Raw genomic sequence first — 243,607 nt, forward strand, 5'->3', positions numbered from 1 at the left:
TGGCACTTCCCCTTGGGAAGCTGACGAAAGGGTTGCAAGTTCATGTCTAGCTTGGGCAACTTAGTGAGACCCTGTCTCAAAAAATAAAAAAATAGCTGGGGATGTACCTCAGTGGCAGAGCACCCCTGGGTACTGGAAAAAAAATTTTAAATTCTGCTTTGTGTTAAACTAATCCAGTTAACCTCAGGGACAAAGATTGGGTGCCCCAACATCTAGTACAGTGTTGGAACTTGAATGCTAGTTAGCATCTTTCCCCTGTCAGTTCCAATTACCTGATTTGGGAACAAGTATCCTCTTGTCCCACATCAGTAGCCTGTTTTCCCCTTAGAGATTCAGTAAAATAAAAATATACTTCAACAGTACATCCATGAATTCCACCAACTGCAAATTGAAAGTATTTGGGGAAAGAATACATCTGTACTGAACATGTGCAGGCTTTTTTCTTGACATTAGTCCCTAAACAATATAGTATAACAACTATTTACATAGCATTTACATTATATTAGGTACTATAAGTAATCTATAGATTATTTAAATAAAGTACATGGGAAGACAGGTATTGTGGCTTATAATCCCAGTTAGCTGGGAAGTTGAGGCAGGAGGATCACAAGTTTGAGGCCAGCCTTGGCAACCTAGCAAGATTGTCTAAAAATAAAAAAATAAAAAAACTGAAGATGTAGCTCAGACGTAGAAAGCTCTTGTGTTCAATTCCCACAGACAGAAAAGTAAGTAAATATATAATAAAGTACATGGGAGTCTGTGCTGTGCATAGGTAATATGCAAATACTATGTCATTTTATAAAAGTGTCCAGAGCATTCATGGGTTTTTGTAGCCAGAGGAGGTCCTAGAAGCAATCTCCTACAGAAACCAAAGGACAGCTGTACTCCACAGTTTGCAAATGCCTTTTCATTGATCTTATGGGGAATGTTTAATCCTCAAAGCAACCTGTGAGAGGGCCACTGCAGAGTCTACTTCAATGAAGAGGAGGCTGAGCCCTAAGCCAATAGGGGTATCTGGCCCAAGGCTCCCAGGTGGGCATGGTGAAGACCTGATGCTCTGGCTTTTCTGACCCTAAATCTTGCTCAGGCCAAATCTCTAATGAGAAGAGACCCAGCTGGGCCCCAGCTGGCCTAGGATAAAGCGGAACAGTGAGTGGGGAAGGGATCTGCTGGGTTCTATGTCATTCCATGCAGGAGGGGGCAGGCAGCTATTCTGGAAGCCAAAGGCTACCAAGTAAGAGATAGACAGTGCTCTTAAGGAAGGCCAATGAAAGAAGGGACAGGAAACACAAGTAAGAGCCTGAGTGGGTGACAAGGGGCTTCTGTGGATCAGGCAGCTGCGGGGTGAAGCAGCAAGGGGAGAGATCTATGTACCCCACCCCCACCCTGCACGGTCCCTCCCAGACCCCTGCTGGGAACAAGTGAAGGGGACTTGCCTATCTGTGGACCGGAACAAGGACAGATAAGGAGCTGTTCCTGCATCTGGGTGGCCCTGGGAGGTTCCCATGGCAACAGCCAGCCAGTCCACTGTCTGTCCTGGGTCCAGCCGAGGAGTCTAGAAGCAGCGCTTGAAAAGAGCACAAGCCCTGACCCTCCAGGAGATAATGAGGGTGGTCAGGCCTGAAGGGGAACCACTACCACTCCACCTGCCACCCCAGGACAAGTGGGAGTGGAAGGCTATGGGGAAAGGCTGGAGCCTGGAAGACCTGGGAGGCAGGGAGACACAGGAAATCCCAGAGGAGGTGACAGAGCAGAAGGGGCATGGGCTCTCAGAAGGCTGAGCTGAGAGCACTGAGGGAAAAGGACAGGTGGAGGAGCCTAGGAAAGAAGTAGGGGCACTAGGAGAAAGAGGTGAGGGCTGGAGAATGAGAGGCAGGGATGGAAAGATGGATGGCAGATTGGGGAGACCACTGGAAAAGGAGGGGGGTTTTGTTTGATTTGTTTGATACCAGGGGTTGAACCCAGAGGCACTAAACTACTGAGCCTCATCCTTGGCCGTTTTTATTTTTATTAATTTATTTATTAGGTACTAGGGAGTGAATCCAGACGTGTTTAACCACTGAGCCATGTTCCCAGCCCTCTTTTATATTTTATTTAGAGACAGGGTCTCACTAAGTTGCTTAGCACCTTGCTAATTTGCTGAGGCTGGTTTTGAACTCACAATCCTCCTGTCTCAGCCTCCCAAGCCACTGAGATTACAGGTGTACATTTCTGCGCCTGGTTGAAAAAGTAGTTTGGGGGACTAACCAAAAATAAATAAATAAATAAATAAATAAATAGAATTTTTCTACTTGAAAGCAGAAGACCCAGACAGGCTACCTTCGCCTCCAGTGATTCTTCCAAGGCACCCCAGAACTATGTTCTTAGGGCAGAAGGTCTTTTCTTGAATGAGCTAAGGAAACTCTCCCTGGAAAGGGTAGGAAGTGAAATGCTCAAATAACAAGGGCTTAAGCTGGAAGGGCCCAGCCCAAAGGCTGGGGCCAAACAGCACTGTGCCCCTAGTAGCTCTACCCACAGGATCATCCCAACCCTGCCTAGCCAGAAGTTGTTCCCAAGCCATGTGAGAAGGAGGCCGTGCACTTGGGTTTTTTGTTTGTTTGTGGTACTGGGAATTGAACCCACAGCTTGGAACACAAACCCAAGGCTTGGCACACGATAGTTAAGTACTCTTGCCACTGGGTGACATCCCCATCCCTTCCAGCTGCATCTCCACACACTGGCCCCATGATCAGAAGAGCATCATGGCTGGGTCCTTCCTCTTCACCAACATGATGGATGGATGTGATGGAGGGAGGGGCCTCACAGCTGGGGTGGGCACAGGATCACCTCCCAAGAGCACCCCGAAAGACAGTAATTGGAGCTGCCAATATCCCTGGCATTCTGGCCCTCCTCAAAATACCTCTGAGGTTAATAGCTCTCTTTTTCTCCCTGATTCAGCAGTTTCAGAAACCTCCAGCTCAGCATATCTGCACTCTGAGTAGGTGAGGAAGAGAAGGGGGTTGGGGAGGCCCTCCCAGCCCCCCAGAGAGATCTCTATGAAAACAAAGGAAGTGGGCCCTAGAAATGAAAGTAAGAGGTCAGAGTGAGAATCAGTACCCTCTGGGAGCCCAGGGAGACCTATGCGTATCTGCACCCATAGGTCTAGCACCCAGCAAGGATACCAAATTCTGCCCACCTTCAGCCTCAATCTCTCTTGCTGCTAGCATTTTGAGCATCTGCTAGCATTTTGAGCATCTGCAGGTGAAAAATGTGAACAGGGAAAAACTAGGCTTCCTCCAAAGAACAGTGGTCCATGGAGCCTGGTGCTGAATCCGAACCCTGGCCCTAGGGTACTTGCTCTTCCCAACTCCCACTCCAGAACTAGAAGACTCCTTCCTAAAAGTCCCCAGCTCATATCACTGACCACCTGCTGAAGAGGCAATTCTTCCTCAGGTCTAACTGCAGTTCCTCCAACTGCAGAAAGCAGGTTCCACTGGACTATAAGCTTCACTTATTTATTTATTTGGTACCAGGGAACTGAACCCAGGGGTGCTTTACCACTGAGCCCAGTCCCTTATATTTTTTTGAGATGGGGGTCTCACTAAGTTGCAGAATCTTGCTAAATTGCTGAAGCTATTCTCCAACTTGGCGATCCTCTTGCCTCAGCCTCCTGAGTTGCTGGGATTACAGATTTGTGCCACCATACCCAACTGATAAGCTTCTGAGACACCTCTGCATTCCCAGGGATCCACTGTTTCTGGTACACAACAGACTTTACAAATATTTTCAGAATGAGTGGTCTTGTTCCATCCCCAGCCAACCCTGCCTCACACCTGAATTAAATGAGTTAATATACTTAAAGCCCTTAAACAGTGTCACATAAACACTTGCTAAATAATACAGAAATCAATTATGGCCCATTCACCTATGACCCTCCCTTTCTTAACTACAACACTCTTCTGACCTGGCCTGAGCAGTTACGGTGCTCACAGGATTCTACCCCTGCACTGACTGGGAGATTTCCAGAGTAGGCAAGAAGCCCAGTGAGCTGCCAGTCATTGAGGTTAAATGTCAGGAATGATCCTCCCAAGAGCCAAGGGGATTCTGGGTCTTCTTGAGACAGCTAGCCAGTGGAGCAGGACCCCTGGGTCACTGGGGTGGGCCCTGAGACAGAGGTGGTAAGAGGCAGGGGGGAGGCAAGAACTGGAGCAAAGTGGAGCCAGGGTGCCACCTAGTGGCTCCCTCCCCTCTCTGGCTCCAGAGGCCTGGCTGGGGTGAAGGAAGCTGCTGCCTTCTACCCACTGCTCCAAAGAAGGCCACAATTTTTTTATGGGGGGCTGTGGGGGGTAATGCTAGAGATTGAACCCAGAAGAATTTTACCACTGAGCCACATCTCCAACTCTTTTTATGTTCTGAGATGGTGTCCAAGTTACCCAGGCTGTCCTCAAACTTGAGATCCTCCTGCCTCAGCCTCCCCAGTTGCTGGGATTCCAGGCATGTGCCATCACACCTGCAGGTCATAAATTTTGAGTGCCAGAAATAGGACAGGCATTTTGTTGACATTGTTTTATTTAATCTCTTTCTCAGCCCTTCAGTCCCCTTTTTTGAGGATAAGAAACCCAAAGTTCCCAGAGATTAACTTGCCCAAGATCACTGGCCTGGATTTGAATCCAAGGCTCAAAAACCCACCTCTCCCAGGAGTACAGCCCAGGCAAGTTTGAGCAAAATAGTGAAGTTCCAGCCCAGAGGGCCTGGGTTTTGTTGGGAGGGCAAGGCAAGGCAGAAAGGACACACATGAGAAGGCCGAGTACCAGTGCCTAGGATGACTCCCATTCACTCAGGTGGCGGGTGCAAGGTGGCCCCTGAGATTTGAAACCACCCTGAGTGACAAAAGTCCCCACACAATTCTATAGTTTACAAGCCTATAGTTCACACGGGGAGGTGACAGGAGGTAAGGGGAGGTGAGGCCAATGAGAAACGGGGGGGGGGGGGGGGGGGGGGGGTTTACCCCCTAGGGACAGCTGCTTCCATTTCTAACAAAACTCCAGGGCAAGCCCTCATGCTGGGCAGCCAGCCAGGAAAGTCCCAGGGGGCGCTGGGTCAGCATGTGGAGCTGGAGGCACGCACACAGGGAGGGGACCAAAGCTCTTTGGCTTCAGAAACAGAATGCCCTTCCCCCACTGAAAACAGGCTCCTCTCCCTGCTCCACACTGGCACAGCCCAATCCAGCTGCCCACAGTCAGTCCCAGGGTCCTGAGCATTTGCATACATTTGCATAGCCAGTAAGGCAGGTCCAGCTAAAACCTTTTTCTAGCAAAAGTGGCATCAGTGCAGGGCTGGGTGCTTTTGTGCTCCTCTGTGAAGGATGTCCAAGGAGTCCACACCCAGAGAGGCCAGTGGAATGGTTGGAGCCTGGCCTCCAAGGGTCAGATAACACTAGGGATCTTGGCTGGGCCCAGGTTAGGGCCATTCCCCCAGGCAGGACTCAGCCCCGGTGGTGGGGGCGGGGGTGGGGGTGGGGGCGGTGGCTGTGCTCCTCCCTAGGCCCCACATCTCTGGGGTTCCGCAAGTACTTGTCCTTCTTCCCTGACCTGTAGGAAGACATGGTGGGATATGAGAAGGAGAGGCCTTTGGGGGATAATAACCATGTGCTGAGAAGGGACCCCCCCACCTCTTAATGAAACTAACTTTGGGCAGCCACCCACACAGCTGTGCTAGCTTTTCCCCTAGCACAGGGGGAAAGACCTGGCCTCCTGGGATGAAGGCTCTAGCTGAGGAGGCAGGAAGGTCAGGTCCCCCTTACACCCTAGGCCATGCAAGTACAGACAGGGCAGGACAATTCAGGAAAGTCTCAGTCTCCACAAGGAGACCGAGAACCACTGGGATCCCTTGAGGGAAGACAGGAAATGTATCCGATGCCTTCTCAAAGAGAAGCTAGCTGGAGACAGAAAGTGAAGAGAAGTTCTTAAATTGAAGCCCCCCACTCAGGACCCTGGCTCTTTCCATTCTTCCCAGTTGCGTCCCCCCTTTCTGACCAGACCCAAGTACCCCATAGCTACCCACCTCCTCTTCAGTGCTCTTTCTCCAAAGAAGTGACTGAAGATGAAGTCCTCAAAGTCATCTACCTCATCGTCATCACCTGTCTGTCTCACCGCCACCTCCTCCAGGCTGTCCTCCAAGGCATTCACAAAATCCCGGAAGCGGAGGCGATCATGACGGAAGATGCCACCCTCACCAAAGTAAGCAGGTGAGAGGGGCAGCTCCCTGATCAGCTGCCCAGCCCAGGGCAGCCGTGCCAGGTACGTTCTCAGTAGAGAGGCCAGTTCCTGTTGCTGTACCGGGGCCAGCTCCATGCCAAAGAAGGCCAGGCCTTCCTGCCGGGCACATTCGGTCACACCTGAGCAGCCCTGAGGGGCCCGGAACTTGTGCCTCAACAGCTCCTCCCAGGCGGGCAGGGAATCATGACTGTCTTTAGTCCCTTCCCTCCATCGTGGATGCTTCTGCCTTTCTCCAGAGTGGGGGCTCCCACTTTTCTTTGGGGCTTCCTTGGGGTCCTGTCTCTTGCCATCCTTCCTGCCCCCTGACTCCTCCATCCTTGGTTTGCCCTCCTTCCATCTCCCTGCCAGCTCCCTGTCTTCCTCACCCCCCCAGCTCTTCTTCCTTTCCCAGCCAGATTCCTCTTTCCTATGCTTCCAGTGCTCAACCTTCCCGTCCCTCTGCCCATCACGCCACTTTTCCTTTACACTCCACTCCCTGGAATTCTGGAAATGGGGTTTCTGATGCCAGGCCTCTGAGACATTGACAGAGACCCCAGGGCCCTGATCCCAGTTCTCCAGGCCCTGCAGTGTCTGGGCCAATCTGTGACCTAGCTCAATCAAGCCAGCATGAGCTGGGGCCCCACGGCCAGCATCCCGTAGGCTCCTCTGCAGATCCTGCTGCACAGACCCCAACAGCTGCCGCTGCCTCTGTAACTCTTGCCTTAGTGCCTGGGCCTCAGCCTCTAGTCGCTCCTTCTGCTCCAGGAAGCCAGGGTCTGGCTCCTGCCCCCTGTGGCCTTGCTCCTTGATGGCCGTGCCACCCTGTGGTTCTCTACCCCAGTGGAGGCACACCCCATCTGTGCCCCGGATGCAGTTGGCCTCCAGCCCTTGGAGCCGGGCCCTCAGCTGCTGCAACTCTGATTCCAAGGCCCGCTGGGAGGCCTCACCCTGCTGCAGGGCTCCCCGGAGTCGGGCATTCTCCTCCTCCAACCCTTTGGGCTGCTGCATCAGGCTCTGAAGCTCTTCTTTCTGGGCCTGGGATGTAGTTAGGGATGGAAGAAACCAGAGTCCTTATCAGATTGAACCTAATGACTTCTACCTGGATTCTATTCTATTCTAGTGGGCAGGTGGCCGGAGCCCCTTTTATGAACTGGGACACCCATAGAATTTGGTTCTCATCCTCCTCCCCATCCTTACCCTTAACCAGGCCCTAGGATCCTGAAATTCCATCCTGGGCCCCAGCATCTATAAGCTCATAAAGTGTATACTTCTTAGATTCACCTAACAAGAGCCAATGTGTGGCTCTTGTGGCCCCATTTCCAACTCCCACACCTGGAACAGACATTGTTAATTGATCACAACTGACATGAGCCTTGGCACATCCTCCTCCACACAATGTTCCAGGAAGACCACAGCAATCAATCAAAGATGACATGTCATGTGAAATAGGTACACAAGCTGGCACAGGCCTTAGCATAAGGCACATGAAGAGAGAACTAGGAAGATGCCCTGCATATGGTGGCCCAGGGAGATGTTCAAGGTGTGTGGAGAACTGGGAAAAACTCCTTTTTTCAAAAAGGACACTAGCCAGATATCTGGTAGACTAGAGAGCCAGCATTCTCCTGCCCATGCCCACCTGCAGCTGGGCCTGCAGCAGGCGGATGTCCTGGTTCTCCTTGGCTAGCTTGTCCAGGAGAAGTCCCATGTTCTGCAGACTGGGGATATTGTCAGAGGGCACTGAGGCCTGCAGCTGTTCCCTTAGCCTATCCTGAGAGCAGAAGAACCAGTTATCTCATGCTACCCCAGGTTCTCCCCAGGGTTCTCCCACCACGCCCCACACACCTATGGAGATATTCACACATACCTGCCCATCTCCCACAGCATCCACCAACTCAGTCTCTGACCCAGTATCTGGGAAGACCTGAAGTTCTGCTTCCTCCATGGGCCCTACAGGAAAGAGGTCTTGAACCTGCCCCAAGGCCACTTCTCCACACTCTCTCACCCACTCAGTCATCCCTTCTGTCCTGGACACACCCTATAGCACAGAGGTCCAGTGAGGTAAAGGGCAAGGGTCGCCCTGAACAGCTGACAAGGTCAAAACCAAGAAATAATGCACAACACCCTTACTCTCAACACCCCACACACACACACACAACAGACAAGCAAGCACCACTCAGGGCGCCTCCCCACTCACCAGTCTCTGACTCTGAGAGGCCACCTGAGGATGGAGATGGGAGGCTAGTGAGGCCCTCAGGGGAGGGATGGGGTAAAGTAAGGTGATAGTGGGGCAGAAGGGCATGGTCAGAGTGCAGGCACAAGGCCCAGGTAGGGAAAGGACCACTCACCGGAGAAGAGGAGGATCCCCAGGCCCAGCAGAACCAGGGCCCCAAGGAGGCACATGTTGAGGGAGATGCCCAGCTCCCCACCGGCACTCTCGCCTCTGGCCTGGTCCTCCACATCCAACAGTGTCCCAGGCCGAGATGGGCTGGGCTTCCGGCCCCGTCGTCTCCGCAGACCCTCCACATCCACGTCCGTGTCATCCTCACTGCTGGAACAGCGGCCCTCCTCCCTGATCCAAACTGGGGGAAGGGACAGGAACAGGGCAGTGAGGGAACTGGAGAGATAGAACACAGGGACAGAGAGGAAGTGGAAGGTGGCACAGGGAGGCCCCTAGCCCTGACCACAGAGACATCTGAAAACCCTGCCCACTTCTGCCCAGGCATCCATGACACTCCCTTTTCAGTCTGAGGCAGGAGACCTGTTCTTTCAACCTACAAATGAAAGAGCCACTTTCATCTTAAAAGCTTTCTCCTTCCTCCAATGTGTGGCTCAAATCAAGCTTCTGCAGCGGCTACCACCCTCCTGAGTCCCCTTGGTACTCTCTGGCCCCTACTCTCTGCACACTGCTCTTCTCCATCGTGTAGGTGGTGGTCTCCCTGGTACCTTCTCCGGTTCCTTGCTCCCCTCACTATCAGCAGGGCCCCAACTCCCTCACTCATCCCACTGACTTCCCCTTAAGGGAATGAGTCCCTAACCTATAGGCCCTCTGTAGCCTCCCTAGAGCTCCAGGCCTGTATGTCTCACTGTCTTTGGCCGCTCCCCACTGGCTGTCCTTCAGGAACCAAACATTGAACACACTGCCCACCAAACTTGTTCCTTCTGGTATCCCCCAGTTCAGGGGATGGCACTGTTGCTGCCATCTAGCTGAGCTAAGCCATCCCTCCTCACCTCACACCCAGACAGTTGATAGCTCTAATGCCCCGACAGTCCAACCTCTTCACGACCCCACAGTACCTTAGTTCAGATCATTGTCATTGTGCCTGACCACTATAAGCTGCCCCCTTATCATAGCCAGGCCCAGCTTCTCCCTCTTCCATTACTCTTTTTTTTTCCAGCATTGGGGTCTGAACCCAAGCATGCACTACCACTTGGTTACATCCTCAGAACTTTTTTTTTTTTGGAGACAGGATCCTGTTAAGTGGCTGAGACTGACCTTGAACTTACTGCCTCCATCCTGCCTCCATCTCCTGAGTAGGTGGGATTGAAGGCATGTGCCGCTGCACTCTTCTCTTCAACAGGGACTCCTGCATACCTCTGCCACAGTTTTGGACAGAGCCTCCTTAGCACAGACAGGTAGTCTCAACCCTTTGTAAATTCTTCAGCCTTGGCCTGGAATGTTCTTTTCCTCCTGCCCTCAGTTATGTACTGTGTTCAAACCCCACCCAAATGGCATCTGCAACTATCCTTGACTCTCCCTTGCCCTCAACGCATCCCCTGACTCAATTACCTAGCCCTTTTTGGGAGTCCCTCAATTACATCTCTTTCTGTATCCCTCATAGGTCTGACTCGTAGCTTGGCTCAGTCTGGTCTGCTTCTTATATAGTCCATGAGCCACCCACCTTCCCTCCTCCTGGGCTGAGAGCCAGTACAAGGAAGGGACTCTGGAAATGAGGGTTGAGATCTAGAAGGAAGAAAAGAGGAGGTTCCATGGCAGAGGAAAGAGTCAACCAGATGTGGGCCCTGAGGTGTGACCACAGTCAAGTCACTTAACCTCTCAGCCTCAGTATCTTTAGGGGTGGTAGTGAGCTGCTAAGTCCCAGGGCCTGGACCTGAGCACATGCTCAGTAGCAAGGACTGCTCCCTCTCCCATAACCTTCTAGAAGAAGAGTGAAAGGAGAGGGGGCTCTCACCTGCTTTGGGGGTTGCAGACAGGCTCTGCAGAGGGCTTTGGTCCTCCAAGTTCTGTGTGTCTGGTCCTAGGCTTGTTGTCACGGGAGTCTCCTGCAAGTCTTCCTGAACCACCATGTCTCCTGGGCCAGGAGGCTCCACATCACAACCATCATTTCCCAGAGTGCCCTGATGTGGACACAGCGGTGAGCAGAGCCCACCCCTGCCCACTTCCCTCCCTGACCCCAGTGAAGATCCTCACCTTGACCTCTGTCTCCTCTGGCAGAATGTGATCACACTGAGGGCTTTCAGTCTGAAAGAAGGTTCCTGTGGTGGGAGAAAAGATTCAGGAAAAACCACTTCCCCAGCTGAGCTTCCTAATCATGTATCTGGCTCCCACAAACCCACCAGGAGTTGAAGGGGCAGGAAAAAGCCAGGATGGAAAGAGGCAAGGAGTTTATAAACTGAGGTTAGTGGAGAATTAAGACTAAAGAGCTTCCCTTTCTCTGGGAAACAAAAACCCCAGAATAGGGAGGATAGCTACACCCCTACCGTCCTCAGGACAACATTACCTTCTCCATCCTCAGTTCCAGATAATTCTTCACCATCTGCCTTAGAGGGGCTTTGAGAGGCCTGGAGGGTTCTCTCAGACTCTGGGTCCACCCTGGGTTCTGGGCCCAGAGTCTCCACAGGCAGGCTCTAGGGAGGAGAGGGGTGAGCACAGGGCTGCTACAGAGGAAAGACAGCAGGACAAAATTGGGAGCAAGGATGTTCTTCTGAAGTCCGTAGGCTAGCTACATACTCTGGGACCCCAAACCACATCTCAAAAGCTCAGTCAAGAGTTGATCCAAGGTGTCTCTGCTCAATCATTCTCTACCCTCACTCCCATCTCCAGAGACCATGTTTTTGTTTAAATAATAAGCACTGCTGGATGAGGCAGTGGACTGCTGCAAAAATCCAGGAGCCCCTGAGGGAGGCCTGGCAGAGCCTGGGGTGGCCTCCCCCCAAGATCAGCAGTACTATCTTTCCCATAAGTGAATAATGCAACTCAGTTATTAGTTGGGGTAGGGGTGGCAAGAGAATAAAGTGCTGAAAAGTTCAGTTATATTCTCAGGGTATCCTCACACCTGCCCAACCACTTTTACCTTCCGAACTTTTCTGGCCTTTCCCATTAGCCCAACACTCCCACACAGACCCAATCTCCCAGCAGTGGCTGGCAGAAACCCAACTGGTCACAGACAACCTGACTCCCTTGTACTCACAGACCAGCCCTCCAGCCTTGGCTACACAGCCTTGCTTCTCCTCTCTCTACATACCCCCTCTGCTGGCCCACAACTTGCCCACCCCATCCATGGCTCCTGCTACTACTCCAAGAATAATTCTTTTTTTTTTTTTTTTTTCTCTTACATTTTATTTATTTTTGGTACCGGGAACTGAACCCAGCCAGGGTGCTTAACCACTGAGCCACATCTCCAGTCCTTTTTTATATTTTATTTCGAGACAGGGTCTCGCTTAGAGTCTTGCGTAGGGCCTCATTAAGTTGTTGCAGCTGGCTTTGAACTTGAGATCCTCCTGCCTTAGCCTCCTAAGCTGCTGGGATTACAGGCATGCACCACCACACCTGGCCAAGAATAATTCTTGACCTTGATCTGTTTCTTTCCTATTTTCAGATCATGTTTTACTCATGGCCACCTCATAAGGCAAGGCTAAAAGGCAAGAATCACAATCCTCATTTTATAGGGGAGGACAGAGAGGTGACATGGCTTTCCCAGGATTCAGCAGTCAGCAATGATACCCCCATTGAGACCACAGCGCCTGTCCTTTCCCAAACTGCTTCCCCTCTGCCAGTGAGCCCTGATCCAAGTATCCTGCTCAGTGTCATTGCTGAAGTCAACTCCTCACTCCCAACAGGGCTCCTCTCCAGCACCTCAAACTCAACAAGTCTAAGTCAAACTCCTCTCCCCCTGCTCCCCTCTTAGTGGTTCTAACAGACAAGGTCGCCAAGGCTGGGAATTCTCCAGATGGTTTTGTTTGTTTGTTTTGTCTTTGTTTTGTAGTACTTGGGATTGAACACAGGGGTGCTCTACCCCTGAGCTACATCTCCAGCCCTTTTTATTTTGAGACAGGGCCTCACTAAGTTGCCCAGGCTGGCCTCAAACTTTTGATCCTCCTGCCTCAGCCTCCCAAGTTGATAGGATTACAGGCATGAGCCAAACATGCCTAGTTCCAGATCCTTTTGGCAAACTGTTTCCATCCCCTCTCCAGTCATTAACCCCCATCCTGTCAGGCCCATTCTCCCTTCTTAATGGCTTTAGTGGCTCAGGGGTCCCAGGGGATCCTATACCACCTACTGTTATCTGGATGGTTGCAGAAGCCTTCAAAACACTGTCCCTGGCTGGATTCAGTGACACATATCTACAATGCCAGCTACTTAGCAGGCTGAGGCAGAAGGATTGCAAAGTTTGAGGTTATCCTGGGCAATTTAGTGATTCTGTCTAAAAATAAAAATTAAAAAGGGTCAGAGATGTAGCTCAATGGTACAGCGTCCCTGGGTTAAATCCTCAGTACAAAAAAAAAAAAAAAAAAAAAAAAAAAAAAAAAAATCACACTATTGTCCCACTGTCCCTGTTCTCACCCAGCCCACGTAGTGGCTTCACCCTCTGCCCAAAGCAATTACTGCTGTACACCCACCCCCACTCCCCACCAGCACAATCAAAGCCCTCACTGACTACCCATCAGGTTGAGGCTGGACTGCCTCACCAGGCCTCCTGGACCTCTTACAGGGGTTCCCAGCCTCTATTCCAGCTTCATTCCAACACTGGCTCTGACCTGTCTCTACTTCATCCAAGGGCACCCTCCGTTTACCCACACATTGCTCTCAGCCCTTTGCTCTTGCTGTTTTCTCAACCAAAATTCCCTTCCTGCTCCTTTCAGTTTACCCAGCTGGGAACCTCCTTCCAGGTATAGTCCAAGTCAACACCTAACCTCTGGAGCCAGATCTCCCTCTCCCTACTGAGTTCCTCTAACAGCCAGCAGGAAGTGAAGCAGGTGACCATCAGGATCAAGGAAGGGGACACCACAAGAAAGTAGTTCACCCCTTCAGGATCCCCTCCCACTTGGTTCCCAAGTCTGTTCTTCCTACCTCTGAGCCAGCAAGCACCCAGCTATTATCCACATCTGGGCAGGTGGCCATAGTTGGTGAGGTCCCTGGGGCTGCTGTGGCTGCCACCTGCAGAGAAAATCTCTTTTAAGGACCAGAGTTTCCTTCAGGCGAGGCAAGATACAGAAAACAGCCTTGACTGGGTCCCAAGGATCAAGGAATGGTCAGCAGCCTGCACAGCCCAGGCTGGTTCCAGTCCTTCTGACACCTAACCTCTTTTGAGCAGAATTTGCCTTGCAAATCAACACCTACTCAAGCCAGAGAAAAGCTGCCTCCTCTAAGAATCCACAGGGCCTTGGAAACCTGAATTGACCTTGAAAGGTCAAAGAAGCCTGGGGCTGGAAAGGCCTTGGGGAACAGAGTCCAACTCCCTGATGTTAACACTCAGGGAAGAGGAAGTTTGGAAAGGTCGAATGATTTGACTTGTCCAAAATCAACAGCTAACAAGAAGAGCAAGGACAACGATCAACACCAGACACCTCCACAATCACTACCTCCTCCAGCAGGACCTAACAGATTAGATGTCCTCCTTGGGTTTTTAATCTTCCACCACCCACCATCAGCCTCTGCATGGTCTGGTTCAAGGGTTCAACACCACCCACGCACTAGCTCACCCAGGATTCTGATTCAGAGTGGGGGGTGGAGCAGGCACCAGTTTTTGTTTTGTTTTGGTTTTTGGTTTTTTTTTTTTTTTTTTTTTTTTTTAACAGATGATTCTCATGTGCAGCCAGGGTTAAGAAGCACTGGCAGAACCAGATCCCCCTGAATGCACTTTTAGTCAAGCTCCTTGGCATGCTCACTCTCCATCCTGAGTTCTGTTTCCCTTTTTAGTTAACTGCAGAGTCTGGTCTTAGGGAACTCGAAGGTGACTGAGAAAAAGGGGCTGTGTACAAATCACTTTACAGTTTGCAAAACGTAGGCAAAAATCAGGACTCTGGTCCTGTCCTCTGCTAATCTGCTGACTTGGCAGGGTGGGGGCTAGGGCATCACTCCAGCCTCCAAAGCCTAGCATAAAACAAGGTCACAAGAGAGGGACCCTTAGCCTGGTGCAGTAGTGCACATCTGTAATCCCAGAAACTCAGAAGGCTGAGGTAGAAGAATCACAAGTATACGGCCAGCCTCTGTAACTTAGTAAGACTCTTGTCTCAAAATAAAAATAAAAAAGGCTGAGAGGTGGCTCAGTAATGGAGCACTTCTGGGTAAAGTCTATAGTACAGTCGAAGAAGAAAGGAGAAAGAAGAAGAAGAAAAGAAAGAAAGAAGGAAGAAGGAAGAAAAAGAAAAGGAGGAGCAGAAGAGGGACCCTCCTTCATCCTTCATCCAAGTCCAACACTGTACCCCGGGGTTGGGGGCTGCAATTGGGACCAGGCATTAGGGTGAAGTGAAAGAAGGGCTGACCCCTCAGAATCTTGGGCTGTGATCCTTCAGAGGATCACAGAGGCTGTGATCCTTCACTACTTCCCCAGGGATGGGAAGGGCAGTAGGCTCCGTAAGGAAAACTGGGGGGAAAAGTGAAGCCAGGGGTGCCTGGTAGTTCTGTCCTCAAACACAGCTGCACTGCCCCCATCAGTTTGAGCTGGTTTTAAGTCCTGGCCAGTGTCCTAATAACTTTGCCAGTCATGCTCCAACCTCAGGATGGGTGAAGGACACCTAACAGTGTGTCTCCCAATGCTCATGCTTCTCAGACACACACACCATCCCACACAGAGACAGGAGAATGGCTGCAGTGACTTCCCCATACCCAGTCCAACAGGACCCCGGGGGCATGGTTTTATGGGCATCTGAAGAGCCATAGCTGTTCAGCCTTCTGCTCTCAGTGCCTCCCCCACTGTTCTGTCATCTCCCCATCTCCAGTTGCTGCGTGTGACTGTTAACAGGTGGTGGCAGGAAGGAAGTGGCAGCAGCTTGGGCTGAAGTCCCTGTTTATCCCTGGCTGTGTACAGCCTGCTCAGGTCCTCCAGAACCAGGCACCATGGCAACCAGGGTGATGTCAGACCCACTGTCTCCATGGAAACTAGCAATGGTATTTGGGTCAACAAGACAAACACTTCTGAAACCTGAACAGGAGGAAGTCTGGAGCCCTTGCGCTCAGGGTCCCAAACTCTAATATACCTCTCTCTCGGTTGTGTTCACCCAAGATACCCCCGTTCTTCCAAGCCAACATCTCATTCCCTTATTAGGAAGTTCCTTCAGCTCTCTGATCTCCACCCTTTCTTGCTGTTTTCAGAGTTTTTTTCTTCTCTCCGTCCTCTCTGAAGAAAATTCATTCCCTCTCCACTATCCCCTTTCAGGCAGGATTCAACAAAAATATCCTGTAAAGATTGTCAGACTTCTGCTTTTCTAAAAAAAAACAGCTAAATGGGGAGCTCTCCCACTCTGTACAAAGCTAGGAAGTCTTGCCTCGTTCTAATTTTCAACCCAAGAGTTGTCCCCCCAAACCTCTAAATTAGAGGACCTAGGGCCACAAGAACTTACACCAAGTTCCTGTTTTGAAAATATCCTTCCCCTTCCTTCCCCCAGCTCTAGGTCTTTGAAAAGCAGCTCTGTGTGTCCTCGGTGCAACCCAATCCTTCTAGAGGTCTGCCCTCCTTTCCTTTACTCCCATCTCACATGGGTGCCCCTTCCCAGGTAGGGCATTACCTGACCCAGCTCTCCCTTCGGTCTTCAGCTTAACTTGTTTCCCCAGCTTTCCAGACCAAGAAAAGAGAGGCACGTGACCGGGGGGCTGACCAATGAATAGTCGATTTCCACAAGGGGGCGGAAACTTTTGGCCAATAAGAATCGAAATGGGAGGCTGGGGAGGCCCGAGGAGATCTGCGACACTCAAAACTGGGTTTTACCTCCAGATGCGTGAGTGAGGGTTCAGCAAATTAAATTGAGTGGCCCTCTTCTTTCCCAGTGCCTAAAATTTCTGGAGGAAAGAGCCAAAACTGAAAAGTGAACGGTGTTGTCTCCCCAGATGAAAAGGACGAGAGACCAGGTTGGCCCAGGATAGACAGAGACAGCTGTAGGACGGGGGAGGGGAGAGGGTAGGGTGGCAAATAGGGTTAGAAATAGCCCTCCTGCCACTCTTCCCACCCGCTCCAGTAGATTGAGGATACCACTGCAACTTTAAAAAAAGGGGGAGATAGGAGAGGGGCCCTGAAAAGCATCCAAAATGAAATCTGCTAGGATATTGGAGTGGAGCGAGGCAGGGACTCCTCCCCTTACTCTTGACCCCCAACACAAACGACTGATAGGTGGAGAGGGTGGGCCCTAAACCTAGAAGAGTTCAAGCACTTGTCTCCCAGAGACCTTGGAGCTAACCCTCCTGCCAGTCTCCAGGCCTGGCTCAGGACTGTGCTCAGAAAGGAAACTCATCTTCTCAAGAGCAGGGACACAGGGAGGGGTGGGTAAACACAGGGCTCCCTTGGCTCAGCACCTTAAAGCAGGCAACTCAGGGGGTTGAATCATACTGCCATTCCCACTTCCAGGGACCCGGAGAAGTAAATATATCCTCCCCAAGAGTGACAATGGTTCCATCCAGCCTTTTTTGTAGATAAACACCAAGAAGTCCTTGCCTGGATTTTGAAGTCATTTTATTAACTCAACCGTACAAAAGACCCCACGACCACATCTCTGCCACTCCACTTTTCTTCCAAAAAGTAGTGGCAAGGAGCTGTGACAGACACTCCCCAGGAGTGGTTTACAACTGTGGAAAGGGAGACAATACAAAAGTAGCAACCGGGAAGAGGAGCAAACAGAACCACAAACACAACACAAAGTTGGAGGTGGGGGTGCCACCTCCACTGTTTTGGTGTGGGGAACACCAGGTTAGAGAAGCCCAGAGGCCCACCCTCCTCTTCCTCATAGCTGCAAAGGCTGTGGGCTCCATCGGGCAGTGTCTTCTCTCCAACTGCTGGGAACAGAGAGAAGTGGGCGTAGGGGACTGCAGAGAGTAGACTTTGCCGCCACACTCTGTAGGCGGTGGGCCAGAGACACCACAGACTTTCTCAGGAGGGCCACACCCCAGGCCTCCCTTCCCCACCCCTTTGAGGAATGCACACAGGAGCTGTAAGGAACAAAGAACAGCTGAGAGGGGCTCCTGATTGGGGGGGGGGGGGGGCCAGGCCAGGCTCATGGCTGGCAGGCAGTGCTTTAAAAAAATAAAAACAGCCCAGTTCAGGACTTTGGCTGAGAGGAATGAGAACTGCTGATCACCCGGCCCAAGATGATACCAAATAGCCAAGAAAGAGAGAAGCGAAAAGCTCCAGGCTCTTCTTCCTTTTCGTACCATGGCATTGAGAATCCTGCTGACTCCTCTACACACAAGGTCATGATAGGGCCTCGCGTGGATCCTTTTATTGGGGAGGAAATGAGGTATAAGGCCTTTGTGCCTTTCCAAGCTTTCCTTCAATCAAGCCAGGGAGGCAGCGGTATAAGGGTGCCAAAAGCTGAAGAACAGCACTGAGTTTAATGTGCGACAGATGCAAGGCCGGGGATACCAACAGAGTCCAGACCTCCAGGAGAGCCCAAACTTCAAATATTCTGGTCCGTCAGACCACGTCCCAATTTTTGGCAAAAATATGATTAACAGAAAAGCATGAGAAGCTGAGACCAGTGACTTTGGTATGAGGAAGCTATGTCCTGACAGCATCTCTTACCTACTGTCTTGAAGCCTCAAGTCACCAAGAAAACTGCCATAGCTGTGAACTCGATTCTTCAAGCTATTTGGTGCTCTGAGGGAGGAGGAGTTGGACAGGTCTGGGGGAGGCAAAGGGCAGGATAGAAAAAAGGAAGGATCCCCATTTATGCCCTAATGCTGTCTCCCAGAGTCCATGAAATGGCTGTTGCAGAGATGGGAAGAGACCCAGCTCCTCTAGCCAGAAACTTTCAACAATTCACTTCAAAACCCAAGGCTAGAGCTGTGGGGCTAGACAGGGGAGTTAGGCACAGGTGTTAGGGATAGCCATCATAGGCAGACAGGACACTCTTTCCCTCCTGAACTTCCTCTGTCCCCTTTTCTCTTGCAGTCTTACACCTAGGCCTCCTGACAGTCACAAAAAAGTTGGCTCTGCTCAGCAGGGCTTTGGTTTCCTGGATCTTTGTAGATCTTGATGCGTTGTTTCCAGAAAAGTGGGCATCCCAGGCTCTTCTGCCTTGCCCACCTCTGTTCCTGTTCTGCCCCCTAGGAACCATCATATTTCTGTTCCGTGGGGATGGGGAACCAGTGGAAATGAGGACCAGGAGCCAGACAATCACCCTGGAGGAGCAGGAAGGGATATGTGCACTTCCCCAGGACCACCTCACCAGTGTCACCCATCGTTAGCAGCCACCAGCTGTCCCATGCCCTCGCGGATGTAGACAGACTGGATCTCCTTGGTCTTGAGGCAGAGATCACAGGCCCAGACAGCAGAGGCCTCAGTGGTCAGCAGCCCATAGGCGCTCTCAGTCATGCCTGTGCACTCACGGTGGAACCACTTCTGGCAGGAGGCCTCACACAAGATAGCATCCTGGTCGTCATTCACCTCACTCCGACAGGCACCACATGGATACACCAGGCCTGGGGGAGGCTGGGGCCCTGAACCCCCACCTGCCTTGCCAGGGGGTGCTAGGTTGTTGGCATCTGGAGTGCCCCCACCCCGTCCACTGCTGTTTGGGGGGAAACTGGGCTGATTCCCATTAACAGCAGCAGCTGGGGAGCCTGAGTGGGGCTCCTGGGGAAAAGCAGTGGGAGCAGGTGGATTCAAAGGCTTCCCCCCATCCTCACCACCAGGGCCAGGAAAGCCAGGGTCTGGACCAGGGAAGGGACTCGTGTTGGGGGGCAGGCTGGGGAGCCCCTGACCAGGTCTCTGTAAAGGAGAAGGGCCAAAAGGCACACCTGGCTGGGCAAAGCGCTGGGGGAGAGAAGGAGGGCCCAGCTCCCCTCTGGGAGGCTGTCCCATGGTGGGTGAGATCATGGGGCCAAATCCCCCCACTGGGCCTGGCATCATCTGCCCACCTGGAGGGCTAAAGTTTTGACCCAGAGGCTGGTTGAAGGGTTGACTAGGAAAGTTCATGTTGCCTGGAGGTGGGTAGCCAGGGCCCTGGGGGGGCATGTTGAAAGCAGGTCCCATAGGATTAGGAGGGAAAGGCGGGGGCTGTCGGCGAAGTGTCTGGGGACCCCCTCCACCCCCAGTGCCGTAGCCTGGGGGTACTTGGCCTGCCATAGCCCCTTGTACACGGAAACCTCCAAAGGGCACAGGACTGCCAAGGAATGGAGGGGCAGCACCCCCCACCTTAGGGGCTCCAAAATCATCCTCAAAAGGGTTGGATGCAACCAGATGATCCACCATGGGAGTTGGAGGTGGTGCAAACTCCGTCAGATGTGAGTAAGCAGGACCCTAGTGGAGAACACAAGAGGAAGAGGGTCGTGAAGGGGCACAGAGATAAACCAGGAGAGTACTACCACAAACAAAACACACTTTGGAAACTAATACTGACAAGTTCAGGTCTAAAATAAAGATGGGTCTTAGGATGCAATTGAGAAACACAGGGTCCTGAGCAGAGCCCTCACAGCATGGTAACAGTTTTGAAAAAGAGCAGAAATCCCAGCTCTGACACTGAAGTAGGTATTTAACTGTTTTAAGCCCCAGATTTCTTATCTCTAAAATAGGGACAATGCCTACCTTCCCAAACAGTTGAAGCACTTCAGCACAATCCTAGCTTTTAGAAAAGACTGATAAGTGATGGGATTTATGTTACTATCATCCAGGACAAGAAAAACGAGGGACAGGAAGGTTGTGACCCTGTCTAAAAAGATCTTTAGTCATATCATTCTTGGGGGAGAATACTTCCCCTGGAGTTTGTTATAAGGCTGAGAGAAAGGACCAAAAACAGAACAAGTGAGACAGTTTCCTCTTCTCCCTGCACCTAACAGAAGACACAAACAGGGCAGCAGAATAGACAGAGCACCCAGGGGTTGCTGGAATTACCCACCAACAATGGTCATTCACCTGAGTATTTGACTTTCTTCGTTTTTTTTCTGGGCTCTTCATTTGCAGACCTGGAAGAGCAGCAAAAGAGGCAAGCAAGTTTTCCTAAAAGATTTTCCAAACTTCTTTCTCCCAAGAACTACTCTAATATCAATTCAATATATACTTGCTTATTTTATTTAAATATTAGCAAGGGGTCATATGAAAAATGAATTATATGACCATACTCTCAGCTAAACATTTAGATATATGTCATCTCTTGACATCATCATACTCCAAAAAGACTCCTGATACCCACGTGGCTCCAAACCCCAAAGTCCATCTGACACCTGCCTCCAATCCCTGGAGGGCTAAACCCGCTGATCCTCTTTACCAGAGCCTCCCAGCAGGTCTCTCGGCCCACGGACCCCGACAGAAGCACTAACTCTCCCCTCGAAGGTTCGAATCCTAGGCCTCTCCGACCCCCCCCGCCCCCTCAGCGCTCTCACCGGCCTTGCCCTGCTTCCTCCCGGTGCTGGGCGGCGCAGGGGGCGGTGCGGGGCCGCCACCTCCCTCCAGCTTGTCCGGTGGGGGCGGCGCCGAGGCGGCCATGGAGTGGGGGACTGGGGTCAGCGGCGGAGGGGGGCGGAGGCGCCCTCAGGCTGCACCATCGCCGGGAAGGGGGCTCAGGGGCAGCACAGGCCCCCGAGCTGCAGCAAGCCAAACACGCGCCCAGAGAAAAGCGCCGTGCCGGATCGCAAACTGCGCGCTCGCTCCAGATTCACCGCTCGCCGCCGGCCGCAGCAACCGGAACCGGAACTTGACTCGGCCGCCACCACCGTGCGCGGCGGAGAGGGGAAGCATTGACGGGCCACCACCTTATGCCTGGGAGCCCCGAGAGGGAGGAGGCCGTACCACACCACGACCGTAGTAGAGGGTGCTTTACTCCGGAGGAGCAGCCCGTGCCAGCTCACCAAGGGCCTGCAACGTGCCTCGCTTGCCCCTGTGCCGGGCCATACCATGCGGGCGGGGACTGTGAAGGAGCGTGCGGGCCTGGGTGCGCGCCCAGGCCGGGTTGGCGTCAGAGGGCACGGAGGTGCCCCGGTTGCCGCTAGCGTATCCCGCCCTGCTGGCAACCAGCATCCTCCGTAGACATCCCCACCGCCCAGGTGGCCATATCCTCCCCGCGTATAAACTACGCAGACCCCCAGCTTCCTGCGAGCGGGCGCCGGGATCGAGCCCGGCCTGGCAAAGCCAGGTAGGGGTGACCCGACTTCCCGCCGTCAAGGGACCGCGGTAAACAATAGGTCTGCGAGAGAGTCTAAGACACCGAGGTAGAAGAAATACGGACTTTAATGAAGACTTTCCCTTTGGTATAACTGAGACCCGTAGAAAATCCAAACAAAAAGGCGGCCAGAATTTAATAGTCGATCCTCCCATATCCCCATGGCCTAAAGAGCCAGCTAAAGGTCCGGTTTCTCTGTCGTGGTCTCACTGGTGTCCGGGACCTAGAAGGTGCTCAATACCTGGAGGTTTTCGTGACACTGTACCACCACTCGGCCAAACTTCCCAGCCTCACGGTAAGAGGCCCAAAACTCCCTAGTTTTAAGGCGAAATCAGTTTCTGCTGCAGGTCTGCCTTGTATTTAAGAAAAAAAGAAGAAGAAAAAAAAAAAAAAATGCTGCCAGTCCTAGTTACCTCTGAGAAAAATGCCAATTGTAAAGGGGCTTGGAAAAGTCAAAGAGGTGATATATAAATGTAATTGATTATCATCATTTTGTGCTCAAAAGCTATGGAAAACAAGATTAGGAAAATAAATCTACAGCCCTAAAGTGTATGCATATAAAATAAAAACAATGCAGTTCCAAATCTACAGATAATATTTGGGGATTGTCCAATGCTTTAGAGTCTTAATACCCCTGTTACCGCCTCCACAAAACCTACCTGGGCGAGTTAAGTGTACAGGAGGCCCAAATTCAGCCACCCCCACTGTCCCAGAAGGGGGAAGAAGGGTGGAGATACAGGAGGAAGGGCTACTTTGGTTGTAGGGTAAAACAGGCATGCAACAGAGAAAGGGCAGAGCTTATGAAATGTATATACAGACCCCTTGTGGGTAGGGGACCCCCGGCCAGGAGGCACTGAGCAAGGGAGGGGTCCAACTCCCCCTGGCCGGGAGGGGGGCTCTGGAGCAATCTCTTAAGGGTTTTGTATCCCCAGGGAGATGGGACACAGCTGCCAGCCCTGCCTCTGTTCTCCCAACCCAAACTAGAGGGGTGCTGAGCAAGAAGAGGGCAGGGTCCCAGAAGCCAAGAAGGTGTCAGCACCCGTCCTTGAATTCAGGGGCCTGAATCTTTGCATAAAATATCTTCAGACCTAGGAGATGGTCCAAGGCACAAAGTTTAAACACTAGGGGAGGGGGGAACTGAGGGGGTCTGGGATACCCTGAAGCCCAGGGGTGGACCACAGGTGTGATTAATTTCCCCTTCCCCAGAAGGGTGACTGCTTCACTGGGCTTATCACCACAGGACGTTTTCCATTACAAGCACCGGCCTTCTTGGGGAAGGGAGCATCAGATTGGCACAGGAAAGGCCCAGGCAAGGAGGCTACTCTGTACATTAATACTTTGGTGAGGTTTGGGGAGAAACAGGATTCTACCCCAGGCTCCTGACAAATCCTCTCCCTCAGCTAGATTCTAAACCCAGAGTCCACACTACACCCAGCTCCTACCCAAGGCCAAGCCACAGAACTCCCGAATGAGATCCTGAGAGTTAGGGAACAGGGTGGAAGGGGTTGGAGAGCATTTTCTGGGAGAGAGGCTGGGAGGGATCACAGTTTCCGCTCCACAGGTTGCTGTAGACACAGTTCGCTGCCCGCAGAGATGATGGGCAAATGATTGTCCATGTGATAGCTGATGAGATGACTGACACTCTCAAAGCGGTGATCTTTCGTCCGAACCTGAGAAGGAAGAGGGTCAATTCAATGAAGAGTCCAATAAGACTTCTACCCACAAAGTCGTAGAAGATGGAACAGTCAACAGGACTGAAGAAGATGAATCAGAGGGAAGCAGAGATGTCACCCCTAATCATTAAGGCTTCTCTACAAATAAATGCTATTCACAGTTGTGGATAGGAATGCTCAGGTGAGTTAACTGGGAAAAGGTGAAGGGAACATCAGCCCAGAAATCATGGAGCTAAGGGAGAGGGATACTTCCCTGACTTTGAAGAAGTTGGCATGTCTCAGAGGAGGACATACCACACAAAAAAGACATGTAAAGAATTTGGCTGAGATTGCTACAGAAAAGAAACCAAAGCTCTGAGGAGTAAGGGGAGAATGGCCTGAGCACTAAGTCCACAGGGAACTGAGAAGGCCCCTTGCTCCTCTTACAAGAGGAAACTTGGCATCTAGCCTCTAATCATCTAACATTGGGAATCACAACCCCTCCAGGGTGGTTTCCACACTTGTCAAAAGAGGGGTACAGATAAGATAAGCATCTTCCAGCTCTGACAGGCTTAATTAAGGTCTGGGGATTTAAGAACTGGCCAAGATGAAGAACCCAGCTCAGACTCGGGGATATAAGAAAGGATGGAACCCTAAGCCATTGGAGGGGGATGCCAGGCACCTAGAAGAGCAGGGGAGGTCCACAGAGAGCTGCCAGCAGGGACAGGACTAGAAATCAATGAGGAAAGAAAGGGAACGGAAAGGTACGGAAGGACACCGTACCTGCCTTTCTGCCACCGCTTCCCACAATTCTGCCATACTCACCACACCCTCAGGATCCACCAGAAGCAGGTGCTTGGGCTGCCCACTCTGCAGGCCAGTGAGCACATACTGGCCAGGTGTGGTCGTGCTCTCCCGGACCAGGAAGTCCCCATTGAGCTGAAGCAGTGCCTCTGCCTCCCGCCGGTTCAGCTTCCCATGGAACCAGGGCTCCCCTCGGAGCTGCTCAGCCATGGACATGGACGTGGACTGGGTTTGGGGAGGCACCCGAAGGGCATCTTCAAAGGGTTCTGGGGATGTAGAGAGAGGGTAGGATAGGCAGCTGGCCCAGCATTCACCTGCCTGGGACCTAGACCATCTAGAAAGGAGGCCAGAAAGGAGAGAGTAGATCGGTAGAAAAGGAGGAGTCAAGCAAGAAGGTAGGAATACAAAAACAGAGGCACACTCACTCATGTCAAAGAGGTCCCGGGGTGTGCTGCCATTGACAGTAGGATTGGGGGGCCCAGCCCCACTCCCTGCTTGCCGGGTCTTGTCTAGGTTCTGGACATTGACATAGGAGGGATCATCGAAGAGCTCTCTACCTGCTGAGAAAAGGGAGGCTCTACGGTGACCCTGCCCTGCCTCTTACACCTTGGCCCTGCCTCTTACACCTTGGCTCTGCCCTTCCCAACCCCTTTTTGTACCTGGGCAAGGTGGTGGAAGTGGCATCTGTTTACGGACTTCTGGGTCTCCCCCAGCAGACTGCCCAACAGGCTGCAGGGATAAAAATGAGGTGAGATCAGAGACCCTCACTCCCAACTTAAGCCCAGGCACCTCCATCCAAGTAACTTACCAGTGTAGCTCCCAGGTGGCTGGGGCTCTGGGCACTGGGTGGAGTAGGACGAGCAACCCCTGAAGTGACTCCTTCCCGAAGCCTCATGTCTACCACCCCTCCAAGAGGGGGTTCCTTCCCCGGAAAGTCATTATAGTACTGATGGTCAGGTGGCTCTTCCTCCTCCTCATCCCAAGCTGAGCCATCAAAACCAGCCATCCTGAGAAAAACAGGACAGAGTGAGGAGCTGGACGTAAATGTATGGGGGGCCACAAGAGAGTATCTGAAGAGCAGTGATGTATTGGGCATTTACTACAGGTTGCCCCTAAGGTTGGGTGTTGTAAACCCTACCATTTCATCCCCCTGGCAACCCTGTAAAGCTGGTATCATCTCCTTCCCTAACTCTGCACAATGAGGAAAATGAGAGTCAGAGGTGAAAAGATTTCCCTGAGGTCTCACAACTAAAAGGGAGTACAGCAGAGATTTAAATTCAGATTTTTTTTTGGGGGGGGGGGGGGGGGCATAAATTTGTTTAAATTCAGTTTTGACTATAAAGCAGGTTTGACTGTAAAGCTCATGCCTTGATTATGAGAGAAGGGAAGCATTATGTAGCAGGGTGGGCTGCTCCAGAATGGTTTAACCTCTCGCAAAACAGTCCCTACTGGCTCCCCTGCTTATCCCATGAAGCCTGATGTAGGAAAGGTAGGGATCTCAAAAAAGAAGAGAGATCCTCCCAATCCAAATTCTTGGTGGCTTTTAGAGGCAGAAAAACTAAGGATGGAGAGGCAGGCAATGAAGAGGGATGGACCAGAAACTAAACTGGAAAGAGAAGTCCATCCAGCCAGAGAAAGAGGTGCCATTTGGGAAGTGCTGAAACATAGCACCACCATGGACAAAGAGGAAGAGGTTCCTGATGGGCCACAGGAAACATAAGAATGGCAGGAAGTGGAAGCAGGGACCACTCTAAACCTCTCAGAGCTCAAGTATGGGAAGAGCAGACCTATTTTTCTAATCGCATTCTGGGGCCCAATAGCTGCCCCCCCCCCCCCCATCAGCTCACCTGTCATGAGGGGTGACCAGTTTGGGTGGGTTCCTGAGGTATTGTTTGAAGCGCAACTCGAAGGCCTGGCCAATAGTGCTGATGACGTCCTGGGCAAGCCCTTCAGGACACTCCAGGATGTGGCAGGCTAGGGGCACAGCAGAGGCTGTGAGTGAGCTTCAAGGTGGGGTTGCTGGATGGAGGCATGGTCAGGGGCCCCCATCCTCCTCAGCAGAACCCCTATCAGTTCTGCTCAGTCAGAGCAAAAAAAGACAACCCCAGTTTCTGCTCACCTTCCTTACTGACAGCCGGCCCCACCCAGTGCTCCCCACCACGCCTCACCTCTCTGATTCACAGGGTCTTTGGCAACATAGGCGACATATTCAGCTGTGTCCTGGGGTGGACAGAGTCAGAAGAAGCCAGTTAGCTAAACTTTACAGCTTCATCTTACTCCTGGCCCCTAAGATCCCGTCCTTTATAAATATTCCCACAATTCTAGCACCCCCACTTCTCTAATCAATGTCTTCCCAATCCCTAGCCCCTTACTTTTCTCCCCCCCCCCCTTTACTCTGTTCCCCAACTCACCGGATCCCCGCCGGACGCAAATGAGATAGATTGCATGTGATGGTTGGCAATGATCTGAGGATTAGGGGAGGGGGTGAAGAAGGAAGGGAATGACATGTGTCAGGCACCTCAGGACTCAAATGGGTGCCCCTACCCATGGCCCCGAACCCTCGAGTCCCAGTCTCATTCTCTTGGCTTCTTACCCCATGTAAGAATTTCTTCCTTCCCTATAAGCCTGCTGCCTCCAAGTCCTCTCTCCTAGTTTTTGGTCTCATACCTAGTTCTCCCCTTAGCCCTTCCATCAGTGTTTCTGGTGCCCCTGCTCAACATCACCAACCTGTTTGCAGTCTGCTGCCATGAGGTTGAGGCTGCTGGTGGAGACGGTGAGAGTGATTGGCATTCCAGCAAATTTCAGGTTACTCCTTCCAAGGATAGAGCTGAGTGGGCGGCTACAGGGCTAGGGAAGGGCCCAGAGTCTCAGAGGGTACCCAACACCAGGAAAAAATACTCCTGCCTCAGCCTTCTCCCCATATGCTCCGCCCCTCCACACCTCCCAGCTCCATAGACCCCACATACCTTTCTCCTCCTTGTTGCCCCCTTAGCACCCGGCACAGCCTCACACACCAGACTGATGGCCTCCCTGAGGAAAGAGGGATACTCAGACCCACAGCCTGCCTCCCATTCAGCTGGGGCTACCACAGAGCTGGGGGAGGGGAAAGCCAGGCCAGACTCCCAGGGCACTCCAGGCTCTTTGTCGTGGTGGATTGAATTAAGGGCCTTTAATATTTGATGACACTGAAGGCCGCTTCCTGGCTGATTGGGTTAGGGCCTCAATGGGTATCACCCCACCTCTTCCCAGCTACCAAATGTCCCATTCCTTACCCAAAGGCAGCAACAACTTTCCATCAATTTCCACTTTCTACTTCAACTCCATCCACCAACTGTTTCTGCCACCTTCCCCACAACCCCCAAGACTGGGTACACAAGGAGGTACCAAGCCAGAGATGCCTCTTTTCATTCAGACTTAGACTTACTCCCCTAACTTTCCCTCCATCCTCTTCTCCGCCCAAAGCCACCACCAGCACCACGACCAAGTGTCCCCCTTCCCATGGCCTCACTCACTAATCCTAGGACTTCCACAATCCACCCCCTCCCCACTAACCTGGTGACCTGAGTCCGGGTATTGAAGTCAAGGGCACGCATCGACTGCAGGACCTCCACACAGCCCATGTACTGAGGGAAGGAGGGGAGGACCACAGGTCAGCAGCCTCCCCACCCCCTTCACACAGGGCCCTAAGACTTTTTCCTACATGGTCCCTAAGGGAAGTAAAGATGAAGTAGTCTTCCCACTGCCTATGGTTACAACCCACAAAGTACAACAGAGAACAAGGAGAAAAAGAAAGGGCCAAGCTGGGAGGGCCTCATGCACTGGGGAGAGAATTTGGAGGGCAGTGACAGGCATTGGGTGGGATGGTGTGACATCTCTGGAAAAGGAGAGGAGTCTGGAGAGGAGAATCAAGAAGTCACTCATTCTGACACTTACTAAGAGCCTCTGATGTGCCAGGCATTGTGCTAAACAGGGTGGGGGGGGGGGCGGGGTTCCAAAGAAGGAAGGGGGTCCTGGCAGAAATTTCCCCAGGTGGGAAGGGAAGTGGGAATAGAATCAGATAAGGCAAAGAAAGGTTTCAGAAATAGAGGGGGCTGGTGGGGAAGAACAGGAAAAGAGAGCCCAGCAAAGCTGCTGTGAGCACAGGAACTGCAGGAGGTCTGGGAGGGAGTGGAAGGGAGGATGTTCACTCACCCGAACCAAGTAGGAAACCCCGGGTCCCATGACTTTGTCGTTGGGATGCAGCCAGCCCCTCGTGGGCTTATTGACAAAGCTCCCGTGGCGGGTCCACTCCTCGCCCCCCAGCTGGCCCCCTTCCACCCGAGTCCTGCGCCCGCCGCCTCCACTCAGCTTGTTCATGTCCTGGAGGAGGGGCAGGGGGCCTGAGTCCGGCATGGCTGCCCCTGTGATCCCCTCCCCATCCTCGGCTGCCCTTCCAGGCTCCCCCTTAGGCCCCAAGCGTCCCCCAGCCGGGTTGGCCAGCTTCAGGTTGCTCATCCGGGGAAAGAAGGAACACAGGGTAGTGGGACTGTCATCCCCAGGCAGAGGAGGCAGGATGGGCCCCAGAGACGAAGCTGATGGGGAAGGTAGCTCCTCCGGGGGGGTGGACCCTGAAGCCCCCTCCTCCAGCGATGACAGAGACTCATTCCGAAGTGGGTTGTACTTGGGCTTGGGGGGTAGGAGATCCATGGCTGGAGTTAGAGGGGAGCTGCTGCCCAGCCCGGCCCCCCTGCCAGTTCAGGCAAGGGGGCCAGGCAGGGGGCATCCCCAGGCCCTTAGCTTGTCTGGACCTCTATGGCCCAGGAGTCACAGGGGTCCTGGGGCAGAAGAAGGAAAGGTGGTTTCCACTCCTCCAGGTCAGACCCAGACAGTTTCAGGCCCCATCCCCACCCAGCGTGGAGCCTCTTCTCTGGCTGAGAAGAGAGCAGGCTGGACCCAGACCTGCCTGGCTCCTCCCCAGAGGCGGGGACTAAGGAGAGAGACCAATCCCAAGGACAGTGCTGACTCACAGGCTCAGAGGGGCTGAGCTCCCCCAACCACCGCCCCAACCTAGAACTCCTGCTAGTAGTGCTAGCAAAACCCCTTTCCCCTGCCCTATACCAACAACTAGTCATCTGAGGAGGAGAAAAGAGGAGGTGGAAGGGAAAGATGAAAAAGTAGGGAGGAAAGGAAGGAGATAAGAGGAAGTCTGGATCAATCCAAACCGGACATGGGCAGGCAAAAGAGATAAGGAAGCCAGGGGAGGCTAGCAGGGGAATGAGAGAGGAAACAGAGACAGCTGGGGGTGGAAACGGGAGGGGATCCCGGGACTCAGCATTTCCTTTTCTGTCCAGGTTGAACGCGCACATTCCCCCATCCTCCAGCCCAGGCCACTTCCCACTACTACCATATACAATGGGGTGGTGGCCCCAGGGAGCCTGGGCCATTAACGTCCTCTGCTACAACAGCTGTGGATTGGAAAGAGGGAAATGGGGACAGGAAAGAAGTGGTCCCAGTGGATACAGCATGGGGCCTAGAGGGAGGGCAAAGCCAGTGAAGTAAGTGAAATAAAGTCCAACCTGGGTGGTGCCTCAGGGAACTACAAGGCAAGAGTTGAAGCAAGAGGACATGTTGGTCCAGCCTCTTTCTCCATGCATGGCACCTACCAACCAAGGAACAATGGCCCATGGTCAAGAACTTTTCTGCCCTCTTCCCATGGCACCAGTTAGCAAACTAAAATAATAAAGGTAAGAAAGAAGGATTAGGGCACTAAGACTAAGGTCAACACCTTGGACCTGCCAGGTATACCCACACCCCTCCTCTTGCAGGACTTTAAACCTCACCAAACATCAGGTGTCCCTCACACTAGGGGAGGAGAGTCTGGCTAGGGGGGTGGGAGAATGAAAGGTCCCCAAGAGAAATGCAGGCTACAGACCACTGGTCACAAGACAAATCTGTGCCAATAAGGACAGGAGAAAGGATTGCCAGAAGATGAGCTGAAGCTGGACCCCAGGAACAGTCCCAAACCTATTCCTGCTACCCACAGCTTCCTGTCGAGTTCTGCTTGAGGCCATAAAGGAAGTTGGAAAGTGACCAAAATACAAGTAGTAAAAGATACATCTTCCCCCAGGCTCACCTTGGCATTACCCTTAGGTTTACTTCAGAGGATTCAAACAATCTATATGAGTATAATGATTAACAATATTAGCACTTAAAATATGTTAAATACCTTGCTTAACTCTCACCTTCCCTCAGTTCTCATCCCAGGAGAGCTTTGTCCCTGCATTCCCCAACTCCTGAGAAGAAATTCTATTATCCATTTGCTCTCAGAGAGAATGAGGAAGGATTTTGCCATGGCTTCATGCTTCCAAAACACATACACACACCAGTATGTCCTCCTCTTTAGAGATGAAGTTCTGTGGGAGACTGCAGGATCCACAGGTAAGGGAATAACCAACAAGTATTGCCACTTGGAAGAAAAAAGTTTGACTCTTGAAATGTGCATAAGGAGAAAGGAGATTAACTCCTGGAGGACCAGGCGATTGGGTATGTGGGGCGAAAACTATGCGTTGCTTCTCAGGCCAGCAGTAAGAAGAAAAGAGGGGCAGGAAGTAGCAGGAAATGGCGAAAGCCTCTGGAATGTTTCCAGCTAGGAAAGCTGGGCAGGACCAGGACCCAATGCTCAGACAACAGCTTTGCCTAGGGGGAGGGGAAAAGCCACTGAAGGGGAAGGGGGGGGGGGGGCGTCCTTTAAAAACAACAAAAAAGACACTAATCGCTACTATGGGCTCCAAACCACCCTTTCCTGGTGGTGGAAACCCTTCTCTCCTGTTAGACCCACAAGGCACACACCAACAAATCCACGGGCCTATCCAGTCATGGACAGCTGTTTTCTGGTCCCAGGAAGGACCAAAAGGAAGATCCTAGGAAGGAAAATTCTGAGCAAGTATCTCTCCCACTCTCCTGCCAAACCCCAAGTCCAGCTCCCTTCAAGTAGATCACACTTGGAGTATACACTTGAAGGTAAGGGCGGAGAAAAATGCTGCCTCTAATCTCTCATCACAGCCAGAGATGGGAACTTTGACTTTCCACCTAGTGGAGCGCGAGAGCTCAGGAAAACTGATCCCGAGGCCCAAAGAGAGAAAGAACAGGGGAATGTAAGCAGGTGGGTTGAAGAGAAGGCTCCTGAGGTGACAACCTGGGTCTTACAGGGATTAATCTCTTAAGGGGGCGTGGGCCCCTGGGCGTGCATTAGACTTCTAAGACGCCAAGCTTCTGGACAATCCGACGTGGAATACGGAAGGGGCGGAGCCCCCCGGAGGGGGCGGAACCCCAAAGAGTCATAGCTTCAATAAGGTAATCCTTTGAGGAGCAAGACTTTGCCCTTTTGGAACCTAGGCTTTTGACAGGAATTAGCAGAGAATCGTGAAGAAGCGGAGATTTTAGAGAACCGGAAAGACTAAAGAAGGATTTCTTGTAGTAGGGCTTGGAAGCATGTCTGGGGGTGGGACTTCCAAGAAAGCGGGGCGACAGGGTGGAGTCACGACAATAAAAGACAAGTCGGGGTTCGGGGGAGACCCCTGAAGTTGGGAGGTGGGACTTCCGGGGAGGGGGTCTCAGGAGGCGGAGCTTCCAAGTGAGGACCGGAAGTGGGGTCCCGGGAGAGGGGTTCCGGGGTGGAGGAGTGGGTCTCCCAACGAGAAAAGAAGTCGAGACTCACCAGGACCTCATGGAGTCTCCGCACCGCACCGCGGGCCAATCTGGTTGCGGATCACGCCACTGCCTGCTGAAATCGACGCTCCAACTTTCCCCCCGGCCCGGCCTCCCCGGAGAAACTTTATTACACTCACTTCCGGCCTCACTAACCCTTGACCCTCTACCTCACGGTCCCTCCTTCGCCCAGCCCACTTTCCCGAACCAGCCAATGGCAGCGCGAGAATGCGCACGGATTAGTGATAGCCAATACGATGCCTATTTTTGACCCAAGGTTGTTCTTCAGAAATGTAAGAATTGCACTCCAATAAGAACTCGAGGAGAAGCAAATCTAAGCCAATAGGAGGCTTCAAGATAGAGTTGTCCCGCCTCAAACCAAAGGGACCAATAGGAAGTGCGGGCGGTGTGTTTGAAAGCGAGGCCAAAGAGGGTGGGAGCGCGTGCTGCTGGGAGTTGTTTAGAGGTTGGCGGTGCGGTGGTGGAGGCCCGCAGACCGAGCGATCATGTCGCACAAACAAATTTACTATTCGGACAAATACGACGATGAGGAGTTCGAGTACCGGTTAGTGCGGGCACGGGGGCTAATAGCGAGAACGTGAGCCTTGACAAATGAGGGCAATAGGAGTTAGAAACTTAAGACTGAGGCGACAGAATCGGCGCATGCGCCTGAGATTAACGGGAATGGGTGTGCGATTGAAAACATAAGGCGCATGCGCGAAGGGTGGGGGAGCGATCCTAAAACAATGAAGTGGAATTAGAAATCAGTCCTCCGTTGATTGCTAGCGGGTTTAGAGCTCTGACCACCTTCACCCTTGGGGGCTTCTGGTCATTCTCAGCGATTTTACTGGGCAAGTTAAACGTGGTTTTTGGAGACCGCTCCTAATTGTACGTATCGCAGTCATTCTTAAGTGCCTAATGGGAAAAGCTGACAAAAGTGGAACTGGAATTTTCCTTGCGTCCTCAATGCTTGGAGAGTTATGAGAGAGTTTGAGTGTTGTTTATTTATGGAAAAGTAAAGGAGCGTGGTTCCTGGTCTTGTGTTAGGAAGGGGGCTTAGAAGAACTGAGGGGAACAAAAGGAGCGAAGAACACAGAAAATACTTAGTGTGGGCCTAGTAGATGCCCTTCACTTGAACAATTATGTAGCGCTTATAGGTTTCAGGTGTTGTGCAAGGGTAAGACATGGCCTCTGCTCACAAACTTAAAAATCTGGAGGCTACTGACAGACCCCCATGCTGTGCGGGAGCTGTGTACAGGGTGTGATTGTAGTATGCAGAATTTTCCAAGAGGGAAGGCAGGAAACTGCCTTGAATGAGACTAAGCGCATAGAATAGGGAAAAGAAAGTACCTCTTGACTGAAATGGTTTAGAACATACTAGATATCCATCTGCCAAGGATGGTGAAGAAAATAGCCTTATATAGGATGCAGCACTTGGATTGGAAAATGAAGAAAGACAAAGGAGTCTACAAATGTTGGCATTACACTAATCTGTATTCATTGTAATATTTAACTTCCTTCGCTGGTGGTGCACACCTGTAATCCCAACTTCTTGGGAGTAGTTTGTAGCTTGTCTTCTCAATTTAAGAACAGAAAATGAAAAATTACTTTTCACTGTCTTTTCACCCACCTAATTTAGGCGTTTGGGCACCTGGACAACTTGGTATTACAAATACATAACCATTTTCATGGGAAAAAAAAAAAACCTCACCCATCTGGAACCCACTTGACTGTGTTATTCTCAGCTGTTTTCTACATCTGAACAACTAAATAAAACTATGTGCCAGGCATGGTGGTACACACCCAAAATCCCAGTGACTCAGGAAACTGAGGCAGGAGGACTGCAAGTTCCAGCCCAGCCTCGGCAACTTAGCAACTCTGTCTCAAAATGAAAATAAAAAGAGCTGGGGATGTAGCTCAGTGGTAAAGTACCCCTGGGTTCAGTCCCCAGTACTATGCAAAAAATTAGTTATAGCAAAATATTTGCACAGCTGGGAAGAAATCACTAGTTTCTTCCCCCAAAAGATGTACCTTAACAGCTTAGCTGTGGCATTTTGGTTTAAGAAGTTTTTTTGTCTATGTGTTAAAGCCAAATTTTGTGCCCAGGACTTGTCAAAATGTAAACTATTTTCAGACATTTAGACTAGAATTATCTTTTTTTGGTAGTTTTGCAGTACGGGAGATTGAACGCAAACACTGTACCACCTGAGCTACACCCCCAGCCCTATCTTTTTGGGGGAAAACTCTTATTAAAGCACAGAGGGAGCACTTAGCACATTTTCATTGAGCATGATGAAGTTTATCTGGGTTAGTCTGATTCAAGCCAGAATAGTAATTTTTGTATAAAGAGAGAAACCTTTGGTCTGGAAAGCATGGTGTTTCCCAAGTCTGATAGCATATCCCTTCAGAGTTAGGAAAATGAGAGTAAGGATAGACATTTACACTTTATCCTTTATGATGACTCTTCCACACAACACTTCATAACAGCCCTTTCTTCTCCACAAAGTAACTTCTGTCCCTTCCTTGCCATTTCTGCTTCAAACCCACCTGTAGCTGATACCACTGTGTACTCTAGAGGGACTACCATTATATTGTGGGTAATCAACAGAAACCAACAAGAGCCATGAAGGCAGAGGAAATACCTCTCAACGGTGCCTGGAACTTAGGTTGCTCACACTAGAATTATTCATTAATTGTGTTGATATACATTTGTGAGAGTTTGCATAACTTGACTTGTATTTCTAGCTACGTCTATACAAGGTAAGATTATACCTACTTGCTAACATCAGAAATCAATTTTTCTTTCCTTCCTTGTCTTTGTATACATGCACTTCTCTGACAAACTCTATCCAGTACTAACAGTAGTTCCCCATCTCCCCACTGTTTGTTACAGGCATGTCATGTTGCCCAAGGACATAGCCAAATTGGTCCCTAAAACTCATTTGATGTCTGAGTCTGAATGGAGGAACCTTGGCGTTCAGCAGAGTCAGGGATGGGTTCATTATATGATCCATGAACCAGGTCAGTGCAATGACTAAAAGCAACTACAAAGAACTTCTACACTTAGAGAATGAAGGAATAAGATTGCATATCCCAAAGCAAATAGAGTAGAAGGGAAGGATTTACTGGGTTCTCCCCCCACCGCCCCAACTAAACAAACTAGAATGACCAAAAATAAGAGGTAGGGCAAAATATCTGGAAAGTTCAGAGATAACAACCTGTTACTGAAAAATCTTTAATTCAGTTAGTGGGTACTTTTTTTTCTAGGCCACATATACTCTAGTTATGATCCTTGCTTGGTTCACCATCAGAAAGCAAATTCTTGGATGCGTTCCAAATAAGCAAAGAAAATTATATTTCTTGATATGACACCAGACACCCAGCTGCCAGGCAAAACTAATAAAGGACACCCCAGGGCTATATAAACATAGCAAAAACTGATATTAACAATTCTGGTTTTGGCAGACAGGCCAGACTTCTGGGTCTGTTTATAAAACCATATGCTTACATCTTAATTTAGTTATAAAGACCTGAGTGGGTGATAGCTGGCCAGTGGTGGTGGAATATACTATAGGTTGTACATAAAATGGTGAGCTTGTCTCTTAGATTTCACTTACTCTTTCAGAACCTCACATCTTGCTGTTCCGGCGGCCACTACCCAAGAAGCCAAAGAAATGAAGCTGGCAAGCCACTTTTCAACCTCAAGCTTTACACAGCTGTCCTTACTTTCTGACATCTTTCTGATAACATGATTATGTTGCCTTCTTGTTTTCCACTTTGATATTTAAAGGATGTTCAATACAATGTTTGAATGTGCTTGTAACTGCTTTACTTGTGGAACAGAGCCACCACCACCCTGCCAAATGAGTGCTCTGTGGACCACAGCCTCAGCTGGGTGTGACTCCAGAAGCCACAGTGTGCTCTGTATCCAGCAGAACACACTTGGCAGATGGAGGGAGCATCTGAGAATCAGACCATAGCTGTTACAGGGATTGTGTGAACTTGCTATTTTGTTTTTTTCCTGCTGAGTGTTGTATGTATGGAGACTTATGGATTTATGTTTCAAAGTATTGGAAATTTTCCATTTTATTTGAGAAATCTGTTCCATGTTAAAGCCTTGATTAAAGAGGAAGTTTTTATAATCCAATTCTGTGATTGTAAGGCTTTTTTCCCCTACTCTTATGGTGACTATTATAGTTAGTATTGTGGTTATAATTTTATGTCCAGTTTGATAATGAAACTCAGCTCTGCAATAATGAGGTTTATTTGAGCATTTAGGTAATCTAAGCAGACTTGCTGTCAAACATATTTCACTCTAACAACAGGCCTGAGACAGGTAGAGGTTATATAGGGACAGCCTCATCTCATCAAAACAAATGAGCTGCTTCTTACAGTCAGGGATGCTACTTTTAACAAAGTCTCAATATTTGAAGGGCACACAAAGGTTAAGAGGCGGTCAACCAGGGACTGCTTTTGTGCTTTCATTGCTGCCAAAGACTGGCACACCTCTGACCTGTCACTATGCTCATTGGTTGGGGGTGCTTTTTTACTATTTCTCAAATTTGGTTTAGCATAGAAATCATCTGGGTAACTGGCACCCACCTAAATTATCCCTAGAGACTGAATCGGTTGGTCTAGAGTGTGTGTTAGCTGATGAATTTCAAACATTAAGCACTAAACTTTGAGAAAATAGGGCCATTTAGAAAACATTCACCAAAATAACTCACAGTATTACGTTCTAAAAGTAATACTGGGGGCTGGGCATATAGCTCAGTTCGTAGAGTGCCTGCCTCGCAAGCACAAGGCCCTGGGTTCAATCCCCAGCACCGCAAAAAAAAAAAAAAAAAAAAAAAAAAAAAAAGTAATACTGGCACTAAGGGAGATTAATCTCCCTCTTTTCCTGTTTTCTATCCATTTAATCCTAGAATCGTTCTTCAAAGTGCAGCTTTGGATAAGAGACATCAACATCGTCTGGAAACTTGTGAGAAATGCAAATAATTGGGCTCCACCCTTTACCTATTGAATCCTAAATTGAGGGTTGGGCCCAGCAATGTGTTAACAAGCTCTCCACGAGATTCTAGTATTGTGCTTAAACTTGGGAACTTACTAGGAAAGAATTAGAACATTTGATTGCTTTGTTTTTGTTTTGTCTGTTAATACCAAGGATTGAGCTTTAGAACAGGGTCTAAGGTCTCACTGAGTTACTGAGGTTGACTTTGAACTCACGATTCTCCAGAGCTGCTGGGATTATAGGTGTGCACCATTGATGTTTTGAGACAGGGTCAAATGTCAAACCTTTATTACAGCAAAAATATTGAACCATGTGACATGTTATTAGGCAAGTGGAGATGTTCCTCCCCCCCCCCCCCCCCCCCATTTGTTTTGTTGGTTTTTTGTAGTGCCAAGAATTGGATCCTGGGTCTTATGTACACTAGGCAAACACCCTATCACTGAGCTACATTCCCAAACTTTAACTGAAAAAAAAAAAAAAAAAAAAGACAAACCACAAGGGCTTATTACTTAAGAATTGACATATGTTGGGTGGCATCCCTTTAACTTTTTAAGCACAGGAACTGGGCATGATATTTATCTTACACAATTTTGTGGAGTAAAATGAGGCCAGGTGTGGCTCAGCATTCCTCCAAACAATAACTGTTAATTTTTCCTAAAAACATCCAGAAACCAGCAACCACCATGGGAGCTAGAGAAATGCAAATTTCAGGTCCACCCAAACCTGAATGATCTGCAAATTAAAACAATCCCCAGATGATTAAAGTTATGAAGCACTCTTCTTTGCAACTGAAATGAACAAGCCAGGCTGACATAATTAAGACTCCAAAATGGACACCCAAAGCACTTCCTTCCTGTTTGCCATCTTTCCCTCCAGAATTAAAATCTGAGGGATTTGAACTAGGGTGGTGCAAGAAGAGACTTTTTACTTTTTCTTGTCAAAGAGGATTTAAGTAATTTTATCATTATGTTAGAGAAAATGAAGGTTCCACACACTAAAAGCTCCCCTACTCCAAGACCCTTGTCCAAGCAATGACAAACATTTTATCTCCCTCAGCTTTCTTCTGCTACAAAATAAAATCCCAGCTGGACTCCATAGCATACCCCTGTAGTTCCAGCCTCTTGGGAGGCCAAGGCAGAAGATTCAGAGCCAGGCCCAACAACTTGGCGAAGACCTTAAGCAACTCGGTGATACCCTGTCTAAATAAAATACAAAAAAGGGCTAGGGATGTGGTTCAGTGTTTAAGCGCCCCTGGGTTCAATCCCCGGTACCAAATAAATAAAAAAGAATTCCTTCTGACTCCTTCGCCTAGAATGAGTCATGGTTAATAAAAACAGCCTATGCATACAAGAATTTGGGAGATTAGAATCAAGCCTCCGTTTACTTAAGCATCAAAAAGCAACACTCCAAAGTCTTCAGAGCACTTCCAACTACAACTTTCGCGCCCCAAAGTCCTAGTCCAGCCCCACGTGAGCCAAAGCCGGGCTCCCACGTTTCCGGCGAACGTGGTTGTTGCCAATAACAACGTAACACCGCTCGTGCCTGCTGGGTAAAGCCTGAAAGCGACAGTCGACTCTACCAATAGGATCACTGGGGAGAGTCTAAGCTACAGCCAAAATAACCAGTCCATACGAGGTAATGAGAGGCGGGACTTTGAGTACGGAAGCTGTCCCGGGACGTGAGGGAAGGAAAGAGGGAAAGACCCGGTGAAGGGACAAAATAGGCAGGTAATAAACTGTAAGAGCTGAGTAGTCAGAAGCTTGGTAAGAAGAGAGGATCCCGGACTAGAAAGGGTGCAGGAGGCTGCAGGGGAAGGCGACAGGGTTCTGGTCGAGGGGGGCGGGGGGAACGCATTTAAAGGGGCCAAGGCCCAGGGTAAGGTAGAAATTTAAAGGGACAGATGTCCCGAAGAGAAGAGACATTTAAACATTCAGATGCCCAAGATGGGAAAAAACTCTTGAGATGACCAATTCGGCACACCGAAGATATTTAAAGTGGTAGGTTCTCAGGAGAGAAGGGCATTTTTAGGAGACTAGAACCAAGCTTCGAAGACATTTATATGAGCATGGGTTGCGGTTTTGGAACACGTTTGTTGAAGAAGCAGTAATAAGAGTCGGTTATGAAGGGTCTGGTTAGAGTAAAAGTCTTACTCGAAGGAGGAAGGTGCACTCCTGCTCTCCTCCATTGTACTTTCTGGCTCCTCCAGGTTCCCTCCATCCCGGACCTTGTTCCCAGGCTATGGCCCCCAGTGCCCTATAGACCTGGCAGTCGCACGGTGTTTGCAGGCCCTATTTGGGGGTCTGGGTGGCTACCGGAGGGCCTTCCAGAGGGGCAGAGAAGGCAGGACCATGGCATCTAGGGCCTCTGAACTTCCCCAGGGGCGCAGCGTGACGGCGGGCATCATCATTGTTGGAGATGAGATCCTCAAGGTGTGTCTGGGAGAGAAGGGGAAGGCGCGGCTTTTTCCTGACCCTAAGAGCTTGCAACCTGCTGAGGGAGGTGAACCAGGGTGGGAATCCCCTTGCCTGCTGCAGTAGGTTTCTGGAGTGAGTCCAACGTGTTGTTGGGAGGAAAAGTGACCCTTATTCTTTCAAATTACTGTGTTGAAAAACTTGTAGCAATGTCCCTACATTTTTCCAAGCAGTATTGTAGGGGACATAGGGATGACACAGCAATGACAGGAAGCCTAGCAAGTAAAGGAGGTAAAGGTGCACATGTTATATATTTAAGAGTTAGATCCCTGCTGGTGGCCTGGGCCTGTAATCCCAGCAGCTTGGGAGGCTGAGGCAGGAAGCTCTCAAGTTCAAAGCCAGCCTCAACAACTTAGCAAGGCCCTAAGCAGCTTAGTGAGACCCTGTCACAAAATAAATAAAAAGGTTTGGGGATGTGGCTCAGTGGTTAAGTACCTCTGGGTTTAATCCCTGGCGCGCGCAGGTGCGCACGCACACACACAAGTTATATCTAGCCTATTTGGAAATAATTCAAGGCCCTCAGCAAAGAGGATAAATGAGCTAGAAGGAAGAGGAATTCCTTCTGAATGATCAAGGGTGTTACTCGAGGACATGGCTGAGCATCAGGTTTATAAGAGTAAACCCTATTTTTTAAGAGTCTAGCAGTATGCTTATTACATCACACATGTGATTTTACTAAGCCTCACAACAATTCCATGAAGTTGGTGCTTTTATTGTGAATCTCAGTTAATAAGTAAATTACACAACTGAGGCTTAGAGAAGTTGAGAAACTTGCCTGAGATTACACACCTAGAAAGTGGTAGAAATGGGATTCTAGCATGATACTCCCTTACTCTCGAACACACACTTTTTAAAAAAATATTTTAGGTGTAGGTGTGCACAACACCTTTATTTTATTTTTTTATTTTTATGTAGTGCTGAGGATCAAATCCAGTGCCTCACCATGCTAGGCAAGCACTCTACCACTGAGCCACAACTCCAGCCCCGAACACAAACTCTTAACCATTAAACCTCTAAAGAGAGGTAGAAGGAGATGGGGCTGGAAAAGAAAATAGTGTACACACCACAGACAGACTCAAATACTTGCAAAAGAATTTGAACTTTATTCTGCATACAGTTGGAAACAACAAATGGCTCTTGAGCCCAAAAGTTGATGCAATCACAGTGACGCATTAGGAAGGTTACTCAGAAGACACAGAGCAAAGCACTGTGGCTGGAGGCTGGGAGCTCAGCCAGGAAGCTGTTACCATTGTCATTGACCAGGTGAAAGGTGCCACGGACCTGCTTCGTGACAGTGGGGACAAAGGAGAGCAGATGGGGAGACATTTCAGTAGAGTTGACTGAATGAAGAGCCTGGCTGGCTGTGGACAATGTCTGGGATGGCACTGACCAAAGTGACAACAGCCAGGGATACAGTGAGGCTGCCTAATAAGCACCTGGAGTCAGGGTTAGTAAGGAGGTGGACAAACTGTCCACACAGAATTGATAATTGAATTCATAAGTATAGGTAAGATCAGGATCAAAGAGCAGAGGAGGCCCAAGGTGAATCACTGACTCCATTCCAGTGGATTTTCCCACCCAGTCCAGGCTCAGCAGCCTGAAGGGGGTATTCCTCAAAGAGCAGAGCACCCCATCATCAGACAGATGTAGCTATACCCCCTCTGCCTTTCATCCCATGGTTTTGACAGTCTTACCCTCCCCAACCCCCAGGGACACACCCAAGACACCAATACCTACTTTCTATGCCGGACCCTGCGTTCTCTGGGAGTCCAGGTCTGCCGAGTCTCTGTTGTACCTGATGAGGTGGCCACCATTGCAGCTGAGGTCACCTCTTTCTCTAGCCGCTTTACCCACGTTCTCACTGCAGGGGGCATCGGCCCCACTCATGATGATGTGACCTTTGAGGCAGTGGCCCAGGCTTTCGGGGAAGAGCTGAAGCCACATCCTGAGCTGGAAGAGGCCATCAAAGCCCTCGGAGGACAGGGCTGGGAGAAGCTGTCACTGGTGCCTTCCTCTGCCCGCCTGCACTACGGCATAGATCCTCGTACTGGTCGTCCCTTCCGATTCCCGCTGGTCTCCGTCCGAAACGTCTACCTCTTCCCAGGCATTCCAGAGCTGCTGCGGCGGGTGCTAGAGGGACTAAAAGGACTGTTCCAAAACACAGCTGTTCATTTCCACTCAAAGGAACTGTATGTGGCTGCTGCAGAAACCTCTATTGCCCCCATCCTTGCTGAGGCCCAGGCCCACTTTGGGCGTAAGCTTGGCCTGGGTTCCTACCCTGACTGGGGCAGCAACTACTACCAGGTGAAATTGACTTTAGACTCTGAGGAAGAAGGACCACTGGAGGAATGCCTGGCCTACCTGACTGCCCGTCTGCCCCAGGGGTCGCTGGTCCCCTACATGCCCAATGCTGTGGAGCAAGCCAGTGAGGCTGTTTACAAACTTGCTGAATCAGGTAGGGTCCTTCCTTGGGGAGGGGCAGCATGTATTAGGTCAGTGGTGCCATCCAAGATTTAGAAATGCAGGGCCTGTTGGAGGGGCTTCCCACAAATCTGAGAGAAGGTAGAAAGTACCTACTGCTGATTCATTCATTCTAATAAATATTGATTGAGTACCTACTCTCACCAGCACTGTGCTAGATGCTGGGGATATAACTCAACAGGACAAATGTATGCCCTGCTTTTATGGACCAGTGGTTTAACCAGAAAGGTAGATGGGAAACAGGACCATACATGAGGTGTGACTGAAGAGGACTCCACAGCTGGGAGATCAGCCTTGGTCTAGGGTCTGAGACAGCTTTTCTGACCAACTGACAAAATAGCTAAGTGATAAGGAGGATTTCATTGGACCAGGGGGTGGGCAAGAGCACAGAGAATGGAAGTAGGCCTGGAAGGAAACAGCTTGGGGTTTAGGGGAACGGCTAGAAACCAGAGCATCCCACACTTCCACCCCCCAGCCCCCACTAGGACCAAAGTAAGGTCAGGTGGCTGAATGGCAGGTAGGGGACAGGGTCCACAGGCCTAGAGGGCAACATGAAGGAGTTTGGACTTAATCCTAAGAACACCAGTAAGAGGTTAAGGATTTTAAGCAAGGGCAACATGTCCCGTGCAACAGCCATATGTCTCTGATGCCCACTTCCCTGCCTGCATGGCAGGGTCTTCTCTGGGGAAAAAGGTAGCAGGTGCCCTACAGACCATTGAGACTGCCTTGGCTCGGTACCACCTCACCCAGCTGTGCGTGGGCTTCAACGGGGGCAAAGACTGCACCGCCCTCCTACACCTCTTCCATGCAGCTGTGCAGAGGTGAGCCTACCTCAAGACATCTAATGTCTAGTTCCCCTACTCCAGAAAGCAGGAAGAAAGCCATAGTGACCTATCTGTTCCATTCTCCCACCCTGTGTATTAAGCATCTGACACATGCCTGGCCCTGGGTATAGATGTGCAGGCCACCATCCCTGACCACAAATAGGTCACAGTCCTATTGGGGAGGTGAGATTTACCAGAAATCTCATTCCAGAGACAGGGATGCTCAGGTTCAAGAAGTGAGTGATCAGAGTGGGGTTCCCAGAGGAAGTTTGTCTGCTGGATTAAAAAAATGAGGACAGGGGAGAAAGGGAGGGTGTCCATCCCATGCAACAAAGGGAAGAGTGTGCTCTCCAAAGAGTCAAATTCCCTATCTATGCTGGCAACCTTATGAATTCTTACCCTTCCCCAGGAAATTTCCTGATGTTCCAAAACCCCTCCAGATCCTGTATATCCGCAGCATCTCCCCTTTTCCTGAACTGGAACAGTTTCTCCAGGACACCATCAAGAGGTACTAGAGGCCTGGAGGTTTGGGGTCCAAGAGGAACTTGGCCGGCCCACTCTGACCTCCACCTCTGTTCATTCCTAAGGTATAATCTGCAGGTGTTGGAGGCTGAGGGTGACATGAAGCAGGCCTTGGGTGAGCTGCAGACACAGCACCCCCAGTTGGAGGCTGTTCTGATGGGCACTCGCCGGACTGACCCCTATTCCCGTAGCCTCTGCCCTTTCAGTCCCACTGACCCCGGCTGGCCTTCTTTCATGCGCATCAACCCACTGCTGGTAATGGGGATAAGTATTTATTGCCTTCCATCTTCTGTGCCCTGTCAGTCATTGCACCCTAGCTCCCCTGGGGAAGGAGGCCAGGGCCTGAGTCATGGATGAAGGGGCCCCATCATCCAAGGGAGGTTGTTCATTCATTAACCAGTATTTATTGAGCACTAATTCAGTAATAGGCATTGTTGCAACAAAGAGAAGAGTGTGCTCTCCAAAGAGCCAAATTCCCTGTCTATGCTGGCAACCTTTCTACTGTGGACCAGTGACTTGGACCTGTGCTGTCTAATATGACAGCCATTAGCTATTTATTCATACTTAGGTTGCAATTAAAATTAAATACAAGTTACTAAAAACACTTATATACTTTCAAAGGATGAAGTTAATGACATGTGAATTACAGCTCAAAAAAATTTTTCTGGCACTGGGGATTGAACCCAGGGGCACCCTATCCACTAAGCTACACCCCCAGACCTTTTCATTTTTGGTTAGATTGATTCCCAAGTTTTGTTTGTTTGGTTTTTTTTTTTTGGTTTTTTTTTTTTTGAGGCTATTGTGAATGGAGTTGTTTTCCTCATTTCCCTTTCAGATATTTCATCGCTTATGAATAAAAATGCTTTAGATTTGTACATTTCATTTTTTATTTTGAAACAAATTCTCAGTAAGTTGCCCAGTGGCCTCGAACCTGAACCTCCCAAGTAGCTGGGATTATAGGCATGCACTACCATGGCTGGCTTATATCTCAAGTTTTAAAACAAGAACAATTTAAAATTCATTTCTTCAATTGTAGTAGCCACATTTCAAATTACCATCATATTAGACACACAGATATAAAACATTTCATGGCACAAAGTTGTAACCTGGCAGCACTGACTTAGACACATAGTCCTTCCATGTTCTGGATGTAACACCCCAATGAAGAGTGGCTGAGGAATAGAGAGGGGTAGAGGATAAAGGCCTTCTCTGCCTCACTGCTTAGTCTACACAGAGCAAGGTATACCAAGAACCTGATAGCAAGCCTCCCTCCAGGCCAAGGGAGCAGAAGAGCCATGGATGGGCCCCTTGCTAGATCGCAGGGGGAGAGGGAATGTTTGTGACTGTTCTATGACTCTGACCTCCCAGGACTGGACCTACAGAAACATCTGGGACTTTCTACGTCAGCTGTTTGTCCCATACTGTATCCTGTATGACCGAGGGTAAGTTTAGGGGAGCAGAACGGGTATGGGAGGATGTGAAGGTGCTGGCATAGAGAGAGCCACCCAGAGAGCCTGCCACACACTTAAACTTTCATTTCCTCACTCCAGGTACACTTCACTGGGGAGTCAGGAGAACACAGTACAGAACCCAGCCCTGAAGTGCCTAGGCCCAGAAGGACAACCCACCTACCGTCCAGCCTACCTACTGGAGAATGAGGATGAGGAACGGAACTCCCGCATGTGACCTCCCATGTGGGAGAAAGGGGAGGGGACTGTCATGTCAATAAACCATGCCTCTTACTGTGCCTGTTGCTCCGATTGCGTCTTTCTGCTCCAAGAGACTGGGGAGGCAAAAGTGGGCCAGACCCTGCCGGCTCTAAGCTGGTCATGTTTACTCTGAGGGACCCAGGGTTGGGATGGAACAGGCTGGAAGGTAGCATCATGGATGATTCTCAATGTCAACCTCATCCAGAGCCCACCAAAGGGTGGGAAGAGTTGTGCCAACCACTGAGAAAGGGGCAACAAGACAGGGCACCACCCGCGCTGGAGGAACGGACGCTGAGCTGGCCTGGCTATGGAGATGGAGTGCCCAGGCCCTCCCTCCTAACCCCACCCCCATCCCTGTCCATAGGGGCTGACTCAGCCTTTTCCCAGGCCGAGAACTTTCCTTTGCTAGACCCTGGGGCCTTTGTGTCTAGTCATGAGGCCTGATGGGGGTGGGGACAGTTGATAAAAGGCGCTAAAGGCAGCTCCCACACACTTCCTCAGAACTGCTGCCCACATGCAGCCCAGGACACAGCCCTTAACCCAGGCCTTACCTTTCTCCCTTGGAGGGGTCCTGCGAGATGCTGGGCTCCGTGTGCCTGTCATTAAGATGGGCACAGGGTGGGAGGGCCTACAGCGAACCCTGAAGGAAGTAGCCTACATACTGCTCTGCTGCTGGTGTATCAAGGAACTGCTGGATTAATGACACCAGGGATCTGCCTCTACCCACTGGCACCATGGCTGGCATCGCTCAGGTGGGCAGGGTAGGTCAGATAGATGTGGCTGCAGCTTCTGGAGCAGAGCCTGCCTCACAGCTCCCCCATTTTCTTCTATAGCCCCATCGAGACTCCTGGGGCCAGCTGTGCTTGACCAAGGACAGATGGGCCACAAACAACAATTGAAGAGTGAAGTGTGAATCCTACTTTGAGTTGTGCCATCTGCCAGACTTGCCTCATCTCTGGGCCTCAGTTCCCAGCCTCTGCCTCTGGTGGACCTCTGGTGGGCAGGAGTTTGGCCTGCTGGCCAGCACTCCAATAAGACTACTGCAGGACCTGGCACACCTCTAAGCTTGGCACAGTGAGCTCGCAAGCCCAGATGGTTGATCTTACCATGCCTCTTAGTACCAGGAATGGGCTGCGCCCTAAGATCTCTGTTTGAGAATCGCTGAACTATACATATAATAAAAAGGCTTTGAGGCCAAAAGTTCTAAATCTCTAAAGGGGAATGAGACAAAAGTCAGCACCCTAAGGGTCTTAATGCCAGAGTGCAGACCAAGGAGGGAGGGAAGTTGTCCTGGATAGAAGTGAGATTGAAATCCAGGTTTCCTGACTCACTGGTGCCTGGGTGGGAAGAGTAGAGGGCAGAAAGGACAAGATCCTCCCGCCTGTGTATAGGAAGGGGTCCAGGTTGGGGTGTTTTACGAGGCCAGGGTATTAGAATGACAACCCAAAGGACTCAGTCCTTCCCCAAATAGGACCTGGTATAGGGAGCTCCCTGCTTCTGAGGAGTTTAGGGAAAATACTGTGCTATTTCCAGTTTGTGGAGGAAGTGGGCCCCATGAGCTACAAGACCTCCCAGCTCACACACAAAACTACAAGAGAAATTTATCTGGGTAGCCACACAGGTCCTCAGGCTTATCAGGGCATGGCCCTATCAGGACACAACAGTTTGAGTAAGTAGAATTGACTCCTTGCTTCCCCTTGGAAGTCAGTAATACATGCTTTCCCCAGTGGTAGGTACACATGCACATCATCTTGATTATGCTTACTCACATACCCACCCACAGCCTTCCACAACTTCAAGGCAAGCAATAGGGCTTGTTCAAGTTTTCCTGGGCTCAGCATTCAGAGTTCCCTGACCTTCTTGGGGCCCAGCTATTGTTCATCCCCCTTTCTCACCTGGGATACTGGCCTAGATATATACATGGGGCCCTCTTCCTCCCTCCCTGGAATCAGCTCTTCCTCAACCTTTTTAGTTAACTACTTTTTCTCTGGGTCGGTTTTATCTTTTTTGTAAAGGTAATCATGCCTAAAGTAAAAAATTCTTTCTCTCTCCTTTTCTTTTCTTTTTTTCCCTTTTTTGCAGTTCTGGGATTGAAACCAGGGGCGTTCTACCACTGAGCTACAACCCCAGCCCAGCACCCAGTCATTTTTATCTTTCATTTTGAGATAGGGTCTTGCAAATTTACTGAGGCCATCCTTGAACTTGACTTAGCTTCCCTAGTCATGGGGATTACAGGTTTGTACCACCACACTCCACTTAAAGAACTCTAATAATAAAAATCAAGTTTCCTACACCTATCCCCCACACCCTCTGCTTTCCTTCCTTGAAGATAACCATGGTAACCAACTTCTTGAAGAACATTCCAGAGATAGTCTATGCAGGTCTGAATCTTCATTCATTCAACAAACATAATTGACTATCTACTATATGTAAGTCTGGATGTTTTGAAAACAGCAATAAACAACATAGATCCCTGTACTTGTGAAGTTTACATGCCAGTGGGTGACAACAGAAGATAAACTACAGACTTTTTTTTTTTTTAAAGTATATTGATATTATTAGGAGATAGATACTATGGGAAAAAAAAGCAAAAGCTGGACTGGAGATGAGTGTGGGTGGGTCAAGAAGAGCCTAAATAAGAACTTAAGTGATTTTATTTACTTTATTTTTATATTTGGTACCTGAGATTGAACCCAGGCACTTAACTGAGCCACATCCCCAGCCCTTTTTATTTTTTGAGATAGGTTCTCACTAAGTTGCTTAGGTCCTTGTTAAGTTGCGGAGACTGAACTTGACCTTGTGATTCTCCTGACTCAGCCTCCCAAACTGCTGGGATTATAGGCAAGTGCCATTGCACTGGGCAAGATATGCTTTTTAAACTGGATAGTGGTAGTGCATGCCTGTAATCCCAGCTAATTGAGAGGCTGAGGCAAAAGAATCACAAGTTTGGGAATAGCCTGGGCAATTTCATGAGACCCTGTCTCAAAATAGAAAAAAAAAACAAAAACACTTTTTTTGGTACTAGGGGTTGAACCCAGAGACTTCACCACTGAACTACATTCCCAGCCCTTTTTTTTTTTTTTTTTTTTGTGATAGGATCTCACTAAATTGCTTAGGGCCTCACTAAATTGCTGAGGCTGGCTTTCAACTTGCAATCCACCTCCCTCAGTCTCCCCAGTGGTTGGGATCACAGGTGTGTGTCATAGCACCCAACTCAAAATTTAAAAAAAAAAAAAAAAAAATTAAAGGGCTGGGGGATGTAGTTCAATGTAGAGCATCCCTGGGTTCAAACCCCAATATTGGAAAAAGAAAAAAACTTGAGCTCTTATGCTGAATGAATGAGAAACTATTGTCTGATATCAAACATGACCTAAGTTTTTATTTAAAAGGCTCATACTGGCTGTTGTGTTGAGAATAGACTTTAGAGAATAAAGGCAGAAAATGAGAGACCTATTAGGAGGCAAGGAGCACAATTTAGGCAGACACCTGGGCAAATCAGGTCAGACTAGAACAAAATAGCAGTGGTGAGAAGTGGCTAGATTCCAGATATGGTTTTTTGTTTTTGTTTTTTGTGTTTTTTTTTTTGTACCAGGGATTAAACACAGGGACCCTTAACCACTGAGCCACATCCCCAGTCCTTTTTTATATTTTATTTAGAGACAGGGTCTCACTGAGTTGCTGAGGCTGGCTTTGAATTCACAATCCTTCTGCCTCAACCTCCCAAGCCACTGGGATTAGAGAGGCATGCACCTGCACCTGGTGGCAAGATATGTTTATTCTGCACATTGCTTTCTGTATCTTGCTCTTTTTATTTATATCTTATGTTTTCCAGTACTGGGGGTTTAACCCAGGGCCTCATGCATACTAGGCAAGCATTCCACCACTGAGCAACATCCCCAGCTCTGCACCTTGCTTTTTCTTCCTTCACGTACTTTGTATAGGATCCATATACCACTGCAGCATGTATTAGAGTTTGCTCATATTTGTTTATGGCAGCCTACTACTCTATAGTACTTGAACTCAAGATTGTTTCTCATCCCTTGCAGCCCAGTACTCCTATTTATTTGGCACTAGGAATTGAACCCAGGGGAGCTTAAGCATGGAGGTATAACCCTAGCTCTTTTTTTTTTTTTTTTAGTTGTTGATGAACCTTTATTTTATTTATTTATTTTTATGGTGATGCTGAGAATCAAACCCAGTGCCTCACACATGCTAGGCAAGTGCTCTGCCACTGAGCCACAACCCAGCCCCCACCCCAGCTCTTTTTATTGGTCATTTTGAGATAGAATCTCACTAAATTGCTTAGGGCCTCACTAAGTTACTGAGGCTGGCTTTGAATTTGTGATCCTCCTGCCTCAGCCTCCACCCAGTTGGGAGGTTGAGGTAGGAGGATCACAAAATTTGAGGTCAGTTTCAGCAACTTAGTGAGACTCTATCTCAAAAAAATAAAAAGCATTGTGGGGATGTGGCTCAGTGGTTAACTGTCCTGAGGTTCAATCCCCGGTACCAGAAAAAAAAAAAAAAGGCGAAGAAAGAAAAGAAAAAGGGAGCTGGCAATGTGGCTTAGTGGTAAAACATCCCAGAGTTGAACCCCCAAACCACAATTTAAAAAAAATATATATATGGCATGACAAGGGTAATTATCCCATTTATCCCATTTTAATGTGAAATGGGCCCAGAAGTGGAGGTCAGGCAGCATTCTGCAGTAGAATGATTATTTACTGAACCCAGGTTTTCAGATCTTGAATGCAGGGCTAGTCAGGTGGTGGTACAAACCTGGAGTCCCAGTTACTTGCCAGGCTAAAGTGGAGAGGATTGCTTGAGCCCAGTAATTAGAGACCAGCCCACGCAACATAGTGAGATTCCTTCTCAAAACAAAAACTCAAATTTAGGGCTTCTTCTGATCAGCCTGTCCACCACTTCTGAGCTGGTGTTTGTGTGGTTGGTGGCCCAAGTTTCCTGGGAGGATAACTCAGGCAAGAAAGTGTGGACAGAACACCCACCCCAACCCACCCCCACCCTGGCCCAGTTCGCATGAACTTCCCATCTCAACCTAAACTCCTCTTGCTCTTGGTTGGCTTCGGGGCTCAGCTGGGGATCCCAACTACCTCCTTTTCACCTAATCCACCCAGGCCAGGAGATCTTTCCATTCCTCTAGAAGGAAAAGAAGCTCCAGCTTCTCCACAGTGTTCTCTTCCCCAAATTAAGCAACTCAGGTTCTGAGCCTGCAAACTACTATGGAGGCTGGAGGAATAGAGTGTGTAGTGGAGGGGGATGCCATGGGGAGGGGTGGATAAGATAGCATCTACCTCTTGGCTCCTTGTGGCCACAAGGGGTAGGGGAACAGGTGGGTAGGGTAGGAAGGGAGCAGGCAAGAGGGATGGACTGGCAAGTGACCCCCAAGTACCACAGCAAGAGGAGAAGTGGGTTATCCAAGATTCCCTGTAGATTACATCGGATATATAGTCCTCAATGGCGGAATAAGAGGCAGGCAGAGGAGAGAGGTCACCACCAAGAGGTCTGAGTAGGGGAGCTCAATACTGGGTATCATAGTAATGATCTCAGGGTAGAGGGAGTGGGTCCCACCTTTTTCGCAACTACACAAGGAGGCATGCTGAAAAGGAGAGGTGTGGGGCCAGGCACAGACGAGGCATGCATGTAATCCCAGTGATTTGGGAGGCTGAGGCAGGAGGACTGCAAGCTCGAGTCCAGCTTCAGCAATTTAGCAAGGCGCTAAGCAACTCAATGAGACCCTGTCTCTAAATAAAATACAAAATAGGACTGGGGATGTGGCTCAGTGATTAAGTGACCCTGAGTTCAATCCCCAGTATCCAAAACAAACAAACAACAACAAAAACAGCCTCAGCAATTTAGCAAGACCCTGTCTCAATAAATAAACAAATAGGATTAAGGACATGGCTTAGTTCAATCATCAGTACTAAAAAGAAAAATAAAGAAGGGTGTAGCAAACATTGCTGGCTCCTTACAGCGCAAACCCCAAGGGCCTTGGCTCTTATTTGCACTTCGTTTACATGTGTTATTTCCCTCAATACACATAAGTCCCCACTCCATTTTTCAGTGGTTCTCAGATTCCAGATTTGGCGGCCTCGGAGCATATCCATATCTCCTACCAATGACTGATCCGTTACCCAGTACCTTTCCATCACGCGTCTCTGCCTTTTTTTTTTTTTTTTTTTTTTTTTTTTTGCCAGCACCAAAGCAGCGACCCTAACTCCTAGCAGGTTGGGTTCTAGGTCCAGGGGACCTGCGCCCCCTAGTGGCTGGCCGGATGGAGGCTGAGCGCCGAGGGGTTCTGTTTCGCCTTCTCTGGGACGTGGAGTTTTGGAAAATGTTCCCCGGAGCTTCCTGAAGCTAAATTTACCTCCCCTGGCCCTGGGGGGCGCAGAGATCCCGGCGGCGATTAGCACAGCGCAGCAGCCGGCTCCAGCCCAGAGGCCCGGAATAGGCGCGGAGTTATAAATAGTGCTGCCCGCAGGTGTGGGGGGAGTCGGCAGGAGGGGGTACCCCTGGCAGCCACGGCCCCTTCAGGTGGGTTGGGCGGTCGCGGTGGGTGATATGGGGGGCGGTGGGTGGGGGGACTGCGGTCTGAGCGCCCCCAGCGGTTTCCTGGGCGGCGGGTTTCTCGAGGGAAGCGGAGGCAGCCAGGGGAAGGGGGGTGGGGTAGTGGGGAAGAGGTGGGCGCCTGGCGCAGACTGACGCTCCATTCCAGCTCAGCCCCTGCCTTTCCGAAACAGGCCCCCAGACCCACTGACTTTAGACCCCGCCTTGGCAAAGCCTTGCCTCTCTAGCGGCCAGAAGTCTTCTTTCCCCCAGGCTTTACAAGTATCTAACTTCTGCTTCTACCCTTCTGCGCACGTGGCCCAGCCAGTTCAGGCATCTGGCCACCACTCTTGAGTCGCTGTCCCCAGCCCCAGGTATATGGTCCTCCCAGCTGGGGCTTCCATCCTTCTCACGGCAAGCACCTTACTCTCTGAGTATTGACCCACCTCCTGCTACTTTTCCTGAAATATTAAGGTCTAACTTGTCGCCTGAAGATTGAAATCTGAACGTGCGGATCTGAGGCGTTCCCGTCTTCAGGAGGCCCCTGCAGGTTCCTCACTTGCCCTCCAGCTCCCAGTTCTAGTCACTGGCTGGAGGTTGTGGGGAGGTACCGCCGGGATTCCGCGGGAGGGGGCGGGGCCCCCAGTCAGCGTTTCTCTACTGCGGCTGTTTCAGGTTCGCTGTCTCGGGTTCGGCGCGGTAAGGGTCCAGAGTTGGGGGAATAGGTGGGAATTGAATTCAAGTTGGGGTTCCCGCCTCTGAGCGAGAGAGCTATTCGTACCATAAGAAAAAGAGTGAGCTGGGGATGCAGCCCAGTGGTAGAGTGTTTGCCTCGCGTGCGCAGAGCCCTGGGTTCAATCACCAGCACTGAAAAGAAAAAAAAAAAAAAAAAAAGAGAGAAAGAGAGAGAGAGAGAGCGCTAGAGAGAAATACGGGATGGGGTCATTGCAGAACTAACAGTAACCAACAGTAGGTTCCAAGACTGCTGAGACCGAAGTGGGGAGTGGTAATCCTGCCGCAGAAAGATTCGGGTGGTGTCCTGCCAGACGCGACCCACAGAAGTGGGGGGGCGGGGGGCGAGGCTTTCGCGTCTTTGCTCCCTAGGGCTGGTGCCAAGGCGCCCGCCTTTCTATTGCCTCTGGAGGCCCGGAGCCACTTTTTTCCTCCCAACCGCACCCCCTACGCGCACCATCCTTTTCCTCGGCCATGCACTCTCCTCCCAGGAGCAGCCCCCTCTCGGTTTCACTTGTGCATCTGGCACTAACGTCTTGCCCCTGGCACGGCCCTTCCCCTGGTCAGCACGACCCCGACGACAGAAGAGAAACACCAAGCCTGGACCACACCCGCTCCAGGCCCTACGGACCAGAATCTGTCCGGCGAGGCCGAGATGAAAACCCGGAGCACTAACCGGCCTTGGGACCCAGGGGGGACAGAGACCATAGGAAAACCTGGAGCGGATTATTTGAGCCGGAGCGCCCCACGCCTGCTGTCACCCCCTCCTTCCTATAGCCCCCCTAATTCTCCAGTGAGATAATGTCTGGGGTGGGGGGCTGTTTGGTTTGGCCTGGGCCCTCAGGGGCGCCTCACACTTTCCGCCCCTGGCTAGGGCGCAGGGCAGCGGCCCCGAGGCTGAGTCACGGCCGGGGAGAGCAGGAGCAGAGGGAGGGAGGGACCTGGACTCCGCCCCTCCCCCTGCGCGGGGATCCCGGGTCAGCCCGGGTGAGGGCCAGGGCCCCCCTGGCGCCGCCCATTGTGGTCCAACAGGTTGAGCTGGTGTCCCGCGGAGCCACCTGCTGGAAAGGGAGGGAGGCCCCCTGCGGAGGGGGTTGGGGAAGCGAAAGCGAGTCCGACCCGGTTCGGCCTGGCCTGCTGCTGCGAAGCCGAACCTAGCCCGAGGGAGCCGGATTTGACTCCGTTTGACACTAGTGGGAGGGGCCCTTTGGGGTACTAACACCGCAGGCCCAGTTGGAAAAGTCCCATACAGGCTACCTTTCTCAGGGGGACACTGAAAAATACATGCTGGTCCCCCTCAAACCCACACACATAAACATCCTAAGACCCACGTCCCCGCCTCGCCACCTTGGTCTTTAAGCAAATCCATGTTAAGACGTCCCTCCGCCGTGAAGACTCAGTTTCTCCACTTAGGGAACCCGCGGGATGGAGGCGGAGAACAGGAGCGTGAGCGCACCTCCCCCGTCCTCCTTGCGGACACGGCCCCTCCCCTCTGACAACGCCAAGGCCGCAGCGGGCACCGGCAGGAGCGCAGAGGCTTCTTACCCCCAGGCGCCGTTCCCTCCCCGCGGGGTGCCATCACGCGTGGGGAGGGACATAGGGTGCCCGCAGCCTCAACTCCCCCACTCCTGAAGGGGCGTGGGGCGTAGGGACCAAAGCTGAAGGCCGAGTGGTCCCCCTCCCCCGCCCTCCTGGGGCCCTGACCTGATTATAGCCCCTCTCGGACCCCCTCCCTCCAAACCCTAGGTCTTCACCCCCACCCAGCCTATCCTTAACCTCTCATACCCTTCCCTCTCGAGGTGCTGACCCTAAGGAAGCCCCTCTTGGAAGAGAGGGAGCCCCTAAGGGGGGTGCTCCATTCCCAGGCCGCTGCGGACACTGCCCCCTCCCCCCTCCCCTTCAGGTTTCAGACCGGCCCCTCGGCCCCGCCCCCTCCCTGGTTTCACGCAAGGCGGGACCCACTTGGGATGGGCGGGTGTTCAAGCCAATGGGCGGGCCAGGCGATGGAGTGCAGGGGGCGGGGCGAAGTAGCGGCAGAGGGCTGGACGGGGGTCCAAGGCGGAGCTCCAGTTAAGGTGGACTGGGAGAGATAGGGGTAGGAAAGGAGAGAGAGAGAGAACTGGGGGGGGGGGGGGGAGAGGTACCGCGGCAGGTGAAGGGAGATAGAAAGAAGGAAAGAAAGAGGGAAAGGAGGAGGGTGGGAAAGGCTCCAAGAGCAAAGTAAGAGCTTGGGGGAAGGTGGTAAAAAGGAGAGAGGGACCCTTCTGCGCCTTGCTGGGACTGGCTGGACGGAGGGGTTGAAGTTTATGTCCTTATTGGGCGGAGGGAGGGGGACCTGGGGGGGCGGGTGAAAAACCAGGAAGTGACAGAGGGTGTTGCTAAGGGTTGGGGGGGGAGTTTGGGGGGTGGCCGGGGGCGGGGGGAGGGAGGGGAGGGATGGGGGGAAAGCAAGCTGGAGGACAGGTGAGACAGCAGGACAGGTGAGGCGGGCCCTGAGGGGGGGGCGGGTGGGAGCCAGGTGAATGTACGGCTCTCCGCGGCCGAGGGGGGGCGGGCGGCAGGAGGAGGCAGAGGGCGGCGGAGGAGGAGCCCCCCAGCAGCGAGCGGCGAGCAACTGACCGCGGCCTTCTGACCAGGACCGGAGCAGGGCCCCAAGCCCCCGGGCCTGGCGGGGGACGCGCTTCTCCCCACACCCTGTGCCTCAGCAGCTCCAGCCAGCGGACCCGACGGCCAAGAGGTGAGTGTTCTCCACTTTTGTCTCCAGACTCGGGGTCCACTAGACTTGAGACTACTGCAGTGTCCTTCGTCCGTCCTGTAAGTGGGACCCCCTCTTACACACACACACACACACACACACACACACACACACAGACCAGATTCCCACCAGTCCGCTTCTCTTTGCTTTCCCGGATCTTTGGAATTGGTTTGAACTGGGTGGAAAGGTAGAGAAGAAACTACGGCCGCTCCCCAACCCTAGGCAGAGGGTCCCCAGAAACTTTCTCTGCACTTCTAAGATCAGACAGACTATCGGCTCCGGGATGGAGAGGGGTAAGGCGGCGCTGAGCGTTCCTCCAGTTTCCTTCGTGACTTTACTGAGAGACCCCAGACCCCACCGAGTTGAGGGAATGGAAACGCTGACGGACTCTAACTAGGACAACGCGTCCCCCCCCCTGCGCCCCCTGGCGCGGTGGGTTGGACCCAGGCCAGTTGCATGGGGGTGGGGGGGACCCGAGGATCCGCGGCTTGGGGGAAAGTTACCGGCTGGACTATTCGATTTCTTGCGCTTTCAGAGCCGAGCTCTTACTCCAGCAGTAGTGCGGCTCAGCAACAACCTCCGAACGACCCCTCTCTCCCGCGCCCCTCGATCCCACTCCTTTCCTTCAGGTTCTAGTCCCGCCGCCACCTTTTCAAAGCCAGCTCATGCCCTCAGAACCCTAGAGGAGGGTGGGTGACTAGGAAGAATTCGCCTACCTACCACTGGTTCCCACCGGCGCCGGCGCACCTGCCCCTACCCAGAATGGGGGTCGCTACTATGTTGTTGTAGAACCTAGGGTGCGCTGCTGGCAGAACGTTGCCATTCAAAGGGGTGGGGGGCTTCGCTTTCAATTTCTAGCTATCTCTCCCCTCCTCCCAGCCCATCCCAAGTAAGAGAGCGACGTGTCCCGGCCAGAGCGGAGGGGGGTGGCGAGAGTGGGGGGGGCAGCGTGGGCAGCGGGTTGTGCCCGGACACGTGCCTGCCCAGGCGCCCCGGCCCTGCTAGTGTTTGGAGAGAGGGCGGGTCCCCTGCCCCCCGCCCCGTACAACCCCCATGTATCAAAGGGCGGCTGAGACGTGGTGAGACCTCGGGGCGCCCTGGGGGGCGGGGGGGGCGGGGAGCCTGGGTCCGGAGCAGGGGAGGGGCAGAGGCGCTGGTGCTAGCTGACCCACAGGAAACGAGCGCTGCTGACCTAGTTTGGGACACCGGAAGTGGGTGCTGGGGAGAGGGGGAGACCGGCAGGCTATCCTGGCTTCCGGGCCAGGTGGAGGGCGTTCTTGAATTGACCCCCGCCCGAATGCCTTGGAGACCCCTAGCTGCAGCTGAGAATGGAAATGAGTCAGCGCAGCTATTCCCCCTTCCCCCAACTTATTCCTGGAGGAGGGAGACCATTTATCAGGGGTGAGGGGAGCCGGATTGGGCAGAGAGGGGTTAAACCTGGATGGGAACTCTCTGTTCCCTGAGGGAGTGAGTGTGTGTGTGTGTGTGCGCGCACATTGGGGGTGAGGAACTGAGGCCTGGAGGATTATGGGGTTGCCTCCTGCCCTACACACACCAACTGGTTTGGTCACCCCTGTACCCTCCTGGCACTGCTGGAGCTGGCATGAAGTGGGCATCAGGTTGGGAGGAGATACAGGGCATAAGGAGTGATGTGCTGGGTTGGAGAAAGCCATATTTGTGACTAGGTTTGGATGGCAGTGTTCTTCCTTAGTGGTAACTGGGGAGAAAGGCAGGGGGCTCCCCCTGGAGCAGCTGATGAAACAAGGAGAAATCTCTGTCAGTGCCTCCTGTCCCTGGCCCCCGGGACCCCAGCTCCCCCAGCGTGCATCTGTTACATGGTTGCTGTGGGCACAACGCTGCTTGCTGGCACCCCCAGACACTGTCCCTTCCCTTGGGTACCACACCCCCAGCCTTGGCACAGGGGTTAGGAAGGGGTTAATGCCACCAGAAAGGGGCTCTAGGGAAGAAAGAAGGCAGTGCCCACTAGGCTCAGGTGTCAAGGAGACAGGCCTGCTCCAGTGGCCCTCTGATCACTGCTCAGTCCTGGACTACATGACCCCAGTGTCTGGGAGACAGGTGCTTTCCTCTTCCCCTTTCCCCATGGTGCCCCCTGGCACCCAGGGCCCCCAGCTCCTCCTTGGCCTAGTGCCCGCCCTGGGAGGGCGCGGCGGGCAGCGGGGGCTGGGCTAACAATGCACCATCGGGCCCTTTGTGTGCTTGCACTTGGCACCCTGGGGAAGGTTGGGGGAGGGGGACCCAGCAGGCATTGGGGGGGCGGAGCTCCTCTGGGGTGGGGACAGTGAAGGCTGGGGGGGAGAAGCTGAGAATGAAAGCAGGTGGGGAGGAAAGGGAAGTAGGTCAGATAGGGTGCTGGCCCCCCATTCCAAGCCAAGGCTGAGAGAACCAGCCTCAGATCCTATGGCTGCCTGGATGGCATCATGCTGGGGCCTGAGGTACAGCCTAGAACTGGGCATTTGGGGTCAGAAGTCACTGCCCAGGGGACTGTTCAGATGGAGGAGGCCTGGCTTGGTACTGCCCCCTTCTTGATGGTTGAGACCGAGTTCTCCTGGCCAAAGGCCAAGGCCCCAAGATGGGGAGTGAATGGGCTCCAGGCAGGGCACTGCCCTCTGATAGAAGCCTCTGGGCCTGCTTCAGGGCTTCCTGCCTCCCACCACTTGGTTCCCTGACCTTCCTGCGAGTTAAGACTGCCCTGCCACCAGGCCTTAGGGCCTATGCCTATTTTGGCCTAGGGCTGAAGAGGAGGGTGGGGGAGGAAGGTGGGGACAGGCAGACGGATAGGACCCTGGCATGGGGTGTGCCCGCTCTGGCCTCTTCCCCCTCCTTCTGCTGAGTAAACTCGTGAGTGAACTTGACGTTTTGCCCGGACAGTTTGAAGTTGCCTCGCCCCCCCCCAGTCCTGCCAACACACAAGCGGCCAGGCGCCAAGGCGGGCCTGGGGGACTGGGGGGAAGGGGATAGAGCTACTGTCATCCACCATTAAGGGCTTGATGAGGGGCAAGAAAGACCCCCCACACCCAGCAGGGCTCAGATCGTGGAAAGAATCTTGTCTGTAGCCTATCAGCATCACCATAGACTTGGGGAGACCAGAAAAGTATTCTCAATGAAGATCCTCTTCTCACTTCTGACCTCTATCCCCACTAGGAAAAGACATCCAGTTGCCATCTGGCCCCCTGATATGCCATCTTTAATGTTCTGGCCTAGGAGGATGTTCTGGCCTAGAAGGAAAGCTCCCTTTAGTAAATACTCAGGGAGCCCAGAGAAGGTTGCCCTCTTCATTCTGCCCCACAGCCTAGGAAGGGCGGGAGGCAGGTGGCCTTGGCATCTGAGCTTTCTCTTCTCTGAGGCTTCCCAGCTGCTATGATTTCTGCCCTGCCCATCTCTTGTCCTCATACCTGGACTGGACCTCACACATACCTCCACTATACTTAACTATCTTGCCTGGCTCTGGCCTCCCCCAAACCCTTGCTCTGCCTTCTAGCTTTCCCAGAACCAGGTCAGCCTTCAGAGCCCAGCCAGCAAATACCTGTATCAGATCCAGGGATGGAAGGTGCCTCTGGTAAAAAAAAAAAAAGGGCTGATGACAAGCAAATGGGGTTATTGACCCCGGCAAATAATCAGTTTGCTACCACTTGACATCGCTAATTGCTCTTACGCCTCCCCAGGGCACCAGAATAGCAGGGGAAATGCCTTCCCGGTCCCTACCAGGCCTCATAGTGGGGCTCCCCCAAACCCTTGCTTTCGACCTCATGTCTCTGGCTTCAGTTTCCTTCCTGTTTCCACCCCCCCCCCCCAAACTCCTCCCCACCCATATGCCCCTTTCAACAGACATCCTCTCCTCCTTCCTTCCTCCTTTCCTCCCACTTTGCCTGGGAGCAGGGGTCCTTTTCCCACTCCATGGACCTCCTAGCTCTTGGGTCTTCTTAAACACAGCCCTTTGTGACCAAGCCCTCTACCCTCAACACCCACCAAGCCCTCTACCCTCAACACCCAATCAGTTGGGCTTCTGGAATGAGGAGAACCCAGGGCTTCTGAAGGGAACTACAACTCCCAATGTACACACAAAGTAATTATGGTGCATACTGGGAGTTGTAGTCCTTGAGCTCTCAATTTGACTGAGTCTGGAAGTGTTTCTGGATGAGGGTAAAAGCCAAGGCTGGATATGTAGCAACATGGGTACCCTCTGTGTACCTCCACTTTGTTTTTGCCATTCCATTCCCACATAACACCACGTATCCATGACTGACATCCATCTTCCTTGCTGAGGCATGCAACCCATCCTCACTTTAGGGCCCCACCCAAGAGATGCCCACACCCTGCCCTGCTGCCCCTGGCAAGGGTGGAATGAGGGGCCCCATGAACTCTCTCCCTGCCCCCTGCCCTCCAGGCTGGTTCCCTCCCTTTATGGGGATCAAAGGGCAGGGAGCAGCCCCACCCCACTCCCTCACAAGCTGCAGGCACTAGACTAGGGCTCTCAGGCACCACAGGGACTTTGGTGCCCAAGCAAATGCTTGGGCAAGGGGAATGCCGGGATGTTGGTGCCTGGTGGCAGGGAAAGCCCTGGGGAATAGAGCCTTCAGTGACTGCTCTTGGGGCTGTCTACAGCCTCCCAGGTGTTCTCATGTAGGTCCCTGACCAGTGTGCCGCCTCTTGAGGAGATGGTTTGAGAACAGGGTCTTGGGCCTTATCTGTAGGGCCTAGGGGCCTGGACCCGCCTGGCTGGCACCAAGGTACAGGGGTGACCCTCCCCCACCTCAGGCCCACAGTTGGCATGGGGCGCTGGGAGCAGGGGGGTAGGAGGGAGAGGAGGGCAGGACTGCCAGCATCCTGGTGGGTAGGTGCCAACCGGGCCGGGAGCTGGTGAGGGGCAGCAGGCCAGCGGCATTGAGCCAGCAGCTGTTGGGGGGAAAGAGGAGGAGGTGCTTTAGGGGACATTTCTGTAGTCCCCCCCAAGACTAGCAGGATTTGGGATGGCCTAATGTCTGAGGATACTTGGGCACCCTTCATTCCATGAATAAGGGACCCCAGGAGTTGTTTAAGAGAAATTTTGTGACCCACCCATCTCTGGGCTCAGAGCCTTCCCCAGTTGCCCCTCAGGCCCAGGCGGGTCCCACCCAACCGGCCAGGGTGGCAGCAGCTTGCGCAAGGGGTGGGGCTAGGCGCTTCCCAGCAGATGCCCCCTCCCAGCTCCTTCCTCTTTCCGTGCCCACAGCTCCCCCATCTGACTCTCCCCCTCAGGGCATCTCTGTCCCCCTGATCCCCCTGGCCACTGGGGGCTGGCATGAGTGCTGCCCCCTGGCCTGGTTGGCAGGGGCTGGCACCCAGGCAAGGAACTGTGGTATGTGAGTGGGTTTGGGGTGAGGCTATGGGGAGGGCGGGGTGCTGCCTTGTCCAGCCCCTGAAGGCCCCAGCCCAGTACAGGGTGGGGAGAAACCAGCCAGTTCCCAGTGGGTCTGAGGGGCCTACTGGAATCTGGAGGACCTCCCTGTGGTCCCTTAATCCCATATGCCCTGAGGGGCTAGGACCTGGTCACCTGTCTCCCCTGGCACTGACTCTTGGGGCTCCCCTCCTCCTTCTTTGGCCACTGCCACCTCCTGTCCCCTCCCCTCCCTTCTTCCTTCTCCTGGTCCCACCTCCAGCAGCCTCTCCCATTGCTCCTCCTCACCTCTGTCCTCCTGGACTGTCCCAGCTCCTACCTTTCCTACTCCTCACCTTTTTCCCCTTTTAGGACTGAGTAAGGACAGGCGGGGGTGGGGACAGCTGTGACTTAGGGCACTGCAGGCAAAGACTCTGGGCCCTCTCCCACGCTGCCAGCCCTCTGTAACCCCTCCCTCCAGGTTGGGGGGGAGGGGGACAGCACCCAGAGGGTTAAGGCTGTAGGGGGGAGGGGCTGGGCCAGGTCGTGGGCGGCCCCTTTGAAGGAGGGAGCTGGAGCAGGGGAACAGCCACCCTACCTCCCCCCCACGGCCTGGCCCTCCTCTCGCCCCTCCCAACCTGCTGCCCCCAGGGGCCAGGAGGAGTTGCCGGCAAGGCCCCTCAGCGTTCAGGTGAGTAGGCCCTGCTCTGGCTTGGGAGGTCAGGCCCCAGGGGAGGCTCGCAGGCCTAGAATTGGCCAAGGGTCAGAGGACTGAAAAACAGGCTTGGAAGAGGGTTCCCAGACTTCACTGGGGACTTAGGGAACTGAGGGTGTGAAGAGTTGGTGTGTGGGGAGACCAGACTCTGAGGGGCCCAAGAGGACCAGGAGAGACAGAAGAAGGGGCCTACTGGAGCTGAGTGATTGCTGGGCCAGGCCAGGAGGTTGGACAGGCTGGCAGGGAGCCGGGCTCTGGGGATTGGGCTGGGGTGTCCTCTGGGGCTGGGGGGCTCAGGTTTCTGCCGGCGGCTTGGCGGGTGTGGGGTTACCAGTCAGCTCGGTTACCCAGCCTGAGACATAGGCTGGGGGGAGGGAGGGACAGGGCAGACCCTGGTACCTTGAGCTTTCTCCTTAGGCCCTAAGGGGAGCTGGCACTGCTTAAGCAGACCCTGCTGGGAACCCTGATGACCAGGGTCTGTCTGAGTGGACAGTTGCCCAGCCCAGGGTGGCCACCCTCTGGGGAAAGTCCAGCAGCTCCAGTCCTGGAAACTCTGACAAGCAGAGAGGCACCCATTGTACCCCTCACCCCACATCCGCTCTCGCTATACACACACCCCCCCGCCATTTATTCTCCCCAACTGGCCCCCAAATTTTGGTCCCCTGCTTTATTCAGAAGGTGAGTGTGGGTACCCTAAAGCAATCATCTCTTGGCAAGACCAGGCCAAGCCCTGGAGGGCAGGCCCTGGTCCTTAATTCCTCTGTTCCCTCTTCACCACACATGCCTGGGGAGAAGAGAAGAGATGCTTGGAGCAGGGGGCCAATGGGAAATGTGGGAGAGGCTTGAGTGAGAGAAGTATAGAGAAAGGGGAAAGAAAGGAGAGGTAAGGATGGTTTTTAGCAGGAGGTCTGAGGACAGACATAGTAGAGACCCGAGGAGCCCGGCAAGAGCTGAAGGAGGGAAATCAAAGGATGAATCTTGTGGAGGGAAGACAAGGGTCAGAAAGGTAGGAAAAGGGCAAAAAGTGGAGTCCAAGAAAAGGTCCAAGAGTGAGGGGTGACTGATGGGTGGAGAGTATCCAGAAGTGAAGAGTTGAAGGTTGGGAAGTTGCCCCCATTCCATCCTCCGCCATCTTTTATCTCCCTCCTATTTCCCTTGATGGGGCTATAGGCTAGAGCTGGTGTCATGGAAAGAAAATATGGAGGAACACTGCTCCCTCATTCAGGAGCCCCTGTACCAGGATTGGGGGAGTTGGAGGGGAGAAAGACTTAACCCCCACAGCACCGGGAAGCAGCCAACTCCCCTTGCCTCCTTCCCCCTTCGTGGCTTGCGGTCTCTCTTCCCCGCCTCGGCCCCCAGGAAGTGTGAGTGCTGGGGGTGGTGAGGTTAGGAGGGGGGAAGCTTCACATGGGGGATGGGGAAGGCATGCACAAGATTCGAGGGGCTGGGTGGGGGGCGTAACTCCATAAATGTGTGGGACATCCCTGGTCAGAGGACCTATCCTTTGAAGCCCTTCCAATCCTCCAGTGACATGTGGCTTCAGCCCCTTCACCCTGTCTTCCCAACTGGACCATCCAGATGGTTGTGGCCCCTGGGCCCCAGAGGTCCTGGAAAGGGGTGGGGAAGCTAGGAAATGAGGATTCCTGGGTCCCTGAGGACTTTGGACTGGCTGTCTAGTTTCCCCACCCCCTGGTCCAAGCCACAGGCCAAAGCCCTGGCTTCGTGCAAGAACTTAGCTCCAAAAAACAGGAAGAGAACCTGAGGCTGGAGTTGGGGTGGGGAGTGGGGGGAGAAAGGAGAGAGAAGTAAGGGGGAGGGGTGACTAGCCAAGGTGCTGGGAACATTGGGAAGAGAATTTCATCTCTCCATCACCCACAGCAAGAAAATGCCCCAGCCTGGGTCTTATCCTTTCTCACCCCAAGCTGCTGCTCCAGAAGAGCCAGGCCCCTTCCAGGCTTTCTGGCAGCGCCTAGGATAGGGACTTGGCGTGGTGGGGGTGTGGGGGGGCTCCATGTGCCTGTGTCTCAGGCCCATATCTATTTTCTCCGCCACTAATCCTGGTTCCGCCTGCTGCCCCCCACACTAAGCCTCACTCCCCTAATCCCCAGGGTGGGGGGAAGGGGGGCCAGCTTTACTCAGCTGCCCTATTCAGGGCCTCCTATCCTGCCCTTCAGCTTGCTCAAGCCAGCAATGTTGGCGCTGGTGCCCCCAGCCCTATGCTAGACACTGCCTGAGGTCAGCACCTGGGAAGGGTTCCGGTCTCTCCTAAGACGGGATCAATGCCATCTACCTTTTTGTTTCTTGGTGGTGGACACACCCTGGCAGGTGTCTTGGGCACTGAGGGATAGGTGATAGGGGCTCTCACCTTTGTCCCCCTCCTACCTTTCTCACCCTCAAGTCTTCCCCCAACCAAAGATGGGGCAGGCTTGACTCAGGGCCCAGTTTCAAGAGAGCTGCCCACCGGCTTGGCCGGTCTAGCAGGCCTGACAGTGAGGGGAGCCTGGGGGGGTGGCGGGAAAGAGGGGAGCAATGGGGCGGGGCCCTTGGTTCTTCCCCTTACCAGGCAAACAGATCTTGCCTGGTTCCCTGGCACAGCCGCCCCCCCCCAACCACCACACACACCCATGCCCACAAGGTCTTAGCAAGAGGGGGCATGCCAGGCTGGGTGGGGATAGGCCGCCTTCATGGGTTGTCAGGGGATTAGGCCCTCTGGGATGCAGAGGTGGGAAGGGTGCCCAAGGTGGGGTGGGCACCAGTACCTCACATTGGCAGAAAGAAGGAGGAGGCCTCTACCCTACCAACCCCTCCCAGATGATGGGCCTAGGAGTGCCCCCTTGGCCTGGTTGGCACCAGCATAGTTCCAGGTGGCACTTCTCTTGGCATGGGTGCCAGAGCCCTGGATAAGGACTGGGGGAGTTTCCCAGAAGCTGGAGAGTGGTATGAACACTCTCTCCTCGCCACATGTGTCCTCTGATTCTCCCTCTCCTTCCTTGCTACCTCTTGGCCATGGGCATTAGATTTGGGCCTAAGGGGTTAAACACCCACCCCTACCCAAGCTCTGTTTGAGTTGGTAAACCAGCCTGAGCCTGTGACCTGACAGCTGGGTCAGCCAGTGAGCACCCCCGCCACACCAAGTTGCCAGGGAGACCAGCCCTGGGGTGGGAGAAAGGAGGCGGGCTTAGCAGTGGGAATAGGTGGGGTGGGTAGGGAAGGAGGGAGAGCGATAGGATAAGCCATGTGCCTGCTGGTGCCCAGCTCTCAGCCAATGGACAGCCAGGACAGCCCCACCCATTCCCTTTTGGAGGGACAGGATCCACTTGGGTCCCGGAGGGTGCCCACTGCTGCATAAGTGGCCTCCACTGTCACTGCTGCTGCCACTATTGCTACCCACTCAGTTTTTGTTCCTAAGTCCTAGGGCCATTTGCCACTTGTACCATTTGTAAAGTATAGGTGGGAGAACCAAAGGAAGCAGGGAGAACTCCCAGACTGAGTGGTCCTGAGAGAGAGGAGATTTGATGATATGTGGCCTATCTAAGGGTACCTAGGTGCAGCTTCCAAGCAAAGACAGATACGTGGGTGCTGCTCACTCAAGGCTTCCATGCTGAAGCCCTGGCATTGCAATGAAGGTGGCAAGCATGGAGGCAAACAGAAACAATGCAGTTCTTGTGTCCTAAAGAGGAAATTTGTGGCCCTTGATACCCTGCCCCCCCCAAAAAAAAAAAAAAAACTTTCCCCATCAATGTCTAGAGTGAACAGTCGCTGGAGTATCAGAGAGGCCATTGACAAAATGACAAAATGTCAGTGTCTTCAGGCTCATCAGAGTTATACAGATGAGGAATAGGACCCCTTAGGAAAGGAAGTGACTTGTCCAAGGTCTGGTGGCTCCTTAGTAACCTGGCTCCCTCCGACTCACTTGAGGGAGGGCAGACCCATCCCCAGGTAGTTTTCTTAGCAGAGCCCATCTGTGTAAATCAGGGCACACCAAGTGAGCCCACCAGGTATCAAGCATTGTGCCACACTTGGTCTCATTTACCTCTCTCCACAACCCCAGGGGTGAGCTGGAATTCTCCCATATTATAGATGAGGAAAGAGGCTCAGAGATTAAATCATTTGCTTAAGGTCACAAAGCTAACTGCCAGCAGAGTAAGGATTCAAACCCAAGCCTGGCTGATTCTAGAGCCCAGCTCTTTCCAGGCCCCAACACTGGAACCACAGGGTTTGCTCTAGACCCACAAAATGTCAGGGCTGCAGGACTGAGCCCTTGGGGCTTCTACTCCCACCCCTTCCTTGTACAGCTCAGGAAAGTGAACACCAAGAGAAATAACTTGCCCAAGGTCATTCAGGAATTCAAGCCAGTCTCCCCACTTCCAGGTCAGACTTATGCCTCAGCTCCTGTCCCCCAGCCCTGCCAGCCTGAGCCTGGAGACTGATTTCTGTGCTTTCTATGATTAGACCCTGAGGGAGGATGAGGGTGAAACCTCAACCCTCTGGAGAAGGGGGCTCTCCTGGAATGAGGAGGGGGAGGTGGTGAGGTAGTTGAGGAGGAGGAGGAGAGAGGTGCGACTGGAACTTTGCCTCATGGCAGTGGGGGAAGGGCAGGGGTGATGCTTATCTGTGCGGGGCAGGAAGCACCCGCGCCAGTGACACCCCAGCAAAGGGTGGCTGTTCCTTGGCCCCATGGGGGAGGGGAGGATGTTGGGGGAGGGATGCTGGGAGCTGTTTCCCCATTTGGCCCCTAGAAGGGGGGAATCTTAAGAAGAGGAGATGAACTTTTGGTTGCTGGGGGAGGGGCACAAGGAAGAAGATGATGGTGCTTGGAAGCCCTCCTCTTGTCTGCATAGTGTTTTCTAAGGTACCACATGCTTTAGAGAGAACCTGGCCATGCCTGGCCATGCCTGTGAATTTGAACTCCCTCACTGGTTCTCCCAGGGCTACAAAGAAGTTCCATCACAAAGGCTATTACCCACTTTTCAAATGACTGAGGCCAGAGCCATCAGAATCTTCCAGACAATTCTTCCTGAAGCCAAAACCAGCATCCTATCTCTCATTCCAGTACCTCTGAAGGGATGCCAATGGGGCAGGGGAAAGAGATGGATATCTAGGAAAGAGCCAGAAAGGCAGGGTCCCTGCTCTCACAGAACAGAACAGGGTACCAGTGATTAGGAATACGGACTCTGGGCCCAACCCTGTACTGCATTTGGAAAATTACTTCACCTGTCTGAATCCTAGTTTCCTTATCTGTGAAATGGATGATAATCATACTTCAGAGTATAAAAGATTAAATGGGCGTGAAATACTTAGAAGAGTGTTTGGCATGTAGCCATCCCTCAATAAGTGACAGCCTATGTTGGTGCCCCTTCCCTGGACCCCTTACAGGCTAAGCACTCTTAACCTCCCCCCTCTGCTTGACCCTACAGGAGAAGATGGGGAGCCCCGAGGATGACCTGATTGGAATTCCATTTCCGGACCACAGCAGTGAGCTCCTGAGCTGCCTTAACGAGCAGCGCCAGCTGGGCCACCTATGTGACCTCACCATCCGGACACAGGGCCTTGAGTACCGCACCCATAGGGCTGTGCTGGCTGCCTGCAGCCACTACTTCAAGAAGCTCTTCACTGAAGGTGGTGGCGGGGCAGTCATGGGGGCAGGGGGCGGTGGGACAGTGGCTGGGGGAGCAGGGGCCGGTGTGTGTGAGCTGGACTTTGTAGGACCAGAGGCACTAGGTGCCCTGCTCGAATTTGCCTATACAGCCACACTGACCACCAGCAGCGCCAACATGCCGGCGGTGCTCCAGGCAGCCCGGCTGCTGGAGATCCCATGTGTCATTGCTGCCTGCATGGAGATTCTACAAGGCAGTGGACTAGAAGCTCCCAGCCCAGATGAGGATGACTGTGAGCGAGCCCGACAGTACCTGGAGGCTTTTGCCACCACCACAACCTCAGGCGTTCCCAATGGTGAAGACAGCCCTCCACAGGTGCCTCTCCTGCCACCTCCACCACTACCACCTCGGCCCGTTGCCCGCCGCAGCCGCAAGCCCCGAAAAGCTTTCTTGCAAACCAAGGGGGCCCGGGCAAACCATCTAGTACCTGAGGCGCCCACAGTGCCCACCCATCCCTTGACCTACGAAGAGGAAGAAACAGTGGGTAGAGTGGGCAGCAGTGGAGGCAGTGGACTGGGGGACAGCTACAGCCCTCCCACAGGAATTGCCTCACCTCCTGAGGGTCCCCTGAGCTATGACACCTATGAAGGTGAAGAAGAAGAAGAGGAGCTGGTGTATCCCCCAGCCTATGGGCCAGCGCAGGGCGGTGGGCCCCCACTATCCCCAGAGGAGCTGGGCTCAGATGAAGATGCCATCGATCCTGACTTGATGGTCTACCTAAGTTCCCTGCACCAGGACGCCCTGGCCCCAGGCCTGGATGGCCAAGATAAGCTGGTGCGGAAACGCCGCTCCCAGATGCCCCAGGAGTGCCCAGTCTGCCACAAGATAATTCATGGGGCAGGCAAACTACCACGCCACATGAGGACCCATACTGGCGAGAAGCCCTTTGCCTGTGAGGTCTGCGGTGTTCGATTCACCAGGTGAGCATCAAGGGGGGGAAGCTGGGGTGGAGGGGACACCATCTGAGTGGAGGGAGGCAGTCCTAGAGAGGTGAGAGCATGTGTAGGTTCCTGGAATTACAGGAAAGACCAGAAGAAAGCCAAGGAGGTGGGCATGCAGAAGGCAGAGTGGATGATGGCAGGGGTAGTCAAGAGTATCCTGGGACAGTAATGGAAAAGAGAGTGGTAAGGGAAGCGAGTGAGAAAGGACTGGGGTGATGACAAGGATGAGCCAAGGGACCCACCCTGAATATTTCCCTTGCCCCCTTCACCTCTGCCTCTACCAGGAATGACAAGCTGAAGATCCACATGCGGAAGCACACAGGAGAGCGCCCCTACTCGTGCCCACACTGCCCAGCCCGCTTCCTGCACAGCTACGACCTCAAGAACCACATGCACCTGCACACGGGGGACAGACCCTATGAGTGCCACCTGTGCCACAAGGCTTTCGCCAAGGAGGACCACCTGCAGCGCCACCTCAAGGGCCAGAACTGCCTGGAGGTGCGAACCCGGAGGCGCCGCAAGGACGATGCACCACCGCACTACCCTCCACCCTCCACAGCCACCCCATCCCCTGCTGGCCTCGACCTCTCCAATGGCCACCTGGACACCTTCCGCCTCTCTCTGGCTCGATTCTGGGAGCAGTCAGCCCCCACAGGGCCCTCAGTCTCCACCCCAGGGCCCCCTGATGACGACGAGGAGGAAGGGGCACCCACCACACCCCAGGCTGAAGGTGCCATGGAGTCCTCTTAAAGAGGAAGGAGTGGCCAGGCTGAGCAGCACAAGGGCAGGGACACCCATGCCAAGCAGTGGGAGCATGCAGGACAGATAGCTGGGGTCGGGGCACTGAGCCTTGCTGGGGTCAGAATCAGCCCCTTCACCCCCAGATCCCTCATTCCAACTCCAAGCTGAGAAGGTTTGGGAGCAGAGGCTCCCCAGATTGGGATGATCCCCCAAGAAGTGATACATATGATATTATGTATATATTTACAGCTCTATTGTAAAGGTGGGGTCCCTGTCGCCAGCTGCTCCTGGGGAGTAGAAGCAATAATGTATTTCTGATCTGTGGGGTCCCACTTCGGCTATGCGGGTTTCTAGGGGGCGGGGGCTTGGGACCAAAGCCTTGCCCCGCTCCCATGCCCCTTTCGGGGGTTTTGGCTGTGTAAGGGGGTGAAGGACTGCCCCTCCCTTCTGAGACCCCTCCTTCCTGGTTTCTGTTCCCTTTTCCTGGTAGTGAATTATGCAAAGGGAGGGGTGGCAAAGGAAGGGTAGGTGGGGGAAAGCAAGGTGGAAGCTTGAAAGAGTGGGGGGACTGGGCCTGTAAGGAAGGAGCCATCCCAGTCCCCCTCCGCCCTGCTCCAGCGCTGAGTCATGGGGTCCTGGAGAAGAAGGGGGCGGGGTGGCCTGATTGGCTCGCCCGCCCCTGGGGGCAGCGGGAGGAGCCCCGCCCAGCTAGGGGAGCCGCTCAGCTCCACTCCTCTCCCCTTCCCTCCCCTCCCGCGTCCCGGGGCAGGGAATGTCTTGTTCCCGCCGCTCCCTCCCTGGGGCCAGAGGGCAGGGCGGGCCGGGCGGCGTCTTACCCTCTTCTCCTCCCCACCTCCTCCCCGCCCAGGTGCGAGCCGGAGCCGCCGACACCGCTGCCGCCCCTGACTCACGCCGCCCCCGGGCTGGCGGGACGCAGGGTGTGGGACAGGGTGAGGGGTTGGGGGGGAAGCCTTGCGGGCGAGCTAGCGCCACCTGGCGGCCATGCCCTGCGCGGGCGAGCGCCCCCGGCGGCAGCTTCCAGCGAGCTGTCTTCACGCACCCTAGCCACCCTAGCTGGTGAGCGTGCGCCCCCTTGCCAAGGCGCTGCGCTTGCAACTTCTTGGCCGTTGGAAAAGTGGGCTGCGATCCTGTGGAAAAGGGATCCCTTTCCCAGATATTTACCAGCCGGGCTTCCCAACGGGCAGAGAATAATCCCCTCCCTCTTCTCTTAGGATCGAATCCACGCCTCCCCGCCCCTGTACATAGCCTCGTCTGTTGGTCTTGTTGAAATCTAGTGTCAGATTTTTAACTACCCAATTTCGCTGGGTTGGAGGTACCTACCCACCCCAACCCCTTCCTCGCTGGGTGCTGGACCCCCTTGCGGCCTGGGCTCTGCCTTGCACTATTTCCCCTCCTTGGCCTGGCGGCCCCTCCCCCTCCTTAAGAGGGGCAGGTTCAGGGGCCCGGTGCTCGCCCTCCCTCCCGTGCACCCCCATGCCCATTTGCACAGCTGCCCAGGTACCCCCAACAGTGGGGAGGGGTTACAGGGAGGGGGTAGCGGGACCAGTCCCTGTATCTATTTAAAAAGTGATGATGTAATATATTGGGGTGGGAGGGGAGGTCGGGTGCCCTGGGCCTCATCTTAGCATTTCAGGTGATGGGGGGAGCCCAGGGCTGGGGAGACCTGGGGCCTAGCCCCAGAGAGTGGGGACAATATGGCCTCCCTTCTCCCTACTTGCGGCTTTCCTTTCCCAGTCAGTGCCTTAGGGGGGGAGGCATTCCCCCCCTCTCCTGTTCCCTTTCCCCTACCCCTGCCCCCCCCCCACCTTGGGTGTAAGCGACAGGAAGAAATAATAATAATTTAAGATTCACACTTGTGTCTACTTTTGGTTCCTTTATTTTGGGGGCAGGTGGGAGAGATCAGGAGGAGAGGGAGGTGAGAGAGGACCTCTGGTTCTGAGACGGGCTGCTTTGGGAACAAAGAATTTCTCAGGTGGTCTGTGGGGCTCAGAGGGCATGGGAGTTCCAACAGAACGATGGGCTTCAGGCAGGAGCTGCTGAGTGTGCTTCATCTGCTGAGCGCCCCTTCTCTTCATCCAGGTCACTAAGGAGGATGAGCAAGCAGGGCAGCCCTATCACCAGTGTTGTTTTCACAGGTGATAGATCGCCTGCTCCCTGCCCCATCTGTTCAGATCCTGTTCCTGTTGTTCACCTGCCATTCTTGCACCCGTGAGGCATACCAGCCCATGGCTTAGAATCTAACTTTAGGCTGATGCTGAGGGACAGGTGGGCAGTGATTTGGCTGAGGCCAACTGACTAGTAAGGGCGAAACCACTAAGGATCACCCCTGCTCAAGGGTCTGTTGCCCCCCTGCTGATCCAGTTTTTAACTTTCCTGGGCCCTCTGGCACCTCTAAAAGAAAGCTCTGCCTCCTCTTCAACTGCTCGGCTCATCACGACCTTCACTGCGCCATTCGCACTGGAATGTGCCCACGAGACAGTTTTCTTTGCATTCCACCCAAGTGGAGGCAGCTTAGCCTTCTCAAACCCAGCGGGCCCACAGTGTTTTTTGTAAAGCCCCTGGCTGTCACAGCAGCTCTATCACTAGCTCTGTGACAGCCAGGCCTCCCAGACACCTCCAGCATGCATCCAGGATGCCAGCATTGGACTTCAGCTGTTTGTGGTCCATCAGACTCATAGGAGGGACCATCTCACTCTCTGGACTTTCAGTCTTTAACCTTGGCCTTAACAACCTTCACCTCTGCTCCCTCTCAGACATCCTCCCCAGCCTGGGCCACTAACTAGGTAGGTCCCAGAATTCTGCCTGGCTCTTGCCAACTCTCTGAGGGCTTCCTATTGGGCCAGCTCTCCTTCCTCGACACTGCCCCTGCTCTAGCATCTCACCAAGACTCAGCTCTTCACCTCTCCCAGGTCAGTCATCTCAGACACTTACTGAATACGTCCCTGTTCTCAACTTGTCCTTCTCTTAACCTGCCCAGAAAAAGCCCGCAACCCTTGAATCCTATTCATGGCTACCACATTTGTCAGAGAAACCACATGACTAAGAACACAGGAGCAGTCATTTCAGGTTATGGTTTTCAAAATCACCTGGACCTTTAACACTGGAAATCCCTTGATCTCCCAGTGGCCTTCTTTGCATACTCCCCATAGCAAATATTTCAGTCTTCACCACCCACTCCTTGAAACCTTTATTCCACTCTCAGCCACCCCTTTGCTCCCAGCAGGTGCCCTTGCCTCCTACTCCCCAGCGAAAAGCAAGGCCACCCAGCTGGAGCAGGCTCAACTCTGCACAGAGGGACCTCCGCTCTCCACTCCAGTGTGGGCCAAACCCACTCCTGTCTGAGGCCACAGTCACCCACCTGTCCTAAATCCCATCCCTTTCTCTTCGATACTCTCTCTTTTCCACTTCCTAAATGTTCAATCTCCTTGTCCTTAGATATAGAAAATTTCTTCCTTTCTTTCCCCAGTACTGGGAATTGAATCTGGGATTGCAGTAGACATCCCCAGCCCTTTTTGGTTTTTTATTTTTTTGTTTTGAGACAATGTCTTGCTAAATCGCCAAGGCTGGCCTTGAACTTGTGATCTTCCTGCTTCAGCCTCCCAAGTAACTGGGATTACAGGGGGGTGCCACCTTGCCCAGCAAGCGTCCTGTTTTTAACTACAACATTTATATTAAAGGAGTCATTAAACTGGCAAATGTGAAGCAGAAGCACATACCCTGTGTGTGTGAGTCCTTTCTCAGTCACCCCTCAAACCATCATGATCTAATTTGGCTTCCCAACACTGTGAAAAATGTTCTCATTAGGTCAGGAGATGTGAGTCAGTGGTGGAGGGCTTGCCTGGCATGTATGAGACCCTGGGTTTAATCCCCAATCCAGGGTGGAGAGGATGGGAAATGTTCCCACTCGCCACATCAGTGATTTCTCAACTGTAATTCAATGGCCAGTCTTTAGTCCTCACCCTCCTGGATCACTTCATGGCCTTCCATGTGCTTGGCTCTCCTACTTTCTTGAGAACCTTCCCTATTAGGTTTGTGATTGAGTACTTTAGGATTCTATCCCTGTCCCCTTCTCTCCAGCCATGCCTGCTGGATAACAACTCACTCTCTCTCTTACAGTCTCTAAATCAACAGCCCCAAAGGAGACACCTCCAGCCGAGAGCCCTGCCCTTTTCAGCTGTCCCCTGGGCACCTCCAGCTGCATGCCCTCACAGATCTCAAACTGGGCCAGTCCTCTTTCTCCAGATCCTATTTCTCCTCCTGCCCGAACACCTGCCCTGTCCCAAGCTTAGATCCTGGTCATTCTCAGCATGTTTGGTCCTTAGGCCATTGCCATCTTCTCCTGGACTGAGACAGTCTCCTCCCCAGACTCTGCTCTGCCTAGCTTGTGGTCTTAAAAGGCAAATAAGAACACTTCATTTTTCCTTTTTTTTTTTTTTTGGTGCAGGGGATTGAACTCAGTGTTGCTTAATCACTGAGCCACGTCCCCAGCCCTTTTTCGTATTTTATTTGGAGAAAGGGTCTCACTGAGTTGCTTAGGGCCTCACTAAGTTGCTGAGGCTGGCTTTGAACTCAAGATCCTCCTGCCTCAGCCTCCCGAGCCACTGGGATTACAGGCTTACACCACCACATCTGGCCCAATTTAAGATCTTCAAATGGCAAGTGAAGCCCTTGTTCATGCCTCCACATGTAGTGGACTTCCATCCTCATTCTCTGATGTCTGCTGCCAGACACACACACATACACAATCCCCCCATGAAGCCTTTATTACTATATCCCCATTCCAATAGAGTGTCACTCCTTTATCAAGGAGCTGTCCATGCTGTTCTCCCACACCACATGGTACTGACCTAGCAGGAGTGCTGACCCAGAGCAGGCACCCAGTGAGCCTGAATTCCTTTCTCTCCCCTCATCTCTGTCTCCAGCCTAACAGGTCCAGGCCCCCAAGAGGCCCTTTGTAAATGTGACAAGACATGCTTAAGCTTCCAGTTGTCAGGTGCCAGTTCCTTCCACTTCTGGCTCACCTAGACTCAGAACTGGACTCCATTAACAGGTTCCTGTTCAGCTCTTCTTGGATCTGTTCCTGCACTATAGGCTTCTGCTCCAGGGCCCTTCTTTGGGCTGCAGCCAGCCACAGCCGGGGGCTCTCGTCGTCACTGGAGTCCCTGGAAAAGCCTCCCATCTCAGTGTCCCATAGATATTCTGGGGAAGGATGGCTACTCCCACTACTCCCACAGACTCCAGCCTCCCCGGTCACAGGAAGGCTCACAGCTCCAAGTCCAGGTCCCCCTGGTAGGAGAACGGGGATGCACACACCCAGCAGGTGTTGTTCAGAAGACGGAAGCACGTGTGGCAGTAGAGACCTGGAGGAGACCAGGAGGGAAGCTGACCATGAACTTGGCCCCAACCTGCCTTGCTCCCTGATTCCAGAACCTGCCTCTCCTGTCCCACTCCTGAGGAACTGTCCTTGTCATGTGTACACACTGCAGAACTGTCGCAGTGCCCGCTGCGTATGAATCCTGTTCATACCCCCAAAATCAGGGCGAGCATGGGGAAAATGAGCTACCTGAGGCTCTATGTAAATGAGATCATGCAGAGTATTGAAGGGAGAGGTACAAAAGGTGAGGTAGGAGAGAAGTCCATAAAAGAAGGACTATAGTTGATGTGTCATATACAAGGGAAGTCCCAGCTGGGAGTGGCACACTATCCAGGGGTCTCACCTCTACAGCCTGGGGTACTGCAGTACACAAAGTTCTCCGTGTTCCCTTCATCTTGGGGTTGCCCACAGCCCAGGCAGCGGGCCTGATGCAGCTGAAATTGACTGACAAAAAAACTCAGGCACGGGCACCTGAGAAAAGGGGTCATGGACACTAGAACAGCCAGCCTAATTGCCCCCCCCACACACACCAGTACCAATCCCCAAGTGATGGGGAGGATTTCCTGCAGTCTAACCTTCATCCCTCCAACTGTAGCCACAACTTCTCTATTGCCCTGTTCTTCCTCCCTTCACTCCCCACTCCTAGAAATCCTCATCCTTAATTCTCCTTCAACCAAACCTCTTGCCACTTGGGGAGGACAGTGATCCATTCTGACCTCTGGGTCTTTTTCTGTTCACTCTCAGCACATCCCTATAGGGAAGCAGAGTGGGCTCACCGGATGGCCAGCACTTGGAGGACACTCATGTGACCCTGATCAGCTGCCCGCCGCCTCACTGCCCGTTGCAGGGCAATCAACAGGTTAGTTCGACGATGTAGAAGTATGTTGTAGAGGTAGGTGATTCTTTCCTGATGAGGGAGATCATGGATGGGATCCCATTTGATCCTGCTCTTCTGCTTGACAAGCCCGCTGAACCCATTCCCACTCCCTATCTTTCCCTTTTGTCCAACTCCTATTAATCCCTCTGGGCTTGGATCAAATGCCTCTTCCTCTGAGAAGACTTCCTCTAGATTTCTATACCTCTCGATTCATTTCTTAATAAAAGTTCTTTTTAAATTATAATGTCTTGTTAGAAGCCTGTATGGCCTGCCTTGACACTGAGCTCCCAACTGGTTCATCTTGACATCTTTGTAGACCAACACAGTGACTGGCATATAGTAGATGCTCAGTAAATAATTAGTAAATGAGTAGTAAATAGTAGTAAATAATTAGTAAATAATTAGTAAATGAGTAGACAAATGGCATGGCTGTGGACTCCTCACCTGTTCAAACCTCAACATGCCAACACTCCCCCTATCTCCTGTCAATTTTGTTTATTTGTTTCTGTTTTGTTTTCAGTACTAGTTATTGAATCCAGGGACTCTCTACCACTAGGGCACATCCTCAGTCCTTTGATTTTTAAATCTTATTTTGAGACAAGGTCTCACTAAATTGCTGAGGCTGGCCTTAAATTTTCAATCCTCCTACCTCAGCCTCCTGAGTAGCTTGGGATTACAGGTGTGTGCTGCTGTCCTGGCTATTGTTTTGTTTCTGCAGTACTGGGTTTTGAACCCAGGGGTACTCTACCACTGAGCTGCACCTATGCCCTTTTTACCTTTTATTGTGTGCAGGGTTTTGCTAAATCATCCAGGCTGACCTCTAACTTGTGATCCTCCTGCCTCAGCCCCCCGAGTCACTGGGATTACAGGCGTGCACCACCACAGCCAGCTTCCCCGTGGTTTTAACATAACTTTGGAGGCAAGCTCTGTCTCAGGAAACCCTCAGCCCCATCTGGGGTCCAGAGACCTCCAGTGCAGGTCATTGGCTTTGGGGTTCAACCAGAGGAAAGAGGACCTGAACTGTTGGAGGACTCTGAGCTCCCCAACACCAAGACATACAGCCACTAGCTTAGCACCTGGAGGAGGAAACAGGCACTGGCCATGGCTGTGGACTCCTCACCTGCTCCCGGGATGGATAGTAGGAGGCACAGATGACCCGCCGCAGCCGGCTGACATAGCTACCAAATAGGGTGACGAAGAAGCACAGGCCGTATGTGGCACCTGGGAATATAGCAGGCATGGATACACTGCTGCAGCACTAGGTGCCAGCCACACTCCACTCTCCTGACCCCCAGCAGTTTGTACTGTCCGCCCCCTAGGGTCCTCGGGTGGGGTACCAATGACTACATAACCAGTGGTGTCCGGTTCTGAGGGACGCAGGAGGCAGCGCCGGGACAGGATACTGATGTTGCCTTGTTGTAGGACATCAAATGCTGACACCAGGTCACGGAAAATACTCCCAGTATAGCCAGTCCCTTCCACGGTTATAGACACTAACACAGGGCCTGGCACAAAGGTATTGTGTAAGGGACACTCACGGTAGTTGGGGCCATTTTTTTTTTTCCTACTACGGGGAACTGATGCTGCCAGGGCTGCTTCACCAATGAACTACATCCCCAGACCTTTCTATCTCTTATTTTGAGTCAGTGTCTCACTGAGTTGCTAAGGTTGGCCTCCAACTTGCTATCCTCCTGACTCAGCCTCCTGAGTAACTGGGATTACAGGTATGTGCCACAACCACAGCTGGCACAGTCTCAATCCATGGTCTAGCAGGCAGTCAACACACACTGTCTCACAAACTACTTCAGTGACCCAGAGAGCCACTGTCATCCCATTAATCAGCTGAAGTTTTGAAAGCTTAAGAAATTTGTGTGAAGTCACTGCCTGAACAAGGACAGGGCTAGGATTTGAACCCAGTTCATTCTGAGCTAGAGCTTGTGTCTTTAGCTACTCTGTAATGTTATGACCTCAACCTGGATACAGGGGCTATGGGGCAGAGTTAGAACTGGAAGAGCGTGAGTGTTGGGACATGGCGACATCCAGGTTATCCCCAGGACAGAAAGCGGGGAAGGGGAGAAGGTGCAGGAGGCTGAGGAGGACACAAGAATAGGAACACTGTGGTAGGTGGCAGCAGGAAGAGGTGCAGGCACTCACTGCGGGCCACGATCTCCCCCTGTAGCTGGTACCGAGCCAGGTCAAGCACCCAGAAGACAGAATAGTCCAGGAAGACCAGGAGCAGCACAAGGAGGAGGTGGCGAATGAGGTTGAAGGTCTCCAGGATGTAAAAAATCCGCTCCCATCGGGACAGAAAGATGGAGCCTGGGGAGGTGGGAAGCAGTCAAAAGATGCTCCCCAGTTCTCCCATTCGCCAGACCCCAGATCCTGGGGAGGGTTCCTGCCTTATTGAGCCTGAGTCTGTTTGCTCAGGCGAAGGAAGGAAAGCAAAGAGGCTGTGAGGACCACAGGCAAGAGAGACTCTTCAGGGGCAGGGGCTCTGTGGCTAGCACTCCACAGGGACCCAGTGGCCCATCCAGTCTTCAGGATCCTCCCCTCCCCTTGCTCCCACCTCACAGGAAGTCTTTCTCTCTGTAGGAACCTTCTCACTTCCTGCTCTCACCACAGGAAGTCTCCCCAGCTTTCCTTCCCTCTCTCCACAACCACTCCCCACTGGACCATCCCGCCATCCTGACCTCCATGTGCTCCCAGAAGCATCCTCTTTCTTCTCTCTCGGTTTGCATTCTCCATAGTGATTACCTTCCCCTTTCAGACTGAGGGCTCCCCAAGGACAAGGTTCTGTCCCTCTCAGCCTGACATTAAACTCTGAGTTGTCTCTTCTTCCTTTGGTCCTGTCCTTCATCCTGCTCAAGCCCTGATTGTGCTTGGGACTTAGGGTCAGGGCCGTGGGGTTGGGGAAAGTCCTGGCCTCCCTCAGAGCCCCTTTTCTCCTGTCCTTCACCTGGCTGGATGTAGCAGCTGGCCTCATGAGCACTGAGCGGTAGCACTGTGGGCAGTCCGGCCATGGAGCGAACAGCCTCCATGCGCAGAAAATGGCTGGTGATGTACACGTTGTCAAAATTGTCCCAGTTCAGGTAACAGTACCGGTAAAACAGGGCTCTAGGGGTGAGGCACACATGAGATCCCCCAGTACCCCTGGCCAGATCCACCAGGGACCCCATCACACCTGCCCCTTCAGCCTCCCAGAATGCCATGGTCCAGCTGGTCCCACAGCCCAACAGCCCCTCACTGGAGGTAGAGAAGCAGCAGCAGCAGAGGCAGGGTGTAGCCCATCAGAGCTAGGACCTCCCGGGCACGATACAACTTCATGCTGACAGCCTCCTGGAGGTCAAGAGCCACCTGGGACAGACTCCGAGAGGCATTGAGATCCACAGAGAAGTGGTGGGTGGCTGTCATATTGAACTCGAACTCCCGTCGCACACGGTTGATCATCTTCCTTACAGCTGGGGCCAGCAGGACCAGGGGAGATGTTAGCAGGGACATTTGGGGGTGGGAGGTAGAGCTTCATGGGGCAGATGGTGTGCTGTCACATCCAGCGCTCAAAGACCAGCCAGAACCAAGCCAGGGCTTGGACCTTGAGGGGGATGGAGCCTCTGCTCCTGTGTACGGCTGCTGTGTGCTCAGCCTCCTATGTTACACTTGGCACATGACAATCAACTCCATGACCAATAATCTCCATGACCTGAGCTTGGGGGCAGGTGGCCCTGATCCTGTGCCCAGCCCCTGCTCTAACATCCTCCCCTTTCCTGGGCCTCAGTTTCCCTATCTGGACAGCATAGACAGTGTGGCCTGGGTAACCTCTTGAGGGCCTTTCCTGCTCTTGGATTTCCGCTTACGGACCGGGAGACGGGACTGGAAGTGGTTTCGCCTGGTTGAGGAGGGCGCCACGCACGCTAGGAGGGAGTCACTCACGGGTGCCGATGGTCTTGCGCAAGAAGGGCTGGATGTAGTTGGGGATGACGCAGAACACCTGGACCACTGAGAGCCAGAGATTGCTGAGCATCAAGAGGAGAGGGGCAGAGACACAGCCTGCTCCTCCCGCCTTTAAGGACCCTCTTCTCACAGGGTCTTGCTTTACTTATTAGCCTCCACATTTGTTCAAAACCTTTTAGCCTCACCCTGTTGTCCCCTCCCCTAATGTTGGTCCCATATCAAGCCCAGCATCCTTATTGGTTCCATATTTTTGCTCCCTATTGGTCACCCTGGGCCACCCTCCTGCAGGACCCTCACGTTCTCACTCTTCCCTCCTTGTTCGCCCCTCCCCTCTGGTGAGCGCCTGGTTTTCTCACAGCTGGCAAGTCCACAGAGCACCAGTTTGAAGGGCATGAGCACGTAACACAGGTGGTAAGCTTGTGGTATGACCTTCATGCAGCTGTCCTTGGCGTCATCAAAAACCCGTGCGCACTTCTGGTAAGGGTTGCCCAGCTCCGAGTTGCACACGTCACCGATGTGTAGAAGCCAATACCACACATTCCGCAGGGCCCTGGCTGGAGACAGTTGTGGGGCTGGTACCAGAGCGGGAGTCCTACAGTTTCTTCTAAGGGATTTGGGGGACAAGTAACCAACCAGCATCCAAAACTAGAGAGGCCTATGTTCAGGGGCCTGGCTGCACCATATTCAGTAAGTACTAACCAGCACCCAGGAAGACCCAAACAGGTCTGGACAGGACTGAGGGGAGGAGTCTGGGTGCACTTTGACCTCCAAAAACAGATATGCTAATGTGCTCACCTACGTGTTTCACACCATCCATGATTGACCGAAAAAACTTGCGGACCCGGTCAGCCACCAGTTTGGCCCTCCGGGCCATAGCTTTAATCTTGCTCAGGGCACCTGAGGGACAAAGGACAAGAGCACTGTGGGGTCACCTCCTCCACTGGGGGCTGGTTCTTGCCACTGCCCTGGGGTAGGGAGTAGAGAGGGGGCTGTGAGCCTGAGGGACCTGCTTGTTGGGTTCTGGGAGAGTTCACCCGGCAGTGCAGGAGGCCGATGGCAAGGAAAGAGGGTCTGGCTGGGCCCAGAAGTCCCTTTCCAGGCCCAGGACTTTTGAGGTTAGACTGTCATATCAACAGAGAGGAATGAGACCAAAGGACTCAAGATGAGGCAGACGTGGGGGCCAGTGGAAGAGGGGGCAGGGCTTACTGACAAGGGGCTGCTTGGCCCGCTCCAGCACTTCAGCAGTCTGGTTCAGGGCCAGCTCTGCACCACAGGCCACAGCCTCACTGGCCCTTGTGAAGTTGCGCAGGGTGTTGGCACAAGGGCCCTGGAGCACCAACCCAAAGGCAGCCAACAGCAGCAACGTCTGTCCCTGTTCTGGGGAGAAAGCGCCATCACAGCCAGTACCCCAACCAGACACGGAAGCAAGTCCCTCAGTAGGTTTCAGACTTCCTCAGCCCCTGGGCCCCGGGGCCTGCCCCTCCCTCTGGGTGACAGGCTCACTGGAGAAGGCCTGGGGAAGCATCAGGAAAACAGTGGTTCGGACCTGCCGGGAGAATCCCATGCCCAGGCTAAGGAAGGCAGCCAAAGTGACAGTCCCCACCAGGCAGCCCCAGGGGCTATGCCCCTCCACTAGGAGCTCCAGAAGCCCATAGGCTGTGGCCAAGGACAAGCCCAGGGTAAAGCCCCCTATGCTGCGGACCACAGCCCGCGCCATGCTAGGTTCCTCTTCCCCCAAGGGCAACACGACATCCTCCATGACTTTGGGCATGGCTGCTTGTCTCCAGGAGATGCATTCTGGGTTCTGTAGTCCTGAGATTCCACACCTATTCTAAGGCTCCGGAAGGCTTGTGTCTCGGAATCCTTTACCCAGTTCCAAGGACTGGGGAGGGGATGAGAGGTCTCTAATCTCCTTGCCCACATCTTGAGTGAGGGAATTAAAAGACACAGATCTCAGACATAGGCTGTGACAGAGGCACAGGAGGCAGGGGGCCTCTCCATTCCCTCGCGAGAAGTCCGAGGAAATCCCTGAAGAGACATTCGAGGCAAGAAGGGGGTTCACCAGAACAGACTTATGAGTGTCAAACACCATCAATATGGAGCAAAAGAGCAAAGGAAACCACCCCACACCAGTGAGACGGTGACCAGACCCCACCCTTTCCCAGCCTCCCTCATTCCATCTCTCCACCCCTCTAGGTTCCCTAGCCTCCACCTCTCTCATCCAGTGCCCCCCTCCAGTCCAGGCCTCTCCTTCTCTCCTTTACTCCTGCCCCACTTCTCCAGGGTTCCTTATCCACCTCCAGTGGCCTCTAAGTTCCCACCGCCATCCTCCAGGTCTGCCAACCTCTCTCTCCCTCCAAGTCTCTCTCCCTAGTGAGCCCCACCCAGGTCAGAAGAGGGAACTGCGAGCTGAACCATCCCACTTCTCAGCTGTGCAGAGGCTCCTGAGCTGGGGGCTGCCAGTCTCCTGTAACCAGTTCTTATGGCGCCAACCAGGCGAGTTTCCGGTCACTGCTTTCCTGTTGGGAGCAGGCACTGGTGGGATCCTGGCCATAGGTGAGTGTAGAAGCAGAAGGTCAGGGGTGGACATGAGCCAGACCAGGATCCACCAGTTGACCTTTCACTTGACCCTGTGGCTAGGTCTCTTTCAGCTCCTGGTGAATCCCATGAACATATACGAAGAGCAGAAGATGGTGGCGGTGTACGGCTTGGTGGGTTAGTGCTGACCAAGGGCAAGAGGACTTGTAGCCACCCAGTCTTGGATGCCAGGAAGGAGTCAGAGCTCGGCTCCTCTATGGCTTTAGCCTTCTCTCCGGCTTTGGGGGGCGGTCCAGAGGGAAGAGACCCAACCTAAGAAGGCACTGTCCTGGGTCTTAGCAAGTCCCCCTAACTGGAGGGACTCCCAACTGCCCACATGCTATCCTCCAAACCCCACTATCCCTCATGCCCTCATCTCTCCTGACCTTCCTAACCATTCCTTCTCCTTCTGAGAAGACGAGTTCATTCATTCATCCAGCACTCAACAAGTATCTGCAGAGGGTGTTTCTGCCGACAAGTTTGACAAGCACTAACTCTTTTGGAGCTTACGTTCAAGTGGAGAGAGTTAGACAATAAGGAGCAATAAATAAAGAGGAGCACTTCTGAGGGTTGGGGGTGGAGTTTAATGGTAGAGTGCTTGCCTAGCATGTGTGAAGCCCTGGGTTCAGTCCCCAGGATTGCAAAAAGAAAAAAGAGAGAGAGAGAGAGAGAGAGAGAGAGAGAGAGAGAGAGAGAGAGAGAGAGAACTTCTGAGAGAGAGAGAACTTCTGATGGCAACAAATGGTATGAAAAATGGAAAATGGGGAATGTGACAGAAAGGGGCTGAGGAGCAGTTAGGGAAGACTTGTCAGAGAAGGTGATCCCTCCCAGCCACACACACCCATGGTGCTAGGGATGTAGAGCATCAGGTGCGCTAGGCAAGCGCTCTACCACTGAGCTAACCCCCAGCCCCTAAATATGACAGTTGAATGTTAGGCTGCAAGAAAAGAACACCCATAAAAATAGTTTAGCCATAAAGAAAGCTTATTATTTCACATAACAAAAAGTTTTAAGGTAGGGTGGTTTTAGAGTTTGGATAATTAAACAGCTCAGTTACCCCATCACAGAGTCAGGTTCTTGGGCTAGGGATGTAGCTCAGCGGTAGAATGCTGGCCTAGCATGCATCAAGGTCCTGGGTTCAATCCCTAGTACCACAAACAACAACAAACACAAAAAACACAAAAAACAGACCCAGGTTCCTTCTCTCTTTTCTCTGCCATCATTAGTTCATCAATCGCTTCTCTTCAGGTCACAAAATGGCTGCAGCAACTCCAGGCATCACATTGTCATACAAAATGTCAAAGACCAGAAAAGAGAGGAAGGAGCTTCCCTTTCTCATATCACTTTTTAGGAAGAAGGAAAATTTCCCTTTAATCTCCCCAGAAGGCTTTCTCTCACATCTTTTTGGTCAGTACAAAGGCACATCCTTTCCTGAACCTATTCTAGGCAAGAGGAATGGAGTCAGCAGTGCCACCAATTTATTAGAAGAATAAGTTAGAGTCTTTGGCCAGAAGGCCAAGACCACAGAACAAACTATCTTTTGTGTTTGTGTGTGTGTGTGTTACCAGGCACTGAACCCAGGGTTGCTTAACCACTGAGCCACATCTCAAGCCCTTTTTATTTTTTATTTTGAGACAGTGTCTCACTAAGCTGTTTATAGCCTCACTAAGTTGCCTCCAATTTGCCATCTTCCCCCTCAGCTTTCTAAGTCACTAGGATTACAGGCATGTGCCACTGTGCTGGGCAAAAACTCTGACCACTGTGTTCATCCGTGTTCTATTAGTAACCTTTCCCACAGACCCTTAGCTCTCTAGTTACTTTCCTGGGGAAGACCCACTCCTGCTTCAATACTTATGCTCTATTTTTAGGGGTTGAGCAGTCCAATCTTCTCTCCATCAGGATTTCAATGTCACATCCATTCTCAAGCATCTTCCCTCCTCCCTGGTCCTCCCATTCCCACTCAGCCTGATCCCCGGTGGGGGGTGGGGCCTGTTCTTTCACTTTTTTCTCCACTTCCTTCCCTTTCTGGTTCTTCTGATGTCAGAAAGGGGATTAGAAGAATTAGAGGAAAAGGGACAAAAGTCTTAAGTCACCAATGCTGATACAATTCCACCACCAGTGCCCTCTGTGTGGCAGACAGCCCCCGGCTTCTCAGGGGGCCCATTTATGGTCTCTCTGGAGGCTCTGAGTGGAGCTCAGCAGGCCCAGCTTCCTGCCAAGGCAGTTCTGTTTGGATAACCTTCAAGGAAGCCCCCTTGGCCACTCCTCCTTTGGGATCCCTTCCCCAGCAGGCCGCCTTCTGCTTGCAGCACCACACAGGTGGCCAGGCCTGCCCTCTTCCAGAGTGTCCCCTTGTCTTGGAGGAAATGCACATCATCTTGCCTACCAAACTGAGACAGCAGGGCACTTTGTGGCTGCCCTCTTGCCTGCCCTCAGGAGAAGAAAGTTCTGGGCTCCACGTTCATGCCCACAGCCTTGGGCAGACCTGCAGAGTTCTGTAGCTCTGCAGGAGGCCAGCCCAGGAGGCTTGAGGCAGGTTCCCCTTCCTACAGCACAGTTTCTGGACCTGGAGGGTCTTGGACTGCTGGCATCCCTCACTCGACATGGGACACCCACTCTCTCCACAGACAATTCCTGCCAGTGCCAACCACTTTCCTCCACTTCCAGAAAATTCACATTTCTGGTCTTTTTGTATAAACTTGTTGGTAGAGGAATGAAAGATTAGTCTTGCTCTTTTTTTTTTTTTTTTTCTTTTGGTACTAGGGATTGAACTCAGGGGTGCTCAACTACTGAGCCACATCCCCAGGTCTTCTTTATACTTAATTTAGAGATAGGGTCTCACTGAGTTTCTTAGGGCCTCGCTAAATTGCTGAGACTGGCTCTGAACTTGCAATCCTCCTGTCTCAGCCTCCCGAGCCTCTGGGATTACTGGCATGCACCACTGCACCCTGCCTTGGTTTTGCTCTTTTGATAAACCTAAAGAAGATACCAAGAAGCTCCATGGGGCTTTTTTAAAAACCTAGGGTAACTATTTGTCAACTATTGTCCTCAGCTGGCGTCTCTGGCCAGAAGGCCAAGAGCACAGAACAAGTCCCTTTCAATGTCCTGTAATACCATGAGTGGTTTAGACAGGTCCAGACTTACCCCCTAGGGGCGAGGGCAGGACCAGGCTGCTGCCCTTGAACAAAACCCAAGTTGTGTTAGCAAGAGAGAAAGCAGAAAAAAGTGCTGGGTGGCACCCAACAGGGTTTGCCATGAACCTGTATGACTAGGTGGGGCCAGCCACGTGAGGAATGGGGAGGAGTGCTGCTGGCAGGGAGCAGCGGGGGCAAAGACCCGAGAGGAGGAATGGCAGCCAGGTGGGCGGACGTGGCAGGGTAAGGCTGAGTACCATGAGATCACTTCCGAAGGTGGGCAGGGGCCAGAGTACCAGGACCTATAGGCCTTTCTTGTCAAAGGAATTTGGATTTTACCCACCAAGCATGGTAGAAAATCATTGAATGGTTCAAGGCTGAGAAGGGATATGATCCCATTTATGCTTTTTTACAGGATCAGTCTAGAAGAGCTTTGTGAAAATTGAAGTGTAAAGTAACAAGAGAGGAAAGAGGAAGACTAGTTAGAAGGTTCCAGATCAGGGACTGGGCATGGGAGCCGGGGGCAGCTCAGTAGTTGAGCACCTAGTCTGGGAAGTACCAGGACCTGGGTTTGATCCCCAGCACTGTAACACCAAGGAAGTTTCTAGTCCCCATGAGACATGATGGGGACCCTAAGAGTATAGCAGTGATGGAACCAAATCTGAGTTTGGGATTTGCTTTGACCATCATTGAGCAAACACTCCCAATGACACAGGAACCTTCTAGTTTTCTTGACCAACATATGCTGTGCCTTTGGCCTGGAATGTCATCTGGGCCTCCTAACAACACTTACTCATCTCCCAGGCCCAGCTGACACATCGTCTCCATTGTCCAGCCTTCCCAGCCCCACCCCTCCCTGCAGAAATGCCCACGCCCTCCTTGGCTCCACAGCTCTCCTGGTGCACTAAGCACATAGTGTGGTAGTCATTTGTTTACTTGCCGGTCTCCCTCCCTGGGTTACGAGCTTCAGGGAGCTCACTGTCTCCTTGAGGAGACCACATCGAGACGCATGTGAAACTGCTGCAAGCTACCCAGGAAGGGTAGGGTACAGGAAGAAGGGCTACAAGAGGGCGGAGACAGAGTGCTATAGATGTCAAGGTGGGCTCGGCTCTCTCTTCTGACCACTGTAAGCACCAGTGCCTGTATCCAGAATTTTCCTCTTGCCCTGTCTGCTCCTTCATCACTTAGAGTATACTATGTGAATCCAGACCAGAAATGAGAAGTGTCATTTCACTTCCCTGACACAAACAGGCACACTCATATACACACACAAGTCAGTCAGCCATCGAGAGTTTTCTGTCTCTAGCCATCTTTCTATGCCTTTCCAGAGACAGGCACACAGTTGAACTCTGTAAATGGCTGTTGAATGAATGAGTGGCCCAGAAGTTCCATCAAAGTCCATGTAAAGGGGGGCCAGGATGGGATGGTGGCAGACTCAGAAGGGACAGGTAGGGGCTCTGGTAAACATGACAGGTGAGGTAGTTTCCTCACTTTGCTTCAACATCCCCTGGGCTCTCCTGACAGGCTTGGGAGCCATAGGCTGGGGGACCTCCCCTCACATCCGCTGTGCCAGCCTCCTGCTAGTACCCAAGATGCTGGGCAAAGAAGGCAGGCTGTTTGTCCTAGGATATGCCTTGGCAGCTATCTATGCAGGTGAGCGGGTGTTGCGGAGTGCCGGTTGGTGACACTGGGTGGAACATCCAATTGGTGGTGGGGGGGGGGTGGGGGGACAAGGCCTGGTGAAAAAGGAAAGATGGGGGAGGGTGGTTCTAATCTGAGCTATTCCAACTCACTGTACATCCCTAAAAGATCTCCTCCCTACCTCTGGGCCTCCTTAGTTTACACAGGAGAAAAAGTCAAGGGTTGAACAAGAAGATTTGTCACAGGCTTCTTGACCCCATCACTGCACAGTTCTAGAAGGTGATCGCTACATGCAGAGAAGTAGCTAGGGATGGGTTTGAGAGAGTACTGGCCCTACAGGGAAATGACCAACTGGGCCTCTTCCTCTAGGGCCAGTGGCCAATCTACAGCACAACCTCAATGAAGTGATAGCATCTCTGGGCTGCACTGTGGAGCATCAGATCAACAACACCCGAGCGGCCTGGCGCATATCCACAGCTCCGTTGCGGGCAGTATTCAAGGATTTACTGGTCAGGACTCTGCACAGGCAGGGCCTGGGGGTCCCTTTCCCCTGGCCAAGTTGGCTTGAACTGGGAGCTGTGACCCCTGGTTTGCAGTTTCCTAGTGGTGATACAGCTGGTTTCTGGTTTGGGGGTTTCTTTGTTTTTTCAGAACTGTCCCCAAACATTGCAGAATATGCCCAGTCCTATTGGGTATAGTGGTGCATACCTGTAATCCCAGAGACTCAGGAGGCTGAGGCAGGAGGATCACAAGTTTGAGGTCAACCTGGGCAACTTAGTGAGACCCTGTCTCAAAAAAATAAATAAATAAATAAAAGGAATGGGATGTAGTTCAGTGGTTAAGCACCCCTGGGTTCAGTCCCCAGTATCATATACACATAAAAAGAATGTGCCCAGTCCTGGGGCACCAAATGCCAGGAAAGCCCCTGCCACTTGTTAGGACATGCCTCACATATATTTCCAAATACCCGAGTGGATGGTGCTCTGAGCAGCTGAACTAGAATGTTGGGAAATCGAGGGCCTTGGCCTTTGGACACCAGGCACCGGGAATGGGAGGGCTGGAGATGGGGGTCTTACTGTACTGAAGAGATGGGAAGCTGGGGAGATGGGTTCCGAGGGACTTGGGAGTTGGGGCTATTCACATGGCATAATGATCCGAGAGATCAGTGCTGAGGACCAGTAAGGATCTGGAATGGGAAGCCTGAGGAGGAGCTGGAGGACAGGAGGTCAGTGGGCAGCTGGGGAGAGGGGAGGCCTCCCCAGCACTGTGAGTGGTGGGAGAGTTGAGGGGAGAGACTGTGTGGTAGGCTAGCTCCCTGTAGGCTGAGTTTGATTTGGGTGAGGATAGGCTGGGGAGCAGAAGCTCCAAACTCCATGCCTCCAGCTTTCCTCCCTCCAACCCCAGAGCAGCAAAGCATCGTTGAAAGCGGAAACTAAGAACATCTCCGCCTCCTTTGAGGACCTGGATGCCCAGGTGAATAGTGAGACTGGCTTTGTTCCTGAGAATGCCAAGGACTCCGAAGAAACAGCCCAAGGTTCCTGGACCCGTGGAGCTCCAAACCCCAGACTCCACCTTTCAACCCAGAAGATGTATGAGCTCAAGACCAAGCTGCGCTGCTCCTGTGAGGGAGTCCCTGGGAGCGCAGGGAGGGGCAGGCCACAGTGCTGAGGTCCAGGTCCGGGCACAGGGACCTCAGACACTGCCACCCCTTCCCACAGATGTGGTGAACCAGGCCATACTCAGTTGCCGTCGCTGGTTTGACCAAAAGCATGAACAGTGCATGCAGCGAATCTCAGTCCCACTCTTCAACCACCTGCTCTGCCTGCCAATGAAGTTCAAGTTCTTCTGTGACATTGCCAAGGGTCAGCACAGTGGCAGCAGGGTGGGGAACTGAGTCCTAGGGGACCAGGATAGGTGTGAGGCAGGAAAGCAATCATGTGGAGAGGGTATAGACTTTGTGGACACAGCAGCCTCCAAGCAGAATCATCTACTGACTGCTCTGTGACCCCAGTGAGTTACGGCCAAACTCTACTTTGTCCCTTCATCTGAAATATGAACATAATAGTACTCATTTTTTAGGGGTCTTTGTTTTGTTTTGTTTTGTTTTGGTACCAGGGATTGAACCCAGGGACACTTAACCACTGATGTACATCCTTAGCCCTTTTTTATATTTTATTTAGCGACAGGGTCTCACCATTGCAGAGGCTGGCTTTGAACTCGAGATCCTCTTGCCTCAGCCTCCCAAGCTGCTGGGATCACAGGCGTGTGCTACCACACCCAGCTTTTTTAGGGGTTTTGAGGATGTAAGGATATAATGCACCTGAAGCAGGTAACAGAGCTGGCACAGAGGGGAATGTCCTATAAATGCTGGCTAGCATTATTAGTATTTGGCATGGCTAGGAACAGGTGAAAAAATGGGAGTGGAGATCAAACCTTGTTCCTGGAAGGAAGAATTCAAGGACAGGGAAAAAGGGAAGAGTCAGTGTGGTAGAAAGTCATGGGCAGAGAGATGAGAAAAAAGAAATCAAGCTGAAGAGGTTCACAGGAGGGCAGGTAGGCCAGCCAGGCCCAGGCCTGCAGGCCTCAAGAAAAGACACTGACTTGGTCCCACCATCCATCAGTGATGGAGGTTTGGTGTCGCAATCGCATCCCAGTGGAAGGCAACTTTGGGCAGACCTATGACTCCCTCAACCAGTCTATTCATGGCCTGGATGAGGAATTTTCAGCCAAAATTGACATCAAGGTAGGAGACAGGGATGTAGGTGAGTGTGTGGAGGGCAAATAGGGAGAGGGAGGACAGCATTAGAGAGGAAGGACAAGTGAGAGACCCAAAGAGGTGACTAGGGTGAGAGGGGGACAGGAGGGGAACGGTGATGGTATTCAGGGGGCGATCACATGGAGACTGTGGTGTTCCTGGACCTGGCTTGGAGATGAAATGGTCAGCCAGGTATGAGATGGTGTTAGCTAATACAGGTGCAGAGGAGCAAGACTGTCCTAGAGCATGGTGAGCAGATAAAGTGACAATTCCTGAAGGTTCCAGGAGGCTCTTGGGACATGCGTGGAAGAGGCTAGATATGGGCATGGCCAGGCTACAGTAAGCTCATTCTGCACGTGTACCTCTGCAGGAGGAGAAGCAGGCTGGGGTGCTGGGCATCAACGTGAGCTGGCAGCATGTGAGCACCGAGGTGCGGGACTATGTGCAACGGCAGGAAGCCCGGCTGGAGTGGGCCCTGGGGCTGCTGCATGTGCTGATGTCCTGTGCCTTCCTGCTGGTCCTCTACTCGTGAGCTGCCCCTTCATCAGCTCTGGGTTGGAGCCCCATTCTGAGGGAGGCTGTAAAGATGGAAGGACAGAGCCCATGCCCAACTCTGAATCTCAATGTTATTTGCCTGTGTTTTGCCTTTTTATGAACTTGGGTTTGTTGTTTACAGAAAGTTAAAGGACATGTGGCATTTTGGTAAGCAGAAACATCACCCATGTTCCCACCATCTTAAAAGGGCAACGGGTCTTCATTTATCTACCTCCTTCCAGCCTTTATCCCAACACTAACTTTTTTTCTTTAACATTTAGCTTTGACTTTTGATTTTTTTTCTTGCCCTTCATATTCCCCTTGGCTCTGACTTTGTGCCATTTTTATCGTCCAATTTTGCTTTCATTCTCTCCTGCCTGCTGCGTTGGCAGCCACTTTCCCTCCATTTAGAACAAAGTCCTCAACCCCACCCAGCCTGGCGTCCAGCTGGGCTGCCCTGGGCCTCTCTATGCTCTGGTTTCCCTGCCGACTTCTGGACCCTCTGTTTCCTGTCTCCACCCCCAAAATGCCTGAGATGGGCAGAGGCTAGGCAAGGGTAGCCGTGGGGGCCCTTGCTCTCTGGCCCTATTCATGAGGCTACAGTGAAAGCAAGTGAGTGCTTATGTGTGTACTCAGGGTCTGTGGGAGGACAAAGGTGAATGAGCCACATTCCTGCCTTCAAGACACTCCTGGTCTAGTTCTGGTAGTGAAGAGACACCCACAAGACAGAGATGGTTTTTGAGGACCAAACTGGGAACTGGCTATTGGGACAGGTGTGAGATCTGAGGAGGTGCCTTGGAAGGGCCATATTTGGGTTCCAAAAGGCAGCTTGTGAGAAGCCATGGTCAAGGATAGGAAGGGTCATATCCTGAATAAGGATCCTGGTTACCTGCAGTGTATAACCGGGGTGGAGGATTGGGACAAAGTAGGCATGACCAGAAGAGTCTGGAAAGCCCTGCAGGAAAGCCCTGAACTGGGGTACTTACAAGATGGCAGGCTGGAAGCAAGGAAGCCAGCCTAGGTCAGAGGTGGGGGAACCTGGCTGGGGGTGGAGCTGGCAGGGCAGGAAGTTGGCCTAAGATGAAGGAAGGAAAAATGCTCAGCATGTCTCAGAGCTAGTATGGGGAGGGAAGGAAGAAGGCACAGAGTCAAAAGTCATTTTCAGGCTTTCTACCTGGGTGAAGTCATGCACTAAGGGACAGAGGTGGTAGGAGGGCAGGCCTTGGCTCAGGAAGCCCCAGCACCACAGCAGTAGGTCTCTCCACAAGGGGGCGCTCGTACTCTGCTTTTGCATTTATAGTTATTTCTAACAGGCAAAGATGGGGGATTTTTACAGGGTCCCAGAACCAATAGCATTGGAATTATGTTTCACACTTTACAGAGTTTATTCAATGTACTTTTACAGTTTTCAACACATTTCCAACAATTAACATTTTTCCCTTAGGAAACTGAAGCATTATGTGAGATTTGGGGAAATACAGAGAGAGGATAGCTACATAAGCCCACAAGCAAACTTACCGCTACAGAACTCAGGGGGAGCCAGGGAAGGCCAGGGGCGAGCCATGGAAAAGGGAAATGGTATCTTTGGATGAATTTTGCTTGAGGTAGTCTCAGGGAGACATACTATGGGCAAAGCCAAGAGGCAGGGACTTGGGAGGTGAATGTGGGAGTCACAGGGTGCTGTGATTCCTGCAACACAGAGGGGTTTCTTGTCTCTGTGCCCCTGCATGACACTCATCCTACAAGATGCACACCAGTCCCCACCTCGTGCACACACCAACTTCCGGCCCAGACAGGCTGCCCATGCCCTCTCAGAGCCCCACCTCCTCCCCTCACATCCACTACGGCTCACAGTCATGTGGGTGGACATCTTTGTAATATACAGCTGGAAGGCAAGGCCAGAGCCTTCTTCCCTTGTCATGACCACCACTTAGCACAGAGCCTGGGACCTACAGGTGCTCAATGAACCCTGGTTGGTCAGTTGTCCAGGGTCTGTGCCTCCAGGAAACCCATGGTTGGGAGTGGGAGAGGAACCCTGGACCAGAAGATGGCACATCCCCATCCATCCATCTACAGGTCCTTCTCCTACATGGATAGCTACAATGGGGATATTCGCTTTGACAACATCTACATCAGCACCTACTTCTGTCAGATCGATGAGCGCAGGAGGAAGCTGGTGAGCAGGCAGAGCTGTGCCTTGATGTGTGTCCTGTGTGGGCTTCAAGCTCCAGGAGGGCAGAGAGGGAAAGGACAGAGAGCCCCCAGGGTTCCTACATGCACACTGTTTTCCAGGGTAAACAGACTCTGCTGCCTCTCCGCAAGGCTGAGGAGAAAACTGTCATCTTCCCTTGCAAGCCCACCATCCAAGCCCAAGAAATGAAAAACTTGGTGAGGACAGTGTAGGCGCAGGCTTGGGGATGCAATCACAGGCATGCTGCTGAGGGTGGAAGGTGAAGGACACCGGAGGGTGCTCCTTGCCAGGGCAGGTGGTGGCCCAGCTCTACCCTGGGCTCCTTGCACAGGTGAGGGAGCTCCTAGGGACACTGCCCATTCTGCTGCTGCTGCTGCTGCTGTGTGCACTGGACTGGGCGCTCTACTCCGTCTTCGACACCATCCGCCAGCACTCCTTCCAGCAGTACTCCTTCCGCAGTGAGCCTGCCCCACCCCACCCAGGCTCTGCAGAGTCTCCCTGGAGAACTCCCTCCCCATGCAGCCACCCCATCCAAGTCACCTCCTCCTGCTTCTTCTGCTCTGCTTCCTATAATTCCATGCCTCCTCCTTCCAAGATCAGATCTCAGGCCTGTAACCTGACAACTGTCAACAGGGGCCCCAGTCAACGCGTACATTTATACTAGGAAGGGGTTAAGATTCCTTGAAGCCCTAAACCAGGCAAGGTACGCATGCCTGTGATCCCAGAGACTCAAAAGGCTAATGCAGGAGGATCCCAAGTTCGAGGCCAGCCTGGGCAACTTAGTGAGACTGTCTCAAATTAAAGTAACAAGGGCTAAGGATGTAGTTCATTGGTAGAGCACTCCTGGGATCAACAAAACTAAACAAAAATTCTACATCTTGACTCTTCCCCCAACTCTAGTCCCCAGTCTGTCTACCTCTCTGCCCCCTTAACTCCCCCTCTTTCCTGACTCTCTCACCTCCCACCTGGCCACAGGCAGTCATAAACTGGAGGTGAAGGTAGGGGGAGACTCCATGCTTGCCCGGCTTCTTCGGAAAACCATTGGGGCCCTGAACACCTCCTCCGACACAGCGGTGGAATCAAACAACATGCGTGAGTGATGCTGGAAGTCTTGATCAGAGGAATTGAGGGCTGGAGGTGTTTCTGAAAGCTCTGCAGAGAGAGAGCAGGAAAATCAAGTCCTGCCCTGCACCTTCCATAGGGGTAGGGAGTTCAACCCAGGATGGCCCTGTTCCTCTGCTGGCCCTGACCAGACTGCTGACAGACTTTCCCCTTTTCCAGCCTGCCTGCCCCAGCCTGTGTGCCTGGATGCCAGGGCCTACTGGAGGGCTTCGCTACCCATTGGCCTGCTGGTGTGTCTCTGCCTGGCCCAGGCTATCGGCTACCGGCTCCGGAGGGTCATCGCAGCCTTCTACTTCCCCAAGGTGCGACCCTCCCCAAACCTCTCCACCCCTACACACACACACACAAACACACACACAGAGCTCCCTAACAACTCCATTTTCCTCCTCCACACTGTTATCATCATTGAACTCCTCTCTCTCTGCCCTAGCGAGAGAAGAAGCGAGTCCTGTTCCTCTACAACGATCTATTGAGGAAGAGAGCAGCCTTCACCAAACTGAGGAGGGCTGTCATCATAAAACGAGCACAACAGCAGAGGGGTCCAGTAAGTCTGTCATGCACACCCTGTGGCTGGTGGCTGGCACTGAGAACTGTGGGAAAGGAGGCCTCTCCCTTCAGTCCATTAAGTACCTACCAGTGGCCCTAGGCCTACAGAAACTGAGTGACATGATGCATGTTAAGGGCCCCTGTCATCTAGTTCCAGGAGGTCAGAGCAGTGTCCGTCTACAAACCCCAGGACTTAGCCCAGTTTGAGATAATCACTGGGCCATCTGGTAGCAGGCAGAAAAGAAAATCAGAAGAGCTAGGTGCACTGGCACACACCTATGATCCCAGTTACTAGGAGGCCGAGGCAGGAGGATTGTAAGCTTGAGGCCAGCCTGGGCAACTTAGCAAGACCTTGTCTCAAAATTAAAAAACCAAAAAATGGCTGGGGATGTAGCTCAGTGGTAAAGCACCCTTGGGCTTAATCGCCAGCATTGAAAAGAAAAAGAAAAAGAAAAGAAAAAGATCTGATATAGTCTGACAGAAGGAAAGCAAGAGAGATTCATCAGAAAGCGGGGATCCAAGGCAAAGCCACAGGTTCTACTGAGGGGGCTACAAATAGTTCAATGCAATTCAGAGGAGAGAAAGGAGGTAGGTGAGTTGGGATCAGGAAGGCCTTGTGCAAGCACATGTGATGTATGGACACAGCATGGAGTCTAAGAAACCAGGTTTTAGTCAACATGCCCTTGTTAAGGAGTGTGACCCAAGCTGGGCATGGTGGTGGCATACCCGTAATCCCAGCAACTCAGCAGGCTGAGGAAGGAGGATCACAAATTTGAGGCCCATCTTGGAAAACTTAGCAAGACCTTCAGCAACTTAGTGAGACCCTGTCAAAGAATAAAAATGGCCAGGGACTTGGCTCAGTGGTAAAATATCCCTGGGTTCAATCCCTAGTATCAAGAAAAAAAAAAGGTGTATGACTTTGGCCAAGGTCCTCACTGGGCCTCATTTTTTTGCTCTGAAGAATGGGGAAGCCCTCTAACTAGAGATCAGAGTGGTTGTCAGATACCAAAAGGTCTGGGTTTGAATCCGAGTTCTTTCCAGTACTAGTAATGACAACTGTGTAATCTTGAAGCACCTTGTTTAACTGCTGTGCTTGGTTTTTCCCTTCATTGAAATGTAGGTTAACTACTCCATCTGGTTGGTTTGTTTTTCTGTTTTGTTTTTTGGTACCAGGGATTGAACCCAGGTGCTTAACCACTGAGCCACATCCCCAGCCCTCTTCATATGCCAAGTGCCATGGGCAGGGTTTCACTAAGTTGCTGAGGTTGGCTTTGAACCTGTGATCCTTCTGCCTCAGCCTCCTAAACCACTAGGATTATAGGCATGCCCACCACACCCAGCCTCCATTTGGCTGTTGACATGGTTTTGGTATGAGAGTAAGGTTCTATGTGTTTGTTGTCATTGTCCACCTCTGGGCAAGTGAACAACTCTCCAAGCATCAATTTTCTCACCTGAAACAGAAATGATGATGATAAAAAATGTCTGCCACATATGATTTGTGTGTGAGTATGTACCATGCTGGGAATAGAACCCAGGGCCTCACACAAAACATGTTCTATTTCTGAGCTACACCCTTGGCCTGTATGGTTGCCTTTTAAATTGAGTTAATTTACCTACAGTCTTTCAGTGCAGGGCTCAACATTATAAACAGAACAATGAGGGGCAGCCATTCTTATACAGCCAGCACTAATAAAGTTCATAACAAAGAAAGTTCATAAACTTTTTCCTCCAGTACCTCTCTATCCTTCATGACCCACAATTGAGACCAAACGAATGTTTGATGAAAATACTGGGATTCCATGACCTGGTCCTGAGGTAAACTGGACTTGAGTGGGCAGATGGAAGTGTAAGGGGGCTGGGAAAGTAATTCAATGGTGAAGCACTTGCCTAGCTTGCACAAGCCCTGGGTTCCATTCCCAGCACCACCGAAAAAAAAAAAAAAAAAAAAAAAAAAAAGGTGGGGGGAAGGAATATGTATTCTAAGCTAAGTGCAAAGACCAGGAGTTCGAGGGAATGCCAAGTGCCATGGGCAGGGCTAAGCAGTACAGAAGAGGCAGTATTCAGGGAGGTGGAGCAGAGGTTACAAAGGGACAGATTATGGAAACCTCTGAAGTCCAAGCCCAGGAGTTCTCCTTTAGTCTGGCAGGAAGTGAGGCCTCTGATGCTTCTTGAGCAAGAGTGACCTGCTAAAATGGCCTGTAGAGGCTCCCTTGTAACTGTGAGGAAAAAGGGTGTGTGGGGGTGGGAAACCTAAAGATAACAAGACTTGTCATTTGGAATCAGAGGACCTGGATCAGGCCAGGTTTGATTTACTGTCCTTATGCCTTTAGAAGAGTCACTTCATCTTCCTAGAAATTCACCTTTGTCATCTGTCAAGTGGAGATGACAATAGTCTATCTACCCTACCCACCTCTCAGCCTCACCTTGAGAACAAAGTAAGATGATTCACAAGTGCAAATGATAGTTGTTGCTGACATATCCCAACGGAGAGCCTGGAGACTACAGCCTGCCAGCGCTCTATCATGAAGGGGGGACCTACTTCTATAGCACCCTTGCCTTCTAGGAGCCTTCTTTGCCCAACCCAGTTTCCTCCGACACAGGGGCACTGTTAGTCCTTGGGACTTCAGACAGGGCTGTCCAGAGTCCATGACCATCCCTTTTTTTCTTCCTCTCATTTCCCAACTGGCACTAACCACCACCACCTCCTAACAGCGCCACCACCTGGTGGACACCCTCCACCGCCGCTGCCCGCTCCTACGCCGCTGGCTGCGCCGGCGATGCGTAGTGTGCCAAACACCAGAGACACCAGAGTCCTATGTGTGCCCAACGCCAGAATGCGAAGCCGTGTACTGCCGGTCGTGCTGGAACGACATGAAGAAGCGGTGCCCAGTCTGCACACCGCACGAAGAGCTCTCCTCCTCTGCTTACAGTGACAGCAACGATGACACTATGTACGCGGAGTGAAGGGCGTACAGGAGATTTCCGCCCACCTTCCGGTTTAATAAAACGTCTTGTACGCTCCTGCTGCCCGCGCTTTGCTGGGGTCTGGGATTGGGTGACCTGGAAGCTGCCTAGCGGCAGTCGGGAGAGATAGCCCTCTTGATCCCCACAGGGTCGGGGCACAGACCTGAAGCGGGAAAGCTGCGAAACTCCTAAGGAGGGGTCCCGACACCGGCCGAAGAACGGGAAGTCTCGACGCCCAAGCGCGCCAGACCAGGCTCGCTGAACAGCTGCAGAAAAGCGGCTCAGCTGAGCAGCGCAGGCGGGGCCCGGCTTCTTTAGGACCCCGCGAGAAGGGGCGGGGCCACTCAAAGGGCGGGGCCTAGTAGGGGTGGAGCCTGATTCCGGGCGGGGTGGGAGGGGGCGAGGCGGGGCCTGGTGGCCGTGCGGCTGGTCTGGGTGCTGAGAGCAGACCCGCCGCCGCGGTTCCTCCGCGCGCGCGGTCCCGCACCTGCTGCCCTCGCCGAGCCCGGGGCGCCGCCGCCATGCGGCTGGCGCTGCTCTGGGCCCTGGGGCTCCTGGGCGCAGGCAGCCCTTTGCCTTCCTGGCCGCTCCCAAATATAGGTGAGTCCTCAACCAGTAATAGGTTGAGGGGCGGACTGGGAAGAGGTACGAGGAAATCCGGAGGCTTTGGGGTACTGGGGTCAACCGGAGAGCCCAGCCAGAGAGCGGCCTGCTTGGTTTGCTGTCCCGGGCCTGGGGCCCGGTGACTTAGCGATGGAGGGCAGAAAGGAGGAGTGATGCTGGGGTTCCCGGCCCGGACGTCCTTTGCGATGTCCCGGAAAATACTTTTAGACTCAGATACCAGGCACAGAGGGACCCGCCCAGTGCCCCCTCAGGACCATGGAAAAAGGGTCGCTCCTCCCCAGGACTGACGTCTTCGCTTCTCTGGGGCCTAGCTGACAGTTCCACCCAGTGCCAGGATGCCGAATGGGCACGGTTCGTGGGGTTTAGTAAAGAGAATTCTTACCAGCCCCTCATTCCAGGCCTGGGCTTCAGACACCGGTCACCCTGGTGCTATTGCCACCAGAAGCCTGTCTGAGCGGGAGGGGCCCGGGAGAAGCCAGGAGAAGGGAGCATTGGCCAGGAAAGAGGCTGGGACACCAACTCCTCCTTGGAACTTTCACTTCCCACTGCTGTCTTGGGCCGGGGGCCGAGAGGGCAGGCGGGGGTGGAGTGTCCGGAGGAGAGGGGGCCATTGGGAGGGGAGGATGCTGCGGGAGGAAGCGGAGGCTGTGGGGAGCGGGTGTGTCAGACTGGGCATGAAGGGTGTTCAGGGAGGCGAGGGTGTTTGCACTGCTCACCCAGAAATGGGCGTTCCCGACATCTCCAATGTGAGGGAAGGGGAGGGCGAGTGGGCATCCTGCCACAAGGCTTCGCCTAGTCCAAAGAGGGCGTTCCGGACAGCGGTGCTGTGTGTGGAGGGGGGCTATTGGGAAGGAGTGGGAACAGGGGAGGGTCCCTGGGAGAACCTGGGATTGGCCAGAGGGGGATAAGGAGGGGCCACAGACTGGACAGACTGAATTTCTTTCTCTGGGACTTGTGGATGGGTTGGTGGGTGGAAAACGCTAAGTTGGAGAGAACTTCCCTCTCCACTATTTTCCTTTAAGTTCCAGTGTGCAGTGCAAGAGCCCTTCAGACATAGAAGGGCCTTGATGTGCTGGGCACTGGTGGGTCTCAGGGCACCAGCCTCCCTAGCCCTGGTAAGGATTCCCTCAGCTCTCTCTTGGGAAACCCTGCAGGTTTCACGGAGGAACAGCAGGTCAGACCAGAGTGGACCCTGAGAGGGCCCTTGGAGCCCCAGATCCTTCAGGACAAGGCCCCTATTAGCCTAGCAGAGGTGCTTCAGGTGAGTTTCTCCTTCCGTCTAATAAATAAATACACCCCCTCTCACCCCAACATCATCAGGTGTCTCAAGACCAAAGCTTGGCTGAGGAGCCAGTAAGTGACCTCATTGTAGCTTGTCCATTGCAGGTCCCACTGCCTCCCTCATCACACCATAACACCTGGCTTCACTTAACTCCTTTTCCCCTTTATGTACATCTGTCTGCCTCAGCTCCACCCAATGCGTCCATCTCCAGGGGGAATTTCTGAGGCCAAACTTACTTATTTTGTCTTATGTTGTCAGTTTTCTCAGTGGGGGGATTTGGAAAGGATCAGGGCTTCACCAACCCCCCCTCCCCATTCTAAAGCTGAGTCAGAGGAAGGGCTGAGGCCTATGCTGGGTCCTCTGTGATGCTTCCTCTCTGGGCAGGAAGCCGAGAAGGGGCGGCTCAGATACCTTCCTTGACCTCCCCATACAACCCCCCAGAACAATGCCCCAGGCCAGGCAGGGCTTCCTGGTCCCTCCCTTGGGATCCCCCCACCAGTGACCTAATCATTGGTGCTCTCCCGAGGGCCTAAGGTTTTCTGGTTAGAGATGGTAGAAGTTGTGGGAAGGGTTAGAGAGATGACATGTTTTCTGGTGCCCACAGACCAGTCTGTCTAAAGCCCTAAGGATCAAAGTGGAGCTGGATGGTGAAAGTCACATCCTGGAGCTGCTGCAAAATAGGTAAAATGGCAGGAATGATAATAATCACACGGAACAACTTGTATAGCATTTACCAAGTGCCAGATACTAAGTGCCTGCACTCATGGATCCTCATAACAACCCTGTAAGGTAGATTCTGCTATGTATTAGAGTCCTCATTTTACAAATGAAGAAGTCAAATAACTTGCCTAAGATCACACAGCTAGTGTGTGTCAAAACTAGATTGGGCCAGGCACGGTGGCACATGCCTGTAATCCCAGTGACTCCGGAGGCTGAGGCAGGAGCATCACAAGTTCAAAACTAGCCTCAGCAACTTAGCAATACCCTAAGCAACTCAGCGGGACCCTGTCTCTAAATAAAAATATAAAAAAGGGGTGTGTATATGTCTCAGTGGTTAATTGTCTCTGGGTTTGATCCCTGGTACCAAAACACACAAACTAGATTGGAACCCAGATAACCTGACAGAATCAGGGAGCCAACCAATATACTCTGCTGTCTCAGGGGAGGTGGGAAGGTTGGGAACATCATGTGGCCCTCCAGTCCCTGTTCTACTGCTCTAGGCCTCAGCTTGTCACTCACTGTATCATCCTATGAGGCAGCTTGGACACTGCCATAATTTTTCTTCACACCACAGGGATTTGGTCCCAAGTCGCCCAACCCTAGTGTGGTATCAGCCAGATGGCGCTCGGGTAGTCAGCGAGGGACATACTCTGGTGAGTCAGGTCCTCTTGTGCCCTATTTCTGGCCTGGATGAAGGAGGGAGGGAAGAAGTGAAGGGTGGCAGCCTGGATATTTTCATAGTAAGTTAAGACTTCTGGGTTCAAGTGCTGGTCCTCCTGTGAGTGGCTAATGTGTCTCTGCTGTAGGAAAACTGCTGCTATCAGGGCAGAGTACAAGGCCATGCCTCCTCCTGGGTCTCCATGTGCACCTGCTCTGGGCTCAGGTACAGTGGCTGAAGTGCATGACAGTAAAGAAGGACATCAGGCCTGGAGCTGAAAGGTTCTCTGACTTCCTGTTTCTTTTCTTAGGGGCTTAGTGGTCCTATCCCCCAAGAGAAGTTATGTCCTGGAGCTGGGGCCTGGAGACATTCAAGGTCCTCCCATTATCTCCCGAATCCAAAACCTCCGCTTGTCAGGCCACGTCTGTGCCTTGAACCAGAATGCACCTGTGCCCACTCAGGCTCCACCAGGGCACCCCCTGGGACAGCGCCCTATTCGCCGGGTAAGGAGGATGGCAGAAGAGTTGGACTTTGGTTATCTGCAGGGCCGACACCAGCCCCTTGGAGCTCTGTTCACAGTGACAGCAGCTCCTACTGCTGGATCCCTTTCCACATGCCAGGCACTCTGTGATCATTGCTTCATTTATTCTTCCCAGCAACACTAGGAGGTAGCAAAAGCTCTATTTTAAAAGAGGAAACTGGTTCAGAGGGGTTAGCTGACTGAACTAACCACTAAGGCCTGACCACTAAGAAATTATCTAAGCAGGATCCAGAAGCAGGTATTCAACTCATACTCCTCGCTGGTCTTATGATCCCACTTAGATATAGAAAATACACAAGTTACCAATGAGAAAGCAATAAAAAATAGAACATGTTCTGACATGTTTACTTTATAGGGTTGCTGTGAAGATTAAATGAATCTATATCCATCTATTTTCACATATGTATGTATACACACAAACACACACACACATACACAGCTTAGCACTGTGCTTGGCAAATGGTATTACCATACTGTCACTCTGCCAGTATTTATAGTATATATAGTGCCAGTACGTATATATGTATGTATTTATATGATACTGAAGATTAAACCAAGGGACACTTTACCACTGAGCCACATCCCTAACCCTTCTTTTTTTTTTTTTTTTTTTTTTTGAGACACGGTCTCCCTAAATTGCTTAGGGTCTCACTAAATTGCTGAGGCTGGCCTTGAACTTGCAGTCCTCCTGCCTCAGTCTCCTGAGTAGCTGGGATTACAGGCATGTGCTACTGTATCTGGCTATTATTTATTGTTTTTTGAATTTTGGAAAAAGCACTGAGTTGAGAGCTGGAAAAACAGAGCTATACGCCCATCTTCCTAATCTACTTCTTGCTCTGCCACTGGCAAGTCTCTGCCTCTTTGATCTCCATGGTTCATCCGTAAAATGGGTTCTTTGCCCTCTTCTGTGGAACCACAGGGTGGCAGTGGACACAGCTTTGTCAGCCCTGGAGCTACTAGCAGATTGACCTGAGGCCCCCTACTTTCTGTCCATAGCACAAGCGGGACGTGATAACAGAGACCAAGATTGTCGAGCTGGTGATTGTAGCTGATCATTCAGAGGTGAGTCTGCTGGCCTCTGCAGTTTTCCCCTGCCCTCTGGCCACCCTGCCATCTTTCACAGTAACTTCTCATCTTTTCACAGGTCAGGAGGTACCCCGACTTCCAGCGCCTGCTGAATCGCACACTGGATGTGGCCCTCATGCTAGACATGGTGAGTCCAGGGCTGGGCAGGAGCCCCACAGCCCCCTGACTGTGGCAGTCTCTTTTCTGAACCTCAGTTCTCTTTCAGTTCTTCCAACCCTTGAATGTCCGGGTGGTACTAGTGGGCCTGGAGGCGTGGACCCAGCACGACCTGGTAGAGATGAGCCCAAACCCCGCTGTCACACTAGAAAACTTCCTCCACTGGCGCCGGGCAGACTTGCTGCCCCGACTGCCCCACGACAATGCTCAACTGGTGACGTAAGTCCCTCATGCTCGGTCAGAGGGGCCTGTCTGTACCCTCCTGGCCAAATTCACATCCCTTCAACTTGATACCTCAGGCCCTGAAGCTCTGACCACCAGGGTTTCCGTCTCTGACTTTTGACCTCTTGGTTTCACAGTGATATTTCATTCTCTGGGCCCATGGTGGGCATGGCCATTCAGAACTCCATCTGTTCTCCTGACTTCTCAGGAGGTGTGAACATGGTGAGTTATTTGCAAGTCTCGTTCTCCATTCTCATTTTAGTTTCTCCCAAGTATGGGACCATTTATTCATTGAAACTCCCCTACAAAGTTGGCCAACCTCAAAGTCATAGAGGACACAGGTACTTGATGTGGCCTCTGCTTCTCAGGAAACCACCCCCTCACCTATGGCCATCACTTCACTGTGCAAGTCTTCCTATTTCTAGGGGGAAGGTCAGGGGACAGCTGAGTTTCAAAGAACAGAGGTGATCTCCAGGTGGACAGAGCTGAGCTAGAACCTCAGTTTCCTGTCACCCATACTGGACTTACCTCCTACTTTAGAAGAAGTTAAGGAGGGAGATGGTGTCCACTGAGTGCCCAAGAGGCCCCACAGAGAGAGGACAAGAGCAGTCAGGACAGGCAGGGCACTGGGTTTGGAGCCAAGCTGGGTCTGGACCTGGGGTATTCCCTTCCCAATGACAGGACCACTCCATAAGCATCCTGGGAGTCGCCTCCTCAATAGCCCATGAGTTGGGCCACAGCCTAGGCCTGGACCATGATTCACCTGAGAGCAGCTGCCCCTGCCCAGGTCCAGCCCCAGCAAAGAGCTGCATCATGGAGGCCTCCACTGAGTGAGTGGCCAGCAGGATGAAGAGGGGGTGGGGGGAGGCAGGGAGGGGTCCTCAGCCCCAACCTTCCTCGCTGCCCTCCCCAGCTTCCTGCCAGGCCTGAACTTCAGCAACTGCAGCCGACAGGCCCTGGAGAAAGCCCTCCTGGAGGGGATGGGCAGCTGCCTCTTTGAACGGCTGCCCAGCCTGCCCCCTATGGCCCCTTTCTGCGGAAATATGTTTGTGGACCCTGGCGAGCAGTGTGACTGTGGCTTCCCGGATGTGAGCCCCTCACCCAAAGCCTTGCCCACTCACTTGTGTACCCTCGCCCTGGCTCCTTAGACCTCTCCAAGCCTTCTGAGTTTCTCTGTGGTTCTGAGGGGACCACCCTGTTTGCAGGGACAGTACATGGATTTCTGGGCTGTAGCTTTCATTGCTTGTGGCTTGGGGCAGCCTTGTGGGTGTGCTGTTTGGGAGGAGACGCCAGGGGTAGGCTTTCAGGCCCAGCCTGCTCTTATCCTTGGCCCCCACTCTGTACCTTCACCCAGGACTGTACAGATCCCTGTTGTGATTACCTCACCTGCCAGTTGAGGCCAGGGGCACAGTGTGCATCTGATGGACCATGTTGTCAGAACTGCCAGGTAAACTGGGCCCAGAAGCACATGCTTATAATTCCAGCGACTCAGGAGGCTGAGGCAGGAGGATCACAAGTTCAAAGCCAGCTTCAGCAATTTAGCAAGGCCCTATGCAACTTAGTGAGAACCTGTCTCAAAATAAAACATAAAAAGGACTGGGATGTGGCTTGGTGGTAAAGCACCTCTGGGTTAAATCCCCAGTATTGCGGGGGTGGGGGGAAGAAGCACCAGGTGGGCACAGATTTGACTGGCTATCCAGAGCTCACCTGCAGGGGGCCAGAGTAAAAGGGTCATTCTGATCTCCAGCACTGGCTGAATTTGTCCAATAGTTACACTCATACTCACCCACCCTCCACAGCTGCGCCCAGCTGGCTGGCAGTGCCGTCCTACCAGAGGAGACTGTGACCTGCCCGAGTTTTGCCCAGGAGACAGCTCTCAGTGTCCCCCTGACATCAGCCTGGGGGATGGTGAGCCCTGTGCTGGTGGACAGGCTGTGTGTGTGCATGGGCGCTGTGCCTCCTATACCCAGCAGTGCCAGTCGCTCTGGGGACCTGGGGCCCAGCCCGCTGCACCACTTTGCCTCCAAAGAGCCAATACTCGGGGCGATGCTTTTGGGAACTGCGGGCGAAGTGCCAATGGCAGCTACATGCCCTGTGCCCCTAGGTAAGTGGGGAAACCTGGCCCCTCCTCTTTGTTTGTGGGAGCCGTCACCCCACTCCCACTGACCCTGCTTGCTCTTGTCCCCACCCTCAGAGATGCCATCTGTGGGCAGCTCCAGTGCCAGGGGGGTAGGACCCAGCCTCTTCTTGGCTCAGCCCAAGATCTGCTCTGGGAGACCCTGGAAGCCAATGGGACACAACTGAACTGCAGCTGGGTACACCTGGACCTGGGCAATGATGTGGCCCAGCCCCTCCTGACTCTGCCTGGCACAGCCTGTGGCCCTGGCCTGGTGAGCAGCCTGGGTGGACAAGATCAGGTAGGAAGGGACATCTGGACTAAGACAAGCAGTGTCCAGGCTTCACTGTCCACCAGTGTAAAAGGCACAAACTCTACCGGAAATCACATTCTTACCCTGGAATGAGCAAAGTCTTGTCTTCCCACTGAGCCTCAGTTTCTTCATTTATAAAAGAATGTGCTGGCCCCAGCCTGGCTGGCCTCCTACTCCTGGTAAAGCTTTGTGAGAAATGTGATTGCTCTCCTCTCCCCTTGGAGCAGGTGTGTATTGACCGTCGATGCCAGCCTGTGGATCTCCTGGGAGCTCAAGAGTGTCGAAGCAAATGCCATGGACATGGGGTGAGCTGGTTAAAGGGGAGAAGGGAATCTACATTGTGTACAACCATAGAAATGGAAAGTTGTACCCCCCCCAAAAAAAGAGGAGAAGGGAGCCTCTAGCGGGGAGAAGAACGAGGGGCTCTGAAAATAGACAGACATGCTGGGCACAGTAACACACACCTGTAATCCGGCGACTTAGCAGGCCAAGACAGGAGAATTCCAAGTGTAAGGACAGCCTCAGCAACTTAGTGAGACCCTATCTCAAAATAAAAAATAAAAAAGACTGGGCATGTAGCTCAGTGGTAGAGCAGCCCTGGGTTTTATCCCCAGGAACAAATGAACACACACACACACACACACACACACACCAAAAAAAAATGGTATGGAAATGATTTATTTGGATTCCAATCTTTGCTCTGCCCCTTATTAGCTGTGTGACCTAGGGTAGATTATTAACCTCTCTGAGCTCAGTTTCCTTGTTCATCAAATAGGCATAATAATCGTGCATATTTCCTGGGCACTATTCCCTGATGTGAGGAGTATGAAAGCCTCTAGCACAGTGTCTAGCATATTGAACATGCCCCACAGTGTTCATTTGACCCAATTTCCTCTGACATGGATAAAGATTCCCTCTCTCCTGGGCTCTGGCTCTCTCTTCCCATCATCCCTAGCACACCTTCCAATTGTGAAAGTCTGAGATCTCGAAAAACCAAAGACAGGAAAATGGTCCCAGAGTGCAGAACCCCTCACTGCCCACCCTGTACTTTTAGGTCTGTGACAGCAACAGGCACTGCCACTGTGAGGAGGGCTGGGCACCCCCTGACTGCACCACGCAGCTCCGAGGTAGCCTGGGGCCAGACAATGGGAGGACAAAATGGCTCATCCTTCCCCTTTCCCTCCTCTTGACCTCATGCATTCTCTGACCTCTTCACTCCCTGGTCTCTGCTCCCTCCTGGGTACAGAGCCCTTAGCCCTGCCCATCTTTAAACCTGACCTCCCCCCACAGCAACCAGCTCCCTGACCACAGGGCTGCTCCTCAGCCTCCTGCTGTTGCTGGTCCTAGTGCTGCTTGGTGCCAGTTACTGGCACCGTGCCCGCCTGCACCAGCGACTTTGCCAGCTCAAGGGATCCAGCTGCCAATACAGGTACAAGCCCCGCTTAGCTGCTACCATGTCCTTCAGCTGGGGACACTTCTGAAGCCTGCCCTACCTGTGTACCTGCCACTTGCTTCTGAGCCCCAATCCCTGAACTTGCTGACCACCACCCATATACCTCCCTTCCCTCATGTATCCCATAACTCTTCACCTCACAGGTATACCCCCTGTGGGTGCTGGGGTGCTGGGACCATTTCTCCCAGGACTCCAGTGCAGGGGAAGGGGTCCCTCCCTCAGGCTGATCAACTACTCCACCACACAAAGCTACTCTCCAAAAGGGCTACAAAGGGTTAACCTCCCCCATGGGTGGCTGATGGGTGGCCACGGGATCTGAGATAGGGTTCTCTTCCTCTGTGCCTTTCTGCATGCTTAGGGCAGCCCAGTCCAGTCCCCCTGAACGGCCAGGACCCCCACAGAGGGCCCAGGTGTTGTCAGGCACTAAGGTGAGTCCTGGATGCCAGAGGAAAGGGGTCCACCTTGCCTGGCATCCAGCTTGGGCCCTGGTGGTAGGGAGATAGGGCACTGAAGGTTCTAGAGTAAGGGAAAGGCTAGCATTGCCCAGAGTCAATCAGACAAGTCAAGTCAGCCTTCCCACTCTGCCCTTGCCTGCCCGCCCTCACCCTGGCTGCCAGCAGAGCAGCAGAGTGCAGCCTGGAGTGGGAGGGATGTCCCCTAGAGGAGGCTCTGCTGAGCTCTTTCAGCTGGTGAAGCTGGTGCTTTGAGAGGTGAATCTATTGGAGGCCCTCACAGTGACCGGTGTAGGGGACAAGGGGAATGGTGCTCAGAGGGCCTTCAGTGTGCCCGGAACTGACAAGCCCCAGGTCACCATGTGTAGAAGGGCTGGTGAGTGCCTCTGGTCTGAGCCCTCTGGCTCTGGCAACAGGAACCTGTGTGCAGAGGTGACCTGCATGCCCCTTACCTCACCACTTGTCACCCCTCTGCATGCAGCTAAATAACTGCATGCACAACTCCTATGCCCCCAGGGCCCTGGTTGCCCCTGCCTGGGCACTAACCCCTCTCTGCCCACATCTGTCTTTCTGCTCCCTCCTCCCCCACTCTGTGCCTGTCACTCCTCTTGACCTCTCAGCAGGTTAGTGCTCTGGGCTTCCCGGCCCCCCCCTCCAGGCCGCTGCCGCCTGACCCTGTGCCCAAGAGACTCCAGGTAAATCTGGGCCCTGGCCCAGGACAAGTGGGAGGCTTGGTGCCCAACTGCAGTGCTCATCCCTGCTCCCTGCCAGTGGTGCTCTTCATTAGGTGACCAGGGTGTCACTCAGCCTTCTGAGGCTGAGCCCCAGAAGCCGCAAAGGGTGAGCCTCCTGCCTTGGTTTCTACCACCATCTGGTGGTGAGTGGCGGGACTGCAGTCAGTCAGGGACTCCATGGTTGACTGGCACCTTCCTCCCCTTGAAGCATGTATCTGTTGGCATGCACCCAAGCCCTCTGCATGTCCCCATTCTCTCCTGCCCCTGGCTGCCATTGCATGTTTTCCTGAACTCCTCTGGGGAACCTCTGCATGACCACTGCTCCTGGCTGTACTCAGCCACTGCCCCTCTCTCTGTCCAGGCTGAGCTGGCTGACCGACCCAATCCCCCCACTCGCCCTCTGCCCGCTGACCCGGTGGTGAGGCGCCCGAAGGTAACAGTGGGGGGAGAGAAGGGCACAGCCTCTTCCCCCACCTAGGGCTGTGGTGCTGGTAGCCGTGGCGGTGGTGGCCGTGGCGAGAAGCCCCCTCTGTGCCTGAGGGCACATATCCCAGTGGCTCCTTTAATGGTGACAGGTTTGTTTGGAGACAAGGGTGATTTCTGGTCCTGCCCCCAGGCTGGTGTTCCCCAGCACCAGTGTGATAGGGGTGGGCAACATGAAACCCCCCAAGCTAGCTCATGCCTTCCCTCTCTCAGTCTCAGGGGCCTACCAAGCCCCCACCCCCAAGGAAGCCACTGCCTGCTGACCCCAATGACAGGCGCCCTTCAGCTGACTTGCCTGGCCCAGGGACTGGAATCATGCCCTTAGTCGTCCCCTCCAGGTAGGTGAGGAGGAGATCGCTGACGATGGGTGGCCAAGGCAAGTGATCTGGGGAAAAGGGATGTGTGACCTTTTTCCTCCCAACTCCAGGCCAGCGCCACCGCCCCCAGCAACGGCCTCGCTCTACCTCTGACCTATTCTTGAGGTTCCGCTGCCTCCCACTCGGATTTAGGACTTAAAGAAGTGGAACCTCATCGGAATCCCTTACAACGACTGAAGAAACCAGAGCGTGGACGCTGTGATGTCCAGTCTTAAGAAACCAAGCACCATCAGGCGCCCTAAAGCAGCACCCTGAGGACTCGCCAGTATAGCTGCAGCCGAGGGTTAAGGAGGAACTGGGGCTGAATGGGGCTGAGGGAGGTGCACCCAGCCTGTTTCTGTTCTGCTGCAATAAAGTGAGTGAGATCTTGCGAGCGAGTCTTGAAGTTCGTTCTGGGAAGCCGGTCGCCTCTCCTGCGTTTCCAGGTCTGGCCGCCAGGAGACGCTGCCTCCTCAGACCAGGGCTTGCTGGGGAGGGCGGGAGTCCTAGAATGGGTCAACTAGTTGGTGTCTCGCGGAGGCTCCGAAATTGTTTTTGAGTCTGGGATGACCCTTAGAGCGATCCTGTACCACAGAGAATTGTTTGCCCGTTGTTACCTCTAGTCTCCTAGTTCTCGCAGCAAATGCTGCCTGGTCCCCAGGGACGGCTATCTACAAACCAATCAAGAGGTCGGACCTACGTCCCCACCCTGGGACCTGTGGCTGGGAAAAGTGGATCTAACTGGTATTCTCAGAGCCCCGGAGCCGGGGCGGAGCGGGGCGGCGGCTCCCACGATCCCAAGGCCGCGCACCTGCCTCCTCCTGCTCCCCCGCCCCCACCTGAGGGCTCAGGAACAAAGGTGCTTTGTACAGGCCGCAACCACCTCATCACTTCGTCCTCGGGATGGGTCCGCGTGGGCCCCCTGCCCAGAATGAAGGTGTGGGACGGAAAGGGACAGGTGCCAACCCCAAAGTGGGCATCTAGCACACCACCTAGGGTTCTGTGGGAACAGGTGTGTCCGATAGAAGGCTCGTCTCACTAGCCCTTCTCACTAGCCTTATATGTGCAAAGAAAAAGGGATGGCTGAACATTAAGGTGGCTGGACATGCTTGGTGGATCCTTTCTCGTGCCTCATTTTCCCCTATCTGGGAAAAGGGTGTATGCTCGTTTTAAAATTCCCAAACTTCCTTCCTTCTCTCTTTCATTAGATTGAGTCCTGCTAAATTGCCCAAGCTGCCTCAGATTTCTGGGCTCAAGTGATCCTCCTCTGGAGTATCTGAGACTACAGGTGCGGGCCACCGCGCCAGCCTCCCAAATTTCTAATAAGGCTTTCTACCTTATACTAATAAGACAAGAAAGACCAGACCTTCCCTCAAAAATTCTTAGTGGAATGCGTCCCTCCTTCTCGCCCGGTGGCAGTGCGGTGCAGCCTCAGTAGAATCTTTGGCTAACCTAGCGCGGGATACGGTGCACAAAGGGTTAACAAGAGTTGGCTCGGATGTAGAGGCGGAGACAGGTTTTCATTGGTGGAAAGTTATCAGGGGCGTGGCCCGGAGTCTCCGCACCACCCCCCCTTTCTACCCCCCCCCCCCCCTCCACTTTGTACCTTTCTCGCTCAGACTGCGAAGCGGGCCGGGACCCGCCGGACCAGACCAGACCGGACCCTGGGGGCGATGCGGCTGCTGCCCCTGCTGCGGACTGTCCTCTGGGCCGCGCTCCTCAGTTCCCCTCTGCCGGGGGGCTCCAGCCTCCGCCACCCCATCTACTGGAACTCCAGTAACCCCAGGTAGCCGGGCCGAACCAGGCGAGCGCCTAGTCGGGCCTGCGCGCTCCCGGGCTATGCGCGCGCCCTCCACTCGCTCTTTGCGCGGCGCCGCCTAAGCCCGGCGGCGCGCCGGGGCTCCTTTGTTTGAGCCGGCGGGGGAGGGGGAAAGGGGGAGGGGCGAGGCGCGCCCCGGGTCTCCCCCCTCCCGCACATGTTGGGGGGCGGGCGGAGGACCCCAGCCCTGGCCGAGGTCAGTGGAGTCTGGGAGCGTGGAGCTGGGGGGCCTCGACCTGCATTCCGGGCCCCGCCCCCCTCTCTTCTCTTGCAATCCCCAGCCTCTGGCCAGCCTGAGTTAGGGTGGACCGACTGAGAATGAGGGAGGGGGCTTTACTCTTGTGAAAGAGTGTAGGTTACTCTCCAGCTTGCTGAGCCTCCTCTGGCTCTCTGGCTCCTGATCTCATTCAGTATCTCTCCTTTCATCTGGTCCTTCTATTTCTGTCCGGTCTCGACCCTGCCCTACTAGCTTAATCACCTTTGGGCAGGTTGTTTGACCTCCCTAACCTCAGTTATGTCACCTGCAAAATGGGCTAATAATACCTAGCATCCTGGGAAGTCAGGCAGAGTAACTGAGGTCATGCATGTGAAAAAATGGTGCAAGCTGTTCATATACAAACGATTCTTTCTCTCTCCTAAGCTGTCTTTCTTTGAACCTCAGTATTTTTTGCTGTTTCCACCCTCCTCCCCAATTCTCCCTGCCTCTCTGCCTTCCCCATCTGTTTTCCTTTCTGATTTTCTACTTCAGACAATCTGTGACTGTTTATTCACTAACATTTAATAAGCACATACTGTGTGCCTGGACCTGTGCTAGGTCGCTGGGAATTAGCTCAATGAGAAGACTAAGACCCTGTGCTCTGGGAGTGCTCAGATCCAAGAAAGGGCAGGGGTAAAGTCACTACAATACTAGTAACAGTGATAAAAGCTATTGTCCTCCAACTGAATTCTCTGTTCCAGAACAGAACCTCTGAACCACTTGAGGACCTGTTAAAATTTTATGTTCTAGCCCCAACCCTGAGGTTTCAGGCTCATTTATGCAATCCACGAATTTCACTGAACTGTCCTTGTGCCGGGCACCTTTTTAGGCACTGGGGTTGAGATAGAACAAAACATGCAAAGACCCTGTCCTTGCTCCGCTTATGTGTAGTAAGTCTCTTTTGAGCCCAGGAATATGCCTATATCACTGTACTGGAGAGTGAATCCAGGGGTGCTGTACAACTGAGTTACACCCCCAGCACTTTTGTAAATTTTTATTTCAAGACAGAGTCTTGCTAAATTGCCAAGGCTGGCCTCACTTGTCATCCTCATGCCTCAGCCTCCTGAGTCAATGGGATTACAGGCCTGGGCCACTGCTCTTGGCAGGAATCTTCCTTTCTAATTAGACCTCTTGATGCAGGTGGTCTTTGGACCACCCATTGAGGGACTCTTGGAGGCCTTTCATAAATCAAGTTTCACTGTGTGTGTGTTGTGTGTGTGTAGGGGTCAGGGTAGTGGCTCATTCAGTATTTGGTTCTGTTGGAGAGTAGCCTGTCCAGCCTTCCTACCTGTATTAGCTCCTTCGGGCAGCTCCTAAAGGGTGAGGAAGGGGATCCAGAGAAGGCTGAAGATTGGGTAGTGTGTGGAGGGGGCTTCTTTACATGCCAGGCACCTACTTGCCCTGGCCCCCCAAAAAATGGAGCCACCTAATACCCACACCTCATTCTTTTCTTCTCATATTCCTTTTACTCTCCAGTTGAGGTCTAAAGGGATTAAGGATTCTTGCATTCCCCACCTTCATCGCTTTCTGTACCTGCTCTATGTGTCATACCTGGTTCCCTAGCCCCCCCACCACCCCACCTCAGCATCTTCACAGAATCCATCCACCTAACACTTACCAAGCACAGGTGTGGAGCCAGGCTGCGTGGGCATCAGGGCTAGAGAGGTAGGTAGCAGCTCCAACCTGAAAGGTAGGGCTAGTGGCTGGTTTCCTCCCGTATAAAGAAGCCATATTCCAGGGACCCTGTGGTCCCTTAACCTCTGTGAACCTGTGGATTGATCAGCCCACCTGATCCTTGCACTCTGGTGAGATTTTTCATTCTGGGGCACTCAGGCCTTCCCAAGCTCTCCATCTCTGGTGGGTGGGAGAGGGGCTGGCAGGGAACTTTGAGGAGGTGCATCCCTGACCTTCACACCCTAGTTGTGCTGTGCCATCACTTCTCAGCCCATGCTACCTTGTGCCCACAGGCTGCTTCGAGGAGACGCTGTGGTGGAGCTGGGTCTCAACGATTACCTAGACATCTTCTGCCCACACTATGAAAGCCCAGGGCCCCCTGAGGGCCCTGAGACCTTTGCTTTATACATGGTGGACTGGCCTGGCTATAAGGCCTGCCGGGCAGAAGGAGCAAACGCCTTCCAGCGCTGGAAGTGTTCCCTGCCCTTCGCTCCCTTTGGCCCTGTTCGGTTCTCAGAGAAGATTCAGCGCTTCACACCTTTCTCCCTGGGCTTCGAGTTCCTGCCTGGAGAGACTTACTACTACATCTGTGAGTGATGAAGGACACACTGCACACCTGTTGGGAAAGGTGGGGAGAGGAATAGGGCTACCTTTGCTATGGTCCAGTGGAAGTTCTGCTACCCAAGACTGAGTAGGGGACAGGTAAAGTGAGTGAGGAATAGGGTTCCCTGCCTTTGCTATGGTCCAGGGAAAGTCCCGCTACCCAAGATTGAGTAGTGGACAGGTAAAGTGTGTAGCTGGCTGGAAGGAAGCTGGGGCTAGGGAAATGCAGAGAGGTGTGGATGGGGTACTACCTGAGTTTGGCACCAAAATAAGGAAAAGCTTTCCAGGGACTAGAGAGAGGAGAAGCTGGAAGGGTCTAAAACAGTCTAAGGCATAGGAAGGGGCCATTCCCTGCGCTAACTTCTTCCTCCCGATTTCCTACCAGCGGTGCCGACTCCGGAGAGTCCCGGCCAGTGCTTGAGGCTCCAGGTGTCTGTCTGCTGCAAGGAGAGCAGTAAGTGGGTGGGGCAGTGGGGAGCAACCCTTCAGGCTCCTGAGAAGGTGGGAAGGAGGGGGGAGAATCTAGGAGTATCAGGCTCTAAGGGGTCCAGGTCCAGCTTCAAGTTGTGACCTTTTCTCCCCCATTTAGCCATGTGGGAGCTTCTGCTGCACCCCTCTTTAAGCTGAGCTGAGGGAATGGGGTCTCCTGGGCAAAGTCCTTCAAGACCTTAACTGGACAGGCTGTCTTTAGTGGAGGAGACTTGAAAGGTGGGGAGACTATTGGTTGTCTTTATTTGGGGGAGACTTGGAAGTTGGGGATAGAAAGGATGAGGTAGTAGATCATGGGAGGGCACCAACTGGTTTGGAAGACTCTAGTGAACAGCTAATGGAAAGGTCAGAAAGGAGGGCTGCTTAAGAAGTGGGAGGACCCATCAGTGCCACCCCCTCCTCCTTACAGGGTCTGAGTCAGCCCATCCTGTTGGGAGCCCTGGAGAGAGTGGCACTTCAGGGTGGCGAGGGGGACATGCTCCCAGCCCCCTCTGTCTCTTGCTGCTGCTGCTGCTCCCCATATTGCGTCTCCTTCGAGTTCTGTGAGCCAAGCAGACCTTCCCTGCCACCCCATGGAGCCAGAGCCTTCCCAAGACCCTCTTGGGGAAGGGGTCCCTGCCACCTGCGCTGGGGATGCCAAGCCAGACAGACATTGATTGGGAAAGTTAGAGGGTCTGAGGTGACCCCTATGGGAGCCTTGCCCCCTCATCACAAGCTGAAGAAGAGCTTCTTCAAGGGAGCTGCAGACAGCCCTTGGCACCCCAGAGGAGAACCAGGATAAACAGAGGCTTTGTCAGTGGCTTTGATGATCTTATCCCCTCCCCCAAGAAGATTGGAATTTGGTGGGATGGAATCCTTGAGCTACTAGGGGCCAAGGCAGAAGACTTGGGGACAGGTGGATTGCTGGCCCAGAGCAAAGGAGAAGCCCTGCTTTTTGTGCCCTTTAGGCTTCTTTCCTGGGGCAGCATCTTGCCCTCCCCAGGGGGTCACTCACTTGTCTTCTGTGAAGACGGACTTGTCATGAGGTTGAATTTCATGCCAGTTTGTATTTTTATAAAGTGTCTGGACCAAGCCTTCAATAAAGCACCCATCTTTCTGTTGCCCTTCCTAACCTACTGCCCTCTGGCTCCTTCCCTGACACGAGGACTCCCTGCAGCATGTACTCTCAGCTTGACTTGGCCTGACCTCCATGCCAGCTGTGCCCAGGCCATCTATGCCAGGCCTCAGTGGGCACCCTTCTGGGCAGTGTGGGGTGGGTGCCAGCAGCAGCTGTGGAGCTTGGCACCCTCTTCTACCTCCCTAGCTCGCTTCCTGTGCTGAGGGGGCAGATGCTTCTGACAGCCCACCGGCTTGAGGCACTCCCCAAGCGCTGGCAGCACCTAGCAGGGTGCTAGGGCAAAAGCAAGGGGCAGTAGAAAGACAGCACCACCTGGGTTTCAGAACGCCTGGGTCCCTGAGAGCTGGGCGTCCCTCCCCCTCCCCAAGGGCACTCTGGGCGGTGCCTGGCCTAGAACTGGGAAGGTGGGGTCAGATCAAAGCCTCCTTCCCCAGCGGCCTCTTTGTTCTTCGCTTTTATAAGGAGGAGGGGGTGGGGCTGAGGAGGGAGGGCCCCCTTTGCTCTCTTCCCACCTCTGGAAGGCGAAGCTGTGAACCCCCGAAGCCCAGCCGGGTCCCTCTTTCTGAACGGTGATATGGGTGGAGCCAGGGGAAGGGGTACCCTTTCCCCTGCAGCTGTGCTGTACCCGCCCCAGTGCCCCGCAGCCTCCTCTGGCAAGGTGCCGGCCCGCCTGGCACCAAGCCAGCGATCGATAGGTGGATGTTGTGCTGATTAGCTCGGCTGGGCTGCGGCAGCGAGAGGCAGCGTGTGAACATTGGGGAGGAGGGAGCGGGGAGGGTGCCGGGGGTCCAGGGACCCACCAACACTGAGATGCTGAGATTGCAAACCTTTCCCCCACCGTCTAGCGCACCTAGGTCAGACCTCGGTCCCTCTCTTGAAAGGGGCGGGGCCCTCTGTCTCCCACCGCCAAGCATCCGACTTCGGCAGTCGCCAGTCATGTTAATTCCGTGGCTCTGGCTCAGTCCGGGATGGAGGGCAGCCTCCCCGCATTCCAGGCCACTTTCAGAAAACGCTGTGTCTGTAGGTGCGTGTCCCTGCATAGTTTTGTGTTAGGGCCCTCACCCCAAACCTTGATTTCTAGCGCGGACTGAGGCGCGGAGGAGAGGGTGGAGCTAAGCTGAAGGAGCTATGGCCGAGTCTTCTAGTTCTGGGTTCGAGTTCCGTCTTTACAGTCATCCATGAAGGTGTCAGTATGTTGCCATGGAAACCGACTGCACTGGTGCCTCCTTCCCTCACCAGAGAAATCAGCCCGGGCTGGCCGGGGACGACTGAGTAGCAGCCCATGCCCAGGATTCCGAACTTCCAGGGTCTCACCCTGCTCCCTGCGGCCCCAGACACCCGCTCTTCGCGGACAGAGATGCGCGCGCTCGCTCCGGATCCGGCTGGCGCGCGGATCCGCCACTGATAAGAACGCATGTGCGAAAGAGACTCCAGGCCCAGTCGTCTTTCCCTGCACTCAGACACACGCCCTCACTCAAGTCAGACGCGCACACTTGACACAGACACACGCCCTCGCCGGCCGCCCAGCTCCCTGCAGGTGCGAGGGCGGATACCTCGGTGACCGCAGGAGCTGTGTTAGGGGCTCTCAAACTCAGCCCACCTGGCCGCAGGCGCTCAGGCCAAGCCGGCACTCCTTACAGTCGCCTTCCTCACTGACCGGACCCTGCGTAGATGATTGTTTCAGGACCGGGGCCCTCCCCAGCAGAGAACTAGGGCCGAGTCGGCTCATGAGGCCGAGACTGGCTGAAGGCGCTGGGCACCCAGCCCTGCCCACGAGAAATCCTCGAGGCGTGTTCCAGGGCGCGGTTCCAGGAGTCTAGGCAGGCCTGCAAGTTTTGGGGCGTCACCGATCTCCCCTAAACTCAACGGCATTAGCTGAGGGTGGGGCCCTCAAATTGCTGGGCCTGCCCTAGTCTCCAAACAAGACTCAAAAACTCCACTTATCCTTACCTCGCCCTATTTCCCTTGGCCTGAAAGCCAAGAGCCCAAGTGTCTGCGACCCGGATCCTGCTTCACACTTTCTAAGGTTACAAATCGCCCTTTCCCCCTCAAAAGTAACCCTCTTCTTCTTCTGTAATCCTCTCCTACTTCCCTTTCATTATTTCCTTCTTTGCTCATTAGTGCATTCAGCACATTGTAAGTTCGTGGCCCTCCCTTCTTTCAGTCAGCCTGGCTAGCTGGGGTCGTCGGGGGATCCCCAGCTGTGACGCAGTTGAAAAGGGTGCGCTTGGTATTCCAAATAGCCAATAGATCCCCGGGCCTGGGGCATGAGGTCATCAGCACTAGTGCCCATTGGTTCAGGCCTGGAAGTGAAGAGGGGGTCCCCATAGCAACCGACGGTGCGTCCGAGCGCATAACCTGGAGAGTGGTGGTTGCCCCAGCTGCTTCCTCAGCTTAGGTGGGTGGTTGGGTTAGGGCCAGGAAGCTGGGGTGGAGCTCAGCTTCCCAGGTCCTGCAGCCCTGACCTAACCAATCACTTATCTTTAGAGACCCTTTTTCTCTAAGTAATGGTCAGCCACTTAAACCCAGAAAGGTTAGGAGAGGGTTACTGGTGGCAGCGATGGGGTTCTGGGTGCAGAGCCGCTGCCACCCGGAATGTCAATTCCCAGATCCTTGTGTTCATCTGCATATCGTCTGCATCTAATTTGCATTCTCTTCATTTAAGGTCAAATTGGGCAGACATCTCCACATCCCCAGCCCTGTCGGCTTGTCTGTATCTGGAATCTATCCCTTGGTAGCTCTCTAATCTATTCCTCTGTTGTCTCACTCCATGCCCCACCCCTCCTCCCACTCTCCAATGTCTCCTAGAGGTGGGAGGGGGCGAAGCATAGCTAAAGGAGAAAGGATAAGGAGGCTGCCTCTCCCTCTGGATGTTTGGTGACAGATGGGGAGTGTTGGTCTGTACTGCCTGGAGACTAAATTGGCAAAGCAAGTGGTGGGGGAAGGTGCCCCAGCTGGGTTGAGGGTCTCCAGGGCCAAATCACCAACAGGCCTGGTGGGGTGCTGAAGCTAGGGATGCCTGGTTCCAGCAAGGGGCAGGCCTGCCCACCTGTCTGATGCCACAGCAGCTTCCTTCCTCCAATTAAACACTAATGAGGTGTTATTAACCCTTACCTTGCCTACCAGCCCTCAGGTGGGACTCAAATTCATAGTTTCACACTGAGGGGAAAAGGGGGAAATGAGGACCTTTGTGGAAGCTGAGAAACAGTGAGGTCAGGCACCTGGAAACCAGAAGGCAAGGCCAGAGGCATGGATACCACCCACTGGTTATACTCTATGGGTTTCTGAGGGATTCTAGGAATGAGTGTCCATTCTCCAAATCCACTTATTCTTTTGTTCATTGACTCACAATTAGTTAGTAAGCACCTCACCTACTAATGAAATACCAGGTTGCATGCTAGATGTTGGAGATACACACTTGCTTGAGACAAGATCCCTTCCCTTAAGTAATCTTAAGAGACAAACTGGCCACTGAATACTTACAATGCAAAGTACAATTACTCATATAGAGCCACATACAAATACTAGAGGAACACAGGGGAAATGGGTCATCAGAGATGGCTTTGATTTTGAAGGATTAAGTTATGGCAGGGAGATGTGTGCAGCTAATAATAATATTTGTGAAGTTGACACAGTGTGAGTCCATGTTTACATGTGTTTTCAGGACTGTTGGTGTCTACTTTTGCAGAGCTGTATGTTTTGCATCTGCATGTATGTTTGTGAGTGTGTATGTACCTTTCCTGGATTTCTCTATGTCTGGAATCCCTTCTTCTGAACACATATTGTGGTTTTGTTACAGATCAATGTTTGCTGTGAAGCTCTTGTGCAGATTGGCCTGAACCTGCCCAGCCCAGGGGAGGGGAAGTGGAGAACTGATGTTGGCTTCTTGGGAAGGGGTGGGCAGATAGATCTTCACACCTGGGGACCCAGACTCCTGGCTCCCCAGTGGCTGTAGTCAGGCCAAGAGAGGCAAAAGACTGAACTCCAGGCTGCAGTGTGGTGTGTCTGGGTCATAGACCCCTCTGCCCTCGATTCCCCAGAGGAGAGATGAGGGTTACAGATACCAATCCCCACCAAGATCCCAGGCCCCCTCCCCCAGCCTGTTCTGTCTGCGGAGGAGCAGGCCCGCTCAGACCTGCCTGCTGGCTCTCTCCTGCAGTGAACGGATCCTTTCCAGGGGACACGAGAGGGCTGGGGAATGCTAGGGCCTATTGGGAAGATTCCAGATACTCCACCCCAGCCCTCCAAGGCTCTCTGCAACCTGGATTCTCCCCACCCACTCTGGGATGCCACTTTTCTGGGCTTTGCCCAGACACAGTCATCTTTGCTGGGGAAGCCCTTGATGGTAAGGCAGAAGGAGGGGGCTGGAGCTCTGGCATTGAAGACTAGCTGGGATGGGTTTTGGTTCTGCCCAAAGACCTCTATTCCATTTCCCTCTTTCTCCTTAACAGTCGCTTTCTAGAAAGTGAAACCTTGGTGAAATCTTGGATCTAGGGAGAGTTTTAGAGGTAAGGAAGAGGCTCTGGGTTCTAAAAAGAAGGTAAAGGATTCCTTCTTCCTCACTGTCAAGGAGGGGTCTTCATTTTTTATAGTAACTTCCTTCTCCCCTCAGTTCATATAATCTTCTTCTACTCCCCAAGCATTAAGTCACCTTTCTCCCTGTGGTAGCTGTTAGAGAAATTTGGAAATGAGGAGGAACAAATGGGAAAGAGAGTCTGTCTGTGACTGGTATAAGTGGGCAGAGCTAGGATATAACTCTTTTTGGAAGAGGGTGCTGGGCTTGAACCCAGGAGCACTCTACCACTGAGCTACACCCCCAGTCCTTTTCATTTTTTATTTTGAGACAGGGTCTTACTAAGTTGCTGAGGCTGACTTGAACTTGTGATCCTCCTACTTCAGCTTCCCAATTTGCTGGGATTACAGGTGTGCCACCATACCAGGCAGGACTTAACTTTGTGGGTGTGGTATGGGGGATTGAACTCAAGGCCCTGCACATGTGAGGCAAGTGCTCTACCACTGAGCTACATCCCCAGCCTTAGGATCTAACTTTTTATTATTTTTTTTATTTTTTTATTTTTTGCTGTAGATGGACAGCATGCCTTTGTTTTATTTATTTATTTCTATGTGGTGCTAAGATCAAACCCAGTGCCTTACAGATGCTAGTAAAGTGCTCTGCCACTGAGCTACAGCCCCAGCCCCAGGAGATAACTCTCAATAAGGATGATGGTATAGCTCAGTGGTAGAGCACTTGCCTAGCATGCAGGAAGCCCTGGGTTCCATCACTAGAAAAAGAATGAAGAAAACACTTCCGCTAATCAAACCCTTTTTGGGCTCTAAACACTGTGTTCAGTGCTTGTCAGATATTGTGGATCTTAACCCTCCTAACAACCACTCCTCAAATAGATGAAATGCTATTATCCCCATTGAATGGATGAGAAAGTAGTCCCAGAGAAATTAATGATCAGCAGGGCCAGAGAGGGGTAGAACTAGCATTCACGCCCAAGCCCACGCTTCTGTGAAGCCATGCTGCCTCCCACCAAGCTTTTTTCAAGGTATGTTAGAAGACTCACACAGTCCTCTAATGCAGCACCCAGAAGTGCCACCCTGCTTCAGGCCTTTTGGCTTGCTGAACTCCTTGAAGGAATCAGGGCATGACTAGAATTCAAGGTCATTGCACCCTGACCTGACCAGTCAAACCTTGCATCCTAATTTCCTATGTCTTGGGCCATGTTGCACTGTGTTCCCCTGCTGTCAGTCATGTGTGTGGTACCATGTCAGCTCAAGGAGGGTAGCACATCACAGAGGCATGCTAACACCCACTCGGAAATCAGGAGACACATGTATCATCCTCTCTGTTGGCACCCAGGTTTCCATGTTAGGATGGCACCAACAGCCTGCCATCCTAGTCCCAGTCCTAGTCCCAGTCCCAGGGCACACACATGGACCCTGTGCAAGGTACATAACCTGTGAATATTTCATGCCTGGAACTGGCGGCTGCTTCTGCTCACATGCGTGCCCGATCTTCCATCTCACAGGCTCCTTGTTTATTTGTTTAATGAATTATTTATCCATACCCCTCTTCCCTCCCGACCTCCCCCTCCCCCAGGCCCTAGCATCCATGATTTATTGAACACAGCTCAGCTCTGTGGTTGCCACCCGCTGTCCCAGGAGCCGCCTTGGGCCACACAGATTGAGATCTCCCTCTGCCCGAGACCTGCTCAGCTCCCTGCTTCCTTGTGTCTTGGGGATGGTGGGGAGTGAAGCGCCCTGTCAGAGAGCTCCCAGGGGGTCTGGGCTCTGTGTTCCTGGAGACATCATGGCAGCCAGTAGTGTTCTGGCAAGCTCCAGGGATGAAGGGAAATGAAGGCAGAGCCTGTAGGTGAGAAGAAAAGAGGCCAGAGGCCCTAGAGAGAGAACTAGTCTTATAGAGACAACCCCAGCCTTGAGAGAGGCCCTCATCTCACAGAGAGATCAGCTGGGTCTTATGCACCAGTGTTTTATATGATAGGCTGCAACCCACTGGGGGAGGTGCAATCAAAAAATTAATTTTATGAGTGTCTATCAGCTTTTCACTTTATTATTTTTTTCATTTCAAGAATACAGAAGCCAGATGCAGTAGTGCATGATCCTAGCAACTTGAGTGGCTGAGGCAGGAGAATCACAAGTTCAAAGCCAGCCTCAGCAACTTAAAAAGACCCTGTCTCAAAATGAAAAATAAAAAGGACTGGGTCAAGCACCCCTGGGTTTAATCCCTGCTACGAAAAAAAAAAAAAAAAAAAAAAGAATAGAGCAGAAGAAAATAAGAGAGAATCCTCTATATTAAGGTTAAGTATTGATTCATAAAACTTACTGTTTCAGTTACAAGTTATTTAGGGTGTGTGTGTGTGTGCACAAACAAGTACACACTGGGTTGCAAATCAAATATGCATTCTACTGTGGGTCATAGTCAGGAATGATTTGAATCACAGACATAAACCAAAGCCTAGACCTCACGGATAGGGGTCTGGATCCTTCCATGACTCAAATGCCACAGAGAGAGGCCTGGACCTTCAGATCAGGTCCCAAGCAGTGGCAGTGGCCCAGATCATATACACAGGGAACTGTTCCTTAGAAAAATCCAGACTCCATCAGTAGAGGCCTATAGACAGGCCTAGGCATTATAGTTGGAGGTGCATATTCTGTAGACAGAACTTCCACACACAGTTGTACAGTTTGTACATAGCACAAAGGAGCCACACAAGGGGCAAGAGGAAGCTGACATCAGCCCAAGCTCCCTCACTAAGATAGGGAGAAACATAGGGCCACCTCCCACTGAAGGAAGCAACACCTTTCTTTTTTGCACAAAGGGACTGATTGCCAAGAGATGCACCCTCGGGACTGAGTCTGCATAGAGGGGTGCTTTTTCTAATCCACATAAAGGTCCAAATAAGTCAGCAGCCCTGTGAACAGAGGCCTAGATAGTCAAAGCATCAGATCCCATGGACACAGGAGTAGGTCCACAGAGAATACCTCAACTCAAAACCCAGGTTTGAACCCCATAAAGAAAGTGACTTAAATCCTACACAGAGGGTTCCAGATTCAAGGGGAAGGGTTCAGTTATTATTGGAAGGAAGATGTGGGTGTACTAGATTCTAAAGAAGAGTATCTGGGCCTTACAGAAAAGGGTCCAAATCTTTAAGCAGGACCCAAATTCTATAAGCAGGGATTTAAGATTTCAAAAATGGAATCTAAAGTCCTGGACAAAGCAGCAAGCTCCCACTCACTGTGAATATGGACAGCCTCTCTGCCAACTGTGGGCCCAACACAGAGAAGCCTACCTTTGTGGAGCGGGGCATATGGATAGGGACTGGGATTTGTGGCCCCTGGAGTAGGCAGGTTAGCATCATTTGGGTAAAACAAGTCTCCCAGGGATGAGGAGTCTGGGGGCAGGGAGAGCTGTTTGCAAAGTCCCCCACTCCCATCCCAAGGGGCCTAATTTATTTTCTGGCTCCTAAGAAGAGAGATCTCCTGGGGTAGAGAGAAACCTAGAGAGGATAGAGGTTGTTCTTGCCTGGTAGCGGTCATACAACCTATTCTGGATGGTATTTCCCCTCCCCCAAACCCAGCACCTGAGACTGCCTTGGGGTCAGGACCCTGTCCTGGCAAGGATAAGCAGATGGAAGGTGCCTGTGTATCCTCTCTCCTAAAGCACAAAAGCAAAATAGCATCATGCCTGCCTCCCTGGCCACAGGTGGGAGGAGTGGATCTTGGGAACCCAACTTAACCTGGTTCTGCCCAGTCACTCGTAGGCTGATCCTCTCCAAAAGAAAAGTGATAAAGACAGACAACTTAAAGATCTACATTCTGGATCCTTCCCCCGAATTCCTACTTCCTGGGGAAAAAAGTGTGAGTGTCAGAGGGTGAATGTGGGTTTGTGTGTGTGTCATTTGTGTGCATGTATGAGTCTGGGTGTGTGCTTGTCTCTGTGTATCTACAGACCTGTTTCTTCAGAACTCTAGTTGTCTGGTACTAAATATACCTATGTGTGTCTGTATGTCTGTATATCAGGTGTCTGTGTTTCTATGGTTTTTGCCTCTGGGTGTTTGTGAGATGTGTGTGCTTGGGTGTCCCTGTGAGGACAATGGCTGTGGTGAGAGCTGAAATACAAGGTGATCTACTTTCTGCCCTCAGAATTAGCATCTTTGTGAGTAGAAGTGGGAATGCCTGGGGACACCAATGGCCCACCTGGAGGGAGCCTGCCTTCGAGCAAGTGAGGAGCCCTTTGTACATGTCCAGGAAAGCCTGCTTGGTTTCACCTGGCTCTTGCCCTGATCCACCCCTATGCCTTGGGCTCTCAACTGCAGAGACCCTTCTTGTATCCAGTACTGACATTCTTGGGGGCTCAGTTCCACTCCACCTCCAAGGAAAACAAGCCTCATGCTCTTCTGGGGGCTTCAGGTCACGTGCTGTCAGGCCCTTGGTGTCAGCTGAGGGCTTCTCTATCACTCTTCTGTGCACACCTGACTCATGCACAAGGAAGAGTGGCATGGAGGGAGCAGAGGGCCCAATTCTTCAGACAGGAAGGAAGTCTAGTCCTAATTATTCAGAACCGGACCCCCAGCTTCTTCTCGAGACTCCTTCTCTCTAACCCAGAAATGAATGGGCCCACAATCCCAAATCCTTCTCTTGTGAATTCCAACCTAGAGGGAGCAAAACAACCTAAGTGTGCGCTGGTCGTTCCGAAGAGTTAGGACGACCAGGCCCCCCACCCCGCCCCCAGTCACCGCTTCCCACGCGCCGCACGCTCCCGGCTCAAGCGGGGCGGGGCCTGGCGGGAGCGCGCCAGGGGCGGGGCTACGGGGCGCGCCCAGAGGGCGGAGGGTAGCGCTGTGGGCGTGGCCTAAAGCTGGGGGCCGGCGGCGGCGGCAGCAGGGAGCTGGGAAGCTGAGAAGCCGGGAGCGCGGGGCTCAGTCGGGGGGCGGCGGCGGCGGCGGCTCCGGGGATGGCGGCGGCTCCGCTGCTGCTGCTGCTGCTGCTCGTGCCCGTGCCGCTGCTGCCGCTGCTGGCCCAGGGGCCCGGGGGGGCGCTGGGAAACCGGCATGCGGTGTACTGGAACAGCTCCAACCAGCAGTGAGTTGGGGGCCCAGGGAACCCGCGCGTCCCGTGTCAGTGAGGGGGGGAGTTGGTGGGCCCAGGAAGTCCTGGGGGAACACGGGGTGGGAGTCCTGGGAGATCAGCTGGGGGCTGGGACGCGAAGGAGAGGGGAATGCACTCTGTGGGCGTCTATGAAACTCGGGGGGGGGCTGTCTGAGAGGCTGTTGGTGTATAGTAAGGAGCGCTCAGGCCGTACGGAGGAGTCTGCTGGGAGCCCCCACCCCATGTTGGCCTCTCTCCACACCCACCTCTGGAATAGTGTACCCCTGCCCCATACCTCCCCATCTTCACTCCCTTTGGTTGGACTGGCATCTGGGGGTACTGGTATGCTAGGGATAGGCCGCCGCATTTAGGGGCCCAGGGATGACCTGTTTTTGGCCATGAGGGTTTCAAGGGGTTCTGTCTAGGACTCTTGCTTTTAAAAGTGGGGTGCAGAGCTGAGGCAGGGAGCACGACCAGCGCCTTCCCAGACCAAAGGGGAATGGGTTGCCCGGCTTGTGTGGATAAACCCCGCTGGGGTGTACTGGGACTGGGTCGCCGAGTTGGGGAGTGCTGCTTGGTTAGGACAGGAACGTGGGGTACCGGTGAGAGGGAAGAAGGTAGGGAGATGTCGGCGAGTCACACACGCAACACACACACACCCGGGCTGTGGACGGCGTATGGCACCAAGTGTGAGCGGGCGTGCGCGGCTGTCAGTGTGCGTGTGTGTCTGTGTGTGATTTGTGTGTCTGCGTCGGCGATCGTCTGGGGGTGGGAACGGGCGGCGGACTGGGGAGGGGGCTGCGGTCGGAGTCCGCGTGGCCGGCATCGTCTGGGTTGGGGTGGCTGTTGGCGCCGCCGCGGTCTGGACGAGTGTCGGGGCCGCCGTGTGGTTTCCCGGGGTGTGTGGCGCGGCGGCCGGGTGCCGGCTGCGGGGCCGGGTCCTCATTCTGCTCAGTCCTTGCTGCCCTTGTCTTCTCCTCCCCGCGGAGCCGCCGTGTGTATCACCCTTGGCCGCCTCAGTGTGTGTCTGTGTTGGTAGGGGGGATCCCCGGGGACGTGGGGGGTCACTGTCACACCTGTCCGGGCGGTGCCGGCAGCACGGTCTCTGGGTCCCCACCGTGAGGGCGACTAGGGAGCAAATGGTGAGACCCCTGGGGAGACGACCGGGAGGGCCTGGCGGCCGCGACCCCCAACCTTCCAGGGGAGGGGCTGTCGCTTGCCGCTCCGCTCTTTGTTGTTTGGGGCTCTGCGCCTCCCCCTCTCTCCCTCCTCGCGCCCAGAGTGTCAGACTGGGGGTGGGGATGAGCCAAGACGCCCCCCTCTCGCTTCCCATGGAAACCTCGGGGGTGGGGATGCGGCCCCTCCCCCCCGGAGCGGGACTCCAAGATCTCCGGGGGGCGCTGAGGGTTGACTTCTCTGCTGTATCAAGCTCGTCCCCCTCCCCCAGACTCACGTCCGACCCCCGCTCTGGTAGAGTCTGGCCGAGAGTGGAGTGTTCGCAGGTTCCCCGCCACCCTCGAGCACCCCCACGTTCTTAGGGGAAGCCGGAGCCGAAGAGATGCGGGAATGGCCTTGTGGGGGGGTGTTGATCCGACTCTCCTCCCCCGCATACACCTGGGCGCAGGTGAAAGCTCCGGAAGGAGGTGGGGGTGCCGGGTTCAGGGAGCCTCTTTTCCCGTGCGGGCCTGGACCGGCAGAGGTAGGAGGGGGCATGCACCCGGCCAGGAGGCTGCTGCCGCCCCCGCCTCGCTTCCCGGGCCTTTGTTGCCGCTGCGCCCGGGCTCCCCGGCTCCCTCACTGCGGCAGCCGCGGCCCCATAAATCGTGAGAGCGACGTGCTCCGGAGCCGAGAGTGGAGAGGGCCGGGGAGCTGGGGGCGGGGCCCGGCCGAGCCACAGGCTCCCTCGCCCCCTCCCCCCAAGTCACGTGAGCTGGCTCCTGGCTCCCACCTCCCGTCACGTGCGGAGGGTCTCTGCCCCTTGGGGTCACGTGGGAGGGTCTCACGACCCCGCCTCCTGGGGTCACGTGAGAGGGTGCTGGTGGGACACGTGCAGCGGCCTCCTTTGACAGATCTGGGGGCAGTACCCTGCACAACAGCCACGACCTAGCTCTCTGGCCCCCATTTAGCCCCTCTGTCTAGGCCCCTGGAATAGGAAAGACCTGTTCCCTGCCTGCCCCAGAAACTAGGGATGGAAGGACTCTGTTGGAGGAAAGCATGAGAATGTGAGGTTGAGGGGCCCCCTGACCCCAGAAGTGAATTTGGAAGGGGGGAGAGCTGATGGCCAAATATATGCCCCCCGCCTTGTGCTTCATTTCTTTGCAGAACTAAGCAGAGGGGTTGGTCCTGGTCCCTGTCTGAAGAAGCCTCAGGAACATCATTCTGTAGCTGTCCCCTTACCTTTCTCTATCTCTGAAATGTTTGTTGCTGATCCCTTTCATTCACACATTCATTTAACAAATATTTATTGAGGCTCTACTACGTCCCTGATGGTCTTATCTGTTTTCTCTCCGTTGCCTGTGTCCCCGAGTCTCTCCTTTGCGTTTCCCTGTCTCCATCTCTACTATCTGTGGCCTCTCTGAATCAGCCTCAGGATCTCTCCCGTTTTCCAAGTCTCTCTCCGTTCTCATTCTGTTCTTCCTTCTCTCGGTTTCTGGTTTCCTCTCCTGCTGTTTCTCCCTCCCTTTCCCTTCTCAGTGAATCCGGTCTCTGTTCATCTCCCCTTCCGTGTGTGTGTGTGTGTGTGTGTGTGTGTGTGTGTGTGTGTGTCTCTCACTCCATCTCGGTATGTCTCGCTTTCGGCGGGTCTCTCGCTCTTCTCCGCCGCTGCAGATCAATAAACCTTCGCCGCCGCCGCCGCCGCCGCCGCCGCTGTCGCAGGGACGAGGGGCGGGGGTGTCAGGCATGCTGATTCTCCTCCACCCGACGCGGCCTGGGGAAGCCCCAGGCCCAGAACCAGGCTGACAAGACCCGGACCCGCGGAGTGTGGAGGCCAAGGGTGCCTGAGGGGCGCGGTGGTGTCATCGTGCACGCGCCTCCCCGCGATCATTCCCCCCGCGGCCGCCGCCACCACACCACCACCACACCACCACCACCACCCCCCAAACCCCGGCGTGCAGACCCCACGCCGCGCACACGTGGTCTGGCCTCGCCTGCTGGAGCGGGCGGCGCGCGGCCTCGGGGGCGCGCGCTAAAGGGAAGAACCGGGTCTCTTACATCTCTTCTCCACTCCCTTAACTCTGCATCCGGGCGTCTAAGGCCAGGGACAGGGATTTAGCAAGTTCGGAGCCCCATGGGATCCTTTCCATACTCCCTAGTCTTGTTAGACACCCTGTTTACCTGTCCCTAATTGCCCCGGGGGGAGAAGCTTGCTCCTTCCGGGCTCTCCCCGCTGCCCACCCAGCCCCCTCTGCAGACACTCAGGGCGGAGTGGGGTCAGGCACCTCGAGGAGGAGTAAGGGGGTCGAGAGATGCGCCTCGAGGGTGGTGCGAGCAGGGAGAAACTGAAATAACTGGGCGAGGGGGCACCCGATCTAGATAGGTGTGGACACTCTCTGTTGAGAGAGGTAGGATTGCAACGTGAGGGTGGAAGGCGGCGGATAGAAAACTGCTTGAAGGCGCAGGACACTACAGTCCCCAAATGCCAACCCACCCTAACATGGGGGTGTGGGGCCCTGGAGGAGGAGTTACTGCGGAGCTATGCTGGGACTTGGCGGCACCTCCCTCTTCACTGTCTGGGCGAAGGAGGATGACATTCAATTAAAGCGCCCAAGTCAAACAGACAGGTCTTGTCGGAGTTGCGCTAGGGACTCCTGGCCAGCCCTTCTGCTGCAGATCCCCCTCCCCCGCCCCTCGTCCGCCTGATACCAAATGGGCACAGACATCCCACCGGCAATTTTTCTCCTACATACCCAGCTTTGGGGGTACATTTCAGGGTTTATCCTGCCACCTAGCACAGGGATAGGTAAGAAGTGGCTTCTCTTTCCTTGTGGTCACCCAGTAACCTGGTCCCACCCTCTTGAGGAAACCAAGGTACCTGTAGGAATATCTCTGGAGCTGGCCTTGCTCCCTACTGGAATGGGTTGTGTGGTAGGAGGAACTCGGTAGTGAAACAGGGAGGGGCTACTTCAGAATGGGACTGGAAACATGGGCGCGGCACAAGGACAGAGGCCCTAGTGTGGCTGTGCAACTGCTCCTCGCCTGGCACCCTACCACTGGTGAGCCCCCTCCCCAGAGCCTGAGGGGAGGAACAGGAGACTGTGGGGTTGGGATGGACAGGCAAGCCTGGGGAGGCAGCTGGGAGCCAGGCCTGGTCTAACCCGTTTTCCTGCTCCCAATGCCCCAGGCTGAGACTCCTGCCCACCTGAGTGCCAGGGCCAGGGAGGGGCCTGAGTGACCCATCACTCCCATGGGAACCAAGTGGGACTGGTGGCATTCCTGATGACTCAAGGAGGCTGTACCCATGCTCACTGTGGTGCCCAAACACAGGCTCTCTCTCACCTATCTACCTCACTGCCAGGTTTGGAAGGGGTTGCTTGGGGAGGGGGCAGCACGGGGAAAGCCAAGGGAGTAGGATAAGGTGGGGGAAGGACCCTCAAGGCCCCATCTCATGCCCTAACCTCCAAGTTCATTTCCCTAATGAATCTAATTACCGTTTATGGAACTGGGTGGTACCTAGTGACATGGAGAGCCAGTCCCTCCCCTCAGGGAGTTCCCAGGGACTAGGGACCCCAGCAGTTTGACATTTTGCTTGGTACCTCATGTCTTCCAGTGTCCACCATACTCCCTTCTCACTGCAATAAGTGTGCATTCTTATCCTGAGGAAGTCAGAGAAAATCCCTGCCCATTCCTCCATGTCCCTCTCTCCACTTAGAGGTTTCTCCCATCAGTACCACAATCAAGGGTGTTCAGACCAGCACTTTGATGGAGACTAGAAAGGCAAGTAGGGATCACTAGGGACCCAGCATCTGCTTCTGTGTCCCAGAGAAGGATCCAAAAAGTGAGAGGCACAGCCATGGTATCTGGGCACTGTGCCCACTACTCTGCTGAGCATGGTTATGGGGGCAGTAGCACCCAGGATAGAGAAAGAAGGGTGTGGGCTGTAGTGAGAAGTTTTGACTGGTTGACATGATGCCACGTGGGGCCTTGGTGCTGAATCCCTCAGATCGCTGATCTGTTGTGTCAGGTTATTGGGGACCTAATTGTCCATGGCCTCCGGGGTGGAGGTAAATTGGGAATCAAGGTACAGAGGTCAGTGATACTGTCCTAGGGATGTCAGAGAGAGACCCTGAGATTGCTGGGGTCAACTAGTACTGGTGTGGGGTTCAGCACACATGCAACTTAGCTTTTCTATGTGTATGCCGCCTTTGAGTAGGCGATGGACATATTTGTACCTGTGCCATAGAACTTGTGCGTGTATATGCATGAAGCCGCCATGCATGCCTATGTGAGGGCAGGTCCTGTCGGACTGGCCTCGGGGCTGGACTGGCAGCAGCAGGGAAGCATGCTGGGAGATGCGATGGCGGGTGTTTCTCACGGAAGGGATGCCTCCCACTTTCACCCTTCGCTTCCATCCTTCTGTCCCTCCTCCCAGCTGGTAAATAAGGGGGGATGGACGGAGGAAACCCGGCCTGGGTCTGGGAGTCGCTGGGGCCTGCGCGGTTTCTGTGGCAACCGAAGCGTACGTTCCCTTCTTCCCTCCGCCCCGCTCCCTCGCCTCTTTTTTCTTTGGGAGTCAGGCTGGGCTTCCCTGCGCCTTTGCTACCCTCTAGTGGCCGTCAGGAGAAAGACCGGCCAAGAAGGCGAGGGCACGGGATAGTGAAGGGACTGGCGGCCTTAGGGCCCTGGGGACAGAGACAAGGCTAAGGCTTGGGAAAAAAAAAAAAAAAAGTTGAGGGACTCAGGGGGAGGTCTGTGGAGCGGTGTCGTGGAAAGTGGGTTGGCTTTTGGGTTTCTTTTCTCTGATCCTCTAACTTTCCCGTAGCCTGCGGCGAGAGGGCTACACCGTGCAGGTGAACGTGAACGACTATCTGGACATTTACTGCCCTCACTACAACAGCTCAGGGGTGGGCCCCGGAGCGGGGCCCGGGCCCGGCGGCGGGGCGGAACAGTATGTGCTGTACATGGTGAGCCGGAGCGGCTACCGCACCTGCAACGCCAGCCAAGGCTTCAAGCGCTGGGAATGCAACCGACCTCACGCCCCCCATAGCCCCATCAAGTTCTCGGAAAAGTTCCAGCGCTACAGCGCCTTCTCGCTGGGCTACGAGTTCCACGCTGGTCACGAATACTACTACATCTGTAAGTGACAGCCCCGGCGGATGGGGTCCAAAAGTTAGTCCGAGTGACAGCCAGGGATATCTGTCATCCCTGCATTGGCCCATACGGCAGTCGCGAGGCTGAGTAGCTGATAGTGAGACCCGGGATGAGCTGTGAGACTGGGGGCTTCAGCTCAGTCATTGTTGTGAGATTAGGAGAGGGGTTTGCTGACAGTCCCAATTTTGGGCTTCAGAGTCACTGTTCCTGTGAGGGACATTTTGGGTCGGGACTTCAGGAGTCTGGTGGGACCAAAGAGGCATCAAGAGCTGATGGCAGAGCCACAGTTACCAATGTCCAAAGGGTAGGGGAGCTAGTGAAGGACGCTGCCCAAAAGACAGTTTGGAGGGAATGAGGAAAGTCTCCCCGTGAGGGCTTGGGGCACAAATTGGATAAAAGCCACTCAGGCTCGGTCTCCTCCCCAGCCACGCCCACCCACAACCTGCACTGGAAGTGTCTGAGGATGAAGGTGTTCGTCTGCTGCGCCTCCAGTGAGTGTCACCGCTCCCAGTCTCACCCCTACCCTTGGCTCCCCTGCTTTGGGGCTCCCCTGGCTTCCTGGGGGTGGGGGCGGAGGGCACAGGCGAAGGGGGCTTGCTCCCCAGCTGTAGCAGGGGGAGGGGGTCCTGGCCCTGACTCTCCCCTCCTCTCTCCCCGACCGCACCCACCCCGCAGCATCGCACTCCGGGGAGAAGCCGGTCCCCACTCTCCCCCAGTTCACCATGGGCCCCAATGTGAAGATCAACGTGCTGGGTGAGTCTGCGCAGCGCCCTCTGGTGGCCACTGCTGGAATCGCAGCCCCCTCCCCTGTGCCTGCTCTTCTTGCATGCTTTTCCCTGGGACACTTATCCTTCCTGCCCCCGTGGGTGGTCATGTCCCTGGCTCCACTTTTGCTGCCGCTGCCGCGTGGCCCAACCGTGACACGCAGCCCAGCCCTCACCAGTCTGTCTATTCATCTATCCACAGAAGACTTTGAGGGCGAGAACCGCCAGGTGCCCAAGCTTGAGAAGAGCATCAGTGGGACCAGCCCCAAGAGGGAACACCTGCCCCTGGCTGTGGGCATCGCCTTCTTCCTCATGACACTCTTGGCCTCTTAGCTCTGTCCCCTGCCTTGGTGAGGAGAGATGGGGCAGGGCTATGAAGGAGCAAGGAGGAAGCCTGGCTGTGGGGCTTGCACCCCTCCTCCCATGGCTGGAAGTGGGGTCTGCACCATACATTGTGCCCACTCCCTCTGCCCCCTCCCTCCAGGTAGGGCACTGTAGTGGACCAGGCACAGGGACAGTCAAAGGTCCCAAGTGGCCTTGTGGCTCTGGTAATGTTTGGTACCAAACTTGGGGGCCCTAAAGGGCAGTTCAGGACGTCCTGCCCCCTGGTACCTTTCCCTGACCCCTGGTGCCCTCCCCTTTTGTCCCCCCAGAGAGACAAAAATGCCCCAGAGAGAACAAGCAAAACATAAAAGGCGCCCCATCACTCTCCCCCGGGGGCAGAACATGGGGAGGGGACTAGATGGGCAAGGGGTAGCACCGCCCGCTGCCCCCTTCCCCTGTTTACAGCAATAAGCATGTCCTCTTCCCCCGCTCCCACCTGCAGGATTGTGGTTTGGATTCAATCCAAGTTTACAAGTAGACACCCCTGGGGAGGCAGGCAGTGGACAGGGGTGGCAAGGGGTGGGCATTGGGGTGCCAGGCAGGCATGTACAGACTCTATATCTCTATATATAATGTACAGACAGAGACCCTCTCCCTCCTTAACCCCAACCTTTCTTGACTTCCCCTTCCAGCTTCAGACCCCTTTCCCACCAGGCTAGGCCCCCCCAACCCCGGGGGACCCCCTGGCCCCTCTTTTGTCTTCTGTGAAGACAGGACCTATGCAACGCACAGACACTTTTGGAGACCGTGAGACAACAATGCCCCTCCCTTCCAGCCCTGAGCCAGGAACCAAATCCCAGGACCTTGCCCTGCCCATCCTACGTGGTCCCCACCCATCCTGGGCCTTTTTCAAGTGCTTTGGCTGTGACTTTCATACTCTGCTCTTAGTCTAAAAAAATAAACTGGAGATAAAAATAACTGAGTGTGTGTGATTTTAAGGGGCCATCACCCTTCTGTTTTCCTGGTTATACCCCACAGGGCACAAGGCCTGGGTTGGGGAGGGGATTCTGAGCCAAAGAGTCCACTGAACTGTGCTGTGGCTTATCTCCTTTGAGAGAGGGAGCTCTGTGGGGAGAGAGCAACAGGAGCTTTAAGTTGGGCCTGATTGACTTTGAGCAAATACCTTAACCTCTCTGGGCCTCAGGTATCCATCCCATCAGACAAACTGGGCCATAACGTATCTCTCAGGGTTGGTGCAAGGATTAAATAACGTGGGGAATTAAAAGCTCTATCAGTAATGGTCTTCTCCTTTTCTTCCCAGTCCGTGATGTTCTTGCCTAGGTTCTTGCCTAGGGTCTTTGGATTTCAGGGGACAAGATAGAAAAAAACCCACATCTTTATTTTCACTTACCTGTACCTAAAATTTAACATTCTCTTTATGTATATGGGCAAAAAAACCCACAGTAGTAATTAATGACCTGTGACTTTGTAACTGACAGAAATCACAGATGTTTTCAGACTGCACTGTAGTTGTTAAAGATATCTCAAAATATCATATACACTCATCACTACTTTGAAATGATCACAGTTGTTAGACCTTTCTTGTCTCTAATGTGTTAATAAAGAAGCATATATATTATTATACCAAAAACGTATATGTTTTGATAACTGTGTTTCAATATAATTGGTTTCCTTTATAACTCTGTAATTTTATTCATGTAAAAACACACCCAATGCTGGGGCTGGGGCTGCACATAACCACAGCACCCTGAAGCCATCAGGAGAGTAAGGGGACAGAGGCTAAAGATGGGAGAGTGTATAAAGCTGTTCGAGGAGTCCAGGCTAGCTGGACACAGTGGCATACTCCTATAATCCTAGCAGTTTGGGAGGCTGAGGCAGGAGGATCACAAGTTCAAAACCAGCCTCAGCAACTTAGTGAGACTCTTATCTCAAAAAAATTAATAAATAAAAAAGGCTGGGGATGTGGTTCATTAGTTGTGTCCCTGGGTTCAATCCCCAATATCAAAAAACAAAAACAAAAACAAAAACAAACAAACAAAAAAACCCAAGGAGCCCAAGCTGGGTGAGGTCAGGATTGTACAGGAAACACTGCACAAGGAGATGAGGGGAGGGGGGCTGAAATGTACTTAGGACTTCACTTTTGGAGTCAGGTGCCCTGACCCAGAGAAGGGGGATCTTCTTATGGCCACACAGTTGAGCATCCCTGAGTACAATTCTAAGCACACCAAAAACAAACAAAAACAACCCAAAACTCCAGGAATGGTAAGACTATGAGAGGGACAGGCATTTGGGGACAGTAGTTAGAACAAACCAACTTCCATTTACTGAGAACTTACTATGTGCTGAGCACTGTGCCCTCTTAAGCCTTACTACTGCAATAACATACGAGTGACTAAGAGGCTTTGTCCCTTGACTAGGGTTACACAGCTTGGCAAACAATAGAAATTCAAAGTGGGTCTCAAAGATTGGGTATGGCTCAGTGCTACAGCACTTACCAAGCATGCATGAGGCCCTGGGTTTCACCCCAGTACCACAAAAACAGCAAAAAGTGGGTTGAGCCAGGGGAGGTGGTAATCCTAATGCCTGTAATCCTAGCAGTTTAGGAGGCTGAGGCAGGAGGATCCCAAGTGTGAGGCCAGCCTCATCTACTTAGGGAGGCATTGTCTCAAAAAATAAAAAAGGCTAGGGATGTGGCTAAGTGGTTGAGAGCCCCTGGGTTTAATCCCTAGTACCAAAAAAAAAAAAAGTGGGTTTCAGCTGGGCAGGGGGGTGAGCACCCACAATCCCAGTGACTTGGCAATTTAGCAAGACCCTGTCTCAAAAAGTGAAATAAAAAGGGTTGGGGAGGATAGCTCAGTGGTAGTGCACCCCTGGATTCAAGTCCCAGTGCAGCCCGTGCACGCGTGCGCGCGCACACACACACACACACATACACACTCAAAAGTGAGTCTGCCACCTTGCCCTGAACACTGGAACCTGGGCCACCACCTGGAATTCTTTCCCACAAATCCAGACTGCTTCCCTTCATGCCCATGAACTGTCACTCCCTCTCATACTACTTGGAGTTTTTGGAAAAAGACATCAAAAGATCTCAGACCGGGCATGGTGGTACATACCTGTAATCCCAGCAGCTCTGGAGGCTAAGGCAGGAGGATCACAAGTTCAATCCCAGCCTCAGCAACTTAGGGAAGCCCCAAGCAACTCAGTGAGACCCTGACTCAAAATAAAATAAAAAAAAAAAAAAAAAAAAAAAGATCTCAGATCTGGATTGGATGAGCCAATCCACACCCATGTGACAACAGAGGCTCAGAGAAAGCAAGTCGCATGCGGGACTGGAATTCAGGAGTCCTGGGTCTCCACTTTTCTTCTATCGTTCTGTGATCTCCCAGAAGGGAATATTCACATATCTTCCTGGGAATTGAAATCTGGTATTATTTGAAACTTCTTAAACCCCTTCGGTTGTGACAAGGGAGGGAAGTGCCACTCCCCTCAACAATCCCTTTCCCTAAAAAGAAACCCCCTCCCCCAAAAAAAGGTTCCCTTTCCCCTGAAGCTCAGAGTCCTGCTGGGACCTTCCCCTCAGACAGTGTTTCAGTTTCCAGAGCAGGCAAGGGGGACCAGGAAGAGAGCTCAGCACCTAGGTGAATAGACACCATGACCCTGAGTCTGCCTGGCACCAAGGTCTGCAGAGCCCAGAGTGTCCTGGCTGGTGAGAGGGAAGGAAGGAGACCCACAGACCAGACAACACCTTCGGTTAGGTAGAATAGAACAGAATAGAAAAGTTGCAGGTGTGGGACTGAGTAAGACCCTAGGGGTGTGGGGCAGATGGCAGCACAGCTCCAGCTGGTGAAGGGGAAGCCTGGCTGAGCTACCTCCTTCCAGTTGCCCTACCCCAGCACCTGGGGTTCTCTTATTATCTGCTGCTGGCTGCCAGATGGTGCCCCAGGGCCTGGACATTCTGCTCTTCTAGCTGTCCCCACCCCAAAGCACAGGGCCCTGAGGCGAGGGAAGTGCAAGTCAATGAGTTTTGCTGCCTGAGGTCTGGGAGAGCCAGATCCAGATGGGCAGCACCCCACCTGAGCAGGGTCTTCTTCCTCCTTCTATTGTCTCATCTTTCTGCCTGGGCAAAGACATCAAGAGAGGTCACATCAATTCAGGTGAATCCTTCAGACACCAGAGAGAATTTATATCATCTTTCCCCTTCCTGTTCTCCCCAGAGTAAAATAAATAAATACATGAAAATAAAAAGGAAACAAGAAAAAAAAAATGGCCACAAAAAACAACTGAACCCAGATTTGGACTTGAGGAATGAGATTCAGAGTAGTCAGGTGTCAGATTGTTTGAGATCTTGATTGTGGCCTATGCACTCAGCGCTCACACACTCACCTGGGGACTGTAGGTCAGGTTCCACATGCACCTGGCTGGGATGTGGGTAAGTGGTGCTTGAGAAGATTTAGTGGTGTAAACAGGAGGATAGGTGTTGACCACTGGAGGGAGCAGGGGGCTGCTCTACAAGATCCCTCATGCTCAGGCCTGAGGCAGTGCAGGCCTCAGAAAAGACCCATCCCCCGCTCCATTCCAGAACTTCTCTTACCCCCATTCCTTCTTTCCCTCCCCCAGTTCTAAATGCTATGGGGTTGGCAATAGACTTGGACCTGTCTACACCTGCCCATCCCGGAGCTACTCAGTCCTCAAATCTTACCCGTTCTCCCTCACTGTCCTTGTTCTGTCCAGCTGGCAAACCAGGGGGCCTGGGCTGGGCTGGGGATCCATAGATTGGGACAGGGGTATCCACCGATGTGATGGTGATATGGCTAGGAAGGGAACATGAATTGGAATGGAGACACAAACTGGGACCCGGAGACAAGGACTGGGAGAGAGGACATGAATGGGGATGAGGGACATAAGCTGGGTCTGGGATATGCGCTGGCTTAGAGGACATAGGTGGGAGGTGGTGGGGACACAGGTTGGGTAACTGCAGCCCCTGGATGCCGGACTGGGGAAGTGTGACATGGACATAAGGGAAAGTCCAGATGTTCTGGGGCTGGATCAGGATGAGAGACTTTGGGCCTGGAGCAGGGGGCGAAAGCTCTTGCAAAATCTGGTGGTGCTGACCTTTGATCTGACCCTGGGCAGTCTGGCCTCTGCCAGTCTCCTCTGGCTTGGCCTGGTGGGGGTAGAGATGGCCCCTTCCCTGGAGGGTCAGCACCAAACTCTTGGCCTCCACCATAGCGTCTGGCCCCAGGTAATTATAGGGCTGTTGCCAAGCTTGGCTATAAAAGGGTGGATGGACTGGCCCAGGAACCTGGGAGAGCTAGGCTCAACTGGTCAGGAGTCCCCCAGCCTGCCCTTGAGAGGCTGGTAACTAAGGAACGCTCAGATTTCATACACACACACAACTGCACACATTTCAATTCATGCCCACTCATATAATCTCCCAACCTTGCGACCCCACACAGTCAATCAAACTCCCTTCTTCAGGAGGGAGGGGCAGGGGGTGATAACCCTGAAGGGGCCTCAGAGAGGGAAGCAGGGGTTTGTTTACACAGCTGAGGTGGAAGAGGCCTCACACTGGGCCAGAAGGACCAGTGCAGAAGGGCTCAGGCACACAGGCCACCTCCACCCCTACTCATGGTACACACTAATCCCCACCTCCACACCCATCAGGTGTGTGTGTTCAAACTGATTCCAAATCCTCATATGTGCACCAGGCACACATGCTAATGTCACACTGCCAAACACACTCAGGCAAACACCAGCTCACATACAAGGGAAGGGCTCACAGGCACCCAGAGTCACACTTGGATCTAGGGTCACCAGGGTCACACACTTGAGGGCTGGCATCCAACAGATGACACAGTTCTCTAACACAGATTGGCTGACAGTCCCAACTAAACAAACAGCATTTCATGCCAGGAAGGGCAGTGGCCAAACCAAAGTTGGGAGTCTGGGAAAGTACAAGGGGGAGGAGCCGTGTGGGGACAGCAGTGCCACGTTCACACCCCAGGGAACCTATAGGTCACATCAACAGCAAGGAGAGACACAAAAACAACCCAAAGACCCCAGAATGTCTGAGGACACAGGCACTAACCCAGGGAGAGCTTTCGCTCTCATCCATGTGTACACAGAGACCTGGGTGCACACCCTGTGTCCACCATAGTTCCTTTCAGGGACTTGAGAGGTCCTCCCCAGCCTGCCTCACCAATGAAGGAAAGACAATGCAGGTGGGGGGTGCTTGCTGGGAAGAGTCAGAGCTGTCTGATCAGAGGGACCCCTCTTCTCACACCACATGCGCTTATGTATACACACACACACACACAGCAGACCTAGAGGTCAGGGGAGGGACCCAAGGAGACCAACAGAGGCTGCCCCACCCCCCTAGGGGTAGGATCACACCCATGTCTGCCTACCTGGGCACCAGAACTGCCCACACTGGTCACAGCCTCCCTTGAGGCCCGGCCTCTCTGTACCATTAACCTCTCTGTGTGCCTGTCACTTGGCTGCCTCTCAGGGCCTGACAGGACCTGATCTGAAGTGGGAAAAGGGGGAGTCTCTCCTAGAAAGGTCCCCACATCAGGCCTTGTGAGCATTCTCACTCCTTGAGGGCAAACCGCCCACAAGCAGGTGCTAAACCCCAGGCATGCAACCCAGAATAAGGTGACCATTTGACTGGGCCTGTAGGCAGGGTTGTCTGGGAAGGTTCTGAGAGATCAGAAGCTTGAGTGATGATTGGCAGCTTGCCAGTTAGGGGGCAGGTGTTTGTGGGGAGGACTAGGCAGGGGAGATAGACCAAACAGAGGGGACAGCAGGATCCAAAGGGCAGAGGCCACTGTGCTGATATTTCTTGGAATCAACTCACAAAAACATTCACACTCACAGAAGAGAGCACCCTTTTCACACAGAGTGCCTCTGTGCAGGCACACACCCACTCCTGGAGCAAGTCTGTGGTTTATTCCTTGCCAAGCAGGATTTTTTTTTTTTTTTTTTTTTTTTTTTTTTTTTTGTACCCATACCCAGCCCTTTTTATTTTTTATTTAGAGACAGGGTCTTCCTCAGTTGCTGAGACTGACTTTGAACTCACCATCCTACTGCCTCGGCCTCTGGAATTACAAGCATGCACACTATGCCTGGCTTAGGCTGGTTGCTCTTGCACCACTGTGCAGTGCAGATCCCACGGTGCCCAAACTATGTGAATTGCACCCCCTAGAGATAGTCTAACCCACCTGCACCCCTGCTGAGAGGCTGCCCTTCTGTGGGTACCCACAGTGAAGGAGCCTCCTTTGTTGATACCAGTGACTGAGGAGCCCCAATATCCAGCAGCCCCCGAGCTTCTCAGGGCTGGAGAGAGCAGAGAGGCCACGGAGACTGGTAACAGGAGGGAGTCTCAGAGCAACAGATTCTCCTTGAACTAGAAGCCCAAGTTAAAAATAGGCCAGAAGGTGGCAGAAAAGGAAGTTGTTTTCCAAGAGGACTTGCTTCATCCCAAACACAGAGGCTCCGTGGGACCCTGCTGGGCTGAGGAGTCCAAAAGAACTGTGTCTGGGGAGCCACATTCCACCCAGTGGGCCTCCTGTGACCTTCGTTCTGTTTTATCTCCTTTATTTGTTTATTAAACTAAACTTTTTTGTGTGATTCTTTTAGGATTACTGAATGAAACATTAACTTTTGGTTAAAGTAATATCATATACCTCACTTAGCCCTTATGTTCATTCCCATCAAGCACCTCTGTGCCATTGTTACCATGCATTCTATAAGGCCCACAATATATTTTTAGTTTTGTTTTCAACTATCTTTTTTAAAAATATTTTTTAGTTGTGGACAGACACAATATCTTTATTTATTTTTACATGGCACCTCACATGTGCAAGGCTAGCGCTCTGCCACTGAGCTACAGCCCCAGCCCTGTTTTCAACTATATTTTAAAGGGAATTTTATAAGTCAATTTCAAAAAACCGAAGGCCGAATGTTTTCTCTGACAAGTGGATGCTAACACACAAAAGTCGGGGAGGGGAGAATGGACTACTCTGGATTAGACAAAGGGGAATGAAGGGAAGGGAGGGGGGATGGGAATAGGAAAGGCAGCAGAATGAATGGGACATAACTGTCCTATGTTCACACATGAACACACGACCAGGGAAACTCCACATCATGTACAAAAACAAGAATGGGAAGGTATACTCCATTTATGAGATGTCAAAATATACTCTACTGTCATGTATAACTAAAAAGAACAAACAAAACGGTTTTAAAAATCAAATAAAGGGAATTTTAGTAATCAGACACCAGAACACATGCCTGTTATCCCAGTGACTGGGGAGCCTGAGGTGGAAGGATCACAAGTTCCATCCTGGGCAAACTTAGTGAAACCCTGTCTCAATAAAATAAAGAGGATTTTTAAATAAGAAAAAAAAAAAAAAAGCTCACAGAATTACCATTTCTGGGGCTCTTCACTCCTCTATGTAGACAAATTTCCATTTGTATCATTTTCCTTTTGTTTGAAGGACTTTAAAAAAAATTTCTTACAGTGCAGGTTTGTTGGTGATGAATGCTTTCACTTTTGAATATCTGAAAGTGCCTTTATTCCATCTTCATATTTGAAAGATATCTCCAACTGAATTCTAGGTTGCCTTTTTTTATCTTTTTGTACCTTAAAGATATGGCTCTACTATCTTTGGGGTTGCATCTTTTCTGATGATAACTCCGCTTCTGTTTTCCTTCTTTATGTTACCTTCTTTGGCTGCTCTGAAGATTTTCTTTTTGACATCCCCTGCCCATTTTTATATTTTATTTAGAGACAGGGTCTCTCTGAGTTGCTTAGGGACTCATTGCTAAGGCTGGCTTTGAACTCAGGATCCTCCTGCCTCAACCTCCTGAGCCTCTGGGATTATAGGTGTGCACCACCATGTCCAGCCCTAAATGTAGATTTTTTCATATTTCTTGTGCTTAGGGTTTGTTGATCCTCTTAGATATGTGGTTTTATAGTTTTCATCAAAATTAGAACATTTCCAGTCAGGTACGGTGGTACATGCCTATGATCCCAGCAACTCAGGAGGCTAAGGCAGGAGGATCACAAGTTCAAGGTCAGCCTCAGCAACTTAAGAAGAACCTGTCTCAAAATTTAAAAATGAAATAAAAAAGGACTGGGGATGTAGCTCAGTGGTAAAGAACCTCTGGGTTCAATCTCCAGTACCAAAAAATAAAACAAAATAAAATAAATAAAATACTTAGGACATTTGGAGGCCATTTTTTCTTCAAATATTTTTCTGTCACCCTTCCTTCCTCCTTTCTGAGTCTCCAAACAGGTATAATGACTACTTAATGTTTTCCCACAGTTCACTGATTTTTCTAACTTTTGTATTTTAAGAGATCTTTTTGTTTTGTTTTTGTTTTCTTGAAATAAGAACTTGATATGTTGCCAGGTCTGGTCTCAAACTCCTGGGCTCAAGAGATTCTCCTGCCTCAGCCTTCCAAATAGCCAGGACTACAAGCTCACATCACTGTGTCCAGATGTATTTTTGTTTTTGTTTTTCAAATCTGTTTTCTACTCTGTGGTTCATTTTGGATAGTTTCTATTGCTATGTCCTCAAGTTCACAAAGCTTACTTTTCTGCAGCATTCTAATCTGCTTTTAATTCTACCCAGGACATTTTTCATCTCAAACATTGTACTATATAGCTCTGAATGGTCAATGGGGATTTTTATATTTTTCACATCTCTTTATATTATGTTTATGTTATATCTTCTTGAACATAATGGAATATATTTAATAATAGCTCTTATAGTCAGATGCAGTGGCACACACCTGTAATTCTAGCTACTCAAGAGATTGAGGCAGGAAGATTTCAAATTCGAGGCCAACCTGGGCAAAGTAGCTAGAGACCCTGTTTCAAAATAAAAATAAAAATAAAAGATCAGGGATGTGGCTCAGTGACAGAGTGCTTGCCTAGCGTGTTCAATTCCCAGCACCACACACACAAAAATAGCTATTTATAAAGCCTCTGCTTGCTGGGTATAGTGGCACAGATCTGTAATCCCAGCAACTCCGGAGGCGGAGTCAGGAGGATTGCAAGTTCAAGGTCCTAAGCAACTCATAGAAACCCTGTCTCAAAGTAAAAAGGTTTGGGAATGTAGCTTAGAGGTAAAGTGCCCCTGGTTAAACTTCCAGTACCAAAAAATGAAATAAAATAAAGCCTCTGCTTACTAATTCTGTGATATTGATTTATTATTTTCCTTATTTTCAGTCATATTTTCCTGCTTCTTTGATTGGATGCCAGACATTGAGTATTTTATGTTGTTTGGTGATGGGTTTCTTGTATTCTTTTGAATATTTTTGAGCTTTGTTCAGGAACATGACTAAATTACTTGGAAACAGATTGATTCTTCTAAGGTTTGCTTTTTAAGGTGCCATTTGGCAAGATAAAAACAGCTTTTGGCCTAGAGCTGATTTGGTCTCACCACTGAGGCAATACCATTGTGAGGATTCTATTTGCTGCCACATGTATCAGCCCCTATTCAGTCAGGAGACAGAAACCACATGGTACTTTGAACAGGAAAAGTCTAGTGTAAAGAATTATTAACTGTAACAAGAGAATCTCAGTCAGGAGGAACTAGCTAGTAAGAAAACAACAAAACTCTAAGAATATATATGGAAGTGCTGGGCATGCCTGTAGTTCCATGTACTCAGGAGGCTGAGTCGGGAGTATCACTTGAGCCTAGGAGTTTGGGTCCTGTGTGGGCAACATACAGTTTCCTTAAAATAAATAAATAAATAAATAAATAAATAAATAAATAAATAAATAAATAAATAAATAAATAAATAAAAATGTAAAAATTGGGGTGTGTGGCATGTACTGGGAATTGAATTCGGGATGCTTTACCCCTGAGCTACATCCCTACATCCTCATCACCCCACATTTTTTTGAGACAGGTTTTCACTAAACTGCTGAAGGTCTCAATAAATTGCTGAAGCTGGCCTCAAACTTGTGATCCCCCTGCTTCAGCAAGTCTCTAGGATTACAGGTGTGTGCCACCATGCCTAGGGGAGAATTTTGGTTTTGTTTTGTTTTTCTCCTTTTTGGGTACTAGGGATTGAATCCAAATGCACTTAACCACTGAACCACATCCCCAGCCCTGTTGTCTATTTTATTTAAAGACAGGGTCTCACTGAGTTACTAAGGACCTTGCAGAGGCTGTCTTTATATTCACAATCCCCCTAAATCAGCCTCCACAGCCGCTGGGATTACAGGCATGAGCCACCCGCGCCCAGGGAAGGGGAAAAATTTAAAGGAGAATATAGGAATAGTAGATACAAGGAGCAGTTAATGTTCCTTCCTAGGGTTGAGACACAGCATTCGGGAAGCAGCCTTCCCTCCACTGCATCTGAGGAGCTGCAGCTGCTGCTGAAACCTTTGGGGAAGGCACCCCAGAATCAGGAAGGACACTGTCTTCCTTCTGCAAAACGTCTCTCTAGTGCCCTCTACTGATAAAGGTCCGCTTATTCTAGCTGGCAAAGGAAAACTTTAACCGGCTCAGCTACATTTTCAGAGCAGGCAATGAAGAATCCATTTAGCACTGAGAGGCCATTGCATTAATAATTGGCTCAAAGTGATCATTGTTAGGATGTCTTCCACTGTGGCTTCTGGAAACACAAAGTATTCTGGGCCCAAAATGAACTCTGAGGATTGCCTGCTTCTTTCCCGTGATTTTTTTTCCCTATACTTGTTATTTTCCCACTTGCAGGCACCACTCAGCATGAAGCACAAAGACTTGAAGGGGACTCTGCCGATCTCCATAATTCTCTCTCTATGCACCTCTCTTCTTCAGTACTCTGCCATGTAACTGTAAGCACCTGGGCCTCCCCAAACTCTCAGCTCCCCTTCCTTCACTCAGAGACCATCAAGCTCTGCTTCCTATGCAGAAGCATCTGGGTAATCTTAGTTTATGTCTTCTCTCTCAGGGATGACTGGTTTTGTTTTGCTTTGGTTTTTACTGGGGATGGAATCTAGAGGAGCTGTATCATCTAACTACATCCCCAGTCCTTTTAAATTTTTTTATTTTTTTAGAGACAGGGTCTCACTAAGTTACCCAAGCCATCCTCAAACCTGTAATCCTCCTACCTCAGCCTCCCTGAGTCACTGGGATTATAAGCAAGGGCCACTGTGTCCATCCTCAACTGTTCTGTTCTACCTGTTGTCTGATGTCTGAATATTCAGTGTTTGTTAGGTTTTTGAGTTGTTTAGGACAATTCTGTTTAGGCCACAATCAAAAGACAGCCTGTGGGATGTAGCTCAGTGGTAGGTTCCATCCCCAGTACCAAAAATAAATTAATTAATTAAATTAAAATAAAAAGAAGAGGACTTGCTGGGGTCAGTGGCACAAATTTACAGTCCCAGCTGCTGAGGAAGTTAAGTCAAGAAGATCAGTTGAGCCTGAGTTGGAGATCAAACTGGACAATTTAGCTAGATTCCATTTCAGGAAAAAAAGGTGGGGGGAGAACTTTTATTTATTCATTTATGTATGTATTTATTTATGGTAGTGGGGATTGAACACAGAGGTGTTCTACCACTGAGATACATCTCCAGTCCTTTCTATTTTTTATTTTGAGACAGGGTCTCATTAAGATGCTGAGGTCTCCCTAAGTTGCTCAGGTTGGTCTTGAACATGATCCTCCTGCCTCAGCTTCTGGGGTCTCTGGGATTATAGGTATGCACCACCATACCTGGTGAGGAGAGGCTTTAAATTGTAATGTATACACTGTCCCTTTTAATTGGATACAGTTAATGTTTATTTTCTCATACTGGCATATAGGTTTTAGAAGTCAAATGGGACTAAACAAATTGATGAAAACTCATAGTCCCTGCCACACCTGTCTTCAGCTCCCAGCCCCACTACACAAAGGTAACTACCCTCAAACCTTCTAGTTGCTTCCTCTGATTTTCACATTCATGTTTCTAAATAAGATGCTTGCACTGCTGGTTTTTGTTTTGGTTTGTTTTGTTTTTGGTACCAGCGACTGAACCCAGGGGCACTTAACCACTGAGCCACATCCCCAGTCCTTTTTATGTTTTATTGTGAAACAGTGTCTCGATAAGTTGCTTAAGGCAAATTGCTGAGGCTGGCTTTGAACTTATCATACTCACAATCCTCCTGCCTCAGCCTTCTGAGCCGCTGGGATTACAAGTGTGTGATACCACGCCTGGCTGTATGCTGGGTTTTGTTTATGTTTTTTTTTTTTTTTTTTTCCTTTATTGTCTTTCCAAAGTTAGACTTCACTAACTCGCCCCCACAAAAGGTGAGGATTTAGTTCTCTGTGTCCTCCCCTTCAATTCACAGACACCAGACATCACACGCTTCACCCCCATCTCTCAATAGAACTAAGTGCAAACATCACAATTTAGCATTTAGATGGCTATCAAATTGTAACATATATTCATAATTGAGCCATATACTATGCTATGATTTGTTCTATTTCTTTTAAAACGTTTCATTTTCCTTGGAGTTAATAATGAACTGGAAAGACCAACAACCCAATAGAGAAATGGCCAAAGAACATGAACAGTTCACAGATAGGAAGTGCAAATGGCTTTTAAATTTTTAAAAAGATGCTCTATCTCACACAGAAGATAAATGAAAATTAAAACTACATTGAGACAGCCTTTCTCATTTATCAGCTTGGCAAAAATCCAAAAGTTTACAACACAGTCTGTTGATGTGGCTTTAGGGAACGGGCTTTCTCACACACTGCCAGTGGTTAGGGGAGCAGAATAACTCACATACAGGGAGATTTGAAGATAGAAACAAAATTACGGATGCATTTACACTTTAACCTACCAATCCCACTTCTGGGAATTTGTCCTGCAGCTATGTCTGTGCGTTTGTAATGACGTATGTATCTAGTTATTCATTGTGGTATTCATTAATAATAAGAGAGTGTTGGAAACAACCCACATGTCTTTCTATGGAGCACTGGTTAAATAAACTACTGTACATCCACACAATGGAACACTAAGCCAGTGGACTAAAGAATGAGGAAGCTCTCCATGGAAAAAGCACCAGAATATATTCTGAAGTGAAAACAAAGTCTAGAACAATGTGTATAGTACGCAAGAAAAACAAGGTAGTTCCTTCCTATTTGTTTACATCTTATTTTAAAAAAACATAGACTACAACAATGTGAATATAGTTAGCACTACTAAATTGCACACTTCAGTAATGACGATGGTAATTTTATGATATATGTTCTTTTTACTTTTAGTATAAGAATTAAACCCAGGGGCACTTAACCTCCCACATCCCCAGCCCTTCTTTATATTTTCTTTTGAGACAGGGTCTCACTGAGTTGCTTGGGGCCTTGCTAAATTGCTGAGGCTGACCTTGAACTCACAATCCTCCTGCTGGAGCCTTCAGAGCCGCTGGGATTACAGGTGTCATCCCCATGCCTGGCTTGATATATGTTCTTTCAACCACAAGACCAACAACCCACTAAAAGTATATATAAGAAACTAATTTTTTAAAAAATTGTCCGCTTCAGGAAAAGACAGAGTACACACAGTTATTCACTGTTAAAATCATTTTGGTTTTTGAATTATGTGAATGTATTAAAAAACGAATTTAAGTTTTTTTAATGCCTGGTTGATTTAATTTAAGTGTGTGTGTGTGTGTGTGTGTGTGTGTGTGTGTGTGTGTGTGTGTGACAGAGAGGTAGAGGGTGGTACTGGGAATTGAGCTCAGTGAACTCTATCACTGAGCTTTATCCCCAGTTCTTTTTATTTTTTTATTTTGAGTCAGGGTCTTGCTAAATTGCTGAGTTTAGCCTTGAACTTGCAATCAATCCTTTTGCTTCAGCCTCCTGAGTTGCTGGGATTACAGGTCTGTGCTACCATGCTCAGTTCCCTATTTTAGGGTTTTTAAAATTTGTTATTAATTTAACTCTACTAATAGAGCCAGTAGAGTCAAGCGCATCAAACAGCTCAGCACTCCCCTTTAACTTGGAGACTCCCTCCCACAGCCCTTGGTTCCTTTGGTCTGATCTGGGTTAACTGCTCTTTGGTTCTGATACACAGCTACCTCCTCAGAGCTTCCCTCCATCAGCATTCTGGGAATTCCCTTTCTCTCCTTCCTGTGTTAGAGCAGCTTCCTGGAGCCCATGCCTCATTCTTTCTATGTTTACCTTGAATTTTGTGGAGCACATCTCCAGGAGCTTCCTGAGAAACAATGTTTTGTGTTATTGAATGACTGAAAGCACTCTTTATTCTAGCCCCATGGCCCTGTTTCTTTCTTTTTGGCTTTCTTCTGGTTTTTTGTAGTGTTTGGGATCAAACCCAGGGCCTTATGCCTGCTAGGTAAGTGCTCTACCACTGAGCTACATCCCCAGCCTTTTTATTCTGAGACACAGTCTTGCTAAATTGCTGAGGCTGGCCTCAAATTTGGGATCCTTCTGCCTCAGCCTCTGGAGTTGCTGGGATTACAGGGGTGTACTACTGCTCCCTGTTTACAAACCAGCTTTGTGATAGCACTCTCACTAAATATAAGCTCCTCAAGGAAGAATCTATGCCAGTTTTGCTTGCGGATAGAGTCCTAGCACTAGAATATTATCAGGCACATATGAAGTGTTCAGTAAATATTTGTGGAAAGGAAAAAGGCAGAAAGAATGGAAGAAAAGAATAAAGGAACTCCTAGTTGCTTTCTCATCTGTTCTAAATGTTGATCTTTTGTCTAGGACCATTCTATGGACTTTTTTTCCCCAGAAAAGAATCACCTAATCTTCTTTGTGGGAACATAACCCTGGCTTCCAGAAAATAGGTAGGAGAAAGGAGCAGTAGTCTCATTATTCAATGATTTTTTGGGGGGCTGGGGAGGGGTGGTTGCTGAGGTTTGAACCCAGAGCCTGTCACATGGTAAACACTCAGTGGTAAACACTCTACCACTGAACTATACAGCCAGACATTTTTATTATTTATTTTGAGACAGGATGGCCTTGAATTTGCAATCCTCCTGCCTCACTCTCCTGGGTAGCTGGATTTCAGGCATGCACCACAGCTCCCTGCTCCAGATAGTTATTTTTATCCATATGCTCCTCAAAGCCATTTTGCCTGGTGTTCCTAAGTCTGCAGTCAAGCCCTTCCTGTGGTTTAAAACCCTACTATATGCTGGGCACCATTCCATAGCAGCACTGTTCTCTACTGTAGGAAGCAAAGTTCCTGCCCTATGAAGTTTATAACCAACTGGGGATCAATATAAAATAGGCAGCAAAGAATTGATAAGCATACAGTGGGCCCTCTATCCATAGGTACTGCATCCTCAGATTCAACCAATTGCAAACCAAAAATATCTGAAAAGTTGGAACATGAACAGAGTTTTCTCTTATTGTTATTCCCTAACCAATACAGTGTAACATCTATTTATCTAGCACTCACATTGTATTAGGTATTATAAGTAATCTAAAGATGATTTAAAGTAAAGGAAGGCTGGGGTTGTGGCTCAGTGGTAAAGTGCTTGCCTCACACATATGAGGCACTGGGTTCGATCCTCAGCACCACATAAAAATAAATAAATAAATAAAATAAAGGTATTAAAAAAAGCATACAGGAAAATATGTATGGTTTATATGTAAATACTACACCATTTTATATAAAAGACTTGAACATCTGTGGATTTGGATATCCAAGGAGGGTCCTGGAATCAATCTCTGTGGATACCCAGGTTCAACCATGTGTGTATGTATCAGGTAGTGAAGTGACAAGTGCTTTGAAGAAAAGACAGGAAAATACAAGTAAGAAAAGTAGCTGTGCATCTGCAGATCTGTGATCTCTGCATGCATAAGTGCATGCTAGAGTACTTAGGAAAGATCTCTCAGCTGGGTGCAGTGGTGCCCACCTATAATCCTAGTGACCTTGGGAGCTGAGACAGGAGGAATGCAAATTGGAGGCCAGCCTCAGCAACTTAGCAAAACCCTGTCTCAAAATAAAAATAAAAATGGCTGGGGGTGCTGGGAGTGCTGGTACACATCCGTAATCCCAGCAGCTCTGGAGGCTGAGGCAGAAGGACCATGAGTTCAAAGTCAGCCTCAGCAATTTAGTGAGGCCCTAAGCAATTCAGCAAGAAACTTTCTCTAAATAAAATATGAAAAAGGGCTTGGAGTGTGGCTCAGTGGTTAAGCACCCCTGATTTCAATCCCCAATCCCAAAAATAGAAAGAAGGGAAGGGAAGGAAGGAAGGAAGGAAGGAAGGAAGGAAGGGAGGGAGGGAGGGAGGGAGGGAGGGAGGGAGAGACAGATGGACAGACAGACTGGGAGCACTAGTGGATTTGCCAGGGGAGCACAAGAGATTTATACTTAAAAGGATCTCTAAACTGTGTGTGAAGAACAGGAGTCTAGACTGAGAGTGGGAGCAAGAAAGAAAAGGGGAGCCACTGCCAGGTCCAGCCAGAGATAATGGCAGCTCTTCCCAGAGTGGTGGATGTAGAGGTGGTTGAGTTGGGGTGGATTCTTGACCTTCACAAAGGGAAATCTGATAGGTTTTTCAGAGGATGGAATGGCAGGTAAGAGAAAGAACACAGCCAAGAATGACACTTTGATTGTTTTGTTCTGTAGTATTCTGTTTTGGCTGCTATGGAGTGCCATTTTCGTTCTATTTTGTTCTGTGGTGCTGGGGATGGAACCCAGGGCCTCTGATAGACTAGGCAAGTGCTCTACCAGTGGTCTGCACACCCGTCTTGGTGGTGCAATTTTCTGAGGTATGAGACTCAGGGAGAGGAGTGGGCATGGGGTGGAAATCTAGAATATACTTAGGTGGCATAGAATGTGGGGTACCAATTAGACATCCAAGGGAAATGCTGAGTAGGTGGTGAGCCCACAAATGGGAAGAGTGGGTGAAGCCCGGCTCAGATGTACATTTGTGAGTCCGCAGTTTATAGATAGTGTTTACAAAGGAACCCTAAGGAAATCTTTCAGGGAATGAGAGGGCAGTGGGCAGGTTTCCCATGGAGCAAGGTTTGCAGGGGTATAGTTACCTTCATTTCTGTGAGTGCTAGAAAGACCTGGAGACCAAAACTCCCTAGATCCCCTTCCCCAACCCTATCCCCATATCCAGTCCTGGATGACATCCTGCCCTGAGGTGTCTCACTCCTCTCCCGGGTTCTGAAAGAACCAATGAAGTCACTTGGGCTGGATTTCACTCTGCAGGCACCCAGTTTAGAGCCACTTCCCCTCTCAAAAGATCCATTTCCTCACCATACCTGCTGTCCATCTTCCAAAATATGTTCAACCGGCATGTAATGTGGTCTCATCTATCCTTGGGGAGCTATACTACTATTACATGATGATTTGCAGTTATTTTAGGGTGGTTTGGAGAATACACTGTGTGATTAACCCCTCGTGTTGCCCTAAGTCTTTGAAAAATGGAATCTGAATGTCACCACAGAAAAAGCTAAAGACTCAAAGTCAGACCCAAGTTCAAATTGCAGCTCCACCATTTATAAGAATTTCAGCTGAGAAAGGCTTTTAGCCCCCTCAGTCTTCACCCCAGGATGGAAATGGAACCCACTTCTTGGTTATCCCAAGGACTGGTCCCCTAAGTCTCCCCACCCCTAATAGAATCAATTCCCCAGAAATGTGTAAGTTCGAACAGGAATAAAAATGGACAAAAGAGAAATGAGAAAAAGAGAGGTAACTAGCCTACCCCAAATGAAAGCCCACCCCCAACTCAAGTATATCTGTAGCTATATCTATTCCTGCTCATTATGATCACTTTCTGTCCTGGGAGTTAAAAGTGCTTGACATACCACAATTGTCTAACTTTAAAATATAAGAAAGAGCCAGGCATGGTGATGTACACCTGTAATCCCAGTGATTTAGGAGGCTTAGGCAGGAGAATCACAAATTCAAAGCCAGCCTCAGAAATTTAGTGAGGGGCTGGGGTTATGGCTCAGTGGTAGACGCACTTGCCTGGCATGCATGAGGCACTGGGTCCCATCATCAGCACCACATAAAAATGAACAAATAAAATAAAGTTATTATGTTCACCTACAACTAAAAAAATGTTTTTAAAAAGAAAGAAATTTTAGTGAGGTCATGTCTCAAAATAAAAAATAATAAAGGGCTGGATATGTGGCTCAGTGGTTAAGTCCCCCTGGCTTCAATCCCTGGTACCAATAAATAAATTAATAAATATAAGGAAGAAGAACAGGAGGAGGAGGAAGAGGAAGAAGAGATGGACAAGGAAGAAGAAGAAATACAAACCAAGAAGTAACATTTCTATGACAACTGAAGTCCAAACAACAGAAGGAACAGAAGGGACCATATTTCCAATTGGTGACCATAAACATATCCTGGCCCCCTCCCTAGGAGGGGGTGAAAGCTCACACCCAGATTCTCTGTGTCTGGGTAAAGAATACCCACAGGACCAGATGGGTAGGGCACACTTGTGATCCCAGAGACTCAGGAGACTGAGGTAGAAGGATCACAAGTTTGAGACCAACCTCAACAATTTCTTGAGAGCCTGTCTCAAATATTAAATAAATAAATAAAAGGCCTAGGGATGTAGCTCAGTGGTAGAGCATCCCGGGTTCAATCCCCAGTATCAAAACATAAAAAAAAAAAAAAAAAAAAAAAAAAAAGAAAAGAAAAAGAACCTCCACAGAACAAAGATCAGATATCAGAAGGGGCTACTTAAGAAGCTGGGCACAGTAGCACATGCCTGTAATTCCAGCAACTTGGGTGCTGAGGCAGAAGGGTTGCAAGTTTGAGACCGGCCTCAGCAATTTAGTAAGACTCAGTCAGTCACAAAATAAAAAATACAAACAGCTGGGAATGTAGTTCAGTAATAAAGTGTCCCTAGGCTTAATCCCCAATACCAAAAGAAAAAAGGGTTACTTAATTATACTTTATGTCCTCTCTGAAAAGGACCTCATTCATGTGACTCCCAAACGTAAACCAAAACAAACGAATAAACAATATTCCACAGGAATGGAGATACCCTCAGTCCTAGCCAGCCCCTACCTTTGCCATGTGCCACACACGCTATGTATCACAGATCACACCACACATATCACAAGCTATGTCCAATAGAACTTTGCTCAGGAGCGAGTTGCACAATAACTCAAGCAATGCTAGAGGTCACACACTAAAGCAAACAACAGTCTAGAAATTTCTAGAAGTTTATAAACTTCCTTGTTCTTGTCTGAAAACCCATATCTTTGCCACACATGGTTTAGGATTCAGGAAACAGATCACAATCCCATGGTCTCCAAATCTATTCTGATACGAGTGTTGCTTCTTTGGAATGTCACTCCCCATGAGTCACTCCCTATGACTGAAAATCTGGGCAGATTCAGCCATGTAGGGGCACTGGCAGAGCTCTCAGGGGCAGACCTAGTCACTGCCTATTGGGAGCAGCAGTGTGGGCTTGGCAATCCATTCTGCAGACTTGACCCTGAAGTACAATGAGACCATGTACCAGCTACAGGGCACTAATGCTCCAGGGACTTCATGAGGACACCTATTCCAGCAATGTGGGTCACTGTGAGGGTTAATATGATAGATTGTATGAAGCTCCTACGTGCCTGGGATATCACAGATGGTCAACAAGTAGTCACAGGTATTATTATTAATAAGTAAAAGTGGTGCTGCTTCCTGGAGATCAGGCCAGTGTCGAGTCATGAAGGGCCAAAGGAGTTCAGAGGGTAGAGCTGTCACCAGGTCCTCCTTCATGGAGGATGTGGAACTTAACCTCGTATTGCCAGATAAATTACAGAACTCCCAGCTGAATTTGAATTCTGGGTAAACAATGAATTTTTTAAAAACATAATATGTCCCAAATATTACACCACACATACTAGAAAATCATTCATTGTTTATTCAAAACTCAGATTTCACTGGGTGTTTTAGTGAACTTTGTGTCACTCTGACCAAAATACCTGACATGAACAACTTAGAGGAAGAAAAATTTATTTGGGGCTCACAGTTCAAGTTTCAGTCAATTGTCTGGTGACTCCATTGTTCTAGACCCAAGTGGGGCAGAATATCATGCAGGAAGAGCCTGGTGGAGGAGCACTGCTCCATTCATGGCAGCCAGGAAGCAGAGAGAGAGGGGAAGGGGACCACAGGGAAGATGAATCATTCCAGGGCACATCCCCAGTGACCCACCTCCTCCAGCCATGCCCCACCTGCCTACGGTTACCACCCAGTCAGTCCATTCAAACTAAATAGACTGATTGGGTTACAACTCTTGCAATCTAATCATTTCACCTCTGAATATTCTTGCATTAACACAGGAGCTTTTGGGGGATACCTCACATCCAAACCATAACTCAGGCCCATTCTATGCTTTCATTTGCTAGAGCAGCTTAAACTTAAAAAGCAGCATAGGGCCAAGCACGGTGATACACATCTGTAATCCCAGCAACTCAGATAGCCCAGGCAGGAGGATCTCAAGTTCAAAGCCAGCCTCAGCATCACAGTGAGGCCCTAAGCAAGTTAGTGAGACCCTGTCTCAAAATAAAATATTAAAAAGACTGGGGATGTGGCTCGGTGGTTAAGTGCCCATGGGTTCAATGCCCAGTACCGCACACAGGAAAAAAAAAAAAAAAAAAAGCAGCATAGGAGGACTGAGAGGAGGGGTTGGAACAAAGTGGGGGAACTCTCCGCCTCCTTACATACAGCTGCCAGGTGCTCTGCTGGGCAGTTTACAAGAGTGTCACCAATCCCTGTGAGGGATTTATGATTCCTTACACTTTACAGTTGAGGGAGCTGAGACTCAAGATCACTACTAGTTAGTATTTAAACCCTGGGTCTGCCTAGCCCCCAAGCACCTGTTTCTTCCTTGCCCCACGTCCTGGGGGTGGCAGGGAAGTTAAGGAAAGGGCATGAATACCCACCTTCACTTGAGGACCGCTCCAGGCCCCTGGCCCCTGGCCCAGTGCCTTCAATACAGGCTAGCTATGTAATACCAAGGCTCTGCCGTTTTTCTCCTTTCTTTCTGCGATTTGTTTTTGAAAGCCAAACACAATGGCTAGACTTATAGATTGCCACTCCCTTTAGCATTTCCATTTAACGAGGCTGCAGTTTGGTTGCCTTTGAATTATTCATCCAAATCAAGTATTCCATCTGCATTCAGCTTTGTGTTCCACAATGCCTGTCCCTAGGAGTCACCGCAGGGAATAGTGCCCAGTTACTGAAGCGCCACCATCCTTCATCAATTAAGGGCCAGGAAATTTCATGATAAAGACAAGTATGCCACAGATCTTGTTCCCCACAAATGTTATCCCCCTAACAGGATTTTCTAATATGATAAATGTTATGCAGCATAATGAAAATAAAACCATGCTTTTTTCCTATTAGATTTTTGAATTCTATCAATTGTAAATTCAGTACAATTATATCTATACTCTAAACAATGCAAAGTTCAGAGTATGAAAATTTTTAAATATCCTAAAATCTGATGGTTTTTCCAAAGTTGAAGTTCATGTCAATAATCTTTTTTTTTTTTTTTTTTTTTCCTTTGTTGTTGTTGTTACCAGGAATTGAACCCAGGGACCCTTAACTACTGAGATGTATCCTCAGCCCATTATTATATTTTATTTAGAGACAGGGTCTCACTGAGTTGCTTAGGGTCTCCTCTGACTTAATTGCTGAGGCTGGCTTTGAACTCACGACCCTCCTGCCTCGCCTTCCAAGTGGCTGGGATTACAGACATGTACCTGCACGCCCAGCATAGTCTTCCTTTTAGCAAAGTAATTCTAGCCGGGCACAGTGGCACACACCTATAATCCCAGCTTCTCAGGAGGCTGAGGTAGGAATCACAAGTTTGAGGCCAACTTCAGCAACTTAGTGAGGTCCTGAGCAACTGAGAAACCCTGTCTCAAAATAAAATACAAATAAAAAAGGCTAGAGATATGGTTGAGTGGTAAAGCCCCTCTGGATTCAATTCCCAGTACCAAAATAAATAAATAAAGGAATTCTCTTTTAAAAGAACCAAACAACAACCACATTTAATTCATAAACATTGACCGAGCTCCCACCCTGGGCACGCGAAGCTGCAGGGAAGGACACTGTTCCGGTCCTCAAAGAACTTGCCATGGGGACAGACACATATTCAGCTAAATTTCCAGAAGAGAAGGAACAAAGTAAACATTGTAAAAGACAAAATGTCACAGGGGCCCAGAAGAGGGAGTGATTAATTCGCACTGTGGGGAGGTGGTACGGAGCCAGGCGGGAAGGATGAGGAGGATGCTGACAGCTGGCGAAAGCATCGCAGCAAGAGCGAACAGCTTACGCCAAGGTGGAAGGCCACGCTGCGCCGGGGGCCGGGCTCCTCCTCCACAGCTCATTTATCAAACTGTGCGCTGCTATGTTCTAGTTATGAAGTGTTGTCAAATATCATCGCACCTACTTGCTTCAGAAGTAAAAATCACATACCTGCATTATTAGCCCTCAAGGCCTTTAACTAATGATTTATAATATGGTGGTTTTTAAAAAGATGCTAATTTCCCAGACTAACTGAAGCACCCTCCTGAGGACGGAGGCCCCTTTACATGCATTCCAACACCAGGAACACACACCCTGACCAACAACGGGCCTCTTTTCTCGCCCCTGATACTCTCCGGCTTTTAGGCATCTCTACCTCTACCTCCCTCGTTAACACTACTGCAGGCCACACAGGCTCACAAATCACAACGCCTGCACACTGCGCCAGACAGGAAACACATTGGGAGGATTTTAAACAATTTTAAAATGTGCCTTCAAATTTTACAGCTTGCTTTACTTGCCTGAGGGAGGAACCCAGCCCCTTATATAAATATCACCCCAAACAGGCCTGCTCTACATCCCACCCAGTTCGGGGAGCTGGGTTTTCTATGTCAAGTTGGGGGGAGATTCGTGGAGATTGTTTATTTTCGCCCCTTTTTTTTCTGTGCCTTCTGAGGTTCCATTTTAATCTGTGTGTCCTGAGGTCACTGACGTGTGTGTGTGTGTGTGTGTGTGTGTGATACTAGAGATTGAACCCAGGGGTGCTCTACCACTGAGCTACATCCCAGCCCTTTTTATTTTCTATTTTGAGACAATTCTTGCTAAATTACTGAGGCTGGCCTCAAATTTGTGAGGTCCTCCTGCCTTACCCTCCTGAGTTGCTGGGGGTTCACTGACTTTTTTGTTTGTTTATTTTATAGACACTCCTGGTAACCAGGAGAGGGGAGGCTCAGACCTTGTTTCTCAGTTCACCAGTCACCCAGTCAGAGACAAAACCATTTAGCGGGTTCTGGGTGGACCTATGAGGAAACATCTCAACTAAAGGGTTTCCTGGCCATGAATCAGACAATTCTCATAATACAGGCTGCTGGGAACAGAGGAAAGGCCCTGTCCCTACAGAAGGGTTAGAACAGAGCCCCCTAGAGAGAGGAGCTAAGCCTCAATCCCCAGCCCCTAGCCCAGTGTCTGTATCCACAGGAGACCCTGGGGGCCCCACCTGGATTCTTCACCCACTGTCCCCTCCCACCAGATCAGACATTGTAGGGTCTCCAGTTAACTGTATTTACTGTTGTTTTTTGTTCATTGTTACTGAAGTATAATTTTCACACAGTAATATTCACACATTTTAAGTGCCATTGGCTCTTGATATCCTCGGTTTCCTCGTCTATAGATTTAACCAACTGCAGATGGAAAATATTCAGAAAAATTGTTTATATCAAACAAGTGCAGACTATTTTCTCGTCATTATTCCCTAAACAATACAGTATAACAACTATTTACATAGCATTTACATTTCATTAGGTATTATAAGTCATCTAGAGATGATTTAAACCATCCAGGAGGATGTGCATAGGTTATATGCAAATACTATGCTGCTTTATATAAGGGAATTGAACATCCTTGGGGAATCCGGGAACCAATTCCTCACAGCTACCCAGGAATGCCTGTATATAGGTCAATTATGGCTTGACAAATGTCTACACTCCTGTAACCACCACCCAAACAAGATAAAAAACATTTCCATCCCCAAGGAGTCCTCATGCCCCCTTCCCATCAGTCCCCCAATTCCCACCCTCACAATCCTGTCTCAGTCAATCATCAAACTGCCTTCTGTCACTAGAGATTAAAGTCACCTGTTCTAGAGACAATTTGCCTTTGCTAGTGGGCACTGAGGCTGTGCCTCTCTAGCCCCAGTCCTGCCCTTCTATCCTACGAGCATCCGGGTGCATCTAGTGATACAAACGCATGTTGGTTGGTTAGTTGGTCGGTTAGTTAGTCTGCAGGAGGAAGAGAGTATTCTGTTGAAACAGAATTCTGTAGGAAAAGAGTGAGAGGCACCAGAAAGAAGAGTCTTGGATATGTCCCTGACTTGCTAGAGCCACATGACTGGCTTTTTTTTTTTTTTTTTTTTGTACTGAGAATTGAACCCGGGAACACTTAACCACTGAGCCACATCCCTGGCCTTTTTTATTTATTTATTTTTTAGTGTGGATGGACACAATATCTTTATTTATTTATTTTGATGTGGTGCTGAGAATTGAATCCAATGCCTCAGGCATGATAGGCAAGTGCTCTACCACTGAGCCCCAACACCAGCCCCCCAGCCTTTTTTGATATTTATTTTGAGTCAGGGTCTCACTGAGTTGCTTAGGGCCTCACTAAACTGCTGAGGCTGATTTTGAACTCACAATCCTTCCAAGCTGCTGGGATTATAGGCATGCGCCACCACCTTGGCCAGACAACTGGCTTTGATGAGGGCCTTGGAGCCTCACCACCTGATCCAAGTTTTTTGTGACTAAATGAAGCCGACAGTTGGAGACAGGACCCACCCTACATGGACAGACCCACCTGCTGATGACAGAATGGCAGCTGGGTCCTCAGCCCCTGTCCTGTTTTCCTTGGCTGTCCCTGCCTAGGGCAGGATGGTCCCTCATTTGGCTCGAGTTTTCTGCAGAAGGACTCAACTGGATTGCTGTCCCAGAGGAGCTGTAATAAGACATTCATAGAGAGCCTGGTGGCTTGTAAGAATACCAGGTTCAGAAATCATCAATCTATCAGGAGAGCACACCTCACAGGAGTGGGCTAGCGAGAGACGCTGAGAATGCTCCCAGATGACTCTGTGGCAAAGTCCTGCTTCTCAGAAAGGATTAGGAATCTCACTACAGCACAGCAAGGTAGCAAGCACACAAAGCCATCCTCAGTCCAGCCTTGGGGAAGCTGATGGAGCTGCATGGATGGAAGCAGCAGAGGTGACACAGAAGGAGAGAGACTCCTGCTTGCTGCCCCTCCTCCCATCAGCAAGACACATTACACATTGCAGCAGAGGCAAGTTTATGAGCCCACACTTGGGAGACCATCAACAATATCTGAGTAGAACTTTGCAGAGCACTGGAGGTCCTATGTCAGTAGTCAGGGGCAGAAGCTAGTTGAAATTCGCTATTATTTCTCTGAGAGTCCTACAAAATGAAAATCATAATTACTATAATAACTAATCCCAGAGTCTTTCCATATGCCAAACACACTAGCTCTTCCAACTACTTTATATACATAATCTCATTTAATCCTCCCCATGATCTATGGGTGGGCATTGTTATTTATTTATTTATTTTTGGTACCAGGGATTGAACCAAAGGGCTCTTAACCACATCCCCAGCTCCCTCTTGTTTTTTTTTTTTTTTTTTGTTTTTGTTTTTTTTTTTTTGAGACAGATTCTTGCGAAGTTGCTTAGAGCCTTGCTAAATTGTTGAGGTTGGCTCTGAACTTGCAATCCTCCTGCCTCAGCCTCCTGAGCCATTGGGATTATAGGTGTGGGCCACCCTCCTAGCTGGACCTTGTTATTATACTCATTTCTTAAATGAAGAAACATAGGCACAGCTGTAATTTTCCCAGGATCAGAACCCAGTAAATAATAGTGCTGGGATTTGAATTCCTGAAATCTGTGTCCAAGGCCAAGCTCTTTGACTGAAGGAGTAGGTGCCCTGGGAGAACAGGCGCTCAGGATTCCCTTCCAGTACTTCTCATCTCTCCGCCCACCACACACTCCTCCCCACCTGCACTTGGAGACATAGCTGCTCCCCACTTTACTGAGACAAATTCTTAGACCTTAACCCTGTGGTTCCTATTCCTCCTGGTCCTCAGTTTCCCTCATGCATCTCCAGGACCTCTTCATGGGTTTTCTCCTCTCTATCTACAACTAGGTCCAGGTTTCCCCATCTAATATTTTAAAAATCCTTCCCTCCATTCTGAAGCCTTCCCAAACTACTCAACATCTGGTTGTTAGCCAAGCATAGTGACACGTGTCTATAATCCCAGAGGCTGAGACAAGACCATCCTGAGCAATTCATCAAGGCCTTGTCATCATAAAACATATAAAAGGACTGGGGAGCCAGGCACACTCCTGTAATCCCAGCAACTCCGGAGCTGAGACAGGAGGTTCCCAAGTTCAAAACCAGCCTCAGCAGATTAGGAAGGCACTTAGCAACTCAGCAAGATCCCATCTTCAAATAAAATATTAAAAGAGGGGCTGGAGTTGTGGCTCAGTGGTAGAGTGTTGCCTGGCATGTGTGAGGACCTGGGTTTGATCCTCAGCACCACATATAAACAAATAAAAGATTCATTGACAACTAAAGAAAAAAAATTTTAAATATATATATATATATATATATATATATATATATATATGACTGGAGATGTGGCTCAGTGGTTAAGCACCCCTGGATTCAATCCCAGGAACCAAAAAAATAAAAAATAAAAAATAAAAAATAAAAGGACTGGGGATGTACCTCAGTGGCAAGACCCCCCTCCTCCAAACCCTACCCCAGGTTCAATCCCTAGTGGGAAAAGAAAAAAAAAAAAGGAAATTGAGTAGTTCATACAATAAGAGACTGAAAACCCGCCTTGGGGGATAAGCAGGAATGAACAGTATGGGTTACAGCCAGAACTAAACCAGAGTCCAGGAAGAATTTAGTAACAAATGAAATGTAAGTTTCACATATGTCTGAGTGGGCATTAGAAGCCCAGGATGGAAGTGTCTGGTGGGGCTCTAGCAAAAAAATATCTGGGTGATGAAGTATTTACTTTTTCAGCCTTCACAACCCTGCTTCTCACCTGGGCTCCTGATGCTGAAAAGATAACCCCATCTCCCCCCTCCCACCCATACCCCCACCTCCGGCAGCCTATCCAAACTTCTGCAGCATCCTGGAGAGATCATTGCTCTCCGTGTCCCAGTGGCCTCTGCTTGCACTCATTGTCCCTCTCTAGGGCAGCTGGATAGTACGGGACAGTGGTTAAAACAGAGCTCTCAGTATATTACCTTGTCACAAATCTGACTTTGCCACTTACTAGCTGTGTGATCTCAAGGATGTTATCATATCCTCTGTGCTTTAGTTTACTCATCTGCAAGATTAGGATAATAATACTATCTAGCTTTTATAATGAGTGTGAAGATAAAGTGGTCTAATGTACGCAAAGTGCTTCCAGTGAGCCTGGAATGTGAGGAAATGCTGTTATTATTCCCAGGGCACCTTACCCATTATCCACTATCCAACCCCTTCCTAACTCTCTGCCTTAAAGTCCTGGACCACAGGGTCCCCAATCTAATCCAACCCCTCAGCTCATTTCTGAGGCCAACCTGAGGCAGACTCCATGCCCTTTTTTCTAGAAAGCCCTCAGCCTTGTCTCCAAGGGATCTTCCCCATGATATCTGCCTGAGCATCTTCCTGACTGCGAACCTGAGATTCCTGGGATACGTGCTCTTTTTCTGAGTCCACAGCAATGTGCCATCTTCCCGCAAGGCTGTTTACTACATTCCACCTAGCATTCCTCTTGCCCCACTTTTCTAGGTGGTTTTAGTCCCCTTCCTGCTCCCCCACCCAAGCTATGTCTCCCTTCTAGGTCTTTTTACCTTCTCTGCACCATTACTTAGTCCATTCTTACTCTTGTTCAAGACCCAGGTCAGGATCCCCAGGACCTGACAATGCTTCACATGTGGTCGGTAAACTTGATGATGCCCAGGCCATGAACAGGAAAAGCAGGAACGGGTCAGGGCAACTAGCTGGAGACAGGAAGAAGAAATAGGGAGGAGAGAAGAATGGGCTCCAAAGATAGGTCCTCTCCCCATCTCCTTCCTTCAGTCCTTGCAGGTGCCTGGAGTTCTTTGGACATGGGATGACCTTAACCACCATTCTGACCAAGGGAACCCTCAAAAGCCTTTCCACCACCCATCTCTCTGTCCCCTCTGCACCTCAGAACTCTTGTCCCTGGAGCATTTGTCACATACTACCTGTACAGTAAGTGTTTATCTTCCTGGGACCCCTCTTCCCTGCTTTCCTGATATTCTGAAGACTCCCAGTAACAGCACATTTATCTCCAATCAATCCATGAAGGCTGGACCACACAGTGCCAAGGAACAGTGTACACCCACAAGTTAGCACCAGATCCCTGCATATGTGTTAGTTCATTTGATTGCTATAATAATTCCATGGAGAAAGTAGTCTTGCCTCCATTTCACAGACAAAAACAAAACAAAACTGAGGCTCAGAAAGTTTAAATAAGTTTCCCCACCTGGGACCCAAACCCAGAACTTTGCACAGTTTACCTTATCTGGCATCCTGTGCATGACCTAGCAAAAAGCCTCTATCTGGATATCTACTACCTGCAGGGACAGGCCAGGTCAGGCCTAAGCCCTAAGGTACTGCATCTCAGAGCCTGTCCCATGAACCCCATGAACCCCTTCATATTCCCTCTAGGACCTCCCACCTTATCCCCTCTCCCTCTACAGACCACTCTTGGGGCTTTGGTTTGGAGGGAGCTGGCCTCCTCCAGCCCCTTCTCTATGCACACTCTCCAATTGCTCACAGCTAAATCAGCACGTTCTGCCGAAGCCTTCCCTTAATCTCCAGAATAGCCAGGCAGCAAGGTATAGTATAGAAGAAATAGTGTGGGGTGAATCCAAGTCCCATGTTATGGTTTGAATATGGGGGGTTCCTCCAAGGCATCTGTTAATGCAGGAATATTTACAGGTAAAATGATGGGATTATGAGAGCTGTAACCTAATCAGTCTACTCCAGTTTGAAAGGACTGACTGGGTGGTAACTGAAGGCAGGTGGAGTGTGGCTAGAGGAGGTGGGTCACTGCGTGCGTGGGGGGTACCCTAGCAAGGTGTATCTTCCCTGTGACCCCTTCCCCCCACCTCTGCCTTCTGACCCTGCCATAAGCAGAGCAGCTGTCCTTTACTAGGCCCTTGCCCCATGATGTGCTGCCTCACCTTAGGCCCAGAGCAATGGAGTCAACTGTCTATGGACTGAGACTCTGAAACCATGAGCCCCAAATAATCTTTCTATCCTCTAAGTTGTTGTTGTTGTTGTTTCTAATATGCTTTTGGTTGTTAATGGACCTTTCTTTTTATTTATTTATTTATATGTGGTGCTGAGGATTGAACCCAGCACTTCACACATGCTAGGTAAGTGCTCTACCACTGAGCCACATCCCCAGCCCTCTCTAAGTTGTTTTTATCAGGTATTTTGGTCACAGCGATGCAAAAAAATGACTAAAACACCCCACCAAGGGCAACCATGTGAGTGCTAAATACCATCACCTGTCCTGTCTGAGCCTCTATTCCTTTTCCTGCTCAGAGGGGATGTAACTCCACCTCACAGAGTGTAGGAGTCTATAAAGATGAAATAGTATGTGATAAAATGTACAACTGAAAATACTGGACCATCGTAAAATGTTACACAAATGTAAGGGATTCCAAACTGGCTGTAACATGGGTGTTAAACTATAACCTCTCAAAGATATTCACCATAAAAAAATCACAGAACGCTGAGAAAAGAATCGAGAAGTGTGTTTGCTCCTGAGACTGAACTTCTATGAACGATTGTATTTCTTTGTGTTTCTCCTAGTTTTCTGCACTGATCATGTAATTCTGTAATTACAAAAAAAAAAAAAAAATTATATAATAGTAATCCCTGGCTGAGGATGTAGCCTAGTGGTAGCACATTTGCCTAATATCTGTGAGGTCCTGGGTTCAATTCCCAGCCCTGCCAAAAAAAGGGGAAAAAAGGTAAATAAATAAAGTAATGCTTCTGATATAAAAGTCTCTTAACTCTTGCTCTTATACGGTGTTATCATGAAAAATTATAGACAGAGCTAGGCACACTGGTGCATGCCTGTAATACTGATGATTCAGGAGGTTAAGGCAGGCAGATCCCAAGTTGGAGGCCAGACTGGGCAACTTATCATGACTCTGCCTCAAAGTAAAATTTAAGAAGCCAGGCGAGGTGGTTCAAGCCTATAATCCCAGCAGCTCGGGAGGCTGAGGCAGGAGGATCACAAGTCCAAAGCCAGCCTCAGCAAAAGTGAGGCGCTAAACAATTCAGTGAGACTCTGTCTCTAAATAAAATACAAAGTAGGACTGGAGATGTGGCTCAGTGGTTGAGTGCCCCTGAGTCAATCCTGGTACCAAAATAGTAATAATTTTTAAAATTAATTAATTAAACATTTTTAAAAAGGATTGGGGATTTTGCTCAGTGGTAGAATGTCCCTGGTACAGAAAAAAAGGAGGAGGAAGAGAAGGAGGAGGAGAACAAGGAGGAGAAGAAAAAGAAGCAAAGGAAGGAAGGTGGGAAAGAGGGTTAGTAGTGCACTGAGTGTGAAGGTTCTCCTGTGCACGCTTTACCCAGCTTTTCCATGATGGAGCTCCAAAGCTGGGGAGATGGCTGAAGAGATTTCTCCCCAGTTGAAATAACAGGAAAGAGATTCCAGCCCTATGCTCCTCTTTTGCTCTTCTGTGCTTGAGACATTGTAGGAGAAGCCTTTCCTATGAGCTTCAAGGTTCACCCTGATATCCCGAAGCAACAACTACTCTGAGCTTCTTACTCTCTTAAACTCTAGACCCTCACCTCCAGATGCTCCCTGGATACCTTCCTCAAGAAGTTCCACTGGCCCCTCAGATGCATGATGTCTGTGGCACACACTCTTCACTTCTACCCAAAGCCATGCACTCCTGCTAACAGAAATCCAGTTTCTATGGGGAAGCAAGCAGGTTTGTGATTGCAGAAGGAAGTCTCTGCCCCAACCCCAGTCAGAGTACACCCTTGATCTTTGCAGATACAGGTGTAGCAATAAACACGTGGATACTTGAGCCAAATCTGTTCCTTGAAGGTAAATCGGCTAGGAAGTTTTACTTTCTTTTTATTTTTGGTGCTGGGGATAAAACCCAGGGCCTCCCACATGCTAAGCATGCATTCTACCACTAAGCTGCACCCCAGCCAAAATTTTTCTACCAAATAAGAGAGAGCTGGAGGAGGAGGAGGAAGAGAAGATAGAAGAGGAGCAGCAGCAGCAGCACCCCTTCTTCCTGTGACCCCTGTAGCTTGAAGATGGTTCTGAGGCTAGCTGAAGCAGCCACATTGTAGCCAGGGGCACATTACTAATAAAGTGAGAAACTTGCATTTATTTATTTAGGTACTGGGGATTGAACCCAGAGTGCTCTACCACTGAGCTACATCCTCAGCCCCTAATTTTTTTTTTTTTACAGTGCTTTTTTTTTTTTTTTTAATTAAAAAAAAAAAAATCCCCCTTAGGTTTTTTTGTTTGTTTTGTTTTGCTTGTTTGAATTTTGAGACAGGGTCTCACTTAGTTGCCCAGGTTGGCCTCTAGTGATCCTCCTGCCTGAGCCTCCGGAATAGACAGATTATAGGCCTGCGCCACCATGACTGCCTGGGAAACATGCATTTTATTTTTCAAAATGACCTGAGGGATTGGACAGAGGTGGCTCCAGCCTAGAACCCGCCCCTCCTGCTGATGCCTCACCCCATTACCCATGGATGCCCTCTGGGACTGAGCCAGGGAAGACGCTTCCCAAGGCCCTGAGGCTCTGGCCTTCCCCAACGCCAAACCACAGGGCTCGGAGCAAAGGACTAGTAATCAAGTAGTTGTGCCTGTTCCAGACTGGAAATGCTGCCTGCAGGCGGGCATCGCACCCACAGGTGGGCGGCCCATCCCTCCGGTGGGGGGACAAGGCCTTCCCCAGGACATTCAGAGGGTTAACCCTGCCCCTCAGGAATTCCCAGAAAGGCTTCACGGAGGGAATTTCCCAGACAGACAACACAGACAGACATCTCAAAAGCTCTAGCCACTGGGCACAGATGTTTGCCCGGAGTTGGCGGTACTAAGAGCTAACGCAGGCACACAACTTTGCAGTGAGAAGTAGCCCAGAGCAAAAATCAGGACTAGACCCTCCCAGTCAGGCCAAGGGCTGGAATGTGAAGGAGCCCAGAGTTGGACCCAGCGTTGGAAGACTTTTCGGTTGTCTCGGTGCCTGCAACTCTCCTCTCTGTCCACCAGGCGTCGCAGCAATTCCAAGAGGGATCAGGGCAGGGCGAAAGTGTTTGGTGGGGTCTGAGCTTAGTATTTAGCAAGTTTGTCTTGCGGGTAGGAGGGCTTGTTTATTTCCCTGTTACCCCAATTCGGACAAGCATATGCCAAAACTGATCGCGGACTCAGCTAGGGTGGCAATTTTATCTTAGATTCACCCATGAACTTTCGATGTCCATCACAATGCCTGGTGTCTCTGAGTGTTCCATTTATTCTGATGAACAACCTCCGACACACAAATACATGGACAGAAGAGTGATAGATCAAAGTCTAAAGTGAGAAGGCTGGGAACTCTACAAACCAGGGAAGGAGGACCCTGCGACATGCTTGTGCCCTGGATTTCCCCACCACCTTTTCTCCACCTAGAGGAAGGCAGGGCGGGAGCGGACGTGGCCCCGCCAGACGGGACCCAGCGAGTCCGAACCTGCCGTACCCAAGCAGAGGAGCGCGGGACCCCACACGTACTCGTTTGGTCTGTCAGAGAAAGGAGGGAATCCGATCCAAAGTCATATCCTCTAGGGAATAATCTGGGCCACCCTCTCTAAAGAGGTATCACTGTCCACTGCCCTCTCTAACCCCTCTACTGGTTTCTTTTCAGAGCAAAATTCAACACTTTTACTGAATAGTGAGTGATCTCACTCACTCAACAAACCTTTATTTCCCATCTACCATACATGCTGGGTGCTGTGCTAGGAGTTACCAATTACAGAGTGAAGAAAACAAAATCCCTGTTCTCATAGAGCTTCGATTTCATGGAACATTTGAGTTGGGTGGGATGGGGAACTCTCACCCGGGACACGCGGGAGACCGACACCCAAGTGAGCAAAAAGCGCGTGAGGTGCCGCCCTGGGGCCTGTTGGCGGATAGACTTCGGCCCAGGCGGGTGGGGCCGGCCGCGCCTCGGATCAACGTGGGGCTTGGGCACGTCGCCTGCGGCAGGTGTATGTGGGGGTGGCGGTGCGCAGAGACTGACCCTGACCCAGTCCCGGGGTTACCCGGCCTCCGCACCTAGTTGGCGCTCAGTAAATATTTATCGTAAGTGCAGCAAGTCGGGCCTCCTGCGGCTTCAGCCCGTGGCCGCGGGGAGGAGCCCAGCAGGAGCCCTTCTGGCCTCCAGACTCCTCCCCCGCGGGGTCAGCGCCGGACTTGCCGCGGCGTCCGGGCCCCGCGTAATTACAGGGGCTGTCGCCAGGCCTGGCTGTAAAAGACTAGGATGAAACGGCCTGGGAACCGAGGAAGCTGGGCCCGAACCGGCCAGGGGCCGGGGGTCAGCGGCTTCCCCTGCTGCGCAGCCGCAAGAAAGAACAGGTTAGGGACGAAGACACACAGCACCAACCCCGTAGCGCACACAGACACACAACTCCATACATAAACCACCAAGCATGCAGCCACACAGCATTCGGCTCTCCAGCTACAGGAACACACTCGAACCTAATCAAACACTTGCCCGCCCTCTCCACCCCAGGAGGCGACACCCGCCTGCCAACCCCTCTCCAGACGGCTGGAGATCCCGCCTGGGAGTAGAGCCTCGAGAGGCGAATTCCAGTGGGTTTGTTTACATGGCACGGGGGAGGGAGCCAGTGCCGGGTACTCGAGCTGGATTTTGGGGCCCGACCGACTGGGAGACCAGCTCAGATTGAGCCAAACCCAGCCATACAACCCCGGGACGCTGCACAAACACATCCCTGCCCCCACCTCGCCCCACCCCCACTACACGCCCAAACACGTTTCCCGTGGTGTTCACACACTGTTCACAAACATTAGCATACGTTTGTCAAAGAGTTTCACATGCTTCCACACACGCGGCTGTGATATTAGTTACAAATGCTTTCACACTTGCGCACCATCACACGTATTTACACACGCCAGATGTATATGTGTTGGTTAGTCACCCTTCAAGCCCAGATTTTCAGTCCATATTCGAGCCCATTCACACGATACACACGTGTAATGTCACACACACGGTACCCTTTGGCTCATCTAAAAACAACGGACACCCTCCCGTGTCCAGGGTCCCGCGTGTCATTCAGGCGCACTGGCACTAATGGACAGAGGATCCCTTAGCCCTAGCCGCACACAGCGTTGCACTTTATTCCCGGCATCCAGGCGATGACACAATCTCTTGAACAAAGACAACATTGACAAACCCAACAAAAACAAACAGCCCCGTGTATGTGGGGAGGGGCAGCCAAGCGCATAGTCCGGGAATGGTGGGGGGAAGGGTGCAGGAGGAGAACGTGGGAACTCCGGCGCCAGAGGCTAGGTTTGTGAGACACGGGAAAGGTGTTGGGCATATGCACAACCTCGCACCCTGTAAGATCTGCGCCGAGCTCTGTAAAGCCTGGTCCAGCACCCTAGCCTTCGCAAAGCCGCACGTGAGAGTTTGTTTCTTTCTGCAGCACGAGACGGCGCCCAGTCCCACAAAGCCCACAAAGCTTCAAGCAGACCTCCAAGTGAGCAAACACGCGGCTCTGAGGTGTTCTCTGAGAGCAGAAGAGCGCGCTCCACTCCCTCCGCCACCAGGGGCCTCTTCCCCAACCTGCTCTCCCCTTCCTCCTCCACCTCCCCAGCCCCCAAGCCTCCGGGCAGCAGCGCGCCGGGCGGGGCGGGGGCGGGGCGGGGTGTCGGGCGGCGCCGGCCCAAAAGGCGGAGTCGCCAGGCGAAGGGGCCAGAACTGTGAGTGCTGTGCTCAGTTCGCCGCGGAGAAAGCCAGCGTGAACCCAGAACCCGAGGAGCCCCTCGTCCCCGCCCGGCCTGGCCAGGCCCTGCGCTATGGAGTTCCTCTGGGCCCCTGTCTTGGGTCTGTGCTGCAGTCTGGCCGCTGCTGACCGCTACACCGTCTTCTGGAACAGTTCAAATCCCAAGTAAGCCCTGAGTCTCCCGCTGGCACCCTGGACGCTGGCTGGCACTGCCCCTCCCCAGGGTAACTGTCCTGGCCAGCCCCTGACCTGAGCCTAGGGGAGGCAATCACGGGCGGGAGGGATTCTGTAGCTTTTCTTCTCCTTCACTTCCCCCTCATAACTGTGAGCACCCCACTCCGGGGAAGGAATCTGCCGTGTCTGCTTGTGTGGTGCTAAATCTGTCCTTCCCTTCCTGCCCACTGGCACCCCTGTCACTGTGAAGTGAGGGACCCATGCTGACTGTTCCTGTCTTGAGTATAGACTACCCACCCCCCCGCCCTCCTGGGATCTTATTCTAAGCGCCCCAACCATGGAATCTCTGTGCCCTCCTTGTGTGTCACTTAGGTATCTGCCCATACTGACAGGTACCTGATGTGATATCAAAGGGGAGCAGAGGGCTCAATGTAACTAACCCTGAAAGGACCCCTCAGGAGAGGCCCCAGCCTCAGGTATTAGGCATTCATTCTGCATTTAAGATGACTCTGAAAAGCCCCCGTCAGGGGTCTTTTAGGGTGGCATAAGTGAGGCACATGCTGTGCATTGGTAGATTGAGGGAGTCATCCATTTTTGAGGGTTCAGATAATCATACTGAAGAAAAGGGAAGGGAAAGATGATGGGAAAGTGTCAGAAGGACTGGAAGAGTTTAAAAGGGTTACGAAGGGCTTTGGCCAGTAAGGAGTTAATTTCTCCTGGGCAGGTTAAGGGCTGTGAGGCAAATGGTACTGGGAGGAAGACACTCAGTCTGACCCTTTGTTCTTGCCCTTGAGTTGTGTGAAGTTATGGGAACAACATTTGAGGGAAAACAGGAGAGGAGGGTAGGGTAGAGCAGGGAGAAAAGGGTCTGGCAGCTGGGGGTCATGAAAAACACTACTCAGCTTAGCCACCCCAAGCCCTGCTGGCCTGCCTCCCACTCCCCTTAAGAAAAGATATTGTGCCAGCTTCCTCTGGTCCTGTGGCATTGAGTTGGGGGCAACTGCCACCACAACCCATCTAGTCCCTCCTGTTCGCACTCCTGGTTGCTAGTTCTTTGCCTCCTTGGCCCAATCTTTTCCCAGTAGTGAGAGAGAGCAAAGTCCCTGTTTATGCCCATGCCAGGTGTTGGCTAGAGGAGGAGGGGACAGGAAGCCATGAGTAGGGAGGGGGGGACTCTGGCCTTTTCCGTTCCCAAGCTCCCAGGCTTCCTCTCTTTCAGGAAGGAGCCTCTTCCTTGCCCCGCTCCCCGCCTGCCTTCCTTGACGCCAACATGGCCCCCTTTCCCAGATGGAGAGCAGGAGTCAAATGAGGGCTAAGTAGAGATGGTACCCTTAGGAAATGGTGCCCCATCAAGCACAGTTTCTACCCTACCCCTCTGACTTCACACACACACACAGCCATACCCAGGACTAAAGAGGAGCCAGTCCAGAGTGGAGTCTATTGGCAACCAAGTTGGGCCCAGCTTGGGGGCAGAGATGAGGTGGCAATGTGCTGGGCGGGTGTGAGGCTGGCATGGTGACTCAGGGCAGTGGGCACTGGCCCCAGGATCTCCAGGCCCCAGGCAGGAGCAGCATGGGGAGAAGGGTGGTGCTACTGTGAGCTGGGCCCTGGTCCCAGTAGTGCCAAAGGGGCAGGTATCCTGCCTGTTCATACCAGCCAGACCCCTTTACCTGGAGACTAGTGCCCAAGGCAAGCCGGCATCGGGCTACCCTGGGGTACAGGGGTGCTATCCACACTCACCAAGGTAAATTTTCACAGGTTCTCATAAGTGCTGAGGCGGGTAGCAGAGGTGGATGAGGAATGAGTCAGTGCCCGTCACGGGAATGGGGGAAAGACGCCAGACCCAGAGCTGAAATACCTGTTCCGAAATGGCTTCTATGTTTATCTCTCCAGAGAGGAATTTTAAAAGCCTCCCTCAGCTCCTCTCTCTTTTCCTGGGGTGGGGGAGGGGCCCTAGTAAGCCTAGTTCCAGCAAAGGCAAGCTGCAGAACCAGACCTCTTAGGAGTCATGCAGACTGGGCAATGGGTGTCCGTCTCTGAAGCCTCTTGTCCTAACTATTCCCCTGCCCTCCTGCCACTCTTACCCAGGGCTTGGGTTTGAGGCCAGTTGGCAGCCAGCTCTGCTGTCTCTGCCTGGCAGTGCTTGGGGGAATTCAGAAAAGCTGACCAGTTTGTTGGGGGAGCTTTCCCCCTACCAGGACCCTACCCAGGATGGAGCCAGGTGTCTGGAGCAGGGGGGGAGGGGCTAGAAGGCAGTCGGCTGGAGCCTACGGGTCTTTGGGGGAAGGGAACTGGCTCCACCTGGGGAGGAGGGGAGAGGAGAAGGCAACCTCAGGTCTGAGAACAGCATTTCTTCACAGGGAGGTAGGAGTGCAGCTTTTGGAGACAGGGAGTTGGGGGTTGCTTTCAGAGAAGAGGACCAGGGCATAAATTTAAGTAGCAAGAAAGGGAGATTGGATTGACTTGGTGAAAATGATTTAACTTAGAGGAGTAGGGGCATTATCTGTGGGCCTGGGTCTGGAGTAGGGGTGGAGTAGGGGTTCGGGGAAGGAGCAAAATTGGCAGATGTAAGACTCAGTGAATCGGGGGGAAATGAGAGAAGCGTTAGGGGCTCAGCATGAGAATGATAAAGAGAACAGGTTATTTGAATCCCGATTACAGAATGGTCCAGTAGGGTCTCAGACTGAGGTCTACTAGCATTTAAAGGAGCAACTGGAGCAGGATGTGGTGATGCACACATGTAATCCCAGCAACTGGGGAGGCTGAGGCAGAGGGATTGCTAGTTCCAGGCCAGCCTCAGCAATTCAGCAAGACCATGTCTCAAATTTTAAAATAAAAAGAACTGGTGACCTAGTTCAGTGGTAAACCATCCCTGGATTCAGCCCCCAGTACTGAGTGGAGAAGCAACAGTAGAATAAATTTGGGGATATGTTTATGGGTAGAGAGAAGAATAATGAGTGAGCTACAGAAATATTTAGAAGCCCATCCTTGGGCAAATACTTTGGGGTTATAGAATGCTTTAGTATCTGAAATATACTAAGTGGAAGACTAATAGGAGATGATGGTGTTGGGGGAGATAGTAGAGAGAAATATAAGAGATCAAGATCTGTAAATATCGGGAGTTGATATTTTGGAAATATCAACTGGAGTGAAATGTTAGGGGTCATGTAACAGTCTGAGGCTCAAGTCTTGGGCCTGGCTTCTGAATGACCATTTGCTTCCTCCCACTCTGCACACGCTCAGGTTCCAGGATGAGGACTACACAATACATGTGCGGCTGAATGACTACGTGGACATTATCTGTCCTCATTATGAGGATGACTCTGTAGCAGAAGCTGCAATGGAGCGGTACACACTGTACCTAGTGGAGCATCAGGAATATGGGATATGTCAGCCCCAACCGAAGGACCGGATCCGTTGGCGGTGCAACCAGCCCAATGCCAAACATGGCCCAGAGAAGCTGTCTGAAAAGATTCAGCCCTTCACATCTTTACCCTTAATCCAGGAATTCAAGGAGGGACACAGCTACTACTACTTCTGTGAGTACATGGGGTCACACACGTGGGTACACATATTGGGGACACGGTGACATAAAGCATATGCTTGGGGACATGCTTAGTGGACAGTCAGGTAACACGGGACCCCTTCTAAGCCTGAATTCTATTTACCTTCATTCATATCATGAATGTGGAGTGAGCTTCTGTGTACTGGGCAGTCTTTTCTGGCACTCTGTGCACAGATACAAATAAAACGCTTCAGAACCTCAGAACCTCTGTCCTCAGGGAAGCTGGGAAGAAACACACATAAGTCAACAGATCGTAAGAACAAGGTGATATGGGAAACATGAGCACAGGAACCTTGGGAAAATGACCTGTGCACTGCCAGGGTAGGGGGAACAGAAAAGGATGAACAGGGAAATGACTCCAAAGCTTAAGAGAAGCAGAAGAGTTTGCTAGGCACAAAGACATATGTGCAAAGGAAGCATGATCTCTTCAGGGAACTCCTGAAGAAGGAGGCACAAGGGAAGTGGAGAAAGATGAGCTCAGAGAGTGGACAGGACAGATTATGGGAATCTAAACAGTGAGAAAGAGTTTATCCTGAAGGCAATGGAGAGCCACTGGTTAATCCTGGGAATAGTTACAAGGACAACTTTGATCTATTCTTTGCAGAATAGATCTGTGTTGGTGGGCCCTTGGCAGGTGTGGTGGAAAATGGCCCAGGTAAAGGGAAGCGTATTGTGAAGTCCTCACCCAACTTCAGGCTGGTGAGGAGTGATGGATGGAACCTATGGAGGGGACCATGTCCTTATCTGGGTCCTTCTCACCACCACTACTCAAGCTGGGAAATTGGACTGACCACTGGGCAGGAAGTGGGCAAAAAGTAAGGGGGGTAAAATCAAGATTAGAGGACAAAGAGGAATTAAAGTGAGCAGGGAGCTGAGAAACCAGAACCAGACACTCTGGGCTACATCTTCTTCAAACAAAGATTCTTTCCTTAATTCCCTATGGGTTTATCTTACAGCTGTACCCATCAACCCCCTAGAAAACCACTGCCTGAAGTTGAAGGTGACAGTCAACGGCAAAATCAGTGAGTGCCTGGCCCCATGGGCCTTTCCCCTCCATCTCTATGCTGTGCTGGGTCTAGTGATCTAGGATGGTAGAGAGGTCCCACTGCCCAGGCCACCCTCTGCTTGCCTAGTATCCTGATCTATTTCCACTCTTGTCTTCTAGCTCACAGTCCTCAGGCTCATGCCAATCCACAGGAAAAGAGACTTCCAGCAGGTAGGTAACTGGAGCCAGTTGTGTCTGGGGCATAGGATGCGGCTTCTTTGCCAGTCAAGGGCTGGAGAGACCCTGTTGGGCTGAGGACCAGTGCATATAGGAGCCACTTATCTTGAAGTCATTTTCCATATCACCTTGCAGATGACCCAGCGGTACAGGTTCTACATAGCATCGGTTATAGTGCTGCCCCACGCCTCTTCCCTCTTGCTTGGACTGTGCTGCTCTTGCCACTTCTTCTTCTGCAAACCCAGTGAAGATGTATGCCACACCTGGCTTAAGGATTGAAACTGGGCCAAGGAGCCAGGAACAGGCACACCTCATGCGTCCTGGGGCCTGTCTCAAAGCTTCAGCCCTGGGAACCACTCCCACACAAGCACAGACTGCTACCCAGCAGCCTCAAAACGGGTCAGTATTAAGGGTTTCAACCCAAAGGAAGTCAACCAGCCTGACAGTCCCATTCCCCTACTTCAGAGAGATGGAGAAAGAAGTGGGGACAGTACTTCCCCGGCTGTTCCTGCCTTTATGCCAAAGAAACAAACTTTCCCAATATGGCCCCTTATGAGGGTCCAACAGGAACAGAGCTAGAAGGGGCCTGAGGCCATGTAGATGGACAGTGAGCCTGGCAAAGATGCCCCTCCCAGAGAGAGCCAGGATGCCCAGATGAAATGACTGAAGGAAAAACAAGAGACAGTTTCCTGCATGGGAGCCAGGTACAGGAGAGGCAGCATGCTTGGGCTGACCCAGCATCTCCCAGCAAGACTTCTGTCTGTGGGGCTGCCACAGTGAGGTTTGTAGCCAGGCACTGCACCCTCCCCCCAGGATTGGGTCACCACTACCTGGAGCTGTGCCAGCAGGGAGGCTGTGCCAACCTGTTCTTAGTGTAGCTTAAAGGGCAGGGCCCACATGTATAGTATCTGTATATAAACTTGTGTGTATCTGCTGATTTCTACAACTGGAGTTTTTTTATACAGTGTTCTTTGTCTCAAAATAAAGCATCGCGTTGGTTTTTTTGGACGTGCTTTTCTGTCCCTCCACGTTGACTTATAACCATAGAGTCCCTGCAGTACTAGCCTCTGTTCTACATACATCAGAAGCAATAGGATTTGAAATTCTCTCAAAGGTACACCTACCCCGCACCAGGCCAAAAGGGTGCAGTGACCAGAATGCTCCCCACGGCAGTCTCTCGGATTCTACTCCACACCCCCCTCTGGAAGTTCTTCCTGTCCAACCTCTACCCCACTCCCACCCCCTCAGCGCTGGGCTTTGGCATACCAGTTCAGGTACTGGTACTCATGGTGTCTGGATGAGTCAGGGAAGCCGATGCCAGCTGAGGCATGCGCCCCACCCCAAAGCTCCACCAACAGACAAGTGTGGAAGGCTGGGAAGGAAAGTTCTCAGCAGCAAGCAGGCTGGACCAGGTGGTCAGTGACAGGGGCATCCGTGGGGCAAAATAGACCTTGTGGCTGAAGAGGGAGGAGGACAACTGACGAAAAAAGATGGTAATCCCTGGCAATCCCTGTTAGCTACGGGGAGGCTGAAAAGGGGCTTCAGTACACTCCAGGGAAAACCTCCTAAATTCTGGACAACCTGAGGTTTCGATTGGAGCTTTGGATGAGAGGCATGTTGAAGCCCTGCTGGGTCTAGCTTTTGAGTTCTACCACACCTGTGGGAACTCAAGAGTTGAGCCTGTGGGGTCTAGATGATCCGACGGGTAAGCACAGTGAGGAGCAGAAGCATAGGGGAAAATTCGCGAAGCCTTGGAAAGGGGATCCACTGAAATCTGGAAGGAAAGTACCGGACTCCGGGAGACTCAAGCCGACGGCACAGCCTACACTAGCGCTGCGTGGGGCGGGGCTCGAGTTCCGGTGCGGCGTACCAGGGGCGGAACGGTCGCGGCGAGTTTCCGGAGGGCCGGCCCGAGCGCGGGGGCGGGACCCGAGCGCGCGGGGCGGGGCTCCGGCGTAGCCAGCTACCCGCTGAGCTTGCTGGTGCTCAGCGTCGGGCGCGGGATCCGACTCCAGCGGCATGGGGCCGGGCGGCGTGGCCGACTCGCTCCTCTCTGGAGCTTGCGTGCTCTTCACCCTCGGCATGTTCTCCACCGGCCTGTGAGAGCGCGGCCGGGCCGGACTGGGGCAGGACCAGGAAGTCAGGAAAGGAGAGAGTGGGAAGAGACGTGGCCGTAGCTCGGGGCTGCGTCCGGAACTCGGGGTCAAAGTGAAATCCGGTTGAGGGGACTGGGGTGCAAGGGCGAGGCTGTTCGCAAGCCTGAGGGAGAAGGCTGCGGAGTTGGGGGACGGGCTTGCGGTCCTCGGGGAGGGTAATGAGTATTGGGGATCTCCCACCCATCCTTCACCCCTCCCTTCGGGACCCCCTTACAGCTCGGACCTCAGGCATATGCAGATGACCCGGAGCGTGGACAGCGTCCAGTTCCTGCCCTTTCTCACCACGGATATCAAGTGAGAGGGGCGACGGCTGCGTTGGGAAAGGCTGTCTTGAGCCTGGCGGGGGAAGGGCCATAGGACGCGGAAGAGGCCCTAGGGGACGACACCCTGCCACACTCAACCCCGCGGGCCATATCCCTCCCCTCCGCCTGCAGCAACCTGAGCTGGCTGAGTTACGGGGTCTTGAAGGGAGACGGGACCCTCATCGTGGTCAACGCCGTAGGTGCTGTGCTTCAGACTCTGTATATCTTGGTGTATCTTCACTACAGCCCTCAGAAGGTAGAAGCCCTCCCTTGGGCCCACCTCCCTGCTGCACGCCCTGCCTTGCTGGCAGTGCAAACACTACTTCCTAGAAAACTAACAGGTTGGCACTGCCACCTTTTCCTAGAAGGCCCTCCTTCCAACCTTGCAGTTCTTCCCATGAAGCCAACCCTTCTGGACTCTATATTGCCCCCGATTCTGGCAGGGCTGGTAGTGCTGCCCTGAGCTTCCACCCAACAGGCTGAGAAAGGGCTTTTGTCTCTTGAGAGCTCCTTCAGGGCCAGGACCAGTGGCTAAGAATGAGATGATGAGCTGGTCTTCCCCACTCAATCACACAAGCATTCATTAAGCTCCTACTGTGTATGCCAAGCTCACAGAAGATAACTTTCCTACCCTAGGAGAGTTGTGTGGATAAGACTTCTCCCTCAAGTCACTGATGGGGGACAGGCTGTGACAAGTGTAATATTAGAGGCTGCAGCAGATTACTTTCCCCATTGGAGTACGGTAGAGGGCAGGATGAACTCATTCCAGCAGGAAAGTCAGAGTGCTCCCACACATTTGGAAGTAAGACTCCTCTCTTTCCCCTGCAGCGTGCTGTGCTCCTACAGACTGCAACCCTGCTGGGGGTACTTCTCATAGGTTATGGCTACTTTTGGTTCCTGGTGCCTGACCTTGAGGCTCAGCTGCAGCAGCTGGGCCTCTTCTGCAGTGTCTTCACCATCAGCATGTACCTCTCACCACTGGCTGATTTGGTGAGTGGGGGTGTCCAGGAGGTAGGGTAGGTAAGAAGGACCAGGATCCCATAGCCAGAGACTGTGGTTTCTACTCCAGAGGAAAGGAAGACCCAACCCTGGAAAGAGTCAAGGCAGTAGAGGGCGTGTGGGGAAGGCAGGAGAGGACTGGTGACATCAGGAACAGTGTTTGACCTTCCTGAGGAAGTTCTTGGGCAAAATGTGAGCTTTACTGTGTACCTAGACCAGGAGTGTCTTTCATCCTTTTCCCACAGGCCAAGGTTATTCAGACCAAATCAACCCAGTGTCTCTCCTTCTCACTCACCATTGCCACCCTCCTTACCTCTTCCTCCTGGTCCCTCTATGGGTTTCGCCTCAAAGATCCCTACATCATGGTAAGCAAAATACTGAAGGGGTGACAAGTTAGAAAAGTGGAAAACTGGCTCCTGGCCTCATAACAGCCCTTTGATTTCAGGTGCCCAACCTTCCAGGAATCCTTACCAGCTTTATCCGCCTCTGGCTTTTCTGGAAGTACCCCCAGAAGCAAGACAGAAACTATCGGCTCCTGCAAACCTGAGGCAGTTCACCTGACCACTGGGCACTTTAATGCCAACTTGATACCAAAGCAAGCTCCTTGTTTTGACTGGTCCTGGTGATCAGTTCATGGGTGCAGTATGTTGTGGGAAAGAGAGGACTTTGGGATTAGAGGGATCAAAGAAAGAGCTTTACTTAGCTCAGGTGGGACCTAGGAGATGAAATCACTTTTTTTTTGAGAGAGAGAGATATTATCTTTTGTAATTATGAAGGTTGGGGTGATATCTTTAGAATGTGCCTTAAAATAAACTGTTCCCCACCCATGCCCATCATGGCTCATTCTTTATTCATGATTCTAAACCTGCCTAGTTTGGCAAAGGATAGACCCAGTTATTCTCAGGCTGGTGAGGTTGGCTCAGAAAAAGTCTGAAAGAACCAAGAGGCTGGAAAGACCCAGGAAGGCCTTAAAAAGAACAAAGCTTGGAAGTTAAGCTTAAGACATGTTTCTTGACTGTTAAAGGGACTAGAAAAATACCATTTCCATCCCGGGAAATCTTGAAAAGGGATTTGCCTCTTTTTCTTCTCTTTTTTTTTTTTTTTTTTTTTTTTTTTTTTTTTTAGTTGTAGGTGGACACAATACCTTTTATTTATTTTTATGTGATCCTAAGGATGGAACCCAGTGCCTCACAAGTGCTAGGCAAGCGCTCTACCACTGAGCTACAACCCCAGACCCTGGTTTTGCCACTTTTTAAGCAAAAATGGGGAACACCAGCAAGATGCAAAGATAAAGGCTGAGATGGCCTCAGGAAGGGCATCTTCTCACGACCATTGGTATACAGCATCCGCAATTCCCATTCTACATACTCAAACTTTTAACAAGAGTAAAAAATAGACTTGCTCTTTAATGGGGAATGAGAGGTAGTGCTGTCCGGGCGGGAATGGGATTAGAGTGTCAGAAGCGTAGCCCCCTGCGGGTTAAATCAGCTCGGGCCTCCTGAATCTGGCTCTGCAGCTCACGGGCGGCGTCCTCGCAGTCGTGAAATGTGGCCACGCGATAGCCCACAGTGCCCAGGGCATAGCAGCCTGCGGACACCAGCAAGTAGGCGGGCAATGGCCACAGGATTTCCCGGCAGGGCGAGGGCAGCTCCAGGCCCAGCGCTCCCATGGTCAGGGCGGCCCAAGCAGAGCCCAGAAGCGCCAGTGCCCAAAGCCACTGAGCTAATTTCGTCATGGTCACTGCGGAAAGAGAAAGCAAAATTGGGAGGTCTCTTCCAATTCGCTAGACGCCCTACAATCGAGACACATTCCCCCGTTGCTCCCAGCATCTTCCCCTTCTCCACTAAGCCTTCTAAGTATAATCTTACCTCTCGACTGTGTCCAGCTGTCCGTGCAGCCCTGGACGCCATCAGCTTCCGGTAGTCCTCTACAGCTCACGCCCGGTCACCGCGTAGCCTTCTGGGAGCTGTAGTTCTCAGGGCATTGCTTGGCGGGTTCCAGGCAGCACTCTGAGCCAAACAGTATTTTCCAGCTGGTTCCGCTTCGCAAACCATAGTCTGGGTCTTGGCGCTGCTTCCCTACTTCGGAGTTTGACGTCAAGCTGGTATGGGGCTTGTAGAAAGCCTGAGCACACCCCTAAACGTTCCAACAAGGTGGGAATATAATATGATCCCTAGCTCATTCATTCATTCATGAAAGCATTTTTTTGAGCGCCATGATGGACTGGAGATAAAAAGATGTAAAGAAGGTGGAGATAGTACTCTATCATGGTAGGGGTTTTGTAGTTATTTTGTTTTGTTACCGGGGATTGAATCCAGGAGCACTTAACCACTGAGCCACATCCCCAGCTCTTTTTATTTTTTATTTTGAGACAAGGTCTAAGTTGCTTAGGGCCCCTAAGTTGCTGGCTTAGGGCTGGCTTTGAGCTTGTGATCCTCCTGCCTCAGGCTCCCCAGTCACTGGGATTGTACAGGCGTGTGCCACAGCATCAGGAGGTGGTAGAGTTCTTGCCTAGCACACACAAGGCTCCGGGTTCAGTTCCCAGTATCGCAACACACACACATACACAGTGCCAAGAGACTTGACCTCTCTCCTGGAGTGGAGAGAGAAAGGAGATCAGGAAAGCAGATGAATTAACAACTAGCCATGATGTCTTGAGGTACGTGTTAAGAGGGAGGTGGATGGACGAATGATCTCGCTGATAAGTGGATGATGACACATAATGGGGGGTGGGAGGGGTTAGTGTTAGGGTTAGAGTTAGGGTTAGGGAGGGGGGCAAGATTGGAGGAAGGAAGGACTGTAGACGGAAAAGAGGGGTGGGAGGGGTGGGGGAAGAGAAAAAACAGAATGAATCAAACAACATTACCCTATGTAAGTTTATGATTACACAAATGGTACGCCTTTACTCCATGTACAGAGAAACATGTATCCCATTTGTTTACAATAAAAAAAAAAAAAGAGGGAGGTGGTTATAGTTTAAAAAAAAAAAAAAAAACGCACAGGAGCTGCCAATATAGCTTGAAGCCAGAGGGAGATGAGAATCAGGAGTTGTCCTAAAGAAAAAAAAATAAGGACTTTGAGGACAGAGGAATTACCTGATATATTTGATTGTTTAAGGTATTGAAAAAAGGTGTGTACTCTCAGTTTGGAGGATGAATTTATAACTGATATGTAGAATATACAAGTAAAAGAAGATTAGACAATTATCGACTTCAGGGAAAATGAACAGTTATAAAAGAAAATAAAAATTGATAAAAACCTGTCCAATAAAGATGACAAGGAGGCAGGGTACAAAGACACATACTTGTAATCCCAGCTACAAGGGAGACTGAAGCAGAAGGATTAGATACTCCAGGCCAGCATGGGCAATTTAGTGAGAACCTATCTCAAAATAAAATTAAAAAGGCAGGGTATGGTAGTGCATACCTGTAATCCTTGCAGCTCAGGAGGCTGAGGCGGAGGATCACAAAATTCAAAGCTAGATTCAGCAACTTAGCAAGACTCTGTCTCAAAATAAAAAAATAAAAAGGCTGGGGATGTGACTCAGTGGTTAAGTGTCCCTGGGTTCAATCCTTGGTACCAAAATAAAATAAAATTAAAAAGAACAGGTGATATAACTCAATGGTAAAACACTTGCCTCGCATGTGTGAGGCACTGGGTTCGATCCTCAGCACCACATAAAAATAAATAAAGTAAGAGGCATGGGGTTCATATACAACTTAAAAAAATTAAAAGATAATAAGTTAAACAGTTATAATAATAATCAGAAGTCAGAAAAATAAACATTCTGAGCATTATTATTGTCATGCCTGTGCAACATTGTCATGTTTAATTTTCACAACATGCTGGCAGTAGGTGATTTTATATAACCCCATGTATAGAGTGAGGAAACTGAGACATGGAAAGGATAAAAGGTAAATAACTTGCCCAAGGTCATACAGATAGTAAGAAGCAGAGCTGAGTCATCCAACGTCGGGAGCGATATTCTGGGGCAAGGAAGCACTCTGCTGTGTTACTGGTACATGGGATGGGCCAGATTGGGATCGTGATAACAGCAGACATTCATTACTAGGTGCCAAACACTGTGGTGGAGTACTGTAGTGCAGTATCTCATTCAGTCTTCACAGCAACCATATGAACATAGGTACTATTATTATTTGTAATTACAAATTGGGAAACTGAGGTACAGCCCATACAATCTGGCTCCAAAAACCTGTTTACCTTTCCACTACGAGATACTACCTCCTTCTCTGGGTCAATGAAACAGAATAAAAAGGGAAGAAATTGATAAGCATATATATGAACTTAGCAGGATAGAGGTGGCATCTTGAGTGAGGAAAAATAGATTGTACCTTATACTAAATACCTGGTGCATTAAAAAATATATTAAGCCAGGGGCAGTGGCACACACCTGTAATCCCAGTGGCTCAGGAGGCTGAGACAGGAGGATCCTGAATTCAAAGCCAGCTTCAGCTAAAGCTAGGCGCTAAGCAACTCAGTGAGACCCTATCTCTAAATAAAGTACAAGAAAGGGCTGGGGATGTGGCTCAGTAGTTGAGTGCCCCCGAGTTCAATCCCTGGTACTGCCCCCCCCAAAAAATATATATATATAAATGTCATGTTCCTGTCTATTGTAGTTTGGATCTGAAACATCCCCCAAGGGATCATATGTTGAAAGAAGCCTGGTCCCCAATGCAGCAATGTTCAGAGGTGGGGCCTTTGGGAAATGATTGGATCATGAAGACACTGACCTCATCAATGGTTTAATGCATTGATAGATTCACAGCTGAATGGACTAGTGGGAGGTGGGACCTAATTGAAGGGGTCCTTGCTCGTGTGTCCTTGGGGACTATATCTTGTCCCTGTCTCCTTTTCTTTCCCTCCCTCTGCTTCCTGGCTGCGATGAGGTGAGGAGCTTTCCTCTACTATGCATTTCTGCCATGATGTTCTGTGTCATCTCAAGCCCAAAGCAATGGAGCCAACCAACCAAGGACTGAAACCTCTGAAACTGTGACCCAAGATAGATATTTCCTCCTTTTTCTTTTCTTTTTTTTTTTTAATTTTGAGTCAGGGTTTCACTGATTTGCTTAGGTTGACCTTGACTTTCAATCCTCCTACCTTCGCCTCCTGAGGTAATAGAATTACAGGCATGTATCTTGGTACCTGGCTAAATTTTTCCTTCTCTAAATTATCTTTCTCAGGTATCTTGTCACAGTAACAAAAAGCTGACTCACATATTGCCAAGATGACAACACACATACACACAGGACTGAGGATATAAGTCAGTGGTAGACAACTTGCCCACAAAATGTGAGGCCCTGGGTTCAATCTCCAGCACCACACACACGGAGACACACAAAGTGGAACTCTGCATACGCTATAAAGAAAATGTGGTGCATATTTCCCTGATGATCAGCTCAAGCTTCCTGTCTATTAAGCAGCCTTGTTGGGCCTTGATTCTGTCTTGGGGGATTGGTTACCACTCCCTCCTCTGTGCTCACACCGAGTCTCTTCTGTAGATGGCAATAACCACGTTGAGCTGCAAGAGTTTTGTTTCCCTGCCCAGGACTGTCCTGTCTCCAGGACCAAGCACAGTGTGGGAAATTCAGCAGGGTTTCTATAATTGCAAGGAAGAAGGACAGGTTAGCATTTGATGTTCCCAAAAGAAACTGACCCAGCTTCCCTTGTCCCTGGAAATATAACAACTCCAGAGGCTCCACTCTGCCATACACAGGGTCTTTGGCCATAGAAAGCACTGGGCAAAAGCCAGAAAATTCTCTTCAAACCTGTTGCAGGTCATCACCCTTCTTCTGACATAGCAGGATAAAGAGCATGTGATGACCCAGAGCATGAAAAACAGGGCAGCTTGGGGTGAAAAATTGGACTTTTATAGCCCTATGGTCCTGGCGTTGGGTCTTGGTTCCTTCCTTTGTTTGACTGTGTAACCTTGGGCAACTTTCTGGACTTCACTTTTCACAACCATATTGTAGAACCAATAATCGATCCTCTCTTGTTAGTCTCAAGATTAAACAACCCAACAGTGAGGCAGGATGCCAAGCGACTTCTACATATCGTCACTGGAAAATGATTCTCAACATCCTCTCTACATACGTATATATATGTGTCTGTTTGTATATACATACGCATAGACATGTATGTATGTGTAGGTGGCTGTGTGTGTGTGTGTGTATGCATCTATATACATATAGATCTGGACTTACACACATGTTGAATGTAAACAGTATTTCCTTTTTCTTTTTATGAAACTTAGATTTACCTTAGACCCATGCCACCCAGCATCTCCCACTGAGTTATTCGGTGGGATTTCCAGGGACTTCTCTGGGAGAACTTGGAGGCCCTGCAGTGACTGCGAATGAAGCAATATGCCACTCGCCTGCAGAAAAACAGTCTCCCACTGTCTCCAGAAGTTGTGGCCTTCCAGACAGTCTGCCCCTAAAGGTAGGGTGGGGCAGGCAGTACCCCAAGCAGGCAGGGAACACTTCAGAGAAAACCCTCTGTCCACCCCAGAGACCCTGCCCCTCCACCTGGAAGCCCAAGGCCAACTGTACCCCGAAGGCATGGGAGGAAGTTAGCAAGAAGATCCCTGACCACGGCATCCTAGTGTTTGTATTATAAAAATAAGGGACAGTGAGACCCTAAACCCCATCATAGCACAGTGTTACATGTGGTTGGGGAAAAAGGAAAAAAAAAAATAATACAGTGGTATGAAATACTTCAAATCCTAGAAATGCCGTAGGAATAAACCTGTGGTAACTATAAAGAAAAAAAAAGATTAAACAAGATGGCTGGGTGTGGCAATTCTTGCCTATAATCCCAGCAACTCAGGAGGCTGAGGCAGGAGAAACACAAGTTTGAGGTCAGCCTCAGTAACTTAGCAAGACCCTGTCTCAAAATAAATAAAAAGGACTTGGGGTGTAGCTTAGTGATAAAGCACCCCTAGGTTCAATCCAGTACGAAAAAAAAAAAAAAAAAAAGATGATATAGGTAAGGTGCCTAAAACAATGTGTGACATTTGGGAGACTGGGTGTTAGCTACTCTTGTTGCTATGTATAGTTGTCATTGTTTACATCTCAGGGCTAAGGAGGCACCTCAGCTCCTGCCCTGGTTCCCCTCCTACCATCATTCACAAACCATCTGAATTCAGTTACTTCTGCAGCTGGCTAAGCTAGTGATTGTTGGCATTTTCTGCTCTTTTTTAGGGCGGGGGGGACTGGAGATTGAACCCAAAGGTGCTTTACTGCTGAACTGCACCCCCAGCCCTTATTATTTTTTATTTTGAGACAGGGTCTCACTAAGTTTCTTAAGGGCTTGCTAAATTTCTGAGGCTGGCCTCAAACTTCCAATCCTCCTGCCTCAGCCTCCTGAATCACTGGACATTTTCTACTATAGCTTTGGTTAGAGAGGGAGGAAAATTCCAAATTCAAGAGCCCCCAAGGAGGATGAAGGAATATACAAAATTAAATAGATCACAGAAGAGGGAGGTTTGATTATGGGGGTAGGCTTTAAAGGGGTTCAGAAACCTGAGTTGATTATAGAAAGATGAGTAACCATTATTTAAGTGAAGAGGGAGCATGGGAGGCCGAGGAAACAGTCTGAATAAAAGCACAGAGGCATGAAAGTCTGTGGTAAGTAATCTTTTGTGACTGTCTCTGGGACAAGGAATGAGGTTGGAGGTGGGTGAGTGGCAGGAGATGAGGCTGGGAAAAGTATTTGTATTTGGGTGACAGGTTGGTCCTTCAGGTCAGTGGTCTCACCTCATGTGTGCCTGTGTACCATGTCAGACAATAGGACTTAGTGACCACAGGTGCCAAGGTGATTACTGGGTCCTTGGGGAGGTTCCAGGTGGTCAGGTTATGTTGAGTCCATCTCTGCCCTCAGGACACCCATAGTTTCATAGCAGCAACAGGACAAAGACACATATAATCAACAAAAACACATACTTACAAAATTATAGACAGGCTTTAAGAGAAAATGGTAGATGAGAGATTGGAGAAGGAGCTGGTGAATCAGGGTTTCTAGATAAGGTAACCTAGAGCAGACAGAGGTGGGAAAAGATGACAGCCTAGGGGAAGAAGAACCCAGGAACAACTTGAGCAATCTAGAGAAACATCTGTCTTCTGAGAATTCAGCAATTTGGGGCTGATGAAAGGTAAAAGCTGAGTTTCAGCAAAGAGCTCAAAGCATAACCCAGTGTGCTGTCTCAGTGCTGTCTGATTTCAAGAAATAACTCTTTACCACTGTTCCACGTGCTGTCTGGGAACCTGAAACTGGCTGAATCATAAATGGGCAGGAGATGTAGCTCAGTGGCAGAGTGCTTATCTAGCATGCATGAAGCCCCAGATTCAATCCCTAGTAAGACAGAAAACAAAAGTCTTGGACTGGGGATGTAGCTCAGTGGTAGGGAGCTTGCCTATAATGCAGGAGGTTGAGGGCCTCTGGCTGTTTCAAGGAATTTTTAGGGCTATGTAATGACCCCCTCCCCCAGGGGGCTCCACCCCTTTAAAACCCTTGAAACAACCTGTGGTCAGCCCTCAGGGCAAGTCCTGACCCAAAAAAGGGGAACCTAGAGAGTTTTCCCCCTATAGGATCGGGTATGGACAGGAATTCTGCCCTCTAGTCCCCCTAGACAGTGTATGTAGCCTCTGCCTTAAATGGGTAAGTGACCTTCCCCTGCTCTTCTCTTCCAGTTATTTGATGTGAGAGTTCTCAGAGGACTCCTCACATGACAGGAGTATCATTTGGCTTAGGATTTGTTACACAGGGCCTCAAATTTATACTTCTAGTGTTATCCCCAAGTATGGTTACAATCACACTGTTACTCTAGTAGAACAGAAAGAGACTTGCCATAAAATCAATCTTGTGTATGTGTGTGTGTGTGAACTAGGGATTGAACCCAGGGGCACTCTACCATTGGTCTACATTCCTAGCCCTTTTCATTTAATTTCTTTTTTATTTTTATTTTATTTTTTATTTTGGGATTGAACCCAAGGCTTCATGCATGCTAGGCAAGTGCTCTGCTCACTAAATTGCCCTGGTTGGACTCAAATTTTTGATCCTCCTGCCTCAGCCTCCTGATTCACTGATTTACAGACATGTGTCACCATGCTGGGTTTGTTTTAATCTTGTTTGTTTTAATCTTGTTTTAAATTTATACAAAATAGAAAGAATAGTAGTGAATCTGATATGCCTCTTTTCATGGGCCTTTAAACATTAAAATGGAATGTGCAGTTTCCTGTGATAGAAAACTTTCTATAAATCCTGTAATAATCCTGTGGATAGCACAAATATATTATAATGTAACATGGTGTTAAAAAGTGTTTATTTGAGGGCTGAGGTTGTGGCTCTGTTGTAGAGCACTTTTGCCTAGCATGTGTAAGGCACTGGGTTCGATTCTCAGCACCACATAAATAAATAAAGGCACTATGTTTGTATTTTTAAATATTTTTAGTTGTAGATAGACACATGCCTTTATTTACTTACGTGGTGCTGAGAATCGAACCCAGTGCTTTACACGTGCTAGGTAAGCGGTAAGCACTTTACCATGGAGCAAAAACCCTAGCCCTCAAATTAACCCTTCAGATATCCAAGGTCCATAAAGCCAGGCATGAAGCCTAGACTGGAGAGTGAATCTGAGCAGAGAGTCATTTAAGGTGCCAAGAGATGTGCAGAAATCTTAAAGAAGGATAAGGACACAGTATGTACCAAGAAAATAAGAAGCAGAAGTCATCAGGACAGTGAAGATATTTAGCAAAGAAATTTAAAAGGGAAAAAACATAATAAAGTTAGTTTAGTGATAATTTTTAGTATAATTTTTGATACCAGTATAAAAGTGAATTCTGTGTATAACAATATAGCTGTGTTTATGGGAAGAAAGCTCAAAATTTTCGGGCTCTGCTTTGTCTTTAGAACCCTGCATGCGGTCCACAAGGGGCATTCCTGGCCAGTACCTGAGTTGTAACAATTTCTGTCTGGGGCAGGTGGGCAAAGCATGTTTCCTCCATGTTGTAGAATAAAGCCCTGCTTCCTGATGCCAAAGGGGAAAAAAAAGTGTTAATTTGAGCCGGGGATAGCTCAGTAATAGAGTATTTGCCTAGCGTGAACCAGGGCCTGGGTCCAATACCCAGCATCACACACACACACACACACACACACACACACACACACACGTGTGTTATTTCTCAGACGTAGACATGCCTGTTTTTCTCTCTTTTTACCTGTATCTGCAACCTCAATAGATGGCAGGACCTGGACTTCTCCAGCTTGTAAAGGACCTGTTTCCCAGGAGACCTTGAGACTTGTGGGCCCAGGAGTTCCTCACCCTGCTGCAGAGATTGGGGTGGACATGGCTACCTCTTGGAGCCCAGGGAAAGCTCTTAACCCTTCTCCAGGCAGTAGCCATTCTTACATTGGTTTGCTCTTGACCCTTCACCCCATGTGATGAGAGCACCTGCCTCTAGGGCCACCTAGGAGGAGACTTTTCTCTCTGCCTCTGCAAGAATTCAACTATATAGCATTTACAGTGCAACTTTTGTGTAGCTAGTTGGCTCTAAGCCCTTAGAGGGATAGATTTGGGAGCATAATCTTGGCCCTGCCTCCCCATGCCCCCACCCAGGAACTTTGGTTGGCTGAGAGGCAAAGAAAAGTATCTGAAGGGAGCAATTAAGTGCCCTTAACATTAGGGTTCCGACCATTGTTTATTTAGGAGGCAGCCCTGCTAGTGACCCTAAGTTAAGGAGGACTGTGCATGGGGCAGCCCAGCCCGGAGGTTCCCTTCAGGGCAGGGCGTCCGGCCTTCCATTATTTCAGGGTTCCCACAGTGCCCAGGCTTCCCCCACCTCCGTCTCACAATGAGCTTCAATGCACAACTTTCCCCTTTGTATCTCTCTGTGTCTCAGCCTCTCTCTCTACGGGTCTCTGGTTCTCTCTTGTTTCCCAACATCCTTCCCAAGCCCCTGGAGAGCAGAGCTGGGGGGCCAGGCAATGGGAACGGGACAGCGTCCTGTTCTCACCAAGGACAATAAGGGCCGGAAAGGGCTGGAGCCAAGGCCTGGTGCAGACTCCCCCTCCTTGCCTGCCCTGGGCGCCCCCAGTCCCCGCCCAGACCCACTGGCATGACCTAAATGTCAGGCACCCTGCATGCTAGTGCCAGTCCTGGGAAGTCCAGCCCTATCAGGGTCAGAGAGCCTGTTTGCCCTTGGTCTCACCTTCCCATTGCCCTCCTGGAGGGTGGCATCACCTTCTGCTCTAAAGAGTGTCTCCTGGGACACTGGGACAGGCTCCCACTCTCCAGTACAGACCCCTCCACCCCATATTATTTACTCCTGTTTCCGGAGCTGGTAGCGGGTGCCGGGCCGGTGTTGTGGCCACGTGTAAGGGAGCAGGAGGAAACATCTGTTTTCCCTCTGTCCTCCAGGGACAGGAACACCCCTCTCTCCCTCAGGTCTACTGCCTCCGAGGTGGAGCAGAGCCCCGAGGGCCCAAGGGCCAAGAGTTTAAACCTTTGTCCTTCTGGCCGTGGCTCTCCGGAAGTTATGGTGTCCTCAGGCCCCCTTACTTAATGATTATGATTAGGTGGCTATGATGACCCTGCCGGGTTAATTGGTAGGTCAGGTGTAGGCAGCCTGCAACTAGGCTCCACAGAGATAGGCTGGGTGGAGAGCTGCGGTTGGCGCCGACCTGCCTTGTAAATGCACCCATTCCCCAGGGAAGGGGTCATTATTCCTGGGCCACATGCTACCCCTGGTCCTACAGAGATCCCTTGCCACTGCCTGGCCCTGCTCTCTGGGTCCTTCCTACGCTCCCCTATCCATAGAAGTGATATTGGCTGTCAGGCACCACCCAACCCAACATCACTGTGCCAAGAACAGGGGACCCAAGTGGCCCCATCCCAGAGCTGTTTGTGTTTATCTGGCCTAGGATCTGACCCTCTGTCCACTGCTCCCACTGCAGGTAAGGAGAAATTCAGTTTGACAGTAACACCTAGAACCAACCCAGGCTCCCCATAGGCCCAGGCCCATTTTGGACATCCCTCCTCCCTCAGAGGATCCTATATTATCACTACCCTGCTCAATTCTTCACATCAGTAGGTGAGATGGAGCCCAGAACTGCCATCCTCCCAGGGAGTCTCTGGTCTCCACTGAACTCTACCTCTGCTCCCAGCCTAGGCACAGAACAGGAGGCTTCACAACTTCCATCATGCTTGCCTTCCATCCAGGCACAGTGGCACACACCTGTAATCCCAGCTGCTTGGGAAACTGAGGCTGGAGGATCATAAGCTCAAAGGCAGCCCTAAGCCAGCCTCAGCAACTTAGCGAGGACCTAGCCAACTCAGTGAGACCCTGTCTCTAATATAAAAAAGAGCTGGGGAGGGCTGGGGAGATAGCTCAGCTGGTAGAGTGCTTGCCACGAAAGCACAAGGCCCTGAGTTCGATCCCCAGTACTGCAAAAAAAAAAAAAAAAAAAAAAAAAAAAAGGGCTGGGGATGTGATTCAGTGGTTCAATCCCCAGAACCAGAAACAACTTCTTTTTCCTTCCATTGGGAGACCCAGCAGCAACCCTCCTCCCTAGTCCCTCAGGAACAATTTGCTGGAGAGGGTGTTGCTGGTCTCCAGAGGAGATGAGCCCACAGTGCCCTCTGCTGGCACTTTTGGGAGACTGCCTAGCATATTCACAGGCAGGGCATAAAAAGCAAGGTTCTGGGGTTCTGGACACAAATGGGAGTGGGGCTGGGCAGGGTGGCCTCTAATCCTTGACTAGGTCCTTTACTTCCTGCTTCATCTTCACTGGGTCTTCTTTCCTAACTTAGGTACCTCCCATGTGCAGGATTTTGTTCTCCAAGGGTGAAAGGGCAGCTTCTTTTTATTTAAGCAACCCACCAATCTGCCCATTATTGGGCATGTGGCAAATATAAAGCTGACCAAGACTGTTGTGCACCTAAAGCCCACACCATCCAGTAGAAGACACCTAAGTACCCTAAGGTTAGGCACTCTAGACAGAGATTCACTTTCATCATAGAGCAGACAGAGCAGGACCTGAGCATTTCCACTGGAGAGTGCTTGGGGTGGGGAGCTGCAGTAACAAAGCCCCACATGAAACCCCACGGTATAGCATAGGTGTGAGGGGCCTTTCTTTCTCTTACTCTTCTGTTCCAAGATCTATTCTAGTTCTGACAGACAGGGCTTCCTCACTGCAGCATAACTCCTTTCGCCAAAGGTCATTCATACTTTTCCATAATGAGACTCTCACACAAATGAAAGCCACCCCAGCATCTAGCAAAGCACCCATGTGACAGCACTCAATAAATATTTGGTAATCCTTGTGATCCTACTGCCTCCTGCTAAAGCTGGGTGCAGTGGCACATGTCTGTAATCCCAGCTACTGGGGAAGCTGAGGCAGAAAAACTGCAAATTCGAAGCTAGCCAGGTGACTCAGTGATATCCTGTCTCAAAATAAAAATTTAAAAGGGCTTGGGATGTAGCTCAGTGGTAGAGTTCTTGTTTTGCATGCATGAGACTCTGTGTTTGATTTCAGTACTACAAAAAAGATAAGGGGTGTGGGGGGAGTAAAGTCTCCCCATCCCTAAGGTCTCAAAAGAGTAGGTGCACATCTGTCTTAACATTGCACATACCCAAACAGGCATTGTTAGAGGAGGCCCACAACATATCACAGCTCACAGAGTTACAAAGAATCAATTTTATTAGACATTCAGGGTTAGTTTCTCTTCTTGCCCTTGCCAGTGACTTTGGCTGGTGTGAGGACTGGAGCTGTTGCCTGGTACAGAGTAGAGGAGATCTTGTTGATGTAGTACAGACCAACCATGGAGAAGATGAAGCTATAGGGTGGAAACAGAAAGTCATGGCATCATTGGGCATGCTGCCAGTCTACTGCCAGGGCAGATACTAGCTTCAGGGAAAGAATCCAAGTTCAGGACTGGGAAATTGGGAACAGTAAAGGAGGGAAAACAGAGGGAGAGATACGTGGTGGCAGGAGAAGGGAGGTATCTGGCACCATCACAGTAGGATCCTGTGCCAAAAGCCAGGGTGATCTACCCCTTCCCCAGCTATCAGGCACATACCAGGTGGTGACACAGACTCGGTGGATGAGGCCAGATGCAAAGAGAGCCAACAGGAGGCAGAGGAGAACTAAGGAGGCAAGAAGAGACAAAGAGAGTCAGGTGGTGGTCACAATGGAAATACCATGCATTTGTCCAGGAAGCCTAGAAATCAGAGGCCTTCTGAATCTTGGGAAACCTGCTTGGAAGAGTATGGCATGATGATAGGAGGACTTCTAACAGTCTTAACAATGCTCAGAATACTAGTTCTGCCCCCAAACCACTTAACTTCCTAGTTTGCCTCAAATAAAAAAGAAAAGGAAAGGTGATAATGAGCCTGAAGAGCAAGACTTGGTCCTATTTAGGAAGAAGGTTAAGGCCTTCCCAACAGAAGCCAGCTAATGAGGACCATTTCATTAAGCTGGCTGACTAGTGGTGGAAGTTGAGGACCTTGCTCCCTGGACACAAGTTAGGAGACAGACATACTCACCTATCGGAGCAGGAAAGGACCTTAAGACATCCAGAACAGGACAAGAGAAAAGGTAGGAGGGCAGAAAGCAAGGGCAAACAGGCCCATCTGCCCAAGTGGGGAGGGCAGGGAAGTCAAAGAAGAGCAAGAATCTTGCCCCACAACAATGGTTTCTTTCAGAAACAAGTGAAAATGGTACACATGGGAACAAAATGTAAGAGAGAAGTCCTGGACTGTGGGGCAGAAGGAGCTTTGGAAGCCTGCAACAGGGCTGGGTGGAGGGAGCAAGACCTAGAGGGGTGTAAAGAATGAGGGCAACAATGACAGATCTCTGTCTTATCAGATGAAGATTTCACATGAGATTGCATCTGCTGTGAATTTCTGAGCATGTGGCGTTCCTTAGGTGATCTAGTCTTATTGTCTAATTTGCTTTATGAACTTAATTCTCTATAAGTTATTAAATCATCAATTCTAAATTAAAGGAGCAATTAAGGATTATTCCAAACAGAAAATAATCCGTTATCCCTGCTACCATAAAAATCTGGTGCATCTAATATTTACACTTTTCCCAAATTCCCCCAAATAGAATTCACTAATTTGGGGTCAATTTCACATCAGAATGCCTCTCAATTTGGTCCTGCTTCTTCTTCTGGATGAATGCCAAACATCAGCCCAAATATGCCTGTTCCCCTGAAACCTTCCCTGGAGCTGACCAGAAGGTAAGCGTTCCTTGCTTTCAGAGGCCTTCTCTTCCAGTTGAATTCAATGTCATGAACTAAATAAGATGCTGAACCCAAAAGTATCAACTGTTTTCAGAGAGTTTAGTGAACTTGTTTCATCTTAACAACCTTTACTTTCTAAGCACTTAGAAAGTATCATGTCTGGGGAGGATCAGAGAGGAGAGGATTCAAACACCCAATCCCAAATTTTCACTTACTCTCAGGGAAGATCTTTGCTTGGAATCCTTTGCCAAAGACCAGATTCTCCAGATTATTGAAGGCCTGCGTTGAGTTAAGGAGAAGGGAATACAACAGGGGCAGGGCTGTGTGACGAAGGGGAAGGGCACAAGTCTACGTGGCCCTCCACCCTTCCAACCCTCAAACGCTCCTCCCCCTTCCAGAGCAAGCAGGATACTGTGAGAGAGAAGACGAAGAGGCCAGAGCCCAGCAGGCCCCCCTGGATGGTGAGCCACTCGGTGGAGGCCAGCTGGCGGCTGTACATCTGCATCCCTGCGAAGAGCAGCAGGGACAGGAGCGAGGACAGCGCCAGCGAGGTGCCAGTACCCACCACTGGAAAGGATGAGGGAAGGGACGGAATCAGGCTCGGCCCTTCATTCAGGAGTTACAGGCATATTTGGTCGGTCTGGAGCTCCATAGGCCGACCACTTCCAAGCACTCCCAGGATTGCAGTCACATTCCCCAACTCCCCTCATCCCGCAACGAGCCCCAGGAATTCCTTAACCAAGGACGGTCGATCCCTCCGGTCCCCCAGTCCCTCCTTGTCCGTGGAAATGCCCGCTCCCTAGAACCCAGGGCACGTCAGCTTTGACCGCAGAAGACGAGGAAAGCTGGTCCGCCCCAACTCTGACAACCGCTAGCCAGGCGTGGGGGATCCAGTCGGTCCCGTTACCCATCATGCCCCGGCAGTGGATCGGATCCGCGCCTCCAGCCAAGAAAGAGGGGAGCCGAACAGGGCGCAGTTAGTTGTGCGCATGCGTCGGCGCCCAACGTGGATTTGCTTCTTCCTACTTCTTCCTCTTTCTCTCTCTTGGCGACTGGACGCAGCTCCCTCTTCTGGCAAGGAGGAAACAATGCATCCAAGAGCATCCTCGGCCACCGCCCTGATTCAGTCTTTCCCTGTACCCAGTACATCCGCCACTTCTCAGTACAAGCTACGTCTTCAAGTCTTTGAGCTCATGGCCTCTACCCTCTAGACCATCTATGTCTTTTCTGCCATTCAATTTATTTCACCTCTAGTGCATGTTCCTCAAACCTACCTGCCCCAAGCTCATTGCCTCAACATCTCCCGTGGACTCTTGCCCAGCCCAAACTGAAGTGCTCCCAATCTGGAGCGCATCTTCCTCTGAAACTAACCTCTTGCTTTATTATGAGGAAAATCAAGAGCTAATGAAAAATTCTAATATAAGAAATGGCAAATACCATTCCATGCTACCCAACCCCCCTGAATGCTTTTCCAAAACCACGTGGGGAGAACTATTTCCCACCCACCCCCCACCCCGACTGGCGCCGTTCAAGGCTGGTCCCTGGAGCATGCGCAGTGATACCTCACCCCCACCCCTCCCCACACCCCCACCCGGCTCCTGCATTAAGCCCGGGGTTCGCAGCCGCAGCCCGGATCAGGCACCCGGGGGCGGGCGGGCACGGTAGGGCCATGGCTGAGGGTGAGGATATGCAGACCTTCACTTCCATCATGGATGCACTGGTTCGCATCAGTGTGAGTTAAGGTGGGGTCGAGGTGAAGGGAGGGGGGCATAGAGGGGTCCGGCATAAGCCGGAACCTGGAACAGGTGGGGATCCAGGGAGATGCTGGGATGTAGACAGAGGGATAGTGGTGGCAGAAATGACTGGGAGGGTCAAGATGTAGATATGGGGGTTATCTCGGGAGCAGCCAGGAGGTGAGTACCGTGAAGGCGCCTATTTGCTGGGGTATAAGCGAGGAGGAGCTGCCTGGACGCAGCGGGCGGGCTGGGGTAATCGCCAGCAGTGCACCAGGACTAGGGCTTCAGGGGAAAGGAGCTATCCTATGAGAAGGGGGCATGTGTTAGCTTGGACATTTTCCAAGAAAACTGAGGACAGGTGGGGGATGATGAAGGAGCTACTCCAGGGTACAGTTCCAAATTTGGACCCCTCCCTGAGACCCCACCCCACCGCACCCCACTCAGGGCTGCCTCCGAGCCTGCGGTTGTCATGGCAACCAGTGCCCGGCTCTCCCAGGGGCGGTGCCAACCCTGCTCCCCCCCACCACTTCCTTCCCCCTCCCTCCCTGTCCCTCCCTCCTTTGTGTCAGCTGCGCCCCTGACCGGGATGGCTGCGAAGAGAGGGACCAAGGTGAGGTGTGGGGGTGGGGCATAGCCTGAGGACCCCCGCCACCAAGAGAGGGAGGGATACTTCCGGTGGGGAGGGGGCGAGAAGGCGGGGCGCTTGTCCTCCCCCATCCCCAGCTTGGGGAAGGGGTTGAGCGGCCGACCTGGTTGCGCTGCAGGAAAGGACTGGAAGCCCAGAGGGTAGGGGGTGAAGGGAATGGGTTGGTATAGGGAGACTAGAGGAGATGGATGGGGAAGTGAAGGATGAAGGATGGAAGCTGGGGCGGCCGCAGGCCTGAGCCGCGGCAGGAGGATGGAGAGCAAGCAGTGCCTGGCTGGTGGGGAGGAGTCATGCGTGTGTGGGGGGTGCTAGAGAAGGGGGCGGGGGTCTGCATCAAGCTGCAGAATGGGCGGTGCCCTTGATATATATGCGGGGGTGGGGGGCAGGTGGCCCAGAGATGGAGGGATGGAGACAGGTGAGCAGGGCTACCTTCCCGGGGCCTCTGCAGCAGGAGTGATGGGGGTGGGGGTTGAAGCTGGGGAGTCAGGAGCTCCAACTATCCCTTCTCTTTGGAGTCTTATCTCTGCAGGAGGGAAACAGAGGCAAGGGACAGAGGGCTGGGAAGATGTGTGAAACAGGTCAAGGCAGGTACTGGGCAAAACCCATAGGTAGCTTGTCTTGCCCCTTCCTGAGACTGCTGGGATCTCTAAAGGTTGCTAAGCAGCCTGCTCAGATATGCCCAAGTGTCCAAGCTCTGATTCAGCCTCCTGGTCCCTCCACAGACAAGCATGAAGAACATGGAGAAGGAACTGCTGTGCCCAGTGTGTCAAGAGATGTATAAGCAGCCATTGGTGCTGCCCTGTACCCACAACGTGTGCCAGGCCTGTGCCCGGGAGGTGTTGGGCCAGCAGGGCTACATAGGTCATGGTGGGGACCCCATCTCCGAGCCCACCTCTCCTGCCTCCACCCCTTCTACCCGCAGCCCCCGCCTCTCCCGCCGAACTCTCCCCAAGCCAGATCGCTTGGACCGGCTGCTTAAATCAGGTGGGGCTGGGGCCTGTGGGATGGGGGTGGGAATGTAGAGCCATCCATCAAGAAGATGGAAGGGGTCCATCACTGGTCAGGGCCATCTGCCTGTCTTTTCAGGGGTGTAGATATTGCTTATTTGAGCTCTGATGAGAACTGAGCTCTGGCACAATAAAAATCTAATTTTTAAAAATTGAACAGACTTCACCCACCCCCAGTCAGCTGTATCTCTTACCTCCTCTACCTCCGGGTCCCTCTACAGGCTTTGGGACATACCCCGGGCGGAAGAGAGGTGCTTTGCACCCCCAGGTGATCATGTTCCCATGCCCGACCTGCCAGGGTGACGTGGAGCTGGGGGAGCGGGGCCTGGCGGGGCTTTTCCGGAACCTGACCCTAGAACGTGTGGTGGAGCGGTACCGCCAGAGTGTGAGCGTAGGAGGCGCCATCCTGTGCCAGTTGTGCAAGCCCCCACCACTAGAGGCCACCAAGGGCTGCACAGAGTGTCGTGCCACCTTCTGCAATGAGTGCTTCAAGCTCTTCCACCCCTGGGGCACCCAGAAGGCCCAGCATGAGCCCACCCTGCCCACCCTCTCCTTCCGCCCCAAGGTGAGCCAACCCTTGTAGGGCCTGGGGAGGGAGGGACATGGATGGGGTGCCTGGCATTGTGGGTTTCCAAAATGAGGTGGACAGGGGCTTACCACTGCCAAGTTCCTTTCTCTGGAATAAAACCGTGCGAGAAAGCACTCAACATCTCTGGGCCTCCATCTCATCTGCTGCATGAAGATGAATATTTGCCTTATAATATTCATACCAACAGGGTTGTGAGTAGGATCACAGGAAATAATGTTTGTTCAGTACAGTGTTGTCTATACACGATTCACTCACTGAATAAATATTTATTAAGCACCTATGAGCATGATACTATTCTAGGCATTGGGGGTACAGCAGTGAACAAGATGGACAAAATTAATTATGAACCACAAGCCTTAGATTAATTATTACCATTATTATCATCATTACCACACATCCCGCACCATAGGTGAAAGGAGAAATGCGGGTGAGATGGCATTGCCTGGACTGCGGGAAAGCTTCTGTGATGTCAATGTGCACCACCAGATGGCACTGTGGAGCACCACCCCTGATGCTTTCCCTCACATCTGACCAGTGGAGGAGGGCACCCAACTGTTCAAGTGATGGGTCAGAACCTTTACACACACCGGTGGCTGACTATCTCATTGCCCTTTGTATCTCTAGGGCCTGATGTGCCCAGACCACAAGGAAGAGGTGACCCACTACTGCAAGACATGTCAACGGCTGGTATGCCAACTCTGCCGGGTGCGGCGCACCCACAGTGGGCACAAGATCACACCAGTGCTCAGCGCCTACCAGGCCCTCAAGGTGAGGACCCTCTCCTCACCCAACCCTGTGCTAACTCAGTCCTGCACCCTCACATACCTCCTCCTAACTGCTGGCTTCTGCTGAGCCAGGCATGATGCCCACCTCCTTCTTCCCCCTCAGGACAAGCTGACAAAGAGCCTGACATACATCCTAGGAAACCAGGACACAGTACAGACCCAGATCTGTGAGCTGGAGGAGACCGTCAGGCACACCGAGGTGAGGGAAGGCATGGAGGTGGGTCTTGGGCTCTAACGGGGAGTGGGAAAAAGAAGGGGATATGGGTGGGCATGCCCCCATCACCTCTCTGCCAGCTCAGGAAGCCTGTGAGGAGTGACTGTGTGTCATGAAAGTTCTGGTTAAACTTGATTGGCAGGAACACTAGTGTCCCAGGGAAGGCTGTACCTGGACTGACTCTAGTGAGGTTGGGAAGTTATTGCTCAGGATAAGAGCTCAGATGCCCTCAGCCTCACTTTCCTATTGAGTATAGCACATAAGCCTGGAGCTCAGTGAGGCCATGTCTCTGATCTTGTGCTAGACTGAATCACCTGACATGGGGACAGGCAATGAGGATGGCATGGCTTCCAGTGCACATGAATTAGCATGGTCCAAGTGGACATTAGTGTGGTCACTGTTTCTCTTATTTGGATGAATCCTTAAGGGACTGGGATTATGAGGGAGTTAAAGCAAACTATGCCAAACTGGTATATTGATTATTTCAAGTTGAAATCATTTGAGGAACTGAACTTCAGAAAGGGCCATTTGGACCTTTGGATCAGGTGCAGTGGCCAATGCCTCTAATCCCAGCAACTCAGGAGGCTGAAGCAGGAGGATTGCAAGTTTGATCCCAGTCTCAGCAACTTAGTGAGGCCCTTTCTCAAAATTAAAAAAAAAAAAAAAAAAAAGAGCTGGGGCTGTAGCTCAAACCTAGCTCCTCTAGGTTCAATCCCTAGTAAAAAAAAAAAAAAAAAAAAAAAAACACAAGGAAAGAAAGGGCCAGTTAACCTGTATTTCCCTACATGTAACAAACCATAAAGGTTCGGAAGTGATATACTTCACATGCCAAGACCTGAAAATAGCCTTGATCATCACAGACTAGTATTTGGGGCTGTAATGAACCTAAATAAACAAACTGTTTGAAGTAACTCTTATCTTCCATTAGCTTATACCCCATTTCTCCACTTATCTCTTAGCAACATCCAGTAGAATTTAGTACCCTAATCCAGATATTCATTTATCCTGTCCTTCTTCACAAATATATTGTTCTGGGACTTGGAGTGTAGCTCAGTGGTACAGCATGTGCATAGCATGTGCAAGGACCCAGGTTCAATCCCCATTACACAACAGAAAAAAAAAAGAAAAAAAGAAAATATTCTTTTTCTTTAAAAAAAGTTTAAGCCAGGTGTGGTAATGCATGCCTGTAATCTTAATGGCTTGGGAGGCTGAGACAGGAGGAGTGAGAGTTCAAAGCCAGCTTCAGCAACTTAGAAAGACCCTAAGCAACTCAGTGAGACCCTGTCTTTAATAAAATACAAATATGGGCTAGGGATGTGGCTCAGTGGTTAAGCACCTCTGGTTCAATCCCCAGTACAAAAAAAAAAAAAGGTTTAAAAGCATCAGGCTTAGGTTATTTCTTTGGGTTTCACCGTTTTGTAAAGATCCCCATGTGCATGTAAAATTAATAAAACTTTCCAGGCACAGGGTAGTGGCACTTGCCTATAATCCCAGCTACAAAGGAGACTGGGGCAGGAGGATCACAAGTTTGAGTTCAGTTTTGGCAACTTATCAAGACCCTATGCCAAAATAAAAAGGACTGTAGCTTAGTGGTAGAGTACTCCTGGGTTCAACCCCCAGCACCACAAATATAAATTTAAATTAAATTAATAAACTTTTGTGCTGACTGGGGGCAGTGGTGCACGCCTGTAATCCCAGCGACTCAGGAGTTGAGGTAGAAGGATCACAGGTTCGAAGCCAGCCTCAGTAACTTGGCAAGCCCCTAAGGAACTCAGTGAGACCCTGTCTCTAAATAAAATACAAAAAAGGACTGGGATGTGGCTCAGTGGTTAAGTGCCCAGGGTTCAATCTCAGGTACAAAATAAAAAAAAAAAAAATTAAAAAAAAAAAAAAAGCAACTTTTGTGCTTTAGCCAGCCCTAAACAACTTAGCCAGGCTCCGTCTCAAAATAAAAAATAAAAAGGACTGGGTATGTGGCTCAGTGGTAAAGCACCACTGGGACCGATTCCCAGTACAGCTCAAATCAAATCAGATCAAATCAATGACTTTTATGCTTTTTTCCTCTATCAGTTGAGTTTTTAGATTCAATGAAAAAGGGGGAAAGAGTCCCTCTCTACCCTACAGTTATCATGTGGGCATCCAGGAAGGTTAGCACAAATGGTCAAGAGTTGAGCCCATTTCGGGGTACAGGTGTCTTAGTAACCATGAGTCTGGCCCTATTGAGTTGTGTGGGTAGGAGTTCCCCAGATCCCCTGTGGTCCTAGTGGTGCTGTGGTGTCCCAGGAGGCTGGCATAGGAAGATAGTAAGTCATGCATCCTTTGGGTATTGCTCCCTGGGCAGGTGAGTGGTCAGCAGGCCAAGGAGGAGGTGTCACAGCTGGTCCGGGGGCTGGGGGCTGTGCTGGAGGAGAAGCGGGCATCACTGCTTCAGGCCATTGAAGAATGCCAGCAGGAGCGGTTGACCCGTCTCAGCACCCAGCTCCAGGAGCACCGGAGCCTGCTGGATGGCTCAGGTCTGGTGGGCTATGCCCAGGAAGTGCTCAAGGAGACAGACCAGCCTTGCTTTGTACAAGCAGCCAAACAGCTGCACAACAGGTACTGAGGGGCGTGGCACAGGCTTCTGGGAGGCAGGGGCATTTTGGGCGTACCCAACATCTAAGACAATGTCTAGAGTCCTTGCCAGGTAGAGACCTGGGGCTTTGAGGATTTTCATTAAGCCAAACTGATGCCAGATTATTCCAATGGGTGAAGAAGAGACCCAAACAGAGACCAAGACTCTAAGGGGCAGGCGAGGCAAAATCAAGGGGAAGGGTGGCTGCCCAGATGGCAGTGCCTGACCCCTTCCTGCCCCATCCCAGAATTGCCCGAGCCACTGAGGCCCTCCAGACCTTCCGACCAGCTGCCAGCTCCTCCTTCCGCCATTGCCAGCTGGATGTGGGGCGGGAGATGAAGCTGCTGACAGAGCTCAACTTTCTGCGAGGTAAGGAGATGGCCAGGCCCATGCCCAATCACAGCCTTCTTCCCTTCCTCCCCAGCAGCGGGCCCGGGGGGCAGTGCCCACCGGGGACTTCCCCGGCCTCCTGCCTGGCCTGGCCAGCCACTCCTCCCACCCAGCCCACCCTGCCACATTGTCCTACCGCGCTCAGCGCTGCTTCTCCCTCTCTTTGTTTGTAGGCTGTGGCTACCGCGGACTCTGCTCCGGAGCACCCCAGGCAAGTCAGCGGCCCTGCCCCGGGGGCCCTGCCCCCCGCCGGGCCCCCAGACCGGCCCCTCTCCCTGTACTCCCACGCAGCTCGGCCACCCACTCAGTGCTTTCTTCTTTCCTGCTCTAACCTGACCTCTTGGTCCTCCCACGTGACCAGTGCTGTCTCTCTTCTGCCTTCTTTAGGCCCTTGCCTAATCCTGTCCCTTCTCATCTTTTGTCCTCATGACCCTTGCCTTCTGGACCTTTATTTTCTTCCCCTTGACCTCCACACCCTGCCCTGCTAGCAAGCTTGCTTTCCATCTGTTATCTCCCCATTTTCTGTCTTGCTGACTCTGGCATCTCCCTTCCAATCCTGCTTCCCCTCCTTCTGCTCAGGGCCCTCTTGCCTGGGTTCCAGTGGCCTTTGTCTCCCTCACCCTGGGGCTCCTCTTAATTCATAGAATGTCTAAGCTGGAAGGGTCCCCCAGAGCTTATCGGGTCTGATACCCTTAAGTAACCCAGAAGGAAACTGAGGCTCAGAAAGGGGATTGACTCACCTCAAGCCCAGGCCTCCTCCCCAGTGCTCTCCCACCTCTTCTCCCTTGGGCCCTGCCCTGCCCACCCAGAAAGGCCCAGATAGGGTCTTTCCTTGATTCCCTCACCCACACTCACCCCCCCGGCTCCCGCTGCTTTCCCTTTTCCTGCCCGCCCTGCCCTCCATGCCAGGCCAGTGATCAGGCCCTGACTGACCCCCACTGTCTCTTCCCACAGTGCCCGAGGCACCCGTCATTGACACCCAGCGCACCTTTGCCTATGATCAGATCTTCCTATGCTGGCGGCTACCCCCCCACTCGCCACCTGCCTGGCACTACACTGTTGAGTTCCGTCGCACTGATGTGCCTGCCCAGCCAGGCCCTACCCGCTGGCAGCGGCGGGAGGAGGTGAGGGGCACTAGTGCTCTGCTTGAGAACCCTGACACGGGCTCCGTGTACGTGCTTCGTGTCCGTGGCTGCAACAAAGCCGGCTATGGCGAGTATAGTGAAGATGTACACCTGCACACACCCCCAGCACCTGGTGAGTGAGCAGGTGGGCGGGCATGGTGTGGCAGACATGGGTGTTCCTGCAGAAGGCATGGGGATGCCAGGCTTAGGTACTCTACTGGTTCCAGGTGGGCAATGTAGAGGCAGTGTAATTTTTTTACGGGGAGTAGGAGTGCTGGGAATTGAACGCAGGGGCATTTTCCCACTGAGCAACATCCCCAGTCCTTTTAATTTTTTAAAAAACTTTTTAAAAATTTGAGACAAGATCTTGCTAAGTCATCCAGGCTGACCTCAGACTTGTGATCCTCCCACCTCAGCCTCCCAAGTAGCTGAGATTAAAGGCGGCTTGGAGGGATGGTTTAATACCTTGGTCACATGCACTCACTCTGGAGCTAGACTTGTGTTCAAATCCTAGATCTGACTCTTGCTAACTGTACCTTTGGCCAAGTTTTTCACCCTCTCTAAATTTCAGAGTTCTGTTCTACAGGGGCAGTAATAACACTGCCAGACACGACATTGTGTGACTGTAATTGCAGCAATTTGGGAGACTAAGGGAGGAGGATCATAAGTTTGAGAACAGCCTGGGGGCAACTAAGCAAGACCTGTCTCAAAATGAAAAAGAAGAAGAAGAAGAAGAAAAATAAAAGAATTACAGGGGCTGAGGTATCCTGGGTACAATTCCAGTATCCCACATAATGATAATAACAAGAATAATAATGCTTCATAGAATTGTGTGAGAATTAAACTGTTGAGATACAGGTATGGACAGCACAGTTTCTGGCTCATAATGAGGAATCAATAAATGTTAGCAAAGTGACTCTAGGAAACAGTTTGCATGCTGGGACCTGTGCATGATAGGGGACACTCACCACCAAAGCAAGGGGCAGAAGAGGTAGGAGTTGGGTATAGGGGCCAGGTGTGAGCCCCAGAGTGTGGACTGGAAAACACAGCAGATAGATGGTGGTGGGGATGTCACTAGGTGGAACAGAACAGTGGGGACTGTCCATGGGGCCGACCATGGGAAAGGGGTCGGAGGAAGCACTGTGAGTCAGCGAGGTCTGGGACACTAGTTTTTTGCTCACTGGTCATCAGTCAGACTCTTTCTGGAGCCTCATGTCCATTTGGAATTTTCCTTTCTTTTTCATTTATGCCCCCATTTCAGTTCCCCAGGACCCATTCTCATGAGTTCCCTACCTTTTCCTGGTGACTGAATGCCTTGAGAAGTTGTTCCCTGTTCTGAAATCTCACCGTGTCTTGTGCTCACACTTCACAGTCCCCAGTGCCAGTGTTTGTCCCTGAATTCTTCCTTCTGTCTCAACCCTCCTCCCTGTTCCAGTCCTGCACTTCTTCCTCGATGGCCGCTGGGGTGCAAGCCGCGAGCGGCTGGCCATCAGCAAGGACCAACGAGCAGTGCGGAGCATTCCAGGGCTGCCCCTGCTGCTGGCTGCTGAGCGGCTGCTGACTGGCTGCCACCTGAGCGTGGATGTGGTCCTGGGCGATGTGGCTGTGACCCAGGGCCGCAGCTACTGGGCCTGCGCCGTAGACCCTGCCTCCTACTTGGTCAAGGTGGGCGTCGGTCTGGAGAGCAAGCTTCAGGAAAGTTTCCAGGGTGCCCCCGATGTGATCAGCCCCAGGTCAGGCCCCTCTGGAGGGGATGGGGACCCTGGGTGGTACCTAGGGACAGGGCAGGGGTGGCAAGAGAAACACACAGACTTGCTGGGGAGGGGTTGGGAAGGAGATGAGGAGGAAACAGCAAGAACAGGGAAGCCAGGCTGGGAGGCTGTGACCAAGAAAGATTTGGCCAAGAAAGATTTGGGTTGAGAATTGGTTTTCAATGTGTGGTTGGGGAAAGGGATGAGGATGATGGAAAGGGAAACCATTTACACTTCCTTTCATCTGTCACTCAAATCCAGTACACCACATCTCCATGTCCCTATGTCCTTTCTCCCTAGTGCCCTATTTTCTCCATGAAACTTTTTCTCTCCAGGACCTCCTTCCCTTAAACATCTCATTTCCACAAGCCCTCTCCTTCCCACCTTTTTTTTTTTTTTTGTACCAGGGATTGAACCCAGGAGCACTGATCCACTGAGCCACATCCCCAGTCCTTTTATATGCAAAACATAAAAAGACAGAGTCTTAAAAAGAGAGGGTCTCCCTGAGTTGCTTACGGCACATTGTCACATGCCTGAAATCCTAGTGACTTGCCTTTAATCTCAGTGAGGCTAAAACAGGAGGATTACAAGTTCACGGCCAGCCTCAGCAATTTAGCAAGACCCTAAGCAATTAAGCAAGACCGTGTCTCAAAATAAAAAAGGACTAGAGATATAGCTCAGTGGTAAAAGTGCAAGTACCAAGCGTGATTTCCCCAACACCATTTTTCTCAACACCCTTCTATCTTGATAAGCACCACATTTGGGGTAGGGAGTACTGAGGATTTAACTCAGGGGAGCTCTACCATTGAGCTATACACCCCAGCCCTCTATTTATTTACTTATTTATTTATTTGGTACTAGGGGATTGAACCCAGGGGTGCTTTACCACATCCCCAGCCCTTTTTATTTTTTATTTTGAGACAGGGTATCTCTAAGTTGCTGAGGGCCTCCATAAGTTACTGAGGCTGGCTTTGAACTTGTGATTCTCCTGCTTCAGCCTCCTGAGCCTCTAGGATGACAGGCGTACACCATCATGCCCGGTTTTTTTGTTTTGTTTTTTGTTTTTTGTTTTTTGGTTTTTTTTTTCCACTGTTTTAAAATTTTTAAGTAGGGAGTCTTGCTAAGTTGCTGAAACCTGGCCTCAAACTTGTAATCCTTGTGCCTCAGCCTCCAGAGTCACTAGGATTACAGGCATGTGCCACTGTATCCAGCTACCACATTTCTTTAGTGTCCTGTATCAATACTTATCTTCCCTCTTCTCCAACATCTCTCACCATTGTGCTTTCCTTTCAAAAATCCTTTCCCACGAAACCAAGCCCCAACCCTATACTCTGAACCCTGCTTCTTCAACCCAAGTTGATTCCTTCCAACCTCATACTCCCAGCATTTCATTCTTCCAACATCTCATTCCCATAGTCCTCCCATGAGGATTCCCTTATGCCACCCCCCAACATCTTCCTACCCAACTCCTACTTCTGCAGGTACGACCCAGACAGCGGGCATGACAGCGGTGCTGAGGATGCCACAGTGGAGGCGTTACCACCCTTTGCTTTTCTAACCATCGGCATGGGCAAGATCCTGCTGGGGTCTGGAGCAAGCTCAAATGCAGGGTGACAGGGAGGGATGGCCACAGCTGCCAGCTGCACAGTGCCCCTGCCACCCCGCCTGGGTATCTGCTTGGACTATGAGCGGGGTCGGGTTTCTTTTCCTGGATGCTGTGTCTTTCCGTGGGCTCCTTGAGTGCCCCCCTAGACTGCTCAGGGCCTGTATGCCCTGCCTTCTGCTTCATAGGGGGTGGTGCAGTACAACTACAGGAACCCGTGGGCACCAAGCCTGAGAGGAAAGTCACCATTGGAGGCTTTGCCAAGCTAGACTGATCCTTTCATACCCCTCTGTCAATCTGGAGTCTCACTGGGCCCTGGCTTCCCCATGCCTCCTGACACTGGGTTGTTCCTCCAGCAACATCTCTCCCAAACTCTTCCCAACATGTGGTCCTGCCCCTTACCTTCTGTCTATGTCTTCCCAGGGCTTTCTCTTGAGCAAGGGACTCTCTTCAGCTCACTTCTCTGGATGTCCCCATTCTCTCCATTGCCTGTTAGTTAGCCCAGGCCCCCATGCCCACTAAGCCTCTGCCCATGCCTTGCCCTTGGCATCGTACCCAAATCATGGAGAGAGCCCTTCCTCACCCCTGTCCTGTTCCAAGGCTGACTGGGAGGGAGGGCACCTGAAAAACTGGGCATGATCCCCAGCTCTGCCCTTTGCCTTGACAAACTCCCTGCCCCATTAATGCTGAACTACAGCCTAGGGGCAGACAGACTTTTGGTCTCCCAAGCAGGGGATGGGACCCTATCATCCTGCTTTATTTGGGTCTCCCCTACCCCCCAGCCGCATGCCCCTTACCTCCCTCTTTTCCTGCTTGCATGCTTTACCTGTCCTGTTCCCATGCCAACGTGCCAAGTCTCCCTTGGGGACCCAGCTGAGGTTGGGTGTTCCTGCTGGATTGGGCCAGGCCAGGCCTCTGGTGCCTGCTGCTGCCTCCCTGCAGTGGGCACTGCTAGACCTGTACCAAGCAACAGCTGTAATTTTCATGGTTTATAAACAATAAACTGTGACGCCAGGCACATTTCTGCCTTCCCTGAGCGTGACCATTCCTCTTGATTTCTGTGCAGTGTATGGGGGTGGAAGTGTTCCAAGTTGCTTTGCTGTTGGTCAGGGTAGGTTGCCTGAGGGAAGTAAGTACCTAAGCCAGGTATGCCTAGCCTCCTGTCACACCTGTACTATGCCCAGGCCCCAACTAACCATAGCCACCAGGAGGCGCAGCACCTTGGGTGCTGCGTCCTAGATGGGTCACCTGGACAGCAACACTGGGGAATGTGGTTGAGGGCCTGGGCATTGTGCCTGGGCCCAAAGGGTCAGGGCAACCAGAATCACTTCCCCCATTCCCAGGGTGCCTAGGATCCCACCCTAGTAGGTAGCAATGGGTGTGGCATTGAGGGGCCAGGGGTGGGGCAGGGCCTGCCGCCAGTGCCCGGATCGACCCAGCCCCCGCTTATCACAGCGGTGTTGACTCTGCCGCTATTATCATTGCCCAAGGATTTGCTTCACACCCGGGCAGCTAAGAATAGAGCTGCCTGGGGGCACGGTGCCAGGAGAGAAGGGTGGCCAGCACAAGCGAAACGCAGGCTGGAAGAGAGGGGCGAGCCATCCACTGGCCGAGCCACGTGCTGTCGGTGCCGAGTCATACCGGCCCACCGGAGCCCGCCTAGGTTTCATTCCTTCTTCCTCCTGTGCACAGGAATGGGGAGAGGTGACTCTTGAGTTCTCCTGCAGGTTACCCTGTGCCCCAGTTTTACTTCTTCTCCCACATCTGCTTCTCAAACCCTGCTCCTTGCCTCCTTTCCTCCCTCAACTTCCCCAAAGTCCCTTCCAGGGTTCTTCACTGACACATTCTAATGAACCCTCCTATCCACCAATTGCAGATTGAAAGATCACAAGGTGGCGTGACAAGAGGCCACATTTTATTCAGTCATGTTTGGGTTCCCACCTCCATTGCCAGAATTTCTAGGCCAGTCCTGGGAGCCACCACTGTCCCAGGCATATCCCCCAGGGCAAAGCTGGGCTTCACCAGGCTAAGATGGGTTAGGGGGCTTGGTGGAGTCTCTGAGGGAGGCTATGAGCAGCCCACCCAAATTCCCAGCTCATCAGCCCAGACTGGGGGAGAGGGACTTTGGCAATGAAGAACCTGAGGCACTGCTGGCAGCCGAGCTGAACAGGTGACCTGCCCCTACAAGTTGGCAGAAGTGGCTGTCACTGCTGGGTTCGTGTAAGAGAGGCTGCCTCCACCATTGCCTGCAGACACCTGGGTGGAGGAAAAAGATACGGGTGAGGGCAAAAGCTATTTATTAGGACCCCCGGGTGGCACCCCAGGCTGGCACAATCAGTCCAGGGACCAGATCAGTTCACTAGGGGTTAATTTGGAGAGAGCACCTGCAGCCCCACCAGCAGCCAGGTGACTGTAAACAGGCCGCTCCTCTCACTGCTCCTGGCCACCCCTCCACTCCCTCCCCTTGGCCCTACTCAGCCCCCTTTCCTGCCCAGCCCACACCTTGCCCCCTTCTCTCTCCATTCTCTGCTCCTCCAGCCTAAGGTGTGTGTGTGTGTGTGTGTGTGTGTGTGTAAAACTGGAGAGAGAGAGATCCCCAGGAGGAGAAAAATGGAGCAAGAAAAGGAAACTTTTGTCCCCTCCCCCACTTGAGTAGCTTTCCAGTCCCAGGTGACTGCTGTAATTATTTACTAGGTCCTGTACAGAAAGGCGGTGTGTGTGTGTTGGGGGGATGTCCTTAGTTCCCTGAGGCTCCCAGGAACCCTTCAGCTCTGCTTACTAGGCTTGGTGAGATTTCTTTCTCTCCACTGGAGACCTGCCCCCCCCTTTCTCAATCTACTCCCCACTCCAAGGAAAAGGTGAATGGGGTACAAGTGCGCTCCTGTGACTCTGCAGGAAGGGCTCCCCTGGACACAGTGCCCCACCCATTTTGCCTCTGGGCATCTAGTGAGCCTTGCCCTGGTACCAGTTCAGCCAGTGGTGAGTGTGGACAGGTAATGCTCTTTTGGGAATGCTGGTAGTGAGGTTATTCCCTCTTGAGGTCCCCTTGCTTCCTTGATCTCTTTCCCAGACCTGTCCCCCAGAGCTCCTCCAACCCCACACCCACTATTCTTGCCAGGCTCTTCAAGGCTCACCTCTTACAAGCTCTTTGGGTTTTCCAAATACCCCTCAGGGACACCTGCCCAGCCAGAGCCTCTATCCCCACCCTGCCTTGTGGGCCCTGCCTCACCTCCTCATAGGGGCTACGGTTGGTACTTCCGGGGGGCACATAACGCCCATGGGTGTGGTAAGTGGGGTATTCACTCATAGGATGGTAGGTTTCCCTGGATGGAAAGATGTCCAGATGCCCATAGTTCTTTTGGCGACACTGACACACAGCCTAGGGAGACAAGAAGTTATGCTGGACCATAGGGTTTCTTCCACCAGGGGATTCTGGTGAAGGCCAGAGACTGAGTACTTACCAAGGCAATGAGATATAAGATGGCCAATGCAAGTAGAACACAGACTAACACCAGCAGGGCAATGCCCCAGCCTGGTACCCCAGACCCAGACTGGGCAGGGGAAGGAAACAGCACCTCGTTCACTAAAAGGAAAAGCAATGGTCAAGGAAGTCTCCAAATGGAGGTAGCCTCCTCCTGCTAGCACCAAGGGAAAGAGCAGAAACCCAGCATTGGAGGGAGAGGGGACCCTTAATGGGGCTGGGCTAGAGTTGGGGATGTAGCCTCACCCTTGATTCCCGAGATGTTCAGGTTATAATTGGATCCTTCCTCTTTATGCTGAACAAACTGTGACATCACTTCCTTGGCATTGGTGGTACCCTCCCGGAAGACCAGAGTCAGTTCTACCACCACAGATCCTGGTCTGGTCATAGGAAATGCTCAACTCAGCCACAGGTCCGAGCTTTTGTCTCATTATTTCCCCCCACCTTAAACACAATAGTCCCTCACCACATTTATGACAACAAACCCCAACCCACATATACAGTCTGACCCAGAACTGTACCTGAATATGATACTAGAGAAGCCCAGAAAACCATCTTGTTTATAAATCTGCAAAAACTGGGGTGAGAGGAAATGGACTCAGGCTTGATGCAAAGGATTTAAACAATTCTGAAAGCTGTCCTAAGAGAGTATGGCAAAGGAAAGGCAGACACCCACCAATCTAGAAATGTTCCTCTGCAGTTCTTGATAGTAGTTGGTTCTGGGATCTTCCAGGGAAGAATTAAACTTGAGGTTTGAAATGTAAAAAGACAGGGAGAAGAAAGAGACCCCAACATACAACTGGGGAGAATTATGACTGGAGGAGGTGGAGGGGGGTGCTGTGCCATGGCTATTGCTACTGGCAATAGTACTGTTGCTCAGGTTGGCAAGGGTGGTGGAAGGGTCAGATGGCTGGCTGGAAACTGGGGATTGAGTACCCCTGTTAGGCAGGGTTGTAGAAGCCATAGTAGAAGTGCCCCTGTGTACTGAAGCATCAGTTGAGTCTGATGAAGCCCCTGTAGTTGGGGCCGAGGTGCCATTGTGGGCTGGAGTGGAGGCTGAGCTGGTTGGAATTCCAGTGGTCCCAGATGAGGTGCCATTGTGGGCTGGAGTGGAGGCTGAGCCTAATATGCCTGGTGAAGCCCCAGTGGTCAGGGCTGAGGTGCCATTATAGGTTGGGGTGGAGACTGAGCTGGTTGGAGCCCCAGTAGTCCCAGATGAGGTGTCATTACGGGCTGGGGTGGAGGCTGAGCTGTTTGGAGCCCCAGTGGTCCCAGATGAGGTGTCATTATGGGCTGGGGTGGAGGCTGAGCTGGTTGGAGCCCCAGTGGTCCCAGATGAGGTGTCATTATGGGCTGGGGTGAAGGCTGAGCCTGATGCAGCTGATGGAGCCCTGGTGGTCAGGGCTGAGGTGCCATTGTGGGCTGGAGTGGAGGCTGAGCTGGTTGGAGCCCCAGTATTCCCAGATGAGGTGCCATTGTAGGCTGGGGTGAAAGCTGAGCCTGATGCAGCTGATGGAGCCCTGGTGGTCAGGGCGGAGGTACCATTGTAGGCTGGGGTGGAGGCTGACCTGGTTGGAGACCCAGTGGTCCCAAATGAGGTGCCATGGTAGGCTGGGGTGGAGGCTGAGCTGGTTGGAGCCCCAGCGGTCCCAGATAAGCTGCCATTGTGGGCTGGGGTGAAGGCTGAGCCTGATGCAGCTGATGGAGCCCTGGTGGTCAGGGCTGAGGTGCCATTGTGGGCTGGAGTGGAGGCTGAGCTGGTTGGAGCCCCAGTGGTCCCAGGTGAGGTGCCATTGTGGGCTGGGGTGAAGGCTGAGCTGGTTGTAGTCCCAGTGGTCCCAGATGAGGTGCCATTGTGGGCTGGAGTGATGGCAGAGCTTGATGAATCCCTGCTGTTTGGGGCTGCAGTGCTATGATGAACTGTAGAGCTGGTCAAGTTCAGGAGAGTGCTGGTGATTTGAGATGAGGTAAAGCTATTCTTCTGGCCTGGAATGGCAGCAGAGTATGAACCAGAGCTGAGGGTGGGGAGTAAACTGCTGGTCATCTCACAGTACTTTTCTCAACAGGGTTGGACACTGGGTTACTTTGGGCATTCAAAGTCTATTTTTCTGCCCTAACTGGAGCCAAAAGTTTTAAGAACTACTGGGTTGGAGGGCAAATCAGAGCAAGGAGAAAATATAACCTTTGGCAACCAAAGAAGTAATGTCAGGAAGACTGGGGATTGGTCAGCATCAGGCAGCCCCTGGGTCTGCTCTCTTCCTCCTACCCTGCTGGCAGCTTCCCCCACTCTTCCCATACACCTCTGTTCCTGGTGCATCCATTTCTTCACTCCTAAGACTTGCCCTTTCTCTCTCCCTTCCCTCCTAGACTTTTCTTCAGGACATTCTCCTCCCCTGGCACCCACTCTCCTGGGGGCTGCCTCTTCTCAGCCTGTCCTTAGCCTCTCTCCTTCATTCTGGCACTGACCTGGCCACACCTGTCTGCAATTGCTGACTCTCATGGTGCCATCTGCCAGGAAACAAAACCCACAGAAAGTTCAGAAATACCACATGAGAAGGGTAGCCCTCTCCGAACCTCAGGCCCCTCACCTGTAAGCACTGGGAGAAGCAGCAGCAGGAAGAAAGGGGACTGCATGCCAGGTGTCATGGTGGTGGTGGACTGGTGAGTAGGGGGCAGAGCAGACTCAAGCAGGCACAGCGAGTAAGGGAGTGAGGTGGAGCGGCACTGGCGCCTGCTGCTTTATACCGGTCCCCCCTCCCGCCCTAGGCACAGCCGGAGCAGGTGACAGGTGACAAAACTCCGCCTCCTCCCCCTTCCCTACCTCCTGCCTTTTCCTCCTCCTCCCCAACCATTCCTGGGTAGGGTACATGGGCTCCAATCACTCAACCTTCTGACAACCTGTTTGTTCTCCAACTAGCCTTCACATAGCCACCACTCCCTGACTCCAGGAGGTGTGTGGAGGGGGGAGTTGGGGAACGTGAGGCCCTCTGGTTCTAGTTTTAGCCCCAGGACAACAGCTAAGGTGAGGAAAGGGAGCAGAGAAAGTGGTCTAGTGAAGGCCCTGGACCGTAAGGCCAGGAAGCCCACCCCTCCCTCCCCTCACTCTACTTCCCTACCCTCCCTGGATCCTTTGAAACCCCACTCTACGCGCTTAGAAGAAATAAGAGGGCTTAATAAGGAGCGAACTAGGTGCTAGTTTGGGACTCCCCCCCCCCTTACCCCCGCCAGTTCCCGGAATAGCCCCACCCTTATAACCGCTCCCTGTCCCATTCCACACACGGTTCTACCCTGAAACCCACAGTCCCTGCCCTGGCCGGACTTTCCAGCCACCTGGGTTCCCTCCTTGGCTTTCTACCGAGAAGGGGGGGGAGGGAAATTTCCACTTAAAGAAGGTCGAAACCTGGGCTCTGCCGAACCCTAAAGTTCTTCCTTTCCAGTATCCACTTTGAGCGGCAGCCGAGAGCTCCTGCCCTCTAGTGGCCGACCATGGCGTCCTGAGAGGCCCCGACCCAGGGGAGAGGAGGTTGGGCCATGTAGACCGAGCCGGGGCAGAGAGACCATGGGGAGGTTGGACTCTGGCGAGAAGTAGCAATGCCTTGGAAGGAGAGGGAGGAACGCAACCTACGATGGAGGGATTGGTAGCAGCAGATGAGGGACTCAGGCGCGTGGGGAGTGGTGTCGAAGGAAATGGTACTAAGCGGGTGGGGTTCTGAGGTACGTGAAAGGGGCGTCGAGGTATGTGGGAGAGGACATCGGAATGTGGGAGGGGGCATAGGACAAGTTATGTTGAGGGTACTTGCGGGTTTAGGAGGTAGAGTAGGTGGAGTGTCAGAATGGAATTTGGGGACACAACTGCCCTTTGGGGAGCAGAGTGGTGCAGGTACGCATGTGTTTCGAGAACAAAACCATACCTGAGAGTGCGTCATTTGGGAAAATCAAAAGGTATTTTGAGAGCCAGAAATATTTGCGGGAAAGGGAGGTATTTGAGGGCTAAAGCGGCACGTGGTCTTAGGGTATCGGGATGGATCCGGCGGTTCCCGCTTGTGGTATAGGCCAACAGAAGCAGTTTCGACTGTATTGGGAAAATAATTCTTGGCCTCAACAAATACAGATTGGAAACTAATACTTTAAAAGCATTCCGGTACAGCGCGAGACTGGAGGGAAGCCCAGTCAGGAAGCGAGGGACCACGGCTCCCGCGCCCCGCTACTTGGCCTCCAAGGCACGGCTTTGTGCATCGCGGTAGCCCGTGGGCGGGCGCTGGGCACCATACGTCCGCGCGCTCGCGCGCGGGCTGGAGGCGGGGAAGGCCCCCCACCAGCGGGAGAAAGTACGAATATCTAGGTGGGCGGCCCCAAACCTCAACTCCGGAGTTGCCTGGTAACAGCCATTCAGTTCGGTTGCTGGGACACGCGTCACCATGGTGACTGCTCCGCGCCGCTCAGTCTGAGTATTTAAAGAGCGAGCGCGCGCAACGCCCGGGCGTCGGAAAGCGGCGTTCCTGGGCACCGCAGTCTTCTCTTCTCCTTTCACCCCTCCCTTTTACCATCCCCTTCACTCTTAGAGGCGCCAAGTCTTTGGCCTGCTTCTAAGGTGAACCCAGCTCCCCAAAGTGCCCCCAGTCCTTGAGCCCGGCTGGCTTCAGGCTGTAGGGAGTGGGATCCCGGGCCCCGGGCGGGCGGGAGGGACGGGACGCGGTGCAGTGTTGTTATTTCCCCCGCCAATATTGCACTCGTCCCGGCCTCCGGCCCCCTCGGCCCCCCGGCCTCCCCCTCACCTCAAGCGGGGCAGCCCCCGCCCTCCTGACTCTCGATACCGGCTGATCTAAGATAGAATGGAGTGTCGCCGCTGCCACCGTGAGTAAGTGGGGCTGGGAGGACTTTAGCCATCCTCCAAACAGCACCTCATCCTTCACTTAACCCCATCTGGCACCTTCTCCACCCGCGCCCCAAACTCAGCCAAACTTTCCCTAGATCTCTTAACTTCTAGCCTGCCAGCTTTCTTCTTATCCCCTCAGGTTCCTTCTTGATTCCCACCCTATCCCGGAAAATCCCTAAAACAAGCAATTGCACTGGCTTAGAAAACAACTGGAACTTTATGGCAATCTGCTGTTATCTTTCCTGGGGTTAGTACCTGAGTAATACCCCTTGAAAATTTCCCACTCCTAAACAGTGGGGTTGCTACCCCAACGGGGCTGAACTGATGGGTGCCAGAGGAGGGTCTATGTTTGGCTGAGGGGCTGTAGTTTAGACCTCAAAGTCTCCAGGATGGACCCCAGGCCAAAGAGTCTAAAATCAGGAATCCGGTGGCCAACTCCTCACACCCTTCCCTGGAGCAGCTGCCTCCGGAATGGCTCAAAGTCCTCAGGCACTGTGTCTGAAGAAGGGGAAATAAGTAAGGTCAGAGAATGTGGCTCTCCCAGGACATGTGAGGGGTCAGATTGATCTCCGTCTAGAGTCTCACCATTGCATCGATACTGGAGATTGGACCAAATGATGTTTTCTTGGGAGAAGCAGAATACACCGAGACGCCCCCCTCGCATGGATGTGTCAATGATCACCCCAGAATCCGCCACTAGCTGGGGACCCTCATAGAGCTTCACCCTGTCCAGGATAGGGGTTTCCATTGGTGCTAAGGTGCCAGTGGGTACAGTGCCTCCAAGTCCCAGGCCCTGCTTATCTCAGCACCCCCCTCCTTGAGCTCACCAGGCTGGAGAGGGAAGGGAGGGGAGGAAAGGAAAAGGGAGGGAAGGGGGTGCTTTTCTCAGGCCAGGGGCCCCTAGCTCTTTGTCCAGCCCCTTTTGCATCTCAAAGCACCAGCCGCATTCCAAGCGAGGATTGGGTTGCCATGACGATGAGCACAATGGGCTGGGGGGTGAAGTCACCCGCTTCCCAGGCTCTAGTCAACCCCCCTTTATCCCGAGCTCTGGTGCCCCACAGCACTAGGCACCTTAAAGGGGAACCAACCCCATGTCCCTGGACTCTGAGCTCTTGACTATGAAAAGTTCAGCCTCTAAGTACACCCATTTCCCCTCCCTTCCCAAGTTGTCCTCATCAAATAGGGACAGTTGTGGGAGGGAACTGCAAAGTTGTGGACAAAGTGCTGAAATGAGAGGCCTGTGAGGTCTGGGCCTCTGCAAAATCCCTTCCAGGTCAGCTGCTGATGAAGCAGGTTCTGGGCTGTACCACTTAGGGGGTTGGAAGTGATAGGCCCCTGTACAGACTGGCCTGGCCTCTCAGGGCATCTAGCTCAATGCTCTTGTTTTACAGAAGAGAAATGGGGCACAGAGGAGGAATGATGTGCCCAACACCGCCTACAGGTCCTGTCTGTGGCGAGAAGGGAACTGGAAAGAAGTGGCCATGGTCCCTACCCATGGCACCGAGGAATTGAGCAAAGGAGGGGTCACTGGTGAGTCCCAGCTAAAGGGGAAGGAAAGGCCTCAGCCTGGGGTCCTCTGGATGGTCTCAGTCCCTCTCCTCACCGAATATAACCAACTTGAGGCCGGTGCAGCAGCTGCCAGCGATAGGAGGTCTTGTCACGCCAGCCCACATTTCGTGGGTCAGTCCATAACAGCCGTACCTGATCAGGGGTATGACCAGTATGCCAGAGGGCATTCCGGAGGTGCTCACCTGGGCCAGACACTGATGTCACTGCCTGGGGGTCATTGGCAAAGACAATGGATCAACCACAGGACCAGGGAGAAGGGAACACAAGGCTGGTAAGTACAGGTGGGAAGAGGGCCCACAGAACTGACCTGCAGGTCAGACCTCTGGGTAAGAGAATTCCCAGTCAGGCAGCAGGGAGGCCCTGGGGTTGGCAGGGGAGAGCTTTGGGAACGGGCCCTAGGTTGGGGAAACTGGGCAGCTAGATACCTTGAGCTGCAGCCCGGGCTGGGCAACGGCACGGAAAGGTGTGGCCTGCCAATAGGTCTGCTCTGTCTGCTTCCACATGACCACATAGAACCGGCCACTGTCCTGGTAACTGAAGAGAAAACCTGCGTAGTCATCGTCAGTCACTGTGTTCACATGGAAGGTGCCTTCAAAATCCACACCATTGAAGGCTGTGTATCCTGGGGTGGGGGTGGGGGTGGGGTAAAGGTCAGGGGCAGCAAAGTCGCCCCACTGTAGGAGGGGGTGGGAAGGGGTGCCTGCAATATGGGTAGCCAGCTTGCCACACTGCCTTCTCTGTTGCCTTTGCCCATCCTCCCCATCCTTTTCCTTCCCCATCCTCTGCCCCTGAAGGATTCTTCCATTTGGAAATTATTGAACTGGATGACCCCTTACATACCAACTGCCAGGCCAGGGTCACTGTTCATGGTCTGAACGATTTCCATACCCTGGAGTTGTTCAGTAAAGAAAAAAGTCCTGATGCAGGTATACTGCCCAACCTAGGCCCCACCTGGTGGTCTGGCCTGTCAGTACCTGCCCAGCCCATTGCCCTGAGTGTGAGTACCTGATTGAGGACGACCCAGTTTGGGTCGATCTGAGCATCACCCTCAGGATCCAGGACGACGGTCTGATAGGCTCGAAAGTCTGTGAGGGTTACCTCTGCACTTTCAGGACACACATCCAGGGGGTCGACTACTGCATCATTGTCAAAGTCATCTTCACATACATCACCAACACCATTGCCTGGGTGGATAAGGCTAGGAGCTCAGGAAGGCCTGGACATTGTCAATAACCAACACTGTCACCCCTTGGATCATGCATTCCTGACTTCTTCCTACCCACCCTTCCTTACTCCTCCCTTGCAACCTCCCCCTGAGCAAAGTCCAAACCAGTCCAACCCTCTTTGGAGCCAGCCTTACCATCTGAGTCTTTCTGATTGGGATTGGGTACCAGACGACAGTTATCAGGACCAGGAGGCACATAATCTGGGACACCATCATTGTCATCATCCCCATCACACTCATCTCCAAGTCCATCATTGTCTGAGTCCAGCTGGGAGCTATTCGGCAGCTGTGGGCAGTTGTCCTTGGTATCCTGATGCCCATCCCCATCGCTGCTCAGAAGAACAGTCACCAAATAAAGGCTGTCAAAGGTCCCACACACACACACACATCCTTTCCCTGTCTTCTGCTTAGGGGATACTCAAGCCTGCCCTCCATCCAGACCCCTTGCAGTCAGCCAAATGTGAAGGTCCAGCAGTAGGAATGGAAGGTAGACTATGAGAACAGAGAATGAAGGCTAAATCATAGAAAGTATTGAGAATGGGCTAGAAGAAAGTAAAATATCCCCTGAAAGACTGTGTCTCTTGGCCAAGATCCCACCTGTCTTCATTGGTGTCACAGACATCTCCCACCAGGTCACTGTCTGCATCTGTCTGAGAGAGAGACCTGATCTCACCATCTCCTCTTGATAACTCTGAAGATGGTGACCCACTTCCCATCCAAAAGGCAGAGGCTTCATCCACTGTTTTTCCCGCCTCTCCCCTGTACCTGGGTAGGATTGCTCATTTCAGGGCAGCTGTCACAAGCATCTCCCACCCCATCCTCATCCCTGTCTGTCTGTAGTGGGTTGGGTACTTTGGGGCAATTGTCCAATCCATTGGGGATGCCTGGAAGACATGGGGGAAAGCACAGAGTTGTCAAGAACATGTCTCTCTCCTAGGTTGGTGAAAGATCTGAGCTTTGTCCCCATACATTGGTTATCTCCCCTCACCCAGGCGAACTCCCACAGCATGCCTCCTCAATTCTCACAGACTTCCTGGCTTCCCTGCCTCAGTCCCTCTATCCAAACTCCCAGCCTTCCCCCGAGCCCCAGGCCTGCACCATCCCCATCCACATCGTTGTCACAAGCATCTCCTTCTCCATTGCCATCTGTGTCCTTCTGGTCATTGTTGGGAACGTTGGGGCAGTTGTCACAGGCATCACCAAATGAATCTGTGTCTGAGTTCTGCTGGTCCTTGTTGGGGAACAGTCGGCAGTTGTCCTAGTCAAAGAGACGAGAGGGGAAGGGTCAGGGGTTCCCCGAGCCCACCTTGTCCCTAGGTCCTTGTCTAAGATCATCACCCTACAACAGGGCTTGGTGCAGTTCCACCCACCCAACCTCCACATAGTTCACCTGTCCTGGGAAGCAGGTTTAGGCCTCCTTAATTTGGAGTTCTGGGTCCCTTCTTAGAGTACTGTCAAGGGGCAGGATTATAGGAGAAGCCAAAGAGAATAGAACAGGAGAAAGAGCAGAGGGGCTGGAAAGGGTAGGACAGTCTGGGGAGGCACCTCAACATTCTTGATCCCATCCCCATCAGCATCTTCATCACACTGGTCCCCCACACCATCATTATCAGCATCTTCTTGCCCAGAGTTGGGTGTCAAAAGGCAGTTGTCCTAAAGTTCAGGGGGAAGAAGAGGACAAGTGAGTTCTGGCTTGACCCAGCCTGCGGCTCCCCACCACACTGGTCCACCGGCCCCCTGCACCTGCTTGCAGTGTTTGTTGTTGTCCATGCAGGGCAGCGCCTGGTCCGGGTAGCCATCAATGTCTGTGTCAGGCCCACACACGTTCCCGTTCCCTGCCCAGCCCACATTACACTAGGGTGACACAAACAGCAGGAAATAGCAATTTGAGATGGATTCCCACACCCCACCTCATCACACTCTCTCTAGGCCCTATTTTCTCCACTAGCCAGTTCCTGGGCCCAGACCCACCACCCTTTCCCATGGAGTCCCCCAACCTTAAACATGTTCATTAGTTTAGCCTGCTCCCCCAGGTTCCTTTTTTTTGTTCCAAGCCCACCTGACAGGACACTGCACCATTTCGTTCAAAGAGACAGTGAGCATGAATGTGGCAGGGGCTGTGGGCTGGGCTGTGACACGTCCTTGCTGGGAGGCAGCCCTGGGTCTGGTTGCCCAGGAAACCCAGGCGGCAGGGACCACATCTGAAAGATCCCTAAGAGTGGGGAAGTAGAGTCAGGAAAGAGGGTGAGACCACCAGATGCCCTGAATGGGTACTGCCCTACCTGCAGGGTGTAGCACCCACACTCACAGCCAACCAGGAAAATCAGTTTCTCCTTCAGGCTCTCAGGACAACCTTTCAAAATAGGCAATAGCCCCATTTTTCAAATGAGGATGCTTGAGAAGGTTAAATAATTTGCTAGCGATCCCTGCTAGTTAGAGGTTGTAGGGTCCATGTGAACACCTACTCTGTAGTATGCTAGGGAAGGAGGAAGTGCAGCAGAAAATTTGAAGATGGGGGTCATGCATTTCTACCAACACCCCCAAACACAGGGTGTTCGTTCAGCTCACCACAGTGTTGGTGCAGATGGAGTTTGGGTCACAGCCACCATTGTTACCATCGTTGCATTCATCAATGTCATTGCAGACCTGAAGGGGCAGATTTTGGGTGGAACCAGACCAAGGGTAGGTCTCCACAGACACAGGAGAAGGCATTGGTGTGGCCTTATCTGTGAGTATTAATAAGCCCAGACCCAAAGCCAATACAAAGCCAACCTCATCCCATTTATCACCAGGGTCCCATGTCCAACCCAGAAACCCCTTATCTGTGCAATGTCCATCCTGACCTGTTTACTGGCCCGGGCATAGTCAACGCCCACACCAGACACCCGGGTGCCCTTGTACCCTCGAGGACAGGCCTCACAGTGGAAGCCAGGCACAGTGTTGACGCAGCCGGAACCCGGGAAACAGGGGTCAGCATAAGCACACTGGGGGTAAAAGGCAGACATCAGGCTTCCCTCTGGGGAAGGCCCCTGCCTGTGATCCTAGAACCGTTGTTCCTGGTGTCGCCCTTTCACAGCTCTCCCCATGCCTTCTCATGGTGCTCCTGATTTGCACCGAAGCCTCCTGATCTGCCTGTGCCTGCTCCTCATACTCCTTGTTCAAACCTCCCTTCCACTACCCCACTAACTGCCAGTCTTCTGCCTGCCTCCCATCTCACTTCTTTGATGGTTGCCAGATTTGTCTGCATCCTACCAAAATTCCCCAGCTTCTTGAGCTCCCCCTTTTACCCTCATCCCCATTATCTGTACCCATGTGGGCTCTGCCTTCCCCCACCTCATTTATGTCATCACAGTGGGTGCCGTTGCCTTGCAGGCCTGGGGGACAGGGCCCACAGCGGTAGCCTGGATACTCATACACTTCCATGCAGTCCACGCCTCGGAAGCAGGGGTTGGGGCTGCAGTGGGAACGCTGTTCATGGAAGCCTGGGAGGCAGGGACAGTCAGAGCTACCCAGAGGGCACCAGTCAAACCGTTAGAAGGGGAAGCCAAAGCCACAGGTGGGCAGCATAGTGGTGCCTTCTGGAGCCCTCCCCTGCTCTCCCACTCACCGCACACCTGACACTCCATGATGGTGTTTCGGATCAAAGACATTTCCTTCACCTAAAAAATGGGAAGGAGTCAGCTCTTGGCATCTGTGACCCCGCCCCTGGACTGGTAGCACCCCTGGCTGGCCCACCCAAACCTGGTCTCGGATATCATCCCGCAGCTCCACCAGGATCTGGTTGAAGAGAGTGAGTTGGGTGACCAGCGCCTTAGTCTGCTCCCCTGTCAGGGCCCAGGGTGTGGAAAGGCTCAGAACTGGGGCACCAGCCCTGAACCCTCCTAGAGCAACAAGCCAGCTCCTGCTACTGCTGCCCATCCCCTACCTTTTCCCACCCACACCTGACTGAAGAGGACTTGGTTCCAGGCAGCTGCTAAGGCCTGGGGCCTCCTCCCCACCCTCACCTCTTCCATCACATCATGACCTACTCACCTAGAATGGATTGCAATGCATTGGCCACTAGAAAGAAGAAGACGACATGGTCAGTGGGGCAGGCTGGTGGGAAGGAGAAAGGAAGAGAGGAACAGGGCTGAAGCCTCAGAATGAAGATGAGATACTGCATAGCAGAAGGGCAGAGGTGATTAGAAAGCAGCACCAATTTTTGTTTTTGTCTGGCTTTTGGGCTGCTAGGGATGGAACCCAGGGCCTCACATGTTAGCCAAGAACTCTACCTCAACCACATCCCCAGCAAATACCAGCTCTTTCCACTGGGCCAGGGCCCCTCTTAAGGGGAGTTGCCTTATAGGAAGTCAAAATCAAAATTCTCCCTGGGGTGTTGGCACATGCCTATAATCCTAGCAACTTGGGAGGCTGAGGCAGGAGGATGGAGTGCAACTTGGGAGGCTGAGGCAGAAGGACTGAGTTCAAAGCCAACCTTGGCAGATTAGTGAGGCACTTAGCAACTCAGACATTGTCTCTAAATAAAATATTTAAAAAGGGCTGGAGATGTGGCTCAGTAAAGAATCCCTGGGTTCATTCCCCAGTACCAAAAAAAAAAAAATTTTTTTTTTTTCTCTCCTGGTTCCCAGGCATAGTAGTGGCAGAACAGGTCCCAGTGAGAAGCCACCCAAAGCAGGACTAGGGCCCCAGTACATCCCATTTCTGCCTTCCCAAGCTGCCACTTGAAGAGCTCTTCCTTTGAAATATCTGGGTGAAGTGGGTTTTCCTTAGATAAGAGCCTCTGAGTATGTCATAGAGACCAGGCAGATGGGCAATGCCAGAGACACAGCTAGTAGGTACCAGCAGCCAAGAGGAGCTACAAAAACCTGAAACAAGGATCTTGGCCAAGACCAAGAAAATGCCTTTCTCCATACTGTCCCCCAGGAATCCTCAGAATCAAACCTTTCTTGGATCATGGCACTTTTCTGGCTTAGGCTGGGTGACCCATATCTCCCATACAGGAGATCATGGAGTCGAGGGTAAAAGATTTGACCAAAAGTCCCAAGAATAGGTGAGTCAACGGAATGGGTGTTAGGGGGAAGGAAATCAAAAGGACAGAGTCACCAAAAACCACAGGACCCATGGTCCAATAACAGGAGTCTCTGTTACCTGCACTGTGGATGGATTCATCCCCTTGGAATGGACATTCACTCAGGGCTCCTACCCGGGCCATGGATCCTCCCAGAATAATTTTCATTGATTCCACAAAGCCCTGGTGGGAGGGGGGATAGCAGGTAAAGTGGATCTACCAACCCCTCCACCCACTGGTGCAAACTGTGTCTACACAACTCAGAGGGTCCTCCCTGCTCACCTGCATCCTCAAATAAGCCTTCTGTCCAGTTCTAATCTCCAGCCCATTGACCTCTGCTGGAGGAATGGGAGCCAGTGCTGGAAGGCCGGCATGTTGGTCACCTAGTTTGCAGTCCACGTAGAGCTGCAAGCCAGGGCTGGGTCGGGAAGGACCTCGGAGTCGCAGGAGAGCTGTGTGTGTGCGCCCATCAGCCAGGCCTGCTTGCTGTAGGTTCACTGCGTGGACTTTGCCATCTTCCCGCTGGTACCGCACCAGTACTGCCCAGGAGGGGAGGTCAGTACCGGCACTGCCCCCCATCCCCTGTGTCCCAGTTGAGCCTTGGATCAACTCTTCTGGATACCACATCTCTGGGGCTACCATCCCTACCTAGTTCAGCTATGTATCTCAACACTCTGCACATAATAGGTATACAAATAAATGTTTTTCAAATTGGTTTAGAGACAAGGATTTTCTTAGTCTTCAGTGCATCATATCTGTCTATCCTCTGCCAGGGTGGCAGCTGGTTCTGTACCCATGAACTGTCCAGGGATCTGAGGGATCTCTGTCATTGCTGGGCAATGACAGAGGTGTCTCACCCTCCCTCTGGGCATCCCCAAATACAACCTCCCATGCATATAAATACCAGACCTCACCCTGCTCTTTAGGCACCTGATCGCCTAATTTACTATGCACCCCATACCCCCTACTGTGTCTCTTGGTGCCTGGCCACAGCCTGATGGAACCATGTTCCCCAGAGGAGGTCAAGGAGAATTAGGAGCCACCTGATGTGGGGATGAGGGAGAATGCTCAGGGGATCACTGCTGCAGGAAAGAAGATGCCCACCAGTCACCTTTGTTGATCTTGCCCACAACAGAGGCCTCCAGCCATCGCGTGTTGTCTTGGCGAGAGTAGAGGCCAAAGAGGACGCCACCCTGCTTAGGGGGAAGGCGGAAGGTGGACAAGAGGTAGATGTCCCCAACAGTGAGTAGAGCTGTCCGGATCTTCTCAGCCACAGCAACCATTTGCCGGGACTCACCCACAGTCAGCAGGTCAATTACTGGCCAGGCAGAGATTATCAAGGTCAAAAAAGGAGTCAAGTGCTAAGGCCTGCCCTCTCCCCTGAGCCCTCAGGGGTGGGGCATCCCTAGTTACCCACCACTACACCACCAAGCAGTGTCAGTCACTTCAAAACTCCACCGTTCTGCTATCAGAGGACAGACAGAGGCAGTGAGCCTTCCCTTCTTTCATTATTGCCTGTTACCTCCCTCTGGGAACCTGCAGACCTGAGACTCACTTGGAAATACAGAAAACATCCCACAAACTTGAGATGCCCCCACCAGGTGGCGCAAGGGAGACACTGCTGGTACAAGGCAGAAGTGGCACCTGGTGCCCACAGCGCAGAACTGGGAGGCAGCTTCTCTTTCCACTGCTGGGTCTGGCTCATTCCACACCCTGGTCCACCTCCTCCCATCCTGGGGACTCAGCATGATTATCTGGACAAGAACAGCTGCCCACTGAGGACTCCCATCCTCCCACTATCTGGGCTCCCCCACCCCCAGGGAATGTAAGACCCAGCTCCTCTGCCTCCTGTGTCCTGGCCAATCTGTGGTTTCCCCTCCAGCCAGTAAAGAATCTTCGCCTGTGTCATCTGCTCCAGCTACCTCTCCCACACCCATCGGGCCCATCCCACCACCAGACCTCCGGGAGAGCCCAGACCTCTCAGTCCCCACCCCCACCCTGTCTTTCAGCAGCCAGGAGCCCAGGGAGAAGGGAAAGGAAGCCCAGGGATCCATCCAGTGCATCAACTTTCAGGCTGCTCTCCCTGACTCTTGGGGTGCCTGTGGATGCTCTAACAACCCAGCCAAGCAGCCCTAACATCCAGCTCCTGAGTTCTTGGCCTCATGCCTAATCCTGGTCAGTTCTCCGCTCGCACAATCTCTGGTACCCACTTCTCCCCACCAGGCCATAATTTCACCAACTCTGGGCAGTGTAATTCTTCCCGGGGTTCAATTTCAGGACTCTCCCCCTCTCCCGTTGCCCACACGCTCCCCGCTACCTGTGCTGGGGGTAAATAGGGAGGAGACAGAGAGCAGTCTAAAAGGATGGAGACAGGCTTACCCTGAAGATCCTGACTAGCGGATGCGAAAGAGCAAAGGAGGAGAAGAGCCAGGGCCCCCCGAAGTTCCTGCGTCTCCATGCCGCTCAGCCGGCTCACTACCCCTGGCAGGCAGGCGGCTGGGAGGGGAAAGGCTAGGCGGAGAGAGCAGGAGCGCGGGGCGGAGGGACGGAGGGGGGAGTCGTAGGGGGGGCTAGCAGGCGGGTGAGGGGGGGCTGAAACAAAGAGCTGCCAATCACCCTGGAGGCATCACCAGCTCCGGGAACCAGGGGCACTAGAAGAGTCCTGGAGGCCTCCCCGCCTCTTGGTACTCCCTAATGGTCCTCGCCCCCAGGTGCCTCCCTCTCCTCTGTCATCCCGTTGTTGGGGGCCTTAAGACACAGCCCTACCGAATGCTACTGTTTTCTGGAAGCCATGGTTGGGGAAGGCAGAAACCCCTGGCATGGGCAATGCCAGTGGGCAGAAGAGGATGCCAAGGGAGTGGCCGCAACTAGCTTGTTATAGTGCCCAGAGGATGCCCATATGGCTTGAAGCTTGCTGCTCTGGCGGAGCAAGTGCTCTTTATTAGAGTGTGTGAGTAGGGGGGTTTCCTATGTGCCCATTTCTCCACTTTCTCTCATTCCTAGGAAAACTTGGGAGTCTGGAAGCTTCTAATGATAACTGGACGAAGTCTAAAAGAGTGGTCAGTTTGGTCGAAGCAAAGAAATCAGGAAGAGAAAAAGAAGGACACCACAGAAAGGAGGTAGAAAACCAGGGGACCAGGACAGGGGTGTTGCTCAGTTGTACAGCTCATGCCTAGCATGCGTATGGCCCTGGGTTCAATTCCCAGCACCGCGAAGAAAGTAAGTCAGGGAAAAGGCCAGCAGCCGAGAACCAGATTGGAGAACACTGTGGGTACTGGCAGACGGGCCGTGACCCGGATGAAGCGGAGGGGCGCCCGAGTTCCCGTTACTAAGGCAACAGTCCGCGAGCCCCACATCCCCTCCCCCCACCCAGGCCCCAGCCTGGCCTCTGCTCCGGCCGCCGCCACCGCCCGTGTTTTGTTTCCAAGGCGACAGGCGGCGCAGGGCCCGCTCCAAACATAACGCGCTGTGGAAAACATGCGGCTCGGGGGACCCCCCCGCAGCCCCCGCTCGGGGCCGAGCCCCGAGGGGCCCGGGAGCAGTCCAGGCCACGTGCAGTTTGGCAAGAACCCCCAGAACCCGGCCAGGCGCACAAGATCCCCCTCTCCTAGGCCCGCCGCGCCTTCGGGAACTCGGGGCTCCGCTCGGCTGAGGCGCCCTGACTCTCCGAGGCGCGCCTGGCCGGCAGCCCTGCCCCACTGCGTGGGCCGCCTCTGGATGGGCGGGCGGCCGCCCTCCGCAGAAGCTCACGGCCCCGCCTCCCGCCGGCGGGCCGCCTCTCCGACCCAGAGAAGCCGCGCCTCCCCAGGGACCTCCCTAGGTCCCCCGCCCCAACCTTCCAGAGGGGCGGTGGCGGGGGGCGGGTCCGCGCGGGGAAGGGCAGAAGCTCACGAGGAGGTGCTTCCGGGACAGAGGGCGTGCAAGATGGCGGCGCCCATGGAGCTGTTCTGCTGGTCAGGGGGCTGGGGGTTGCCGTCAGTGGATCTGGATAGCCTGGCTGTGCTGGTGAGGAATGGCGCCGGTGCCCTCTGCTGAGCCCCTGAGGAGTGGGGAGGGGGCCTGAACTAGCCCAGCATCCAAACCTTGCCAGGGCTCTCCAGTACGGGCGCAGGGGGGAAACTGAGTCAAAGAGCATACCTCGCCTATATGGGTTCAGTGCCCTGCGCCATAGTCTCCTAGGATTCGTGTAGCAATGGAAAGAGGCCTGAATGAGTGTTCAGGAGATGGAGTGTAATCCTTGCATATCCATCTACTGGCTGTGTGACCTTGGGACAATCCCTTTCATAGGATCTCAGGGATCTTCAGCTTTGCATTCCTGTCTTTTCAACCCCCCTTTCTCCCTCATTCTCATTAACAACATTTACTAATCCTGATTCTCGTGGGACCAAACAGCCCACAGTCAGACTTGGTTCACTTCACTCATTTACTCACTTTGCGATTTTAAAAGCATGTATTAGACTTCTTCTAAATGCAGAACATTGCCATGTAGAGATGAGTATGACATGGCCCCTCCCCTCAGGTAGTTTACAGAAAGGCAAATGTGTAAGGAAATAAGTTTAATAAAATGTTCTGTGTAAGATATAAGATATGTGGATAGAAACAGACCACAGAGACTGACAAAGAAGGACATGGTCAGTGTTTCCAATAAGAGGGAAACTTTTTAGGAAAATCTTCAAGGATAGGTGTCCATTAGGTTGATGCAAGAGGGGAGATAGAGGAAAGGATTTTCCTAACTGACTTGTAATCATGGACATATCCATAATCTCTCTGAGCTCTGTTTTGCCTATTAGTTAAATGGAAATGGTAATGACTACCTTTTTTGTACATATGTGCTAAACATAGGTCATGGTTCATATGGTATCCTGTGAATAGTTTTGTTCTTGGTTCCCCTGTGGAGTCATGGGCCTGAACCGTGTGCTTTTGATTCCTTCCCTGCAGACTTATGCCAGATTTACTGGTGCTCCACTCAAGGTACACAAGATCGCTAACCCCTGGCGAAGCCCTTCAGGTATTCAGTCCCTAGGGGATAAGGAAGGGAGTATGCAAGGGGAGGAGCAGGAAACAAGCAGGAATGTAGTACAAATATGTATGAATAGGCAGCTAAAGATCTGGTGGGCATACTTCTTTCTCAATGTCAGGAACTCTGCCTGCCCTTCGGACCAGTCATGGAGAAGTCATCTCGGTACCACACAAGATCATCACCCACCTTCGAAAAGAGGTAGGTGGCTTGGATGAGAGACTGCGAGTGAGAGAAGTTCAGTCAGTTTAGTGCAATATACATTTATTGAACACCAGACATATGCCAACCTCAACACAGGTGACCCAGAGCCTCAAGGAGCACACATTCTGATGAGGAAGATACACACATTGTCACTGTGATGCAGTAAAAACAGAGATCAAGCCCAGAGCACTATGGGGGCATCCAGAGACACAGTTCCTTCTGCATATTAGGCAGGGAGGGGAAGAGGCATAGGCTCATGGAAGAGAAAGGAGAGAAGCATTTGGCTCTGATGAGGCCCTCAAAGTGGAACTGGAAAAGTACTTCTAAGGATCACTTCTCTGTTTCCAAGGACCAGTTTGGGCTAGATGTGGGGCTTAGGATGGACAAGGCTTGGAGTCAGGTCAAGGAATTAGAAAGAATATTGCAAGAAGAGTAAGAAACCAGGTGCAGTGGCAGGCCTATAATCTTAGCAACTCAGGAGGTTAGGCAGGAGTATCAAATTCAAGGTCAGCCTGGACAATTTAGCAAGACCCTGTCTCAAAATAAAATATAATCTGTTGATGTAGCTCAGTGGAAGAGTGCTTACCTAACATGCATGAGACCCTGGGTTCAATTCCCAGTACTTCAATCAATTAATCATAAAAAATAATAAATAAACACATATACAAACAAACAAATAGGGCTGGGGGTATAGCTAGGTAGTAGAGTGCCCCTGGGTTGAAATTCCCAGTATTGGCAGGGGAAAAAGAGTGGGAGGTCTAGGCTGTGTTCTTCACTCTCTCTTTGACTGTAGATTTGTAAGCTTCTTATTTATAAGACTGGACAACTTAATAAGCGTGCTTTCTAAGAGTTCTAGCATTCATGGCCTGGTTCCAAGTAGGAACACATTGTCAGAAATGGGACCCTCTTTCTCATTTGTACTTTCTCAGGTAAATTGTTGGGGAATGAATGGAAGCTTGAGAAGCCTGGAGAAATAAGCAAGAAATAAGATGTAGATAGAAGCCAAAGTTCCTGGCAGGGCCTGGGTCACTGCCCTGAATTCCTTACGTATGAACAGAGCTTTTCCAGATTCCAAGAGTTTTCTCCTGAATTATTTCCTAATAGCCACAATGAGAGAAAGAAATTATTATTATAATTCCACAGGGGAGAAACTGAGGTTCAGAGAGATTTAAGGATCATGCACAAGAGGTTATGCAGGGACGAAACTTACTTAGGATGTGGAAGGGGATGATTAGAGACTGAAGCTTGGGAAGGTAGAGCAGGTTAGACCTTGGGGTATGGATGGAATGTGTATGCAGTGCTGGTGCCAAGGCCATGGAATGAAGTGGAAGAAATAGTCAAGAACAGGAGTGTGAGGGAATAAGCAAGGGGTTGCTGAGCATGAGTTCGCTGGGTTTAGGGAGTGTGGGATGGCATCCCCTATTCCTGAGGCATGGGCTTAGGCCCAACCTGCATCTGAGCTCCACTGAACTAGCTTTGTGGTGTCTGGATCGGGGAGGTTACTGTTAGAAAGTCGTCGTCAGCAGGCATGCTGCCAGCTTTCCGTGGAAATTCTGGGAGCTGCTCCTAGTTTGTGGCTGGGCCTTCCTTCCTCCCCCCCAGTGGATGCAGGACCTTGACGGCCAGCAGGCTCCAAGGCCCAGGCTTTCTGCCAACAGCAACAGGCTACTGGCTAAGCCCAGGCAAGGGGGCCTCAGTGGGAAAAGCTCCTTATTATACCTCCACTACACTCAGAAGATAGCGAGGGGGGTACCCATGCAATCCCCCAGTGTCTATCTCATGGATATTTCTTTAACAGAAGTACAATGCTGATTATGATCTGTCAGCCCGGCAAGGGGCAGACACCCTGGCCTTCATGTCTCTACTGGAGGAAAAACTGCTCCCAGTGCTGGTGAGTGTGCCCAGACCTCCCAGCATTTGCAGCCTATGGGAGGTGGTCATGCCATACCCACATACTGACAGAGCAGCCTGGGGGTCAGAAGCCCACCCTGAGTCAGGCAGGTGCATTGGCTCAGCCTTCCTTTTCCTTCCTGCCTACCCAATCCAGATACATACTTTTTGGATAGACCCCAAGAACTATGTGGAAGTGACTCGGAAATGGTATGCAGAGGCAATGCCCTTTCCCCTCAACTTCTTCCTGCCCGGCCGCATGCAGCGGCAGTACATGGAGCGGTTACAGCTACTATGTGGGGAGCACAGACCTGAGAACGAGGAAGAACTGGAGAAGGAGGTAGCTCTGGGACAAGGGGTTGTTGTATGATGTGAACCCCAAGGACGATGGCCAGGAATGGGAGTGCCCAGGAGGGGAGGTGGTACTGTTTCCACAGCTGCAAGCCTACCTGTGTCCTCCCTATAGCTGTACCAAGAAGCTCGGGAGTGCCTGACCCTTCTCTCTCAGCGCCTGGGCTCTCAGAAGTTCTTCTTTGGAGATGCGTAAGTCTGATTCCAATGGGGTAATGGGTGGCTTGGAAGAAGATGTAGATGCTGGGGCTGGGGCTGGAGCTGGAGTGGGCTCAGGCTCTGAACAAGAGGTCCTCAGGACAGACACTGGCTCTGGTGAGAGTAGGGCTGTGTGTAGGGCTGAAGCCTCCTCAGTGGTATAGGAGGGTGGGGTGGGAGGGCAGCCAGGTTCAGGAGGGGCCTGCAGGGCTGTGGGGCACTCAATGTGCCCTTTATGCAGCCCAGGGATAGAGCCCCATTCAGGGCCAGGCTGGCGCCACGTGGGGAACCCTCCCCATCCCAGGTCCAGAACGTTGTGTCCTGGCCTGTGGTGGCCCCCACAGTGTCCAAAGTCTACTTTCCAAGGCTAACTCTTACTCTAGCTCTATTTTGACCCTTCAGCCCAGTTGTCCTCCATCTCACCTTCTCCCTCTGCTCCAGCCCCGCCTCCCTAGACGCCTTTGTCTTTAGCCACTTGGCCCTGCTGCTGCAAGCAAAGCTGCCTAGCGGGAAGCTGCAGGCCCACCTGCGGGGGCTGCATAACCTCTGTGCCTATTGTAGCCACATCCTCAGCCTCTACTTTCCCTGGGATGGAGGTAAGAGGCAGATGGGGGAACAACCCTGGAAGAGTGGGCTGGGATCCAGGATCCCCTGCCCACCTTCCTTCTTTGCCCCTCAGCGGAGGTGCCACCCCCACGCCAGACACCAGCAGGCCCAGAGACTGAGGAGGAGCCATATCGGCGTCGGAACCAGATACTGTCTGTGCTGGCAGGACTGGCAGCCATGGTGGGCTACGCTTTGCTCAGTGGCATTGTTTCCATCCAGAGGGCAACGCCTGCCCGCACCCCAGGCAACCGGGCCCTGGGCATGGCTGAGGAGGATGAAGAGGACTGATTTGTCCTCGTGCTCCTAGGACTGATTTTTCTACTATCATGCATTCCAGAGGCCCCTTAGCCTCCCCCACTATTGATAAAGCCAGAAATGGGGTATTACCCCGCAAGAATAAAGCTGCTCACACTGACTGGGATCATTCTCGCCTTTAAGAGACAGCCATTTTCCTAACATGTGCCATGGGAGCATCTGGGTGCTTGAGCCTATCCATTGGCTCCTGGCTTCTGTCATTGCTTCTGCCCTAAAGCTGACATTGCTTCTGCACCAGCCCACTCCCGCATCTCCAGGAAAGACAAATAGTACCTAGCTTTGGGTCCAGCTTTCCTAGACTTTTCCTTTCCTTAACTCCCACCCCATCTGTTTTTATACAGACAGTGAGCTCACCCTGGGTCTAGGCCCAGTTTCCACAGGCAGCCAGCACACAGCACAACCTAACACAAGCGTGAGGGGTGGGGGACACCAGGGTTTCCTGATTTTTCCTAGGGGCCTCTAGACCCTGGCACCTCCTGGAAAGGAGAGTGAGTCACCCAAACCACTGCCCCAGGCCTTACGTCACCGTAAGCTCACCCCAGCCCTGCTGTGCCCTCTTTAGCCACAGACAGCATGTGAGCTGACTCTGTCCCTTTAATGCCCATGCTGAACCCAGATCCTTCCTTGGGTATCTGCTTCATCACTGGCGACGCCACAGGTAGGTATGAATGGAGTAGCCAGGTGAGATTGTCTCCAGGAAGCCCATGGCAGGATCCTTGATGGTAAGAGGCACATCCTTAGAGGACCTGGGGAGGAGAGGAAAAGCTGAGAGTGAGTCTGCTGCGGCCCACTGCCCTGTCCCAGCCCAGTTCTAGACCTGCTCCGGCCCTTACCGGTTTAGCACAACCACAACTGCAGAGCCATCAGGATGCATCAGGGCCACTGTTTCCAAGTCATTCTTCTTACTGGCCACTAGTCCCACTCTCTGGGAGCCTTCAGGAATGAACTTGCTGAATGCGGGAACAGGCATCATCAGGGACCCCAGCCTAGTCCCTCTGGCCCTCAGCCAAACCCATCAAACCCTCATCTAAGAAGTCATCCACCTCAGTCCCCACCCAACACATAAGTCCTGCCAAAACTCTGCCCTAACTCTCTAGGCCTCAAGCTGTACTACTGGGCCCTGCCCCTGCCCTCCTGCATCAGGCATCCAGGGATTGTCTGTGTCTCTGATGCCACCTAGTTGCTTCCTGCCTACATGGTGCAAGAGAGGATGGGTGTGTCTCTCCTGGTGTACCCACCCTAAACACCTTCCTGCTCCCTCCTGGTGTGGGGTGATGTAAGCCCAACACAGGTGATAGGCCTGGTGTGGAATGGGAGCGCCCACCCTCCACACTCACCTGAAGTGGCCAAGGTGGTAGAACATGGGCTGTTTGTAAAACACATCCTTGGCAATATCTACAATGATGGGACTGTCCACAAAGTTGCGGACCCAGTTGGGTCCCCCTTCAGGATTCAGGGCAAGATTCCAGTCGGTCCAGCCAGCCACATGGTAGAGGAGGTTCTGGAGCATGGACAAGGGCAAAGAAAAAAGGCTGAACACATGAGGGAGCTGGGGGCCGTAAGTGGCTCAGCCCAGTGAGGGAGGAATCCTATCTCCTTAATTTTTTTGAGGAGGGAATACTGGGGATTGAACCGAGGGGTGGCCTACTGCCAAGCTACACCCCCAACCCTTTTAATTTTGAGAGAATCTCACTAAGTTGCCCAGCGTGGTCTTGAATTTGCCATCCTCCTGCCTCAGTTTCCCCAGTATCTGGAATTACAGGTGTGCACCACCATGCCCAGCTCTCCTTAGTGTCTCATTATAGGGATTTGTGAGGATGGAGGCATCTCGAGGGAAGCTGAGAAATTGGAGGCAGGGACCTGAGTATATGGAAGAAGGGTGATGAGGTGTGTAGGTCTGTGAAGGAAAGACAAGATTCTCATCACATCCCAAAATTGCCCCAGAGGGCAAGGTGGCAAGGAGGACTGTCAGCCTTTGGTGAGACTGCAAAGGGGTTTGAGGTAGTCTGCTTTGTGGGAAGGGAGGCAGGTGGCTCACCGTGATAATGCTGTGGCTGTACTGCACTCCTCGATCCCAGGAGCCTAGCCTCACGCTCTGCTCCCAGAACTTGGAGCCCACACAGGCCTCTGAGGCAAACAGCATGGTATTGGGGAACAGGCGGTGTGTTTCCCCCAGGGTGGCTTTTGCTGGAGCCAGGAAGTCCAGGTACCAGTGTACAGCAATACCATGGACATACTTGGCTGCCTCTGGGTCTGCCAGCACCTGCATAAGGAAAGGGAAAGACAACTGGGGAAGGGGAACCACTGACCCTGAGCCCTGCAGAGAGGGTTCTGGAAGATGAACTAGGAGTCCTAAGAAATGAGTGGTGTGATGAATGCAAATAGAGGGAAGTAAGGGAACAACCATGGGGATCCATGGGGTCCTGGACATCTGAAGGGGCTGGTGGCCCAGACACCTGGACCTAGTCTAGAGTGTGTAGAAGTCAAGAGCTAGGGCAGGGAAGGCACTATTAAGTTTGGAGCCAATCATTTGGAGGCCAGGTTTGGGGGTTACTGGGGCACCTGGGGGTCTTGGGCCTTACCACCTGTGCCCAGTGGGGCAGCAGCAAGCGTTGGTCATCTAGCATGAGCAGCTGGACATCACGGTGAGTACTGTTGGCAAGGGTTGGACCCAAGTCACGGGCAATGAAATCTCGCTGGTGTTCAGGGGTGAAGCCCAGGCATTGGAAGGGGTACCCACTGATGAGTCCTGCAGAAGGCTCATTCTCAACCGTCACTGCCCAGAACTTTAACCTGTGTTCAGCATAGGCATCTAGGAATCTGGGAGGAGAAAGGGCATGAGCAATCATGGCCAAGAAAGCAGACCAAGACTCTAGGGAATAGGAACCCTAATGGAGTAGGGGAAATTGACACGCCTGAAATCTGAAAGGCCCCAGAAGGTAGGAAGATAAGCTGAGGAGAGTCAGATCTAGAAGTGGAAGGCAGATAGAATTGTAACATAGATCAGGGTGTCCAAAGGGGATGTTGGTTCAGGTTCCATGGCCTGATGATCCCCTTACTTGACAAAGTACTCGCCCAGGTCTGGTGGTAGATATCCCTGGTGACCCTTGAGTGACCCTTCCCATTCACTGCCCCATTGGTCTTGAGCCAAGTGGGTGATGTCCAGGGACTGGCGAAGAGTGAGACAGGGCGATGGGCCAACTGCAGGGCTTGGTGAATCAAGGGTATCTAAAGACAAAGGTAGTGAGAAGAGAGACACCCAGAGTTGGAACACAGACAGACTAGCCCAACCAGTGCATCAGGTCCAGCTATCAGCCCCCACCCTCCCACCCCCAGGACAGAACAGACAGCAGGGGAAGGTTTCTATGTCTGTCTGAAGATAGCCCTAGCTGGACCTTCTCGACCCCCAGCCATTATGCATCATTAGGGCCTGAGGCAGTGAGGATGCCCAACCTTGAGTTTGATATCTTCTTCTGCAAGGCCTGAAGTTGTGCAACTGGAAGTCATCCGGGGTGTTGGTCGGCATAGGTGTAGGTGCGAATGGAAAAGTACAAACTGGCCATAGGTACCCGGATGTATTATATTCAATTCCTGCAGAAAAGGATGACAAGATAAGGGAGTTGGAATCTTGGAATCAACAGACCAAAGGGAACTTGCACCCCTAGTTGGGAACCTTTGGAGGCCACACCTGGGTGAAGCACATGTCCTAAGCCCAAGAGTCCCCAGGCACTTTGCAGAAGATTAACATGGCAATCTTATTTTCCACAAAGAGAGGAACCAAATATCAGGGAAGGGTGAAAAAGTACAAGGAAAACTCAAATGTCAATTGCATGATGTCACTTGCCCCCCATCACCTTCTGTTGAGAAGTAAGATTTGAGCAGCAAACTCTGCGCAGAGGGTGACAGGGCAAGTATGTTCAGAGCAGCAGCATCTGTCATGGCCCCTCCAAACCCTTTCACTTTCTGGAACTTCTCTTCTGGCTTCAGGGTCAGTAGCAGCCCTAAGGACACCCATAGGGAAGAAGAGTTGTCAGTCACAGGAGAGAAACTCTGTAGTGATCACCATTATGACTTAACTCCAGATAGACCCAGCTTGGCTTGGGGGTGAGGGGCGTAGTGATTACCTGTGCCTGTGTGATTGGCCTGGATGGTCCCTATACTCAGCTCCATCCGACGTCCACTACGTGTACTCTCATAGCGGCTGAAGGTACCAAGGGCAGGGAAGGTCAGGGGGTCAAGAGAATCACAGTATGTGGCATTGCAGACACAGACCACCGAGCTATAGCCGAAGCTTTTAGGGACACAGGGGTGGGCACCTAGATGGGAGGGGCACAAGCAGAGGCAAGGGCCAAAGGAGGTGGATGAGGAGAATGCACATGCTGGCTAAGAAACTAGTGTCAGTTTCAAAAATAAATCCCCTCGCTGTACACCAACCTCAAGGTTGGTCTCAGTCATTCAAAAGAGTTTATCAAGCACCTACTGAAAGTCTATCACCTACATACTAGAAGGCTACAAAGGACCACAAAGCTGAGAGAGCCTCAGTGCCATCCTCCCCTCTTTGATTCACTTACCTGATGCCCAGGATGCTGCCTGAAGTAGAAGCAATCCTGTGAGGCTGGCAGCCATAATGCTTACCCTGCCTGGGTGTTTTGGACATGCCTGAGAAGAGAATGAGAAGTGGCTAAAAGGCAAGCCCCTTTCTTCCCCTCGATCAATCTCCAGAATTTGGCTGCCTGTGGGTGCCCACAGCCTACTCTCCCACCTTTATTAAGGAGGGTACAAGGCCCATAGACACTGGGTGCAGCCCTTCTACTGCAATCCCTCTGCTGGTGACAGTTTTTTTGCCCACAAAATAAGGACTGTCTTCCACCCTCTTCCCACCCATTTCTACCTCAACCCCTCCCTCCGTTTGTGGTTTTCTCAAAGACCCATGATGGTCTGCGGTTTTCAAAGAGAGTCTGCCATTCATTGAATTCCACAGCTTTGATGGCCAGGATTTCAGAAGCAGCATGACAAGGCCAATTGCAACCCATGCCCACTTACCTCTGTAAAGGACTTGAAAACTCCATCACCTCACAAGTTACTGATAAGGAGAAGACCACAGGAGTTTCCAGAGTCTCAGAGGGATAGAGGATCCACTACATAAAAACAGGATGCAGATTATCTACTGCAGCTAAGGACACCGGGCTAGCCCTGCGGGTTAATTCCGGCCAACGTGAAGTGGATAGGTAATGTGATGACTAAGGTGAGAGTCACATGACACAGGAAATGAGGCAATCACAGCCATATTTGTAATGGGCAGTGGACTTCTGAACTGTTGAGATTATACACCTTATAAAATTCTGGAATGTATGAGTGGATGACAACTTTGAGAACAACCTAGAACAAAGATTTCAGTGGAAGGCTGGGTAATGGATCCCAATATACCAGAGAGGAAGGGAGACTGCAATAGGCACATCTAGAGAAAGATTTAGAAATGATGCTGATAAGGGTTGAGGAGTAGCTCAGTAATAGAGTGATTGCCTAGCATGTTGAAGACCCTGGTTCAATTCCCAGCATATCCATCCCCTAATACACCACACAACCACACAGTGCAATAAAATGATTCTAATAAAAGAGGCTTGGGCTGGGTTGTGGCTCAGTGGTAGATCACTTACCTAACGTGTGAGGCACTGGGTTTGGATTCTCAGCACCGCATATAAATAAATGAATAAAATAAAGGTCCATCAACAACTAAAAATATATGCAAATAATTTTTTATTCAAAAAGAGGCTCATACCTTGTGATCCCAGCAATGCTAGAAGGTAGAAGCAGGAGGATTGCAAGTTCCAGGCCAGCTCTAACAGTGTAGTGAGAACCATGTTCTCAAATTAAAAAGGAGTGGGAATATAGCTCAGTGGTAGGCACCCCTGGGTTCAATTCCGATGCCCCCCTCAGAAAAATTAATTAAAATTAAAATAAATAAATGAAAAGGGCTGGGGATGTAGCTCAGTGGTGGTAGAGCACTCCTGGATTCCATTCCCAGTACTGCAAAAAAAAAAAATTAAATAGAACAAAAAGAGGCTCATTGTGCAAAATACTGAGGCTATGTAGAGGTTCAATACAGGCTTTGCCCCAAAGTGATCCATGAGACACCAAGTCAGACACCCAGATATTTACAAAGACAGAATATGGTAACAAATTTGCTTGGAGAGTTTCCCCGGATGAAGAGGAACTCTTCAGTAGGGATTTATCCAGAAAGTCTTCATGGAGAAGCTAAGGGGAGTCCTTTAACCAGCGAGTGCAGGGAGTGGACATAGCACTTGGGCGGCAAGACAGGTAGGGAGTGGGTTGACACTGCACCTTTCATGATCTTCCCTTCTTCCATCATCAGATGCAGATTATAATAACTGCCTCTTTCCTTTCTATAGGACTGGGAGGTTGGTAAAGTAGTTCAGGAAACTGGAAAGTGCTGTACAAAGTTATACCCTCAGCCAGGCACAGTGGCACACACCTGTAATCTTGGTGACTTGGGAGGTTGAGGCAGGAGGATCTCAATTCAAGGCCAAGCCTCAGCAACCTTAGCAAAATTTAAAAACAATTTAAAATAAAATATAAAAATGAGCTGGGGAGTGGCTCAAGTGTTTAAGTACCCCCGGGGTTCAATCCCGGGTGCCAAAGAAGGAAAAACAAGTATGCCCCCTGTGGAAGCAAGAAGCGGGCTATCCATGATGTTGCCTCAAGAACCACATCAAATGAGTTTAGTGGGAGTGACACACATAATACTACCTGACTAACCCCAGCTCTCTGAGTTTCCTCACCTGTAAAATGGAGGCAATTCCATAGTCTCAGGGTCATTCCTAGAGTCAGTGAGATAAGCACAGTGCCTGGGGCTTAGTAGATACTGGGAACTACTTATTTATTGTATGAGTGGTTTTTGTTTTTTGAATTATCTCACTGAAGCTTTTCCAAGGCTGATCATTTCTTCTCCTAGGTTCCTGTATATGTAACTATAGTTCTGTGAGATGAGCAGGATTTGCATCCTGGCTCTGCCATTAATACTGGCTGTTTTGATCTTCTACTTAGTCACCTTAAACCTGTTTTCTCATCTATAAAAGGGGAGTAATAACTACTGCCTGATGGGATTATGTGAGGTTTAAATGTGATAATATATACCTAGTACACTGCTTGGCACGAAATGTTGTAACAAGGTAGGCCTGTGTTTATGGAGGGAATTCGAGTTCCTTGAAGGAAATGTCTTACTCATTCTGGGTGGCCTCATATCCTTGCAGACAGCCTGTCACAGGGATAGTTGCCAGGTTCCTGAATTGAATTGTACTACCTGAGTGACTATGGCAGTATCTATCTCTTTTAGACTTCCTGTTTTTCCAGGAAGTATTGCTCAGAACTGGTTCTCAGGAGGGCAGGTACCTTCCTTCCTTCCCTTCTAGTTTATTCATTCCACAAATTTTTTTTTTTTGCTAACTTGCACATGATCAGCAAGCATGCTACTCATGAGCTATAATCCAAGTCCCACTGCTCGCCTCTTTTTAAAGTTCATTCTCCATCTGCTTTTGTCTGTCCTCTTGGGTTTAGAGTCCCCTCCCCTCCTTACAGGCCAAGTTTGTCTTTTTTTTTCCTTTCTCCTTCTCTTCCCCCTCCTCCTCCTTCTTGAACCCAGGGAATTAAACCTAGAGGCACTCTGTCACTGAACTACATTCCCATGGAGTCAGGGTCTAGCTAAATTGCCCAGGCTGACCTCAATTTGCAATCTTCCTGTCTCAGCTTCCCGAGCAGCTGGGATTACAGACAGGAGCTCCTGTGCCCAGCATTGATTCTTCTTATCATCCTTACAAATTGTAAACTTTTCCCAGGGTGACAACACCACATCTTTCAATTCAAATTGTCCTGAGGTTTTCTTTCTTGTTTTGGTGGGGGAGGGAAAGTTACTGAGGATCGAATTTAGGGGCACTAAGCCACATCCCCAGTCCTATTTTTTTTTTTTTTTTTTTTTTTTATCTTTTTAAAATTGTAGATGGACACAATACCTTTATTTTTCTAATTATTTTTATGTGGTGCTGAGGACTGAACCCAAGGCCTCACAGGTGCTAGGCAAGCACGCTACCACTGAGTTTACAATCCCAGTCCCCCAATTTTGTATTTTATTTAGAGACAGGATCTCACTGAGTTGCTTAGCACCCTTGCTGAGGATGACTTTGAACCTGAGATCCTGTCTCAGTGTCTCAGCCTCCCAAGCCACTGGGATTGCAGGCCTGCGCTACCACGCCAGCTGAGGCTTTTATTTTCCTGGAACTGAGGACTTAAACCAGTGGTGAATGACCAAGGAACAATATCCAATTTTTTTTTTTTTTTTTTTTTCGGTGCTGCGGATTGAACCCAGGGCCTTGTGTTTGTGAGGCAAGCACTCTACCAACTGAGCTATCTCCTCAGTTCTACCCAGTCCTTTTTATTTTTATTTTTTAACTTTTTTTTTTTTTTTTTTTTTTTTTTTTTTGGTACCATAAATGAACCCAGGGGCACTACTGAGCCACATCCTCAGCCCTTTTTAAAATTTTTTATTTTGAGACAGGATCTCACTAAGTTACTTACAGCCTTAGTGAGGTTATAATTGCTGAGGCTAGCTTTGAACTCTCAATCCTCCTGCCTCAGTCTCCCAGGCTGCTGGGATTACAGGCATGTATCACCGTGCCTGGTCCTTTTTATTTTTTATTTTGAGACAAGGTCAAGTTTCTCAGGCTGGTCTTGAACTTACAATCCTCCTGTCTCAGCCTCCCAAATAGCTTGGATTACAGTTCTATTTTATTTTTTAAGTAAAGATAGTTATAATATGGACTGTTAAAATTATGGGAGGACATGGTTGTTTTAGTCTGAGCCCCTGGAGTAGGCCCCAACAGACTAGGCCAAGCCAAGATAGATTCATTCATGATAAATGCCACATAATCAAAATGAAACTTCAAGGGAGATAGATCCCAAAACACACCAGCTTTTCCTGAAAACAGGAGATTTCAGTGTAGAGTCACAAAATAAGGATTTTAACCCACAAAAAAGTAACATGATATTAACCACTCTGTCTCTGTTCAGATGGTTGTTTTCTTGTCCCCACCTTACATATCCCACTGTTTTGCAGTTGCTTAGTTAGGGCTCTCATTCTGTTTTGTAGATTGGAGGCTGCTCTCATTATAAATCACACACAAAAGCCAACTGATCTACAAGTAAATTTGTCGTAATTTTTAATTTCGTCTCCCCCCCCCCCCCCAGTCCTGGGAATGCAACTCAGGGGAATTTTACCACTGAGCCACATCCCCAGCCCCTTTTTGTATTTTATTTAGAGACAGGATCTTGCTAAATTGCTCACGATCTCACTGAATTGCTGAGACTGGTTTTGGACTTGCAATCCTCTTGCCTCAGCCTCCCAAGCCACTAGGATTACAGGTACGTACCACCATGCCTGGCTCTCAGTCCTTTTTTATTTTTATTTATTAATTTTTGGAGGTACCAGGCATTGAACTGGGGCACTTGATCACTGAGGCACATTCCCAGCCCAATTTTGTATTTTATTTAGAGACAGGGTCTCATTGAGTTGCTTAGTGCCATGCCACTGCTGAGGCTGGCTTTGAACTCCTGAAACTTGTGATCCTCCTGCCTCGCCCTCCTTTTTTTTTTTTTTTTTTTTTTTTTTTTTTTTGGTGGTGGTGCTGGGATTGAACTCAAGACCTCACACATGCTAGACAAGTGCTTTACCACTGAGCAACATCTCCAGCCCCAAGAGTTTTTTCCTCTGAGGTGCCGGAGATTTGAACCGTGTCCCTTGTGCATGCTAGGCGAGCACTCTCCAAAATGAGCTATTTCTTCAGTTGCCCTCCTTTTTAATTTTTTTTTTTTTTTTTTTTTTTTTGAGATTTGTCTCACTAAATTTCTGAGGCTGTCCTCAAACTTGAATCCTCCTACCTCAACCACCCAAGTAGCTGGGATTATAGGCAGGCACCACCGTGCCTGTGCCTCAAGGACAAATTTGTAATTTTGCCTTTTGATGAACACTGTGTGTTTTATTTAATACTCCTTCTCCCTAATGATCCCCTAAATGATTGGAGTTTTTCTAAAGAATAAATATAAATTTTTTCTACATGAGAAGCCCTAGTTTTGATCCCCAGAACTACAAAAAGAAAACACACAAAAAACCCTTTTCTACAATGTTATATAATAAAAATCCTCTTGATTTATATTTGATTTTATGATTGTATATGTTGTTGAGATGAGCACTTCAAGGTCAAGTGAAGTGAGGGACAATCCTTCCTGTGCAGGAAGGATTCTAGAATACCTTTCCTGACCTCCATTTGCTAAATTCTCCCCAGTTCCTAATCATAGCCTCAGCTAAGGAAACCCACACAAATTTCCAAAATGCCCCCTAGGGGGCATGTGAGAACCACTGCTGGAGTCATTTCTCCTCAAACAGGTCTCGCTGCGGGGGCAACTAGGGGCATACTTGGTGGCCATGATACTTTTTCCTTTGTACAATGCTTTAAAATGACAGGTAGGAGGTTGGGAGTGTAATTTTGTGTGATAAACATATGCCTAGCATGCCTGAGGCCCTGGGTTCAATCCCCAGCCCCCCAAAAAGAAGAAAAAAGACAGTTAGGGCTGATAGAGTTCTGACTTGGGTTTAAACCAGAGCACCAAAAAACATTTTAATTAAACACTAAGGGAGGACAAATGAGAAATAAAAACAAGTGAAAAGCATAAGTACAAAAGTAATTTGGTCAGGTCATGGCACATGCTTGTAATCCCAGCCATTCAGGAAGCTGAGGCAGGAAGAGTAATGGTTTGAGTCCAGCCTTGGCATCTTAGTGAGTCCCTGTCTCAAAACAAAATAAAACAAAACAAAAACATAAAAAGGACTGGAGATATAGCTCAGTGGTAGAGCACTGAGCTCTACCTGGGTTCAATCTCCAGTACTGAAAAATAAAACAACAAAATGGTGGCACACACCTGTAATCCTAGTAATTCAGGAGGCTGAAGTAGGAGGATCACCATTTTCAATGTCATCCTCAGCAACTTAGTAAGACCTCGTCTCAAAATTTAAAAAGTTGTGGGTGTAGCTCAATGGTAAAGTGCCCTTGGTTCAATTCCCTTTACCAAAACATAACAACAAGAATTAAATAGTTTGGCTGACCTAACAAAGGAGTTCTGGCCAGTCCAGTCCTGGTACAAAGGAGTCTTCTGTCCAAGATCTCTACCTCCAATCTTGCTCCCTCTGGCCACCACCATTTCTCACTTGTCCCCTTAAGAAGAAGCACAATGTGGAAGGGTGTTTTAATTTGGACGATGGAATGACTAGATGTAGAATTTAAAGCTTTGCTCCGTTACTTATTAGATGTGAGTTTCCTAGTTCTCAATCCTCTTACCTCAAGTGTTGTCGTGAGGACTGAATGAAACAATGCATGTAACATTGCGTATAGCCAAATGTCTTGGACAAGCTGCCACACCAGCTGAGTTCTCTCTCATGCTTCCTACACTCCACAAGCAGACCATCTGGACCCCTTCCACTCCAGAATGGATTTTGCCAAGGTCACCAAGGATGGCTTCCTTGCTAATGTTCAGCCCTTGTTTGACCTAACCTTTTAACTCAGTTGACACTTGACTTCGCCCTTCTTGAAGCACTTTCTGGTTTTCATGACTTCTCATTCTGTGGGCTTGGATTTCTTCCCACTTCTGCAGCTGTTCTTTCTCCTTTGCAGGCTTCACCTCCTCCTTCTGACTGTGCATGTTACTTGGGGTTTTGTCCTAGGTCTTCTCTTCTCACAAGTTATGCTATCTCCAGAGAGATAACCACATAGCTTATCGTTGATTTTGGTTCCAAAATCTCCACCTCCAATCCCAATCTTCTGGGATTGACTCTGTCCATGAGTTGGCCTTCTAGACCTATCCCTTGGGCATCTCTCAGACACTTCAGCATGAGATCATCACCACCAGCCAAACCCACTCTTCCTTCTGTATTCTCTTTCTCCACAGAACCCCTTCCTTCCAGAAAATGGAACTCATCCTTTTTTAAAATATTTTTCTTAGCTGTTGATGGATCTTTATTTTATTTATTTATATGTGGTGCTGAGAATTGAACCCAGTGCCTCACATGTGCTAGGCAAGTGCTCCACCACTGAGCCACAACCCCAGCTCGGGAACTCATTCTTGACTTTGCCCCCTCCTTGTATCCTCCTCCCATTATTTTCTTCTTAGAATTCTGAATCATCGTTCTTACCCTTGACCTCTACTTTTCTCCTCCAATTCATTCTCCAGACAAACTGGATGGGCTGAGGATGAGCTGAAGGGTAAAGGGTAGGGGAAAAAAGAGTGAGAAAACAAGAGAACAGAGAGAAAGAGGGAAGGAGGGAAGAAAGAGGAATAAAGGAAGTAAGGAAAGGAGGGGAGGGAAAGAAGGTGGAGAAGGAGGAGAAAGAAGGAGGTGAGGAAGAAGAAAAACTGAAGGAACTAACTAGAACACAAATTCTGAGGCTATGTTTTTCTCTTCTAAAACCCTTTGCTCCACACTGCCTTTAAGATGGGAAGTTGGGTGTGGTGGCACAGTCTGTAATCCCAGTGGCTCGGGAGGCTGAGGCAGGCGGATCATGAGTTCAGAGCCAGCCTCAGCAACTTAGTGAGGCCTTAAGCAACTTTGAGACACCCTGTCTCAAACAAATAAAATAAATGAAAAGGGCTGGAGATGTGGGTCAGTGGTAAAACATCCCTGGGTTTAATCTTCAATTTCACTTTGCTTTTGGGTTCAATCCCCAGTACAAAAAAAAAAAAAAAAAAAAGGCTTCTGGGAGCTGGCATCCTTGTCCCACTCTTGTTTCTCTCCCCTTTGCTTACACCATATGCTCCAATTCCATTATCTTCCATCAAGAGGCCACAAAACATCTTGTCTGCTGTTTCCTCTGACCTGAACATTTTATTCTTCATCCCTATTTGGGGAGTGGTTACCAGAATGAACCCAGGGATGCTTAACCATTGAGCCATATCCCCAGACCTTTTTAAATTTTTTTTTTTTTTTTTAATTATGAAACAGGGTCTTGCTAAGTCCTTAGGGCCTCACTAAATTGCTAAGGTTGGTCTCAAACTTGCAGTCCTACCTCAGGCTTCTGAGGCTCTGTACCACAGCCCTTCCTCCCTTTTGAAAAAATGAATGACTATTCATCATTAAGTTCTCTGCCTTACAGCACTGTTATTAGTCCCATTTTCCTCACACTTCTGACTGAGTTAGGCACCCTTGCTATTCACTCTCCAATTCAAATGCTGAAGAAATATTAATTGGATATCTACTTATGTGCCAAACACAATTCTAGATTCTGAGAATATGGCAATGAATAAAATGACAACCTTCCTGGCATTATGGAGTTTATATTCTAGTGGGGGCAGTAACACACACACACACACACACACACACACACACACACACACACACACATTTAGGTAGTAATAGGAAGAAAAATAAATTGAAGAAGAGGTTGGAGTTATGAAAGTGAGAGAGATAGTGATAAAATGTGAGTTTGTAGAAGCAGGGAAGTCAGATTCTGTAGGGATTTGGTGCCCCAGCAGAGTTTCAATTGTTTTTGGTTTGGTTTGGTTTGGTATTGAGGATTGAACCCAGGGGTGCTTTACCACTGAGCTGCATCCCCAGTCTATTTTATTTATTTTTTTTATTTAGAGGCACTGAAGGTCTTGCTAAATTGCCCAGGCTGGCTTCAGCCTCTGCCTCTGGAGTCCTTGGGATTACATGTGCACACCACTCAGCTGGTTCAATTCTGTTCTATGTTGGAAATTCACTGAAGAGTTTGGTGCAGGGAAGTGACAAGATCAGATTTATATTTTTTAAGATTACTTTGGCTGCTGTGTAGAAACCAGACGGTAGGGGGCCAGCATCCAATAGCAACCTGCCATCCATTTGCCCCTGGTTCTCCATCCTTTCTCTCTGAATTCTAGCAAAGGCTCTTCCTTCAGCATGCATCCCGCTTCCACTACACTTAGTCTCCTTTATGCCTGTTCTTTTAGAGCTCAGCTAGCTCCGATGTTACCTTCTCCAAGAAATTCTGCCGCACCTTCCCTTCTCTCCTGTAACACCTGTCTTATCTCCTTTGTCGTTCTTACCACAGTTGTAATCAACTGCACAAAAGATTTAACATCAGGTATAGCGCCCAGCTCATAAAAGAATGACATATTAATTCGTCTGTCCACTGATCTGTCGGGGTATAAGCCCAGTGGAGTAGGGATCAATCTGTCCTTGCTCTCTGCTCCCCAGTCCATAGCACAGTTCCTGGTCCCACACTCATCGAACATTTGTCGAATGAAGAATTCATAATATATAACCTTCTTCCCACTACCCCTTAAAAAGCACGAGGATGGAAGGATCTGAATGTTTTATCATCTTTATTAAAAAGAAGAAATGTTATCATCTCTTCCTTATTTATTAAAAAAAAAACTATCTCTGCAATTAATAATAACAATGATGAAAAAGTTAAGCCCAAACGCAGGAAAGGTAGTTAAGATTCTAACGATGCAACACCTATTCGCCTACCATTGGTGAAGCGAAACAGCAGCCCCAGCCGGAGGCAAAGGGAAATCTCATTGCAGCCCGCAGAGGCGAACGAGAGGCGCAGTAGCCAGACGACCAGAAGGGCGGGGCGGGGCAGGGCTTGCTCAGTAAGGAGATTGGTGTTCTCCTGGAGGCGGAACCCAGAACACTTCCCCATTTTTCATTATTTTTTTTTTCTTGGGACGGACAGTTTTCATTGGCCAACCGTAGCTCAGATTCGGGGCAAGGGTATTCTTGATTTACACCGACTGAAAGATTGCGCGGAAAGGGAGAACCACGCATGCGCAGCGACGTCCGTCCGCCGACGGGCGGGTTAAGGGTGGGGCAGATTGAATTCCCACCGAATCCCCCTCACCCAAGCTCAGCAATGTTTCTGAATTTACTCCTTAGGGAACTTGAGGATAGGGAACATCCAGTATCCTGAAGCTTTCCCGGCGAGAACCCCAATGTCCACCTCCTCCTGCCTCATTTTGTGCTGGCGGTGCCTCAACCCTTACTGAGGCTTTATTGTTATTATGGTGAATTATTCAAGAAGCCTTGCAGTTTGACGCCATCTCTGGGTAGTGCTGCCCCATCCTCCTTCCCTTTCCTAGAAGGCACCATATTGCCCCCACAATCAGGGTGTGAAGCTGTCAAGGCCCCCAACTCTGCCACTTTAGTAATTTAACGAGTGTTTGCTGAAGACCTACTATGTGTTGGATCCAGTGCAATGAGCAAGTCTCTGTTCTTGAGCATTTATATTCTTTTTCTTTTCTTCTTTCTATTTTTTTTTTTTTTTTTTTTTTTTTTTTTTTTTTTTTTTTTGGTACTGATGATTGAATCCAGGGTTGCTCTGCAACTGAGCTACATCCCCAGTCCTTTTTACTTTATAATTTTGAGACACGGCCTTGCCAACTTGCTGAGGCTAGTCTCGAATCTGATACTCCTGCCTCTGCCTCCCTAATTGTTAGGGTTCCTGGTGTGTGTCACTGCACCTGGCTGGGAGTTTATATTCTATGGAACGACACACACATATAAACAAAAAAGATGATTTTATTTCATTTTAAAGACCTAACTGGCTTTATTTTCAGTTTTAGAATCAACACGTCATTCCATAAAATAGAGATTAGTATTCCCAGATAATTTTAATGATAAATCTTATGCTCAAAACAAGCTGGCAGGGCTGAGGGAATAAAGTAGGGTTTTGACTCCCATGCCTGAGGTCCTGGGTTCCTTCCTCATCAGGACAAAGCAATAAAAAAATGACTACTGATTAGATTGGGGTGGTATGCTTACTGAGGTGAGTGGAACTAAGACCTGAATTAGGTGAAGTCTCCAGATACCGGGGAGTTGGGAAGTTGAGCATTTCATGCTGGGAAAGAACAGGTTCCTAGTCCTTGGAGGTATTTTGGCTAAAGCAGAAAGTGGGCCAGGTTTGGCTTGATCACAGTCTCAGTAATATTGTAAATAAGCCAATAGATACAGTAAGAGCCTTGATATGACAGGATTTATCATAACTTTGATAAACAGTAGAAATAGATTGATTCAGAGTGGTTGTGACCCAAACTAGGTAGCTGGGGAGAGAGACTTGGATGAATTTGGGGTAGAATTGGTGTGTTGGATGAGGAAAGTCAAGATGATTCCTAAGCTTTAGGAATGTACAGTTAGGCAATGGTAGGACCACATATTGAGATGGAAATAGAACAGGTGTTGGGGATGGTACCCAAAATTCTGTTGTATTCCAGCAAGAGATGTCAAGTTGGAGATAGGAGCTCACAGAGAG

At 51.3% G+C, this 243,607-nt stretch overlaps 19 protein-coding genes and 3 long non-coding RNA genes across 53 annotated transcripts; 12 read left to right on the plus strand and 10 right to left on the minus strand.

Moving 5' to 3' along the window:
• Nucleotides 1-4,530: 4,530 nt before the first annotated feature.
• PYGO2 (pygopus family PHD finger 2) lies at nt 4,531-21,684 on the minus strand. 6 transcript variants are annotated; one of them, XM_079102945.1, is made up of 13 exons: nt 21,004-21,684; nt 20,537-20,586; nt 19,820-19,924; nt 13,546-13,632; nt 10,976-11,102; nt 10,666-10,730; nt 10,427-10,592; nt 8,582-8,815; nt 8,431-8,454; nt 8,101-8,183; nt 7,873-8,004; nt 6,043-7,271; nt 4,531-5,570 (listed from the first exon to the last, which is right to left on the minus strand). In XM_079102945.1, the coding sequence occupies exons 1-13, from the start codon at nt 21,104-21,106 to the stop codon at nt 5,465-5,467; spliced, it is 2,511 nt and encodes an 836-aa protein (XP_078959071.1). In that variant the 5' UTR covers nt 21,107-21,684; the 3' UTR covers nt 4,531-5,464. The 6 variants fall into 6 exon arrangements, with proteins under 6 accessions (XP_078959071.1, XP_078959066.1, XP_078959068.1 ...); XM_079102940.1 differs by lacking the exons at nt 19,820-19,924; nt 20,537-20,586; nt 21,004-21,684 and adding an exon at nt 16,203-16,276; XM_079102942.1 differs by lacking the exons at nt 7,873-8,004; nt 19,820-19,924; nt 20,537-20,586; nt 21,004-21,684 and adding an exon at nt 16,203-16,277.
• Nucleotides 21,685-21,829: 145 nt separating this feature from the next.
• On the minus strand, nt 21,830-32,089 carry SHC1 (SHC adaptor protein 1). Of its 4 annotated transcripts, XM_079103012.1 has the most exons (14): nt 31,932-32,086; nt 29,791-29,873; nt 28,427-28,594; nt 27,788-27,858; nt 27,202-27,265; nt 26,963-27,082; nt 26,647-26,700; nt 26,404-26,455; nt 26,083-26,209; nt 25,044-25,242; nt 24,895-24,964; nt 24,661-24,795; nt 24,257-24,501; nt 21,830-23,449 (listed from the first exon to the last, which is right to left on the minus strand). In XM_079103012.1, exons 3-14 carry the CDS (start codon nt 28,589-28,591, stop codon nt 23,321-23,323), a joined length of 1,431 nt encoding a protein of 476 aa, XP_078959138.1. In that variant the 5' UTR covers nt 28,592-28,594; nt 29,791-29,873; nt 31,932-32,086; the 3' UTR covers nt 21,830-23,320. The 4 variants fall into 4 exon arrangements, with proteins under 4 accessions (XP_078959138.1, XP_078959137.1, XP_078959136.1 ...); XM_079103011.1 differs by lacking the exon at nt 29,791-29,873 and having other exon boundaries at nt 31,932-32,089; XM_079103010.1 differs by having other exon boundaries at nt 24,661-24,792; nt 28,427-29,873; nt 31,932-32,089.
• Nucleotides 32,090-32,327: 238 nt separating this feature from the next.
• On the plus strand, nt 32,328-36,068 carry CKS1B (CDC28 protein kinase regulatory subunit 1B). The gene is made up of 3 exons (XM_079103052.1): nt 32,328-32,486; nt 34,815-34,942; nt 35,547-36,068. The coding sequence occupies exons 1-3, from the start codon at nt 32,428-32,430 to the stop codon at nt 35,597-35,599; spliced, it is 240 nt and encodes a 79-aa protein (XP_078959178.1). The 5' UTR covers nt 32,328-32,427; the 3' UTR covers nt 35,600-36,068.
• Nucleotides 36,069-38,578: 2,510 nt separating this feature from the next.
• FLAD1 (flavin adenine dinucleotide synthetase 1) lies at nt 38,579-44,977 on the plus strand. Of its 2 annotated transcripts, none has more exons than XM_079131539.1 (8): nt 38,579-38,659; nt 39,139-39,361; nt 41,114-41,858; nt 42,558-42,705; nt 43,118-43,216; nt 43,296-43,485; nt 44,599-44,672; nt 44,781-44,977. In XM_079131539.1, exons 2-8 carry the CDS (start codon nt 39,281-39,283, stop codon nt 44,914-44,916), a joined length of 1,473 nt encoding a protein of 490 aa, XP_078987665.1. In that variant the 5' UTR covers nt 38,579-38,659; nt 39,139-39,280; the 3' UTR covers nt 44,917-44,977. The 2 variants fall into 2 exon arrangements, with proteins under 2 accessions (XP_078987665.1, XP_078987664.1); XM_079131538.1 differs by lacking the exon at nt 38,579-38,659 and adding an exon at nt 38,702-38,929.
• A 147-nt stretch (nt 44,978-45,124) lies between these two features.
• Nucleotides 45,125-47,459, plus strand: LENEP (lens epithelial protein). The gene has a single exon (XM_079131564.1). It carries the CDS (start codon nt 45,454-45,456, stop codon nt 45,637-45,639), a length of 186 nt encoding a protein of 61 aa, XP_078987690.1. The 5' UTR covers nt 45,125-45,453; the 3' UTR covers nt 45,640-47,459.
• Nucleotides 47,460-49,115: 1,656 nt separating this feature from the next.
• LOC306637723 lies at nt 49,116-52,154 on the minus strand. Its single transcript, XR_013757243.1, has 2 exons — nt 51,947-52,154; nt 49,116-49,898 (listed from the first exon to the last, which is right to left on the minus strand). It is a non-coding gene; the product is annotated as an uncharacterized lncRNA (long non-coding RNA).
• A 2,489-nt stretch (nt 52,155-54,643) lies between these two features.
• Nucleotides 54,644-70,288, plus strand: ZBTB7B (zinc finger and BTB domain containing 7B). 4 transcript variants are annotated; one of them, XM_079100410.1, is made up of 4 exons: nt 54,644-54,712; nt 54,869-54,969; nt 66,494-67,653; nt 67,959-70,288. In XM_079100410.1, exons 3-4 carry the CDS (start codon nt 66,500-66,502, stop codon nt 68,422-68,424), a joined length of 1,620 nt encoding a protein of 539 aa, XP_078956536.1. In that variant the 5' UTR covers nt 54,644-54,712; nt 54,869-54,969; nt 66,494-66,499; the 3' UTR covers nt 68,425-70,288. The 4 variants fall into 4 exon arrangements, with proteins under 4 accessions (XP_078956536.1, XP_078956537.1, XP_078956538.1 ...); XM_079100411.1 differs by having other exon boundaries at nt 54,673-54,695; XM_079100412.1 differs by lacking the exons at nt 54,644-54,712; nt 54,869-54,969 and adding an exon at nt 60,920-61,052.
• DCST2 (DC-STAMP domain containing 2) lies at nt 70,021-80,875 on the minus strand. Its single transcript, XM_079100456.1, is given in 16 exon segments — nt 70,021-70,499; nt 70,501-70,519; nt 73,458-73,598; nt 73,703-73,796; nt 74,154-74,281; nt 74,587-74,717; nt 75,808-75,908; nt 76,025-76,192; nt 76,842-77,006; nt 77,644-77,801; nt 77,932-78,145; nt 78,615-78,680; nt 78,992-79,189; nt 79,431-79,532; nt 79,842-80,012; nt 80,139-80,875. Coding segments are annotated over 16 exon segments (2,313 nt in total). The 5' UTR covers nt 80,407-80,875; the 3' UTR covers nt 70,021-70,310.
• DCST1 (DC-STAMP domain containing 1) lies at nt 80,786-96,208 on the plus strand. Its single transcript, XM_079100472.1, has 15 exons — nt 80,786-81,191; nt 81,276-81,350; nt 85,871-85,999; nt 86,357-86,496; nt 87,392-87,608; nt 87,706-87,849; nt 88,609-88,730; nt 89,113-89,270; nt 91,353-91,452; nt 91,569-91,664; nt 91,799-91,925; nt 92,443-92,559; nt 92,749-92,891; nt 93,020-93,133; nt 95,848-96,208. Exons 2-15 carry the CDS (start codon nt 81,302-81,304, stop codon nt 96,097-96,099), a joined length of 1,908 nt encoding a protein of 635 aa, XP_078956598.1. The 5' UTR covers nt 80,786-81,191; nt 81,276-81,301; the 3' UTR covers nt 96,100-96,208.
• Nucleotides 96,209-96,513: 305 nt separating this feature from the next.
• On the plus strand, nt 96,514-107,693 carry ADAM15 (ADAM metallopeptidase domain 15). 7 transcript variants are annotated; one of them, XM_079100353.1, is made up of 23 exons: nt 96,514-96,699; nt 97,878-97,984; nt 98,610-98,686; nt 99,300-99,378; nt 99,532-99,608; nt 99,694-99,886; nt 100,921-100,986; nt 101,069-101,137; nt 101,216-101,385; nt 101,526-101,610; nt 102,070-102,218; nt 102,302-102,476; nt 102,743-102,835; nt 103,188-103,492; nt 103,583-103,778; nt 104,045-104,122; nt 104,872-104,944; nt 105,108-105,246; nt 105,629-105,698; nt 106,343-106,417; nt 106,818-106,889; nt 107,153-107,277; nt 107,367-107,693. In XM_079100353.1, the coding sequence occupies exons 1-23, from the start codon at nt 96,621-96,623 to the stop codon at nt 107,407-107,409; spliced, it is 2,595 nt and encodes an 864-aa protein (XP_078956479.1). In that variant the 5' UTR covers nt 96,514-96,620; the 3' UTR covers nt 107,410-107,693. The 7 variants fall into 7 exon arrangements, with proteins under 7 accessions (XP_078956479.1, XP_078956480.1, XP_078956481.1 ...); XM_079100354.1 differs by having other exon boundaries at nt 106,346-106,417; XM_079100355.1 differs by lacking the exon at nt 106,818-106,889.
• Nucleotides 107,694-108,902: 1,209 nt separating this feature from the next.
• On the plus strand, nt 108,903-131,756 carry LOC306666487 (ephrin-A3). Of its 4 annotated transcripts, none has more exons than XM_079148623.1 (5): nt 108,903-109,081; nt 128,849-129,162; nt 129,603-129,668; nt 129,853-129,930; nt 130,144-131,753. In XM_079148623.1, the coding sequence occupies exons 1-5, from the start codon at nt 108,969-108,971 to the stop codon at nt 130,272-130,274; spliced, it is 702 nt and encodes a 233-aa protein (XP_079004749.1). In that variant the 5' UTR covers nt 108,903-108,968; the 3' UTR covers nt 130,275-131,753. The 4 variants fall into 4 exon arrangements, with proteins under 4 accessions (XP_079004749.1, XP_079004748.1, XP_079004747.1 ...); XM_079148620.1 differs by lacking the exon at nt 108,903-109,081 and adding an exon at nt 122,645-122,862 and having other exon boundaries at nt 130,144-131,748; XM_079148622.1 differs by lacking the exons at nt 128,849-129,162; nt 129,603-129,668; nt 129,853-129,930; nt 130,144-131,753 and adding exons at nt 111,338-111,633; nt 112,033-112,101; nt 112,546-113,270.
• A 2,240-nt stretch (nt 131,757-133,996) lies between these two features.
• Nucleotides 133,997-169,729, minus strand: LOC306637717. Its single transcript, XR_013757241.1, has 3 exons — nt 168,240-169,729; nt 134,989-135,100; nt 133,997-134,406 (listed from the first exon to the last, which is right to left on the minus strand). It is a non-coding gene; the product is annotated as an uncharacterized lncRNA (long non-coding RNA).
• EFNA1 (ephrin A1) lies at nt 166,289-172,294 on the plus strand. Its single transcript, XM_079100445.1, has 5 exons — nt 166,289-166,490; nt 169,743-170,038; nt 171,021-171,086; nt 171,230-171,280; nt 171,422-172,294. The coding sequence occupies exons 1-5, from the start codon at nt 166,399-166,401 to the stop codon at nt 171,532-171,534; spliced, it is 618 nt and encodes a 205-aa protein (XP_078956571.1). The 5' UTR covers nt 166,289-166,398; the 3' UTR covers nt 171,535-172,294.
• Nucleotides 172,295-173,214: 920 nt separating this feature from the next.
• On the plus strand, nt 173,215-175,574 carry SLC50A1 (solute carrier family 50 member 1). 5 transcript variants are annotated; one of them, XM_079100431.1, is made up of 6 exons: nt 173,215-173,425; nt 173,659-173,736; nt 173,877-174,000; nt 174,573-174,734; nt 174,989-175,108; nt 175,189-175,574. In XM_079100431.1, the coding sequence occupies exons 2-6, from the start codon at nt 173,675-173,677 to the stop codon at nt 175,288-175,290; spliced, it is 570 nt and encodes a 189-aa protein (XP_078956557.1). In that variant the 5' UTR covers nt 173,215-173,425; nt 173,659-173,674; the 3' UTR covers nt 175,291-175,574. The 5 variants fall into 5 exon arrangements, with proteins under 5 accessions (XP_078956557.1, XP_078956556.1, XP_078956553.1 ...); XM_079100427.1 differs by having other exon boundaries at nt 173,216-173,385; XM_079100428.1 differs by having other exon boundaries at nt 173,245-173,366.
• A 555-nt stretch (nt 175,575-176,129) lies between these two features.
• On the minus strand, nt 176,130-176,769 carry DPM3 (dolichyl-phosphate mannosyltransferase subunit 3, regulatory). The gene is made up of 2 exons (XM_079100450.1): nt 176,612-176,769; nt 176,130-176,483 (listed from the first exon to the last, which is right to left on the minus strand). The coding sequence occupies exon 2, from the start codon at nt 176,476-176,478 to the stop codon at nt 176,200-176,202; it is 279 nt and encodes a 92-aa protein (XP_078956576.1). The 5' UTR covers nt 176,479-176,483; nt 176,612-176,769; the 3' UTR covers nt 176,130-176,199.
• An 11,672-nt stretch (nt 176,770-188,441) lies between these two features.
• KRTCAP2 (keratinocyte associated protein 2) lies at nt 188,442-191,069 on the minus strand. Of its 2 annotated transcripts, none has more exons than XM_079134194.1 (5): nt 190,913-191,069; nt 190,418-190,572; nt 190,221-190,284; nt 188,839-188,905; nt 188,442-188,595 (listed from the first exon to the last, which is right to left on the minus strand). In XM_079134194.1, exons 1-5 carry the CDS (start codon nt 190,917-190,919, stop codon nt 188,475-188,477), a joined length of 414 nt encoding a protein of 137 aa, XP_078990320.1. In that variant the 5' UTR covers nt 190,920-191,069; the 3' UTR covers nt 188,442-188,474. The 2 variants fall into 2 exon arrangements, with proteins under 2 accessions (XP_078990320.1, XP_078990321.1); XM_079134195.1 differs by lacking the exon at nt 190,913-191,069 and adding an exon at nt 190,745-190,893.
• Nucleotides 191,070-191,591: 522 nt separating this feature from the next.
• On the plus strand, nt 191,592-203,492 carry TRIM46 (tripartite motif containing 46). Its single transcript, XM_079134174.1, is given in 14 exon segments — nt 191,592-191,737; nt 193,110-193,371; nt 193,616-193,959; nt 194,608-194,751; nt 194,872-194,967; nt 197,324-197,577; nt 197,841-197,962; nt 198,938-199,240; nt 200,543-200,840; nt 202,340-202,467; nt 202,470-202,486; nt 202,488-202,562; nt 202,564-202,602; nt 202,604-203,492. Coding segments are annotated over 14 exon segments (2,277 nt in total). The 5' UTR covers nt 191,592-191,674; the 3' UTR covers nt 202,736-203,492.
• Nucleotides 203,493-204,360: 868 nt separating this feature from the next.
• On the minus strand, nt 204,361-208,679 carry MUC1 (mucin 1, cell surface associated). The gene is made up of 7 exons (XM_079134192.1): nt 208,531-208,679; nt 206,619-207,928; nt 206,464-206,519; nt 206,189-206,322; nt 205,923-206,044; nt 205,691-205,840; nt 204,361-204,717 (listed from the first exon to the last, which is right to left on the minus strand). The coding sequence occupies exons 1-7, from the start codon at nt 208,586-208,588 to the stop codon at nt 204,643-204,645; spliced, it is 1,905 nt and encodes a 634-aa protein (XP_078990318.1). The 5' UTR covers nt 208,589-208,679; the 3' UTR covers nt 204,361-204,642.
• A 2,337-nt stretch (nt 208,680-211,016) lies between these two features.
• On the minus strand, nt 211,017-221,210 carry THBS3 (thrombospondin 3). Of its 5 annotated transcripts, XM_079138551.1 has the most exons (23): nt 221,060-221,210; nt 219,792-219,998; nt 218,963-219,219; nt 218,761-218,863; nt 217,645-217,671; nt 217,354-217,436; nt 217,220-217,271; nt 216,946-217,094; nt 216,456-216,596; nt 216,181-216,258; nt 215,672-215,824; nt 215,356-215,466; nt 215,158-215,265; nt 214,711-214,870; nt 214,378-214,496; nt 214,210-214,262; nt 213,748-213,941; nt 213,393-213,571; nt 213,228-213,276; nt 212,813-213,009; nt 212,422-212,594; nt 211,404-211,543; nt 211,017-211,316 (listed from the first exon to the last, which is right to left on the minus strand). In XM_079138551.1, the coding sequence occupies exons 1-23, from the start codon at nt 221,136-221,138 to the stop codon at nt 211,258-211,260; spliced, it is 2,871 nt and encodes a 956-aa protein (XP_078994677.1). In that variant the 5' UTR covers nt 221,139-221,210; the 3' UTR covers nt 211,017-211,257. The 5 variants fall into 5 exon arrangements, with proteins under 5 accessions (XP_078994677.1, XP_078994678.1, XP_078994680.1 ...); XM_079138552.1 differs by lacking the exon at nt 217,354-217,436 and having other exon boundaries at nt 217,227-217,271; XM_079138553.1 differs by lacking the exons at nt 211,017-211,316; nt 211,404-211,543 and having other exon boundaries at nt 212,456-212,594; nt 212,813-212,921.
• A 915-nt stretch (nt 221,211-222,125) lies between these two features.
• On the plus strand, nt 222,126-227,367 carry MTX1 (metaxin 1). Of its 2 annotated transcripts, XM_079138682.1 has the most exons (8): nt 222,131-222,685; nt 223,619-223,688; nt 223,819-223,898; nt 225,700-225,792; nt 225,949-226,131; nt 226,258-226,334; nt 226,782-226,936; nt 227,020-227,367. In XM_079138682.1, exons 1-8 carry the CDS (start codon nt 222,158-222,160, stop codon nt 227,232-227,234), a joined length of 1,401 nt encoding a protein of 466 aa, XP_078994808.1. In that variant the 5' UTR covers nt 222,131-222,157; the 3' UTR covers nt 227,235-227,367. The 2 variants fall into 2 exon arrangements, with proteins under 2 accessions (XP_078994807.1, XP_078994808.1); XM_079138681.1 differs by having other exon boundaries at nt 222,126-222,685; nt 226,782-227,367.
• LOC306660451 lies at nt 223,909-225,225 on the plus strand. Its single transcript, XR_013763631.1, has 2 exons — nt 223,909-224,830; nt 224,866-225,225. It is a non-coding gene; the product is annotated as an uncharacterized lncRNA (long non-coding RNA).
• A 470-nt stretch (nt 227,368-227,837) lies between the features above and the next one.
• On the minus strand, nt 227,838-232,091 carry GBA1 (glucosylceramidase beta 1). The gene is given in 14 exon segments (XM_079138669.1): nt 227,838-228,007; nt 228,095-228,211; nt 228,599-228,762; nt 229,300-229,524; nt 229,844-230,081; nt 230,321-230,333; nt 230,336-230,489; nt 230,715-230,744; nt 230,746-230,775; nt 230,777-230,838; nt 230,841-230,852; nt 231,116-231,262; nt 231,386-231,577; nt 231,833-232,091. Coding segments are annotated over 14 exon segments (1,545 nt in total). The 5' UTR covers nt 231,888-232,091; the 3' UTR covers nt 227,838-227,901.
• Nucleotides 232,092-243,607: the final 11,516 nt, after the last annotated feature.

This window comes from Sciurus vulgaris, assembly GCF_902686455.1.
Source record: "Sciurus vulgaris genome assembly, chromosome: 1".
Classification (NCBI taxonomy): domain Eukaryota; kingdom Metazoa; phylum Chordata; class Mammalia; order Rodentia; family Sciuridae; genus Sciurus; species Sciurus vulgaris.

What these genes read in the sequence shown, in the direction of transcription:
- PYGO2 (XM_079102945.1), bottom strand. Translation starts at nt 21,106, where the DNA reads ATGGCCGCCTCGGCGCCGCCCCCACCGGACAAGCTGGAGGGAGGTGGC. An exon ending in TGGAACTGAGGATGGAGAAG is followed by an intron (nt 10,731 to 10,975) that starts GTAATGTTGTCC and finishes CTCCCACCACAG; the next exon opens with GAACCTTCTTTCAGACTGAA. An exon ending in CCTCTCAGAGTCAGAGACTG is followed by an intron (nt 8,184 to 8,430) that starts GTGAGTGGGGAG and finishes TCTTTCCTGTAG; the next exon opens with GGCCCATGGAGGAAGCAGAA.
- SHC1 (XM_079103009.1), bottom strand. Translation starts at nt 28,921, where the DNA reads ATGGATCTCCTACCCCCCAAGCCCAAGTACAACCCACTTCGGAATGAG. An exon ending in AGACCCTGTGAATCAGAGAG is followed by an intron (nt 26,210 to 26,403) that starts GTGAGGCGTGGT and finishes CTGTGCCCCTAG; the next exon opens with CCTGCCACATCCTGGAGTGT. An exon ending in CTGGTCACCCCTCATGACAG is followed by an intron (nt 25,243 to 26,082) that starts GTGAGCTGATGG and finishes TGTTTTTCTCAG; the next exon opens with GATGGCTGGTTTTGATGGCT.
- CKS1B (XM_079103052.1), top strand. Translation starts at nt 32,428, where the DNA reads ATGTCGCACAAACAAATTTACTATTCGGACAAATACGACGATGAGGAG. An exon ending in GATGAGGAGTTCGAGTACCG is followed by an intron (nt 32,487 to 34,814) that starts GTTAGTGCGGGC and finishes TGTTTGTTACAG; the next exon opens with GCATGTCATGTTGCCCAAGG. An exon ending in TTATATGATCCATGAACCAG is followed by an intron (nt 34,943 to 35,546) that starts GTCAGTGCAATG and finishes TTACTCTTTCAG; the next exon opens with AACCTCACATCTTGCTGTTC.
- FLAD1 (XM_079131538.1), top strand. Translation starts at nt 38,895, where the DNA reads ATGACCAATTCGGCACACCGAAGATATTTAAAGTG. An exon ending in TTGGAGATGAGATCCTCAAG is followed by an intron (nt 39,362 to 41,113) that starts GTGTGTCTGGGA and finishes CCCAACCCCCAG; the next exon opens with GGACACACCCAAGACACCAA. An exon ending in TGTATCCTGTATGACCGAGG is followed by an intron (nt 44,673 to 44,780) that starts GTAAGTTTAGGG and finishes TCCTCACTCCAG; the next exon opens with GTACACTTCACTGGGGAGTC.
- LENEP (XM_079131564.1), top strand. Translation starts at nt 45,454, where the DNA reads ATGCAGCCCAGGACACAGCCCTTAACCCAGGCCTTACCTTTCTCCCTT.
- ZBTB7B (XM_079100413.1), top strand. Translation starts at nt 62,962, where the DNA reads ATGCCCCAGCCTGGGTCTTATCCTTTCTCACCCCAAGCTGCTGCTCCA. An exon ending in CTTTCTGGCAGCGCCTAGGA is followed by an intron (nt 63,052 to 66,493) that starts TAGGGACTTGGC and finishes TTGACCCTACAG; the next exon opens with GAGAAGATGGGGAGCCCCGA. An exon ending in TGCGGTGTTCGATTCACCAG is followed by an intron (nt 67,654 to 67,958) that starts GTGAGCATCAAG and finishes TGCCTCTACCAG; the next exon opens with GAATGACAAGCTGAAGATCC.
- DCST1 (XM_079100472.1), top strand. Translation starts at nt 81,302, where the DNA reads ATGAACATATACGAAGAGCAGAAGATGGTGGCGGTGTACGGCTTGGTG. An exon ending in CAGTATTCAAGGATTTACTG is followed by an intron (nt 86,497 to 87,391) that starts GTCAGGACTCTG and finishes CTCCAACCCCAG; the next exon opens with AGCAGCAAAGCATCGTTGAA. An exon ending in ATGAGCGCAGGAGGAAGCTG is followed by an intron (nt 91,453 to 91,568) that starts GTGAGCAGGCAG and finishes ACTGTTTTCCAG; the next exon opens with GGTAAACAGACTCTGCTGCC.
- ADAM15 (XM_079100353.1), top strand. Translation starts at nt 96,621, where the DNA reads ATGCGGCTGGCGCTGCTCTGGGCCCTGGGGCTCCTGGGCGCAGGCAGC. An exon ending in GACAGCGCCCTATTCGCCGG is followed by an intron (nt 99,887 to 100,920) that starts GTAAGGAGGATG and finishes TTCTGTCCATAG; the next exon opens with CACAAGCGGGACGTGATAAC. An exon ending in GTGACTGTGGCTTCCCGGAT is followed by an intron (nt 102,477 to 102,742) that starts GTGAGCCCCTCA and finishes ACCTTCACCCAG; the next exon opens with GACTGTACAGATCCCTGTTG.
- LOC306666487 (XM_079148620.1), top strand. Translation starts at nt 122,735, where the DNA reads ATGGCGGCGGCTCCGCTGCTGCTGCTGCTGCTGCTCGTGCCCGTGCCG. An exon ending in TCACGAATACTACTACATCT is followed by an intron (nt 129,163 to 129,602) that starts GTAAGTGACAGC and finishes TCTCCTCCCCAG; the next exon opens with CCACGCCCACCCACAACCTG. An exon ending in GTTCGTCTGCTGCGCCTCCA is followed by an intron (nt 129,669 to 129,852) that starts GTGAGTGTCACC and finishes CCCACCCCGCAG; the next exon opens with CATCGCACTCCGGGGAGAAG.
- EFNA1 (XM_079100445.1), top strand. Translation starts at nt 166,399, where the DNA reads ATGGAGTTCCTCTGGGCCCCTGTCTTGGGTCTGTGCTGCAGTCTGGCC. An exon ending in ACACAGCTACTACTACTTCT is followed by an intron (nt 170,039 to 171,020) that starts GTGAGTACATGG and finishes TTTATCTTACAG; the next exon opens with CTGTACCCATCAACCCCCTA. An exon ending in GACAGTCAACGGCAAAATCA is followed by an intron (nt 171,087 to 171,229) that starts GTGAGTGCCTGG and finishes CTTGTCTTCTAG; the next exon opens with CTCACAGTCCTCAGGCTCAT.
- SLC50A1 (XM_079100427.1), top strand. Translation starts at nt 173,306, where the DNA reads ATGGGGCCGGGCGGCGTGGCCGACTCGCTCCTCTCTGGAGCTTGCGTG. An exon ending in TTTCTCACCACGGATATCAA is followed by an intron (nt 173,737 to 173,876) that starts GTGAGAGGGGCG and finishes CTCCGCCTGCAG; the next exon opens with CAACCTGAGCTGGCTGAGTT. An exon ending in TCAAAGATCCCTACATCATG is followed by an intron (nt 175,109 to 175,188) that starts GTAAGCAAAATA and finishes CTTTGATTTCAG; the next exon opens with GTGCCCAACCTTCCAGGAAT.
- DPM3 (XM_079100450.1), bottom strand. Translation starts at nt 176,478, where the DNA reads ATGACGAAATTAGCTCAGTGGCTTTGGGCACTGGCGCTTCTGGGCTCT.
- KRTCAP2 (XM_079134194.1), bottom strand. An exon ending in TCTTCGTCTTCTCTCTCACA is followed by an intron (nt 190,285 to 190,417) that starts GTATCCTGCTTG and finishes AACTCAACGCAG; the next exon opens with GCCTTCAATAATCTGGAGAA. An exon ending in CGAGTCTGTGTCACCACCTG is followed by an intron (nt 188,596 to 188,838) that starts GTATGTGCCTGA and finishes TCCACCCTATAG; the next exon opens with CTTCATCTTCTCCATGGTTG.
- MUC1 (XM_079134192.1), bottom strand. Translation starts at nt 208,588, where the DNA reads ATGACACCTGGCATGCAGTCCCCTTTCTTCCTGCTGCTGCTTCTCCCA. An exon ending in GCTTCTCCCAGTGCTTACAG is followed by an intron (nt 207,929 to 208,530) that starts GTGAGGGGCCTG and finishes CTGCCATTCCAG; the next exon opens with GCCAGAAGAATAGCTTTACC. An exon ending in GAACATCTCGGGAATCAAGG is followed by an intron (nt 206,045 to 206,188) that starts GTGAGGCTACAT and finishes TTTTCCTTTTAG; the next exon opens with TGAACGAGGTGCTGTTTCCT.
- THBS3 (XM_079138551.1), bottom strand. Translation starts at nt 221,138, where the DNA reads ATGGAGACGCAGGAACTTCGGGGGGCCCTGGCTCTTCTCCTCCTTTGC. An exon ending in CATGGAGTGTCAGGTGTGCG is followed by an intron (nt 217,095 to 217,219) that starts GTGAGTGGGAGA and finishes CCTGCCTCCCAG; the next exon opens with GCTTCCATGAACAGCGTTCC. An exon ending in ACAACAAACACTGCAAGCAG is followed by an intron (nt 215,266 to 215,355) that starts GTGCAGGGGGCC and finishes CCTGAACTTTAG; the next exon opens with GACAACTGCCTTTTGACACC.
- MTX1 (XM_079138681.1), top strand. Translation starts at nt 222,158, where the DNA reads ATGCGGCTCGGGGGACCCCCCCGCAGCCCCCGCTCGGGGCCGAGCCCC. An exon ending in TGGATAGCCTGGCTGTGCTG is followed by an intron (nt 222,686 to 223,618) that starts GTGAGGAATGGC and finishes CCTTCCCTGCAG; the next exon opens with ACTTATGCCAGATTTACTGG. An exon ending in CCCCTGGCGAAGCCCTTCAG is followed by an intron (nt 223,689 to 223,818) that starts GTATTCAGTCCC and finishes TCTCAATGTCAG; the next exon opens with GAACTCTGCCTGCCCTTCGG.